The sequence below is a fragment of a genome, unplaced genomic scaffold (assembly GCF_019419815.1).
Source record: "Pyrus x bretschneideri cultivar Hongxiangsu unplaced genomic scaffold, Pyrus_bretschneideri_v1 Contig26, whole genome shotgun sequence".
In the NCBI taxonomy this organism is placed as follows: Eukaryota; Viridiplantae; Streptophyta; class Magnoliopsida; order Rosales; family Rosaceae; genus Pyrus; species Pyrus x bretschneideri.
Window position 1 is genome coordinate 3,041,441 of NW_025999568.1, and position 288,358 is coordinate 3,329,798.

Consider the following 288,358-nt stretch of genomic DNA (forward strand, 5'->3'; position numbering starts at 1 on the left):
CTAGAAAATAATAATACATACGTATATATAAATCATGCTCGAGAGTAGTGAAAACCAAGTATATGTTATGTCAAGTATCTCAACAATGAAATATGTAAGCCAGGTGAAATAAATCAATGTAACATGATATGCTAGTCGGAGTCACCTAACGTGATCTGTATGGCTCTAAACTTGCACACGAGTCGGAACCACCTAATGTGGTTTGTACGATAAGCTGGGTGTAAATAAATGCGCTCAAGTGCTACGATCACATGAAGGTTGTGCGAAGTATCGCAAGTCACCTACGAGTCAAAACCACCTAATGTGGTATGTACAACAAGTTGGCACCTGCCTTGGATCCAAGGTGAGCATACAGTGCGGGAGGTGAACGATCACGTGAATACTGGCCCTGACCTAAGGCGGAACACTAACACCGGGGTGCAGGATAATGAGTACCAAATGCATCCAGGCATAACCATATACATTACAACCACTAACATCATAAGTATTCACATGTAACTTACCTAGGCTTTGCAGCATCATGCAACATTATACATGACTACATTAATGCATATGCTAAAATATAAAGCAAGTATGACATGGCATTTCAATCACATTTCATTTAAAAAAAAATTTCTGGGAAAAACGTAAACTATACATACATATATATATAGAAAACCAAAAGTCCACTCACCTGGAGTCCGCGCTACAACTCTCTATAACAACATCAAGGTGTCACGAACGATCGGCGCCTAGAACAATTATCAAATCATGTGTTAGAATTCTTATCAGTAGAACATATAACTTATATGTCCTAATTGGGAAGATCCAGACGTCAAATTCCCGATCCATAAGCTTCTAATATCCTCAAATATTACGTATTATAACGTATCAAAGTTTGGTGACAATCCAACGGTCGGATCGTCGATTGCTATAATAATCAAGTAACGCACCTTAATCAAACTAGATTCACGATACTCAAATCACATCATATGGATATCAAAACTAAGATCATAATATCGATTTAACGTAAAATGGCATCGGCAGCGCACTGGCCACGTGCCGCCGCCCCAACTTGCTGGAAAATTCAACTATTTCTAAAAATTACCAAACTTTACAGGAATGAAGATCTTAATGAGTAGAATAAGTTTCATACCTATGGCCAAGTCCAATTTGGCCAGGAAGTGCTTTAATTCGTCTTGGTTCAAATTGCTGCCAAATCGAACCCCAATGTCCCAACGAATGACTGGTCATGATTCTTGGGTTCAAGGGAAGTATTTTGGTGGGTTTGGTCGACGTTGATGGCTGCACGAACGGTGGATCACCACCATGACACCGACAGATTCACCCTCGGGAGTCTTTCTCCGTTTCAAGGCCAAAATCACTTAAATTTGAGGTGGAACTGGAAGAAGGAAGGTCACGGACTTGGGTTTGGGTAGTGGCAATGCCCAGATCGCCGGAAGAACACCGGATGTCACGAACTCGAATCGGGTCGATGGGATTGGAACCAGGTCAGGATTGATCTCATGCTCCTCCCCTCCTTTCCTTTTTCCTCCTTTCAGGTCAGGCCGATTTTGATTGATCATGTACTCAAGGGTCAGGTGAATGATGAAGAAATCCAGGAGTTAATTCAGGCAGTGTCACAGAGGAAAAAGAAAGACCTCAGAGTGCAGGAATCTGATGACATGCTTATGTAGGAGAAACGGATGTACATACAGAATATTGCTGAGCTAAAGAAAGATATTCTTGATGAGGCACATGTTTTAGCTTATGTAATGCATCCTGGAAGTACTAAAATGTATCATACCATTCGGCCTTTCTACTATTGGCCTGGCATGAAAAGAGAGATTGTCGAGTAAGTGAGTAGATGTGCAATTTGCCAGTAAGTTAAAGCTGAAAGGAAGAGACCTTTTGGGTTGATGCAGCCACTTTCCGTTACCCAGTGGAAACGGGAAAATATTACTATGGATTTCATGTACAAGCTTCCTCGTACACGGAATGGTTATGACAACATTTGGGTGATAGTAGATCGGCTTACTAAGTCAGAACACTTCATACCAGTTCGGGAGAACCATTCCTTAAGACGATTAGCTGAGTTGTTTATCTTAGGAATTGTTAAATACAACGGGATTTCGATTAGTATCATTTCTGATCGGGATCCTAGGTTTACTTCTAAGTTTTGGATGGCATTTCAAGAGGCACTTGGTTCGAGATTACTTTATAGTACAGCACATCACCCCCAGATTAACGGACTATCCGAGAGGACTATCCAGACATTAGAGGATATGCTGAGATCTTCGGTACCACAATTTGGTGATGCTTGGCATAAGTGTTTGGATTTGATGGAGTTTTCTTATAACAATAACTACCATTCTAGCATCGGGATGTCACCTTTCGAGGCACTCTATGGTATATCTTGTTGTACCCCTTTTTGTTGGTCAAAAGTTGGTGAGAGGGTATTAGTGAGCCCAGAGACTGTGGACGAGACTACTCAGAATATTCAGGTAATTAAATCTAACATGAAAGCGGCCCAGGATTGACAAAAGAGCCTAGCTGACAGACACGCCACCAATAAAGCGTATAATGTGGGAGATTGGGTATTTTTGAAGTTATCCCCGTGGAAAGGTGTTGTACGGTTTGGTAAGAAAAGTAAGTTAAGTCCTCGATATATTAGACCGTACAAGATCATCGAGCGAGTCGATGTAGTTGCTTACATACTTAAGTTGCCTCCAGAGTTGTCAAAGGTGCACAATGTCTTTCATGTCTCTATGTTTCACCATTATGTTTCTGATCCGTCACACGTGATACCTCCTCAGCCATTAGAAATTAATCCAAATTTGACTTATGATGATGAGCCAGTGACGATTTTGGATTGGAAGGATAAAGTTCTGAGGAACAAAACTATGCGCATGGTGAAGGTTTTGTGGAGGAACCACTCGGTAGAAGAAGTAACCTGGGAGACAGAGGATCATATGCGAGATATGTATCCACGCTTGTTTTATGGATATTAGTAGTTATTATGTTAATGTATGAAATTTCGAGGACGGAATTTTCTTAAGGGGGTAGGTTGTGACAACCCGTCCTGAATTATAATATATTTTACCTTCGAAAGCGTAGAAAATATGATTTTGCCCTTGTAACGATGTATGGTGGATGTATAAGCGGGCTAAGGAAATGGACCAATTACTTCACCTCCTACTTTCTTGGGTCCAATTAAAATTGTAGGGTTGTTTTTGGACCAAATGGTTAGCCTAAATTTGCAGCCCAATAAGATTTGAGGCAATTTAAAATTGCCCAATTCCATGAGTCACACACACACGTGCCCTTCTTCCCGTTTCTCTCTTCCTTTCTCGAACTCTCTTCACGTCCGTACGACCAAACCCTCTGACCTTCAAACATTGTCACACATTCACAGATCAAGTGTAAGGATAACATTATCATGCTTCCCTCGACTTCACAAGTCAAGCCGTATCCTTGGTTGGAGGAGAAGATTTGCGGAACTCGAGATACCCGAGCTTCGATGAGGAATGTGAAATTCTTTAACATGATCGCGAAGGTTTTAGTTAGTTTTGAGACCTAAGAAGGTTTAAACGGACGGTCGAAAGATTTTCCGACCATATTCTGTTGATTTTAGAACCTTTGAAAGGTGAGATATTTCCAGAGGACGAGCGTAGCCAGGCGAGACTTAGGGGTTATGACCTGGCTACATACTAATGAGTGGGCTTTTTGGTTTTATATATATATGCCTTATGTTTCCCAGAAACTGTTTAAATGGTTTTACGTTTTAAATACCATGTCATATGCATTATATATTAGTATATGTTATAATATAGTTGTGCATATTACTGCTCGACGCCGTGGACGCTCATGTAAGCTTCAGGTGAGTATATAGTGATGGTTGGGATGGTAGTGTGTATGATTATGATGAGTTGCTTTTAGTGAATTATATCCTACACCCCGGTGTTACTGCTCTGCCCAAGGATAGGGTCTAGCCTTCACATGATTGTTCACCTCCTGCACCACACGCTCACCTTGGATCTAAGGCAAGTGCCAGCCTGTCGTATAGACCACATTAGGTGGTTCCAACTAGTAGGTGACTTGCGATACTTCGCATAGCCTTCACGTGATCGTAGCACTTGAGCGTACTTATTTACACCTAGCCTGTCGTACAGACCACATAGGTGGTTCCGACTCGTGTGCAGGATTTGATCTAATTGTTGAGTTATTGATTCAGCCGTACAGGTCACGTTAGGTGACTCCGGCTGAGATGTCACTTTATATTAGTGCAATTCACCTAGCTTACTTATTCATGGTTGAGATAATTGTCATGGCATACACATGGTTTGATTATTCTTTGTATAGTTTTCATATATGTTTACAGTATTATTTTCTGGGAAACTTATATGGGTTTTATAGCGAGGGGTTATTACATTTGAAAAGATAAATGGTATTGAAAGTTTTGTTTTTGCCCACTCACACTTTCTGTTTTGCACCCTTCTAGGTTTTAGATAAAAGTTCGTGTCGGTGGCTCACGAGGACTTCACGGTGATTCTGACAGACATCCACCAGTGTAGGGTTTCTTTTATGATATGTATAATTATTACTTAGTCTTCTGGACTGCACTTCGATACCTATGCTCTGGTTATGTGTGTCTTTACTTTAATCACATTTTCATATCATTACCACTTTCGCACAGTGCACATGGTTACGCCACCTTCTCGTGATGGCCAGCATGCCTCGATTGAGGTTAGGGTGTGTCAGTTAACATCCCACATCGCCCAGAGGAGTGGATCCTGTAAGCCTTATATGTATATTCCCAGCTCTACCTAGCACGAGGCTTTTTAGGAGCTCACTGGCTTCGGGTTTCGTAGGAACTCCAAAGTTAAGCGAGATCGCGCGAGAGCAATCCCAGGATGGGTGACCCACTAGGAAGTTCTCGTGTGAGTTCCCAGAAACAAAATCGTGAGGGTGTGGTAGGGGCCCAAAGTGGACAATATCGTGGTAAGGTAGAGTCGAGCCCGGGATGTGGTGAGGGCCCAGGCCGGGATGTGACAATTAGCATAGTGTACAATCGTAAAAGAGTATATGATAATACATATGAAGACAACTATAAATTACCAAATAAAGAGGAAATTATAAACAAAATTCAAGAGAATAAATATTTTAGTAAATTTGATTGTAAATTAAGTTTTTGGCAAATACGATTAGTAGAAGAATCAATTGAGTTGACATATTTTACTTGTCCGAAATGACATTTTGAGTGGTTAGTAATGCCATTTGGAATTAAAAATGTGCCTTCAATCTTTCAAAGAAAGATGAACAAATTTTTAAGACATAGAAATTTTTTATAGTATTTGTGTAGATGATATTTTAGTGCATAATAAAAATAAAAATGAACATAGAAAGCAATTAGAGATAGTTTTACAAGAATTTATTAAAAATGGAATTGTAATTAGCAAAAATAAAATAGCATTAGAAAAGCAAGATATATAATTTTTAAGAATATATATTAAATCAGTTATAATACAACTACAAGATCATGTAGCCAAGAAAGTTTTAGAACTTCCAGATAAATTAGAAGATAAAAACAGTTACAAACACTTTTAGAATTGTTAAATTATGCAAGAAATTTTATTCTTGATTTAGGAAGAAAAATAGTAGTATTACATTGTAAAACAAGTAAAACAGGACAAAAGTATTTTAATAGTGAAGATATTAAATTATTTCAAAATATAAAACAAGAAATTAGAAAGCTTAAATCATTGACATTGCTATTAGATGATAGTTACAAGATAGTTGAAACAGATTATCATCACTAGGATGGGTAGAAATACTATATCAGAAAATACATAACGAGTCACGAAAGTCTGATGAACAAGTTTGTAGATATTCATCAAGAAAATTTAATGATGCACAGTTAAGATTACTAACAACATATTTAGAAATTTTAGGAATAATTAATTCATTTGAAACATTTTCTTTATTTTTATAGAATGACGTGTTTACAATTAGAACATATTGTCAAAATATAGTTTCTTATTACAATGAGATACATAGTAATAAACAAGCAGCTCGAAAATGGGTCAATTTTGTTGATTCAATTACAGGAAATGGCTTTAATCTAATTTTTTAAAATTGAGCATGAATGGAATATCATGGACCATCATCCTCAAATAGCACAGGACTATAAGGCAGAAGAGCACATTTCAATAGCATAATGATATCTTATCAATTTTTTTGAACATTTAGCTGATATCTTATTAAGGCTTATTCATTGAGCGGGAATAGAATATTGTGGATCATCATCCTCAAATAGCACAAGACTACAAGGCAGAATAACACCTTTCAAAAGCATAATGATGCAATGTGGACCTCTACATTTTAGTGGATTCCAAAATAACATAAGCATACCAGCATCACCACTAGTACCCACCTTTAACTTTAATGGCACTGTAGTTGAAGGAATAAAAAAAAAAAATCCAACTTTGAGGTATAGACTAAGGTACCAGAACTCACTAGTAGGCGGCAGATTCTTTTAGATGATTTTTGGAATGTTCAAATCCAGCAGCCAAGTATGAGGTGAGGTCATGAAAAATTAATTAGAACTTTAGAACAAGAATTTGATAGCTTTAATTTTAATTTTCATCAAAGCCAACATCATATTCATTCTCTTGAACACAACCTCCAAGCCCTTTCTAGAGACCATGAGGCATTGCTTAACCAATTCATCAAAATGAACTAAGAACTCCAATCTCTCATAATGCAACAGAAGGCAAGTAACACCCTGAAAAGAGAATTGAAAATATGCATAGAAACGGATCAGCATAAGAATAAGAAAAAATAGGTTATTGTACCCATAGAACAAGAGGCTAATTAGCCCATAGAAAATAGAGAGATTAAGATAGAGCTTTAAAAAAAAAAGATATTGAAATGGAGTAGCATCAAATAAATGAGCAGCATCTACATATGACAGACAAAGAAAAATAAAAAAGATATGAAAGATTTCTTAGGAATATATCACTAGACTTAATAAAAGATGATATCTTATGAGAAGAAATTTCAAAAACAATATTAAGAATAATGCCACCAGACATGCGAAATGAGATCTTAAGCAAAGCATCACAGTCCATGAAAGAGTTACAGTTAAAATGTACTTTGTATCAGTCTATCTTTGATCCAAAATTAGGGATGGATATTATTAAAAAGATACATCCACCATGTCTTTGTGGTAGTATAGAGAGTTTTATTTGTAAACCACAAGTTATCATAGTTGTGGCCAAAATTAACATGAGATAATTTAACCCATGGAATTTTAGTTACGAGCATCAAAAGAAGCATAATGTAGTAGAAGTTACCCCAACCTTACTATTAGAGTTTGTCTATCTTGATAAAACATTCATTAACTATATTGCTCAATTATAATCATTTCCTGAAAAGCTTATAAAAGTAGCAGAAAATTATCTAAAATAGTGGAAAGAAATTTGTATAAGTTTTATCAGTAGTCCTCCAGATTGGTATGTACATATGTATAAGGAGAAAGTTAGGCATATAGTCATGATTAATGAAGAGTCATTTAGACTATCCTCTATCTCCACACACAGATTGACTCATTTATACAAAAATATTTTGAGATTTCGAGGGATCCAAATTTTAGCTTTAGATGAGTTTGAAGATTTTGAGCAGAAGAAGAACAAAATATATATTTACAGCAAGACAAAAGTCCATCATCAGGCCTACTAGAAGCATCAGAATTTCAAAGGAGAACCATCAAACATATATTACAAAGTAAAAGAAGATAGAGAAAAAGAGGCAGAGCTAGTAGAAAGAAATGAACAGTACTGTAACAATTTAACAAAAGAGAAGCTGCACAACATTGATAACACGATGGAAGCATGAAGAGTTGACAGCAGATTAGCAAAAAATAAAAAGTAGCATAAGAGAAACCAGACAAAAATGTCAATATCATTATGGACCCCGTTATAACAACAATATAATGGCATAAGAGTAAATAAAGAAGAGTTTGACTCATTAAGGACATTTCACACTGAAAATGTCCTTAAGATTAAATTTAAATATTATTCGGAGTGTTTCATTAAGACTTCGTATCTTTTATTTAGAAATGAAGACTAATTGACCACTCAATGTGCGTTCATCATTTAATTGTGAACTAGTCCCTTGCCAAATGCATAATTGGCCCTTGTATTGTTAAATTAAGTTTTTATAATAATTTTTTTAATAAAAAAAACTGATTTAGTAAATTAAGTTTGTTTGTTTTGTGTTTTTATTTTTTTTTATTTTTTTATCAAGCGGTAGATTTTGTTAGATTAAATGTTAGATTAGCCACCGACGGGGTTGGAACTCATGTCGGCATGTCATGGCTCAACACCTTTCCACCACTGTGGTAAAGGACCACTTGCGTAAATTAAGTTTGTTTATTTAAATATTTTTTTATCAAGACAGGGTTTGGATTCACGTCGTCATGCAATGACTTAACACCTTTCTATCACTGTGGTAAAGGGCCACTTGTGTAAATTAAATTTATTTATTTAACTATTTTTTATCACACAATTATTCATAAACAAAATAGATGTCAACCATAAACCACCCATTAATGTGGGTTTTTGTTTTTGTTATTTTTTTCTAAAGTTTTAAATTTTAAATTATTTAATTTTCAAATTTGTTAACCGACAAGCATGGTGAAGTATTTGGCAAGTACATATAAACTCTACCAAGTGGTGACTCTAGGTCAAATAAAATATAACATCTAAAGAGAATAATTATATTAAGAGAGCATGTTGATAACACATTGAAAATCAAATATAGAGAAAAGAGAGAATAGATAGATAACAAAGAGATTGGGAGAAGTGTGAGCTTCTATTCTTACTATGATTAGACACTTTTACATAGGGTAATAATAATTTGAACGAGAAGCCCAAGCACCTCTAATTTCATCAACGATAATAAGGAATTAACTAACAATACTACACAATACGTTACAAATACGGACAGCCACATAAACATATATATATATATATATATTTACAACAAAATTGTTGTAGGCATAATTTACTGAACAATTATGGAGGCCATAGAGAGAGAGAAAGGTGCGGTAATAGTAGAGAGAAAGAGAGAGATGTGTAATTGTGGGTGTGTTTGATTCACCCCATTGTGCCTTTATTTATAGTAGTAGAAAGGGTAAAACATTTCCCTTTAGGATTACAGCATTTAATAGGTAATCTAATCCTAATAGAAATATATAATACTTTCCCAGATTCCCTAGGATTTACACAATCACATTCTTATTCTAAATATGACTGCAACACTCCCTCTTGAGTGTGTAAATACTCAACAAACCATCACATCAGATTCTTCAGCAGATAAGGTAGAATAGTTGATGAATTCATCGGGACAACGGGTGATCGTGAGTCTCAAATTTACTTTGAAGTATGCATTTGTAAAAACTCACAAAAACCTTGCTATGGTAAAACCCAAGGAATAGGGAAAACCCATAGACTAAGGAGAAAAGTAAGAAAAATATGCATAATGTCTAAAACGCTCGTCAAACTAGACAAAGGTAGTGAACTCAACGAAGTATGATCATCCCCAGATGGATGCCTCATTAAAACCTAGTTAGGTAGCAAAAACCCAATGGAAAAAATGCTCCTAATCGTAGGGAAAAAGAGTACATTAAGATCATGTGAGTATGCTTTAAGATACTTCTCCTAAGTTAAACATAACTTCTAAATAAGAGAACTACAAGCGATTCAACTCCAGATAATTTACGCATACTAATTCCTTGGACGAGCTTCTGAAATGTAGACTTGGGCAATGACTTGGTGAAGAGATCGGCCAAGTTGTCTTGGGAACGGATTGCATGACTTCAATCTCCTGATGCTTTGCTGATGTATATGTAGACGCAATATGTCTTGGCGTTGACATTGTTGATGTATCATGGCTTGGTCGGGTTGATACATGCGGCATAATCTTCAAAGATCATTATTGAGACTCAATGATGGATAAAAAACACAGCAAGTACTTCAAATATGCTCAAATAGAACTCCTAACCATGTCTCACTTGTGGCGTAGTGAAGTGAGCTGAGTCTTGGAACGATTCGAAGATTTTGTAACTAAGATCATATAGTGGACCTCCAAGATATTGTGATATCCTTAACGGTAAAAACATAACCATTTGGGGGTTTTGCCTTGTGCGGGTTTGATAAGTAACCAGCATCAACATAACAAACAAGGCAAGCATCATTCCGAGGATCAGGGGGTTGGATCCACTAAGATGTGTTGGGATTTTCCCATGTAGTAAGACTATCTCATTAAAGTGACAACCCGCAAATGAGTAGTAAAGAGATCACATGCAAGGGCTCTAAGAGAGTTAATGTGAAGGAGAATCATGATCGACAAAAGATACACATCCTTCTTTGAGGACCCATGGTGGTATGTTACGGCGGCGCAACTTGGCGCATGGAATGCAACCCAAATGCATAAATACAAAAATCGTCAAGTTCGTACCCAATAACCAACTATAACGTCATATAAGTTGGGTGGCAATGGGCCTTAAGGCAGATCAACATAATTGCGTACAAGGATTGCATAGCCTTAGGCATAAACCGAAAGCTTGGTATGTTCACCAAAATTTGGGCGATCATTTAAATTAAGCTTTATGATCACTAGGCGAGGCTATTTGGGGTGAACATGAGAATTCGATGTTCAATTAGAAACCCAAAACGACATGCAATACTTAATCGAAAACCGTCGATATAAACTCTCCGACATTATCCAATTTCCTGAACTTTAAGGGATAAATAAGGTGGTGAACCTATAATTAGCCGTGAGGTTTAGAAGAAATGTGTGTGGACAAACATGTGACCAGTTTGTCGATTTATCAACCAAAACCATAAGTATTTATATGGTCCGCATTTTGGTTGGATTAGTCCACATATATTCCCTTGAATCCATTGTGAAAAGATAGTCGTTTCTTATTTTTGTGAGGGATGATTTAGAAATCAAGTTTCCCAAAACAAGCAGGTTTTGGCAAAGTGTGCTCATAGGCACCAAATCCTTACTTCGGGTAAAGAGATGCGTCATAGCATCATTGATCGACCTAAGTGTCCCAAATGGCCATGCCAAAACAAGTAAACTGCTTAATCACCAGGCTCCAAGCCGGCCACATGTGGTGTATTCCCAGTTGGGAGACAATCCATTGGTCCCAAATCAAAGTTTCAGGCTCATTTTTGGAGGTGGTGCAAAGATATTTCACTCTATTTTCTTCAATGGTTTCATTCATGATCATTGTCATCTCGATTATCCTTAAAAACTCAACGTCAGGGAGAATTTAAGGTCCCTTAAATGGTGATGCAGTACCATTCATACAACGAGAAGCATGCCAATGCTCTTAATCAGGTTTTATAAACCTGAAGTCATTGTTAGAGATGTGATTTAGGTGTAAAGTTAGTGTGCATAGTACGCATTCATCCAGACAACTAACTTTCCCACATTCCAACCTAATCACGTGTTTAATTGAATCAGTCACATGCATTAAGAAACATGATTCAATTAACCTATATTCGAGGACAATATTAATAAGATTATCCATAAGTAAAACATACACCAAGCTTGAATCCAAGAACATGGGAAAATGTTCACAAAGTAAATGATTTACTAAGGGGATTCGGCCAACAAAGCTATCCATGTCAAAATTCTGCTTTTCCAACGATGTTTGGTGGAGCAAAATTATTCTCACATATTGACTACTAGAATGGTACTCCTCAACAACATTGGTAAGGGCACGAATAGGTGCATAACCAATGATCTATTCCATCAAGACGAAAGTAGATTCTGCAGGGTTGAGGTTTGAGAATACTATCCCTTATTCTTGAAGCTTTAGGTCTTAGGTGCCAAGGATCATGCTTCGGGCATGATGCCATACCTTGGCAGGCCCTGATTCTACCATATGTTGTAAAAACAAACTCCCAATTAGATTGTGAGAGAGTATGCCATTCGGTGTATCCCTGCCAAAGTAGTGCATCACCATTCGATTAGGCTTTGACCGAACTGGATCGAGCCATTCGGTAGACTCTAGCCAGACTGGGTCCATACCTTTCTCTCACGTTTGTGGTAGTAATCAGATCTGAGAATTTAGTAAACTTCATCTTTCTACATTGCTGCTTCAGGGGCGAGTTAGAAACATGGAAGGACAAGAAAAATATTCTCCAGTCAAAATTCGATCAGATTTATAAACTTTAGAATTGTACTCATTCATAAACGTAATCATGGTGTGCTTCGGGCAATATGTCGCATGATCATATGGTCCGTAGGAGCGAGCCAAAGAGCCATGGAATCCTTGTTCAGGAGGTATTTCCATTCATAATGCTTCGGGCATAAGTCTTCGAATGAAGATCATGGCAGAAGCTTAATCAACTCTTCCTTGCCATTATTGGCTTCAATGGTTTCTCAGCTTCTTGATAGTCAAGTGGAGATTCACATCTTGTACCCCACATAAAGTGGTTTATATTAGAAACGTCCAAATCAGGAAAATCGAACTTGTTACAGTTCGACAATCCACTGAATTGGAGGGAACAAAATTGTGATTAGTGCTATGGGAATGAATCAACCATAAGCATTAGAGTTAGAACATTCGAGTGGTAAGACATGGTTTTCATGAAAAACGTCGGGTTTTCATGGGTGTATTGTTTTATGAAAACTTCGGGTTTCAAAGGCACTAAATTTGAAACTACAGGTTCAATTTAGTTTTATGAACAATTGGTTCATAATGAGAGGTTCCTGTAAGAAACACAGAATGCAATATGCTGATTTAAGTGTAGTGGATTTGAGGTTATTCGGGAACTCAAGTGTGAGCGTTTTGGGACTACGAAAGGATGTCAACGGTTCAAAGAAAAGAAATAAAATATTGAATCATTAATGTCCAAAAGTGAACTTCAGGTCAATAATTTTGGATTCATTATCAAATTAATAGACTGCAGGTCACTTTTAATTAATTCAATAAATCGGGCCATACAGGGTCGATTGCAGAAGCAAAAATAATAATAACATTCAGTTAAAATTATTTAGAATGCTAAAAATTAGCATTGGATTTGAAAAATATAGCCCCAAAAATATTTTGGGCTTGGGTTGGCTGCATTGGGCAGCCTAATAACTTGAAAAGCAACAGCCTAATAACTTGAAAAGCAAGATGCATGCTTCCTGTGATATTATGGGTCGTGTGATTCTGCTATAGGCAGCCCATAAAAACCAAGGTTGCAAGCTTGTTGCACTCAGGGGCCGAGAGAAAGAAATCACAGGCAGCAATCATAGGGCTGCAACGTGGGCCAGGGAGCAAAAGCCCAGTGTGCACGGATGAGATGGCATGAATTGATGCAGGCTACATCAAGAGAGCAGCGAGTGGGCCGAGTCATTGATCCAAGGATGTAGCTACAGGCTACAGAGATAAAAGGGAGGCAGGCTGAGTGTGGGCTGAAGGCAGAAGCCCAATGTGTGGACCAGGTTAGGTGTGCCTCTTGGCTTTGCTTCAAGCCAGCTAATCGCAACTTATTGACTTCCCTTTTTTTTTTCCTCTTCAGATTTCTAGGGTTTTTAGAACAAAAATAAAAAAAATAATGCTTGGTTCCCCTTTTTTCTGGTTAGGGTTTGGAAAAAATACCCAAAATTGCCTATTTTATTTTGTTTCTTTGACTCACAAATATCACATAGCATAAAATATATATATTGACAAAATATATGAACATATACAATATATATATCGGAAAGTAAATATAAATGTAGGGGGTTCATGCATCATGGGGAGTGTTTTCATGCTTCACGATCGTTTCAAATATCTTACTTTATTTTAAGCATACCTGATTGGCAGAAAACAACAAAAGCCTTTGAATTTGTAGAAGATCATTCTCGGAAAGCCGGAATTGCATCTCCAATGCGTTGTATTAGATTTAACATAGAAAATGAAATTGAATCAATAGCATGTAGATCAATTCAATAAAATAATAAATTAATCATAATAAGAATGATTAGAACGTAATACTCCCCTGATTGAAGAATAAACTCTCTTTAGCGCAACGTCAAGAGAGTGCTGATAATGTGTTGTAGGCATAATTTACTGAACAATTATGGAGGCTATAGAGAGAGAAAGGTGCAGCAATAGTAGAGAAAAAGAGAGAGATGTGTAATTATGGGTGTGTTTGATTCATCTCATTATGCCTTTATTTATAGTAGTAGAAAGGGTAAAACATTTCCTTTTAGGATTGCAACATTTAATAGGTAATCTAATCCTATAGGAATATATAATACTTTTTCAGATTTCATAAGATTTACACAATTACATTCCTATTCTAAATATGACTACAACAAAAATTACTATTTTAACTCATTTTAATTTAATTGTAATTTTTAGAGTTCTAGAGGGACAATTTATGGTATTTTAAATGCTTGACCATTTTAGGCTACTCTCTTTATATATAGAAAAAAAAAATTTACTACCTTAAACTACCAAAAAAATTCCATATTCTTAAGGTCTTTCAAATTATTATAATAAAGTTCTCAAACTGCACTATTATTGTTGTAAATTGACAATATTAACAAAATTGTAGTAATCAGCAATATATCGATACTTTTATTGATCCACCTTTCAATAAAAGGCCAAAAACCAAACACAGAAAAACAAAAAGATGAAAATTTCTTTAGTTTTAAAACTATTTTCTATTGGTATAATGAGACAATATCGACTATATAAACAGCAGATCGAGATGATATTTTATTACATTTTATAACACTGCTTACAATAATGCTATTTAAAAGCATTTTTAAATTTGAAATCACTTCCTTTTTCTTTTCTCGTTGCTTTGGGCAACTAGTAATGAATTACCTATTGACTTTCTTCATTCTCAGTCCCACCCAACCATTGGCACGTAGCCCACGTGTATTTGGCTCGAAGGTGGCCCTACCATGTTTATATTCTTCACATGCCCTCTTGTGATATATGATCACGATTAAGTCACGTTAACATTTTATATTAATTTTTTATAAAAATAATAAAACAAAAAGTAATAGGAATATAAAATGTTAACGTGCCTTAACCCTGACCACACAAACAAAAAAACATGAAATGAATATGAAAATGGAAAGGCAAACAATCCATCTTCATTTGGATTAGTGCCCGGTTTTTTCTCTTTTTTTTTTTCTTTCCAAATAATACCTAGCTAATCAAACAATGTGAGGAAATCTTTCTCAAAACATTTCGTAATTGATTTACAAAACTTTATACTTATGGCTGAAATAATTCATATTATAAATTACTATATAAAAATTATTTATATGAAAAGAATCAAATAACATATGAGATCGTTTCGCGATTGAACTTTATAAAAACTTGTGGTTATAAAGTATTACGAGTTGTACAGTTATCATTTGCTATTGTTGATTGACTAAACGACTTTTGTTGAATTAACTAAATATTATTTCTTTTTTTACGTCAGTGTGGCTCGTAAAGTCTCCTACCTCTTATGTCACGATTGTATTAGAAATTTAATCACCCATTGACAAATAACCATTTTCCAGGTACACCAGAAAAATGCATTAACGTTAAATATACAAGTTAGTTGTTTTCTTCCATTTAATAAACCATGTTGTAGAAGAAAAAAGTACAACCACTCGGAAATATTAAAAAGTACCTCAACGAGCAAAATAAAATATTAAACAGAAAAGAAAGAAATGAATAAATAAACAAACACAAACACTAGGCTCCAAATCAAAATTAGGTAGGTTGTAAAAAAAAAAATCCCATCAAATAAATAATGCCATTTGTTTTTGTCTTTTTGGTCAGCTGAGCAGCATCCTTATCACATACCACCAAATACTATTATAATATTTACAATCATGATTAAATAATTACACCAGTATATATAAAATAATATACTAATGATAATAATACGAGAAATGTTAAGAAAATTCTCTCAAATTGAGATTCTTAATAATCTTTTTGTCACATTATATTTTTGACATAATTTCTCAACATTATAAAGTATTGTTCCCAAAATATGAGGTGATAAAAAAGTTACAAATATCTCAATTATAAGAGAATTTTTATTTTAATATTATAAAATATGAAGTTTTAACGAAAAATCCGTGGTACTGTTCATTTTAACAAAAAATTATATTTTAACACTAAAAATTCAATATTGATACTATTTACATTACTCTTTATTTTATCCTTATCATTAAAATTTAATATAGTTTATAAAAAATCACGTCAGATCCTTTTTAGTATTTCTCTAATATTATATGTGCTGCCGACACTATCCTTTGATCAATTTATAACATGTGAGGGCACAGCTTCTTATTGGTTCTTAACAAAAGTGTCACTTCACTCTCTCTCCTTTTCTTACCGACACACAGAGAAACACATTGATTTGTGGCGGCTGTTGATTTTTTTATCACCTTCTCATCTGTTCAATTAGTTTTCTGGTGAAATTTTCTGAAAGCGTTTTCAAATTATTCATTTGTTTTTCTCTATCCAGTACTGAATTCCAAGTGATCAATTTGTTCAGTTTCTCACCCCACCATGGAAACCAGCTCATATTTTTCAAAACCCTTTTCTGGGTACCCAAGAATTTGATGAAAGTTTTGATCTTTCGTGAAATTCCACTCAATTTCTGTGTTTCTTTTCACTTGTGTAGTTTCCAAATTTGTGGTGGAATTTTTTGGCACAAAGCTTTGACTTGTAAGTTTGTAATTCAATTCCTGCGTAGTTATTACTAATCAGGCAATGATGCATTCAACAAAATCTGAGTCTGATGTCACAAGCTTAGCTGCATCATCACCATCAAGGTCCCCAAAGGCACCTGTGTATTATGTGCAGAGCCCTTCAAGGGACTCACACGATGGGGACAAGTCCTCGTCAATGCATGCCACTCCAATGTACAACAACAGCCCCATGGAGTCACCCTCACACCCCTCTTTCGGCCGCCACTCGAGGAACTCCTCCGCGAGCCGATTCTCTGGGATTTTCAGGTCATCTTCCGGTAGAAAAGGCGGTAGGAAGCCGAGGAATGACAAGGGGTGGCCGGAGTGTAAGGTGATTATGGAGGAAGGGGGTTATGATGATTTCAACGACAAGTCGCTTTCGCGGCGTGTGCAGGTCTTGATTGCTCTTCTTAGCTTTGTGGTGTTGTTCACTGTCTTCTGCTTGATCATATGGGGTGCAAGCAGGCCTTACAAACCAGAAATTGTAGTTAAGGTAGGCTAATTTTTGAACTAGTGTAATATTTTGTTCAAGATGCCCATAATATTTATTATTCAAAAAAAAAAAAATTGATGCTGAATTTTGTCTAAGTTGTTATTGTGATGATGTATAATGTGTTTCGTTTTGCCATAGTTAGTTTGTAATTTGGAAAAACCGAAAAGGGTGTCTGGGGTTCTTCAATTCAAGGAATGTAGCAGGAAAAATGGGAACTATGCAGTTTCAATAGGATGAAATTGTTTCGATCTAACGGAGGACTTATGATTCTTGCAGAGCTTGGATATCAGTAACTTCTACATTGGTGAGGGTTCAGACTTCAGTGGAGTTCCAACAAAGCTGGTGACGGTGAATGGCTCATTAAGACTCAGTGTGCGCAACTCTGCTTCAATTTTCGGCATTCATGTTACCTCCTCACCTGTCGGTCTCCTCTATTCAGAGATTGCGGTAGCAATTGGTCAGGTTGGATTCGCTATTCCATGACTACAATTTTAATCTCTAAGAAAATTTATGAATGTATAGGGTAAACTATGCTATTTCGGTTTCTGTGTTCTCACATGTTGGTGCTTCGAGTTTCAAATTTTCATATGTGCGCCTGAGTTTTTTTGCCGCTTACCATTCGAGTTCCATTGACAATTTTCGGACGAAGTAATTTACTGTACAAGGACATAATGTTACCGAACTATGAACGTTCGGTCTTGACTCTTGATTCATATAGTCTAGCAACTTACAAAATTTTCTGGATTTTGTTATCGCAGTTGAAGAAATATTATCAGCCAAGAAAGAGCCTCCGAACTATATCAGTAAACTTGCAAGGAACCAAGGTTCCTCTATACGGGGCTGGATCAAGTTTGACGTACTCAAAGACTGGTGCATTGGTTCCAATTCCGTTGACCTTAAAATTTGAAATCCGGTCTCGAGCGTACGTGGTAGGGAAGCTAGTGAAAACGAAGCGTCGAAGGCGAATCACTTGTCCTTTGGTTTTGGATCCCACTGTCACCAAACCCATCAAGTTCAATAAGACTTCATGCGCTTATGACTGATGATCCCCTTCTGTGAATGCTTGTGAAAATCGAGTACAGAATTTACTGCAATTTGAGTTTACTTTTTGGCCAGGGACTGCTAACCGAGTTGAGTTGTTCATTCCACATATGACATCCTTTTTCAAGAAATAAAAAATATTTTTTTGGCCAGCGTAAACTCTTTACTGTAATAATTCCTGTAACTGGTGGTTTTTTTTTTTTTCTTTTTTACTCCAAATTCACGTCACTGATTTAGTTATGATTTTCTGTAAAATAAATGTAAATAGGTTTGTTTGAAATTGTGGAATGCATGTTGTATGAATGTTTTTAAAGACGGAGATTTGGACGAGCAGAACAATGTTTTGAGTGGTTGTACGTAGTCAACTTGAAATATGTATCCATTGAAAGCTATGTGAATAGACAACCCATCAAGTCGTTCTCCTAAAATACCATTCTCGTTCTTTTCACTAATTCTCACACTGCATTATTGTTGAAATATCTCACATCGGTCATATCTTTGAGAAAAGAAGAGTTTTAATATCCTAATTTCACTCCAATTAATATCGAAACATTTTGTGATAAAACTCCACACCTGACGGATTTGGCAGATGGTAATTATCGAGTCGGTTTTGTTGAAGTGGGACCTTCAGCCTGTCGACTTAAAAAATTCAACAACTATTTCTCTCACTCTATCAATTTCTGTTTTATGGTACTACATGTCAGAATACAAGGAAATCTTCATCATATGTGATATAGAGAGAAATCTGAGAGAATAGCAGTTTAGAGAGAGAAAGGAATTATATCTTGTATGTATTGAATTGAATGAATGAAATGAGTTACAACAGCTGCATATATATATAGACAAGGCTATCTTAGTCACTAAGTAAGCTAACTACTAATAACAAACTTAACTACTTAGCAACCTAATCTACGTACACTTGTCAACATCTGAAGCTTCTAATGCATCTTTACATCCCCCGCAATCTCATGCTTGGATGAACCAAGCATTAGATTGGAACAATGAGACTAAAACAAAGGTGCAGCAAGACCCTTGGTCAGTTCTTTGGAGGACACATGACAAACATTCAAATCTCTGCGAACCACCCTTTCTCTGACAAGATGATAATCTATTTCAATGTGCTTCACTCGAGAATGAACCATTGGATTTGAAGACAAAGCAATTGCTGAAAATTATCACAGTAAATCACTGGTGCAGTGAACACAGAAACATGAAGATCACACAATAATTGTCTAATCCAGGCCAATTTTGCAACTGAAATAGCTAATGCTCTATATTCTGCCTCAGTCGAAGATCTTGACACGGTGTGTTGCTTCTTGGAAGTCCAAGATATTGGACTTTAACCAAAATATACAATATGACCAGAAGTTGATATGCGATCATTGGGATCACCCACCCAATCTGCATCACTGTATGCTTGCATATGTGGTTTTCCAGGTTTGAAACTCAGACAATAGTCCATTGTTCCACTGAGGTATCTAAGAATTCTCTTAACTGCAATAACATGAGAATTCATGGGATTATGCATAAATTGGCAGCATTGATTTACTAAAAAGGCTATGTCTGGCCTTGTAAAAGCACATACTGCTCTTGACTGTGATATGGAATGCCATCATCTTTAAGAAGTCGGTGATATGGTAAACAAGGAATATGAGATGGCTTGGAATATTGCAAATCAACTTTGTTTAGCAGATCCTTGATGTATTAAGACTGAGAGACAAACAAGTCACCAGAGTGGTAAGTAATTTGCAACCCCAGAAAGTAACTCAACTTGCCCAAATCTTTCATTTCAAACTCTTTGGTTAATTCCACAATAATATCATCAATCATTGCAGATGAGCGGTCCACACAGAGTAACAACACAATTGTACCAGCAGCAGTATGTTTAACAAATAATGATGGATCTGCAAAAGAGGGCTTAAAACCCAAACCAGGCAAGTAGCTTGTAAATTTTTCATTCCAAGCTCTGGGAGCTTGTTTCAATCCATACAATGACTTATTTAGCTTACACACATACTGAGAAGAATAAATAGCACTCTGAAATCATGGAGGTTAGGCCATATACACTTCTTCAGTTAACTCACCATGTAGAAATGCATTCTTGACATCTAATTGTCTCAAGGACCAATTGAATTGTGCTGCCAAAGCAAGAATCAACCTCACAGTAGTGGGTTTAACTACAAGATTGAAAGTCTCACTATAATCAATACCCTCCTCTTGATTATATCCTTTTGCAACTAAGCGGGCTTTGTATCGAGCTATAGAACCATCATAGTGTGTTTTAATCCTATATACTCACTTACAACCAACCAAATTCTTCCTAGAGGGTAAAGGAACTAGACTCCAAGTGTTTTGTGCATGAAGAGCGTCCATCTCTTCTTGCATAGCTGCTTCCCACTTAGGATGTTTACTAGTAGATTTGTATGAAGTTGGTTCAATAGCATTTGCAGATGATTTAACAGTTGCTGTGAACACTTTCCTTTTTGAGATTCCACGTTTGGACCAAGTTTGCATGGGATGCAAACTAACTGAGGGAATGGGAATGACAACAGATAGATTTTCTGTTTGAAAATCTGGATCAACAGGGATTTAAGACTGTGTAAAACTCTGAGATGCTGGCTCATAAGATGGATTATGGTTAAAGGAGTCCAAAGATTTTGAGGCAGTAAAAAGAAGGTGTTGCAAAGACTCTGTGGCTCTAGTGGTTATGGAATTCAAAGACTCTGAGGCTGTAGGGGATAAAGCAAGTGAATGAGATGGGTGAAAAGGAATGACTATGTTTTGGGAAGTGACTAAATGTGGTACTGATTGTGGTAGATGGACAGATGCTTGTGGCAAAGATGAAATGTTATGAGATTGAGTGGATGAGTGCAAAGAATTTGAAAATGGAAAATCAAATTCATCAAATAACACGTGTCTGGAAACCATGATTTTTCTAGCAAGTGGATTAAGACATAAATAACCTTTGTATTGCCCTACATATCTTATAAACACACACTGAGTTGTTTTGGGTTGTAACTTAGTGGTATTATAGGGTTTTAAAAGAGGATAGCATGCGCAACCAAAACTTTTTAGATGAGAAATTTGAGGAGGCTAACCAAAGAGACATTTATATGGTGAAAACATATGCAATGTTTGACAGGGCATTCGATTAATAAGGTACACAAAAGCAGCACAGGCATGAAACCAATATTTAGAAGGCATAAAAGCATTTTGTAAAAGGGTAATAGCAGTTTCTAAAATGTGTCTATGCTTTCTTTTTGCAAGACCATTTTGCTCAAGAGTGTGAGGACATGATTTTTGGTGAACTATGCCCTTGTTAAGAAAGAAATGTTTGAACTTATGATTGGCTCCTCCATCACTTTGAAAGACTTTGATATGGGCAGAAAATTAAGTATTTAAAAACTGATAGAAATGAACAAAGATATTGAACACTTCACTTTTATTTATCAATGGAAAGATCCACGTAAACCTTGTGCATTCATCCACAAAGGCAACATAGTATCTGTAACCTTCAACTAAAACAGTAGATGAAGGTCCCCAAACATCACTATGTATCACCTCCAAGGGTTTTACATTTTTATTCGTAGAAAAAAAAAAGGAAATTTTGTAAATTTACCCTCTAAACTTGATTTACAAACTGAAGACACATGAGAAACAGGCATAGGTATATTAGATTGTTTTAACATTGTAGATGTCACAATGTTGGAAGGATATCCTAGCCTGTGGTGCCACAACGTTATTTTGACTTGCTATCCAAGAAAACATGAGTGTGTTAAAGTGAATGCAGATGATTGTTGTGCTTGATTGATGAGATATGGTGGAATGTAGAAGGGAATGGGATATAAGCCAGCTCTACACAGTCCCTGGATAAGGATTCTCCCTGTGACCTTGTCTTGAATCCAGTAAGAGAACTCATCACATATAAATCGACATTTGTTATCCTTACAAAGTCTATAAATGGATAATAAATGTTGAGATATATGAAGAACATGCAAAATTTTCTTCAGTTCAAATGCATATTTAGGTGTCCTTAATATACTGAAGTCAATATGAGAGATGTGCAAACCTGAACCACTAGTTGTGGTTACTGTATCTGTGCCAGAAAATGGAGTTGCAAGATGAAGGTTTGCCAAGTCAGAAGTCATGTGAGATGTTGCTCTTGTATCAGCCGCCCAAAACTGGTCATGAGGTGCTGGTTAAAAAGTTGTATGCATGGCAAATAGATTAGGAAAGGGAGCCCTTCTTTGGTATGAGAAATTAGTTCTGTGATAACATTGCAAGGCAGTATGTCCAAATTTCCAACAAATTTGACATTATGGTTTGGAAGATGGAAGTGGAAGATGAATGTCTCTGGAAGCAATTAACAATAATGTGACCTTTTTTGTTGCAAATTTGTCAAGTTGGAATATCATAACCATGATCAGGACATGTAGAAACATATGGTTTTCCTGGACTAAGCATTCATGCATTGGAGTTTGAAAAACCAGAATTCAGTTTATTATTAGAATTGTAGGTGTTTTTGCCTCTTCCTCTCCCTCTGTAATTGGAACTATACCCTCCATTATGATTAGAAAAACCACCATTATAAGTACTAGTGTTGGTTGATCCATTAGGAGTATAGTTCTGTGATTGAGATTGATTAGACCCTTCTCCCAACATCAGAGCTTTTCCCTTGCCTTTGTGCTCATTTGCCATCATCGTAGACACAAACGTTTCACTCATAGAATTATTTTCAACAACAGCTTCTTTTGCTAATAGCTGGGACCTGAAATCCCTGAGTGAAATGACATTATCTCTCCCCCTTATAACTGTTCGAAAAGTATTATACTCAGTAGGCAAGCCTTTAGTGCCAAAATGACAATATCATCATCTTAAAAAAGAATTCTTGCAGCAAAGAGATGGTCCCTAACTTCCTTGATCCGCTAAAGATATAGAGAGATTGAATCATAACCTTTCTTTATATTCTGCAATTCAGTTTTCAACTGAAAAATACTGGCTTTTGTTACTGTGGAGAACATATCCTTCAAATTTGTCCACATATCATGAGAAGTAAGGCAACCAATGATACAAGACGTGGTTGTGGGAGATAGAGTAACAATGATCAACTGCATGAGAGCACGATCATGCATTTTTCGAATTTGAAACTCCTCAATTTTAACACCTTCAACATCCGAATCATCGTTAAACCGAGGAGGACATGGATGAGTGCTAGCAATGAAGTCAAAGATTCCATGACTTTCAAGAAGTAACCAAATTTGATAGTTCCATACAAGATAATTTGTATCATCAAGCTTCACAATAACAGAATTAGAGACATTCGTAATAAGATTCGTAATCGGAGACTGTACAATCTGTAATTGTGCAGCAGTCACCATATTTGCAGAGATAACTATGCAAGAATTCGAGAATTCGTGAACAAAATCACAGAATCACAGAATTAGGGTTTCAGAAAGAGGAATCGTGCAAAATCACAAGGAATTCAACTTATAGAAATCTTGTAAACTGACATCAATGCAAACAGATCTTGTAAGGAGCAATTAATCGAACACTTGGTGTGCATAATCATGCATATACTTCACATAATAACTTCACATATACTTCTCAGAACCACTTCGCACATACACAAACACACAAAGCAATAGAGAGAGAGAAGAGATAAGAAATTCACACCAAAAGAAATTGATCAGGAATGCGAAAAGGAAGCAAAAATGCAGCTCAGGATCGAGAAATCTTCATCCCTAGCGAGGATACTATGTCAGAATACAAAGAAATCTTCATCATATGTGTTCTTGATATAGAGAGAGAAATCTGAAAGAATAGCAGTTTAGAGAGAGAAAGGAATTATATCTTGTATGTATTGAATTGAAAGAATGAAATGAGTTACAATAGCTGCATATACATACATACATACATATATATATATATATAGACAAGGCTATCTTAGTCACTAAGTAAGCTAACTACTAATAACGAACTTAACTACTTAGCAACCTAATTCACGTACACTTGTCAACATTTGAAGCTTCTTATGCATCTTTACACCACAGAGCCCAAAGGCCAACGCCAACTCGATCATGATGTATTCTACCGAAACCTCTTTTGTTCTTTCTAACGAAACCTCTTGTGTTCTTTCTTCCTTCACTGCAACTCAAACGTCACAAAACTCGTCATCCTCACTTATGGTAGTTGTTTCTTCTCTCCTCACTTCTTTCAATACTTCTCACCTATTCACCACTCCAATGGACTGCATAAATTTTTTTGTGTTGGAACTTGGAAGTCACAATTCCAAGATGTTGTTGAGTTACATACATAACCTTGACCAAGTTGTCACCATTGCAACTAGCAATACCTCCAAAGAAATTACCCGATGGCACCATTAATCCGGCTTACTCAAAAGACAAACTTGTCTTTAAGTTAGGTCAAAGCTACTGCATCCCCGTCGATCAAGACTCTTCTAATTCCCTACACATCTGCTTATGAAGCTTAGAATCTTTTGGAGAAGAGTCTGTCTCCTCTTTCAAGGACCCATGTGAGAACCTTGTACAATCAGATTCGCACTCTCAAGGACCTTGAACAAGTTGTTTTTGTAGAAGTGCAGCAACTACAATTTCCAATATTATACTTCTTGGTTCTTAGTGGTTACCACGACAATGAATGTATCTGTGCATGTTCCTAAAAATGCAAATCTAATTTTGGTTGTGCTCTCTACCTTACTTATTATCATTAGATGAGGTTAAATTTTAAAATTTATATCCACTACATATAGATCAAAATTCAAATTCATCTAAAGACAATAAATAAGATGGTGAACATCACATCATCACTACTTGAGAGTGATGAGAAAAAAATTCTGAAATTTATATGAACATAACTCAATGTATGCATGACCAACAATGATTATATAAATGCATGATTTTAAAAAAAATGCATATTAATGTTAATAAGAATTTTAGACTCGACATGTTACACATCTCAGAAGTAAGAGTCATTTTATTCAAAAATATTATCCAAGCTACCTATTTGTATCATCTCTTCAATATAAATGAGACTCATATGCATTGAAGAGTCCTAACCTTATTAGAAAGATGGTACAAATGATAGTACAAATAGGTGGAATGAGTAGCATTACTCCAATTTATATACACACTAACACAGTTAATAAAATAATTACTATTGTAATTCACAGGCCATTCATTGTGGATGGCCACCTATCCCCCTACCAATCCACTGTTCATCCCACCACAACTTTGTATAAAGTCTTGTCTATAAAATGGATGAGAAGAAGGATAACAAATATGCATAGATAGACATACGGCTAGTAGAGGAAGAAAGAAGATAGGAAGCAGAGATGAGATAATAAAAAGAGTTATCTTTGTAATCTTATTATTCAAGATTATAATGAAAGCACCACTGCTGCCCCGAGAACGTACTCCAGTCACACTGACTGTAAAAGAACCTCGTAAATTTTGTGTCTTGTTTATTTATTTCACTGCGCACACCATCAGTTTTACAACACGTTATCAACACGGAAAGCTCTCATGTCGGTGGAAAGTAAAAAGCCACAAATCCTGTTCACCTATGTTGCTTGGAATCTCATAGATAAGAAAATCTTTTCATTTCATCATAAAATCTTCATACTACTGATTTCCCTAAAGCAAATATATGGTGTTTTATGACTATATATCATCCTTTGCAGAAGCAAAAGAGTACAGACTCAAAATTCGTAAAAAATCTGACAGCCATGTAAACAGCCTGGGAACTCCAACTTGCAAAGTTCGGATTGAAATACTTTCTTCTTCAAAGTTGTTTGTCCGTCCAGTACCTACAACATATCAAATTTTCAGAAAATTCCAACGGTGCGATCATCGCAGATGCCTGAAATACCAAATCAGTTTCTAGGGAACCGTTTTGATTTTTTTGAAACTGACCGGAGGAGGAACACCAATGGAAATTAGTGTTACTATTATTTCCTGGATAACTAAAATGACTTCGAATTGTGAAATAATAATAAAAGTAAAAGGGATGAAATAAAAGAAAATGGTAGACCAAGAAAAAGAAAAAAGCAAAAGATAAGGACTTAATCATTGCATTTTCTGTTTGTCATATTTATGTGCACGGTGTTGGTTTAAAGCCCTATCACAAGTTCTATTTATTTAAAGTAATTTAGTTACCATGGTTGGAATTACCGTCTATTGTTTTAATTTATTGATTGTACTTCTTTTTTTTTGTTACGATGAATACATACTGGACCCAAAGTTCCTTGATCAGATAATAACCTTAAGTTTCTTGATCCTTATCACATAAAATGATTAGACCCGAAGTTCCATCATGCAAAAAGATCAGGAATGAAGTCACTAGATCCTCAAGATCGGACATGAAGTTTCTTGATAAGTACCTTAAGTTTGAAGAGCCGAAGTGCCACAACTTAATCATAATAAAGGCCATGAGAGTCCCAATTCATAGGCTATTAAATAACGACCAGAAGTTCCTTGATGTATGATACATTTTGTTGGAGAGTTTACATCTCGAAATTTGATGATTATTGCATATCATTGAGCATTGATGTTGAACACCATGTTCCTCATGTTCATACTCAAAAATGATTTAGCAGAAGATTTTATTAAGCAGATGAAATTGATCATGCTTTGCTCATGAAAACGAGATTGCAAGTTTTTCTACACGCGGACATACCATTATACATAATTCACTATTAAGTTTGGTTGAGACCAGTTACCAACCATCAATATTTTTCAGTACAACTCGTGTTTGGGCACCAGCCAAACATTACTCATGTACGAGTTTTTTGATTATGTTATCTATGTGCCTATTGCACTGCCACAATGTACTAAAAATGAGGCCTGAAAGCAAACTGGAAATTTATGTTGAATTTGATTCACCATCTATCATTCAACATTTGGAACCCTTGATTGGGGATATATTTACCGCGCAGCTTGCAAACTAGGATTTTGATAAGACAGTTTTCCCGCCATTAGGGGGAGAAAATAACATCGTTACAGAAAAATGATGAGAAAATATCATTCCAAAAGAATGATGAGAAAATATTGTTCCAGAAGAACGAAGAAAATTTGTCTTATTTTGATTCATGAAGCAATCAATATAAAAACGAAGTGAGAATAATTGAATGAAGCAACGATATGCAAATCAAATGCCAGATGCATTTAATGATGCAACGAAAGTAATAAAATCACATATACTTGTTGCAAATGTGCCTACATGAATTGATGTTCCTGTTGGACAAAATAATGTGGTAACAAATCTGTTACACGCCTAAAGCGTGGCAGACCTTTAGATTCAAAAGGTTTAGTACTTCAAAAGAACACTACTGAACTATTGCATTCCCAAAGCATAACTGTTGCATGCCCAAAACATAACAGTTGCCCTATGGATACATGTCCCAAAAAGGACAATCCGCGGACATGTGAATGTTGATGTCTCATGCATAAAGCATGATAGACAATAGGTTCCAATAACTTAACTCCCAGAAATGGAGATCAAAATCCCAGCTCTATAACGCCCTAGAGGAGGTTATGATCCGCATTCTCTAAATTATGACTAACCTGGAAGAAATAGTGTAATGCCCTCGAAAAGGCAATGGATATCCAAAGAAATGAAAAGTTTTTATGCATGTGCATGCACGAGAATATGGGATCAATGATTGATGCCAACCAATGGTAATTTTGGTTTTTACAAGTAGCTACTAAATTCATCAATGAGCTGTATTTCTATTAAGTCACGTTCTTTTGTTTGTCGATGAAAGGAAATATTATTTGCCAAAAATGATGAAAGACAATTCCATTACAATCTTGTAAGAACGTGGAAAAACAGACCCATATATATATATATATATATATATGTATATAATACAAATAGCCAAAAGATGTTGAACCGAATGAAGTTACATATGGGCATTTGTAATACAGTGAATTACACTCACATGATATGACACAAGGTTACTAATTGAAACCTAAAATTATGCTCTTATAAACAAGTTCATATGAATGGAGAATTATATACGAAGGGTTATAAGTCACCCACATCATATCTCCATAAGTAAATCCCTCAAATATACATAGAAGCAAGTTGCTATGTATAAATTTCAAAGGAAAATGTGTCATGAAGTGTAGAAAATCCCTGAAGGATTTAGATTGCTTAAAGAAAACCCTGGAAAGGTAAAGCATAAAATATGTACTTAAATACCAATGGATGGTATAAATTGCCTTAGTGAGTACTCTCATTATGATATTGTTGTAACATACTAAAATCTCTTGCAAGAGTCGATAATATTAGATTTAAACTCCTGAAGAGTCTCAAAAGTTTATAAAGTGTTGAGAGAGATATTGTCTCGAATTGCAGAATCGAACAATATGCCAACACGAATCTTATCCATGATGTTTATAAAGAATCATATGGATTGAAGATTATGAGTTGAATGCTCAAATTATTTAGACACTAAGAATAATCATTTATCTTCGTGAAGGTAAAGATAAATTGATAGTTGGTCCAGAAGTACCACATCTTAGTAAAGTATATGCTGTATTGTATTTGGCACAATACATTGAATGACATAAAGTTTATCTATTAATATCTCTGAGAAATTACATACGCATGAGTTAAAACAAAAAAACAGGAGGGAACCTTCACAAAGGTTGCTCATGTGAAGCCTCAGTACTCGGAAGTACCCCAGATGGGGAAGGCACCACAGGTTGATCATTTGGAGTTTCAGTACTTGGTGAAACTCCAGATGGCTGAGACAGTGGGTGTCTTTGGAATAAAGACTCGAACCCCTGATTGTCATTTTGAGTTCGACCTTCGGATTCCAGTAGCTGGTCGAGCTTTCTTTTATGCTCATCGAGTAATTATTTACAAGCATGTGTAACACTCTATTCTCGTGTTTTAGCCCTCTAATCTCTTGTTTAAAACTTGCCACCTCAGCCATCAATGATTCAACTTGGTGAGTTCGAGCAAATAGGCGTTGGCCCATATTAGAAATAGAGCCCTCACACTGAATATTGAAAGTCAAGGAGTCTTGAACGGCCAACTCATCAGATCGGTTGGAAATGATTCTATTATCGTTGGGAGTAAGAAGATTCCTAGTTACCATTGTAGCGGTTAGGTCATTCTTCATCACGGAGTCCTCAACCGTAAGAGGACCATTAGAAGATAAGAAGGACAGGCGCCATATATTATCCATATGCGACTCGTCTATACCACTCTTAAGACTCAAATCTGAGCAAATGTTAGATGGGGCAAGCCATTTTTCAGAAATGATGAAGGAAAAAGGAGATCAGATAAAATCTCAAAAATGCAAGAAAGGGAAAATTCTACATGCAATAATTTTTCGAGCATATATTTTGAGCACAATTGATGCCTCTATATAAAAAAAAAAAGCAATAGGGCCACTTGTTCAAGAATTGAAGAGACACCGCTTTCCGAATTTCAAAAGCCAAATTTTCAGGATAAAGTTCGTCAACATTTCTTAGAAATTAGCTTTTGGATATCACGTGCAACTTTGTCAAAGATATTTGATAAAGTTAAAAACATGTGAATCTTCCTGTTCAACAAGAGTAAAGGCATATCACCACTACTTGTTATTGGGAAATCCTTATATATGTCGACCTCTATTTTCCATAACAAGGCAGACCTACAAAAATATCTAGCTTTTCTTCCTCTCCAAGAATGCATCTTCAACAAAGCATCTCGAAATACTCAATTTTCTTCCTCTCCGAGAATACCTCTTCAAATAAGTCACATCAGAGTAAGAATATCTCATATCATCAGGGACGAGAGCAAAAGTATCTCATATCATGCAATCCCCCTGTCATTTTCTTTATCCTTATTCTCACCTGGAGGATTAAGGAGAAAGAAAGCAATCAATCGGAACTTGAAATCAAATTTCCAGTCAGGAATCGACTGCCTGGAAACTTTCCAAATTGCTTACCTAGCATTGTTCTCGAGTACTCATTTTCAAACTACTGATATCATGATTAGAGCTGCCAAGCATGATGAGTCGCTAAGAAATGATTTCAAATGCAAGGTTTGCATTCCACTCCGGCATCAGAGGACAAATACTGTAAAAGAATATGTCAAACCTGCATAGGGAAAATACCACTTATGCAAAGGGAACAGATAAGGCAAAGGAAAATGATACATTGAAGCATATGGAGACAAGCACAACAAAACACAAACTGATTCATCCCCGACAGAGCCGAAGATCACTTGTCATGTGAAGCTGCTCGTGGTTCGATTTCATTCAAGGACAAGTCCCAAGGATCTTGAAGAAATCACAAGTCCGATTCAAGATCAAGTGTCCACCACCCTTGAATCAAATTCCACTCCAGATAAAAGGAGTAAATTCAGACCTTTGGTGCAAGTCTAGCAGAAAGTCCTACAGCCCAGTTCAAGAAAATGTCAGTGGAAAGTTAACAAGGAAAACACCTCATTCGGCAACTCTCCCCGCTAAGAGACTAAAACAGAAGGATCAATGATCAACCTAAAGAATTTGAAATCAGGGGGAGATACTCATCAGGGGGAGCATCCAAAACAGATCAAGATTTTAACAAGTCAATTGAAGACTTGTGGTCATCCAAAGGGGAGTGTTGTAATTCACAGGCCATTCATTAAGGATGGCCACTTATTCCACTATCAATCCACTGTTCATCCCACCACAACTTTGTCTAAAGCCTTGTCTATAAAATGGATGAGAAGAAGGAGAGCAAATATACACAGATAGACATATAGCTGGTAGAGGAAGAAAGAAGAGAGGAAGAATAGAGGACATAATAGAAAGAGTTATCTTTGTAATCTTATTATTCCAGATTATAATAAAAGCATCACTGTTGTCCCAAGAACATACTCTAGTTACACTAACGGTAGAGGAACTTCTTAAATTCTGTGTCTTATTTATTTATTCTACTATACACCGTCAGTTTTACAACAATTACGATTTTTTTATGAGTAATTGCCGCCAATAAAGGGAGTGAAAGGTAAATAGAATCTATGAAGCCCAAATTCTCACTCCCTTCATTCATCCCTCTCAGCTTCTCAGTTCTGAGTCTTTTCACTCCATAGATCTCACAATATTCACAAGAACCCCACTTCCCTATGCAAAAATCTGCAAAACCCACAGCCACAACTACCTCAAAACCATGTCCAGATCAAAACCCACCTCCAGGTTCATCATTTTCGTCCTCACTCTCATCCTCACCCTCCCACTCCATTTCCCGACCCCCATCAGATCCTCTGAACCCCAAAACCTCACCGCAGACGAAACCGAAGATGGCGAACTTGAAGAGCTCCTGGCATTGGACCAACAAGTCGAGCAGGAAGAAGACCAAGACGGTGCGCCCACCACAAGGTCCTTGGAGGCGGAGCTTTTATCCAATGCACAGAGGATTGTTCTGGTTCTTGGGTATGCTCCTTGGTGTTCCAGGAGTGCTGAGCCGATGCCTCAGTTTGCTGAGGCTGCCACTGCGCTGAAGGAATTGGGGAGCCCCCTTTTGATGGCGAAGATTGATGCCGAGCGGCACACGAAAGCTGCCTCGTCTTTGGAGATCAAAGGGTTCCCTACTCTGCTTCTGTTTGTCAATGGCACCACCCAAGCGTACACTGGTGGATTTTCTGCGTGAGTGTGGCTCTAAAACTTTATCAAGATGTTTAATTGGGAATATTTTATGTTAACTTGATCTGAATATGGTATGTGAATCATTATTTTTGGCTAGTTACTTATATTATAAGTTATAATTCAGATTGTGTTTTGTCATTTCTGTTATCTGTATGCTTATATATTGTCCTTGTGTTTTGTCATTGCCGTAAATTACATAATTTATTAGTTGAGTTGTTCTAATTTATTCGAGTAACTTTTCCTTTAAGGTTTAATATCGGTTTTTCCTGTACATTACCCATATATCTTTGAATTCATTTGTATGCAGTATCAGTATTTCGTGTGTATGGCTATGAATATATGTACCAATTGAGTTGTGCATTTCCATTAATGTGTTTGTGGGGGTAAATTGTGATTCAGGGAAGAAATAGTGATATGGGCGAGGAAGAAAACCGGTGAACCTGTTATTAGGATAAGCTCGGTGACAGAGGCTGAAGAATTTCTCAAGAAGTCTGACATATTTGTTGTTGGTTTGTTTGAAAAGTTTGAGGTATGTACATTGTTATTGTTTTCAAATTTCTCTTAGAATGCTAGACCTAGGAAATACTGAAAACCTAGGATTAAGTCTGGAGTTAGTATGAGGCCTCTGCCTTGATTGTATATTTTGTTTGTACATTATGGATATTTTGGGCTTGTTTGTCATCAAAATTAATCAGGGGCCTGAGCACAAAGAGTTTGTAAAAGCAGCGACAGCTGACAATGCAATCCAGTTTGTAGAAGCAAGCAACATTGAGGTTGCTAACGTTCTCTTTCCAAATATGAAATCAACTAGCCTTTCCTTGGAATTGTGAAAAGTGAGCCAGAAAGATACACTGCATATGGTGAGTTGCTTAATTTTCTTACTGAAAGTGATGAAATTTTTGTTGTTTTCTTACTTGCATGTGCAACTTGGCCAATGTATATTATATTTTTTGTTAATCTGTCTCAAATAATCAAAGTTTAGATTCTGTAAACCATTAACGAGACTTATGTATGACTGTGTCAACTTGCATATTTGACTGTACTTGGTTTACATTCGATGAATTTTTTGCAAGTCAGGAAGAACAGGAAGAATTACTAACATAGTTATTCTTCTTCATGAATGTTTGGCTTTGCAGAAGGGACCTTTAGAGCGGATGAAATACTGCAGTTTCTGGACCATAACAAGTTTCCGTTAGTTAACAGACTTACTGAAGCGAATTCTGCAAAAGTGTACTCCAGCCCTATTCAAATTCAGGTCGTTGATTCCTCCAGTACATCATATCTTCTTTTACAGTTGAGCTGCATACACATCCACATTTATATACATTTTTTTTAGTCTTGTTACAAATGAGATTTTTAAGTCTGGACAATAGTAAAAGTACACGATCATGTATTTTATCAATAAATAATGCATATAAAACAAGATCATGCATAGAGATGGCCTAGATGACTCAAAATTATAAACGAAAAGTAGTACACATATTGGATACAATAACCAGAAGATATATTTAGGTTTTTCTAAAAAACTGGCAAAAACTGTTCTTCAGGTGTTGCATTTCTCTTCCTTATGGAATTTGATGCTTAAAATTAGAATTTGTTCTCCGTCATTTAATGCAAATCAAACATCAAATCATATTTGCGTACTTACATGACCCTCTAAGCATTATATCTTTCTTTAGCTTGAGTCATATTTAAAGAATTAGAAATGGCATGCTAATGACTGTCATTTAATAACTCGCTTTTATTGTTGACAGGTTCATGTTTTTGCAGACGCAGATGACTTCAAGAAACTTCTTGAGCCTCTTCAAGATGTTGCTAGACAGTTCAAGTCAAAGGTAGGCAAATGGACTATATGTTGAAGCAATTGTGTGAATCAGTTAAATCTACTAATGTTTTTCCTCTTTTATTCTCTGGATCCAGATACTGTTTATATATATAGACATTATGGACGGAAACCTTGCTAAGCCTTACCTAACGGTATTTGGGCTTGAAGAATCAAACAGCACTGTGGTCAGTTTCCCAGTCGTGACCTGCACCTTGACCGTGAATTCTTTCTATCAAGGAATATGCTGCTAAGGCTATTTCTAATCAGGTTTTGTCTGTGTTCTGCACAGGTCATTGCTTTTGATATCAGAGGAGCTCTAAATATCTATTGGAATCAGATCCAACACAAAGCAATCTTGAAGTAATAATCTCTCACGTTTTGAATTTTTCTCCTGAAGATTATCTACCTAGACTACCGATATTATGAATTGGATTTTGTAGGAGTTCTGCTCAGGGCTTCTACAGGGTACTGTATCACCACACTTCAAATCGCAACTAATACCTGATAACGTGAGTCCTGTTTCTCCTTAAAAAATATTTTTTGATTAATGATGGCAATTTAATTTTGGAATTCTATCTTAGTTTCTTTTCTGTAACTTTGGACAACAGTTGTTTGTTTTGGTTCCCATTGTTACATTATCCTTAAGCCAAAATCTTGTGTTATTCTGAAGCTGATCGACCAACCAAAACCGTACTGCAGAGTGCTGGTTTTACTTAGCCTTGAAATGGTAAATATGAAAGCACTTCCTGCAACGTTGTAGTTCTATCACATTAAATGCAGTGCTAAATCAGCTCACAAAGCTGGGAATTGTTAGTTATATTCAAGTTAATATTCTATATATATAATTATATACATGTATATTATTATTGTATCACAAAGCTTTGATCTCACTTCGGTACTATTCTGAAAAATGCAGAAGAATGAAACCGTCCTGAGCGTTGTAGGAAAGACATTTGATGACTTGGTTTTACATAGTCACAAGAATATATATTGTAGCACAAAGTTTTGATCTCACTTCTGTACTATGTGAAAAATGCAGAAGAATGAAACCGTCCTGGGCGTTGTAGGAAAGACATTGGATGACTTGGTTTTAAATAGTCACAAGAATGTTGTACTAGAGGTATGTGTGTCTTCCTCTCCCACATCTATTTTATTGCTGCTCACACGATCACATCCAAGTCAAAGTTCCTGAAGTTTGAAAACAAAATAATGTTTCTTATAAATCAGAACAAAACAGGGAATGAACTTTATCAATTTTCACACACAAAAAAATGGGATCGTAGGAAACTAATAAGAAACTACTACTTTTCAAAGAACTGTAGTATTCTTCAGATAAGTACTATTGAAGTTCTAAAAGATGCTCCATAAACCAAACCTTAAAAATTTGTACATTGTATATAAGTATATACATATACATATACATATATATGTAACTAAATGTGTATGTGTATGTGTGTGTGTGAGTATCACTCTTTCTTTATACACATCACATCTGTAGGAAACTTGCCCTTAAGAACTTGGGGTTGATCAGCCATGTACAGCTTATGCCTTAGCTTGAGCATTGTGTCTTTAAACTTCACCCTTGAGGAATTTAGAGGACCACTTATCAGAATCTTTAGGAATGCGCTTGAGATTGTCTTTGGAATCAATGTAATAAAGCCCAAATCTTGTGGTATAGCCATCACCTCATTCAAAGTCGTCAAGCAGTGCCCAATAGAAATATCCTTTCACATTCACACCAATCTTGATTGCCTTGCTGAGCCAGTACAAATGCCAAAGAGTATTTTTAACTCTATGCGAGTATCCTTCTTTGCGTCGTTGATTCCATTTTCAGTAATGTAGATTTTAGGACTTTGGTAGTTTTTCTTCATGAAGTCGATGTTTCTGCAGACCTTGCTGACAAATGGACACGAAACTAATTCCTTCAGCCTTAGGGCCAATAGGATCTCCATTTTTATTTTTTCGGGTGATTCAGCTAAAGCATTAGTTGTATAGTTAATTGGCTTCTGTGGACTCGGTAGGGAGTTTTTAGCATATATTGAGGTATAATAATTGATGCCAATAAAGTCAAAGGACCCTTTGACCAAGTTCTTCTCTTCATTGGTAAAACTAGGTAGTCTGTCCTTAACCAAATCTCTCATACTCTTTGGATAATCTCCATAGACTAATGGCTCCACCTACCATCTCGGACTGAAGTCCAGAACTCTCGCTGCAGCTGTCTTCTTCTGAGTCTGAAAAGGCTCAACATATTATCCTACAAGCCTGATTCCAATTTGTCCTCCTTGGTTTGCTTGGAACTTCTCTTTGTATAGCTTAACAACAGTAGTACAGGCAAGGAGAAGGTTGTGGCTCACAATGTAAGGCTCAGTAGACGAATTACCAGATGTACATACGAATTTTGTATGCAAAGAACATCTGCCTGGTGCAGCAAATCCAAGTACATACCCGAACGTGGAAATGATAAATAGTCCGTTCATTGTAATCCAGTTTTTGAAAATATCTCCAATTGTTTTGAAACACATTTCGCTATAATCCTTAAAATCGTCCACAAAGGAATGGTGCAAAGGGCCGCCATACTTGTCTTGCAAGGTTTGGGGTGAGTCAAAATGAAAATGGTCACATAGGGTGTGATGCCATTCTTGATTAACTCGTCAATTAGGTTGTAATGGTCAATGGCTTCTTGGTTTATTCCACCACTCAAGGTTCCATTCGGAAGAATCCTCATCCAGGGGATGGAAAATCTGTAAGAATCGACTCACATCTTCCTTGTATCGACTGTACGAGTGGATGGCAATGAACATGTTTGAGTGGTCTGAAATTCTCTATGGGAATTTCTCAACAAAGTTGTCCCAAACACTTGGTCCTTTTCCTGAATTTTTTGCTGATCCTTCTATTTGTGTAGCAGCAGTAGGGACGCCAAACACAAAATCAGTAGGGAACTCAACCCTCTTGACTGCCAATTCTTCTGGGTTTGGATTTGATGCATTGTCATGCAATTTCTCCAAGTCACCAGCATTCACAACAACTTGTAATGTAAATATTAACCAAGCAATCGCCATCACCCCTGCTCCTAAAGCCTTGTTTCCCATTCCTCTCTTCCGATATTGCTACTGTAAGAGTAAATTTTAAATAAGTGAGTTTTGTGAAGAAACTCTCAGGTTCAAGCGCATGTCTTACAGAGGAATAGGACGTCGTTTATATAGACATGCCGTCGAAAAAAATTAATTAACAAGAAAGAACAAACTAACAAAGGGTGACTTTCTATCAACCACAACTCAGCACATGTAGTTCCAACTGAACCCATAACAGACTCTTTACTTCTCTCTACACAAGATAACTCAAACTAAATAATGAACTAATTAAAATTAATTGCAAACTTACATAGCCACACTCAGAATAGAGGCTCATATGAAAATAACACTACTAATTCAATGGTAACACCACCGGCATGTTTTTTCCAACCAAAAATAAAAAGTGGTATTATTTGGTTCATCAATGTTCCAAAAATAGGAAATCACTAAATGAAGAAATTGCATGCATCTATGTGTAAATATATTAATTAAACAATTTTTTCTGTGGGCCCAGATGATATACCGATCGAAGTGTGGAAAGTCTTGGGAGAGACGGGTATAACATAGCTCACAGACCTTTTCAATAGGATTTTGAAAACGAAGAAGATGCCAAATGAGTGGTGAAAGAGCACTTTGGTGCCTATCTACAAGAATAAGGGCGACGTACAAAATTGCATGAACTATAGGGGTATTAAGCTAATGAGTCATACAATGAAGCTCTGGGAGAGAGTCATTGAGCATAGATTGAGGCAAGAGACACGGGTTTCGGACAACCAATTCGGGTTCATGCTAGGGCGCTCAACCATGGAGGCAATCTATCTCTTACGAAGATTGATGGAAAGATACAGAGATAGGAAAAAGGATTTACACATGGTCTTTATAGATTTGGAAAAAGCATATGATAGGGTCCCAAGAGACATTCTTTAGAGGATTTTAGAGAAGAAAAGAGTACCAGTAGCATATATCCAAGCTATAAAGGATATGTATGTTGGAGCAAAGACTGCTGTAAGAACTCATGAAGGACAAACCGAAAGCTTCCCCATAACTGTAGGGTTACATCAAGGTTCATCCTTAAGTCCTTACCTTTTTGCATTGGTAATGGATGAGTTAATGGGACATATTCAAGATGATATTCCTTGGTGTATGCTTTTCGCAGACGATATAGTGTTGATAGATGAAACTTGGGGAAGGAGTAAATGCGAAGCTTAACCTTTGGAGAGAAGTGTTGGAATCTAAAGGTCTTTGCCTAAGCCAATCAAAGACAGAATATATGGAGTGCAAGTTCAGTGCAAATGGAGGTCAAAATGAATTAGGGGTGAGGATCGGAGATCAGGAAGTACCAAAGCGACTGCTTTCGCTACCTAGGATCTATCTTGCAAAAGAACGGAGAATTAGATGGAGACCTCAACCATAGAATACAAGCTGGATGGATGAAGTGGAAGAGTGCATCCGGCGTGTTGTGATAAGGCCGGCAATGCTGTATGGCACGGAATGTTGGGCGGTGAAGCATCAACACGTACAAAAAATGGGTGTAGCGGAGATGAGGATGCTTCGTTGGATGTGTGGGCATAGGAGAAAGGATAAGATTAGGAATGAGGATATCCGAGGTAAAGTAGGAGTAGCCGAAATTGAAGGAAAGATGAGAGAAAGTCGGTTATGGTGGTTTGGACATGTGCAAAGAAGGCCTACTGACGCTCCGGTTAGAAGATGCAACTACGGGACAGAGGTCCAGGGCCGAAGGGGTAGAGGAAGACCTAGGAAAACTTTGGAAGACTCTAAGAAAAGACTTAGAGTACTTGGATCTAACGGAGGACATAACACAAAACCGAGCGCAGTGGCATTCTAGGATTCATATAGCCGACCCCACTTAGTGCGAAAAGGCTTTGTTATTGTTGTTTTAAACAATTTTTTCTGTACTAGAATCAACCTAATAAGTTATTTTTCGAGGTCCGATAATCAAAACTAGAACTGCTAATTAAGTTTGTACTAGTTTCGAATTGTATGGCAAATTGCCCTTAAAATATCATTAGAATTGATGATAAATCTTATCATTGTTGTATAGCAAGTTGTTGTGGTTTTAGAATTTTTTTAGGGAGAGAGAATTTTGACCATGCAGTATGCCCGTGAAAAATATTATCGGTGTTATGGAACAGGTATACACACCATGGTGCATCACCTGTGAGACCACTGCTAAGCATGTACAAAAGTTGGGTAAGCACCTTAAAAGTTTGGATAATCTACTCTTCGCAAGAATAGATGCGTCTGCGAGTGAACATCCGAGACTGCAAGTAAGTGTTCTTTTTTACATCGTAATTCGATTTTGTGATATTGGATGAAAACCTTGCTTTTTCGGTAATCCATAACCTTGGACATTAGATTAGCTAGAGCATTTATGTAAGCTCTCAATGAACACTTGGAAGCCCGGTGGTCGTCTTTTTTGTTTCAAATAGCTTGATGAATAATACATTCTAATGCTTTCTGTCAATCCTCTGAAAATTGCACGATACATTATAAATAAAAGAAGAGGGTGTCGGGTGTGAATCACAACGAATTTTACAACTCAGAAACATTATCGATGAGAACTGTCTCTGGCCATGAAAGTTTCAGTTGATGAGATGCCAGAGTGATGATTCTGAAATCTATCTTGGTTATTGTTGTTTGTTATTTATATGTTTGGTTACTGTTATTCAGGTAAGCGACTACCCAACGCTCTTGTTAGACACAGCCATCGATAAAGCCAACCCGGTAATTAGTGATTACAACAAATCCCAGTTTTTTCTGTTATGATTCATATGTGTGCTCTATAGCCAACTTGTGCAAGAAATTGTTTTCACTGTGCAGATCAACCTTTCTACAAAATCGAGCTTGAAGGACATGGCCACAACCATCAACAAACATTTGAAAGCCAAAGATAACGCCGCTAAAGGTGAGTTATAGAAATATATACTGAATGTTATACTTAAGTGTTCGAAATAGGATCTGATGCTGAATACTGATTGATTTATAACTAGAACACCGAGGAAATCGATAGGCGAGAAGAATTGGTAAATATGTAGTCATTTACTGTGACATTCTTATCAAAATCACTGAGAGCCAAGTTAACAAAGATTTTACTGCAATGCTTTTAATGTGGAGAGGATCCACCCGCAAACTCGGGGACTAGTTGTGATGAAAACCCTTCATGTATTTGCAAGACTTTTGTCTCTTAGCACTATTGCATAATGGTATCCTTATCTGCTTATAAGTGAGATGCCCAAGGTTTGACTTCAGTTGATGATAAGTTGAAAGCAAAATTATTAGTGTTAGCCCTTTGTATGATTCATCCCAAATTTCTCACCCCTTGACGTAAATATATAATTTATAAAATAAAATAAAAAATTATAAGACTCTTTAAAACACAAGGATTTTTATGAAGAATTAACCAGAAAATATCATCAATCAACAGTTTCAACAAGAACATTTCCGAAATTCCAGAAGCAACGATCCTTTTTCGTATTGACAAAAATAATTACTAAACAAGGCATCTGTGGCAGCAGATGAAACTATGCATCCACTGATCATCATGTCCAGATGCTTAAAGCTATTAGGCCACTGGTGTCAACAATGGTTTCTTCAAGAAGTGAGCCTCAAGATTCCCAACCACAAGGTCAGCCATGGCATTGCGAGTTTCTACCGTGCCGCTTCCGACATGAGGCAAGAGGACCACATTCTCGAGAGCGAACAGCACCTCGGGTACTTCTGGTTCATTCTCATAGACATCAAGCCCCGCCCCACCTAACCGGCCTTCTACCAGAGCAGATACCAACTCAGCTTCGTCAACATGAGGGCCTCTCCCAATGTTGATGAGAACACCCTTTGGTCCCAAAGCATTAATGACTTGGCGGTTGATAATGTGGCGGGTCTCTTCAGTTAAGGGGCATGCAACAACTAAAACATCGCAGTTGGCGGCCAACTCCACGACGGTTGGGTAGTATTTGAACTTCGAATCTGGCTTTTCTGTCCTGGAAAAGTAAGCAATTGGGCAGCTAAAAGCCTCGGCTCTCTTCGCAACTGCTTTGCCAATTCTTCCGAGACCGATGATCCCAACAGTTTTCCCAGTGAACTGAAAATGAAAGGGAAGTATTACACAGGAGGGGAAAGAAATATATCATATGGATGAAAAATTAAAATCAAGAACTCAAGGCTTTACCTATACATATACACATAGCACATAAACAAACAAAAATGCGCCAAAATCCTTCAAAGTCGAAACGATACACTAAAGAAAGACAAGCAAAAGAAATTACACAATATTAAGATACCATGAGATTAGCAACGACAAAACCACAGAGAGGAACACAACGGATAGAAAAATCGTACGCACAAGCTATATAGAATGCACATTAATTTGGCTACCAAATTTCAACTGTTGGAAACTCAGAGACTCCAATAAGATACTAAGATAATTTTCAGTACATCGAAGACTAGCAGGCAAAGCAGCGAGTAAGCAGTTGCAACCAAAGATATACAAAGTGATCGACACTCCACAAATAAAAAGGCAAACAAAGCATATATGCAGGCAACAATGAGAAGCAAGCAATCAAGAACACAGTCTCCTGCGTCACCAACAAGAACCTCTTCATACAAGAACGAGAAACAAACAACCAACACCGACTACCATCGCTTTCTCTTTCCCTTTGGTGATGTCATCCTAAATACATCACTGCAACAGAGAATTGAACGCATCTTTCACTGAGAAATGAACTTTGACTGACTGAAAATTTACACAAGCACAACAAGTTCGTGTCTTCGAATACAAAATTAAGCAAAGTACATCAAATTCAGGACTTCACCCTCTTTCCCTTAACAACAAGCTTTAGCAGGAATCACCAGCTCAACCGTTGTTCCTTAATCTCTTCCCCTTGACTTCAACAATTTGTAAATTTTTTTACCATACTCTCCAACAGGGTATTCTACAAATAACACCACTGTTATCATATTCATAAGGATTCGATATAACAACAAAGTTCCGACTGTCGACTACCTAACGCCCTCCGCCTCCTCCTTTATTCGGCCTTGGGACCCGCTGTATAAGATAAACAAAATTTTACACTTACCCTAAACCACAGTTAACACTTACAAAATTTTACCATAACTTCAAAAATAGCCCATCACCTCACCCTCAAATCACGAGCAGCACAATCAAATATCAATATCCATTCAAACCAATAAAAATAAGAAAAGAAAATAAACTGAAAATTGAATTAAAAAAATAGTTGAGACAAAAAAAAAAAAACCTTGGTGGTCAACTTGTAGTCGCCCTTCTTCCACTGCCCACTCCTCACATACCGTTCACTCTCACAGAGCCGTCTCAGCACCGCCAACGTCAGCCCAATAGCAAGGTCCGCCACGTCATCGGTCAAAACGTCGGGCGTGTTGGTGACCCGAATACCCTTTTCCTTACACATCTTCAAATCGACCTTATCGATTCCGACGCTGAAACTGGAAATAATCTCCAGCTTCGGCAGAGCGGCGATGAGCTCGCCGTCGGCTCCGGCGGAGGCGTTGCCGACGATGGCGCGGATGGAGGCTGAGTGGTCCTTGATGAACTGGGTTTTGTGGGGGACAGTCCAGAGCTTGAGGAGGTTGAAGCGCTTCTCGAGCTCCTGCTCCAAGTAGGGGGACATGGGGATCGGCATGAGGACGCCGATGGACTCCATTGTTGTGGGATTTGCAGAAATGGGGCTTGTTTGGTTTCGGGGTTTGTGCCGTCCCCGTAAGGATTGGAGAGGATGGGATTTGAGAAGGTGGTGGTCGTGGGATTATGGGAAGCTTTTGGTAGCGATAGGTGGCTTGTAATGTCCGTGGTGATCGGGGAAGTGGACAAGAGAATCACGACGTTTGATTAAATAAATAACACAAAATGTTTGAATAGAAAAATTATAATAAATTAAAGGGTTAAGAGAGGTGTGTCATAGCCATTCGAACCCAAAAATTATCTTCAACAGAGAGTTAGGCCAGAGGGTACGTGGGCTTCACGAAATCTGAAAGGGTCAAAGGGCTGGCCCCTTCCAGCCAGCCAGCTAGGCCTGGGTTGGCCAAAATTTTTGCTTAAAACTGTCAAATATAATCGACAGGAATAAGAGCAATAATATCGGTTATAACCGACACGAATAGTTGGGAAAACATTTGAATATAACGGCTAGCAGACGTTAATTTTTTTTTTTTTTTAACAAAATTTTTTTCCTATAACTCTTATTTTAAATTCTATTTTTTTTCTATAACTTCCTATAACTTCTATCTTACAAAATTTGTTTTATATTTTTTTTAAATTCAAATTTTTTCCTATAACTTCTATTTTACAAAATTTGTTTCATATTTTTTTTTAAATTCTATTTTTTTCCTATAACTTCCTAAGCCATTATACAACATTAAATTAAATTAAGTAACATGAAACAACATTAAACAATATGAAACAACATTAAATAACATTAACCAACATAAAAATTATACAACTGTTAATATTCCTATTAGAAGTAGATTACCTATTAAATGTTGTAATCCTAAAGGGTAAGGAATTAATCTTCCCTACTACTATAAATAAAGGCACAATGGGATGGAATAACACACACCTCACAATTACACAACTCTTTTCTCTCTCTATGCCGCACTCTCTCCCTCTCTCTATGGCCTCTATAATTGTTTAGTAAAATATGCCTACAACACGTTGTCAGCGCGCTCTTGACGTTACGCTAAAGAGAATTTGATCTTCAATCAGGGAAGTATTATGTTTTAATCAATCTGTTTGTGATTAATTTATTATTTTGAATTGATCTACATGTTATTGATTCAATTTAATTTTTCTATGTTGAACGTGATACAACACATTGGAGATGAAATTCCGGCTTTCCGAGAAGAATCTTGTACAAATTCAAAGGCTTTGTTGTTTTCTGCCAATCAGGTACGCTTAAAATAAAGTAAGATATTTGAAATAACCGTGAAGCATGAAAACATTCCCCATGATGCATGAACCCCCATATGTTTATATTTTCCTTCCGATATATATATAGTATATGTTCATATATATATATATATATATATATATATTTGTTTCATGCATTACGCAATTTTTGCTATGAAGAATTTGTGAGTCAAAGAATCGGAATAAAATAGAAGCATGATTTTTTTATTATTTTTTGGGGCTTCTGAAAACCCTTAAAAATAGAAATCGGAAAAATTGAAAAACAAAGAATGGAAAATTTTTTGGGCAGGCCACGGCCTGGGTTTTTGACGTTGTTGGACCCGCATGCTTGGGTTCCACAAGATTGGGCCTGCAGCCTCAATCTGTGCATGCCTCACCAGACGCCAGCCCTACGGGGCTTCTGCATCCCGTCCCAAAGCCTTGCGCTGACTGGGTCTACTCCCGCGTCAACCAGAAGCCAGCGAAAGCTGGGCTTATTTCACGCCTTAGCCCAAAGACAGCGAATGCTGGGCTTTTGTTCTCCTGCAGCAGCCTATGAGCTGCTGGGCTCCACCTACTCTTTCGGCCCAAATGCTGCAGCAAGCCTGCAGCTTACCCTTACCCTACAGTAGATTAGGCTGCCTGGTAGCCGTGCCCCCAAGCCCAATGGCCTGCAATTTTTTTGCAGGGCCATGTGTTGCAGCCAGCCCACACGTGCTAGGTTGCATCATTTTTTCGACCCCGATGCCATAATTTGGCATCCGCCTCTTCTTAACCATACCTAAATATTTTTGGTACATTTTTGGTTGAAGCCACAATAGGCTATATTTTCGTTATTGCTTGGCACGAAGTCAATCGAAGTTAATATGACCCGAATGTCATTATTTTGCTTCTACGATCGACCCCGAATGGTCTCGATCTATTAAATTAATTAAAAATAACCTGCTGTCCATTAATCTGATAATTAATCCAAAATTATTGACCTAAAAATCACTTTTGGACATTATCGATTCAATAATTTATTTCTATTCTTTGAACTGTTGACATCCTTTCGTAGTCCCGAAGCGCTCACACTTGAGTTCTGAAGAACCTCAAATTCACTACACTTAAACAACATATTGCATTATGTGTTCTTATAGGAACCTCTCCTTTATGAACTAAACTTTCATAAACTAAATAGAACTAGTAGTTTCAAATTTAGTGCCTTTGGAAACCCAAAGTTTTCATAAAACAATACACTCATGAAAACCCGACATTTTTCATGCAAACCATGTCATAGAACTCGAATGTTCTAACTTTGATGCTTATGGATTATTCATTCCCATAGCACCAATCACAATCATGTTCCCTCCATTTCAGTGGATTGTCGAACCGTCACAAGTTTGATTTTCCTGCTTTGGACGTTTCTATTAGAAACCACTTTATGTGGGTACAAGACGTGAATCTCCCCTTGACTATTAAGAAGCTGAGAAACCATTGAAGCCAACAATGGCATGGAAGAGCTGAATAAGCCTTTGCCATGATTTTCATTCGAAGACTTATGCCCAAAGCATTATAAATGGAAATACGTCCCAAACAAAGATTCCATGGCTCTTTGGCTCGCTCCTATGGACTGTGTGATCATATGACATATTGCCCGAAGCACACCATGATTACATCCATGAATGAGTACAATTCTGAAGTTTATAAATCCAATCAAATTTCGACTGGAGAATACTTTTCTCGTCCTTCTATGTTTCTAACTCGCCCTTGAAGCAGCAGTGTAGAAAGCGAAAGTTTACCAAATTCTCGAATTTGATTAATATCACAAACATATGGTGGAATCAGGGCCTGCCAAGGTGTGGCATCATGCCCAAAGCGTGATCCTTGGCACCTAAGATCTAAAACTTCAAAAATAAGGGATAGTATTCCCAAACCTTAACCCTGCAGAATCTACTTCTGTCTTGATAGAATAGATCATTGGTTATGCACATATTCGTGCATCTACCAATGTCGTTGAGGAGTACCATTCTCGTAGTCAATCTGTGAGACTAATTTTGCTCCACCAAACATTGTTGGAAAAGTATAATTTTGACATGGATGGCCTTGTTGGTCGAATCCCCTTAGTAAACCATTTACTTTGTGAACATTTTTCAACGTTCTTAGATTCAAGTTTGGTGTATGTTTTACTTATGGATAATCTTATGTATGTTGTCCTCGAATATGAGTTAATTGAATCTTGTTTCTTAATACATGTGACCGATTCAATTAAACACGTGATTAGGTAGGAATGTGGGGAAGTTAGTTGTCTGGATGAATGCGTACTACGCACACTAACTTTACACTTAAATCACATCTTTAACAACGACTTCAGGTTTATCCAATCTGATTAAGAGCACTGGAACGCTCCTCGTTGTATGAATGGTACTGAATCACCATTTAAGGGACCTTAAATTCTCCTTGTCATTGAGTTTTTTACGGATATTCGAGATGACAAAGATCATAAATGAAACCACTGAAGAAAATAAAGTGAAATATCTTAGCACCACCTCCAAAAATAAGCCTGAAGCTTTGATTTGGGGCCAATGGGTTGTCCCCCAAGTGGGAACACACCATATGCGGCCGGCCTAGAGCCTGATGATTGAGTAGTTTACTTGCTTTGGCACGACCTTTTGGGACACTTAGGTCGAACAATGATGCTACAAAGCATCTCCTTACCCGAAGTAAGGATCTTGTGCCTACAAGCACACTTTGCCAAGCCTGCTCATTCAGGAAATTGATCTTCTAAACCATCCCTCGCAAAGATTAGAAATCACCATTTTTCATAAGTGGATTCAAGGGAATATATGTGGACTAATCCAACCAAAATACAGACCGTATAAATACTTATGGTTTTGGTTGATGAATCGACAAACTGGTCACATGTTTGTCCACACACATTGCTGTTAAACCTCTAGGCCGATTAAGGGTTCACCACCCTACTTATCCCTTAAGTTCCGGGAGACTGGATAATACAGGAGAGTTTATATCAACGGTTTTCGATAAAGTATTGCATGTATTTTGAGTTTATAATTGAACATCGAATTCCCATGTTCACTCCCAAATAGCCTCGCTTAACGATCATAAAGCGCAATTTAAATGATCGCCCGAATTTTGGTAAACGTATCAAGTTTTAGGTTTTTGCCTAGGGCTATGCAATCTTGTACGCAGCTATGTTGGTCCACCTTAAGACCCAATGCCACCCAACCTATATGACGTTACAGTTGGTTACTGGGTACGAACCTGATGATTTTCGTATTTACGCATTTGGATGTGCATTCCATGTGCCAAGTTGCGCCACCACAACGTACCAACATGGGTCCTCAAAGAAGGATGTGAATCTTTGTCGATTATGATTCTCGTTCACACTAGCTCTATTAGAGCCCTTGCATGCGATCTCTTTACCGCTCATTTGTGGGTTGTTACTTTAATAAGACAGTCTTCCCGCCGTTAGGGGGAGATAAGAACGTCAACTTTCCTGGAGAACGACGCAAATTTGCGTAGACATTGTCCACTATGTGTCATCTCAATCCCCGTATCGTACAAGTGTGATAAGCAAGTGCGGTGAATTCTAGATTTCAGAATGTTACTCCAGACGCATTCCTCTGATCTAGCTAAAGTGACAAGATCATATACCAGCTGCAAACATGCCTGCAAGGATAGATGTACTTAACAGACGTTGAGTTAATATTCCTGAAGGGTGTGCCGCCCCTATTGGATGGTTTGGACGCCCATGTTGGACGGTCCGGTACACCAACGGATAGCCAATCAATCTATCTTAGCCTGTAGCACGACAGATTACTCGGTTCGTATGATTCACTTCCCTATAAGAGGAAGACACGGTACAACAATGATACTACACTTGATTGTTGTCTCAAATCATTTCCATCTCATGAGATTAATCCGGATTACTCCCGAAACTTGAAGTTTTTGGTCCAGTATACTAGTTTGGAGGAGCTAAATAGAATTGAAATGAGATTACCATCGATGATGTTTTCACTTATATGGTAACTACCGACATAAATGAAAAGCGACGATATTGAACCGTGTTCCGTTGATTAAGGGACAATGTAGAAATGATTGGATAACCAAAATAACAATCCAGGTCAAATTCCTTACCAAAGTGTGTTTTGGACCTGTCATTCCTACACTGCCCAAGGTAACTCTATTATGTTACAAGTGGGAAAGGAAACGTTATGAGATGAATGAAATAGTGTGATATGATGCATGCCTTACAACACAAGGTTTCTTTCAAAATGTCCTGTGATTGATAACATCATTATGAAATGTGGTTAGTGGTTTTTCCATGGGGATATAGATACGGAGATTTACATGTAAGTTGCCGAAGAATTACATGGACTGGTTCAAATAGTTCCAAAACCACATAACACCCTCTTAACTTGTTTGAGGCGTTCACTTACAATTCGACGGATGTGGTATACCCGTCTAAGTGATTATTTGATCAGTCAGGGATGAATTATGCCCTTGCGTGTTAAACTATGGAGTCTTATTTCAAATTGCTAGAGTTACAATTTATGTCGTTGACGCGAATCTCATTAAGACTCCATAAGAGCTTGAGAAAACTGCCTCGCACCTGAAGATGGAAGTTGAGATGAAGGATCTTAGAAAAACTCGTTCATGCCTTGACCTAAAGTTCAAAAGTTGTTCTGATGGTACCTTGGTCTACTAGTCGAACTACACCCCGAATGTGTCACCTTTGAGTATACCTTTGATCGTCTATATGTTATATGTAAATGAGACCCTTGAAGAGGTTATGGAATCCGAAATTCCATGTCAGAGTTCAACTTTGCGATTCGTTGTACTTAGCTCATTGTATTTAGACAGGATATCTCATTCGCTGTTGATCTTGGTAAAGTGGAAGCACCGCGCCTACACGCATCCACTGAATTGGTATTAAAGACGTACCCTGAAGGTACTACGAATTTGGGCAAATCAAATCCCGACGCATCTCGAGCAGATCCGACCCCCTGATCCTCGAAATAATGATTGCCTTGTTTGTTATGCTGACGCTGGTTACTTATCAAACCCGCACAAGGTAAAATCCCCAAATGGTTATTTCTTTACTGTTAAGGATATCGCAATATCTTGAAGGTCCAACAATATGTCCTTAGTTGTGAAATCTTCGAATCGTTCCAAAACTCATCTCACTTCACTACACCACAAGTGAGACATGGTTAGAAGTTCTTGTTGAGCATAGTCAAAGTACTTGTTGTGTCTTCATCCATCGTTGAGTCCCAATGACGGTCCATGAAGACTATGCCGCATGTATCTACCCAACCAAGACATGATACATCAACGACGTCAACACCAATACATATTGCGTCCACTTCTACATCAGCAAAGTATCAGGAGATTGAAATCATGCAAGCCAATCCCAGACAACCTTGCCGACCTCTACACGACGTCACTGCCGAAGTCAACCTTCCAAAAGCTTGTCCGAGGAATTGGTATGCTTAACTATCATATGCAATGCTTATAGTTCTTATTTGGAAGTTATGTCAAACTCAAGGGGAGTGTCAAGAAGTATACTCACTTGATCATAATGTACTCTTTTTCCCTACGATTAGGAGCATTTTTCCCACTGGGTTTTTGCTACCTAACTAGGTTTTAACGAGGCACCCATCCTAGGCTGATCATACCTTTGTGAGCTCTTCTACTTGCATCCAAAAGACGTATAATTTTGACTTAATGCAATTTCTCACTTTTCTCCTTAGTCTATGAGTTTTTCTCCCACCTTGGGTTTTACCATAGAGAGGTTTTGTGAGTTTTACCTTTTTATGCATTCTTCCGTTGATCTGAGACTTGCATTTGTTCATTATACCAACAACTTCATCAACTGTACTTACTTCATTGCTGAAGACCTTATGCGCCATTTGTTTGGGTATTTACACACTCAAGTGGAGTGTTACAGTCCTATTAGATTAGGAATGTGATTGTGTAAATCCTAGTAGATATGAGACTATATCTTATATTCCTATTAGGAGTAGATTACCTATTAAATGTTGTTATCCTAAAGGGTAAGGAATTAACCTTCCCTACTACTATAAATAAAGGCACAATGTGGTGGAATAACACACACCTCACAATTACACAACTCTCTTCTCTCTCTATGCCGCACTTTCTCCCTCTCTCTATGGCCTCCATAATTGTTTAGTAAATTATGCCTACAACAACATAAATTTAAGTTGTAGTTTTTTAAATTTAAGTTGTAGTTTTTAAATTTAAATAATAAATTACGTTTGGCCCTATAGCTGTCGGTTGGAGACGGTTTTTTGTGACAAGGCTAAAACGAGCCCTATAGCCCTTTGGCCTTCGGTTGTAAATGGAGGCAAATATGGCCCTGTACAATTCATTAAAATATTAATATCTTGGAGGGTCAGAGGGCTAAAACGAGCCCTCTAGCCAGCCCTCGGTTGGAGATAACCTATGGTCTGATGGTATTCTTCTTCAATTGGAAGTGAAAGGTCTTAGTTTCGAATCTTGTGGATGACGAATTCAATACCAAATTAAGCTACCAATTGTGTGCCTTAACCGAATTCTCATTCCTCTTAATGTAATAATATCGATATAATAAAAAAAAGAGGTGTCATAAAATTCAAATATTTTTGTCTTTTTTTTTTTTTTTTTTTTTTCAATCAATATTATGTACACTAAGAGAGAAGAGATGAACTTAATCTTATATGGGCCTAGCAATAATGTGGTTCAAATTTGCCTTTGGGGAAAATCGAACTTAAGACCTCTTATTTATAAGTGACGAAGGATACCAATAAATCGTATTACTATGTAACAAATATTTTTATTTTTAGTAGTTTGGAATAGCATAATTTTAAAAATAGGTAGGTTTTAATCATTTTACTATGGAAAATGGGGGAATAGATGGAAACTTTAAAACAAGAAATTTATATGAGCGTTGATCTACTTTAAATTAGAAGAATGAAGATTCAAATTTGGGTACATAGAAGCAGGGACGAAGTTAGAAAATTAATTCATCGATGACACAACTAACTAAGTAGTGACGGTTGCAAGAGAATCACCGTTGCATCCAACAATAGTGCGCACAATTGCCAGAATTTTTTTTTTCAATGTTTTTTACAAGGCATTTTGTCAACTGCTTGGGCGATAGCATTGTGTGCTTAATATCTTTAGTTTCTTTTAATTGTGTGTGTGGAGAGAGAGAGAGAGAGAGAGAGACTAAGCGCTAATCCGGCAGCAAGCTGGATTCTAGCGCTTAGGCGGTTAGGCGAGAGTTTAGGCGAATTTAAGTAAATTTATTATATATCATATAAATAAATATTAAATAATACTTTATATTATTTTTTTTAAATAATATTTTTTGAAAAATAATACAACATTTATAAATAATGTGAGAGTTTAAAATAAAAACGAACTTCTCATATACAAATAACTCTAATATCCTTACAAGGTGTATAAAAATAAATAAAATTCTTAAAATCTCTCGTCTAACATAACCTCAATTCGTCTACCCTTCATTAATCTTGTACCGAACCTACAAGGTCTAAAATGTATATGGTGAGCGAAACCACAACTTAATAGGGACAAAATGTCACGCCCCGATCTCAACCAACGTCTAGGATAAACACACGATGCTACTGTAAAAGGTGCGAGGAATACAAATAAGAAATACACAAAGGAATAATGATATTGAAATTTACAAATAAAAGTAATGTGGTGGGTCTCTATCACAAATACAACAATTGTTCAACAAGCTACATGCCCGTAGGCACTCAAAAGAAAGTCTAGAAGAAATACAAGGAAATGTAGAAAGGTAACCTAAGCACTCCATTCTCTGAACTCTGGCTGCTACCCCAAAGCTCCTCATATCAACTAAACTCTATCACCTGCATAATCGCCCCTACACTGTGGGAATGGTGCATCGAACAAATCAATAAGTCGGTTAAGCTACAAAGCTCGTACGAGTGACAACAATCCGACGTATGTGATAATCATAAAACAAGTCCATCAATCACAATTTATAAACAGTATTCATAAAATCATAAACACATTGAAAATCCTGAATGAGTCACCAAAAATCCATCGGCCTTTCTAAATCAAACCAAAAAGGTTCTCAAATCTAGGGCTAAAGTGATTCAATTAATAAATGCACTGAAAATTAGGGCTACAGTGATTCAGTTCAGCCGAAGCCTACATCTCCTAAGCTTTCACATTCTAGACCGAATCCAGGGAATCAACGAACCAATGAAGACAGGGGATGCAATTTTGGACCACTCAACGAAGTCCAACTGAAAACGAGTTTTGGACCACTCATCGAAGCCGAACAGGATACGATTTTGGACCGCTCAACAGAATCACAGAGTATGAGGGATTCTTTATCACTCAACAGAATCCGAATAGGATACGATCTGGACCACTCAACGGAATCCACACGGAGCAAAGAACTAAACAGCCCAACGAAACCCTAGTGAAACTCAATTCGGGACCACTTCACGGAACCAATCAGAATCCAATGAACATAATTCAAAACGACTTAATGAAACAAGACATAATACAAGGTTCGATGCACAATTCCTCATGACAATGGGTTAGCAATTTAATATAAAAAAAACATTTATAAAACCATGCCATATCCACCAAGGATACTAACATGGGGATTCATGGGTAATCAAGCATATCACGTACATTAAAGTCACTCACTTGGAGTCCAAAAAACAGCTCCTAATACAAATATCAAGACAGTCACGCACAATCATCGCATAGAGCAAATCACAAGTCTCGTTTTAGAATTCTTTCGATAGAACTCGTAAATCTCGCTTGAACAATCAACTACAACAATCTAGAGGGATTCGAGACACGTTGACCAAAAATCAACCCTCGGTCAAACGTGAACAGTACGGTGTACACTCCATGTCATTCAATCCGAAAGATCCGCACATTGAATTTTCGATCTGTAACTTCCTAAGGCCTTATTATGCTTCTAAAGCAACATACTAAAATTTTGTGACAATTCGACGATCGGATCTCCACGCAAATATACGTGGCGGGCAACCATAAAACTACGTTAAAAATATTCGGGGCATCAAAATTAGCTAAGAATGACATTTTGGGTTTTCGGCCTAAGCCGCCGCCACGCCCCGTCGTTGGTCGTCGTGAGCACGCGGTGCGCCATTGCACGCGCGGCCACGTGCCCCACGCATGGTTAGAATCGGTTGGAATATTTTTTCCTAATACAAAATATTTCGTTAACTATCATCGGACGAAATATTTCGTTAACTAACAGAATATCACAGAATATATGTTGACGTTGTTAAGGAATATTCTAGGAATCTAACTAAATATTTCGTGTCTTTTCCTTCACTCCGATTGCCGACATCGGCGACGTCTGACGTTTACCATCATAATCGTCGGAAAAATGGAAATTCTCACCAGTTTCTGAAAAAAATTTAAATCGCTACAACTTCTTTGATTCTCACCAAACAGCCATATGAATATTATCTCTGCATATAATCAACATTATCACGATATGCACATTATCGAAAATAACAATAGTATATCAAAGTTTCATACAAATGATTATATAAGTTATAAACATACCAAGTATAACATATATTTCACAAAGTTTAAACAAGACCTACCCCAATAATGATAAGTTCCACAAAAAACCTCCTACTTTGGTTCCAAGACTAAAACAAAGATCCATGTCACTATCGTAATAGCTAAACTCAGCAAGCTCCTTGATCACTCCTAAATCACTGTGTTAACTCTTCTACTTTCTTTATTTCTTTTTCCCCCACTTTCTGCTGCCCTGGGAGAACCATATTGCATGCACCACTTGCAGCCTATTCTTTTGCGCGATGTAAAATAATGGGGCATATTGCTCCTAATCTATTACTGCGTAGTGATCAAGCAAATGCATGGAAAAGGTGTCATACACTATCAAAGACCACCTCTCATCTCCCTTTACACAAAAAGTGCTCACAAGCACCTTAAAACCTCAATATAAAATATAAAAGGAGAGAGCTATAAACCATGATGTGCCACGTTAAAGTATAGCTTGCAACAGTAAGCAAACTATAACTAATGAAAGAGCACCTTTTGCCCTCATCCTAATATTAGGGTTGTCCTACCAAAAACTCCATCTTATAACCAATCTAAAGTAGCCACCTCAATGTCATTTAATACTACAATCTAGTGATATTCTTCTTTACTTATAAGTGAGTGGTCTTAGGTTCGATTCTCGCCTAAAAACGAATTTGAACTACATTATTGCTAACTCATTGTGAGGCTAAGCTCACCCCCTACTGATAAATAACAACATATGGCTCATACTGGAGCTTGAACAACGGTTCTTAATTGAAGAAGATTAATGGTATCTGATCAAGACGATGCTGCCTTCAACAAACTTTTCCTTTAGATACCATAACTGTTAAACCACTGGCGTCAACAATGGCTTGTTCAAAAAATGAGCCTCAAGATTCCCAATCACAAGGTCAGCCATAGCAGTGTCTGTTTCCACAGTGTCACTTCCTACATGAGGTAAGAGTACCACATTCTCGAGCTGAAACAGTTGCTCAGGTACATCTGGTTCATTTTCATAAACATCGAGCCCAGCACCACCTAACCGGCCTTCTAGCAGTGCAGATACCAGCTCAGATTCATCAACATGAGGACCCCTTCCAATGTTAATGAGAATACCCATCGGACCCAAAGCATCAATGACTTCACGATTAATAATGTGGCGGGTCTCTTGAGTTAATGGGCATACAACAACCAGGATATCACAGTTGGAGGCCAACTCCACAACACTTGGATAGTATTTGTACTTTAAATCTGGTTTTTCTGTTCTGGAGTAGTATGCGATTGGACAGCTAAAAGCCTCGGCTCTCTTGGCAACTGCTTTTCCAATTCTTCCCAATCCAATGATGCCCACTGTTTTTCCAGTGAACTGAAATGAAAGAAAAACTATTAAAATTATAACGAAGAACAGATTCAGGACAGACATGTAACTTGCTTGCAGTTACTAACTTCACAAATAACTCTGTTTCAGGAAGAAAACACAAACTACTGCTGAATTTTTTTTTTTTTTTTTTTTTTTTTTTTTTTTATCAACTTAACATTTCATATTAAAGCTGCATCTAACTTCTGTCACAAAATTACTGCACTTACACCACCCTATAAACACATCATGGGCATCCTGCCATGATTAGTTGAAAAACGTCTCCAGTTACCATTGAAAATATATAGCATTTTCTTTCATTAAATGCGCAACAACGCTGAATGCAGCACATCAACAGTTTACAATTTCTTTGCAAACCAGTTTTACAATGCAGTATGTTAAATTGAAAATTCAGAATGAACTACATTAGTTCAATCTATACGAAATTCAGTAATTTAATCAAATCAAGAGTAATAATCTGCATTCTCTCATGTTAAACACGGAGCTTGGAATGCATAAAATGAACAACAACAGTAGACTATGCCTTCCCAAACCAATTTTCAAATCTATCATTGTTAAATTTGAAACTTAGAACCTCAGTTATGCAAACAGCAAAGCTTCAACATACACAAAGACCAAGAATAAAGCAGCCAATGAGTCAGAATTTTCCAACCAATGAACTAAACGCGGTACACTCCATAACCAAAAAGGAAAAAGATGTGCATACACAGACTCAGAGAATAAGAAATCGACAACGCCAGCAAGAATGCCTCACTGCATTGGTAGAAGGACCAGTCCAGACAAGAATCGAAAACAGATGACCTGCAGTACACTGACTAGTGACTACAATCTCACCCATTTTACCTTAGCTGGCTCAGTGTCATCCTAAATGCATCACTATTACAAAGTCGATTTCAATAAAGACTAACAACTGGAGACATCTTCGAGTGAGTAATGCTTTTCGAGCGACAACTAATTTTCACCTGCAGATGCAGGCGCTACCTAGCTCTTGCCACTGCACAACAAGTTGAACATCAAATCCACAACCTCATGTCATGATGTTCTTGAATCTTAACAGTAAAGTCATATAAAAAATCACCCTTTCAACTTTTCAATATCCATATCACATTTCTTATTCCTCTCTTTTTTACTTCAACAATTGGTTTCTTTACCACAATCTCCAATTCTCTTAAAACATTTTAAGAAATTAGTTGTCAATCCACAAGCAATAATTATAAAAACATATCAAATTCAAATTATGTCTAAAACAGTAAAAAAACAAAACCTTGGTGGTCAACTTGTAGTCGTCGTTCTTCCACCCCCCACTCCTCAGATACCCATCAGCCTCACAGAGCCGTCGCAACACAGCCAACGCCAACCCAATCGCAAGGTCCGCCACGTCGTCGGTCAAAACGTCCGGCGTGTTCGTGACCCGAATACCCTTTTCCCTACACTTGTCCAAATCCACCTTATCGATTCCGACGCTGAAGCTGGCGATGATCTCCAGCTCCGGCAGCGCCTCGATGAGCCCGACGTCGGCTCCGTTCCCAGCATTACCGATGACGGCTCGGATGGCGCCGGAGTGGGCCTTGAGGAACTCCGCTTTTTCAGGGGCGGTCCAGAGCTTGAGGAGGTTGAAGCGCCTCTCGAGCTCTTGCTCTAAGTACGGGGACATTGGGACTGGCATGAGGACGCCGACGGACTCCATTGATGGATTTGGAGTGGGATTTGATTGGTTGTGGGTTTTTTGGGTGCCCCAGATATCAAAACGGTTGGAGAGGTTGGGATTTGGTGAACTGATAGTGGTGGTAGTGACTGGTCTGGGTGGCAGTGATGGGTGGGTGGGTACCGCGCCTCTGCGGGAGGACAGGTAAGATGATGACGTTTTGTTGGGTGGAGGCAAATTGCAGAACTAGACATGATAAAAAGTCAAATTACAAAGTGGAACATAATATACCACAAATTACACTTACGTCACCCACTATTTTTTGAGGTTTTACTTTCGTCTCTCTAAGTTGAATTTTCACAATATTTTGAACTGCGAACATCTACATTCGCAATACTCCAACGTCAATTCTAAAAGAGATTCCTCTCCAAGTTGATTTGTTATCATAATTTACTATATAGTTCATAGTATTGATTGTTTAAAATTTATTTGATTTTACGCTATACAACTTACTAAATTTCTTTGTTTTTCAAAGGTAAAAGTTCTCAATTATTGTTCAATGAACATTAATTATTTCTTTTTTGATATAAGTATTCGTATAAAATATAACATTTACTTACTTGTTTATGAAGAAAAATAACAAAACCAAATTGGGTGGGGTAGATGGATTGGCTTGAGCCCTAGTCCAAATTAAAATTTAATGAGTGAATTATAGTTTGCACTTTTAAGTTTATGTGCAATTACAACCTCATACGACATTTTTAAAATATTATTATTAATCGCATACATTTATAGTTGTTTAATGTAAAATTTGAGGACTAAAATGTCATATAAATGTTTAAGATTTGACTTGACTTGTCTAAGTCTTTATTTTGTCAAGTACAGGCGATCAATTCCAGCCGCAGGATCAAATTAACGGGTGTGATGTAACAGAAGATCAATCTGAAGGAAGATACTAGACAGGGAGAGAGCGAGGAGAGGAGAGAGAAAACACAGCGTTCATTTCGTCGCACCATCGATACGGAAACAGTCTCAGATATTTGAGCATACCTTCGCCTTCTCAAGGTTAGGGTTTTCCTTTTTGCACTATACATACATATATATATATATATATGTATGTATGTATGAAATATTTTTGATGGTTTTATGAATCTGAAGTTAGTGTTATCTTTGTTGTTTCAAGTTTCTGAATTTCCTGCTGCAAAATAAGACTAGTGTTTTTTTTTCATATTTTATTTTTTTAATTTGAATTTACTGATTTTTGAGCTGATTAAAATCTGGTCTTGGGTTTAATTTAGCTGACTATTATGGTATTTTTAATACGGAATTACTGATTGTTTAGATTCAACCAATGATCATCCTGAAATGGATGGATTGGATTCGACCTCGAATTCGATTTTTGAGTATTTGAATTGGGTAACTGTAATTTTAGAGGAAATAAATTGGATTGAAAGTTTAAATATATTTGTTTTTGTTTTACAAAAAGATTATATCTGAGTGATACTGTTTGTTGAGCTGATGTGATCATGGTTATAAATTTTGTTTATTTGTTTAATATGGAATTACTCAAGCAATGATCAACCTGAAATAGATGGATGCAATTCGACTCGAATTCTATTTTGGTTTGGAGTATCTGAATTGGGTAATTGTTGTAATCTTATAGGAAATAAATTGGAGTTTGTTTATTTGTTTATCTATTTGGATTTTGGAAACCAATTGTAACAATTTTTTTATTTATTTTGTGCATAAATATCTTATACAATCTGAGTTCTAAGTTCTTATATTCCTGTGTAAGCAGTACGGAATGCAGTTTCAAGTACTTTATATGAACCACCAATTTCGAACTTGTTTGGGTCCATACTGTATCTTAATGATTTTGAATTTGAAATAGGCGGCTTGACCTTGAATTGCGATCTCCTATGTCACTATGCTCAGGTGATGCTTAAATATTGAGGAGTTCAGGGACGAGACTTGTTTGTACCCATAAATTTCTAAAAGAGGAGAGGATGTCGGGTGGCCGAAACACCCACTGGTGTTACAATTGCAGGCACCCATTTCGGCTGAGAGGGCGAGACGCGGTTTGCCCAGGCTGCAATGGAGGATTTATTCAAGAACTTGAAGATATGGTTCATGTCAGCCCAATGGATTTCTTTGGACTGGACAATGATGATGATCATGACAGGAGGTTCTTGGAAGCTTTCTCAGTGTTAAACCAATTGACAGACAGAAGGCGTAATGATAGCATTAGGGCAAGATCAGATTTAGTTCCTGAGCGCAACCCGGCATTTGCTCCTCTCTTGATTATTGGTGGCCAAATTCCTTTTCGATTGTCTGGGAACGGCAATTTTGAAGCTCTTTTCAATGGGTCTCCTGGAATAGGCGTGACACGGGGTAACGTGCGTGATTATTTTGTAGGTCCTGGCTTAGAAGAACTATTTGAGCAGCTTTCAGCTAATGACCGGCGAGGCCCTGCCCCAGCCTCCAGAGGTTCAATTGATGCAATGCCTACTGTTAAGATCACAAACAGGCATCTCCGTTCTGATGCGCACTGCCCTGTTTGCAAGGACAAATTCGAGTTGGGATCTGAAGCAAGGGAAATGCCTTGTGACCATCTATACCACACAGATTGTATTGTACCATGGTTAGTACAACACAACTCATGCCCTGTTTGCCGTCAAGAACTCCCTCCACAAGGTTCACCAGGAGCAGGAAGTGGTCATACCACAAGTAGTCGAAGTAGAAGCAGTAGTTTTGCTAGTAACACCAGTGCAAGGGAGAGTGCTAGAGAAAACCAAGGAAGGCGAAATCCTCTCTCTTATTTGTGGCCATTTCGCTCATCTAGTTCTAGCTCCAGCTCCAGCCCCAGCTCTAGCCATGACCCGACAACTGAAAGTAGTTCATCAACTATGCGCGAACACAATAATCAGATGGGGTATTCAGGATGGCCGTTCGACTTCTAGGGTTAACGGTGTTAACGTTATTGCTTGCTGTCGTTGGGATCAGAATCCATGGCTGTCCATTGAACTAAGCAAATTGCTAGCGGTGAGTAAGGGTTTGAGACCCGTCATCTGTATTACTGTATGTTGTTAAAAGGGTGCTTTTGGTGTTTATTATGCCTCTTTCCATGTAAATGACTGTTTCCTTCTTTTGTGTATTTCTATCTTTTGTGAATCATTTGTGCTTCTAAGTTGTTCTTGATTCCCATTTTATGTTTCATACTCGTTGACTTTTCTTTCGAAGATCCTCCATACAAGTCAAACTTTAATCTAGACAAGATTACATTTAGAAAATTATTAGATCAGATACATGAATGATTGTGGACTCGTAATTATGATCGCTTATCGATGAATTATAGCTCAATCATCTGTTGGAGATGAGTTTTTGGATAAACCAGACCTAAAAAAGCAAATTCATCTTAGCTTCTCAATGAATATGATTAAGAAGTTGCCAAACATTTTGTAAAATAGTAGTGAGTTTGTATGCTTCATGCTGACTTTTATGCGTAAAGTTTTGAAATTAGGGTTTTGTTTATCGCTTTGCTAATCTTTACATAATCATATGGATATTTATGGTAACTTTGCTAATCAGAAAATACAGCTAAGGATGACCTGGAGTAGATTAAAACAACAAAATTAAAACTGTTGGCTTTGAATGGTTTGTTAAACATGATCAAATGGAAGTTTCAACATGTTGGCTTTGAAATATCCTACTTTTTTTTGTTTTTTTTTTTTTTGAACAAATGATATGATCTACACTAAGGAGAGGGATATGGTTTACTCATAATAGGTTGGTATTAATGTAGTTTAAATTCGTTTTTAACAAGTAAGATGAATACTACTAGACCGTAATATTAAACTATATTTCACTGTTTTAAAGAAAAACAAATTACAGTATGCTTTTTTATTCTTATTCGATATTTTTGAACTCACTCTCTATCCCTACATGATTAAATTAATAAATTCTTAATGCGGATCAAAATTTGGAATCCAACTTGTATTGTTCATTGTCGTGCTGAAGGGTCCACAGTTGTTAATATGTTTACATCAAGCAAAACAACACCGTCAAGTATCAATCACGAATAAATGATATTTTTCTTTTAAATAAACAGAAATACCACCAGACAACCATAATTAATATATTTTTATTGCATTCTTAAAACCAAAAGACTCTTTGCTGTTAGATAGGTAGGCCGTTAATGCATTGGAGAACTGTTAATCAACCACAAATGAATGATATTTCTCTTTCCCTCCTACTTATAAGGCCATCTCCCATTGAAATGGCTAAATATAATCTTGTCCAGAATTATAACCCTTCAAAAAATTATTTTTAAATAAACAGTATCAGACCATACTTATATACCACCTCCAGTCGAAGGGGCCAAACATAGCTCCCTAAATTAAAGTTTTAAGTTTATATTTAAATTTATTGGTCAATTTAATTAAACTACCTTTGAATGTTTTCAAATTTAGTCGTTGAATTTGAATCAATTATTGCAACTAATCAGTTGGGCTCCAAAAAAAAAGGTTAAGAGGGGGCTACATTTGACTAGCCTAAGGCCATCTCCAACCGACCCGGCTAAAGGGCCAAATGGCTAAAAATAGCTTCAAATGATACGAAAACTATCTTCAACCAAGGGCTAGCTCAAAAGGCTTGTGGGCCTCACCATGCCAAAACCCCCAAATCAGGCCAGAGGGCTAGCCATTTCCAGCTAACCAGCCTGCCCTCCAACCCAGCCCATTTGCACTCCAACAATAACCTGACGTCAGCTAGCCGTTGCTAGCTAGCATCATGCAGACGTTGGAATTTAAATAATTTTTTTTTTTGGACAAATTTTTTTTCCTATAAATACCTAAGTCATTCCTACACCATTCCATACTATCTTACCTCATTTTATTTCAATTCTTCACATTCTATTCTCTTACCTCTTCCAATAATTTTTTCTTTAATTTTTTCAATAATTTTCAAATGCCCACATTTGCAATGAAAGAAATGGCTTGGACCTGAAGCGAAAGCCAATTACTACGACGGAGTAAGTGTTTGATTTAATTAACCATATTAATTCGTAGGCTTATTCATTTGGTAACAAGTGACACTCAAAATATGTCCGAAAACCATATTTTAATATGGTAGTTTAATTTAATAAAAATAATAAATTTTGTTTGGTCTATGACCTTTTAGCCCCCTCAGTTAGAGATGATTTTTTGTCAAAAGACTATGTTTGGCCTATGACCCTTTATTTCCCTCGATTGGAGATGGTATAAAACATAGTCTGATACTGTTCATTAAAATATAATTTATGCAAGGCTATAAGGCTAAACATAGCCAATTGGCCCTTCTTCGGTTGGAGATGTCCTAATGCCCCTATGACCAAATAATGGCCTAGTGGGCTCCATAAAATTATGGCTCAATCATCAATTGAAAATGAGTTTTTGGACAAATCAGATTATTTTTTGGCATTTGAACTTTTAGCCCTCCTCATCGGAGATGGCCTAATGAAATTGAATATTCTATGGGAGGAGCTGGAGCTGCTATTGACCCACCGGAACCGTCCACTTAAGAGAGAGAGGAGGTGGTAAATTAGAAAAAGCACCGCTGTCTTTCCCGGGATCTTAGCTGCTCTGCGACCACCACCAAACCTCAACCGTCCAATTCATGCATTCCTCAAGAAAGCCAAAAACTAAACCTCCCCAAAACAACAACATTAACAAAACAACTAGAAACAAAAAAATTATCAAAAACCATTTGTTTTTGCATCCTAATTTCTCACAACATGCACCCCACGTTCCTCCAACCCAACTGAAAAATATCAAAAAAGGAAAACGAAATTAACTAACCCATCAAATCATCCCAATCATTCACCTCTACATTTCTGTCAAAACTTACCATTTTCTCAGGAAAAAATAAAAGAAGAAGAAACAACAAGAACAACAGCAACATCAACAACAAAAACCAAGAAGATTAACAAGTCTTGTTTCCTAAGTCATTTGGATTTGGAAGCTCTCTTCCCTCTCCGGCAAGAAATCGCGTAACCGACAAAATAGATCCATCTCTCCCTCCTCGCCCTCCCAATAGGTTGAACAGCAGTCATGCCTTGTTCTCCGTCGTTCATTCTATAAAAGTCTTCGCCAAAAAGCTGAGAATGGTTCGGGCGCTCGAAGAAGAAGAAGAGGATTACAAGTCTAGATTGTATCATTTCAAGGGAATGTATGAGAATACCGGAAGGCATGCAAAGAGCTTGAGCATCGAGAGTGCTACCGCCTTAGAATTTCAGGATGATGATAAGAAGGCTTCGTCGAGAAGTAGTAATGGAGCTCAAGGCCCTAAATCAAGGTTGAGCAAAGAGGAAGCCGCCGCTAGAGAAGCCAGAGAAAAGCAACAGCAAACAGGTGATGATTTGTCAGCCGTATATGACTTGTACTTTGCTGCATACATTTTCTTCTTGAATTATTAATTATTTTTTGCTTGTTGGGTTTTTGATTCAGATATGGAACAGATGAAGGAGAGGTTCGCCAAATTGCTGCTGGGTGAAGATATGTCCGGTGGAGGTAAGGGCGTTTCATCAGCGTTGGCATTGTCGAATGCTATTACAAATCTTGCCGGTATGTATACCATCAATATGGTTTGTATTAGTGCAATGAGAAGCAGATTTTTTTGATTTCTAGATTGCATATCTCTCACGATTACTTTCCTAATGCAATGCAGCTTCTGTTTTTGGGGAACAAACTCGCCTAGAACCCATGTCCGCCGACAGGAAAAAGAGGTGGAGAAAAGAAATAGATTGGTTATTATGTGTCAGCGATTACATAGTTGAATTTGTTCCTTCACAACAGAAGGGCAAGGATGGAACTAACATGGAGGTAATCTGTTCTCTTTCGTTCCATGTCACATACGCGTATGCACTCGTGTTTCACATTTTCTTAAGAATATGTGTGTTTTGAATTAACAGATAATGGTGACTCGGCAACGAACAGATCTTCACATGAACATCCCTGCGCTGCGTAAGCTCGATGCAATGCTTATTGTAAGTCTTGTTAACGCTTTTTAACTCTCTTTAATGAGACTCGGATCAATGTTTTACGTGGTAATGGATTATGTTTCTGGAACAAAACTTATAATTAGCAGGATTGTCTAGATAACTTCCAAGAAAAGCAAGAGTTCTATTATGTATCCAAAGATGCTGATGAGAAAGAGAAAGGAACTGCAAAGAGAAAAGATGACAAATGGTGGCTACCTACGCCTAAAGTTCCACCAAATGGTTTATCGGATGCCGCACGAAAGTTCATACAGTATCAAAAAGATTGCGTCAACCAAGTGCTTAAAGCAGCTATGGCCATCAATGCTCAAGTTTTAACAGAAATGGAGATCCCCGAAAACTACATTGAATCCCTCCCCAAGGTAAAGAAAGAGGGAACTATCCTCATTGCTGCGTCACATTACATGAGACTTGATGAGTTCTCTAACCGGGTTGTGATATTGTCGATTTTGTGCAGAATGGGAGGGCAAGTCTTGGTGACTCAATTTACCGGAGCATTACAGTTGATTTCTTTGATCCTGACCAATTTCTTTGCAGCATGGACTTATCATCAGAGCACAAAATTCTAGACCTCAAGAACAAAATGGAGGCTTCCATGGTGATATGGAAGAGAAAGATGAACCAAAAAGATGGGAAATCGGGTTGGGGCTCTGCAGTGAGCTTGGAGAAGAGAGAACTTTTTGAAGAGAGAGCAGAGACAATCTTACTCCTCCTCAAGCAGAGGTTCCCTGGAATCCCTCAATCGTCACTCGACATTAGTAAAATCCAATACAACGCGGTAAGGACATAATTTATGCCTTGATTTTTCCAGTACTAGTGCACATTTTACACACAAAATACTGCAGAAAAATAAGTGAATCACTTATGAAGTATTTGATCATGCTTATGAACTTATGCATATGCTTGTTCTTTGGCTTTACAGGATGTTGGACAGGCTATTCTGGAGAGCTATTCAAGAATACTAGAAAGCTTGGCGTTCACAGTTTTGTCGCGGATCGAAGATGTACTATATGCTGATTTTGCTACTCAGAATCCATCACATGTAGCTTGTAAACGGCCCTATTTAGGAGACGCTACAGTTGAAACATCTCCGGATAGGTCTTCAAAGGAAGAAAATGCCGGTGGGGAGACACCCGGTTCAATGACACTGTTGGATTTCATGGGTTGGGGCGTGGTTCAATCTGAGACCGAGCCAAAAAAGCACCCGGATGCTGCAGATGAAGGCAAAGACTCTTGTGAGATTAAGCATCCACATATGCAGAAGTTTGCAAACATAGTGACCAACAAGAAGGTTTCCTATCTAGAGACCCTGGGTGGATTGAGAAGTCCAACGGCACGCCACTAACAGCGCCAACAGGGGGAAATCGGAGAAGAAAGAGCGAGAAAATGAGGAACTGACCGAGACAGACACGGTAAGTCTAAGCCTTCGAATGTGAATTTCACAGCACTCATTGGCATCCTTGGAGTTGTGTGATGACTTTATTTTTCATTCTATTCCCTCCTTGTTGTGTAATAGGGAAGAAGAAGGAAGAAAGCCAATGAGGGTTTGTAGACTGACAAAAAAAAAAATATAATTTTGATGACTTCTCTTAGACATATCTTTTTGTTCCTCCCCTGTTCGCACTCCAGATTCTTCACAATGTTTGCAATGTTTTTTCACCGATTTTCTTCATATTGCCGTATCTATTTTGTTGAAATAGGTACTAAATTGAAATCGTACGTCAACAATTGTAGATAAAAAAAATATCATAGTGATCGAACAATAATCTATTAAAATAGCAGTTCCCAAATATCCTTAACATATTGCCAAATTTAGGGGTTTTAATTCTGCATTAAACGTACTTTACAATTACAAAAGAGAGAAGCAATTACACATACATGAGGAAAGGCATGAGAAAATGAGGATTAAATCCCATATAAGAATTAGATCTTGCCACGTGGCCCCAACTTGGGTGGAAGTTGTGGGCCCTTCTTGATTGGTAGAACGTCATCGGAGGCAGTGGCACTAAGGTAGGCAATGGTGGAGGCTCCTCCCAATATCAAGAACTTGAGGAGTAAGCCTCTCTTGGTGAATGGAGCAGCAAATGTCTCAAAGAACTTGCTCTGCAGTCAGATTCAACAACTGAATTGACTCAAACAATGCTTGCTTAAAGGTCAAGAAGTAAATATCCCTTGATCATGACAGAATGCAGGGAAAATTTTAGCAATGTCCCATGAACTGGGTGCCTCACTTCGATTAAGCGTTTGAATTTTAATTTGGCACCGAATACTTAATCGTTTAAAATATGTCAATTTGTCCGCCATTCTCACATTTGTTAAATTGACGGCTATTTTCATCTATTCAAATAGAGTAAGCGAACATTTAATGTGATAACTTGACGATGAAGCCAAATTGACACGTTTAAAATTTGAAAGATGGTTCCTTAAACAGATTAAAAAAAAAGAAAAATAGATCTTTAGTTCAAGGAACATCGACAAATTTTTCCCTACAAACTAGTGAAAGATAAATCAACAATTTGTCAGCAAAAAGCTTTCATAGCTCAGTTGGTTAGAGCACCCGTTTAGTAAGCGGGAGGTCTTGAGTTCAACTCTCAATGAAAGCATTTTTCATTTTTTTTCTTTCCATTTGGGGAACTTTAAAGAAAAACTCCTGGTACTGTTCATTTTAACCAAAAACCACATTTTTATACTAAAAAATCAATATTGGTGTTATTTACTTTACCCTTTATTTTGTCATTTTCGTTAAAAATTTTCAAACTCTTTTTATTAGTTTTGCTTTCCATTTTTTCACTTTTGTTTTTAACCGATAAACACATTGAAAGAAACTCTTAAGTTAGTCTCAAAACCTGAAGAGGGTTGTAAGGTGAAGGCGCATCCGAACCATACAAGTCCCACTTCCCGGTGGTGTTGCCCAGATCCTCAAGGTCAAAGTAGACGCTCTTGTCTCCGTACTTGGCCACCACAGCACCACTCCTAAACCACCACAGACCACACCAGTAATATCAATCAACACACCATCACAATGCATATAAGAACAAGAAACAACAAGCATTTACTATTTTCAAATATCCATGTAGTAGTACCTGATGTTTTTGGTTCTGATGCTCTGGCGAGTGGGCTTCACAACAAGCTTTGTTCCGGTGAGGGAGCTTCCGCCGAGGCCGTTAATGGCGGCAGGTTGAACAGCTGCTAGGGTTGCCAAAGATGCCATGGCCTAACAATAATTTTGGTCTACTGCTACTCCTTGAGTATCTGGACTTACTAGTTCTCCTGGTTCTTCTGTTTCTCGGTTGGGTTAAGGAGCGTGATTGGTTTTTTAATCTTTTGCATGGATCTTAGCATGACACGTGCCGAGATGGGTTGTGCATAGAGGATATTGAACTTCACTTACAGGCTGCCACCTGGACTGGAAGCTGGATAAGCCTATCCTTGTTGGATCATATTCACAAATCTACTGCATATTTTATGAGCTGAGAGCCGTGACTTGTTCTTTTATACAGGAGATGCGAATGATAATAATTGTGGTTAGAATTTGATAAATCATTTGCAAGGCTATATCGTAACAGCCGTTTGATGATGATCCAACGGATGTAAAAAAAAATTATATCAAATCGTGAATATTTTAGCTCCTCATTCATATATTGTATGTATAATGTTATTTATAAATTCAAAATATCGAGTATCTAAAATGTGAAACGAAAATTCATTTTTAGATAAATTTGAAACAAAAATTTGTATAAGTGAAGGGCTCAACAATTACTTGTTTGGCCAATTGGTGGCATGTCTTTCCTTTCCTTTTCGTTTCATAGAAATGGCTCAATATTGATATTTTTCGAACCTAAAAGCTAAACGGTTTTGACACTAAAAACTATGTTTTCCTTTCTTTCAAAGAAGGACATCCTTATTATTGAATGTCTCTTAATTACTAACTAGTCTCTTCCCACACACGTACGCATGTGACAATTCGTTCTTTTGATTTTTTATGTGAAAAAACAAAAAATAGAAAAAAATAATAAGCTCTATTACTTAATGAAATCTTTTTTGTCAACCAAAAGAGAGTAAAAAGACAACTTTGTCTTCTATCATAAAAAAAAAATGATAGGCAATAATGTAATTTCACAAGTCTAAATTTTACTGTTTTTTATTGAATTCTCACCTACAGGTGATGTTAAAATATCTCTAATATTTAAAATAAAATAAAAACAAAACCTCACACTCCCCCATGTTCTCTCTCTCTCTCTCTCTCTCACTCTCTCCTTCTCATTTTGTAAAAAAAAATTATTCATACACACAAAATGTGTAGGCAAATGCTAGTATATTTTTAAAAAATAAAGTTAGGTAAGGGAGTGGGTTTTTTTATTTTTTATTTTTTGTTTTTTGTGAATTTCTTATTATATTTAAAAATTTAATGAGAGAGGGCAATTTATTAGCATAAATTGGCTCAATAAAACTCAACTCATCTCATTTACAACTCTACCGATACATGATTTATTTTAAAGGGAGATATATTTATAGTAATTTGATTAATGGGGTTCAAAGAGCTTATTAAAAGGTCAGAAGTGTTGCTTTGAAGCCCTGTCACATACCAATAGCCATTTCTATACCTTCAGTCCTTCCTAATGTCGCCATCTTCTCCAACTAACAGCTTGTAGCTTGAGAGCTTCAAGAAGCCAGATGAGAACTTACAAAAAAAACTGGCCTATATCTCTGCCATGCTTAACCAACATGAGGCAGCGTCCTCGGGTCTCTGGGAATCGCGGAGTCAATCCTGAGCAGCCCTCTTTTCTTTTCGATGCCATGAAATAGCGGTTGTCAAAGATTGTGGCAGTTGCGTTATCTCCAGAGTCCAGATGACAATGAATGATTGGAACAAATAGTTTGTAGCAACAACGAGTAGAAGGGTGACAATGTAGGATCACTTGTTGGGCAAAACCTTTCCATCACGTTCCGGCAATGGTTTATTCCTAGAGTATGAGCTACTGCAAACCAATATATAATTAACCACGAATTTGGTAGTTAATAATATATAGTCATTGAATCAGAACATGTATTCTATATATACTAGAAACTAGTTTATTTGATGTTTTTGCAGCAATTTTCTTACACAAATGGTCTAGCATGTTATATGTTAGATTGCCGAACAACATTTTCAAACAAAAGTCTACATGAATAAATTAATTTTTGCTGACAATTTGACTGACATAATATGTCAGACAATTATCTCACAAAGAATAATGTTTCCCACATCAATATTATTTATAGAAAAATAGGTTTAATTATCTTTATTTAGGATAGAAATACAATCTATAATGCTAGATAGATCAAATTTCTAAGGGTAATGCTAAAGAGACTAAATTTATAGACAAAAGTTTGTCAACTAAAAGACATTGAAGTTGATCATTAGGTTATTGCTTAAGTGTTGATAAATGTGCGCATTCCTATTGGTGACAAATCATTTAATTTACCAATGTTGTTTACAAATTTAGTCATCCTAGCATTACCCATTTTGTAAACCAAATGATGTGAATTCTGATTATTGAATTATTAAATATTAATTAATATGCTTATTTTATATTAATAACACATCATTTAGTTTACAATTTCGATTTAAAAAATTAATTTTCTAGCATTATACAATATTTATTCTCTAGCATTATACAATATATAAATATAAGCTTTTCACAGGTTCCGAGGATGCTTAAATCAATAGAGTGAAGAATTTAAAAGCCCAAGATTAATTTCCTAATAAAAAACTAAATCAATAGAGAAGTTGCTAAGGTCTTACGGAAAATGAGAATGGTAATGCTAGAAAGACTAAATTTAGAGATTAAATTTACAAACTAAATAATGTGTCACCAATAAGAATAAGCACGTTTATCAATATGTAAGTAATAAACCAATCATCAACTTTCATGTTCTTTAATTTTCAAAACTTTGTCTACAAATTTAGTCTCCCTAGTATTCCTCTAATGACAATTTGAGGACGTTTCATATTATGTTGTTTTTAATTTACAGATTTTAGTTTTTTGTGCTTGAGATATGAGAAAATGTAGGCAAAAGAATGAGGTTACATTGAGAGGAACGAGTAGAAACACAAAAAAAAAAAAATAAATAAATAAATTTAATCCTGAAAGTTAAAACAACTTATAATAGTTTTTGGTTTTTGGCTTTTACCTTTTATTTTGTGGACCCTTCCATATGCATTTCTTCTACATATGTGCTACCATAGTTCCTCAACTCTTCTATATAACTTGTTTCTCATGTGTTTCTCACGTATCTCTAACACAAAAATGAAAACTAAAAATTGAAAACTATATGGTTTTCAAACATACTTATAATTTCACTAGAATTGGTAATTATTATTCGGGTAGTATAAGGAAGCTGTTATTGTCATCCATAAAAGTCATAGGAAGAGAGAGAGAGAAGTGCTTTAATGATTTTTTGGAGCACAATTAACAATTCACAAGATCAACATATAAAGTCCATATCGACATCATTTATTTAAAAAATAATTATTAGTTGGGGCTTTAAAGTAAGAAAAATGGAAGTATTATTGGCATTCTAACAATCTCATTCTATACTCCTCACAAATATATTTTTATTTCCAAATATAGAAAGTTTGGAGTGTAGAATGAGAAATTTGGAGTATCAATAACAATTCCCAAGAAAAAATGTATAATCGAGAATTAGTACCGAAAGGTGAATTTACAATTCAATTTCAATAACTATCTATATAAAAAACCAACACTAAAGGTGAATGGTATTTTTAGTGTCACAAGCTTCAACAACAATATTTGGACAAAAATGCCCCTCAAACAAAAAACTTCAAAGGCAACCCAAAATAATGCATCAAATAAGGCAGTGGTATTTTTGTCATTTTAACAATGTTTTTTAAATAATTAATTTTTTTGTACTTTTTTTTTTTAATTAGTACCTTACAATAGTATAGCATTAATGTGATTCAACCAGTTGTTCATTCAATATTATTTTCTCTATTTTTAAACACGTTCAAAACATCTTAAGAGGCGTGTAATGTCAGTTATAAAAAAAGTCTTTCGCACGCAGATAATAATGTGATTAAATTAGTTGTCAAATGATTTTTTTTTAACAAACGATATTATCTATATTAAGAGGGAGGGGTTGGGCTTAGCCTCACAATGAGCTAGCAATAATGTGATTCAATAAGTTGTTTATTAAATATTATTTTCTTTATTCTTAATATAAATTTTATAGAGACCGATTATATGAATTCAGCTGCTTTAATTGGTTTATGATGAGTTTCTTCTAGCATTCATTTACTTCAAATATTTGATTTTCCTTTTTATCAATTTATACATATAAATACATTTAAAATGTGTAAATTGCACGTATCATATCATGATTAAAAAAAAAACCTTCTGCACGCGCTTCAACCTGTGCATGAAGGCTAGTAATAAGAAAATCCAAAGTCCACCAACTAGAAAGCCAACGTACAGTCCAATAACAATAACACGGAAAATCAAGTGTTGTCCCGATCTAGGTTGATCGATAATAGCTGGAATATGGTCCATGCTTACGAATAAGTCTATTAAAATTCTGCATGAGAAGTTAAGAGAATAACTCAAAATTCACATAAGATTTATGAAATTTGCATTAAAATTCCATCAAATTTCATAATTTTATAACTCATTAAAATTATTTAAAATTCCAATTAAATACACACTCTTAGTTGATCAATAATTTGTTGATCTAAAATATAAACATGGTGTCATGATAATTATGGACTCGTTTGAATGTGCTTTTAAAATGACTAAAAACGCTTTTAGAGAAAATATTTTTGGATTTCAAAAGCACTTCAAGTGCTTTATGCAAGAAATATCATTTATGTACTTCTTTCAGGAAGCACTTTAAATGCTTTTTCAGAATTTACTTGCATTTTACTAAGAATTGGTTCCAAAAATATTTTCACTACAAACGTTTTCAGTTATTTTAAAAACATATCCAAACGAGCTCTATATCCAACTCCAAACACCATTTTCGGTTTTTCCAAAGAAAAATTTCAACATAGAGGAGTAAAATTCCTAAAATCCCAATTCAAAAGATATCGTAGAGAGACACCTCATCCAATCTCCCTTATCCTCCACACGTTTATACCCAAAACTCCGAACTCAAACGTCAAACCAAAGCAAAGATGTCACTCACAGCTTCACTCCTCCACCCCTCTCCCAAGCTCTCCACCCCCTTCCTCCATGGCTCCTCCACCCCCTTCTCCCCCCTCTCCAAACCCACTTCCTCCCTCGCCTTCCCGACCCCACAACGCCTTACTTTCCTCCCGCCCATCAGAGCCTTGAAGTACCTCCAAGGCCGCGTCGTCTGCGCCACCAGCGACAAGACCGTCGCCGTCGAAGTCACCCGCCTCGCTCCGCACCCCAAGTACAAGAGGCGGGTCAGGAAGAAGAAGAAGTACCAGGCCCACGACCCGGATAACCAGTTCCAGGTTGGGGACGTTGTCCAGCTTGAAAAATGCAGACCCATTAGCAAGACCAAGACTTTTCTTGCTGTGCCGGTCCCTGCCAAGAATTCAAAAGGCAAGTCCGGTGAAGGCGACGTGCCGAATGAGCTCGGGATTCCTTTGGAGTCTCTGCAGGTTTAGAGTGGGGTCTATGTTGCTGTTTTGATTGTGCATTTTGTGAGTTGGGCTAATGAGAATGTTTCGAATTTAGTGTAATTTGGTGAAAATTAATGAAATCTTGAGCTTCCTTTGGTTGAAATTAGTGTAATCTCAATCTCAATGGGTTTTTGATGAGATGCCTTAAGCAGCACTTAATTTTCACTGCATTTTTAAAATGTTGGTGTTGGGGATTGTCGTGCGTACTGCATTGTGTGGAATTTGTTTGAATTGCCAAATTTTATCGAGGATTCGACGAGTGCTTCTTGAATGAATTTGGATTAACAGATACAAGAGTAGAGTAACAAGTGGGATGAATGTAAATAAAAGAAGGCCTAAATGTGAAGATTTCTGGGTTTGAAATTCACTGGAAAATATGAAAGAATATTTCGTGCTTGCTGATGAATGTGAAAAATTGGTACCTTTTAGGCATATATGCTTTTGGGGGAAGTTGTAAAGTTTGATACTTTCTGGCTTTAGGAATTTGGGTTTTGATAAATAAAGCCAAGCCATAGGATAGGAGTGCACTTTTGGTTACCTTGAGGTGACTTTGATAATTTTGCCGGTTTGTTGCAAGTCTGTGCAATGTAGGATTTCAGTTAGTGTTCCGCCTAATTCTTCTTGGTGCTTGTGTTTCTATTTGCAAGCCCGAGCTGTGTTATTGTCAAATTGGACGGCTTATGTGAGCAGGTGCCTTTGCCCGGAGTTGTTCTGCTTCTGTTACATTTGAGTTTTGAATTAGTTACTCTTCCAGTCGCTACTACTGCTAAAGATAAGATAATCATAAAAACCAAGGATAATGTTCATTCTACAGAACCGAATACGGGTTTTGTTTTTGTTAAGCTGGACAAGTGCAGATTTGTTTGTCAAGGGAATACCAATCATGGCATTTGGGAACCTAATTTGGAATTTATCAAAATTGCAGTTCTTCAATGTATATTGCTGCAAGTCTATAGATGGAAAGAAAATTTGTGCTAAATTGATAGCAGTAAGAAAGGTGTCTCCAGTTCTTCAACGTATATTGTCTGTAATCATTCTGTGCCAGCAGTGTTGGTGTTTTTCTTGAGGCGAAAAAGGCCTTCTATTTAAATTTAGACGAACCAGTTTGGTTTCACTCTGCAGATCTGAGCGTATCTAAGTTGGCCAGGGCAATGCCCCCCTTCCCATTTGAACTCAAGTTTGAATCCGCCTCTCTGTAGCTTAGGCTAGAGTAAATAGCGCTTAAATAATAAGAAACCGAGTCATTTCAGATTGCAAGAATGCAAATAGTAACTAAATTTGCCAAATTTTGCATTGATAAATAGTTATTTCCAAGGAAACTGAAAGACTATAAATCAAATCTTGCCTTCAGTCCCAAGTCCTCCATTCCAACCAAAACGAATAGACAAACTCACAAATGACTCATTTCTAAATCCACTGGTAAATTAAAAAAAAAAAAAAAAAGAAAGAAAGAAAGAAATAAAATTATATGAAAACCCTAAATTTTTTAATTTAACTTATGTCTAAAGCTAATTAATAAAATTACTCCGATCAGCCATCCTCACACTGCAAGGTTGTTTTAATATTTCTCAAAGTACATGATATTAGTGTGTTGGCAGACTCCACAGACTCCATTGTTAGCTTGGCTGTGGGGGAGGAATTTGTCAAGACTTGAAATGCTGCTGTCAGCAGAGTTCCTCCTTCACTGCTCCTGTCTTCTTGCCTGGATGTGATGACCATCGGCCTCGACTCCAGCCCGTCAGGAAGAATCGAGAACCCTGAAGGCAATATGGCGATGTTGCTCGCGGCGCATCCTGTCATCACAGACTGCATTCCAGTGATATCCACTGGAGCGTAGACCACCATCGACTCGTAAGAGTTTATGCAGGTATCTTGTAGTATCCACATGCTTTTCTCTTTTGATTTCATGCTCTGAACATTTGGAATGCAAAATATTATTAGCAGAAATTATAAAGATTTCGGATTAACAATAAGGGGTCAACTTGTGTATCAAGAAAGAGAACCCACCTGGATTGTAACAGCATTGCCACGATCTTGTCCCTTGGATAGGTTTGCAATTGTTTGAGCTGGTCCTCCATTTAACATAATGTCCCACTAGCAATTAGGGAACAAGAAAATTTAATTAACAATTGTAGTGCTATAACATGATTAATTATAGATTAGTAGAGTTGTTTCACATTTACTAACCTCATTCCTGCGAGTCTCGTCTCTTAAGAAATCGAAGAGCACATGAGGAGAGACTGGCAGCCATACTGAAGAAACAGCACACAAAATCACACCGAGAGGCTCTCCTGGGTCGTTCAAGTTCTTTCTGGAGGCAATCCTTATGTCGTCCCCTGTTTTGCTTGAGATCTTAGTCCAGGTATGGTAGCTTGATGCTCCGATTGCACGACAAAAGCTCGTTGTCATTCTTTGTGCCAATTTTAGAATGCTTTTTCTCCCAGCAAGGGTGGCCACACCTAATATTCAGTAATTAATTGCAAGCATTTAATTTCGATTATTACCCTCATTTAGTTATTGTACTAGATGCATTTTTAAGTCTGTTTAACTTGGACATACCAGTTGAATCCTTCATGGGAACATTGGTTGCCATGTAGAAAACAAGTCGTTCGCATTGCAGTTGCAGCGTTGCTACCCAATGTCTTGCTCCAAATGCTAGACTGCTGTTGACAATGGTGTGGTACATGGTCTGAATTGTGCTCTTCTGGCATTCTAGGTGCTCCACCCAGATCACCTGCAGACCATCATTAGATCATATAACCCGGTTTGCACCGTTACAAATCAATGCATGATTCTATCCCTTTCACCTCTGTGTTTCTGTTTTGATTTTTGTGTTGTTTTCCATTCCCTGGCCAAAGTCAATTGTCAAAAGAAATACTCATATAGGTACTCACTGCTCATATAAAATTCTGATATCCAAAATTTTCTCACTCGGGGTGTCTAGGTGTTTAAATTCTGATATCCAAAACTTTCTATTCATAAGTTGTAACTAAGTGTGCAATCAAATTTGGAAACATGTTTGCGTACCTTGCAGTGGCCATTTGATTTGTCCTCAATGATGCAGCCAGAGGGACGCTTCCTGCATTTCACCAAGGACGCATCTATGTTATCTTCGACTTTGTCAATCGAAACATCAACAATAGCCCATTGTTCAGGACTCAATTGCTTGCAACATCTAACGAAGTACACTTCTCTAGTGGGAACCAAGGGCGTAAGCATTTGCAGCTCTGCAAACATCTGCAGCCAAACTCAACTTTGAGTTTTCTTTAATGGAATCAGACATCTGCAGAATATTCTGGTTTATGCTGCATACAGGTTGATCTACGTATTGACGTTGAAAAGGAAAATTTTCAGCTTACCAATTGTACTGTACCATTTCTATTGTCTCCTTCACCATTGTTAATAACATCAACAGTTGCCGCCTTTGAGATCATGCATGGAAACATTTCCTTCCATTGATTCTGCAAACAATGTAATACCAGAGACCGTTAGCTTACAGTTCCTGCAAGTACAAAGCAATAAGACTTGTATATTGCAGCTTCATGAAAGGTGCTAGTGTGTACCACATCCATGAAGCTGTGAACTAGTCGCAGAAGATCCACAAACACCACCCCGGTCTCTCTGGAGGCCTCAATGGATCTCTTTGGCCGCGCATTGCCAGGAACTTCAATGTTGAACTCTTTGATGTACTCATCGTAATTAAGTATTTCACGGCCAGTCTCCACACTCCGAACCCAGAGTGGTTCCCCTGCAGTAGCCATCTTCTTAAGCTCCTCCATTGCTTGATTCACTATCTCCATAATCCTCGGCTTCTCAATTCCGAATATTCCAGTGTAGAAATCCAAAGAGCTTCTATTCTCCTGGTCTTGACCAGCGGAGCAGGAAGGAGAGGATGTCCCGGGAGGGTATTTTACAAGAGCTGCTCTGAGTTTTTCGACCTACATGCATATATTGAAATTAGTCCAAACTACGTGTCAAATAATATTTGATCGATCGTTTTTTTTCGTCTTCATGTTGTTGAAGAAATAGCTCCAACTTCTAACCTCGGATTTGAGTCTGGCATTTTCGATTCGCAGTTGTTGCTCCTCGGTTGTGAGGGTGGCATCCCGGCTAGTGGTTGCAGTGCCACAGTTGGGGCAGCAAGATTTGTTTATCTGCTCCCTCATTGCCTTATTCTCGTCGCGGAGTTTCTCCATTTCGCCTTTCAACAGAGAATTTTCATGGCGTTCTTGTATAGCCTGTGTAAAATAGACCAACAAATATCCCATTCCTTGATTACCAATAATCCGACGGCTAGTGTGAAACGATCACAATTATCAGAAGATTAATTAAATTAAGTACCTTGATTTGGGTTCGACGATTCTGAAACCAAAACTTGACCTGCCTTGGAGCAAGGCCTAATTGCTTGCTCAATTGCTGCCTTTGCTTCTCATCAGGATGTGGTGATTCTTTGAACAACCTGCAGATTAATAACATTCCCAATTAATTAACACATTCTGGTTAAAGAGCGAACACATTGATAAGCAGATGCTGATTTGTGATTAATAATTAAATCACTGCAAGTAGGAAACTAATCAGCACTTTAAAATTGCATGTAAAAGAAAGAGCCGAAAGGGTTGTCAATTTAACTTTTCAATTAATATTTGTATGTTTCCTTTTGTGATGAACAAATAAATGTCACCAACTCTCGTTGAATCTTTACATCGTACATTGTAAAGTAATCATTCTCTTTCTCAAAAAAGCTGCAAGCAAATTAAAAGAGATTAAACCGACCAATTACAAAACCATGTGCATTGTTCAAATTCCAAAATCCTAATTAATCCAATTTCCTTTAAAACATGGTATTTTGCACAGGAAGAGTGGTAATTTTTTGCCTTGGAGTTGAATGAATCAACGAACAAAACAGTGCGAAAGAAGAGAATAAGTGTGCGAAAATCTTTCTCCTTCTGCAAAAAACGATCCATTAATTCAAGTGTTCCAACGAAGTTGTGACTAGCTAGGTCATATGAGTTCCTAGTCATGACACATATATACTCGTTAAACCGTCTTCCAATTTCGCTTGTACTAAAAAATAAATAAATAAGGGAACGTGTAATTACGCTTCCATTTCTCGGATTTGCTCAGTGGTGTGCCTATGGTACTTTTTCCTCTTCTTCTTCTTGTTCTTGTTGTCTCCATCAGCATCATCTTCGTCGTGCTCTCCTTCTCCGTCAAATTCATCTTCTGATCTCGACCTTGCTGGCTCGGAGTTCTCGCTGCTAACCTCCGCTGTGTCTTCTCTCCGGCGAACACTGCCTACAGCTGTGCTTCCGCCTCCACCGCTGCCCTCTTCTCCTTCCTCCACCTCCCTGCTTGCCGCGGCCGCCTCCCCAGCATCACGAAAAATCCCAGCCTTCAAAACCCAAATACAAAAAACATTATTAAGCGCATGCAACCCAAAACAAAAACTTTCTTACTATTGAAAGCTAAGATTAAAAGGGTTAATTAGTTGAAATGAAATGGATGAGGGTTTGTGAAGAAGTACATACGAGGGAGAGGGAGAGGGCTGGGGAAGCAAAGAAGTCCTTGGTGCGAGAAGTTGGTGGATTGTTAGACATGTCGACGCCCATGGCAAGCGTAGTGCATGTTCTCAGTATTAGGAGACAGTAACCAATGGGATTGTTTTATGGGATGGCAATGGTGGCTCTACCTAGCTAGCTCTGCGCACACAGAGTGAGAGAGAGGTGGGCAGGTGTAGTTGATTTAAGGATATAAAACAAAACGAAGTGAAAGAGTTGCTCTTTTCTAGTTTTTTGCTGTTGGAATGGAGGGGTTTGATTTGATGAGAGAGAGAGAGAGAGAGAGAGAGAGAGAGAGAGAGAGAGAGAGAGAGAGGAGGGCTGGTAGGGGTTGACCGTTAGATATTCTTTTGTAAATGGAATGTGAGAGAAGAAACGCCAGCTAACTTGACTTGAAGCAGTTGAATATATATCTAACGCCTCAACGATATCTCCTGTTTCCTCCTCATTTCAAATGTTAGAGGTTAATGGCTAGCTAGCTTATTGGCTAGCGTTTGGCGGCTGGCTCATACACTACTAATTAAATTAAGGGATTTGTTACTTCGGATTAGGGTTTACACACACACACACACACATATATATATAAAGATGGATGGATGTGTTTATATTTTCACTCCATATATGACTCAAAAATGACAAAACAACCACCACCTCTCCTCTTCGATGGCACAACAAAGCAATTACGAATGAAGTCATGAAAGTGTTTTAGATTGGACCGCAATAGCTCTAAACAATATTGATAAAAGAGTAATGTCGATATTTTGAATGATTGTGGTTTTGGGACTCATATTTCTCCTCTTCTTGGGTGTCTATGCTCAAATCTTTTTCCTTGAATAACTACTCATCATTTGTCATTTTAAGCATAATAATACCCAAAAGAGGAGGTATGGAAGTGATAGATGCTATGTGGAGTTTGTTACTCTCACTTCTTCTCTTTTACAATAAATTTTAGCGTCCGTCTGTCTCACAAGTAAGGTGGTTTAATCACATTCACACAAAAAGAGTGTTGCGAGTTGTATATATTAGTTAAGTTGTAAATAGTTCTTTGTCCATATCAGTGAAAAGCTTGTGAAGTAACTCATATAATTCAAATATATACACACACACACACACACCTCCAATTGGAGAATAATATAATTATTCAGAAATTTCTTAAATACAGCTTAATTTGGCATCATAGCAGTTCTCTTTTGATGATCTTTTTGCCCTAATCTCGTTCTCAGTTTTTCCTTTGTGTTGTGCCCGCGGTTGTCTAAAAAGTTTTGTGTTGTCATGCCCTAATTTTTTGAATTAGGGTTTTGCTTGTGTTCATCTTACCAGCTCATGATACCTTTGTCTTGATCTGTGATCTGTTGTGTTCGTACCAAACTTCTGTTTAGATTTTTTTAAAAGAAACAATTGCTGGTAGTGTGCTACATGCAGTGTCATGAACGCGATTCTGCTACGGTATCGTGAATAGTGTTTTTGGTAAAAAAAATTCCTGCAATTCCTCTCCATGTCAATTTCTCTTTTTTGCTTAATGGACCAATTTAATAATAGTGTGGTTATGCATCTCGCTGAAACAAAGAAGTGGATAATTAATATTGGGGCCACTAATCATGCTACTGGTGACTATAAAGTGTTTGATGAATTAAATGATTATGTTCGTAATCTATTTATTACTAGTGGTAATCGGGCACAATTTCCTATGAAGGTTGAAGGTGCTATCTCTTACTCCGAGTTTATCATTGCTCTACTTATCCCTAATATTAAGTGCAATCTACTATTGGTAGGAAAACTACTTGATACATTACGTTGTTCTGCTCACTTCTACCCTCACATATTATTATTTTCAAGACCTTAAAGCTCAAGAGTTTATTGGTCGTAGTAAAATAATTGTGGGGTTTTGCATCTTGATCTAGGGGATGCGACGGTCTTAGAACCAAGTAATCATAAAGTTTTAAGTGGCAAAGTGGCTGAGAAAGATCAATTTGGTTATGGCATTGTCATTTGGGACATCCATCATTCATCACCTATTTCCTTCCTTGTTTCTTAATTGTCATGATTCCAAGTCCAAGTGTGAAACTTGTGTCTTAGCCAAGTCATATTTCTACCTTCCCAATAAGTGATTCTAAAGTTGCTTTGCCATTTGATTTGGTACATTATGATGTGTGGGCTCTGTAAGACATATTCTAAAATCACAACAACAAGACATTAGGATCACGAATGCGATAACCATATCAACATGAAAATGAAATAAACTTATATGTAGAAGAGGAAGACATGATGCTAGGGTTTCAGGAGAGTCTTCTCCACTCAAGCAGTCGTAAGTCTTTTTGCTAGTGAATAGGGTTTAGCACAAAACAAGGATGATTACTGTGAGTGCAGGGACCTCCTAATATACTGATAATTATTCCTATACTTTAGCGTATTAACTGATTACATGGGATTTTCCATATCAATTAGGGTATCATAATAGTCCTAAACGGTAACGAATTCTATGTCAACTAATTAAAGTTTTCAAGACTAATTGCACTAAATAAGGACTCCTAAACCTAACTAAATAAGGCTCCATAATTTTCTCAACTATTAACCAGGATTGACCAAGTTACTTGTATGTCAAGATACAGTGAGCACATGTTCTTTGACACTCACAACTTACAAGGTCCTACTAAGGTTACTTCTAATGGATTCCTCTGGGATGTCACTTTGATTGACGATTGTACTCAATTAACTTAGGTGCTTTTGATGAAAAATAAGAGGTTGTCTTCTATATTCTTCAATATTTTGTGCAATGGTGTCTACTCAATTTCAGAATCAAATGAAGGTCTTTAGGTTTGACAATAGAGGTGAATATGTAAATAACACCTTGGATTGCTTCTTTTGTGATCAAGGTATTACTCATCAGACGACAATTCCCTTTACACTTCAACAAAATAGTGTGTCTAAATGAAAGGATCATCATATAATGGAGGTTGTTTGCTCCTTAATGTTGGATAAGTTTGTTCTCGATCATTTTTTTGGTATTACAATTATGGTTGATGTGTATTTATTCAATTGTTTTCCAAGTCGAGTCCTGGATTTTCAGACGCCACTTGATGTTCTGCTAAAAAAACACATGCCTCTCTTGTTTATGTGTTAAAATACTTCCTCAGAAGTTATCTTGTTGTATGGCATATGTGCATGTGTACTCTCATCAACAAAGTAAACTTAATCTATATGCTCTCAATGTGTGTTTATTGGTATGCTACTAATCAGAAAGGCTACAAGTATAATTATCTCCTACTTATAAGGTTTATGTTGCCATTGACTGATCACAGCGAGCTTAAATGGAAGATCGACTGGCACAATCTACGGTGAGGCCATGCCAATTTGTGATGGGGCCTCCACAACCATGACTATATGTGGGGCTAAGCTAATTGCCCCAACCTTATAAAAATATCGATCGTCACAATTTATGGTGGGGTCGGGCTTACCTTGAACCTAGACGTTGAAAAAAGTGAGACATAAGTTCATAACTAACCGTTAAGACCACAACACCATCCTTATCTCCTAAAACCACCAGTTGAGGCAGAGGAAAAACGTATGATTGTGAGAAATCTTCATCATCAATTTGTGTTTCGAAGAGGACCATAGGTAGAAACCGAAGTATCTTTTGTGTACCTTAGACTACTTGTCTTGATCATTTTCCCAATCTTTGTTGGGGTCATTTTCCCAATCTTTGTTGGGAGCCTCCATTTCCTCAGGGGAGTCGTCGGAGTTAGAAAAGATACCTCTAGCATTTCGACTTCATCGGAGGAAGCGAAGTTAGAGTCGTCATTGGGCGGTATGCTACTACTTGCTCGCCAGAAAACTCTATTTCCTCATCAGAGTCTGAGTCTGAGCCAATGGCTATCTCGACAATTGCTGCTTCATCGGGTATCATGTCCATCTCAAGGGCTCTGTTCACCATCATAGACCGCTAGTCCACATTTAGATACTTTGTTTTTGTAGTAAAAGTAAAGAAACAGAAAGCGATAACAAGGTTGATTGCAAAAGCTGAGTTTAGTGGTATGTTTTATGGTGTTTATGAGTTGTTGTGGTTGAAGAAATTATTGGGAGACCTTGGGGTTAGACCTAAGGAAGCTATGAATCTACATTGTGATAATACGGTAGCTATTTAGATTTCTCATAATCCAGTGCAATATGCATGATCGCATTATATGGATGTTAAGATTGGTCAACACTTTATCAAGGAAAAATTGGACGTTGGAATCATTTCCTTCAAATTTGTGGTTATTGAAGGTCAACTTACTAATGTGGTTACTAGAGCTATATCTAGTAGTGCGTTTTCCAACTTGCTCGACATGTTGGGCATGAGTGACATCTATGTTCCATCTTGAGAGAGAGTGCTTTGAATTGTACATATATTAGTTAAGTTGTAAATAGTTTCCTTATCCCGCATCAGTGAAATACTTGTAAATTAACTCTTGTAATTCCTATATATACACACCTTAAATTGGTTAAAAATAAAATTATTCAGAATTTTCATAAATGGTTTAAACAAAGGTTCCCTGTATTCTTTTTTCTTATGTTCTATTTGCCGTACACAAGATTTTCTCATCTTGAGTCTTTAAATGTTAAATCTCACTTGTCACTTAGTACTATAGTCTAGTGATATTCCTCTTTACTTATAAGTGAGATGTCTTAAGTTCAATTTACACCAAATGCGAATTTGAACCACATTATTGCTAGTAGATTGTGAGGTCTACCCCACTCCCTATAATATCGTTTGTTAAAAATAAAATAAAAATGTTAAACCTCTCTTTCCTTTAAATCTTTGAAAAAAAAATATCGTTATGAAGCTTAGCTCAAGAACAACGCAGTAGAATAAGATTAACAATAGAATGTAGATTATGTGCCAAAAACAAGAAAATTTGCAATTCAATGTTCTGTAAAAAAATTTGGACTCCAAAAAATTTTTAGACTCCAAAGAGCTCGTTATAGTATAAAATTAAGAAGCTTTACTTTTACAAATTAATATTCTAAACTACATTAAATCACAAGAATCAGAATGAGTTACAGTTGAATGCAATCATGTCAAGGATCGACGTTACCTTTAGACAACTAACGTAACTCACAACCGGCAACAACACTTTAAAAAAGTTTAACTTGAATGAGTGGGATGACATGTCCATTAATAATACTATTTCTTCAAATTTAACTCAGTTGAATATTTGTTCTACAAGATTCTCAATATTATAAAGATGATCCATCTTATTTATTACGGTAATTAGCACCTAATGGTCATAATCTTCACTATTCATCAGCGAGTTGTTTTGGATTCAATTCAATAAACTATTCCTTTCTTTCATACATTCACAAACCTAAAATAACGTTTCTTGATACCATTCTTTCCTCTCTACCTTATAAATTATAATTAAGTTAAATTCATATTAGAACAATTCCCTTAATAAATTAGATGTTAATGTACATCTCAACGATCTTTTCCTAATCTGACATTGCATTCTCACATTTCTACCTATGCAATGTATGGAATGAAGATTCTCTTCAGATCCTCTTCGTGAGGATCCTAGGGATCTTCACATCGTGTCCTTCCATCGTACATCGTTTAGTTAGAAATCATTTTAAATATTTTTATTTAAAATTAAACACAAATAATACTTGACGAAAATTGGCCGCATGATGTACAATGAATGGATCCCCAAGATCCTCACAAAGAGGATTCGAAGAGGATCCTCATTTCAATGTATGATGTACATATGAAAGCATTTTCCTGTTTCGGATTCGCGAAACTTTCAACGTACAATTTTCTTTCACCCGACCATTTTATCTTTCAAAATTCAAGAGATAATTTTTTGTTAGACAAACTACTTTTATTATTATATGAAGGTTTTTACTTAATAGAGGTACTTAATAAAGGCATTGAGCCCTTGCATGACAGTATGAGTTCGAACTCCGTCGGTAGCTAATATAACATCTAACAAAATCTATTATTTGACAAAAAAAAAAAAAAGAAAAAAAAAACTTGGTTATTCATAATTAATTAAAGTTGTATAGTTACAAAGTACTACACTAATAGCATCATTAGCAAGTCAATTTCCAAGATGTAAACATTGAAAAATGATAGAGACCTAGTCTAGCTGGGGCATGTATATAGTGGTTAAGACGATACGTAAAAGAGTCATCTTGAAGGTTGTAATGTCAATTACAATATGGAGACAACTCTAATTTCTTAATGCGGGACTTAAAACAACTGATAAATTATTAGGATAATGTGGAGCCTAGACGTCATAAATTATCACACAATGAGTTTAATGAGCAATCCGTTTATTTTGATGTCACATTAATAAGGTGGTGATTTTGGCCTTGGTAGTTTAGATGGTGGTGTTGGTATTAATGATGATATCAAAATAAACGGGATGATTGAATCACCCATTAAACTTATTGAGTGATAATTTGTCAAGTCCAATAAATGCTATGACAGCCACTTAGTACTACAATCAAGTGGTATTCCTCTTCATTTGTAAATAAGAGGTCTTAGGTTCGATTCTTGTCAAATGTGAATTTGAATTACATTATTGCTACCTCATTGTGAGGCTAAGCCCACCCCTCCTCCCCCTTCATGTAGATAATATCGTTTGTTCAAAATAAATAAATAAAGCTACGATGAGCCCATTGAAAATGAAATTATTTTGTGACTAGATATAAGTTATTATGATGTAGTGTATCAGTGAAGAAAGTTAAGGTTCTACTATAAAATCAATTGACAATATAGAAAATAGCCAAACTTACTATAAGCCCATGCAAGCCCCTCCTTCCATCAATGTGAGATTCATTCTCAACAACTAGTATATAGATGCTTTACTATATTACATTGGTAGAATTTCTGTTTGCTCCTCATGATTGTAATAGGATAGCGCATCTAGTGACTTCTTTTGTTTCAAAAAATGGTGGCCTTCATAGATTAGGTTATTTTGAGCCAGAGTGGTTATTCAACACTCTAGTTTCTAATGTAAACGTTTCTATTTGTATTTAATCAAATTTTCTATTGTTTGACAATATATATATATATATATATTGTTAGAATCTCAAATTATGTGATTAATAGGTTGGATGAGAGCTAAGAGCTTGTGTGAGAAGATAAATGAGCTTTGGCTTAGGGTTAGCCAAGCCATATAGTAAGAAGATACGAGAGGAAGCTGGGGAGGGAGCTAACAAAACAAATAGTAAAAAGGGTTGGAAGGAAGGAAGGTCAAAACCTACAGCCATAAGTCACGAACAACCAGCACACGCACATGCTGATGGAAGTACCTGATACGAGTGTGAGTGACCTTAATTTTCCTTTTTTTTTTTTTATTTTATCAATTATTATTTATGGATTTACTAGTATTTTAGTTTTTGTTTGTGTCCGTATGTCATTTAAAAGGTTGAAAGGAGTGAATGCAATTAATGAAATTGGCTCCAGGCTTTTCGAATTATTTATTAATAATTTACCAAATAAAGCCCTGCTGCATCTGCACTGCATGGCTTAAATATCCACACACGTTCTTTCTCTGGGTCAAATACCTAATCATTTTACTCTCTTGTGGACTTGATAGGAAATAAACAAGACCATCGCATGTCGAGGCACTCAATTCTTTGTCCTTGATACTTACTTTCTAATTAAAATTTGCACCTCAATTATTATTTTTCTTTTCTTATAGGACACCTAATTATTATTGATATTAATATGAAAATAGAAAAGGGTTTATTTGAAAGTTATGGTTGCTTTTAGTTCTATTAAAAATGAAATAAACAAAGGAAAAGTATAAAAAAAAAAAAAAAAAAAAAAAAATCTCCTACCCTCTATTACTACAACTTTTGAAGGACAGAAGGAAAGTGGAGTTTGCAAGGGAGTAAGGGAAACCCCAAATTGCTAAGCAACAAGGTAAGCTCATGCTTTGGGACCTACACCCTCTGGTTTAATATTGGATCTTACTGTTGGTAAAGGGTTAGGGTTACAAAGAAATTTATTGTTTGGAAAGGTATCTCAAACCAATAACGCAATGTTATGTGATAATGTGAACAACCGCACCTCCTTCCATGTTCTCCTCAAGCGCAACTTCTTCAATTCATTCAAACTATTCAAAAAACATTATGATTTCACTTACCTGTGTGAAAAAATGATGGTGGAACAATTTCTCTTAATAAGTGCATATTTTTATCTCATGTAAATATTTTGGTACAAAATTACTATTTTGGCCTTCTTATGTAAATATTATGCATCAAAACTGAGGGCAAAATAGAAAAAAAAAGAGGATATGATTGTCATTTTGTCAAAAGGTACAAAATTACTATTTTGCCCTCCTCATCTCAACATTGTGTATTCAAAAGTGAGGGGTAAAATTGAAAAAAGCGGGCAAAAAGGTTGACAAGCTGTGTTCTCTTAATAATATAGAATATAGATGACAACAAGTGAAAAGTTGAGATTACTACTACCTTTGGCCTTTAGTTGTATATAAGTTTCTCCTGAAGAATGAGTGGTTAAGCCACACATGTAATTTTAAAGGCAAAGTAATATTTGGTTTATGTATCAATTTTACAAGTGGTACTTTGAGTTTATGATTGAGCTAACTAAATTTTACCTCTCTCCACATTTGAGGTGATTTTCTGAATGGTTTACTAAGTTCCAATTTCGTTACATTGCATCCTAATGTTTGAAATGTATATTTCCCCTCTATTTGAGCATATTATCCTTTGTTAGATAGATGTGAAACTAGTTTGTAGGCTATGCAGAAGTCACATTTACACTACTATGACCAAACTGTATGATTGCTTGTCGTATTGGAATATGCAATATTGATTGATGAGAAACTGAAACTCCATAACCACTAGTTTAAGTCCATATAATACAAGTGCGGCTTTCAAATCAATCTATAAATGAGTCACACATGCTTGCCTCATTATTAATTCAGTGAATAACTAGACACTTAAACATATACAAATACCTAACTAATTTCAAAACTCAATAATATAATGTGAAAAAATTAAAATCTCACAACCAGTTTTTAAAATGCCTTTAGGTTAAAAAATGCAAAATGCAGTTAGCCTCTTAAGGTTCCAATATAAACAAATTAGTTGTATATCAGAGTAAGTTCAATATTTTAGAATATTAGGTGGCATGCAGGCAACATTTAATTCAATTCACAATGTGAGCTTGTTATATTTTGTTACTTTCCCATCAAATCTTCCATCGACACACCTATACCCTTTGACCTTTGGTTGTGCATACGATTCAGAGCTTTAGAAAATTCTCACTCATTACTACGGTGTAATGGTATTCTTTTTTTCAGTTATAAGTAAGAAGTTTTAAGCTCAATTCTCGTCAAATATAAATTTGAACCACATTATTACTAGTCTATCGTGAGACTAAGCTATCACCCATTCCTCTTAGTGTAAATAATATATTTTTGTAATAAAAAAAAAAATAAAAAAAAAAAAAGCTCCAGACAATTTTATTTTTGTTCATTCTTTATTTATAAATAATAAAGTAAAATGAAGAGACCAGCAGCATCATGAGCCAGCCATCACCATCAATAATTATAGTTTTGGTGGCATATGGGTTATGATTAATTTCATCTGCAATTTAACTCATGAAATTATAAAAACACTTTGGTTGTTTCATCACCTCCTCCTTCGCAAAAATTCTCCACTTTGTCGTCCCCCACCAACATTTGGTAGTTTGGAACGGTAGATAGTTTGTAGCGATCACATTATTCTTTAAAAAAAAATTAAAATTAAACTCAACAGTTATTGTCCTGAGGTTCCTTTTGGGTCTCTCTCTACTTTCTCTACTTTGTCTTACTGCTTTGTTTTCAAGTAATTCCAGATTTCTTGTGGACCAAGTTTTGGTGTCACAACATTAGTGCAAAACATTCCAACTTGGAAAGAAAGAAGGAAAAAAAGGGGGCAAAGAGTTGAAGCTTTGATAAATTTGAGGTGGGGAAAACAAATGAAAGAAGGATTAAAGAAGAAGATTTTAAAGCTAGAATATTAAACTTGGTAAGAGAGAGTTAACAACCTGGAGAGATATGCAAATGAGCAGCAATATTTGTATGTCCTGTTTCCTTCCAACTTTGAGTACTTGTTTCTTGTATACACATCTCAATCATACGGAATTACGATATAGATAAATTATTCTCTTTCGTGCGTAAATATCGTTCTTAGATTCACTTTATGGAAATTCATAACTGCAACATATAATAATTTTATCATTTAATTAGTCTGCATAAAGATAAATATATGAAAGATTGAGACATGCTGCCAAGCAGCCATTCGATGTATTCACACTTAAAAACATATTCAAAAACATCAGGCTTCAATTTCATTAAACAATCACAACTTGGTTTAAACCCGATATAAGCCATCGCGGGAAATGTTAATACAATATAGTAAAACTCAAATAAATACATCTGAATACCTACCTCTCACCATCACATGGAATTCTACGGTCTAATCTAACAATTCCTAGGCTCCCCAGTCTTTCGTTCATCGGAAAGAACCTGCTTAGAACATCAACGAACATCTCCTACGAGTAATAAAATGAGGGAGATGTTATTAATTAGCACTCCAAAGATTCATCCTGCACTCCTCTCTTACAGAAACATAAGGTAGAAACTGCATTTCGAGGAGTGCAAGATGACCTTTTTGGATTGCCAATCACAACTCCAAGTGAGATTTCGTAATTCAATCCCAATCACCAAGCAAACTAACACGACACGCAATCCACTTGGCGGCAAACTCAGGCCCATGACACGTAAAAAAAGACCACCTACCACTCAATTATTGCAATTAACCGGAAGCTTATAATATCTGCACATAAAGCCGACTTCATATCCAACCTTGAGAGGCAGTTAGATATTGAAGAGTAGATGGAATAGTGGTCTTGGAAGTCAGGTGAAAATGTTACCAGCAATTAGTGCCAAGAAAAATGAATAGATTATACAGATTTGAAATAAATGCTACGGACATTTTTTTGAAATATGCACTATCTCCGAACAATTTATGCAATCATTAATGAAAGCACAAGCATATATTTATATCATTGAGGCAATTCAAATGAAAACATAGACTTACCACCGCGATTGTCCCCTATTAATTGAACTACCACATAATTTTAGACTCATGCATGCACAAACAGGACGTTAGGTGAGCAAAAATGATTGGCAGAAATTACATAAGCTACACTAAATTGCATATCGTTGTCACTCCCTGCAATGTAAAACCATTGTCACTAAACTTAAAAATCAAATCAAATTGGAATCTTAAACAACAACGTTGGATTTGTTATCATTTTTCTCCATTTAAAACTAAAGTTTCGAATTTTACGCAAAGCCTCCATCAACCAACCATTCTAAAGTATTAGCATTCAATCCCATCCAAAAAATATGCCTCTCTTTCTGCAAACCCTTATCTCGTCAAGGTAAAGTCCAAATATGGACTTAATAATTCGAGATTGGTTTTCAAGTTTCATCGAACTAGAATACGTTAACTGAATACCAACAAATGGAGGGATCAATCAGCCAGGTCTTCCTAAACTCAAGATAATCTAATATAGTCAGACTAATCATTTCAAGCAGGCTAAATGTTACGCAAAACCCTCACACTATCCCGACAACTCTATAAATAGATGCAAAGAATTTGATCTGAAATGAATGTAATCATCATTGTCGAATGGTTGGTTATTGTTTTTTAAAATTGGCCTTTTCCCCTAACAGTTCGATGGTTCATGTCAGTCAAACAAATGGATGAAATCAACTACCAGTCTACAAGTAACTCAAATGCTGATCCAATGTATGCCATATTTTCACAATCTCCGATGGAAAATAAATGTGGGATGCACATTTTCTAAAATTGGATGTTCACCAATATTTTTTATTCAATTCACTGTTCTTCAAGAAAATTAAAAGCAATGAAGAAACAATCTGCAGAAACAAAAACTCAGAGTAAACTAGAAGAACAATGCAAATATAGACCTATGGCAAATTTATTCAAGGAAAAGTCTAAATCCTCGGCCAAGGAAGATACGTTTGATAATGAAAGTCCTCATACAATAGAAAAGATTACCTCGAATCAAAATGTATATGAAAAAGCTTAGAACTTGTAAGTTGTAATGTCTCAAAATCAACACTTAACTCACTTAAAACCCCCGTAAACCTTGAAACATGGTTTATCTTTTTCTTTTAAGGTAAGAAAAATAAGGGTTTTATTCATATGATAAAAGTATATATACAAGGACAGTCGCAAGCTGTCTACTGAAAAAAGATAAAGGCCTCTAACCAACCAACTCCTATAATGTCCAGTAGTACCTCAAATTAGCATGGCAAAGCATCTATCTAAAAAAGAAAAGACCTTTAGCTGGAGTATCACTTTTAGGCCATGTTTGGATTGAGGCCAAGTTAGTAAAGAATGGATCACATAATGTTAGATGGAGGGTTTAGAAATGCACCACATGTACATTACAAAGGCATGTGGGAGGAATTTGCATATGACTACTTGGAACTAGTCATTTATAAATCCCTCTTGCATAACTTTTTGATAATCATGTAGTGCATTTATAATCCTCCTATCTAATCTATCTAATGTTTTACTGTTTAGGTGAGGGACTTCTAAATTCCAAGGGATTTACACAAAGTGATGAAGAAAGGCATCACAAAAATTTAGATAGGAGGGATTAGAAATTCTCCACATGAGATTTGCAAATCCATTCTAAATTCCAACCCATCATTTGCAAATCCCTCTCACATGCTTTTTCAATTCTCATGTGGAGAATTTCTAATCCCTCTTATCTAACTTTTTGTGATCCATTTCTTCATCACTTTGCCTAAATCCCTTGGAATTTAGGAGTCCCTCATCCAAACATTCCTCACTTGGCCCAAGTCCCTAGAGATTTGGAAGTTCCTCATCCAAACATACCCTTAGGTAACTGATGATGTGTTGCCTCACCATTTACAATGGGACCAACTTATAGAACCAGATTCCAGTTGAATGCCCACTCTATGCACTAAGTGGTGCTGCCACATGAAACCCATGTTTTTACATAAGCCTTACAGCTCTATCTAGCAGTGGTATGGCATGAAACATGCAGTGATGTTCTTTAAACATGTTTTATAACCCTCAAAGTTCTATCTACCAGTATTCCTTAAAATTAATACTAATTCCAGAAAAGCTTCGGCGCCAATCTCTGATATTTCAGAACTCAGCTTTTATCAGGATAGCTACTTAAACAGCGCAACGAAGAGATCAAAACACAGATGTTTAAAAATGCCAAACTTATTATGCCTGTGTCTATCAAAGGAAGAATCAAATTCAGCAAGTAGAAAGGAGAAATGTAAATACAATAACCAATAGAGTAAGTAGTTTTGACACTGCCATCCTACTTGCAGAAGAATAAAGTTTAATACACGATTGCGTGGAGGTTAGGTTCTTCAAATTCAAAAGATGTATTTTATTTATTTAAAAAGAAATGCTTTATTTCAACAGCCATAGGACATCAACATCGCAATTACAACAGAACAGGGCGATTTGCGTCTTGAGAACGTATGCGTGACACTTTAAGATCTCCTTTACAATACCATTAGATTTTCCCAAAAAAATGTATCACTAGAAATACAAGAACGACTTACCTGCAGTTGTTGACCTCGAATTCGACATTGTTGACGATTTCCTTCCACCAGAAAAGATAGGACCAATCCTCTTGGAAGAACAGTTACCTAGCAGGAGACATTTTTCAACAAAATTAATATTATAATCAATTAAAAAGTAACACTTATCCTCCTTTGATGAATCGAACAAAGTAGTTCAAGAAAATGCCTACCTCTTTACGTGAGAAGCCAGTTTTTACACATCGCGTCGGAAAACAGACAACATTGTGAAGTGGGTCTGTTTGGTTACCGAGAAAATGCAGGAAATGAAAAATCAAAACTTCGAACTCCAACTATCTTAACTAATTTTAACTGATCTAAGCTTTCGGTGATGGAAGGTTTTTGAAATTGTTGAGAGATTAGGGCTTTTCTTTCTACATGTCCGTTAGTAGAATTGGGGAGGACGGTGTAGAATTACGAAAGAGACGGCCCACCGGTTCTTAATTTAGTAATTGTCAGTCAGGAGTAGGATTTTGAAGTGCAGTTATTAGGTGTCGGATTTTGGAGTAGGGTTACGATATTTAACATGAGTTTGCTATTTAGCTCTGATATTATATAGAATTCTGAGAGAAACGAGTTATATACGGACATCTAACAATATTGATATTGTTTGGTAATTATTAAGTGTGCATTTCGTCAGATGTATGGTATTATCACAAAAGATATCGATATTAGTTGATGTGGGGTTATTATATTAGTTGGAGTAGAATTACGATATTTACATTTTTTTTTTATTGTTTTTTCAGAGATAGGTGTGAGATTTCAACAGATGGCAGTGTGGCCGGAACTTTACCGTCCTGAACAAATGCTTTGGGCCTCGGTCCAATATTTTGGGTCTCTATATGACCATGGGCCTTAGACCCTCTTTTGCTTCCCACTCTCCTAAAATGTTAAGATTTTTTTATTTTTATTTTATTTTTTAGTAAACCTAACAATTACAAAACTGGTTAAAAACAATAATTATAACTATATTAGAGTAACATGGGCAAATGTTGTACCATTGAAGTTTATATAATGTCATCTTGTGAGTTAGATCATTAAAGATATCTTACTTTGAAATTAATAACAATATAACCGGATGAAATTATGTTGATTAAACATTATCGCTTTTTTTGTTGAAATTAAGCATTATCTCTAACATTAAACTACCGACTCCTATAATGTTTCCAAAATGTTTTTATTTCAACCTTTTAAAATAATTTTTTTAACAAATGGTATTATCTATAGAAAACTTAATTTTAATCTTTAAAAAGATGAGTTTTAGACTATAACCTTGTGTAAGATTAAAATCCAATTTTAGTCCCTAGTACATTTAATCATCTCATTTATTAGTTATATTTTGATGTTTTATTTATCTTTTTATTCCTATTTTAATGTATTACTTACATTTAAATTTAATTTTCATTTCATTTATCATAATATATTTTAATGTCTACATTTAGGCAACTAATTTTTTTATAATATATAGTCCGATAACAATTTTGTATGTTTTTCATTTAGGTACATTAATATATTTGAATATTTCGGTATATCCATCGATACAAACATATATATGCATTTCGGTACATACATTTTGGTACACACATTTGAGTGTTTTTTTTTTTTCTTTTTAGTATAACGATATATTTTACACTAAGGATAGAAGCGTTCCACTAAGCCACGTAATGGACAATTTAATTTGGTATCGAATTCGCCATCCACGAGATTCGAACATAATACCTCTCATTTTAGTATTGACTTTCAGGTACATTAATTCAATATACTATATTTTGGTACGTACATTTTGGTACATACATTTCGGTATTGAGATTTAGGTACATTAATTCAATATAATACATTTCGGTACGTATATTTCAGTACGTAAATTTCGGTACATACATTTCGGTACATATATTTCGGTACATACATTTGAGTACGTATATTTCGGTACGTACATTTTGGTACGTACATTTCGGTATGTACATTTTAGTACATACATTTTGGTATTGATATTTAGGTACATTAATTCAATATAATACATTTCGGTACATGCATTTAGGTTCATTATAGTATATTTCGGTACAATCATGTAGGTACAAAAAAGTCAATTACATATATTTCAGCACATTACAATCATGTATTTATATATTTTGTATCACAAATTTCTTTTAATATTTTCTCATTTATGTTCATTTATAATTAAATAACTAAATATGTGCATATTAATAAAATTAAATTTAATGTGGAGAGATTAAATAAAAATACACATTAAATAACAAAAATTGAATATAAATTTTGATAAAAGTACACTTCAAGAGATTAAATTGAATATGTAATCTAGCACCATGTTTTTTTTTTAACTTTTACTCTTTTGTAAGGACTAATGTTCAAAAACCCCTATTATCTACACTAAGGAAGGTGGAGGGTACCTAAGCTTTATAATGAATTAGCAATAATGTGATTCAAATTCATTTTTTACGAAAATCGAACTTAAAACTTCTCAAAATACCACTAAACTATAATATTAAGTAATAACTTTTTAAAGTACTTATTTTTTTTAAAAAAAGGAGGTTGACCGTTTTGATAAGAAAAAATTAGAGTAATAGTAAACGATTGGTCCTTAAACTTGTTTCAATGTAGAACAACGATCATTTTTTTTAAAAAAAAGGAGGTTGACTGTTTTGATAAGAAAAAATTAGAGTAATAGTAAACGATTGGTCCTTAAACTTGTTTCAATGTAGAACAACGATCATTTTAACTAACTTTGATAGAATTTTCGGTCATTTTTTTGTCTCTTTAAACAATATATTTTGGAAAAAAAAAATTCTAACAAAATAGCCGAAACAAGTTTAAGAATTAGCACTTGCGATTTCTTTAGCTCGGAAGCCAAAGAGGGACCACAGCTCCAATTACTATTTTTGATAATAAGAGTTTTGAACTTTAAAAGGCGAAAATAAAACGAAAAATTGAGTGGTGCCCAGAGCACTATCTTTCTCCTTCACAACAATCTCTTTTGGTCTCTTATTTCAGTGTGTTCTTAATCTTCTGATACACTTCGGACTTCAAAAGTAAAACCCATTTCTCAGAAACTCTCTTTGTTTACTTACTGAAATTCTGACACAATTTTGTTGAAGGTTGTTCGTTCAGGTAGCATAGCATGGCTTCCATCATTGCAAGCTTGCCTCCACCACTGTTGGTCCATAGCAGAAATACAAATACCATCCTTTTCAGAGCTCTTCCAAAACTCCCCGTTTCTTCCGTTTCAGGTGAGCCTCGCGGTCATAAATACTAAAGCTGCTATTTGGGTTTTTTGTTCTTTCGTTATTTCTTTCAAATTTGAATTGCAATTAAACAGAGTATGTTTAATTTGACTAAGCATATTGAATTTGTTCGTTCAGAGTGTTTGGTTGGGTTTTTGAGTGAAGGATGAAACTGAAATTCAGCTACTTTAGTTGAGAGAATTTGGCAATTTGGTCAAAAGTGGTGTTTTATTTTAATAATCGTTTTCAATTGGATTGAGCTTTAATACGAAGAATCTTTTGAATTAGGGTATGTATTTGACTATATGATTTTGTTGAGAATGAATCCCATATTGATGGGAAGAGGGACCATGCATATGCTTATAAGTAGTTGGGCTACTCGCTAATTGGTTTTATGGTCATGGTATCAGAGCAGGTTGTCCCATGTGTGAAATCCAACAATCACACGGTCTCAGTGTCACCCTGTTGTGTTATCTACGTGTTAGGCTTGAACCACATTGGAGGGATCTTACATGTGCTTATAAGTAGTTGGGCTACTCATCGTATAGTCAATTAGTTTTATGGTGGAACCTCAACTTTAAAAGGATTGGAAACTCGGATAAGATAAGGCTAAATGCAATATCAGAAAACAAAACCTTCCACATCCATGTGTTGAGACGTGAAACTCGAAGGCGTAAGGCCCCACTTGATAATCATTTCGCTTTTTTTCTTTGTTTTATTTTCCACTCTTTGGTTGTAAATAAAGAGGAAATACTAAGAAAGGATGGATAAATAAGGATAAAGGAAGGGTGGTATGAAGGATGTGTAAGAAACCAAAATTTAGAAGAACAAAACCGTCCACATCCATGTGCATTTATTCCACATCCTTCCTCCTACACTCCCTTGCCGTTCTTGATTCATTCATCCTTTCATCTACTTTAACAAAAATTGAGAACTAAAACACGAAATGGTTATCAAACGTTCTCTAAGTAATCAAGGGTTTTAGAGGTTGATGGTTATGTGTTTGAAGTGTCATATGAAATGCAATTTGAGTGCACATTTCAATGCCTTGGTTGCACTATTCTCTCCTAACTTAGGTGCGTAATTTTCTGACTTTTCAGAGAGACAGAATCGTGTTGCTGTTGTGGTGAAGGCTACTGGGGAAAGCTCCGAGTCTTCAACTTCTATTGTGAAATCTGTTCAGAATGTGGTAAGCTATTTCCCTCTGCGCTTTCATGATCAAATTTTTATATTTTTGATTTGTGCTCAGTACATAAAGAACTATAGAGGGTTTCACGTTATGCTTTGGCTAGCCTGAATCTGCAGGCAATATTTCCTTTCTTCTTTTGATTCCTCTAATGGTTTTCAATTGTGTGCAAAGTTTATGAATTCCCCCTTCAGTAAATTTCGAAAAAGCGTGCATTTTTCTTAGCTATGAGAATGGGCTGTGATATGGATAACACACGATTTTGTTTTTTAGCCAACTTTTGATCCTAAGAATTTGTCATTCTATGGAATGAAGAAATGCATGCAATATTTTTTTTCTTCTTCATTCGATAGATTGACAAGTTAATTTTGATCTTTTTATTTTTTATTTTTTATTTTTTTTTAATATCAGGCTTACTATTTTCTTCCTCTCGCTTTGATTTGAAACAGTGGGATAATTCTGAAGATCGGCCAGCTCTTGTTGCTTTGGGGTTTGCAGCTGTAGTAGGTTTATGGACATCAACAAATTTGATTACAGTAATTTTCTTATCTCTCTGTTCTTTTCAGTTCTTGAAAGGAATGAAAAGTGTTGTTGCAATAGTTGATACGAGCTTGTATGTACTAATACCAACTATCAACGTCTGGCACTTTCTGTGGCATTCATATGTAGGGACCAAGTTACACTGTCAAAGCTTAAAACTTCTTAAATTTTTTTATTTCCAGAGTAGAAAATAGAATATCACAAAAGTTTTATCAGCCTTTGAGGCTAGATGGAGAGCAATTGGAGTCATTATCCAAAAATTTACCGCTGCCATTTATTTCCCCCAATATTTTCTTAATTTTAGTGATTTTAGGTTATTCATTTTTTATAATCATATTTTAGTTGTTTCTTTCTTTGTTTTTATATGTAATGATCTTGTACTTCGCAATAGAGAAAGCTATCCCATTTAGACAGTATATATTGTGTATGTCACATGACGAGTTTGAAATCTCTTGTAATCTTACTAGATTTTCATGTTACTTGTTAGAGGTGATTGTGATTACATTTATCTTCCTGTATTGGATGGCTTTGCAATGCTCATGAAGGGCATTTCTAATCCCTCTTATCTTACATTTTGTGATTCATTCCTTGATAACTTGACCTCAATTCCTTTGGACTTCGAAGTCCCTCACCCCAAACATAACCTAAAAGTAGGATTTCGTACCCTTCTTTTAAAACAAGGTGGTAGGTCCTCTTCTTTTATTCTGATGAGATGTTGAATTTGATTGTTAATATTATGTTAAGGATTTAGGAGTTAAAATCTTACAAAGTATATAGTTTGATCAAACTTTAAGATGTGTCCGGTCTGCTTCTTTAAAAAAGTACATTATTGATCAATTTTGTTCTTAAGTAATTTGGTAAAGAGTGTATGGTATACATTGTGAACCGAGACATACAAATTCAAACTTCGTGAGGTTTAAATTCATCTCTTCTCACTAAAGGGTATGGAATTATTTACTAGACCATTTTCAGATGCCTTTGGGATGGTGTACTTGAGAAATCAAATTCAAAGTTTCTAGTGTTACTTCTCCAATATGTGATAGATTTTTAGGACGACAATCATCATAGCAATTTAGAGCAGTTGCAATTGTCTAAATCTTAATGTATTATTCGTAGAGTTTTTAACTTCGCCAATTGCCACACACATACACTATTTTCATCAGTGAACTTGCTTTCAGCTTAGTAGGAGTTCTAACGGTTTAATACCCCTCTCATTGTCCTTGATTCCCCGTTTATGTGGTTAGGCCATTGACAAGTTGCCGCTTATCCCAAGTGTGCTAGAATTTGTCGGAATACTTTTCTCTTTGGTAAGTACGCGATACATGTATGTTATAGTTGGTTGCTATGGGAGGTCAAATGTATATTAACTTGTTCATGTTCTTGTTTCAGTGGTTTATATATCGATATCTCCTATTCAAGCCTGACCGGTGAGAAAACCTGATGACTGCAATTTTATTTTGCTTTGAAAATAATGAAGAGTACCTCGAGCATGGCATTCTTAAGTTGGAATGCAAGAATGTGTTGTTTCCGTCAAGTTTTCTCATTGTGTTTTCTTGTGTTTGTGTTTACAGGGAAGAGTTTTTCCAAATCGTGAACAAATCAATATCCAATATCTTGGGCCAGTGAATTGTTATTCCAATTGTTCTGAGAGTGTTTTTAGTTTGAGGAAGGGATTGGCAGGAACTTAATATGTATTACAGTAGCAATCAAACTCGTTATTCCGAGTCAATCAAGAACCTCAAGTTGGTCTTAAATCAACGTTTTTGAGAAATCATTTCCTCCAGTCCTATTATTAAAATACCATATTTAAGAGGGAAAGAAAACATCCAATAAAAAAGGAGTGGAAAAATATCATCATCAACATTTAACTGTTTGATTATCATCATCAACATTTAACCGTTTGATTACCATCATCAACATTTACTTCTTTTACATGAAACGTAGTGTTCGTCTATATCTTCTCGGGAGTGGGCACATCATTTGTTCTCATCGCTCAAGATGCTGAAATTATAAGAAATGACTCTTGGATTTCTCATTTCTTAATGAATAAGAAATTACAATCAGTTTATATATACATGTGAGAAAATAGCTTAGTAACTAATTAAACCTGATTAACTAACTAATCTAGGATTAGTTACATGGACAGCTGTAACAAACTAGAAAGTAAAATGCACCAGACTATACATGTGCTATAGGTGCCTTATTAGAAATCTCCACCGTTCAGATCTCAACAATATGGGTATACTCGCCCGCACCATGCACCAACCGCGCCAAAGCCGATTCTGGACCGGCTACAATCCGATTCTCGAATTCCACCGCCAAACCAGACCCCATTTCTAATCTATTCATACCCGCTTTGGATTTGTACCAATTACTTGGCTACAGGATGTTCAAGTCAAACAGCAACGTGTTGGATAACACAACGCAGATGAACTACATGAACATGTTCAATCCACTTATGGAGCGGATGAGAGGAGTACCCACCAGGATAAAGATAGAGGGGGCTGTGTTGGTGTAGATTTGCAGTGGGTCGGGTCGGTGTGGAGTGGGGGAGAGGTGATGGGGATGATGTGCAGGAGGTTGCACGGGTGGGAGGCAAGTGGTAGAGGGAATGTGTTCCCCCCCTCCCTCTTTTGTGTGTGTGTGTGTTTTTTTTTTTTGAACTTTTCAATATTTATGTTTTATAGTAATAAGACAAAAAAATTTGGATTGATTTTATATTTTGGTGGGGCCAAATTCCTGCCACATCATTTAACTAAGGATTTAATTGATAGACTAACAAAACAGAAGTACGAATCTACATGAAAAACGTAACTTTAGGTATGAAAGTGAGATTAGCTCCCAAAATCCTAATTCTGTTAGTCTAGCCATTAAGTTCTCCATTAAACGATGACCTAGCAAACTTTGGCCACCCAAAAATTTTAGAGAAATACCCAAAAATAGGATATTTTCTTAATCTTGGAATTGAAATAGGACAAACAGGCCATGCACAAGTCGTGCACACCAAGCACAAAATCAAAATTACTAAAATGCCCACATATAAATACTAAAACCCTTAGCTTATTTCTTCATTTTGTCATTTGGAAGAGAGGCATGCTGAGAGAGCTTTGTGAGCTATGGGTTTCTAGGTTGAGCTCAGATCTTTGAGCTCCGATTTCGAAGAGAGGGAAGTCGAGAGTGAAGCTTCAAAGTGAGAGTTTCTCGTTTGCATTAGAGTTCCATCCTTAAAGATATGATTTTTGTACCAGATCTTGCTTTTTGGTCGGAAAGTTCACTTTTTTCCGGCCAGTAAAACTTCGGTAGCCATATTTCTACAATCATTCGGTTCGTCTCTCTCACTCGTCTCTTTCTCTCTCTCGGTCATTGTCTCCATTTCTACGACTAATTACTTGTTTCTTCAATTAGGTTTCTTGGATTTGTAGAAATGGGAAGTCGAAGAAAAGTGGGATAGGGAAGAGAGGGCTTGGAATGTGTCATAGGAATCTTTATTTGTTTGTGGGTTTTGTTATTTTAAATTCTAGGTTTCAATTTTTGGGTTCTTAGAGTTTTGCGTCTTAATTTTTGTTTAGGGTATTGAAGATTCCTGGAGTTGTGTTGGTGGATTTGGCTTTGTGGGTTTGTTACAGAATGCTCAATATTTGTTAATTTTATTATGAACTTGCAAATTTTTGTGAGTTCGATCTGGAATCAATGTTTGTTTGAAATATTTGAAATCGATGTTTGTTTCACATACTAATTCGCTCTCTTCATATTAAGCTCGCTCATATATTGTATGTACACGACTTATACATGACATCCACATGACATGCACATGTTATGCTCATAGATCTGAGCTCAATCCAAAAACCCATAGCTCACATCTCTCTCTTCGAAATCAGAAAACTAACGCAATTAGATAAATGACCCTAAACTTTATATGAAGAATCGAAGATTCATTAATTTGAATTTGGTATCAAATTTGATTAGGTTCAAATATTTCAAGGATTTGAAAGTTGTAGTTTGAATGGGCACAAAAGAACCCAACTGAATCAAAAGAAATTGTTTCACAAACTTGTTTGCTTTTTTAGTATTTGCAGGAACTGCCTCTGAATCAAAGAAAAAGTAGTAAACTACGTTAATGTGAAGAGTATCAAAGATATAAATAAGCACCATATAAACTATACGCACAACACATGCACATAATATACAGTACATGCACATGATATGCACAGAACATGAAAAACTTTAACAGCAACATATTGGTATAGTGAATACAATTAAAATACAATGGTTACGTATATAAGGTTACAATGATGGTTTGAAAAGTCTTGTTATGTATCAACCACCACTTAACTGTGCACATGGAAAAAATGATACTCGTTGTCGTTATTTTATTGACATGCATGACCCTTAACGTTTTCTAAACTTTTTCTTAATTTTGTTTTTCGCCGAGGCTAACTAGGTTGTGCTATACTCGCTAAATTCCGAAGCACAACATACGTACATCATAATTAGTGAACATTCTGCTACTCATATTAGGATGTAGCCATGCACACCATATACACATTACAAAAAAAAATTCACAAATTTCTGCAATTGAACACTTGAACCAGAAATTGTTTCATCCTAATTTTATAGCATGTCAAAACTTGAAATTTATTCCACAATCCATATGCTCCAACATGAAATACAAACCCTAATTTAACTTCTAAGTATTAATTCATCTTGCAAACAACTTATTTATTCCATAAATAATTGATAAATGTACTTAGAACTAAACACCCTGCCTTTCTATGCATGCCGAAGCTTTAGTTGCCGGAAAAAAATGAAACTTTCCGACCAAAACAGTCCATCCTCCACTTCCGTTAGCTACATTGCCATGATTGTTGATTGATGTCAGTTTTCATTTTCATAACTAATTTTAATTGCTCAGGTCCTATGGACCCAATGCCTCATGGAAAGAATGGAGACGACGCCGGTTGGTTCTGACTTCAACAACTTCGATGAGGCCTGAAACCAATGTTGTTGACGGGTTCTAAGACCACCATCACACTCAACCTCCACTCCAAACCATGACATTCAAAGTGAGAACTACCAATTCAATCCCAACCATGTCTTTGCGAATCTACGTTCAAACCCCAGGACACTCATTTTTCTATGATCTGGAGGTAATCTTAATCTTTCTTTTGGATACAACACACACTTTTGAGGATATATGAGTACTTTCATATCAATTTTTATTATAATTATTAGGGTTTTTTAGTTATGAAATTTGCATAACTCATCACTTTGATTCCTGAAATTTGAAATAAATAGAAATGATGCTGAAATTTGAAATCAAAACGCCCCTGCTGCTTCCCAGTTTCTCTTCCGTGAGTCCCATTGAAAAACAATGGCTTTCGATTACGCATTCACCGGAGACGAAATGGAAATTGACGATGGCCTCAGGTGCCTGAAATACTACGGCGAAGCTCTGCCGGGATCGTAGCGGCGGACCGTACAGCCATGGCCCTCCTTTCATTTTCATGCCTTACTGTCTGCAGCAACAAGAGGTACCAGAAATAACCCTTTATCACTTTGTGTTTGTTTACCGGGGAAGTGAGAGAGATTATGGTTTTAACTAGATATTCTGGTGTATATTTTAGATATTTTTTTGAATAATTGGAAATTGTTTCTTTCTTTGATTCTGTGAATGCTGGTTTTATAATATGATGTGGTTTTCAGTATCTGGGAGCTAGAGATTTAGAGCAGATGTTTCCTATTTATCGACCCGAAAGAGAAACCTACAGCCAGGCCAAAGATTTTTGTTAGTCTTTTGTGGAAGCAGCTCAGCCACCATGGGTAACCCTCTTAATTTTTCTCCAGATGCCTTCAAAATTTTAGCAAAACTGGAGAATGCACCAATGATATTTTTTTACTTGATTTTAAACTTACTTTGAAATTTCAAGAATGCCGGCTTTGATCCTGCAGTGATTCGAATAGACCCGTACGGCAACCTTCTGTATATTACCTCTTGCTTGGGATATGGATCACTGGTTTCCTTGCTCAAGCATGTAGCTCATCACTAATCTCTCTCTCTCTCTCTCTCTCTCTCTCTCTCTCCATATATGTAACCTGTGGCCATTTTTGCCAAAAATTTAGGGGGAGGATCACTGTCCCAAGCAATTTGAGGATACTACAATGGCAGGCCTGCAAGAGGAAGCATAACATGCTTGAGTTTCACATTCCACGGTGGGATTTTCAGTTGGGTATATCCGTGAACCAGTTTTTATCGATGTTCGCTTCTGCCAACTCCGATTTCAGGTGGGAGTCTACTTCATATTTCTCTTCCTATGCGCTTTTCGTTTTGAAAACGTTGATTTGTGACAAATTGTATCCTTTCTCAACATTGGCAGGCACAGAGCATTCTCGTTTCTTTTCTCTAATGTGAGGAACTCAATTCTTCAGACTGTAGACTCACATACTTTTCCGCAACATTATGTGGAATCGAAAGAGCATTTGGGCCTAGCTCCGGCTGCCATTGTTGTATCTCGACGGGAGTCATATGTTTCATCTGCTTTGAAATCCCTGGACTGCAATAAGCAGATAAGGCCAGAATCTTCTGCAATTGGTTAGGTTAGTCCTTAAAAAACTTCTTCTCTTCTTCTCAAATAGCTTTTGTTGTCTGTCCAGTAATAATGGATATCGTAATTCATACCCCTTTTTTATTTCGGATTGTGTTAGCTGCAAGAAAAGGGAAACATGCTGTTTTGAAAGAAAATGAGAACCCGGACTTCGTTAGAAACATTGTCATGGCAAGATATTCCCTGAAACAAAGAAAACAAACTGCAAAGACGCAAGCAGAGATACAAACGTTGGATGATGAAGTGAATCAACTGAGGCGAAAAAATGAAGATGAGAAGCTCACCATTCAAAACTTGGAACTGACATTGATAAGGCGAAGGAGGAGAGCAGAAACGTGCCGGCGGCTAGCAGAGGCACAGTCATCGTATAGAACTATGCTCGAAAAGATGATTTGAGATGTATGCACCAGTAAGATTATAAAACAACAATCTGATTAGAGGATTTATCATTTCCCACCTTTTCAATTTGTGTTTTAGACTGATTCATTGACACTTGTTCTCCTTTTTTTTTTTTTTTTTTTTTTTGCTTAAGGTTAGTCATTTATAAAGAGCAATTGAGGCTGAACCAGGCCATAAGTACTGCACTCATGGAAAGACTTGAGGCACAAAAGGCAATCTGTGATGCATGGAGAAAGAACTACATAAGAAATACAAATAAAGAGATAGAGCTTGAGACACAGAAAAGGCCTGAATGGGAACAAGCAAGGAAAAGATCGAGGACAGATGATGCACTAACTGAGGAGAAAGACAGCAAGATGGTTCTTTATCCACCAGCAATCAAGCCAAGAACGCCTTTACATAAGGCCAAAAAACGATTGTCTATTGACAATCACAGGGAGAATTGAACTATCTGAGGAACTGGAAAGACCAAAAAACGATTGTCTATTGACAACCACAGGGAGCAGGCCAGATACAGTGTTGCATTAGAGGATGAGATCTTGTTAGAGAATCAAATGCAGAGACTGGAAATAGAAGGAAGCACAAATTTCAGTTTCCTGCCATTCGAGAGCCAGAGATTGTGGAAGATGAAGAGAGCAGAAAAGAACGTGGCTAGGGGAATGTAGAGAATTGGCTTCAGATTCTGTTGGACAGTTCTCCACAGGAGTTGGATCCTCAGAACGAAAGTGCAAATGAAAAGCACAGGACCGGTGATATAATCAGTCAAACTGAAGAAAGTGCAAATGAAAAACACAGGACCAGTGATATAATCAGTCAAATGAATTTGGAGTACCCACAGGAGATCAAGAATGTGAAGTGTCCACAGGCTGAGGCTAAAGAAGGTGTGCCGAAGCAGCAGTTAATTGTCCAAGAGAAGGATGACAATGCACATCAAGTGCGTACTCATGTTAAGTCCCTTAAGGGAGTTGTTATCAGGAAGAGTTTTGAAGGGAGGGACCAGAGTAACGGAAAGGGAAAAAAACTTACAAAGTCTGAGAGTGCCAGAGCCTTTCGACGAATTCCATCTTCTCCATCTATAATACTGGGCATGAAAAAGGGTGTTGACTGCATACAGAAGAAGCGCATGGTAACCAGTGATGATGACAAAAGCTATGCAGCGGGAAACAGTTTTATGAAGTCATCCATAAAGACAATCAAGAAAACGAGGGATTTTTCGGTGTACCCGGCACACCAAAAAAATTTGGTGTACCCTCACTCATAATGGTGAGGGTGCACCAAAAAAATTTGGTGCACCCTCACTTTTTGTACACCAAAAAAATTTTAATGAGTGAGGGTACACCAAAAAAATTTGGTGTACCCGGTACAACTAAAAATTTTCCCAAGAAAACAGAGAAAATATGAACAGCAGTAAAGTATTCATTCTTTTTCTTCTTCATTGTATTCATTATAACGCAAATCCTTCGATGCGTGTTGAGAGTCGTAGCCCTTGGATAGATATTTTGTCTGGTCTTTCATCGTTCCTAGAGTGCTGCATGTTTGAGGTGGCCAACGGGGAGAGCGTGAGGTCTTGGGAGGATGGTTGGTTGGAGTGGAGGGTGGACCATGGAAAGAGCAGTATCCTGGAATCAAGAAAGCACGACCAGAGCATGTCAATTTATTTGTTTGATGCATATGAATGACTAAAAGATCATAAGTTATTATAACTTTTTAAGTTAAATGCTCGCAGATTCAGCTCAGTGTAAGCATGCTTGTATTAAACAGAGGGAGATTCGCTCGTGGATGCAAAAGGAGAGCACAATACTCTAATCAACTTGGTTAAGCTCAAATCGGGACAAACTCTATCTATTTGGCTAGGTAATTATATTTGTACCCTCAAACGCTATAAATGAGTTTTGTTCTACTGTATTTGATTATTTGTATCTATTTATTGATACTTGCCTTATATTGTCTATGAAAGATTATAAATGAGAAATTATTGAATTCAATCTAATATGGATCGTGGTTGGAACGTAAGGGTTGCGGGGGAGAGGTTAGAAACTCGGAATACCTTGAGTCCTTTTTTATATGGGAGTGTATGATTCCATGGCAAGTAAGCCAAGGAGTCTCTGTTGGGTTGCGGGGTGTATGTCGCCGTCTTGCACGCATGTGCGTGTATGAGCTCATGCATGATTTGTGTGGTGCTTATAGATGAGGAGAGGAGTCTAATATATATTCTCACGTCTATTTATTTAACACGACAATTGAGAATAGCCATAATAACTGATTGTGGAATCAAGTTTATATGGTATTTTGTCTTGCATTGCGGCATACGACTCTGAAAATACAAGAAAAATGGCAACAATCACCAAGCAAGCCTAGTTGTTGCTGGTTGCTATAATACCAAAAGCGTGATAAAAGACTTAAAAGTCCAGAGTATTTTATTTTTAGAGATTTTACGTATTATGCCATTAAACTGTCAATTTATAAAAATTCATATTATCATTTTGCAAACATAACATTTACCTGTACGCATGGGAGTGGAACTTAAGAACGTACCCAAGAGGATGCTGACATATGCTGCAAATCCACCCTCATTAATTTTAATTAAAAAACAAATGAAAGTTTTCTACGTTGAAATTACACCCAGAAATACGAGATTTCTCAGCTAAACATCTCACGCAAGTCCATCTCCCAAACCCTAAAGCCAAAAACTTTTAATGAAAATTTTTAGAAATAAAATTCATTTTCTATTTAGGGTTGGGACCATAGAGATTTCAATCAACTATCCTATGAGAACAAATCCAGCTAAACCGCTTTCAGATATCTTGCTTGCTGGTGACAACCAAATGTTTAAAATATTGGTATAAGTAGAAATATCGATATCCAAATTTGTAGAAATATCAACTGATATATCGAATGTCAATATCAATACGTGTTGCTTTCGATGGAAATTATAGAAATTTAAAAAGAAACTTTATGGATTGTCAAACATTGGTTTTGTATGAAATATAAGAGTTTCTTTGCTATTTAATAGATGTGTCAAAAATATCGACAATATATGTCGATTTTTGCCTAAACTTAATTTAGTTTCTTTGATATAAGTGAAGTTTAGACTTCACTCCCTATTTTCATATCTTTCTCTATTTTTTTTAATATATCTAGAAAAATACCGTATCGAAGAAATTTAAACACTACTAACAACATAACCATGTATTTTGGATGCAGTGAGATAAGATTCCTAGTTCATGTCATGTAGCTCGCCTTTCATTTCTTTCGTTACGTTCTTCTCAATAAAACACATATTCACACTCATTCATACTACTCCCCAAGGGATCCCCATCAAACCACCACCACTTGGTCCACAAATCTCCTCTGCACCACCACCTGGTACACTCCTATCCACCACCACCTAATTTCCAATTTCCAAAGATAAATGCAAAGGAGACTCTTTTAAAAGTGAAACTCTCCATGAACTATTGCACAATTTTTGTGCTAACATTATAAAATATTATTTCAAAAAATGAGATGGTGTAGAGTCCATAGAGAGCCTTACTTTTGAAAGAATTTCCTTAGCATTTCTCATTCCAAAATAAAAAAAGATGTGTATTTAATAGAAATTTTGAATTTAAAATAGATTATTATTAATGCTATAATAATTGGTATGCAATTTCTGATTTTTTTTTTCATATTCTAATTTGATAATGTGTTGATAGTTCATATATAATTTTTTTTAGCTTAATTAATTGACATAGTTTTTGGTTTTTTTTAATTTTTTCCTTCTAAAAAATGAGATTAGCTAGTGGCTTCACCACAAGAGTCCAATCTTTTAAGGGCCGGGAAGACTCACAGAGGTATTTAGGCGTCCTCCTGGTCGCCGTCGTGCAATTCACCAAATCCAGAAATTGAACTCAGGATATACCATATAGAATACGGGTCTGAAATTCGTCCCCAACTATTGAGGCATCCCGTGGTAATTTTTTGTTTTTATTAATTGATACGTTTAGAAATCAAAAATATGGAATGATACTAAAAACAAATATATATCATCATCGATTAATTTAGACAATCCTATTTCGGATAGTACCACTACAATCTTGAATAGTTCCAATCTGATGAATGACTATCCTTGTACTATTCGAGATGAGATGTATATTGATGAAACTTTTATGCCTATAAATCATGCTTTTGTCGGATTATGAAACCTTGTAGCCCTTATTTGGCATACCGTATAAGGGATTAGATAGAACTAATAATACAGATCCGGTTGTTTGGCGTCCTCTCGTACTAAATAATCGTCAGATTAATTTAAGTAGTCGGATAGGATAGTCGGGTATACACCTTCTTAATAAACCCTTCCAAAAGGAGTGGATTATTAGTCCGGTTCTCTTTCCTTTCTCTCGCACTTCGTTCTCCACGACACTTCCTCTTGCCGTCGTTGTTCTCACCGTCATCCCTCTCGTTGTTGTCGATCTCCCGGTCATCTCCTATAGCCGTCACCTCATCTCACCGACATCGATCTGCCCATGAGGTGCAGGTCCATGACAGTGAGGTGCAGAAAAGAAGAGGCTGAGGTGCAGAGAAGAAGGGGGAGGTCTGTGACAGTGAGCATCGCAACTTTAGGGAGGGGGATATTAAGGGTACAAGTGTAATACAGTTAGAAATACAGTTAGTAATATAGTTAGTAAGGTTGTTTGGATTTTTCTTATAAAAACTGTGTGTAATCTTCATTTAGTGAGTCAATACAAATCCTATTTCTCTTTCTGCACTTTTTTTTTTCTCTCTCTCTAATATCTCTGTGTTCATCATTCTCTTCATCCGTTCTTCTTGATTTTCTCTTCAATTCCAAACACTACAATGTAGTTATCATGGTATCAGAGCCACCAGGCTCACGCCTTGGATTCTAGTGGTTTCATTTCCCATTATTTTTCATCTGTTTCTAGCTTAGTTTCTTTCCAAAGTTTCATTAGATGTTCGGTTAAGTTTATGGGTGCTTCCGTGATCGTTCTTTTACTTCTGGGTTATTTTTCTGTATTGTGATAAGAGATTTCTCCACTGATCTCGATGAATCCTCTTTCTTTTTGAAGTCGGATTGCGGATTACAGACAAATAGGCCATTCGCGCTGCTGGCTTTTGGTGTTTGCTGGCCACCATCACGATGCAAACTAGATTGGGCTGCTGATCAAATTGCTATAAGATACACCTATCAACATAGACTAATTGAAATATGATGGTTAGATATTCGCCCTTAGTATGGTGTTGGCTTTGGTATTCGTATGTCAGAATTAATTTCTTGATGTGTTCATCTTTCTGGTGCGGAATTCAAGCAATATTGTTCATTCTTTTTGGGAGGCATCTTCGATATAGTTCTGGTTTGCTTCCTCGGCGTTTTCTTTTGTTTTTTGGCTCAAGATTAGAGTTCTTATCAGGTGCATGATTTCTGATTTTCACAGTGCACATAATCTGTTTGATTAAATGTTTCAGTAAGAAAATGTTCACTATTTTGTTCATCTTTCTTGTGAATCTCTTCTGGGATATTAGTGTAATATTTGGGATATTTGGATTTAAGAATATTGATCGTCGTGGTTAGTTTGAGTTTTCTTTGGGTATTCAACAAGGTGAATTTTAGTGAAAAGTGAATGAAAGGTGCAATCTTAAAGATGGGTTTTGATTCTTGTCTCTTTGCTTCACTAAAATTCTGCTCTGTTTATCTTTATTGGGTTTGATTTTTCTGCGAATCTTGGTATGTTTGGAGAAATGAGTGTGAATTCTTGAGTTCTGGCATATACTAGTTTATGGTTATTCAAATTACGGTTTGTGCCAAACTGAGAAGTGTGATGTCTAAGAAGATTGTTCAGAAGCTTATTGAGGAGTTTGTACAGTATGTTCCCTTATCACATCCTATAATTTCAGAGTCTAACCAGCTCAGTTGTTAGCATGTATCTACTGTAAGTCCGGTTATATGTGTCTCAAAAGATGAAGTTTGAAGAAGTTGTTAATGGTAAATCCCACGAAGGGTAATTCCATGTTATGAATAGGTAGTGTTGTGAATTGGTAAAATCCACAAAGGATGACCCAGTGGACATTAGTGTAGTGTAGTGTAGTATTGGCAGAAAGCCATTAGAAATGGGCATGAAGACATTAGTACTTGAAGATTGTTGGCACGAAGCCATTAGAAGTTGAAATTTGTTGGCACGAAGCCGTTAGTAATTATTTTTGATTGTGGGCACAAAGCCAATGTTAAATGAAGTTGTTGATGGTAAATCCCACGAAGGGTAATCCCGTAAGAAATTGTTATAACCGGCATGAGGGTATGTTACAACTTTATAAGAGGCTCCTGTCAAATGCAGAGCAATATTAGACTTTTGGATGTGTGTAGCATAAGTCTTTTCTAAGATCTTGGTCTGTATGTTGTAGTGAGGCAGTGAATATATTTGGGGAAAATGGGTATCATATTTGGTCTAGACAATCACTTTCACATGTTTGAATTTGGAGGGAGTTTTCTGTAAAGGTGGAACAACACGCTTTGGGAGCTTCCTCACTCATAGTAGAGTTTGATCTCGAAAAGTTATGCTTTAAACTGGTACTCTGCAGCTTAATCTTTCATTTAGTTCTTGAAGAAGCTCAAGAAACACAATAGGGAGTAGGCAGAGAGATGGCTTCCTCACACTGCTTTGCACTCTCGTGTTCCTACTGCTTCTTGTTGGGTGTTCCGGAAGGCCAATCTATCTGCTTCCTAGTAAAGCAGCTGATCCCACCAATAGACAGCCTCTACAAACTTCTCCTCCATACAACATTGCTCATTGAGGTTCAAATGGAGAGATTCCTGAAGAAACTGCTGCTGCATACATGAAAGCTATTGAATAGGGTGCAGACTTCATTGAAACGGATATCCTATCTTTGAAAGATGGTGTTCTTATATGCTTTCATGATGTGACCCTTGATGATACAACGGATGTTGCCAAACACAAGGAATTTGCAGAATCAAGTTGGAAGGTGTTTACAACAGTAAGATCACTTGTTCTATAACTCAGATGATAATGGTTTTGATATGGAACAAGGTGATACACATGAAGATATTATGACATGGAATGAATATAAGGTGGATGAAGAGGAATTGCAATATTGCAGATGGTTCAACTATGTGTAAAGTTTTCTGGTTTCATAGTAATGATTGCAGATGTTCTTCCAATCTCAAACTGGGTTTCCCCAATTTAGATTGAGGGGGAGTATTAAGGGTACAAGTGTAATACAGTTAGAAATACAGTTAGTAATATAGTTAGTAAGGTTGTTAGAATTTCTCTTATAAAAACTGTGTGTAATCTTCATTTAGTGAGTCAATAAAAATCCTATTTCTCTCTCTACACTTTCTCTCTCTCTCTCTCTAATATCTCTGTGTTCATCTACTTTAAGCTCTCCGACATCATTTTTATCCGGAGTTAGGGTTTCTGGCATCATGACATCAACATCATCGACCTATGTCTAGTAGTTTGAGTTCCACTCTGCTTCAATGGGCACTATCTCCCGAATCTCCACCGCCTGCCATTTATCACCAGCCATCTCAATTACATTTCTCAAAATAATCATTCATAAACATTCAAAACTATTGACCAAAATTCACACAGATATTCAAATATTTTCACAATCCTTCATAAAGTTATGAACTTTTGAAATAAGGTCATACCTCTCTGCTCTTATAGACATTTCTCAAAACAAGAATTCATAAATATTCATCAAAATTCATCAAAATTCACACAGATAATCAAATACTTTAACAATCCTTCATAAAGTTAATAACTTTTGAAATAAAGTCATACCTCTCGACTCTCAGTTATGTACATCTACACTTGTCCATGGATCGGCTACTTATTCTTTGTCGATCATTGAAGAATTTTTGGGATAGCTGCCAAATCAGTCATTTACAATAGCGTAGTGGTTTCTCCAGTTGCGCAATTTTTTCGTACGCCCACACCTACATGTACATTTATTTAGTGTTCATCACAATCACAACAATTTGATCCTTATTAGTACTCAATCAAACCAACAAATTGTATCTAAAAGGCATAATTGAACCCTTTGCAGCCCCATCCGGATCTCTGCCTCCTCTTACTTGCCCTCAATTGTTCATCTTCATCATCCTCATCTCCTTCAGCATCACCATCCCCTTTTCCTCTCCCTCTCATAGCATCAGCAAAACAGAGGCTATCCTGTAGTTGTTCGAAATACCGCACCCTATGAATAAGTGTTCCATCATTCCTTAAGTCCTATAGGTTTAATCCAGTGGAATAAAATTCTAATGAAACAAAAACGATAAAAAATAAATATTATTGAACATATACATGTCTTCTATGAGGTCTAAGTACTCTAGGTTCACACCCATATTACTTTTTGCCCTTATCAACACATCCTCGGCGAAGTAAACCAGCCCTATCTTCAATGCATCATCCTCATCCTCGCATTCTTTAAACGCCCTTTGAAGCTCGGCACATGTCACTTAAACCTTTTTTGTAGCTTTCTTGGGGGCGGTCTTCACTTTACCTTTGCCTTCACACCCTTACTTTTGCTACTTTCTTAACAAAACCAAACTTCTGAGGAAAATACTTAGTCAACATCCTAATGTTGGAAGGCTCAACCTCTAGATCATAGGGTTCATCACAACGAAGCTCCATAATAAGGCAAAAGTCCTTCTTCGTGAACCCAGTGACCTCACAATCTATTAAATATATGAGTCCCTCTAGGTCCTTCACCCCTGATTTGCCACTCTATGGATCAACAATTCATGCACCTGCTGCCCACTAAAGGCTAATCTAAGCATGTGGCCTAAAAATCAGCAAGTTGTGCATCATTAAACTTGTGATGCAAGTCTCATAGTACATGACTAGCTTGAGAAAGGTTATTAACCATTCCTCTATAATATTCATCATCTTTTGTTGCGAGTTCAATCCAATGATTTGCCATCTCCTATACACATAACAATACAAGTATTCATCACAACCAAATTGAACAACATATAACCTGATAACAACCAAATACAACAATGTTTATCATTGACACAACCTATCAACAAGTTCTCATAGCTATACATACATCTATACTTTCATGAGTTAAGAAATACCAAATTAATTCATAAAATAACAAAGATTCATTGACAAAAATCATTCCCAATTGAACAATATAAATTCAACAAAACAAATTGAAGCACATATATCTTGTACACAACCTGTCAACCACATTTCATAAACCTACATCTCACCAAATTTTCCAAATACTTTCACATCAACTAATTTCATCAACCCACTTGCATATTAACCATAAACACTAAATTTGCTGTCAAATTTTACATACATAACAAAATTATTTTCTAGGGTTCCAAATTTCAAATTTAGTTTCCGGAATCAAGTTTGCTGTCAACTTTCGCGGAAGCAACGATTCTAAACCTACTCCAATCAAGGAACCACCCACTTTTTTTGTGTAAGTAGTCACCCTCAAACCAAAAGATGCATGAATGTCGAAGTGCACTGAGCCTAGAGACAACCACAACAATAATCCAATTGGGTTTCGAACGGCAACGAACTTTTCAAACGCTGCCAAAGTTTTGAATGAGCACGATGACAGGGTGAGAATGAGATTTTTGGGAGGAGAAGAAAATTTTCTAGTTTCAACGATTGCTATCGTGGGGAGGGGGGGTGAGTTTAATTCCTTGTTTTTTGAATTCTCGTGGACACCATTTTCATTAACTCATGGCCCTTTTTTTAACCTGGTTTCACACTAAGCCCTTTCTGATGGATTCATTTTCAACCGTTCAAATTTAATCCTATAGCCCACGTTCCGTCCACATGCACCGTCCTCAAACCTCTGTCTGCACCTTAGAAATCGCGACTTGGCAATTCATCAGTTTGATCTTTATGTTTTGACAACTCATCAGTTTGGTCTTTTATGTTTCAAACTCATCAGAGGTTTTTCATCTATTGCTTTGGCCATCAAAATTGTCTCTACCATCTTTTTTCTGTTAGAAAATATGTTAGTGTGATGATCTGACAATCGTGTGGAAGCACAAAGCCAATCATATGATGCCTTGTGTATTAAATAAAAAAACTCATCTTAAAAAAATTTAAAAATTAAAAAAACCATATGAAATTAAAAGTATCGTACCGCATAACAATTTATTACTTCAAAGGACTTTTGCTAAGGCATTTATGTTAAGTTCGATTCAGAATTTGAATCAAATTATTATGATTTGCACATTGTGTGGCATATTCCAGTCCCCTATTCATAAGCGTAAATGCAATGATGTATTAAAAAATAAAAAAAATATAAATAAAAACGGCCAAGTAAAGGCTACATCAGCCAAGGCTTGTACAAATCTTTGCATTTTCTGATTCGAAAGTCCCAAAAATAAGGGTTTTAATTCAGCAGGCTAGTTCAAACCTAACCAAATTCAAGTCTTTTTTATCATGTCATAATTTTGATGGAACACTTGTGTTACATATATTGTTCGGGAAGTCAGGTCCTTCATATATTACACTGTATTGCAGGTTTAAATGCTCACAAATATTCAAGGAAAAAAACAGCTCTCATAATTTACATAGGCCTTTCAGAGTGAGCACCTGGTAATTAGTTCCCAAACTTCCCAGCCAACACGAAGATGATAACTTCAACCGGAATTCGGGCAGACGTTTCCATACTACCTTATTCTTCACTATTTCCCTGAAAATCAACACAATACATGAATTTGGATGAACATAAAATACACGCCAATCAATAAATAAACTTTGTTTCTGCCATTTGAAGGTGGCATAGCTTGAACTAGAGAATCAACTTCGAGGTCGTGAATAACTTCAATAATTTGACAGCAGATATCGGTAACCTAGAGATTTAGGACAACTTGAAAAAATTCTTGTGACCAATCATCTAGTTGGAAAAAGAATAGGGAGTAACTGGAGATTAAAGACGACTATTCTGAAAGTTAAATCTTGAAGGAAACTGACAGACGAAATTTGAAGAGACATAAACTAAAGTTATCGCCTTCACTATACCCCTCCCGGAGTCGTTACCCAGACACTTTTCTAGAAAGCAGCATTTTCTGATAGTCTACAAAAGTTATTCAGGTAATCAAGGATGTTAAGGAAAAACGGTAAGTGGAAACTCAACTCAGCTGAGCATGATAATACGCTACGGGCAAAAGTGAGTCATGAGTTCCATCATTAGTAAAGGGACTTCAGCTTTGTGTAAGAGTAATCTAGTTTTCTTGAAGAACCTACAGAGACAAGCAAACAATTCGAAAAGAAAAATGATCTTGACTTAGTCTTCCAATGATAAATCAAATAAAGAGATATTAGTTAAGGTTACTGAACAAATTAAGGAAAGAGCAATTCCCCTGAACTCAGGGGAAATGGAAGCCCAATGAGCAGACAAAACCCGAACTCTGAACCATAGCTCTGCCAAACCAACACTGGCATAATCATAAAAAAACACTTCAAATAGGATGAAATTTTCGGATAAAAGATATGGAAACGGAAAGTTTATAAATTCAGTAGATATACATGATATGCAATCTAAAATACAGCATTATTTTTAAGATAATAAGCATGAAAAGAAAACACTTAATTTGTGTCTAGAAAATAATTTTGATGAGATAAAAATGATATCTTAGAATCTAATTAGCACAGAATATCCATCTGTTTATAACTTTATAGTGCATGATAAAAATAGTGTGCATGTATTTTATGTGCACTCTACATTATTTCTTAAATTAAAGCACGCTTCCTTTTCCCTAAATTGAAAAGGTATACAGACAATATGAGTATTTTCCATAAAGCATGCACACAAGTATTATTGAAACAGTGACCGAATTTTCAAATTATCTTCTGGAGCATATTAGGGTCTGATGAATGCTTCACACATATAATCCCCCCATCCACACATGCGTCCAGCAATTGTGAGCCAGGGGTAGCACCAGAGAGCTTATTACACAAGTTAGGTTTTGACCTCCGGATTTACACTTCTTGGGGCAGTTGTTTAGGCCCTCTTGATACTTTCAGCAGTTAAGCTTAAACCTGGTTTTAACTCATTTTAATTGGGGGTTTGACAAAAGGGTCAAATTTTGGCTGCAAAGAAGCAACTAGAAACTACGTTTCCTTAGATCCGAGAACTACCCTCAAAATGTAACCTTTTATGATAATTGCTAAAAATTATGAGATACTGAGAAAACAATTATATGATTAGAATACACGTAACATGAGGGAATGCCAAGTACAAATTGCCAGCACTTATTATGAAATTAAACGAAACCAAGATATTTAACGGGTTGGTATAATAGAAATAGAGAACCACCAAATAAAATAACAAGAATAAATACCTTCATTGAGGTGGAATAAGTGCAATTTCAATTTCTTGGAGGGACTTTCCTTTTGTTTCTATTACATTTCTCTTCACAAAAACAACGGCCAGTAAACAAAAAGTAGCAAAGACTGTATACAGAATTTGTGGCCCGATTTGCTCCAGCAAGGGTAAAAACAACAGACCAACAAAGAAATTTATCACCTGTTGAAGGCACAAAATTCGTTATTGAGAGATGGCATTAAAATTTAGAAGCTTAAGAGAATGAAACCTCTGTTTATAGAAGAAAGTAGCACATTCACTACAAGCAAACAGAAGCAATATCAATGAGACCTCAAATTCAACTCGCAAGAACGGATTCTTACAAGAACAGCCACCATGTAGAAAAGTATATAAATTAATTATGAACAAAGACTATAATATCCGAATCATCCACCTTCAACAAATATAATTGCAGCAAGCCATAATGATATTAGACTATCAGTATACAAACAGAGAGTTCATTCTTGCAAGGTTAATCTTTGAATTACTTCCAAATTCAAGATCACAAAACTACTTTATCAACCATGCAATGGCCCAGCCATGACAATTGTTAGGCTGGATTCCAAAGAAAAGATAATTGATCTTTTTCAATAAAAAGTTCTGTCGGATTTCAGTAGAATCCCATTAACTCTCATTTTCTAAAGCTAAATATGTTCTCACGTAATTCCAAAAATTAAGCTAGGATACTAAGACCTTCACCCCTGTTCAATATTTGTCTTGAAATTCAAAGTCTTTTACCAGCTTACAATTTTAAGTTATGTAATTAAAGATTAGAACTTGAGAAGGAATATTATTATGCAGAGATTCTAAGTCACTGTAGATGAAAAAGCATCCTACACTTTATCATTAAGGTGAAAAAGTAGTAATTGATAGTCAAATTCAATGTACATGGTGGGTCGTCAAAATTTTATTCGGATAAAGGGGGTGGACTGTGGAGGGGCTGTTTACACTAAATCGTAGGATGTTTTAGACTGACTGCCCCTGCAGCCATGACAACGTGTTAATACCAAAATCTTGCTTTCATAGACTGAAATTGATCATCAAGTAGCAAAGTTTTATCGGATATCATGTTCATAAAACTATGTTTGGTATGAGTAGGATAAGTCATCAGTCAGCTCCCACAGTGGAGAAAATAAAAGGTGCAATGAGTCATATCTTGAAGAACTATAGAAGACAATTACCCAATGCACGGCCATGCAAACTGCCATTGCTTTTGCCCTAATACGGCTAGGAAGAATTTCTGAAAGGAGGAGACCAGGCACTGGACCGGCTCCAAGAGCAAACATCAACACAAACCTGCAAAAACCATTTCATAATCTAGATTATCATAACAACCAACACCCAAATCTTCAGTGCATATTTGCTTTATAATCTCAAAGTCATTAAATATTGGCATGTGGAAGTATAGATACGCATGCACAATGCATTAAAGTAAAAAATCTATGCAGAAATGGCGCATCGCATTATAATGTTATATTCACTCAATTGTGTCAAAGTTTTACAGCATCATTAGGCAAGAATTGGGTTTAAATATAGAAAAAGAAAGAAACCAGAATGGCTAACTAAAATGAATTCACTTATACCCTATTAATTATCCCAGTGCAAGACCCATTTAAAATTCCAAAACTATTCAAGGATCTGTCTTATTCTAACAGCATTTTTTTTCGTTATTTTATCTTATACTTATAATAACATAGCTTTTCTCTATCTATAAACAAGACTGAAGCTGATATACTACTCACAGCAGCATGCCGCCAACAGATAGACTCAATGCTCCAGATCCCGACGTATAAGAACTTGCTCCAGTTACTTGAAGACCCATTGCCACTGCCTAAATCAAGAAATGCATAAAAGGTTAGATAAGATATCATACTGTCTACTTGATGCAAACAAAAAGGAGAGAACCTCAGTTGGACCACATGGAATATGGGTACCACTGATTCCATAAAACAGACTTAACTAACATTCAATATTTTAGCTCAAAAGTTTGCATCAAATATTCAGAGTATTTTAGGAGCTTACCATGCCAGAAAAGCTTCCAAGAAGAAGTACCTTTCTTCCAAGCTTATCCATCAGGATCATTGCAAGAATTGACCCTAGAATAGTATAAAGAGATGGACCAAAAAATAAGAAGCATAGTAATAAGGAAACATATAAGCAAATCTCAAATATGGACAAATAAGATACTTGAGAATAAACCCAACCATACCCGATAGATTTGCAATTCCAACACATGTGTTTGCCAGATCTGAAGGCACCCCAAAGCTTTTAAAGACAGTTGAAGAGAAATAGAACACAGCATTTATGCCTGACAGCTGTTGTAAAGCAAAAATGGTAGACCCAATGAAAACCACTGCAAAATATGGAGGCGATAAGGTAATCATGCAGAAGGAAGCATGTAAATGTCAATCCTGAACAACTCATATACTAAGGAGTTGAAAATATACTTTTGAAATGTCGGCCATACAGTAGCTCTGAAAACTTTACTGTCTCTAGTTCATCCCCCCTGTCAGACTTTGACAGTTCTGCCATTGCAAATTTAACATGTGCTGCTCCTAAAAGTTTCTCAAATTCAGCTTCAGCTTCAGTACCTCTTCCTCTCTGAACCAATTCAAAAACAACTGTTAGCATCAATATTGATAAGTAGCCTTCAATGGGTCAAATATAAAATGAAGCATACTCATACCAAGTACTGTAAGGTGAGTAACTGATGAAAGTTCTTATAATCCTTGGATAATATCACCCAAAAGGCATGTATACATATGGGAGAAAAGAACCAGCTAAAAGAACAAAGAGACGCCAGTTGCCCCAAGGAGTAATAATGAGCACTAACATCACCCATTTGCAATACAAAGAGAAAATGAACCTTTTCTCTACTGGCTACAACAGAGAGAAAGAAAGAAAGACAAAAGAAGAAAGTGAGAGAACAAATTTCAAATCCTCCTTTGAGCCAGAACTGGACAATGAAGCACAATTACTAATCCAGATCATTGCAGATTTATATATATGGTATGTGCATTATACTACACAACAGGTACGTTTATACCGAAATATACATAATATTATATATAAGTAATAATATGTTAATACCTTAGATGCCTGAAATTAATAAGAAGCCAATTTCACTAAAGCTGCATAGAGCTCAACCAATTCAAGAATCAAGACCACATATAGGACAGTTTATATTGAGTACAAACACGAGAACTAACTTGACCAAATGTTTTAAAGGTCGATGATTAAGGAATGAGAGCACATAACCTTGAAAAGCCACTGAGGACTCTCTGCACAGAACTCCATGCAAACAGCTAGCACAGCAGCAGGAACAGTAGATACCCAAAAACAAACTCGCCACCTAAGCATCAACGGTGTTGATAGAAAATAGTATTCATTAGATAACTGTTCGAAAATAAAGAAGATGCCTAACATAAGAAAAAATGGATCAAAACTTGAAATGAAAAGTCTTCAGGATTTTTCCATGACCCCATAAGAATATCTTACCAACCCACTATATCCTTGGCAGGGAGTCCAATAAAGAGAGACCCCATAAGTCCAAGACACGTAGAAATTTGTGTGAAGCTCCCAAAAGTACCCCTTACAAAAGCTGGTGAAATCTGCTCATGTAAACAAAGCATACTTAAACATTTAATAAGATATGATGCAAACTAAGCAAAGTCAACTAACAGTTGCAGAGAAAACAACAAATTTAGTTTCTTATATACCTCTGACACATAGATAGCAGCAACAGGTGGGCCAATTCCCATCCCAGTTCCAACGAATATCCTCCCTAGAAGCATGCCCCATAGACTTTTGGTTGTTGCACTGCAAATTCACATACAAAATTATTTAGTATGACTCATATGGTTTACTACATGTGGAGTTTGTGACGTTGACCTTTTCTCTTATTGTAATGGATGTAAAAAAAAAAGTAAACGAATTTCTAATTTTGGCAAGGGAATGCTTCTATTTATCAGGAAAACTTTGAGTGAGAGGCATAAGAAGGAAAAACGTGCGAGTTTGGATCATGTAAAAGGTGAGCATAAGTACTTGACAACTTCATTCTCAGTATTTTGTATAAGGTTTAGGGTTTAGAGCCCTCATAAACATAAGAACAGTTGAAGCAAGGTACTTAATTGTTTATCTGGAAACCTTAGAGTGCAAGAAATAATAGGGACAAGCATGAAAATCTTTGATCATGAAAATGGGGTCATTGACTCATTAGTAATTCTTGATCTTTAATTTGTCCATGTTCAATTTTCTCTTTGCACAATTTTAGTGTGACTCTTCCATTTAAGTTCTTAACATTTCTCAGTTGGTCACACAGTCACACTTACTTTTTATTTTAAGTGCACATGATTGATATTATGATAACAGTGATACCTCATTGATGCACCGATTATCATCGGCAATGCACACATCTGGAATGCCCTTCGATGCCCCACTCCATCTAGAATCCAACCACTAAATACAGATCCAACAAAAGCACCACCTAAACATGTACTCACGACTAGACCTTCATTGAAATAGAAACAATATCACGTCAAATAATGAAATACTTTTAGCTGAGAAAAGATCTGATATCCAATAACACTTATTACCCTTTGCCAAAGGATTCCCACTGAAGCCAAGGTCCAAAGAAATGCTATCTAGTGTCTCGTTAACCACTCTGCATTAGCAAAACCAACAAAGAGTATACCATTCAAGTTAGAAAGACATATCAATCAGAAAGAGGGAAAAAAAAATTCTGAGTTTTTCAGGAGTAGGGATGTCACCCGAGATGGTAGCCATATAGGAACGAAGAAAGAGCTGCCACAAGCATATGCGGCAAGGAGCGCTTCCATGAAGGGTTTCCAATACCTTTTCCATTCACTAAACCTACTAAAACCCATACAAGGAATCAGCCACAAACGCATGTACCATTTACAAAACCAAATTATCTAAGACTGCTTTCAAAATTTATTAAAATCTCATTTCAATGAAACTTCTAAAGAATTATGTACAAACCATGTAGGAATTTCCAATCCGGACCAAAGAGAGAAAACGGTAAAGCAATGTAGCACCCCGGACATAGAAAAAACTAAACATAAAAAACTGTGACAGAGCAATCCGTGAGTACCTGCACTTTCTTCTCTGTCATAAGCATTGATATGGTCCTTGGACGCCACACGCTTGTATGCCGAGTAGGCATCGACATGACGACCCCGCATAGCAAAATTATAGAAGCCTTGTCCAAAATTTAACACAGAAAATTGTGCAGCCGACTGCAACCACCAGACAAAACTGACCAATTAAATTTCTAACTAATTCATCATTTTTTACCTCATATATTGCTAAGTGCTAACCAATCTGGAAAACCAAGAGCCGCATTGCCAAATTAACACACAAATCACAGTACAAAGTACGAACATGAGTGATAGAATATCCGATCCGGTACATCACGGACTATAACTTCAAATTTGCACCATCCATTCATCATACAACAAGCATACGACATCCACATCAAACACACACACACACACACATATATATATGCATGCAAATGTGAGAAATTATGATCAAACGCAGGAGAGATCTTGCTACAAACGAAGAAAATTGAGCTTCACATGCGAAACGGTAGCGTTTCGGATGTCACAGTAATGGGAAACCAGAAAACTCACCATTTTCTCAAATAAATAAATAAGAAAAAGTAGAGCAGAGAGAACTTTCAGCTGCAGACAGGATTTTCTAGGATTCTGGTGAATCCAACTGTGAGCTATAAAATGCAAATATACATAGATATACACATGCATGATGCATTTACATAAGACAGACAGAGAAATTGAGTACCTGTGTAAAATGCGGAGGTGGAAAACGATCTGACAGCGAGAGGGGAGAGAGAGAGATTGAAGAAGACGTCGGAGGAGGAGGCGGAGGTGATGGAGGAGACTAAACTCCGCCGGTGGGAGGTGAGAGGAGAAGCAGAGGCACTGGTTATGCGTCAGTGTCAGCTTTGCAACTCAAGACAAGGAAGTCTGAAAGCGAGCTTTTCGAAACCGTCCCCTGTATATTCGGAGAGATTAGAGGGGAAAAATTTCTCGATAGAGAGAGCGAGGGGACACGCGGCCCAATGCTAATGCACGCTTGGGGTGTACGTGTCAAGTGCATTTATATATTCGTAAAAAGAAGAAAACTACTGAAAACCACGATTATTTACTTCTTCCAGACTTGAATAGGTTATGGAGAATTTTAATCTATCATTGATCACAGGTTAGCAGATTCGTCAACTTAGAACATTGAAACCGAAACCTCTTGTATTTTATTATTTATTAGAGAGTCGCAATCAACACTTTTACTATGGATCACTTGCTGTGTTTATAAACTTTAATTTAACAATTGCTAGAGCGGAGTTTTGTAACTTTTAAACATGCAAGGTCTAAGAAAGCAACGTTTTTATAAAAGGAAAACTAACTAAAAAAGTTTGAAAACTTTGAATTTTAACAATAAGGACAAAATAAAAGGTAAAGTAAATAGTACCATGATTGATTTTTTTAGTGTAAAAATAAATAAAAGGTAAACTTTGAGTTTTTCGTTAAAGTTGCTTTTTATAAACCCTTAATTTAATTAATTTCTAAGTTTCAGTTGAACCGCACATGGTATCGCTGGTTTGGCTATTACGCAAAGAGAGATTTACCAATGAAAGCTCGTGAGATCAACACCTCTGCTGTGCGGGTCATATGGATCTTGTGTATCGCAGGTAACAGACAAATCTAGTTTGACCAATAGCATGTCGACGCTTCACACAAGCAACCAACTACCGAAGTACTAATTCTTCATTACTGACTTGAACAATAGAGAGCTTGGTTATTCAATTATTTCAATTTTCATGGTTGATGGAGCAAAAACAAAGGCTCGACAACTTGTACTTCTGTTTATGAGTTTATCGTACATGAGTAGTTTTGGGAGATGTGATTTCAAGGTGCTTGTACGAAGTTGGGTACAAAGTTTTTTAAAATTGAGGAAAATTAATGAAAATGAGTTTTAACGATAAGAACAAAATAAAGGGTAAAGTAAATAGTACCACGATTAATTTTTTAATGTAAAAATATGGTTTTTCGTGAAAGTGAACAGTACCGAGAGTTTTTTCGTTAAAGTTCTGTTAAAATTGTTCATGGTAGATACGTGAGAAAATAGTAAATATGAATTTGACTCATGATCATCACTAAAGAATTAGTTTAGTTTTAACGTTATTTCAAGAACAGAAGTATTGAAGTCCAAATTGGAAGAATGTTAGAACTCTATTTAGGACATTAACTAATTATGATAAGGTTATTATAAGGTTGTTTAAATTAATTAGAGTCGTTATCCTTCAAAGAAGGACATTGAGGTTGGCATGCTAGAGTAGTCTACGATAGCTGGGATGTTGATTGATGTAGTTATTGAAAATGTGCCCATATGGGAATACTTTTAGACTCACTCTAGTGATGGACAAAGACTTTGGGTGGTTGGTATGTTGCAATAATAATATTACTTATTTATATATTTTTTTTTGGATCAACAACTATTATTATTACGTGGTTGGCATCTCCAAATCATAACATGCCAATGTGCATTGCTGCACATAAACTTAGTTGATAGTTACTTTTGTTTTCAAATAAACTAAAAGCTACTTTTTAAATTTTCAAAATTTGACTTTCAATTTTCACATATTTTTTGGAACGAAAAGCTAAAAGTTATTACCCGACAAGTTTGAGTTTTCCAAAAATGTAAACCAAACAAAATAATTATCTGAAAATTGTGATGAGAAAGATTTTACATGCTTTTGTAGCGGGCCAAACTTGACAACTCAATTAACGTGACGGGATCATTTTTCAAAAGGCCCAAACTCACACGGACATGGGATGGGAGCTCAAACTTTTGCTTGAGGAAAAGCATAAATGCTAGGTGTAGGTGGGAATAAACAGCCGGAAAATACTAGGAAGTTCGTGCGACACAACTATGCCTACGCCATAGCTAAAAAGGGGATAAAAAATAAATGTGAATTCATATTATTTGTAGGTAAAACACAGTAACACAAAACTTCTGACAGCAGAATTCGTGCTATACAACAATTCCCCCTGTTGAATTACATTCATGTTTTACTTACAAGCGCGGTTGGGTAATACCATTTCAGTTGTTGCTACCAAACTCTTAGACCAAAACAAAGTTTAGGAGACCCGGAACCCGCGAATACATCTTTGAACAGACAATTCCATTCCCATTTTTACCCATTGTGTATTGTATATACCATGAAGATCATGAATTGGTAGACGAGCACTATAACATACCGGCTAGGCTCCAACCGATGAACTCATTATCTGGATCTGTAGATATACGTGGCCATATATAGTTGCGTAACGTTAGAGACGGAAAATCATGAGTTTTTTAGGTGGAGAAAAATTGGACTTCAATGTGCAAAATATTACCTTGTTGACAAGCAAGTTCACTTGCTCTCTGTACATCTCCTTCAAGTCCACAATATCCGCACGAAGCTCCTCCAGCTACACATGCAGCCACTTTAAAATCAGGACTAGCCGTAGAGTCAATTTTCATGCTCCCCAAATTAAAAGTAGATAAACAGAATGATTGGAAAATGATAATTAAGGAATGGGAATAGGGAAATCTTCACTTTGGTGCAACTAGTCATACATCGTTAAGGAAAATGGTTCATGTGGACTGTTATCGAATATTTCAAATAATAAAAATTGAAAGGGGTTTCTCTCGACAAAGAAAATAGCATACAAACAAATACGATGGTAGATTAAATAAAGCCTCCATCTATCCAATCTAAACCTTTTTTTTTCTTTTCGTTCTCCAAGTTATACAGCACAAGTCTCGACTCAATTAAGTTTGTCAAAGGAGGCTACGTTAACTTCTCTGTTTAATAAAATGTTAGAGAGTAAAACAGAAGCAGCATAAGTAGGAATAGATTATAAGTGAACAGAAAAAACCGACTAGAGCTAAAATTTAGCACTCTCAGACTCACGCTGTCTCTCTTCTAGTTACCATCCAACCTATAAACATTGAAAACGAGAGAGAGAGAGAGAGAGAGAGAGAGAGAGAGAGAATGGCTATATAATATGATTATATATACACACACACATACATTAATCATATTACAGCACCACAGGAGACCAATAAACTGCTTCCCTATTCATTCTCCATGCCAATACAGTAACTTTGGAAGGCAGAGAGGTGTCCATTGAATATCACTGATCTACAGTTTTAGGGAAGCTAAATGATAATAATAACAGTTTATAAACTGAAAAAACTACATGTGAATTGGTTTTATGACACCAACTTTTTATGGCTTATGTATGACTCCTTATCTAAACATTAGGAATTCAGAGTTCTATCACCTAGGAGTTTTGGATCACTAAATCCACATCATAATTCAGGAAATTCAGCTGCTGCTATATTGGATAGAGCTAACACCTCAAGAAAGCTTATTAACCCGTCAATGCACACATTAGCTACATTTTCAAGTTTTAAAGGAATTTTAACGAGGGCTAAAGGCTGAGCATCAAAATTTATAGGTAAAAAAATTGAAACTTAATTGTACCTCCTCATCGCGTTCGCCCATTAGCTCCAATGCAGCAGAGTGCCGTCTCCTTAGTGCCTCTAGCTCTGCTCGCATACCAGGCAGCATGCCAGCCTCTGCCCGTAACTTTTCACACTGCAGCAACATAATCAATCTCAAGCTCAGTTACAAGCAAGAAACCTCCACACAATATTTATTACAGATTCAAACTCACCTGTTCTGTCATTTTGACTAACTCCTCAGCAAGAGAATCACGAATAGATTCCATGGATGCCTGAAGTAACATTGATGAAAAACGTATTAGACAAAAGCACAGTAATAAACATTTTCTAGGGAACTTAAGAGTCCATGCTAGTTCATTTGGTATTTTGTTTTTTTAAGGTGTAAAGCCTAAATTGATCTGGAATATTAGTTATAATAGCAAACAATACTATAAATGCGATGTAGTTTTCAGTGGCATTATTGTATATGAAGAGCTTGGAAATTAATACGCACCAAACGAGACATGTAAGATGCAAGTTCACCGTCCTTTTGACGAAGAGAAGCTTCAAAAGCACTAGGTGTCATACTCTTCATATAGTACGGACTCATAGTTGCCTCTCCAGCATTTCTCCTCTCAGAGAAACCATCGGATGAGTCCAAAGATGCTTGCAGAAAATAGCTTTCCTCCATGCTCCCCAGGCTGCTAGCACTTGAGAGTTTTCGGCTCAAGCTTCCTGTAAAACGTTACAAAATTATACCATAGCCAACAGACAATTGACAGATGTAACATAATTTACACAAACCAAAGCATCACACCATTCTCTAGAGCCGAATTGTGCCTTGTTATAGTAGTCTGTTCAGATACAGTAGCAGAGTGGACGCGAGCTGTCTTTTCCAACTCTAACTTAGCAGCTTTCTCCCTTTCTACCTCCTGTCAAAATCAAAAGCCTAAGTCAGGAAAGCTAATGATCACTAATATTGTATACTGAATAAGGAACTCAATTTTGTATGCTCATATAAGTTTTAGATCAACGGCTTTTGTCTATATAGCATGAATAACTTCTTTGCTGCATCTAATATGAAATACTAATCATAATTTGTAAACAAAAAGAAAATACTAATAGTAATAATAATAGACTACTTCTAACACTATCAGATAAAGTTCCTGTTTCTTACTGCCTTTTTATTTTAGTGGATTCTGTTTCTTACTTTAAAGAACAAAAGATTGTGACTGATGAAAGGAATCAATCAAACTGAAACAATGGGAGTTTGCATGTAACATGAAATACTAATCATAACTTAGTAACCGAAAAGAGAATAGTAATAACAATAGACTACGTCTAACGCTATCAGGAGAAGTTCCTGTTTCTTAATGCCTTTTTTTTTAATGGATGCTGTTTCTTACTGTCAAGATCAAAAGATTGCGACCTAGGAGAGGAATCCATCAAACCGAAACAATGAGAGTTCTGTAAACAATTTAAGCACATCCATTCAACAATTTCCTTTCAGTTGCCTTACTCCTCATTTAGAATTTAGATACATCCATCAACTCTTGCTATTACAAATATTAAAGGAGCAATTTCACTTAACAATCAGACATAAATATCAGAAGCAAGGCCACTTTCATAGAATTGACATAAAATATTTATCAATGAACCAAGAAGCATCACCTGCTGTAGCAGTTCCCTATGCATCAATGCATCTTGTAAATCTTGCTTATGTTTTCGCCTGAGTTCCCTAATTTCTTCTTCAAGCTGGTTTGCACGGCCTTCTTGAGTGTCAGCTTCCTCCTTTGCTGCAAGGTACTCCTGCCTATTTTCAGCTGCTCTTTGTCTCTCCTTTTCAACAGACTTACTTAACTGGGATTGCTCAGCTCTAAGACATGAAATCTGAGATATATTTCTGGTATAAGTTAATGAATTGATAACAAAAAACTGATAATCCTCAGTGATACAACCCAAAGAAATCCAACCTGAGCCTCAAGGACGTTAATTCTAGATAACGTTTGAGACAGGCGCTCATTAACAGATCGTTCTCTTTCCTCAGCAGCTGCAGCTTTGGCCTCTGCTTCCTGTAGAAGCACTAAAGATAAATGACATGCATATTTTAAATTCTAAATCATAACTTGTTAAGACATTCCACAAACCTGGAGTCGAGAGTTAAGAGACCTCTCAACAGCTGCCCAAGCTTCTGCCCTTCTTGAATTTGTTTCCTGTTACCAAGGAAACAAACAAGAGTCAAGACTGTAATCAAACTCCATTATCCTGACTCAAGCAAATTAAAGACCAGCATCCAAAGTGCATTAAAATCCTCAGAAGATGTCCCAAAGAAGCATTCAACTCTTCCTTCACCTGCATAGCTTCAATCTGCCTAAGAAGAGGCCTGGTAGATTCTGGTACTTGGGTAATCAACTCCTCACATCGGCGCTCACTTGCCTACAAAAAAAAAAAAAAAAAAAACAGAAATCAAATAAATTGCAATATATTTGCAACACTTGGAGCTAAAAAATTATATAAGAAGAAAAGTGAATGACACTCAAAGGAAGCTTTACGTACTTGATAACGTTTCTGAAGATCCTCAATGTCACGGAGAAGCATGTCTTCTCTAAATACTGCCTGAAAATATATGTACACATAACTTAAGCAACGAATTTCGGTAGGTCATCTTAAACCAACAATGACAATAGACAAATCAAAAACCTGCTGCTCCTTTCTAGTTAGAGTCTGCCGCAATTCTTCAAGTGCCTGAACTAGCAAGGCCTCACGTTCCTCAGCCTCCTTTAGACGCCTCTCTAGTTCCGATCTGGCTTCATCGTTGGCACGTGCCTCGGCCAAAGCTTCTGCCTCCTTGGCAGCAGCCAAAGCATTAGTATAATACTCCTTCTGTGATGCGAGTTCCATTTGGTGCTTTTCAATGGTCTCCTGCAGCAACTTTTCTGTAGCCATCTTGTCCCTCTTAATGCTCTCTACTTTGTTCTCTTCAACCTGAAGGAAGAACCACATACATATTACTAATGACAGCCATTTTCACCAAAGAATGAAAACCAATTCACTAGATGCAAACTCATTATCCATATGTCTAATACCATATAAACATAAGAGTTAAAAAAATAACGTTCCTTTGTAAATAGTTGATTGTTTCAACCTTGCAGCTTTGAAAGAAAAACAAGGGCTGACCAATTTAAGTGTCATAGCATAGCATCAATGAAATTTCAAACTTTATGATGACTGAAAGAGAACCACAATTAAAGGGCTGACCAATTTAAGTGTCATAGCATAGCATCAATTAAATCAGAGAACCACAATTTTAAGGATGCTAACTTGAATTACCTGAAGTTTAGTACTCAGCCCTTTCTTCTCTTCTTCAAACTCTCTGATCTAGTATTCAGTAGAAAAAGATAAGAATAGCTAGAAACGAAGGATAAAAGAATGACCAATCAGACAATAAGTAGACATGCTGTCATACCTGAGCCCTTAATTTCCTGATTTGAGCTTCTTGAGCAGCCTGCTTTTTTGATAGCTCTTCACCTGGTACGTAAGAATGCATATATGAAAGAATTTCATAAAGATTGAAATATAAAATCTAGTCAGAAGTCTTCTGGTTTAGCAGATAACACACAATATCAGGAATTACACATATAATATGTCGAACATATATGATGCAAAGATTCACACACACACACACACACACACACACACACATATATATATATATATAAAGAGAGAGAGAGAGAGAAAGAGAGAGAAATGTTCTTAAAGACTCCAGAAAAGGTCAGTTCGGTAAAAATTCTTAATGCTCCAAGGACAAATTAATTTTAGCCTTTCAATCAGTGTTGCAATGATTCACAATCTTTCCAACCCAAGCCTACTTAATGTCTGATTTGTCATTTGCTCTTTGTCTACATTTTATGCAATCATTTCCTACCCTACCCTAAAGCGAACTGGCCCCCCTCATCCTTCACAACTTTGTTATTTGCTTACTCCACCAACATAGAATGGAGCCATATTTAACTAAGAATAGAAAAATGACTGAGAGCTGTACTTCACCAAACTGACTTGAGGCAATATCATGAAAGCAACTGTAAACCGCTGTATTATGATACCTACCCTAAACTAAAGCCAAGTCGCCCTTCACATCCTTACAACTTTGTAATTTGTTTGTTCTACTGACACGGATCAAGTCATCCATGGAGCAATATCTAACTAAGAAAAGAAAAATTATTGAAAACTGTACTTTACCAATCTTACTCAAGAAATATCATGAAAGCAACTGTAAATCATTGGAAAAACTCAAAATTTTCATAATAACCAATGCAGCAACCTTAACCAAATCACTTTGACCAAGCATACGAACCAGAGTATTATCAGTTCCCCAGAATACTTAACAATTATTTTTTCTTTGACAAAGACCACCATAAATTTCCATCTTGTACAAGAAAACTTAACAGACTGCTACAAGTTGTTGACAAAACTAACAAGGAAACATTTACCTAAACATAAACAAAATAGCTTCATATATATTAAACAAAAAATAAATATTTCCAATACATTTTTGTCAAGAAATATATATATAACATGTAGTCAAATGAACCAAATATGGAGGGAAAATAATATCTATACCTTCAGCCATAACTTGATTAATTATTTCATCCTTTTCCTTCAGAAGAGCAGCAGCGTCACTTTTCTTATTCTGTTCCCGCCGAAGCGTGTCCCTTTCCTTAGTAAGAGCATAAACCTGCAATCATACAATGGAGAAAAAAAGGATCAATCCAAAATTTTAAACAAACAATACAAAAGCCAAGTTAGCACATCATCAAAAACATGAGCACAGTTAACTCTTAGATCAATCCCGGGACAACTATAAACAAGAACTTATGAGAAGACTTACCTTCCTTTCAAGTGTTGCAACCCTTTGATGATATTCCTCTCGCAGAGACTCAACTTCTGCATCACTGGATTTTCTCTGTTCAATTACTTTCACCAGTTAAAATGTGAAAAACTATAACAAGTACTTTATTATAATTGTTGCAAGGCTGATAAAGCAATTCAAGGGGGGAAATAATAAATTGATCATGACAAGGTGAACCAGTCAGCCATGGTTGGTTTCAAGAAAGACCAGAAGTTTGTCCAAACATCAAACATATAAATAAGGACAACCATGAGATTGTATGTAAAAACTGGTAAGTTATAAATCCATAACATGATAATTACGCTGAAAATGATAAAGCATCATGAATGCCTCCCAATACACAAAATGAACAATCAAAATAAATATATGCGTTTAAGTTTCATTTACATAAAAATAAATACACCATAATTGAACGAATAATGCATTTAATTTTAAAATAATAAATCAACATAAGCAATGATAAGAAGAATTAGCATAATGTGGCTGATACAATTTCGCCCATCATTTTTCAATAAATGCTTCAGTGACAAGCCACGGGGGCAACTGCCTCTTTGTGGGAATTTCCCTAATTGCCCACAGTTGCAGCCAAACTAAATGTGAAGAGAAGGGTATATATGGAAGATGGTAGCGAATACAAGTGCATTATACACCAAGTCTGAACAAATCAAAGCAAAAGCATACATGAACAGTAATTATCAAATCTACCCAATCGTAAAGATTAAAAACGTACAAATACTTATACCTTCAAATCCTCAATTGCAGCTTTTAATTGCTCATTTTCGTTCATAAACTTTGCAATCTCATCAGCTTTTGCCTGGAAAAGGAATAAAATAGAGATGTCATAACAGAAGACAAATAATGAAATGAACATGAACAATGAAACATAAATGCACGCCAAGAGAACCACAGAGGATAGACAACATTAGAGATTTTACTATTGTTTTTCATATTTTAGGTACTTTATCTAGTTCCCATATACAGAATTAGGTAATGTTTATTTTTGCCTAAAGCAACACAGACACGTAGCTAAAACTACGAGGTGTTCATGTTAACTATCCAACTTTCATAAACATGTATAAATATATAGGGTTTGGATCTGGGGACACATGCTTTTGACACACATTTGACACATGCTTTTGACACACATTTTGTAGAGCCCACTTTTTAATGAGTCTCAATGATCGAACCGTCTATATTTTAGTACATCATAGATCATCCTTGCAAAAAATTAGACAAATCCAAAACCATTAAGACATTCCTTTGTAGTGAAGAAATGAAAGAAAACAGTTCAATAAAGAAACACTAAATTTAATCCAATGGTTATATGGTTCGGACTTGAGTATTTTTGGTACATATGATCTTAGAGGGAAGATCTAAAAGATAGACGGTTCGGATCGTTGAAATACATTACGAAATGGGCCCCACAAAAACGTGTGTCAATAGCATGTGTCCCGGGATCCTAACCAATATATACATATATAGAGTAGTTCTATCCACACACCCCTTTTTACCTTCCACACAGCCCACTCAATTTCCAGTCATCTTGAATGAATTAAAGAGGATCAAATGACAGAAATTAACAGGGGGCGATTGGACAGTAAAAAGGGCTATGTGGATGGCACCACCCTATATGTGTGTGCGCGTATCAACACTATACGACACTACTAAATTTAAATAGATTCAGTCAAGAAGTTCAGTAGCAGCGTCTGAAGTGTCTATCCACTAAAATGACAGCAACAATAAACAAATGGTTAAAGTATTAAAAGCTCTCAAATAAGATGCTACCTATTCGTTTCATTGTGTACCTGAGCTTGTCTTGCAGCACCTTGCAATGCAGCTTCCATCATTTTCATCTCCACCTTTAACTTCTCCAATTCAATCAAAGCCTCTGATGAGTCAGATGCATTTTCTCCTGAGCTCAAATGCTGCTCTTTAACGTCGGCTTCATTCTCATCAGTTCGTTGATCAACTTCAGGTTCCTGAACAACAGCATCATGCTCTTTCAAAGCCAATTCAGAAAAGGTATGCGAAGCATCATCAGAAGGATGCACACTGGATAGTTGATTAGTAGATAATCTACCAACGGTATGAATCTCAACGGAGGGCTCATCCAAACCTCCAGGCTGACTATCAGTCGATGGCTCAGCTTTGACTGGAGAAATCATATCAACATTCTCTTCAACCTGTGTCATACGTCCATCCTTCTCTACTTGTGGTTTATGTTCATCCAAATTCTCATGCACATCGACTATATAATGTTCCTCACCCAGCATAGCAGTACTACCTTCCTCAACTTGATCTACATTAACAAATCCTGACTTTTCCTGCAATGATTCTGAATTTTCTGGGGGTCCTGCTACAGAAATCTTGTTGTCTTCTTGAGAATAAACAGAATCTGATGGGCCAGCATTCTTAACAGTGGATTCAGGTTGTTCAACCAGCACTGAAGGTGACTCGGATTTAGATCTTTCAGACTCTGCTATTACAGTCTTTGTTTCCCCCACAACCGCAGCAGGGTTATCATCTTTTTCTTCCTTTACAACTTCATTTTCCTCCTTAGCAGCCATCTGTTCAGTTGTAGATTGTTGCAAAGTTTCAGCCTTGACCCCTTCTTTATCCTCAACCGTAGACGTTAGCTGTAGAGATTCAGTTTCCCCAGGTGATATGTCAACCTTAGGTGGAGAATCAGAAGACTCGGCTTTCTCTGATGATTCAACATTACTTTCCTCATTTTGTTGCCCCATAAAGGACATAATCCTCTCACTAGATGAAGGCCATAATCCTGAAGCTGTCGTACATATAGAGAGGACATCTCGTTTTCAATTTCCATCCAAAACAGAGACTCGGAGAACATAAATAACTACCGAATAATTCTTATTATTTAAAATCTCTTTTAGCCACTTATAGCGTACACGACTTCCAACCAAAAACAAAACCCATCTCCTAGAAACACAATGCAATTAAATAGACTGAGAGAAATCATAATTTACTACCAACCGAATATGCAATCTATATAAGCTCTAAACGGTCTTTATTTTCCTTTTGGATTGGTTGAGCAATGCAGTTTTAAGTTGCTCAACACGAACCACGACACCATTTTACTTAGCGAAACATAGAATGTAGTGCATATTTCAACCCGATAAGCAATACCATACTTCTCATGTAATAGAATACAAAAATAATAATAATAATAATAATAAATGAAGTGATACAAATATGAACAATGTGTGAGGTTGAGAACCACCTTCATGGCTGGATTTGGCTTTCTCTCTTTCTTCGAATCCGAGGGCACTATCGAAATTCTTCTCGATGTTCTTCACGCTCTCCTGGAGCTTATTCACGGCCCCGGCGAGATCGGGAAAGTTCCCCAAAGAGACTTTCCCACTGAACCACGCCATTCTGTAAACAAAAACAAACCGAATCAGATTAAATTCACATTCAATTTCCAAAAACCAAACAAACAAAAGCCCATCGGAATTGGAATAAAACATAAAAATTGATCAGGATCCGATTCGAAACGGGTGGAATCGGAGAGGAACGGAAGAGAAAGGAACCTGGTTGTGGGGATAAATTAATGCCGGCGGATTTGGGGATCAAATCATGGTGGTATGCTTAGTTGAGCTGAAGGAAGAAGCTTCTCTGTGATTCGGGTTTAGTTTCAGGACCAATAAAATGAAAGAGAGAGAGAGAGAGAGAGAGAGAGAGAGACGGTTGATCCGAATTATGATTGCTCCTGAAAAACTAGAAAATTTCGAAGTACTGAGTTCCATGACAAGATGCACGGCGCCGTTTCGACCCGACATATAACTAAATTGTGAAAAGAATTTTCTTTGAAGGGAAAAAAAAAAAAACTTTTTTAAGACAAAATTGTAGCATTAATCTCTTAATTTTAACTTAATTAGAGCAATGACCACTTAACTAAAAATTCATGACTGTTGGTCTCTTAACTCATCAAAACGTGTAGATATGGTCATTTTTGTACTCCGTCAGAATTCTATCAAAATAACTCATGTTGAAATGACCATTGCTACAATTGGATTAAAGTTGAAGGATCATTGCTCCAATTGGGTTAAAGTTAAAGGAGCATTGCTCCAATTGGTTTTCATTTGGTTTTCCATATTTGCCCCTTGATTTAGCCTTATGTGCGTGACATGTGACTATTTTGACGGAAGTTATAAAGGAATTGACAAAAAGGACCATAGCTGCACATTTTGATGGGTTAAGAGATCAATAGTCATAAATTTTTAGTTGAATGATCATTACTCCAATTGAGTTAAAGTTGAGGGACGATTGGTAAAATTTCCTCATTTTTTTAATACTAGAAAATAACTTTCATATTATAAATAGTTAAAAGAGAGAAAATTTGTTAGAGATCGAAGTAGAGTAGGATCAATGTATCATTTTGTCTTGTTCTTTTTATTTGTGTTAAATAAATAAAATGAATACAAAAGAAAAAAAAGTGAGAAATGAATACAGAATACATAAGGCATGGTGGTAAAAGATCTTCATTGTGGTGGCGAGGGATCACAAATTATGGAAAACATTTTGCTTCAAAGGAAATGGAAACTGGTTAAGGTAAGAACTTTGTGCTTATTGAGTGTTATAAATAGGCAAAAGAAAGAAACTTTGCTATTATTATTCTATATATATTGTGTTTGCTTTACCTATGAACTTGTGGTTCACATAATTCAAGCTTGAAGTTTTGAATAAGTTCCATAAAAGTCTGAAGTTTTTTTAAAACACTACATGTATGAAACCCAAAGTTTTTCATGAAAATTTAAGCCAAAACATGTCTAATAGAACCTGAATGTTCTCACCATGTGTATGGATTACTTTTTCTCCATAATACTAACCACAATCTTGTTCCCTACATATCAAATCTGGACAAGCTCAATTTTACCGATTTGGAAGTCTATGAAAGAAACTACCTCAAGTGGGTCTAAGATGTGAAGTTCCGTCTCACCGGAAAGAGTCTTAGGGCTACCATTGAAGCAAAGACAGCTATTCTGGCGGACGAAGCTGATAAAGCAACCTCTATGATTTTATACGAAGGCATATGCAAAATGCACTGCATACCAAGTAACTTGCTGAAGAGGACCCGCAAGTTTTATGGCTTGCTCTAGAAGAGCGTTTTGATCATCAAAGAAATGTCTTCTTGCCTAAAACAGGACGCAATTGGCAACATTTACGCTTCCAGGATTTTAAGTTTGTGAAAGAATATAGTTTTGAAGTTTGTCAAATCTAATCACTACTCAAGTTCTACTAAGAGGACTTGACCTAACATGACCTCCTTGGGAAGACCTATTCAACCTCTAGAGCAACAATATAGGTACAAAAGTTTACAAAATTCTCGGATTTGACCTCTATTTTTGCTACTTGCTGAAAAGCACGACTAACTGTAGATGAAAAATCATGAAGCTAGATGCAACAGCTTGTCCGTGTGTTCCTGAAGCACATGCTAACACAAATTTAAGGCTCAAACCAACGTTGTAGATGTGGCAGGCACAACCAGGGTTCCAACCTTAAGTTGAAGGCCCAAGGTTAACAAAGTTATGGCTCATCCAAGAGAGGAAGCACATCCTCGAAGAGCAACAATCTCTCTCTTAAGACCTCAAACTTCAAGAATAAAAACTAAGCACTTGCCACTATGGAAGCGGGTATGTGTTACCAATGTGGTTCAAAGAACCATTGGTCCCGTGTTTGCCAAGATTCCACTAGAGTTGTAGCTAGGTATCATTCACGTCGCGAAAAGCTTGAGATCAATTTTGCCCAAGTAGAGAATCCAAAATATACTAAGATGGATCTTTCTGACTTCAGGAGGCATATGCTCCAATGGAAGATTAGATTCTTAGATATGGGCCTATATGTTAGCAGAATTTACCATGTTGGCCGAATTTCCCTATATGACCGGACCCCTTTTATTTTATTGGTAGAACAATTTTATTTATTTGGATTATTTGTGTGGTGTTTGTTTTAAACTTTTAGATATTAATTTATGAATTATTTGTGAGGCTCTTTACATACCCCGTTCTGGAAGAATGATGTTAAGCTTTAAAGACATTCAGGATAATAATTATCACGTTGAAACCTCTAAAAAAATGAAGTTGAATTCCTTTGCATAACTTTCTATGAATATGGCTAGAAGTATATTCTAGAAAAGATGGAGCATCTTCTAAATGGCTTGTACATAACCATCGACTCCACTGAAAGACACCATGTGGCTGGCTCTGCATCGAGGCTTACATGGAAAACTTTGATTGCCATGATCATTTGGGACACTTTGGATGTGTTATGACGCACCGTATCCTAAAAGCTTCACATAAGCATCCTTAACCTGAAGTTTAGGCAACATTCAGTGTAACTTTTACATGCAAAGCCTGTTTGTTGGGTAAGCTTATTACGCACCCATCTCCAGACAATATCCTAATGGATTGTCTAACCTTTCTTCAAAGGATTAAGGGAGACATTTGTGGATCCATTCAACCATTATAGGGACCATTTAGATACTTTATCATATTGGTTAATTCTTATACACGTTGGTCACAGGTGTACCTTTTGTCAACCTGGAATGTGGTATTCTCCAAATTCTTAGATCAAATTATTAAGAAAAAGGCTCACTACCCTGATTATCTGATACATAAATCTATATGAAAGTTCCTGAAGACATACATTTAATGTATCAAATAATTTTAGACCACAGATCACCCTCTTAATTAGATTAAGGTGTTCATTCTACAAAATGAAGCAATTTGGGCAGATGTGGTATAACCATCTGAAAGAGTATTTTATTACTCAAGGATATGTAAATAATGAATTATGTCTGTGTGTGTTTACTTAGAAGTCATATTCCAGATTTACAACTGTGGCAGTTTATGTTGATGACATAAATTTCTTTGGGACTTCTAAGGAGCTTAAGAAAACTATTGCATACCTAAATTCAGAATTTAGATGAAAGATATTGGGAAAACTCAATATTGTCTCGATCTAGTGATTGAGCATTGTTCATATGATAATTTAGTGCATCAATCAAACTACACCCAGAAGGTGTTATGATACTTTAATAAGGATAAAGTGAAGCCTTCGAGTACTCATGTGGTCATCTAAACACTAGATGCAAACGAGATAATTTCCATCCTAATGACGATGAAGAAGAGGTTTTAAAGCTTGAAGTTCCATACCTTAGTGCAATTGGCACTTTATTGTACTTAGCTCAATGTATTAGACCAAATATCTCATTCGATGTTAATCTTTTAGCAAGATATAGCAACTTGCCTACACACATGCATTGAATTGGTGTTAAAGGCATCTTTCGTTACTTCAAGGGTACCTCGGATTTGGGTTTATTCTATCCCTATGCATCTTAGAATATATCACACCATCTTGGTATTCCAAATGATGCTTGTCTTGTTGATTATATTGACGCAGGTTACTTATCTGACTCGCACAATGGTCATTCTCAAATGGGTTACGTCTTTGCCGTAAAAAAGACATCGCAATATCTTAGAGTTTGCCATAAAAAAAACATCACCAAGTCAATGCCGAAGTCTACTTTCTAGAAGTTTGTTCGAAAAATTGGTATGTGTAAACATTCTAATTTGCAACATTGTTAGTTCTCTTTGAAGTTATGTCAAAGTCAGGGGAATATCCTAAAGTGTACTTACTTGACCAATGTACTTTTTTCCCTACGATTGGAAGCATTTTTATTTTGGTTTTTGGCTACCTAACTAGGTTTAATGAGGCACTTATCTTTGGATGGTCAAACCCTCGTATACATCTTAATAGACATTTAATATTGACTTTGCATTGCATTAACTCACCTTTTTCCTTGGACTTTGGGTATTTGTCCCATCTTCGGTTTTACCATAGCCATGTTTTGTGAGACTATTTCAATATGCATGTTCCTTGTTTAAGACTAATATGTTATTTTATCAGTGTTGATAAGACAACTTCATCGGTTATCTTTGCAATATCTGATGTGATATCTACTTGAGTATTTTCATACTCAAGGAGAAGTGTTGTAATTAATATTTATTACATATATGCTTGTGTAAATCATATGTAGATTAGGTTTAGGATTACTCTTTATTCTAGTGATTCTTTTTTATTAGACTTTGTACTATTTAGAGAGCAAATTTCTCTCCTTATGGTTTACTATAAGTAAAGGCACTGGTATAGGAGAACTTACATCCTACAATTTCCCTACGCCTTATTCTCTTCACTCTCTCTCTTGCTGCACTATTTCTTTCCCTTTTTAATTTTTTTTTTATTTTTATAAAGTTGTCCATAACACCAAAATAGTTTTGGATACATTATCCTATATCTAATTTTGTATCCATAAGTTTAGCAAAATCAATTTTATGGTACAAATTATATTATAAATGAAGAAACTTGAAATAGGTCCAATTTAGGATTAGTCCAATTTTTAGTTACTTTTGGCTTAGCTCGAATGATTAGGATTCCAGGTCAGCACTTTTTTTTATTAGGTTGGTTTTTTTGCATTGTTACTACTATTTTACCCTCCTATAACTTTTGCACGTTCTTCATATATTTTTCACATTTTAGAGTTTTAGCATAATTCAAATTCATTGTTTAGTAGTTTTGTTCATCTTCCTATCTGATTTCTTGATAATAATTTTTTAATTTGAATTTGTTATCAATCTATTTTTAAGGAGAGTTTTAATCACTTTTGACTTTCTATGCAGATTAGGTCTATCCATGCAGATTTCTTTAGAAGACCCTATTATTCAAGTTCAATATATGATAATGTTTTTCCTTTCTGTTTTGACCATTCCCAACCTTCTCCCTCCATCTTAAAGAGTACATAAATCACCTATCTTCTTTCTCATATTATTTTCTTAGGTAGAAGGAAAATGAAAATTGTTTGGATTTTGCTCGAGATACAAGCATCATATTGTGGGTCATCGAAGCACTAAAACACATTAAATTGGATGCAATTACTTTTCAAGTCAGGTACCTTATGTTTCATCTCTCTTTTATTGTTTGTTGTGCAATTTTCCACATGAATTCTTTATCTTAATCCCTTTCTATCATCTCTCTCATAGATATGCTTCCTTCTCTTTTATTTTCAAAAAAACATATATGATTCCTTCTCTTTTATCTACAAAAAAACCTAGTGCACGGAAGCTGAAATCGGGTATTAGGCAGAATCTTCTGCAAATAAAAATTTAACTTTGCACACTAGACTAGTCAAATGAGCTAGTCAACTAGTTACAAGTTAGTCAATGATAAAAAGTGCAGTTGCAAAACCTAACTGGCTAATATGTTCAACTAATCAGAGCTTGCCCATATTAATTTCACGATAATAATCCATATGCTTGAATACATTTACATATCAGTTCATTATGCAAACAGCAATGACAAATCAATTATAAATTAAAGCATGATGGATTGACTAGTCAATCTCACCAATCAACTAAGTACATATTTGTATCTATTAAACAAACGCAAATCTACGAATCAAACTTAGTTCACTACAAGTTATCCTAGTTAACAACAATTCAGTTCATTGCTCATAATATGTAGTGTAAACTTTGAAATCAACTGTATTGACTAGTCAAACGTGTCAATTGAGTACAGATTGTTAGGTGCCCACAAGCATATAAACCAATCAAACTAATAAAGCTAAAACAAGACAGTTGAACTCCAGTTATGTTTTAGCATTGATTCTTGAGTTATGTTTACTTGGTTAACACGTGTCAATATTAGCAAACTCTACAAGGTTTATCTCCAACAATGGTTATCTGGTCATAAAGAATGCTATATATAGTATTGAACATAAGGAAGTTTTTTGCCAGAAAAATCCACATCTGGGTTAAAAAACCAGAGACTCTCCACCGAGTTCAATTCGCTAGTATAATCAAGGTTCATACAAAGACCACACAAGCTCAATTCTTAGATCCCTACCTACGGAGCAACTTTACCTTTGTGCAACATTGCCATACACGAGATGGATTCCTTCAGTCTTCACGAAGTGGTAGCTCCTCCCAAGCTATTCACCTTATGGCACCAAAATAGTGTTGTCTCCAATCTTCACAAGATGGCAGCTCATCTTGAACTCTTCACCTTGTGGCACCGAGACCAACACACAAACTATGCATATGATGATATGACAATGATATACAAATCTAGATTTGATGTCTAGTCAGTTTCACCAATGAAACACTTGAAAGATGAAACTAATGAGAATCCAAAACAGGTCAGTTCACAAATTTGAAACTTGGAAAAAAAACTTGACCTGAAACAGAAATCAAAATCACAAAAACAATGCCACCATATGCAATGATGTGGGTTTTTAGTGCATGAGTATGATTTTGTGGCTATGATTATCAAGTAAAAACACAAGAGGCAGCTCAAAGCTAAAAATCAACTTTTTCTAAAATGTAAAACTCATAGCCAAAACAAATGAGCATTAAAACAAATTTAAGCAAGCAAACTTAAAGATAGGTTTAGAAATATTCAGTGAAGAACATCACCCATAAAATATGTTTGATACTACTAGGAGATATGAGATGGAGATGAAAATAAAACTCTCAAAAACTTTTCCAATCTCAAACCCCAACAACAAATGAACCCTAGAATGATTTTTATAAAGATGGATGAATTTCAGACAAAGAGAGGGGATGAAAAGCCATGTGTCATGTGTAAAATCAATCTGGAAAGATCTAGGGCTAAAAATCCATTTTCGGGAAAGTGTTAGATAGCCCATGTGAGTTATCTTAATCTGTGTGCCTAGACAGCTGGATAACAGACGAAACTAGTGCTTAATACCCGCGCGTTGTTGCGGGTTTGAAGTTAAGATAAGATGTTAAAAATGAAAAAAATTCGGTTACAAAATAGGAACAATGATAACAATAATGAATATGCAAAAGCGTTAACTGGAAAAGTTAAATTTTGATAATATAAAGATACAAATTATAGTTATCCATTATATTCTAGCAATTGTATGTATTTCTAGACCAAGAAGATTACATTAAGTTACAAAAAATAGAAATTCCTAGTATAAAGATACAAAAAACATTACAATAATTGAATTTCTTCTAATAACCCCATCTAATATACTGTGTTCTAGCTTTTGCATACAAAAAATGAGGAGATGCAAATAATATTGTTGAGTTTGGGCAAAAAAAGATATGTAGAGGTTTTTAAACATGTTAAACATGATTTAATATAGATAAATAAAACACGATAAACATTCTTGATCAGAGTAGTGAAAGGTGTCTTCAGCCCTTGTTGTCATTGATAAAGCAACCTGAACAAAGAGGAATATAATAGAACATATTTAGATAGGATTTAGTATCACATTTAAATGGTAATAGAGGAAAAGATAAAACAACTTGAAAGCATACTAACCTAATCATTGTTTCTAGTGCTGGTTGTGTAGCTTTGCAAAAAGCAGAGCAAAACCAAAAAATAAAATAACCAAAGGCAAGGTGGAAGACAGCGGGGCTTCTCACAATTTTTAATATTTGGTTTCCATGCATTCAAAAATTTTTATAATTTTTTATTGTGTTATGTGCCACAAACCTGGATTAACTCATATTTTTAAATATTTGTTGTCAGTTTTTTTTATTATTATTTTATCTTTCTTTGTGCCCACACTCTGCATTCAAATGTTTTTATAATATTTTATTATGCTTTGTGCCACAAACTGTGTTCCATGCCACCTATTGCAGGAGACTAGGCGTGGAAGACAAAAAGCCGAGCAAAATAAAAAAAATAAAACAATCAAAAGGCAAAGCAATGGGGACAGGTGGGTTTCTCACAAATTTTAATAATTATTTTGTCCATGCATTCAATGTTCTTATAATTTTTTATTGTGTTGTGAGCTACAAACCATGTGGCTTGATTTAAGTCATATTTTTTAAATAATTTTTTGTCAGTTTTTTAATTAATTATTATATCATTCTTTATGCCACAACTCAACGATCATAGACATGCAACCTGGGAAGACAAAGGATGATCAACACGTGGCAATTATGGGCAATATAAGTATTTTATTGTGTGAAGCAGGCAACAAAATGGTAATGGATAGAAAAATTCAGGGGCATTTCCGCCCTTTCACTATTGTTGAACAGTGCTAAAACTCAACTGAGTTTTAGTATATATAATTTATGACTAAACAACTGCACTAAACAAAAAGAATGTAGAAAAATAAGCTTGATATGCAAATACAAATCTATGATTCAAACCTTTTGTGTTGTATAAGGCTGGTGCTTTAACATGTTCAATCCCAATAGAAATCTCATATTAGCATTGTATTCTAACCCTAAATTATGAGCATGTGAGGTAACATTTACAATTTTTTACAAGGGAAGCCAAACATTAAACCTAGTACTTAACATAAGGTATTTGTATCTTATGCCTCTTTCAAAATTGTTTTCTCTTTTAATTTCAGTAACCATAAATTCATGACTCAGAGAGTTTATTTCTTTTTCAACCTATTATATTTAATGTTATTTCCTATGTTTTATATTGTTTAGTTATGGAACGAGCTATCATTGCAAAATGCACTTTTGAAAGCAAGAACCTATTAATTCCAGTATTTAACCATACTAAGTACACAGACATTGCTGAACAAATTTGCTCCCAATTTGGGGGATTAAGTCCTAAAGTCATGGTGTTGATGTACTTTCTAGGACAACTGCAATCTTGTTTGCTGCAACCTGACATGGATGTGAGTGTAATGAAATTTTCATGTTGTGTTGAAAACATAGCATTTATTGTTGTAAGTGTTTCCATGGCTGAACAAGTTGAACAACTTGGTCCCATTTCTAAGTTCCCCATGATAAATAGATTTTTACCTATGAAGGCATAAAACCCTCAGATGATTGTGCATATTTAGGTAAGTTTGCCACTCCTCATGGGAAGGCATATTTGTCCCATGAGTGGAGAAACTACATTAGTCATGTTGGTAAAGAATTTCCAAGTGGTGTCAGTGAGTTCAAACAAAGATTGATGAAGTATGTAGTTGAAGGGTTTCAAGTATGTTTATGAAAAAAAAAAAAAAAAACATAGTGAGCATGTTACTACTGATGCTTCAATAAAGATAATGGGAAATATTACATTTTATCATCAAGTCATCAACAAATAGGCATAATAAAGATGAAATTGAAACTTACATGTTAGGAAAATGTTGTGAGCATGATCTGCTTGCTTTCAATGGATACACAACATTAGTTTGTCTCAGACACATGAGAAATTCTTTGTCATCATGGCTAAGCTTGTACAACAACATCTAAACCTTATCACTTTTCATGATATGTTTGCAAATAGAGTTCTCATTCTCAAAACATTATATTTCATGTACTTAAAGTAATCAAAAATTTTCACATGCTTCAAAAAAGACAAAACAAAAACAAACAAAAATTACAAAGTTAGGGTGTAAAACAAAATTTAAAGGATAAGAGGTTTACTACATAATTAGCGACTTACCAATTTTTTAGCCTTTTCGAAATAAGGATCCACATACATATTCAACTTGGTTTGTAACGTGTTGTAATGTTCCCACCATCCACTTTGTTTGTTTAACACAGAAAAAGTATAATGCACTCCTTTAAAATGGTTAATTGAAAAAAAAAACAAAAACAGAGTTGTTATCTCGCACCTTTTTTGAGTAGAAGCTCAAGATAAATATACTTTTATTGTAGAAGTTAATTCATCCACAACATCCTACCAAAACAAAAAAATAAAAGTATTGCACAACACAAAATTGCTTTCATTGCTCTGCATGATAGATGAAAATGTCACATGATATTAAACCATATGTATAAGAACTATCTATCAGGTACCATTCGATATGTGGGATGACACAAATTGCAGTGAGACAAAACACGCCCATCCCACATTTGGTACACCAAATCCCCTGGTACGCGCTATCATGTGGAACAGATTTTGGTTAAATTTTCATTTCACTTTCCTCCTAGAACGAACTCGTTCTATCTTGTGGAACACAAAATTATAAATTTTTGAGACAAAAATGTCCCTTATCTTTTTCAATATTTTAAGTATCTAAGTTATAAAACAAACCTAATTATATCATCTTCTCTCTCGCAGCCTTCCTTTTCCGCATTCTCTTCCTCTCATGTAGCCTCTCTTCTTCCCCATAGTGGGACCGCATCTCTGCGTCTTTAGGTTTCAGGTTCGATTTTGCTCTCTGTAAATCTTTGATTTTGCTTTTCTTGTTTGGGTTTTACTTTTTGTTTGTATGGAAAAACGATTGAATCCTGCGTTTGATTGTGTTGGGATTGAGGGTTTTTTTAATTTTTTTACTGAATGGTGATGTCGGAAATAATGAGTTTTTTGTGTTCTTCATTTTCAATGGAAAATTTCAATTTTCTGGAAAAATAGGATGATTATGAGAAAATAATGGGTTTATTGGAAGGTTTTGGAGAGTCATTTGTCTGATTTAAACAAATAGAAAAGGTCTTGTTGTGCAAATTATTATTTTTTTATTATTGTTTTCCACTTAATAATTTGATATTAAAATGTGCAAATTGTGCCACACAACCATATTGTGCATTTTGAGTCTTACATATAAATTGCAAAGTGACAGACCATCCCAAATGATTGCACGGAATTGAGATGGAGATGCTTTAAAGTAAGCAATGTAGTAAAACCATTAATAATATAATTATTTGTAGTTGTTGATTAATATAATTAATATAACTTTTTCTTTTGTCTAGGGTTGTTTAGGAGCGCTAGATGGAACATACATAGGGGTCATTGTGCCTGAGGTCGATAGACCAAGATATCGAGTAAGGAAGGGTCACATGGTAACTAATGTGTTAGGCGTATGCACACATGATCTCAAATTCGTATATGTGTTATTCGATTGGAAGGGATCGGCTACTGATTCGAGAGTTGTTAGTGACATTTTACTAGAGCTAATGGCCTCAAGGTCCTAACCAGTAAGATAGACAAGTCCCTAGTTTTCTTCCTCACTTTTGTTGGCCAACAGCTAAAAATTATTATTAACTAATATAGGTACATACTATTTGTTGACTCTGGATAAATAATTGGTGAAAGTTTTTTGGCACTGTATAGAGGTACTATATACCATTTTGCAAGAGTGGTGAGACAATTCACGTGCACTTCAGACTCATGAAGAATATTTTAATATGAAACACTCACATGTTAGGAATGTTATTGAGAGATGTTTTAGCCTCCTCAAAAGATGTTGGCTTATCTTGCAGAGTCTTCTACACTATCTAATCAAGATTTAGGGACGAATGATTACATCATGTAGTGTACTTTATAATTTTATCAAAATATATTTGGCAGTTGACCTTGAGGAACACGTAAGGCTTGCATTTGATGAATTGCCTATAGAGAAGACTTACCAGAAGTATTAGCCTACATTGAAACTGTTGAGTCAAGCTAAATATGGACTCAATGAAAGGATGATCTTGCAAAAGAAATATATGATGAGTGGAGAAGAATGATGGCTTGAAAATTAGTTGAAATGGTATTTGTTGTAATTGTTTTTTATTGTTTGATGACAGTTTGTTGAATGATTATATGTGATGTTTAGCTTTCTAACAAATGTAATTGTTGATGTTGGTTGGCTCTGTTAAAACTCACCCCAACTTTTTATACATGGTTATGAATTTATTTTGGATTCTCTTTAAATGAATCAAATATCACAACTTTTCCCAAAAAAAAAAAAAAAGAGGTGTTGTAATTGTTTTTTATTGTTTACTATTGAGATAATTGTTATAATTGTTTTTTTTTTATTGTTTGAAGACAATTTATTTCTTATAACAATTTATTTTTCAATGATATATGACTTCTTATAACAATTTGTTTTTTTTTGTTGCCTATGTAATGTATGGCTTATTTGATAGATTATATGGTGACCTCACTCAATTGGAATAATCATGAGAAGGATGTACTACTTACCGTTCTCGAGAAGATGGTTGCTGATGGTGTTAAGTGTGAGACTGGCAGTTTTAGGGCTGGTACTTTTGTAACGATTGCCTCCAAGATGCGAGAAAATATTCCTAGCATTTTTATAGAGGCGAAACATATACAAAATAAAGTGAAGCATCATAAATAAAAGTATTCCTCTGCATATGACATGATGAATACCTCTGGATTTGGCTGTGATGATGAGAAAAAAATGTGTTGTTGTGGATAATTTTGAAATACTACAAAATTGGTTGAAGGTACATTTTGTTTCTTGTTCTTTCTCAATTAGATGCTTTAAATGTCTCAATTAGATGCATCTAAACCTATTAGGAAGATGAAGAGGAATGATGATGGTGGAGATCTTGCATCTATTACGGATGCAGGTTGGGATAAAACAATTATTGAAATAAATAAGGTAGGTGAAAGTTTTACTTTTGAAGAAGTGAAAGCTAAGTTACCTTCTAAGCTTTAGGTCATGGGTCTCCTATAGGATCAGGTGCTACAAGTTTCAATAAAGTTAGTGAAAAATACTGATTTGATGCGTATTTGGTGTACCTTGGATGACTCACACAAGCCGGATTTCATTAAGAGGTTTGTGGATTACCTTTGACCATTTTGGGGTTTAGTATGATAACTATATTACTGTGTGGTGCTTTCATTATGTTTTAGTAAGACATTATTTTATTTTATTTTTCTAAAGTAAGGACGAATGTTTAATTTCAGATATTTCATGTTTAAGTTACGGATATTTCATTTTTTTTAAGTAAGAACGAATGTTCGAGCACTATCTATATTGCAATCAATATATCAAAATTCTTCATTACCTAATGCTTTTTAAAATAAAGTATTGATATTCAGTTAGTGCTAGTGTAAAAAAAATATATCATAAATAAACATATGTGCTCAAATATGAACACCTAAAAAAATTGTCTTGTCTCGTTTCATCCCATTGCATAAACATTGTACCAAACAATAGACAAAATAGGGGTGTATTAGTCATTTAATCTTTTGGTTCAATTCCGTCATGTGCTTACCAGACGCAGATTGGAACAATTGTCCTGTTCTGTCCTGCGCGTACCAAATATAGCACAAAACATTTGTTCCATAACCACACCTTATGTTTTATTGACCACGGATGTTAAATATGGTGCAGTTACACACACTATGTCAAAAAAAAAAAAAAAAATATTCAAGCTTTGAAATTCACAATATTCTCACACAAATTTAAGTGAAATCTTTACCATTTCCTCAATCTTTTTTACTTTCTTTTATACTTGCACATCTTCGCAACCCAGCTGTTCCAATAAAACCACCCATAAAATATAGCAACACCAACATTTTATTTTAATTCATAAAAATTCTTTGAATCTTCAAATTTCATTATGCAAGTTGTTTTATTAATTTATTGATGATTTTACTCTTTGTGATCGTGCAGTGGTTAGAGTGCATACTAGAAATTCTTATGTTCACTTTTATATCACAACAGTCTTGAGAGGGAGGGATCGCATACAAAGGTATGTTAATGAGTAATTGATGATACTGATCATAATATTCAGATGTATATGTTGAGATGACGGAGTATTTACGTTATTTGTTATTTGTTTATTTTTAGTTGTCGTTGCTTATTCGAAAACATACATCGCACTAGGGCGGCGATTGGGATAAAAGCGGTGGAACTACAAAGCTAAGGCTTTGCCACCACCAAATCTTCTGCATGATTTGGTTTCAGACGACCTTTCTTGCTGAAAATAGTGTAGGGTTATCCCTTTTCATTATATCATAATTGCTTGCATTTTGTGTAACTGATCATGGATTCGAATTTTTATGTGTCTTTGAGACATGAGTTTTTGATTTATAAGCTTATATTTCTCCTTCTTTATCTCATAGGTGGTTGGTGGTTATAATCCATGAAGGATTATAACTCAAATATTAAAGACTATATTTACAGGCACTTGCAAATTTGAATTGGGTATTGTCATGTTGGAGATGTGTGTAACGAATGAAAAGAAAACGAATATCATTGGAGGACCAAGTTTGAAACTAGGGCTTAAGTTTTGTTTTAGAGTATGAAACAAAGTATGTACATCTTTTGGTACATAATTGTAGTATAACGGTTTGGTATTTATTACTGTAATTCATTGGTTTTGTTGTTAGCTTTAGTGTAAGATTTGAATATGTGAATTTTTATGAAGTTAATGTGCAATTTAAAAAAAAAATTTGTACATTTATTATTAAACAATTTTTATTTTATTTTATTTTGGAATTTTTTTTTTTTATAACGGGCATTGTCGGTGGTCAATTTGTAACTCACAAACGGCCATAACATGTGGTGTTAGATCCCAATCTGCCATATACACAATCCATGGTTACATCGCATATGACAACGGGTATTGTTGATGGTCAAAACTAAAAGTTTTTATCATGTCCAAATTACTAACAAACACCTTGCCTTTGGTGGATTGCAACCTGCCACGACATTTACCATGGTAGATAAACTTTTTCTTCTAGTATAAACAAGATGTTAAGAATAATAAAAGCCATCAAAATATCATGAAACACCAATATAATTCTTAAGTAGAAAGCATCAAAATACATACTACAACTACAATGTTTAAAGAACTAAACTCACCCACGCAAATGTCGGCATAAAACTCATATTTCAACTGATCTTTTGTAACCCTACCTGGTTGTCACCCAAAATCTTGAAGAAAGAATCACTACCTACATAAAGAACCAAACATTTATGAATCATTTGTAAACCTTTCATCAAAATATAATTGTATTCATCGTTATCTATGTCAAATAATTATAAAAATGACAAATATATGTCGACTAACACCTCCCTCATACAAGAGTGAGAACATCATTACGGATCATTGCTTTCCATAAATTCGGAAGGCATTATCTGAAATATTGGGAAAATTATTCATCTGACATTTTGTGAGGCTCCACTTTTATCCCCGCCCCCACCATTGAATGTACTTGTGTAATTTTTTTCTCTTTTCTAGGATTTTTTTTTAGATTGCCCCCACCTACTTGTCCAACTTCCTTTAACATAAACACACCATGATTATTTTTATTAAAGCACATAAGGTTTTAGTTACATAATGTGTTAAAAAAACAACATAACTCCAACTCATAGATTTTCATAATTTTCATCTTTGCATACAATTCAACAAGTTCTATTTAACAACCTTAAGAGGCATATGCTCCCTTCCACTAATTGGATTTATCAAATGAGCACACTCTTAAAACCAAAATTGCATCAATAACATATTAAAATGTTATTTCATCATACACAAATAGAAGAAGATGAATTAATATATAGATTAGCATACCAATGATCCAATTACACAACCAGTTACACTTTACTAATGTTCTCCCATACTAATCAATTATTTTCACTCGTACTGAAAAACAATGTCAAACAAAAATATAAACAAACCAATAGCACAAAATCACCCTCAAGAACACTACCATGCAACTTAACCACTCTCAAAATCCTTTCTTCCAATCTTCTTACTTATATATTTGATGTCTGCAAGACCTTTCTCATAAAAACTTGTAAACACACTTATTCTTTTCCTACTATTGAGGTTGATCTATTCCTTTCATCAGGCAAACCAAAAATCTCAGCTATATCTTTGGCAATTATTGTTGCAGTTATTCTACCAAAATTAAATATTTTTTGTACTAGGTCGTAGCACTTCAATATAAACACGATATTTGCATCCCATTTCTGGAAGCACCATCAATGATCAAGTTATCATGGTACGCTTTGAACAACCCCCTGAAGGGTGTACGACTCGTTAACTTCAGATACATATTTGTCACACTACTTCTCATTTCTTCCATAACACGACGAAAGTTCAAAAGACATGTGCTCCAGGCTTTTTTTTTTCCTCTCTCTATGCAAAACATCTTCAACTACAAGCAAAACAAAGTATGGTGTAAACAACACTATCCCAAAACATATTAAATAATGCCAAAAAAAAAAAAAAAGGATGACATATCAAGCCAAACTACCTATCATATTTATACAAGTAATGATAAAAAGAGACTAATCTAACAATCTATACTAATTATCATATAAGTACCTTTATAGGCTAAACTATATTTATATTTTAACTACCTATAATCCAGGTTTCAAATACCAAAAACACCAAACTAAACAACCATATAAACAAAGTGAGATGTTCGGTATCAATACATATCGTATTGAAATTGGTTAAAGAACTGCAATGTCTGTAATCTAGGTATCAAACATCACAAATAAAAAAAGCATAAATCCAAACAGCTAAAACAGAAGACAAGAAAAACAAAACTAATTAGGTATCAAATACTTGTATTGAAATTGGACGATGGAGTGTAGTACATATTATCCAAGTATCAAGATAAAAAACAAAAACCCAAATCACCAAACCATAAACTAGAAAAACAAAATCATATGATCATGTATCAAATTCAAATAATGTGAGAAATTGCAATACCTCTTATCCAGGCATCAAATACTAGAAAACTGAAATTAGATATTCGTCTATTTTGTTTTCATCCTCTACAGAGAAGAACTTTATAGTTTTCATACAAATTTAAAACTCAAATTATGGTTAGGAATTCGTAGGAAATGCGAAAAATTTGAAAGTCAAATAAGGTTTTTGAAGAAACAATGAGATTTAATTTGTAACTTATCTTTGCAAGAGTCATGATAAAACATTTAATGACAATTGATGTAAATTTTTTTTTTAAATTATGTGCACTTTAATTGCTGACATGGATGATTGTTGTACTTACTAGACCCTATTTTTGTTTGTGTAATATTAGTGGTTTCCATTCAAAATAGGTTTGTAAAATTGGGCCCACATGAAAACACCCCATTAAAAAAATATGGTAAATAGCACAATTTAAAAGTGCGGGTCCAAATCATAGTTAAAAAAAAATCAGATGTGCAAAAAGAGTTATATATAGGTACAAATTAAATTAGAAAGAATATTGTACAAGTTAAAAAAAAAGTAGAAATATAAGAAAAATATTTAAAAGAACATATTTGAGAATAATTAAGTAAGTTTTTCAATTATAAAATTTTAGGTATATTCAATTAGAAAATGATTTTAAAGCATTTTAAAAAAATCAGGGAATTAGAAAGATCTTGTGGTGTATTTTAAACATTCTCAATTTCACCTATACCCCTAAGAATTTTGAGGGAATTCACTCAAAATTTATAACAAATCTCTAGAAATCAATTAACCATTAAAATCCCTCAAAATCCCAATTGAAAACTCCCCATTAATATTCAACTAATGACGTGAACAAGGCTGGATTGACTTAGTAAAGCGTTTGGTATAGTAGGATTTTTTTTGGTCAAACGATAAATTTTGTTAGATTAGATATTAGATTAGCCACTAATGGGGATTGAGCCCATGCCCTCATGCAAGGGTTCAAACACCTTTCCACCATTGTGATACATAGCCATTTGCAATGGGATTAAAAAGCAATATAATTAACAAACTTTATATAATATAATAGATATATCAGTTTAGAGAGAGATGAGAGAGAGATTTAGAGGTGGCTACTGGTTTGGGAAGTGGGTGGCTGAGGGTGATTGTAGACTTGGTGACTTTTCTGAGATGAAGGAGAGGGATAAGGCAAGAAAGAGATTGAAAATTTAGGAGTTGGAGGCTAAGTGCATGTGTGATTGGGTTCAAAGGTGGGAGATGAGGAAGGTCTGCAAGCAGGATTTTCTGGAGATGGGGAAAGTCTGTAGTCGTTGATTTCAAGCTCATCCTACTGCAAATCTTTTTGGGGTTTCTGGGTATTCTAGGTTCGAACTTTGGGTGTTGGATTTGGTTTCAAATGGTTCTAGGAAGCGAGGGAGAAGTAGATGGGAGGGGCGAAGTGAAGCAGAGTTGGTATTAGCGGTGTGCTCGATTGCGGGGAGTCTCTCTAAGACCCTCTAGCGAAGCGTTTAATTGAGTTTAGTCGAGGCAAGTCTCATTAAAGCTAGTCCATGCGAGAAGCAAGTAAGGGACTATACTAACACTTAGTTCAATCATATGCAATGAAAGTTAGTGAGGGCAAACAAACACACCCTTAAAAATTTGGCGGCAAACATACTTTCCACCATTTGCACCCCCACCACCCACCACTGTTGTTGCCATTACCACACAATCAATGTTGCCTTTACATGACAATTAACCATTTCAACCACCACAAAAATATGACTAGCGTACAACCTTCATCACTATTTCTGCCACCATGCCACCCTAACACCATTGACCATCATCGCCACCCAATGACCTTCCACTACCTCTGCCACCCACCTCTTAACCACAAAAGCAAGTCAATTTCAACCAAATGTTAGACTTTTTAACCAAAATGATTCTTAAGATTGACATAACTCCTCACTTTGGTCCCTAATAGTTGAAATCGATAGAAGTGATTCTTGAGTTTGTCCAGCATTCATCATTTCAGTCCTTCTGTAAAGCGTTATGTTAAATAAGGACTGCAATGACAAAATACTCTCAATTGAAAAAAGTAATGGGCCAAAATGATTTGACAAAATTGAGAGTTTTTTTGTCGTTTTATCTTTATTTAATGAAGAATTTTCATGAAAGACCAAAATGATTAATGGTGAATAAACTCAGCGACTACTTCTATAAAATTCAAAAAGACCAAAATAAGGAGTTCTACCAATATCAAGAATTATTTTGGCTAAAAAATCCAAATGTCATGAAACTATTTTGCATATTTAGAACACTTGCAAATACAATTTACCAAACGTTCAAGTGGTTTACCTTACAGCTTGCTATTTTCAAAACCCAATAAAACCGTTCTAGTAAAAAGCTATCAAATACCAAATTGCCTACCATCACAAGCCAAACCAAGGCATTAACCACACATGTAATGACGGGTCCCCTCGCAAAGTTGCGTGTTTTTATAGCAGCATCTCGTACGTATACAAGCCCTTCACAAACCAAACCGTGAACTTCTCGAGTGAGGTTTGAATGGCGACCAAACCAATCTCCGCTCCACCTACGACTCCAACAACCAACATCAACTGATTGATTATTCACTGACAGTGACACACACCTAAATCTGCCACCCATTAATATGCTCCACCTCCACCTGTATTTGCGATCCACCGCGCCATTTAATCACCTCAACCATCAACTTTTGAGGTCACTCTTCTTCTCCTCCTCCTACCCACCTTCTCTTAGACGCACCCACCCCTTGCTCTGCTGGTCACACTCCCCGCATTTCTCCTGTAAGTTCGTTACTCTATGTTGTTGGTTTATTAGTTCCAGTGTGCTTGTTTGGTTGCTGAGAAAGTTGGAGAGAACGCAAGAAAATGAGGGGAAATGCTGTCATTTTTTCTGTTCTTGGGAAAAATTGGAGGGAAGGACAGATCTGGATAGGATTGGGGTTTTTCAGTTTTCTGGATTGTGGTCCATCGTGAAGGGTTTTCGTATAATATGTTTTCAGTGGGTCATCAAACAGAGGATTGATATTTGTTGTATGTGAATATTAAGGACGAATCATTTGTGGGAAATTTGGGTTTTAATTCTCTTCCAGACGGACCAATTGCTTTTCTTTCCGATGTTTTCGTAGCAACACAAACAAGATTTTGCCACTGTTTTGCTCTGAATTATTTTCAGTATTGAATTCCTAGCTTTAATCCAACTAATAAAAAGTCCTTCACATTTTAAGAGTTTTACCCCAGGAAAGTTGAGTTTACCTCTGTAATCGGACCGAAATAAGATAAGAAAATACAGTTGGATTGGATGCTTCTAGTTGAACAAATCTACTGTATTCCTTTGAGCACGATATTTGATTGTTGATATCTTCTATCAGATACACCAGTTTTTGGATAAACACGATGTGCCCCTTCAAATGTCCTTCACTCTTTCTCCAAAATTTGTATCTGCTAGGAGTGCACTTTGTTGTGAATATGATTTGGAAATCAGTTTTCAAGTTACACTGCGGAATTAAGTTTGGAGATACATGTTATACCATAATTTGTAAAGAATCTTGTTGTTATGTCTCTATCAAAATTGCAGGTGCAATATTTGCTTATTGATTGTTTTGTTGCAAGGGCTGAAGTGAATCATTATCCTATATGAAGCTAGAAATTAGATGTTTATGTATTTATTTTTGTTACAAACTTAGTTTTCTATTTATTTTTATTTTTTGCATTTTCAATCCATTGCAGCATTGCAATCTGGTTCATATATGGAGGAGTCAAGGGTAGCTAATCAAGGGTCTGATACTCATGATAATATTGCTATTCGATCTGATCACAAGAGTTACAGTTACAACCAACTAATCTCATCTGCATCTAGGATATCCAGATTGTTATCTGCCGGTGAATTTATTGCTGTGAGTTTTAGTTTGAATATTTATTATTTCCCCCTCCTCCTCCCTCCTCCTCCACCCCCTTCTTCCCCTTCGGAACAATATTTTAGCTTAATCTTTGGTGTCTTTCGTGTACAGACTTCTGCAGCATTGATTGATGGTGGGAAAGGACAAGGGCATCTTGGAGGGGCTAGAATAGGAATTGTGGCTAAGCCCTCAGCTGAGTTTGTTGCTGGTATACTTGGGACATGGCTTTGTGGAGGTGTTGCAGTTCCACTTGCTCTCGGCTATCCTGAAGCTGAGCTCTTGCATGTCATAAATGACTCAGTGAGTCCCCATATCCCCGTCTTTTTACTTTTCCGTCTCTAACAACTTTTTTTTTTTTTTTCAGCACTATTAATTGAAATAGTTTCTTATTAAAAATTATTCTCTTTCTTTTATGGATGCAACATATTTTTCATGATCTCTAAATTTTGAATCTTGGATTTAAACCTGTTGGAGTGGACATGGGTTTTGAGCAATAATGTTGTTGTTCATATTCAAACCAAATTATGTCAGCCGGATACCATACTAGTATTTTGATAAGAGTTTCTACTGTATTTTCGTTTCTAAATTTTCTTTAAAGTGTAGACTCAGAAAGCTTGCTGTATAGATTAACTTGGTATGATCTCTGAAAAAACACATGTCCTAAGTTGGAAATAGAAAAGGCTATATATGCACTAACTAGTCTTAATTCATGCCGCCATTCCTTATCTTCATCCTACCTTTTTGTCTTTTGTTTTGGTCAAAAATCTACCGGCCTTTAATCATTATCTATATTTACAGGACGTCTCAATGATACTGAGTACTGAAGATCATATGCAACTCATGGAAAATGTTGCTGCTAAATGTGCTGCCCAAACCTCTCTTATTCCACCAGTTCCCAGTAGTTCTTCACCAGAAAGTGCAGCTGGTAGTTTAGGAATAGATGCAGATGCAATTTTTCACCGGAATATAAAACAAACAAGTAAGAGATACTTCATATTTAAAAATTATGTGAATTTATTTTCTGTATTGGGATGCTGTCATTTTTATTGTCATGCTGTCATTTTTTGTTGCACAGGTGAGGATCCTGCATTAGTCATATACACTAGTGGCACAACGGGAAAACCGAAAGGAGTTGTTCACACACACAAAAGCATCAGTGCACAAGTATGCACTTTATCTATCCTTGCAAGCAAAGATTAAGCTATACTTTGTTTGAATAGTTGTCTGGTTAGGTGTAGGATATTGATTGGTGTCACTTATGGTTCTCAATTTTGCCCTGATGTTGACTCAATTTCAGGTCCAAACCTTAGCAGAAGCTTGGGGGTATACATCTGCTGATCAGTTTTTGAATTGTTTACCTCTACATCATATCCTTCAGCTTTTTTGTGTATTTGCTTGCAAAATCGTATAGTTTTCAAATGCAGTCTCAGTTTACTTTTAGCTGATGTCTTCAAGTTTCTGTTAGAAATTTGATTTGAAATTTTTAATTGTGGATCTAGTTGGTATGTGGATTGGATAAGTGGTTTGAAACATGCTTTAATGGATCCTTGACCTATAAAATACATGTACATGGGCTTTTCAATGCTGTACTTGCTCCCCTCTATGCAGGTTCCACGGTAAGAGTTTTTTTTTTTTTTTTTTCCTTTGGTTGCTTTGTCAATTGTAGGCTTTTCCATTGTCTTCTTCGGTGCGTGCATGTTTTTGTGCACATGTCTTGCTGAGCTATTCATGACAGTTCTAGTTGTTCTGTTTGTGTTGTTGAAGGTTGAGTTTATGCCAAAATTTAGCGTAAGGGGTATTTGGCAGAGGTGGCGGGAAGCATATCCAATTAGTGGATCTAATGCAGATGATGGCATAACGGTCTTTACTGGAGTAAGTGCACTTTGTATGTCAAGGATTTTAATGCTAAAGAAACTCGCTATCTATGCAACATGAAGGTCTATTGCAGGGTGTAATATATTATAATTTCCTTGGAATTCAAAACTTTGGGAAATGTGGTCTTATATCAGTTATCTGCTGGTTGTTCATTTGTTTTATAATCTTCAATACGTAAATTGAAGTGTAAACTTGTTATGCATGTATTGCATTGCTTGTCTCTGCATACTTGTTTAGTTGCAAAATAATTATCTTTATTTAGTTGGACTGCAAGTTATATTAGCTTTGTTTTGTGTAGGTTCCAACCATGTATGCTCGATTGATACAAGCTCACGACGCAATGGATCGAGAGCTAAAAGTTGCCTCTGCCTATGCTGCAAAACAGTTGCGTCTAATGGTAAGTAGCCTGAAAGCTGTTTCTTGCCCCAGTAACATTTTTGTTTTTAAGTTGTAGTATGAAGTAAGATGTTTTTTTTTTAATATTTATTACTGGATCTTTACTGGAAATGCATTTGACGATCTATTATTTAGATACTAACAGCTATAACCCCTGCAGTGAACTACCCTATTGTTGTGCAAATTGTTCTTTAAATTCAGATTTGGTCCTTCCTCTGTATTAGAGTCTTTGGTGAATGCCCATGGCTAAGAACCTTATGTCTTTCTCATAGATGTGTGGTTCCTCTGCACTCCCTCTTCCTGTAATGCAAAAATGGGAAACCATTACAGGACATCGTCTTTTGGAACGTTATGGCATGACAGAGGTAAGTGATTTCTAGTTTCATTTACTTTTAATTACTATTATCACTTTTTGAAGAGGTTCATGCTGTTTAATATTTTCCAAACTGAAAAGATAAGCTAAGCTTATATATATATGGTTTCTGATGTTTTTAGTTTGTCATGGCAATATCAAACCCCTTAAGAGGTGAGCGGAAAGCAGGCACGGTAGGAAAACCATTTCCGGCTGTGGAGGTGAGTGGGCTACAGTTTGCAAAATATACTTCTGGTAGCAGTTTAACTTTTGAAAGCCTTGTGAAGGAAGCTTTTGCTTATACAGAATTTTTAATAGTGGCCCTCGAACTGAAGGAAACCACTGATAATAGAGAAATCATGAGCATTTAATTGGTGGACTTCTTGTTGCTTATTCACAAAGAATAATTAGACTGGTCCTCGAAACATTTAGTAAATTGTTGATAGAATGTGGTGTCATGTCTCACAGGTTGGAGTTTATACCATCTTAACAAGAAGTAACTACAAATTATATACATATTATATATACACACACGTATATTTATGTTGGACTTTGTCTATATAAATCATCGTCTGTTATAGGTAAAGATTGTTGCTGAAGATGAAAGTGGAAGTGATACTACAGGTGTTGGTGAGCTGTGTGTCAAAAGTCCTTCATTATTCAAGGAATATTGGAAGCTTCCTGAGGTAATTTCTCATATCATAAAGTTGATGCTACGTGCGATAAAATACCCATACACCGCACACCCACTCACACACGCACACACCTTGCGCAGATATGGTTGTATATCTATTATACATATATGGCAGAATGATATTTTGAAGGGTCTCAACAAATTTCTCTTACGCCGTTGTGGTCGTTGTCTAGGTAACAAAGCAATCATTTACAAGTGATGGATACTTCAGAACTGGAGATGCTGGTACAGTGGATGAAGATGGGTACTACATCATATTAGGACGTAAGGATATCTATAACTCGCGCATGATACTCCAATTGATGCATTCTTTCAATTTTTACTTTTACAAGTCTCAGATTATCCTTGTACGAGATGGACCATTAAAAAAATGATGGCATAAAAAATTCGTCGCGTCCCTGTGATTTTGTTGCTTCTGGTTAACAATGCAGATACTTAAAGGATCTCTAACTTATGAATTCATTTTTCTTCTCTCCTCTCCCATTTTTTTTTTTTTTTGACGTTTATCAGGTACCAGTGCTGATATCATGAAGGTCGGTGGATACAAGTTATCTGCGTTAGAAATTGAATCAGTTCTTTTAGAGGTGGGTTTTTTTCACCTATATTCCTGTTTAGGCTGTTTTGTTATAGATGTGCAACAATTTCATTTTCCTTGCGAGTCGATCTGTAGGAACAAAAAACAAGTGCAGTGCTAAATGAAGCATTGAATCTTTCTAACTAAAACCACCCGTTTTTGTGTAGCACCCAGCTGTGGAGGAGTGTTGTGTGTTGGGCTTACCGGACAAAGACTATGGAGAAGTTGTTTGTGCAATAATTGTGCCAGAGGTGGAAACAAAGAGAAAGCAAAAGGAAGAACTGAAACCTGCTATAAGCTTGGAGGAACTATCCTTCTGGGCAAAAGACAAACTTGCGCCATACAAGGTATTATTGATCATCATTCGTTTTTTGTTTTTCTTCATCCAAGTAGAGCTATAAGACCACTCTAGTTTTGTCGATAGTAGCCTTCGCTTCAGTTATCTAGTTATTAACATTCAATAATCATGACTGATGATACCATGAATCATGATTAACTTCCAAATGCTCATCTCATGACACAAAGCCCCTTTCCAAAAGCTCCAGCACTATTTATTGTCAGCATGAGGGAAAGTCGGCAATTCCACTATGCCTTTTAGCGTATGAAGTTGTTAGGTCAAGTTCCCCGCCTTCATCCATGTACCTTTATTCCTCTTTTGTAATTGCGGAGGGTTAATGGAAGGTGGTGGGGGATTAAAACAGTATTACCTGAACAAATTCTTGATGAAAAAGCATTTAACGTATACTTTACAAACACATATATTTCAAATAATGGAACTATATTCGCACTACAAATAACGGGATCTACATTACACGTTTCCAGATACCAAGTCGACTGATTCTGTGGGATTCACTACCTCGGAATGCTATGGGAAAGGTAATTTACCTTTTGATTTCCATGTTTTCTGTAAAAGCATTGTACTCCCTTGTTTATTTACTCGTAGACTTGTAAGGCGTATTAACATTGTATATCTGATCGCAGGTGAACAAGAAAGAGTTGAAAAAAACTCTGGCTTCTGACCAATAGACTTGATACGAAACTCCGAAAAGGAAATTAAGAAGATGTGGCACACAACATGAAGTTTTGAAATTAGAGGTTTGAGTTCAGCCTAGGAAGCATCCTTGTCGCGCGGTTAGGGGATGGGACTCGTTTGAATGCAAATCCGAATATCTGTTTGTTCATTTTCTTTCTGGTATATGTTTCTGAATAAAGAACAAAGAGTAGACATGTATGAGTGATTCAGTAAAATGTAATTAAAGACGGATTTTGAATATATATGGCTGAGTTATGAATTTATATGTAGGAAAGGGAATCCTCTCCGGATCCCTTCCTCCTAATCCACCAAATCAAGAAATCCGTGCCGTTGAAATTTGATTCAACGGCTGAAGTTATTATAACTTTTAAAGTGAGTCCTTGTTTGTAGCCGTTGGATCAATTTTCAACAGAATGGATTTTGTAGATTAGGAGGAAGGGATCCGGAGAGGATCATTTTTCTTATATGTACTGAAATCCCTTTTAATTAAGAAGGAAGGAACAATGGAAGGGAAATAGGAGCACCCCAGTGAAATTCTCCATTAATATAAGTAATTTCCCATTGAAAATGTCTTATTTCCCTTCCATCTAACTAAAATTGATGTCATCCTAATGAGGAAAGTTTGCTAAGGTGGAGAAAAGGGTCAATGGCAATGGATTTAAATTGAAAAATACATAAATATGTCAAATAAAAAATAATAATGAAAAATGAAGAACCCCTAGTTGGTAATGGTATTACCATGTTATTGAATAAATAAAATTAAAAACAAAAAAAAAAGACAGAAAAAGGAAATTGGCCAAGGCCCATGTGGCTATTGTTGATAGAGCCACTCCAATGTCTTATTTTTTCACCTACATTATAAACTCATCCACCATAAAAATTAAAAAAAAAAAAAAAACTAAAATCTTATTTCCCACCCCCTATAAATCCTAAAATAGCCTTCACCCTACAGTTCCATTGTCCGATTTCCACCACCCTCCTTGAACTTCCTTTCTAGCAACATACTGCAAGTCAATAGGACAAAGTAGATGATTGGATGGAAACTAATTTAATAAAACAAAAATTTCTGAAAAATTTTGAAGAATTTTCTAAATTCAGATTTCCAAAATTTTGAAAAATTCCAAGTACACTCAACAATGAGCTGCCTAGAAAATTGGATGGAACCTAATCTAATGAACTTTAAAGAAAAATTGCAGATTCGAAGATAGAGTGAAATGGGTGAAAAGTCAAATTCAGAGAGAGAGAAAGAGAGATTTACGGCGTTGATCAAATGCCATAAAAAAAAAAATTCTATGACGCCTAAAAAGTGCCATCATGTTCATGGCGTTTATTAGGGACGAAGAGAGAACGCGAGAGAGAGAGAGAGAGAGAGACGGTGGCCATCTATGGAGATGCCGTGGCGGTCGGTGTAGCCGAGAAGAGTTGAAGCCGAAGAGAGAAAAGCAAAGGGGCGAGAAAAACGGGGTAAGGGTTTAAAGTTCTTTTTTCTATAAGAGTAAACAAGTTATTAATATTTGGCCAAGTTTTTTTCATGATCCTTGTGGTGACATGCCACTTTTAATGTGATCCTGTGGTAAAAAAGCTTTTAATTAAACCCTTGTGGTGGGTGTTGTTAGTAATTGAGGTCCAAATCCAAATTTCCGTTAGTCCTTCGTTAAATGAACTCATGTGACTATCACATGAAGGATCAAATTCATCATTTCAATTTGAATTACATGTTATTCAATGGCCATCTAGTATAATTTAGGGTTTAATTGAAATTAGATTTTACAGGAAAAGAAAAAAGAAAAAAAAAGCTTGAACACGAAGATTGAAACTAAACCTGTAAAACCATGTCTATGGCTAGGAGAAGAGGTGAAGGTGAAGTCGTGCCTAATTTCTTAGAATTGATTTAATTTTGTTTGGAAATCCTAATACTTCTAATATACCATTGTTTTTTTTTTTCAATGCCAACACGTCTTTGATCATGAGTTAGAGTCTTAGTCTTACTTAAATTTTCATTCTTGTATCAATTTGTATCAGTTTGAATGCATAAATGCCTTTCGGTTTTGTCTTTAATTGGTAATGTGGTTTTATGCAAGCCCTAGTCAGTGAGTACACAACCTTTCAATTTTTTTCTTAATCTTCTTTGAATTGTAGTTCTTTAACGTTCTTACGCTCTTGAAGTTCATATGCGGATGGCAGACCTGAAGATTGAATTTTCTGCAATGCCTTTCACCCATTGTCTTTAATTCTACAATCCTTTCACTCATCTGAATGCATATATGCTGCATTCCACCCATTGTCTTTAACTCTTTAAGTTATTCTTGTATATGTGTGATTTTTCTACATTATATAGGTTGATATACATGTGCTATCAAATTAGGGTGATGGTTAGTGACGGTCAAGGAGGTCCACTAGTGGCTATGGTGGTGGCTGGGAGCCTGAGATGAGATACGGGAATTGTTGGTTTTTTTTATATTTTTTATTTATATATCTTTTCAAGTTTCTTTTATTTGCAATTTTATTTTAATTCAATCATGTTTTTATTTTTTTTATTTTCCAAAATAAATAAATTAATTTTGACCGATCCACATGTGATAGTCACATGATTTTATTTAACGGAAGACTAACGGAACTTTGGATTTGGACCTCAATTGCTAACAGGGCTCACCACGGGGGTTTAATTAAAAGCTTTTTCACCACAAGGGTCATATTAAAAGTGGCGTGTCACCACAAGGACCACAAAAAAAATTGCGCCTTAATATTTTATTAAAAGATGGGTGGGAAAATAGAACAATGAGATGAGACTTAATAGCACTCTAAAATTAATAGAAAAAACATTTAATAAAAATAACACGAGCACCAAAGACCGTAACCCAAAAACAATTCTGATTGTTTCATTTTTATCCTTTACTTAATTTTTACTAAAATTTCTTCTTTAACTTCAACTTAACTAGCCTCTTGTCACATACTTACGCGTGTGACAATTGGCTTTTGCATGTTAAATTAAGTTTTTTTTATGATTTGAAAATTTTAGAAAATTAAGTTTTTGTTGTAGCCTATTTTATCTGACAAGGTAACAGGGGGCCGGTGGTAGAGAGAGATCGAGAGAGATGTGTTTGTAGAATTGTAGGGGAATGTGTGTTGTTATCCCTCCTACATTGTGCCTTTATTCATAGTAGTAAAAGAGGGAAGATATTCCTTCTTCCCAAAGTAATACAAATCGTTATAGGAAAGGATAACTAGAATCAAATATAATCTAGGATTTACACAATCACACTTCAACTAGGAATGTTTACAACACTCCCCCTTGAGTGTGTAAATACTCAAGGTAGATTTAACATCATGCAAAAGTTGAGGAAGTCGACTCATCGGCACTGATTCTAAGGAACAACGCTTATTCTCAATAAGGTAGGAACTTACATAAGTAGTAAGTCTCACTAAAAAAACCCTAAGGCTATGGCAAAAACCTGAGTATGGACAAAATCCACGATCTAAGGAAAAATGTATGAGAAATGCAAAGTCAAAAGAAACGTCTATGAGATGTCATCAGGGATATAACTAGCCCAAGGTGGGTGCCTCATTAAAACCTAGTTAGGTAGCAAAAAACCAGTGGAAAAATGCTCCTAATCGTAGGAAAAAGAGTACATTAAGATCAAGCAAGTATCTTCAGGATACTCCCTCAAGTTTGACACAATTCCAAAGAGAAATAGCAGAGTTACAACTCAAAAAGTTTACACATACCAATTTCATAAACAAGCTTCTAAAACGTCGTTTTCGACAGTGATTTGGTAAAGAAGTCGGCCAAATTGTCTTGTGAAGGGATTTGCGTGACTTCAATCTTTTGATGCTTTTGTTGCTGATGTGAAAAGAAGAACTTCAGCGCAATATGCTTGGCATTGTCTCCTTTGATGTAACCCTTCTTGAGCTGTTCGATGTATGCTGTGTTACACCCCACCCCCGACTTTAAAGGTAGTTTTGGGTTTTTATTTAAAAATTATTTTTAGGGCCTTAATAGGTGTGCCCAGGGGGTCCAACTTGTCTTTGTGTTCCCTGGCCTCTCTCCTCTCTGTTCTCCCCTGAGCTCTCTTTCTCTCCTTCAGCTCTCACTCTCCTTTATCTCTCCCTCTCCACTCTCTTTGAAACCTCATCCCCGTAGCACCTCACACACACACACACACAAGCACCCATTCCCTTCGGCGAGAACCATCAACCACCACCTGGACCTCTCCGTCGTGACCCTGGACCGCCAGGGTTGTCCTCTTCTGTGATATCCCGTCCCCAAAATTATTATTTTATTTTATTCTTGACGTATTTCGAAGATTTGATTGGAACTAGTTCTTTATTTCTCCAAATTTAAGAAAACGAAGCGAGGGGTACTTTAGTCATTTCTAATTTTATCGACCTTTTTGGTCAACTCTTGCATTGGTTAGGTAGAGTTCGATTCCATGAGCGCGTAGGCGCAAACAGATCTTATTTCCGAGTCTGAACGGAGAAGTTAGAGTCGTTTGAAGTTGGTGGCATTTTGGTTATATTACCAAAATGCTATAAATTGGGGGGATTTCAGAAAATGGGAGAGGAAACTGCACAAAACCGTTTTAGGGGGAAATTTGACCCATAAACCCACCAAACTTGAACCGCTTGTATCTTTTTCATCCGAGCTCCGTTTTGGATGATCTTGGTGTCCCTGGAAAGCTCTTGACGAGCTCTACATCTCTGTGATTTTATATTTTCCCATTTCTTTTTCCATCCGTGCAGTTCGAGGTCGCAAAGTCCACGACCTTGCCGGCGGATTTATCATCTTTCCGGCGATTTCGGCAACGATTTCCTTCGAGTGAGGTATGAAACTTCATCTACTCTTCATAATCTTCAAGTGGATATGCTTAGTTTGTGCTTTCGTATTCATTTTAGAGTTGGGTGTTTAGAACACCTAGAAATCCGGTTTTCTTCGATGAAATTGGACTGTTTCCGGTTAGAATTTATCGCCAGCCTAGTTGTGAAAAGTGTTTCCCTTGTTGAGCTCTAGCTACCACGTAAATTTGAGCTCCTCTAGTTAATGTTGAAATTCGGAGTTTGTAAACCCTCCATCTTGGCTTCCGCCGCGTGTGGCAATGCGTGGGATCGTTCCCGAGTGTTGTCTAGGTTTTAAATACCTTCTAGTGATCATGTGAACCTATGTCTAGCTTGGTTTCCAAAGATTCAATTGTTGGGTGTGTAGATCAAATTTCTTGATCAAGGGTTTGGTTCAAAGGCCAATTTCTTGTTAATTTTGAGTCATGTTAGTTTTGGATGTTGTATACATGACTTCTGGACTACCGGGAAGTATTTTGGGATGTGTTATATGAATTGGAAGTGGGTTGTTACGTAAGTTGCAGAAAATTGATTTCTTTGCAAAGAAAACTCAAGTTTCGAGTAGCTTTTTTTGGCTCTTAATTTCTAGGCCTTTATGTGCTCCTTTGGAGAAAATCTTTAGTGTGTTGAAAGTCCATATGCTCATGATCGTAACCCAATTGTTTTCACTCAATTTCGTTGAGTTTTGGTTGATCAAAACCTTCTTTAAGTTTGGGTCGCGGGCTGCCAAACAGCAGCAGAAAATTGGGTTTCCAGTTTCAAGACTCCGTTTTTCCTTTTGGCATAACTTCCAATTTAGAGCTCCGTTTTCTACAAACTTTGTATGCTTTTAAAGTACAGAACACAAGCTTCAAAACCCATATAATATCACATGATTTGGTTTAGTTTGGAATGTCCCAAAGGGAGCCTAAACTTGGTCTAATAGTGCTGTTTCTGTAGATTTTGTGGAGAAGTAGAGTACTTTTTTTTTTGCCACACCTAATTTCTTTTCCAGTTTCCCTTCTAATCTTCTTTACTACTAATTGAGTGATATTATTTGAGTGGTAGATTCCATAATCAGTTTACTTTCTTTAGATAATATTAATTTTGTTCCTTTGAAGAGCCTAATCGGAACACAAAAGTACAATCAAGAGTATAAATACAAGTAGCACACATTACTAACCAAACTAAGCTATTAAAATGTGATTTCTTTTATAATTGGCCATCGATCTATTTTTTATTAAATGTGGTTTGATTATGGATGGGTAATATTGTGGAAAAGTGATTCGAATTGCATATTGAAATGTGAATTATATATATACATACGCCATAGACCCATGTTAATTAAATGTGAATTCTATTGAAGTGTTATTTTATTTGTGGCCAGTGATCTATTTTCAGTAAGTATGATTTGACTTGTGGATTGGAAATATGGTTTGTATTGTATGATTGGATTGATGTGATGAAATGCGAGAGCTAGTAGTGGACCTTTAATCCATTGTTATGGGGTTTGTTGCTTCGAAACATGTTTCAACCCTCATGTCATTATTCATTCTCGTTTCATTGAGTCTTTGTACCTTGAGTAACTTGATCCATGTCTTGTTTTATCGATTGGTGTTACACATTCTACTCCGCGATTTCGTTGAGTGATGGTCCGAAATCGTATCCTGGTTTGGATTCCGTTGAGTGATGGTCCGGAATCCTTCCTACTCCACTCCGCGATTCCGTTGAGTGACGGTCCGGAATCGTATCTTGGTTTGGGTTCCGTTGAGTGATGGTCCGGAATCCCTCTTACTCCGCGATCCCGTTGAGTGATGGTCCGGGATTGCATCCACCTTAGTTCATGGAGTTTAGTTTGAGATGGTTGCAAAGTGTAGGTTTTGGATGAACAGTGTCGCCTAATTCTACTTTCATTGTGTGTATGTGAATATGGGTGTGAGATGTTATGGTCGTTTAAAATGAACTTTTGGATGTCTGGGTGCCTCCCTTGGAGTTTTCAGAAGTTTGGTATTGATTTCCTATGAAAGATTTATATTCAAGGTTTATAAATTATGATTGATGGCTGGTTTTATTATTGTATCACATGCTTATTTTATTGTCCCTCACCCGAGTCTCTCAGCTTATCTGAGTGCTTGAATTACCAGTGCACCAATTCCATAATATGGGCATTGACTTTACATATGACAGGTTTGGGTGGATTATGAGAAACCGCTTGATATTTTGGTTCCGTTGAGTGGTCCGGAACCCAATGTTGTTGGATTCCGTTGAGTGGTCCGGAATCCTTGCTCTTGTTCATTCCGTAAGGTGATTTAGAATCCTAAATTCGAGTAGATGGGAATTACCCACAATAGATATTGTGAAAATAAATTAGAATTACCATGTTATTATTCTTAACCCAAATTGGGAATTATGTAGAGTTCTTTAATTAAATTCGTGAAATGATATGTTATCTCATTGATTGATTAACGTAATTAAATGTTAATATTGTACTTCGTGATTACTTGATATGTTACAAGCTATGTATTGAAATATAATGTTGGAAGTATAGTGATTAGTATGATGAAGTGAAATGTGATGTAACTTGGGTATTGGAAATGGTTATGACCCATGATTGTAATGCATATTGAATTGCTTGGGAGATGTGAGGTCTAGTAAATGACCGATGACCCATTGTGATGTGGATTTTACTCAAATATTGCTTCGTTTCGTTGAGTTTCGTGAATTGGGTAACTTGAATCATGTCTTGTTCCTTCGAGCCGTTGTTATGTTTCTTGGACTTCCGTTCAATTCGGTTGGGTGGATTGGAATTGAGTTCTGTTTGGATTCCGTTGAGTGATGGTCCGGAATCCCCTTTGGAGCCTTGGTCCGTTGTGCGGTCCAAAATCCCCTTTTCCAAAGATGTAGTCTTCAACTGAATTGTGTTGCTCTAGCCTTGCGTTTCGACTTGTTGTATGTGTTATTGATGATGTGATGGTTGACATTATTGATTGATGTGATTGTGGAATGACGTTGGATATGAGTGGAGTTATCATGAGTATTTTAGTTGATTAATGTTTCTAGAGATTAATATGTTCTTTGTTAATTCTTAAATATGTTACTCGCTATGAAACGCGAATTTATGTGGGAAACGTGAGGAATTTATGTGAGGGTTGAAGTGGGATATGTTAATCGTCATGTGGGATTGTTATGTTGGATACCATGGTTATTGTTATGACTAGACTTGTTGATAAATGTGGCTAGAGAATGGTATTATACATCGTTGGTTCTTTGAAATGATATATGTTGTGAATTGCGATATCATGTTGTGACATAATGGCCTATATATTGATGGAGGGGAAATCATGATTTTCAGATGGGTTGTTATGCAACCCTGAGTCTAGTATTTTCATGCTTGTCAAGTTCTATTGACTGATTGAGAAATGTTATACCTTTCGACTTAATCGGACTGTGTTATATGTCAATTATTGTGCATGGCGAACTACGAATGGCTTGATCCCTGTCTAGGGTATGTAGGCAGTCTAACAGGGAGGTTAGATGCAGCCATAAAGCATGCGAAAATAACTATGTGGTTCGATTATTGGGTTGTGCTTGGCCATATCCCGGAGGTGGGATATGATAGATACGGATTTTTGTTAACGCCACGTGTCAATTCTAGACGTATGTCGGGATTGGGGCGTGACATCTTCCTTTCCCTCTCATGGAACAGTGACACCGTCACTGTTCAAAGTGTGTTCCGGCAAACCCTGACATAGGTGAGCTTCGAAACCACTCTAAAATTTTCCCTTTTATCCTCATAATTCATTTCTAATCGTATCTGTGTGTTTTGGTCATTGAAACTACGAAGAAACATGTCGAGGAGACTTCCCCATACTCCGGCGAGGAACTCGTTACTTTCAAGCCAATTTTCGGCCAAACCACGATAATTTGCCAGGCACACAAGGTATCAATCTCTTCATCTCACTGAGTACTACAACTTTCCTTTTTGTTTCACCCAATTTAGTTGAGTATTGAAGAAGTTATATCCATTTGAATCTTACCCAGTTTCCGGCGATCTTCGTGGCTTCTGAGGCATTTTTGGTCCAAACCATGGCGATTTAGGCATCGTGCAAAGTACCATTCTCTTCGTCTCGACGAGAAATATGATTTCCATTTTTGAATCACTCGATTTCATTGAGTATTGACAAAGTTATGAACGTTTAAAATTTGTCTAAAATTCTGGCCAAAATCCGGCCTTCTTCTTCCCTCGAATCTGGTGACCCACAGTCCAGTAAACCCAGGCCCTTTGGACAGTTTAGAACTCGGGCTTTAGGCTTGTTAAACCCAACCCCCTTTTCTTTTTATTTGTTTATTTTCCTAAAACCCAAAAGGCCTTGGGCCATCTTGGTTAGGGCCATAGGCCCGTTCCCTCTAAAACCCAAAATCCAAACCCTTTTTAATTATTAAACCCCAAAGCCCTTTGAGGCCAAAACCCTAGGCCCAATCCGTGTCCTTTTAACCTTTTACCCCAGGCCTTTGGGCCAGCCTACCAATCCCAGTAGAAAGCCCAGCCCAACCTGGTGGAATATTCTTTGGAATATTCTTATGTTGACTTTTCGGAAATTTAACCGTGACCCTTCTTATTCGACGTCCTGAATCCGTTTCTGACTTCCATTTTCTCAAATTCAATTGTTATAATATAGTTTTATTAATTGGACCCTTTATGTGCTTAGGGGCAATTATTTGTGATGATTTCGTGTTCACTAGTTTGCGTGGCGGCTAAGTGTATGTGAGTGGACCCCTTCTAAAATGCATGTTTTACCAGTAGTAATGCATACATGGAAAGCATGATTTAATGAGTATGTTTTATGAAACGTTTTATGAGATAACATGCTTACTGAGGCTATTTTAAATTATTATTATTTTTCCTATAACCCCTATTCTTTATAGAATATCTGATGGATGATGATATACTATTTAGAACATGTTTCGAACACCTCTTTATAATATAGATGATGAATGACTTTATAATATAAAGTTGCTTTTCAAATATATGTATGTTCAATGATTTTGTACTTACCTAGTGGTCCTTATTTCGCTACGGGGCAAGGGATAGATTCCATCATGGGCGAGGTTACGGTGTTGGCATAGGACCTAAAGGTGATTTTCCTCTGGCAATTAGCACAAGGACGAGGAGCTGGCACGGGGCCTGAAGGTGATTTTCCTCTGGCAATTGGCATAGGGATGAGGAGTTGGCATAGGGCCTGAAGGGATATTGGACATTCACTAGTGATTACGATATATACGAGATATGTTTTGAGACATTGCACGACATGCTAGGTTTTGGAAAACCTATTTTAATCATGTTATATGAGTTTCATAAAACCTAGGGGTTAGTATGTTGATAACTGTTTTATTATATCTATATCAACTTGGTCTACTCATGTTTGTTTTGCGCCCCCTTTAGGACTGGAATCGAGGCATACAATCTCGGCGTCAAGGCACTTTCGCAGCGGCATCATCAAGTCCTCTCGGTGTAAGACTCATTCTTTTATTCATTCAATTTTTATATAAATTCTTTTAGTGTTCTAGATTAGATGTGTGCTCTGAACACTTTCCTGAAATGCATATTCATTATATTTTAAATTTATAAGTCTTATTTAATTCTTGTTCTCAGCATTTGCATTTAATAAATGGCTTTCGTCACCCTCGGGTGTCGGCCATCACGTACCTACCCTGGTATTCGGGGAATATCGGGATTGGGGCATGTCATGCTGCGTTGTTTTGAAAGATCATCGTTAGGACATCAACAGCGGGATAAAGATCGCAGGAGCTTCGAATATAACCCACTACTGCTCTCAACCAAAAGCATTCCCGAGTTGCTTCATGTAAGGTGAGAATTTCAGCATGGTTAGATGAAGTGGCAACTAAGGTCTGTTTAGTTGACCTCTAAGATATTGTGGTGCCTCCAACGGTAAAGATATAACCCGTTTGAGAACGCGCCTTGTGCAGATCAAACAAGTATCCTTCGTCAGTATAACCAACAAGGCGAGAATCTACTCGAGAAGCAAAGGGTGCGGCATCACTCGAGGATTCGTAGGGATAGAACAAGCTCAAATCCGTAGTACCTTTAAGGTAACAGAAGATGTCTTTCACGCCAGTCCAATGTCTGTGTGTTGGTGCATTACTGTATCTTGCCAAAAGATTAACAGGGAAAGAGATGTCAGATCTAGTGCATTGAGTTAAGTACAATAAAGTGCTTATCGCACTTAAATAAGGAACTTCAGGCTCCAAAATCTCTTCATCATCCTCTTTCGGACGGAAGGGACCTCGTTTTGCATCTAGCGATCGAACGGCCATAGGAGTACTCGAAGGCTTCGCGTTATCCTTATTAAAATGGTGCAACACCTTCTAAGTGTAGTTCGATTGATGTATTAGGATTCCATCCGAACAATGTTCTATCTCAAGACCGAGACAATATCGAGTCTTACCTAGATCTTTCATCTCAAATTCTGACTTTAGGTGCGCGGCAGTTCTCGCAAGCTTTTTAGGAGTTCCGATAAGATTTATGTCATCGACATATACTGCAACAATCGCAAATCCGAGATGTGACTTCTTAATGAACACACAAGGGCATAGTTCGTTGTTCACATATCCCTGACTAGTAAAATACTCACTCAGACGATTATACCACATTCTTCCAGATTGTTTCAAACCGTAGAGTGAACGCCTCAGCCGAATTAAGAGCATGTTCTGGGGTTTAGAAATATTTGAACCAGTCAATGTAAGTCATTCAACAACTTTCATATATATTTCTGTGTCAAGATCCCCATAAAGATACGCGGTTACTACGTCCATCATCTGCATATCCAGTTTTTCGAAAACTACCAAACTGATAAGGTAGCGAAAAGTAATCATGTCGATAACGGGTATATAAGTTTCGTCATAGTCAATCTCGGGGTGTTGTGAGAAGTCTTGTGTAACAAGACGAGCTTTGTAACACACAGTTTTGTTCTTCTCATTACGGTTCCAAACGAAAACCCGTTTGTAGCCAACGGGCTTCACATATGGAGGAGTAGGAGCTACAGGTCCATACACCTTACGTTTCGTAAGCGAATCGAGTTCCACTTTGATTGCTTATTTCTAGTTTGACCAATCAATTCTACGTCGACATTCATCAACGGAACGCGGTTCAATGTCATCGCTCAACATGATCTCAATTGTTACTGCATATGCTAATGCGCTGTCGACAATCATCTCATTTCTACACCACACATCTTCTAAGCTAGCATAATAAACCGAAATCTCACGATTCTCAGAAGGATGATTCGTCTCTTCAAGGAGACTTCCATAATCTAGAATTTTCTCATGAGTTGGATAAAATGAGTAAGCGATAGTCGGATTCATGGTAGGCTCTTCGGGACCTTGTGCCGTGGATTTCCTCTTCCGGGGGTGTGAATCCTTTGAACCAAGAGGTTTACCACGCTTTTGTGTAGGGGCAGATGATTGATTAGCTACTAATGTACATGAAGTACCAATATTGGCGTCTCGGGCCTTCAGGAGGAAAGCCCGTCGTACATTTGGTACATCCATCTTTGCAGGAGTATTCGCAGTTGGAATATGTGATCTTGTCACGCATGCTAGGTCGGTGAAGGCATATGGCATGCTCGGAGCTATGCCCTGGAGATCTAATATGCGCTGTACTTTAGTTTCAGATTGAGCGATGAGGGGATCTAAATGTGACCAAGTGGGAGTCGTCCACGATAATTCGCGTCGTTCTTCAGGAACGTTGATGTTCTTATCTCCCCCTAACGAAGAGAAGACGGTCTCATAGAAGTGACAATCCGCGAAACGAACGGTAAACAGATCACCTGTCAAAGGTTCTAAGTAACAAATAATCGAAGGAGAATCATATCTGACATAGATTCCCATCCTTCGCTGAGGCCCCATATTTGTACTTAAGGGCAGCGAGATCGACACATATACCGCATAACCAACTGAATGGAACTAAATGGTTGTGTCACAATAGGCCTCAGGCAGACCAACTTTGTTGCTTGCAATATTGCATGGCCCTAAGCAGCAATCGGGAACTTGGTACGTATGACCAACGATTGAGCAATCATTTGTAAGCGCTTAATGAAAGCCTCTGCCAGACTATTCTGGGTGTGAACATGGGGTATAAGATGTTCAACTTCAACCCCAACTGACATGCAATAGTCATCAAAAGTTTTAGATGTGAATTCTCTAGTATTATCCAATCAAATAGATTTGATCGGATAATTAGGGTGGTGAGCCCTGAGCTTGATAACCTGAACCAACAGTTTGGAGAATGTAGCGTTCATTGTGGACAACAAGCACACGTGTGACCAACGTGTGGAAGTGGCAACCAAAACCATAAAATGTCTAAATGGTTCACAGTGAGGGTGAATCGATCCACAAATGTCCCCCTGAATCTGTTGTAGCAAAATGGGAGGATTCGAACGAATCTTGTCATAAGAATGCTTAGTAATAAGTTTTCCCATTGAACATGTTTGACATGTGATTCCTTGGATCGAACCTAAACTTGGGGTTAGTGGATGTCTGTGTGATAATTTGAGGATGCGACACATGGTTATTCGTCCAGTATGTCCCAAACGATCATGCCAAAGTGTAATTTCGTGCGTAGTCCTAGTAGTAGGGCCGGCCACATAGTGGCATTCGATGAGGCGTATGATCGTAGTATTCAGACCACTCGGGATACGCTCCATCTTCTTTAGAATATGCTTCTGGCCATATTTATAGGAAGTTATGCACAAAAATTCAACTCCGTTTTCTACGTGAGTTTCAGCGTGGTAATTGTTATCTCTAATGTCCTTGAAACTTAATAACGTTCTTCCGAAACGTGGAGAATAGAGTACCTCAGAAATGGTCAAGATTCTACCATTGGACAACATTATAGACCTGAGAAGGTTGTCAAAGGTGTATTCTTAGGTATGAAGTTAATGAAATAGATGCAGTCACGTAAAACTGTGTGCGTGGTTGCATTATCTGCCAGACAACTAACTTTTCCACTAGTCATACCTACAATGAAAAATTAATTTGAATCGATCATATACATAAAAGTTAAAAAAAAAATATCAATTCAAAATAATTTCATTTATTCAAGAATGGTAACTAATTAAAACTTAATATCCAAAAACAAATCACCAACAAATAATCCAAACATAAAAGGAAAATTGTTCAAAAATCAACAAAAAACAAAGGAGGGGTTCAGCCACTAGGTGGAATTCAGCCCCATTATCTTATTTCAATTAAAAAATAAGTCTATGTCTAAGATTCTAATCTTCCATAAGGGTGGAATCCTCTTGAAAGTCAGAAACCTCCATCATTGTAGTCTCCGGTTCGTCCATTTGCACGAAGTTGATTCAAACTTCTTACGATGAGAATGATATTCATCTACAACCTTCCTGGGAGCTCGGCAAACAAGAGACCAATGACCCTTTGGACCACAGCATAGCACATATCCGCGTCCATGGTTTCAGGTGCTCTACCTTTTATTCTTGAAGTGCGGGGCCTTGGGAGCGAGGTTTGGGTGCTTCTGGGCTTTATTTCCTCCCTTGGATAGGCCTTGACTCTGTTGACCTTGGTGGAATGGCTTATGGCTGCCCCTACCATGCCTCTTTTGGTGTTTTGGGAATTGGTTTGTGCTATAATGTGCTTCAAGTATAGCAGTTGCCCTAGGAGGTCGAGCTTGATAATTCTTCATCAACAGCTGGTTCTACTTTTCAGCAAGGAGTAGAATAGAGATCAAATTCGAGAACGTAATGAACTTCTGAGCTCTATATTGTTGCTGTAAGACAATATTAGAAGTAGATAAGGTCGAATAGGTCTTTTCTAGGAGATCCTTTTTGGTCAAAGTTTCGTTACAAAACTTGAGAAGTGATCGGATTCGACAAACTTCAAAATTATATTCATTCACAGACTTAAAGTCCTGGAAGCGCAAGTACTGCCAGTCATGTCTTGCTTCAGGCAAGAATAGGTCATTTTAGTGATAAAAAAGATCAGCCAAAGCGACCCATAATGCATGTGGATCCTTCTTAGCAAGATATTCAGTCTGCAAAGCATCATGGATATGTCTTCAGATAAAGATCATAGCGGTGGCTTTTTCAGCTTATCCAACAGGGTTGTCCGTCTTTTCTTTAATAGCGGGACGCAAGTTTTTGGCAGTGAGGTGGAGTTTCACATCTTGGATCCACTTGAGGTAGTTCCTTTCAGAGACCTCTAAAGTGGTGAAGTCGAGTTTGATCAAATTTGACATGTTCCTAACACAAAATAGATGGACAAGATGTGGTTAGTGTAATGGAGAAAAATCGATCCATACACATACGAGTAGAACATACAGGTTCTAATAGACATGTATTAGTTTAATTTTGCACGAAAAAAACTTCGAATTTTCATGGGGGATGTTTTTAAGTGAAAAACTTCAGGTTTTCAAACAAGGCATGTTTATAAGAAACTTTAGGTTTCAAAATAGTTATGAATTTCAAGTCCATATATTCCTGTAGGCAAACACAAATATATACACAAAAATGTGCAACAAGAATATGCAAAATATAACTTTAGGTTTATAATTATCAATGAATTAATTATTTGGACTTCGAGCCAAATTAAAGTGTGGGTGAAAAAATATAAAACCCATTGGGCCTAAAATAATTAGGCAAATAAAACTCGGGGCCCAAGAGAAAAATAATGGCTTAGAAAAATTTGTCCGTAAGACCTAGGCCGAAAAAATTGGGTTGTGGGTCTCGGGTGGGACTGCAGGCCCACGGGGAGGATTGGGCAGGGGAATGAGCTGCTGCAGGCAAACCTAAAAGATTTTTTTTTTAAAAAAAAAAAAAAAAAAATTCACGTAGGCCACTTCAAGCCCAAAAATTTTTTTTTTTTTTCTTCACACACAGGCTGGGAGAAATGGTTTGGGCCGGGGAAGCTCCAAAGCCCTTGGGCTGGAGCAAGATATTACTAGAGGGTCGAGTAACAGAGCCCAATAGGGCTCGAGTTTTGGAACCAAACACCCCAGTGTGTGCTGGGTGCGTTTTGCTGGAGAAGAACACTGGACCTGTCGCTTTTAGTGGCGGTCCGGGGTTGGTTAGGACTTGGTTTGAGTCATGGTGGCCTTTGACGACCATGGTGGTGAATGGAGATGATGTAATCTCAATGTTATACTAACCAAAACCCTAGAAAATTTGAATCAGATTTTCGATAAAATTCCGACAAGATTCAAGTGAAACTTGTTCCAATTTCCGATGTGGGATGACTTTTGGTCGTTGGCGATATGAATCAAAGGTTCAGGGCAGTGTCTGCAGGCCATGTTGTGGTCGATGTGGACGGGGACACCATAAAAGGTGTCGGGTTTTCTGGGTTTGAGAAGCTCAGAGCTTCTAGCTCCGTGGGTCTTAGCTTGGCATGGGGATCCCATGGTTATGATGGTGGTCACAAGTTCAAAAGAACCCTAGTTTTCCCAATCGTAATTTTTTTTTAATTTTTTTTCAATTCAAAGCATATTCAAAACAATAATATGTTAATTTAATTCAATTTGATGCATATAGAAATATATTTGATTCAATTCATAGCAAATATCAAATTCACATAATTTAATAATATTATGGATATAATGCATGCATAATTTATGTAGAAACTAAAATTCGAAAAACGTAAAGTTGGGTCATGTATTATGGTGAATGTTCATGCTATCAGGGTTGCAAAAATATCGAGATAAAAGTCATTGTTTTGAAAGAACCTGATTGCGTGATGATATGGATGAACTGGTTTGATGCAGAAAAATTCTTCAACGTTAGATTCTTAAGCGCAGCGGTAGGAGTGTGCTGATAACGTGTTGTAGCCTATTTTATTTGACAAGGTTAAAAGGGGCTGGTGGTAGAGAGAGACTGAGAGAGATGTGTTTATAGAAATGTAGGGGAATGTGTGTTGTTATCCCTCCTACACTGTGCCTTTATTTATAATAGTAAAAGAGAGAAGATATTCCTTCTTCCACAAGTAATACAAGTTGTAATAGGAAATGATAACTAGAATCAAATTTAATCTAGGATTTACAAAATTACATTTAAACTAGGAATGTTTACAACAATTTTTTATCTAAATATTTTTTTCGTCACAAAAAACTATTTAAAAATAAAATATAAGTCAACCATAAACCACCCACTAATTTAACTTCATTTAGTTTAATTGTAAATTTTGAAGTTTTCAACGGCAATTTACGGTATTTTGGATGACCAATATTAGGGTTACAAGGACCAAAACTAAGGTCATCTCCAACTAAAAGGGCTAAGCACAGCCTTGTCCAGAATTATAGCCCTACAAAAAATTATTTTTAAACAAACAATGTCAGGCTATACTCATATATTATCTCTAACCGAAGGGGGGCTAAACATTGCCCCTTCAATAATTTATTAGTTTTAAGTTTATACTTTAAATTTATTAGTTAATTTAATTAAACTACCGTTAGATGTTTTCAAATCTAGTAGTTGAATTTGAATCAATTATTGCAATTGAGGAGCTGAGCCTAAAAAAAAGGCTAAGAGGGGGGACTACAGTTGGCCAGCTTGATATCCCTTTGGCCAAATAATGGCTTGGTGAGTTCCATATAATTATAGTCCATTCATCGGTTGAAGATGAATTTTTGAACAACAAATTAAATCATTTTTTGACTTTTAAACCTATGACCTTTTGTATTAAAGATGGCCTAATGTGGTTACAATTTAGCCTTTTAATTAATCTCTTCATATTGGATCGGATATGGTTGTTTTTTCGCTTTCTTTTTTGTATTAAATTATGAAGAGAAACGACATCGTCGAAGACGAGGGTGTTTTGGTAAATTAACTTCTGCTAGCAGTTGGTGAAAGGTCGGCCGGCCTGAGATCTTGAACTCCTGTGAGACTGTGACTGTTGAGTGGAATCCTAAAGAACGAAGAAGAAGAAGAAGACGACGACGACGTTTTGGGGAACGAGTGGGGGCGAATAGCAGAAGCTTAGGAAAATGGCGAAGGGACTGCAACAACAACAAGGGCAAAACCTACCATCGGATTTGACCCAAGTCATTGATCAGCTGGAGCGCCACTGTTTGGCTCCCGATGGTTCTCTCGTCTCCAAATCTGCCTACCTCGACCTCCAACTCGTACTCTCTCTCTCTCTCTCTCTATATATATATATATATACATATACATTTTCCTGCCTTGTTTGGTTGCTTAGAAAATGTGGCTGCAAACCAGAAAAAGCAATGTGGCTGCAGATCCTTTACACAATTTACAATTGATTTGGTTTTTGAAAATGTTGACTCTTTCTGCAGGGAAGGGAGGAAATGTCCCGGGAAAGATTGCGTTACTTGGAAGCCATGGTACTTCTGTTTAATTTTTGGGTTTGTGTTGATTGAACTGGTTGTTTTTATCTGGCATTGATTTTGCAATGTTTTTGTGTGTGTGTGTGTGTGTGTTTGGGTGGTGGGTTTGGATTTTGATGTAGGCATTGTATAGTGAGGCAATTGCAATGGTGGAGGAGTATCAACAAGCGGTTTCAGTGGCTAACCTTGGAGGCATTCGAGATGTGCAAGGTTTATATCTGCAGTTGGGCTTGAAGAACCCTCCTCAGGTGGTTTCAGTTCGACAAACCCTTCGTCCTGCTTTTTGTTTTTTGATTTTGAGATGCATTTTACATTAAGTTTACTCAAGTCATGATTTGGCCCTTCTGATCCTAATTCCGAACAAGTTCATAGTATCTTGAATTTTAAATAGGAATCTCATTTCAGTTAATTATCTTCTTTTCTATTAGTTTCTGCATCAAATGAATCTGTAGAAGGATACCATTTAACTCCCATGTAAAGACCACAGTCCCCATATGATTTCACATTAGTGATATGGATGTTCATGCAAAAATATTAACTTTTAGTTAACCGTTAGCTTAAAAGATATCAAAAGTAATAGATTTGTATATTTGATTGACAACTCAATCTTCTTTAGTTGCTCAACACCCTCAGTATTCTATTCTATAACTGAGTTATTACATTGTCTAAAACGGGTGAACCTGTCCATATCAGTTGTACGAGACATTAGAGCATCATATGATCGTTTCAGAAGCAGCTCAAAGACTGAGGCTGCCTCTCATCTCCAAAGATGGCGAAATTCATGAGGAAGAAATTGAAAAATGTAGCACAATGTCACGCAGTTCTCTAGAAAGTACCAGTACCAGTGTTACGGTCAGCTCAAGCTCCAACTCAACAAATTATAATACTGTGACTAGCACTGCTAGTGCTGCAAACAACAATCTTTTTCTTAGTGGTACTGATATTCTGGAATCTGGGGTTGGTGGTGTTCCCAATTGCTTTCTTGGAATTACACCAGCATATTTATGGCAAACACAGCTCCAACAAACACCATTGTCAACGGTACAAACTACATTATGGTTCCTGCAATAGTTCACTTTCTTTATTTTCCGTTTTATTTACTCATGTTCTATTTTCTCCATCCAAAAAATATCTTTTCTTTATAGAATCTGTTACTTTTATTTGTTTGTAATTTTATAGCAAAAAGATCTAACCTTGGTGAAGCTGTCCCTTATTTATTGGAAATTGAGATACATCTGCAATGTTTTAACTGCAGGATATGACAGAATACCAGTTGTGTCTTTCCCAAGAGATTGAAGCTCGTCTAAAAGCTAAATGTGATAAACTAGCTGATGCCTTTGTAATGGATGACATTGGTCTCTCTCTCTCACTCTCTCTCAACTGTCTTTTGTGTCTAAGTGTCGATCGGAGGCATTTCCATTTTGCTTCATATATATTCTGGAGAGAGAATATCCAGATTGACTGTTCTAATGCAAAAATTTGTGTGATGATATTCTCTTCCCAGCAGGGGGCATGGGGTGATTGAGTTTGCTAATATCTAAAGTTAATGGTAAAATTATTATATGCTTGCCCATGCATAAATGCTAATGGTTAAAGGCATTGACAATGCTTTGCTGCTGCAGACTCGTCATCTGGGCATCAAAATTCAAGTTCTCGGCTTCCAGAAAGGTTTGAGTTACTCTCTTGATACGGGTTTGGTTGTATGAGAATTCCTTTTCACATGGAGAAAGATGCTTTTTAATGATGCTTGGAATCTTATTTGACATGTACAATAGTCTGTTACATAAGCAAGTAGAAGACTGGAGTAGGTGGATTTAAATTTTAAAGACAATCCTTAACTACTTAATGGCTCAACATGAGTATTGCCTTTTCCTTCTACTAAAATATTTATATTTCATTCTCAAGATTAATGGTTGACTCATGTTTCACACTACTATTTTAGAGACTGAACGTAATGTGAGTGGCAAAAGCTTCCATACTTCCTGCTCTTTGCATATGTGCAGTGCTTTGATAAACCAAAGCTTGTGGTGAATCTATAAATCTCTAGAACCACTGTTCTAATATTCTGCTAATAGTGTGATCCATAATTTGTTCCGCTTTTCTAATGACTTTATCAGGGTAAAGTTGATAATTGAGGATATGGAAAGGGAGGAAACAGCTCTGCGGGAAGATCTGTATTCTGCAGATAGAAAATTTGCTGAATATTATAATGTACGGATATAAATGAAAAAACATTGTTTCATGTTCTTGAAGTTACATACCAGAGCATTTTGTTTTGTGATGATATCATTTATTTATAAAGTTGTGTTTTTGCGAAACCTAGGTCCTGGAGCAGATACTGGGAGTGCTTATCAAGCTGGTCAGAGATTTGAAGTTGCAACATCAACATAAATATGTAAGCTTCCGATAATGCTCATGGTTGATGTGTTTTCAATAACACTTATCCCTTCAGCTTTTTTTTTTTGTTTTTTCTAGTTTCTTTTCTATATGATTCAGTATTCCATTTTATTGAGCATTCTTGAACCTTTATTATAATTAATAATTTATAGGATGGACTGCAAAAAACATGGCTGTGCAAAAGGTGTGAGACCATGAGTGCAAAATTGAGGTTCGTTGGTGGTTTTCCGTACTATAATTGTGTATTTCTGGCATCAATGTTGCTTAACGTGTAATTTCCTATATGTTTATGAAGTATGTTCTTTGTGATGCTTCTTGTGCAAACAGACAACATTCATCAGTCACCACTGGCTGTACTTGTGGTTTCCGTTTATTGAGATCAAATAAATAAATAAATTAATTGTATGTCATGACTATAATTTGCTGGAGTGCTTCATTTTATTTCAGGGTCCTAGAGCATGTTCTCCTTCTGGAAACTTATACTAAGGAATCAATACCGGCCCTACATAAAATAAGGTACCTATCGATGATTGTTTGAAAGTACATGTGGCTTACTGGTTCGAGGTTATTTTAATAATTTTATGACTCGTTTGTAGGAAATATCTTCTTGAAGCTACAGAAGAAGCTTCTATTGCATATAATAAAGCGGTATGACATTCTAGTTCATATCTGTCTCTTATTTCCTATGTGGTTTCTGTTCATGCTTTCATGAGTTGCTTTCATATGTATGTGCCCCAACACAGACATTTATAATGATATAACAATCATTCCAGCCTTCTAGCAGCACTGTTGGCTGCTTCTTGTAATATTGTATTTTCCCGAAGATTTTACTTTTAGCTTGATTACTGCAGTGTTTCATGTCTATTGTGCCTGCTTGTCTGTAATTGTTGCTTCAAGCTTATTTAGTTTTAGACTTGGATTTTCTTGACGAATTTGGTGAGATAAGAAAGTTTTCAATCTGCCTTTATTTCTATATCACTTTTTACTGGTTATTTAGAGCATCTCCTATGGTCTCCCTAAATGAGCTCATAGCTAAAATGTATGGAGAAAAAGGAAAAATTCATCTCCAATCACACACCCTATCATACTCCTAGCTCTAGCAGCTCCTAAATCTGGGGAGTAAGAAAGGAGCTCCTAACATTAATTACTAACAAGATTTTAAATAAAAACTCTATATATCTATTGGTTCACGATCATTATGACTCCCTAAATTAGAGAGTATGGTTGCAGTAGAAATTTTCTAGGTAGCTCCTAAAATAACTTTCTAGTCTTCTTAGCTAAACTTTGACTTGAAAATATTGAGCATGGTTGTTGAAGCTCTTGACATTGTAGATATTGTGAACATGGAGATGTTCACGACGTCTATAAAAAATGCTTAAGTTGCTAATATATAGTTAAGATATGCTAAGCCAAGTGTTCTGACATGTATACAAGTTACTTCACCTCATCATTTTGTTACTTTTTCCTACATCTCTCCTGCTGGCTTTCTTTATTAACCTATGATTCATATTTCTTTTAACCAGGTTACACGTCTCCGGGAGTACCAGGGTGTTGATCCTCACTTTGATACAATTGCAAGGCAGTACCATGATATTATAAAGGTAACAACAATGCTTACAGTTGTACATTACCTGCTTCCAGTGTGCAAGTCTAATATCAACATCCCCTTGCAGAAATTGGAAAATATGCAGTGGACAATCCACCAAGTTGAAATGGACTTGAAACGCCTCCCAGATCACGCAAATGCATAAAGGTAACAACAGTTCTTTGTTTGACTTTTGTTTGTGCTTGTAGTTATAAGCAAGATTGGTCGTAGACATTTGAATAGCAACTGCTGATTATTGTGTATAACTCTGCACATTAAAAGAATTGTAAACATCTGCCCACTTATATATTCTGAGAAGCATTTTTTGTTTTGGTTTCTGATGGAATCCAACGCCTTGTACAAAACCCGCAACTGCATGGTCTGCATCCCTTCCTCCAATGTGATCCACAACACTTGAGAATAATCTCCAAAGCGACCCCCAATCCATTTAGAGATGAAGCAATGCTTGATGTGTTTTTAGGAAACTCGGTGTAATAAATCGATGTAAAACTAATTGTGCAGTTTTGACTTAACCTTTTTGAATTGCTTTTTTGAGTCTCACATTTTCAACTATTGTAAAGCAAACCGAAATGAACCGAACCTACCCCGTATGATCAATATCAAGTTTAAATCATCTTTTCTTAAAATGCAACTTAACCAACAATTACTCTGAAAACAAAACAAAAATGAAATCATTAACCTTAAGTAAAATGACGATTTAAACTTATTTAATGTTGAAATTTGGGATTAACTGTGAACATCTAATCTGCAACTAGAAGAAATCTTTGCTTTGGAGTGGAATTAGGAGAAGAAAAATCTCTGCGCTTTTTTACTCTCTCTGCATTGAAACCCAGCGTCTCTGTGGTGGGATGGGAGGCATCATTTTTGTCCAGCAACAACTCAGAAATTATCATAGGTTGAAATAGTTGCACAGCAAATTCAATCATATATAAACAAACAAGAGTCACAAAACAGATATTCACACACAAGGATTTGTGCCCGGAAAATCTTTAACTGCGTAAAAAAACCGGGGCAACTCCCAATATTTCCATCCACCAGCGAAATAGCAAGTTCATACAGAGATAAACACATACACACACACACAAGCTCAAATCCTAAGCTCAACTAAAGGAGCATCTTGTACCTCTGTGCAACTTGAATTTCTTTAAGCAGGTCTGGATTCAGTCTTCACAAATTGGGGCAGCTTGTTTTCCTGAGCTCTTCACTTGTTTCCAGTGAATTTTTTGAATGTAAGATGATGCAGAATGCAGATTCATATATGAACAGCTTTCTTCAATCGAATATCAACTGATTGAAGAAAACTGAATATGAATCTTGGCCTCCAAGTCTATATGCAAGTTTTGAGAGCCAAGCTCAAAAATCACTCTCATTCTGTGAAAATGTTAGCTCAAAGAAGAAAGTTTTTCTGTAGGGTTTCTAAAAGTTGCAGGGATTTAATGGGATCCGGTGCATGTGAGTTGGTATGATTGCATCCAAATTAGGTTACCCATTGTGTGGCCTAGTCGAACTCCCCCTCCTCTTAGTCTAAAATATATTGTTATGAAAAAAGTTGCGGGGATCGGAACCACCTTGAGTTGAGAGCTGAGCTCTTTTTTATACTCCAGCAACCCTAAATGGTGATGCAATGATGATCGTACAAAATTCCACATGAAACCTTGGGTATTTCTGTGGCAACTTACTCAAAGACACTAGTCTCACGGAGGACATGAAGAATAGGATAAATGCTAACTCAGTAGAATGAAAAAGGGTCACATGATTATTTAATAGGACGCACGTGCCCATACTTAACTAGGCAAGCAACTTTAGGAATTGAAGTGGAAAGGGAGCAATATATTACGCTGTTTATTTTCGTAATTATATCAGACAATGGATGCAGGTAAAAGAGAGGGGAGGGAGATTGGTATTATAACTTTCACTTTGATCTTGTTGTGTTGCCACGAGGATACAAAAATACCTTTATGTATAAAGATCTTGATCCGACAACACCTTACATGCACAAAGAGAAATTTTCACCTCCTGAAGACTTTTTCACCTAAAACTTTCAACTGGTTGTCACCAAAGTCCATTTTGGTTTGCTTCCCCATACAATCATATGTGTGACATTATCTTTTAAATTATAACATAACATGAAAATAGTTCTCAATAAATATAAAAAAAATGGTAACAACTTAAAAACCTAGTCCACACATTTTTTTCTTGTACATCAGTTAGAGGGAAATACATTTCCGGTCGTGTGTAGAGAAATGAACGTGAAGTTTAGAATAAAAGTCATAATTTCTAACTCTTGATTGGATCTGTAAATTTAGAAATTCAGAAATTTCGCGTAGAAAAAGAAAAATTGGAATCTATTAAGTCATAAATCCTGCTTCAATTCCATCTACTAACTATAGTAATCCATTGAATTATATCTCGAAATTAATCCCTACAAACAAGTATCATCTTTGCATTCATGTGAGTCAAATGGCTGAGAAACAAGTTCTTATTTAAAGACGAGCAACAGAGACCATCCAAAAAGAGACAGAAGGGGTCTTTGTCTATCCGGAACACAGAGACGATCTGACTAGAAAGTCATTCAAAAATGTCGTTGGTTGACCAGCCATGGAGCCGGCAAACAAAAGGAAGTAAAACAGCTCTTACATCAGGTATACACATAAGGGAGTAACATGACCATATTACTGCGACAATCAAGCAGAAGCAAACCTATCTGGTTACCAGAGGATCAAGCATCAGATTCATGCCATTCTTGTAGGGTTGGTGTTGCAACTCCAATGTGCTTCGTGTCCAAAACATCGGCTGCTTCAGAGAATTTGGTGTTTCCACGTTAGTCATGGGTATCGTTCACTGATTCATTTTCAAAGCAATCAGAAATTTATAACAAATATGACAGAAGAAACAGGTTTCATATAACTTTTAGGGGTAACATCCTCTTGCAAAGCATTCTAATATGTACAACTTGTCCGACTCTGACAAATGAAGGGGACTGCAAAGCATTCTAATATGTAGAAACTGTTTCCTTGTCTTTGTAAACCCAAATAGAAAACTAAAGTACTTGTGAAATGTATCAGCAGAGTTAATCTAAGACATAACTTGCAATTCATTTCTCGCCATCACTAACTCTCATTTCGGACATGAGAAGCCAATAACATCACTGATTCTCATGCCACACACCAGCAACCAATAACAGAAGGACGCAAATCCTCCTGCGTCCTTAAATTATCCCCATAACCTTTCCCACCTTCTTTCATCTCTTCTAAGTTCCATTTTTCATCCCACTCTGTTTCCACCAGGGCAGCTTTGTACTGTTTGAGTAGTTCATTGGTAATATTGTAATACGATTTCAAGAACAAGTCTAAAATTCTTTGGGACTATGAAGTCCCTCGTCCAAACGTAGCATTAGTTTTCAACGGGAATTCTCGTCATACTAGTAGCCTACAGTTAATGGTACTTTAGTAACATTGTTCTTGGTTCAAAGTTGAGAAGGTGGCATTTGACTGGGGAACATATTCCTGATATCCCAAGTCTACCACTTTTCACTTTTGTTAACATATCCTGAATACTATTGCACAGAAAAATAGGTTCCAAAAAATATTATATCAGGCATTTGCCTGCAGAATAGATAACAGTATCACATTAGCATCAAAGAAAAGAAAGAACGTACCAAAGATTTCAAATGAAAAGGAAGAAAAGCAGCTTTAGAATCATAATACACATACAGCTTTAACAAGACCATAATATTATTACGACATTCAAGCAGAAGCCAACCTTACTGGTAACCAGAGGATAAAGCATCCAATTCGCTCCATTCTTGTAAGCTTGGTGTTGCAACTCCAATGTTCTTCATGTCCAAAATATTGGCTGGTTCAGAGAATTTGGTGTTTCCACGTTAGTCATGACTCATGGTTATCGTACTATCGTTCAACAAACCATTTCAAAGCAATACAACTTTATAGAACAATATCACGGATAATATGCTCTTGGAAAATATTCTGATATGTACAACTCGTTTGACTCTGATCAATGGATCAGATTGAGAGTATGACGTAAAGTGTAGCAACAACAAAATATTCCCCGCCTTTGTAGACCCTCACAACTATCATTGAACATATTGTACTGCACACAAATATAAGGAAGAAAAAACAGTATAACTGGCAATATGTCATACTCCAGTGATAATGGCCCTGTTAAGCTCATGAATCCTTCCTCCGCGTGAAAGTGATTATGGTAGAATAGTTACAATAATGTCACTCATTCGATCACATCCGTAAGATCAATGTAAATGATTTTACTTGCATTCAGTTGGGAATAAGAAGAGATAGCAGAAACTTTTAACTACTTTGCTTATACTACCCCAAATCTTTTGACAGAATCCATCAATTGTTTGTGTCATCAGCATTATATTAGTGGCTCAAACAGGAATTTTGAAGTACTTGTGAAATATATCAACAGAATAAGCTTATAAAAAGCTAAAACATAACATGCAGTTTATTTCATGCCATCGCTAACTCTCGTTTCAGACACGAGAAGCCAATAACAGAATGACACAAATCCTCCTCCCCGTAGAAAAGCCTTTTCTTGCACATTAGTTACAAATTAACAATTGACAATCTTTACTGGCCAAAATCCCAATCACAACATGCACGCCTACAACTCGTCCACAAGAAAGAATATAGTTCCAAGATCTCTCCGGTCTATCTTTGCAGTGCTTCCTCACATTAGCTTGCTGGATACTGCAAGCTATCATTTCTGATCATCAAATGAAAAATGTAATTCGCCGCTCCCACAACCTTTCCCAACGTTTTTCCATCTCTTCTAAGTTCCATTTCTCTTCCCACTGTTTCCACCAGGAAATGGTGAGAGCCTGTAGTTTTCATTGGAAACTCTCTAGTCATACGATTAGCCTGTAGTTTTAATGGTACGTTTGAAATATTGTTCTGGGTTGAATGTTGAGAATTAGGCTTTTGAGTTGAAGAAGATGCCCAGAAGGACAAAATTTCTAGAACCTTTTCCTGGTATTTCAAGATTTCTACTTTTGACTTCTGTTAACATATTCTGAAAACTATTCCAGAGAAAAATAGGTCCCAGAAAACATTATCAGCCATTTGCCTGCAGAACAATGAAATAACAAAAGATAAAACCTATCTAGGTAATCCCATCGAGGATTGATTGTATATAAGTTATGAATAATCTCATCAGCGCTCCTTCAAACTTAACATGTTGAATTATATCAAGGATATGAGCCATGTGTTCACATCCTCATTCCTCACTTTTCAATCCATGATGGAAAAGTTATGCGTAGGATCCAAATCAAACCTTAAGATCATATAACATTTGATCAAATGACATGAAGACAATCATAATTCCAAATTCAAGTCATTCATATTTATTGTATTTTTGAACCGAAGATCCTCACAAATGATTAATTTTTTGTCAGCTCTCCTTAGCTTAAGTTTTTGGAAAATGCACCACAACAATTAAGAGTCTTACATTAGCATCAAAGAAACAGAAATCACATACCAGCGTGTATGTCAGGTGTAGCAGCGGCTGTGGCGTCAAGAATAACTGTAACAGACTTGTAATCCAAAGCAACGCCATCAAACACAGTCTGCCTAATGCAATTTGGAGTCTGAACACCTAAAATGCAAGACCAACAAATTACAAGCTTGTAAAACACACATTTCATACACAACCAATAGGGTTTTTCCAAGAATTGAATCTCTCACTCACCAGTGACAACCAAACTGTCAATTCCAGAACCCTTGAGAAACGAATCGAGGTGCGTTGCAAAGAATGCACTAAACCGGGTTTTAACCAACTTGTAGTCCCCTTGTTCAATCACAAGACCATCAACAAGTTCAGCACCTCTCTCACCCTTAACAGTTGGCCCTACTTTCCCTGCCGGATATAAGTGCCGGCGAAAAAGCTCAACATCTCTTCCTAGTGGATCATGTTCACGCACAACCTACAATAATTGTCAAAATGAAGCATTGCAAACCCTTTTAACTGTAAAACTGTAAACTAAAGTGAATAATATATCTACCCCACAGTTAAAATCAAATCAAAACACAGTTTTTTCTTAATTACACATTAAAGTTCATATTTTCATTTTTCAATTTCTAGTTTGCAGAAAGTAGAAAATTCGACTTAAAATTAATAAAGGGAGAGGAAAGGAAGTTGGCTGTACCCAAACTACTTGAATACCACGCTGCCTAGCGATTTGGACGGCCTTGATTACATTTGGAACTATGGCTTTGCCTCCATTAACCAGCATAGGACCAGCCACATCAATGAAATCATGCTACAAAACCAGATTATATGTAACAAGACCCTAATGATCTATTAATTTCATTTGAACTTCTAGAGAGAGAGAGAGAGAGAGAGAGAGAGAGAGAGAGAGTTTGGGGGAGAGAGAAAGACCTGCATGTCAATGACAAGGAGAGCTGTGTGCTTCCAGTCTGCCATGTTTGAGTTCAGAGAGTTAATTAGAGGGACGACTGATGAAGGAGTTGGCAACTTCGTGTTTGCAACTTCAGAGAGATAGCAAAAAAAAGGCCTATATATGTTAAGACTTGGACTGGGCTTTTCATTTGGACAATGACTTTATGCTTCTTTCTCCTCCAAGATAATGGATTAAAAATGTAAAGTTGATTTCAACAAATCACTTTTATATCTTCAACATGTGGTGGATCATGTTCCTTTGAACAAAATTAAAACATCGAAAGGAAAAGTGTACAACTTTTGTATTGATATCACGTAGGACGTGTTTGATTGTTGTTTCGTTAAAACATCGCCAAAAAATGTTCAATGAGATGAAAAGTCTATTTGAAGTGAAAAAAAAAAAAAAAAAGTGTTTGATAAAATACTTTTGGATGCTCCCCTGATTGATATCTCCCCGATCAAGACAAGTTTCAATCGGATTTTCTGGTAATTTGATGCATACTCATAAGACACGCTAACTTCTGGTCTGTAGACCTCGGCAGAGCTTCGTATCGATTTCTTTACATTTCTTACTCGTGTGTAGAATGTTTAGGTGATATAAGCTGGCATTATCACCATCCATGATAAATGGGGCATCATTTGCTTCCAATATGACGAACTAAAAATTTTAACTTAACATACTCTGTGAACTTTATGTAGAGCAAAAATTTGTGAATGATTCGAAGATGCAACTCACGGTAAGAGTTCTTGGAAATAAAAAACAGGATGGTTTATCTACGTAGACAAGGGCAGTTAAGATGAGCTGTTATCATTTAATTGTAATTTGTATTTAATTATATTGTATAGCTGCTACAGGACCCCTATATTGTAGACCTCTTGGTGTATAAAGTCTTGTAAAGTTTACCTAAAGTTCAATGAAAATTTGAAACTTCACATGGTATTGAGCCTCTGATCCTTTTTTTTTTTTTTTCCATGGCTTTCGCAACTTCCTCTCCTACATCTCCAATCCCTAATATCTCTACACTAGTTTCTGTCAAACTTTCTGAGTCTAATTACTTACCTTGGGAAAGTCAAGTTAAGCCATTCTTGATTGGCCAAAACTTTTGGCGTTTTGTAGATGGAACCCACCCTTGCCTTCCTCCCTTTATCACCACCACCACTCATGCAGCTTCACCAAATGCCTCAGCTAATTCTAACTCCTCCACAATGGTGCCTTCTGTGACTACTAGTGTTCCCAACCCCAATTACCGGGTGTGGTACCAAACTGATCAAACACTTGCCAGCATGTTGCGTGCTACCCTTACAGAGTCTATTTTCTCTTTGACCGTCAGGTTGTCTACTTCTCGTGAGATTTGGGAGCATCTTCGTCAAAAATTTTCTCAACAATCCCTTGCCAACTTTACCCATACTCGGTTTCAGTTGTTGTCTCTTCAGAAAGGTACTAAAACGATTTCGGAATATCTGGGTCTTGCCAAAAATTTGGCAGATCAATTGGCTTTTATTGGCCAACCTGTTCAGAATGATGATTTGGTGATTTATGTACTTAATGGCTTGGGGCTTGAATATGAGATTCTTGTCTTGGCGTTGACCAACTTTCCTCCACTACCGTCATTCAATGATTTGTGTGCTCATCTTTTGGTTTATGAATCCAAACATGCTATGACTCAGGCTACTTTGGCTCTCTCTGTTTTCTACTCCGCATGTAATTTTGGTGGTATTTTCTCTCAGGGACGTGCTGGTCCGCCCTTCCGCCATCATGGCACTTCAAGTGGCAATCGGCATCCTCGTACTTATGGTGGTGGCCGTTCTACTATGCATGGTGGTGTTGACCGATATGGTCAACGTGCTGCACAACAACGACCTGGCATCCTTGGACCAGTCCTGCTACTCGTGGCCCTCAATGTTGGGCATGCAATCAATTTGGTCATATAGCTACGTTGTGTCTTCAAGTGACTCGTTCTGATGATGATATATCTCGAGCATTCGCTGGCATGCACATTGCTTCCCCTTCTGATCCTACATGGTATCTGAACACTAGTGCAGCTCACCATATGACAAGTGACTCTCGCTCCATTACTTCAACTACGGGGTATGGTTCTAATGACAAGGTTGTTGTGGGTAATGGTGAGACTTTCCCTATTGTGCATACTGGTAATATTTCCTTTTAAGTTTGGGTCGTTCATATTTCAGTTATCCCAAATTTTGCATGTTCCAGCAATTTGGAAAAATTTATTTTCTGTTGCTAAGTTTACATGTGATAATCTTGTTAGTCTAACGTTCTTTCCATGGGGTTTTGTTAAACGTGACTTAGAGATGGGTGTTGTTCTTTTTCAGGGCCCATGTGAGCATGGTCTTTATCCCATTAAGCTTGGTCTTGCTTCTAGAAATGTTTCTACTGCCAAACATGCTTTTGTTTCCATTTTTGTGTCACCCTCACTTTGGCATCGTCGTCTCAGGCATCCCTCATGTCAAGTTCTTAGTGTGTTAGCATCTAGTGATGTATTAGGCTTGTCTTTTACTATCTCCACTAAGGATTTTTGTAATCACTGTGCGTTGGCTAAATCCCAACGCCTAGCATTTACATCTTCAGAACACTATGCTATGTCTCATTTTGAATTAATACATTCTGATGTTTGGATGTCTCCTATTGTGTCAGTGTCGGGTTTTCATTACTATTTCTTGTTTATGGATGATTACACACGATACACATGGATTTATCCCATGCGTAAGAAGTTCAAGGTCTTTAATCACTTTAACAATTTTATAACTTTCATTTTTAATCAATTTTCTACATGGGTTAAAATACTCCAAAGTGATGGGGGTAAAGAGTATGATAATTTGTCTTTTCGTCAATTGTGTGCGCATAAGGGGATTCACCATAGATTTTCTTGTCCACATACCCTGCAGCAAAATGGACTTGCAGAACACAAGCATCGTCATATCTCAGAAATGGGATGCACCATGTTACTTGCTACCAATCTTTCGCATAAATTTTGGGTTGAGGCACTTTGCACCGCTGTTTATATAATTAATCGGCTACCCACTTCTGTTCTCAAGTGGGCTTCTTTGTTTCAAATTTTATTTGGCCGAGCTCCTGATTATATGTCTTTGCGCACGTTTGGGTGTGCTTGTTTTCCATATCTTGGTGATTATGCAACTAACAAACTACAACCCAGATCTTTGTCGCGTGTTTTCTTAGCTACAGTGACCAATATAAAGGCTATCGTTGCTTCCATCCCCTTACTGAACGTGTATATTTGTCTCGTCATGTTAAGTTCAATGAGGATGATTTCCCATTCCACTATTCTATGGCATCGTCTTCTGTGCAACAATCAAACTTGGTATTTGTTCCTATTGTCTTCATACCTACCTCACTTTAGCACAACAATACCTTGTCACCCATGTTGTCTTCCATGTAACCCGTGACTATGCCTCAAAATCTGGAACTAGCCAATGTCAACATGTTTGCCATTGTCCCTGCGTCAGTCCCTACTACAATTCAGCAAGAACACTCCCATCCACATGCATTTCCCTTGCCAGATGGTGGTGTGGCACCCATGTTGCCTGCAACACCCGTGATTGTGCCTCAAAATCTGGAACCAGCTACTGTCAACACATTTGCATCTGTCCTCACCTTAATTCCTGCTGCAACTCAGCAACACCAATCACATCTACATGCATTTCAGTTGTCAGCTAGTGGCATGGCTCATGCTCATTCCTCAGGACCTCACATACGGTCTAAGTCTGGAATTTTCAAAACCAAAACCAAGGCCTACTTTGCTAGTCGTCATCCTATTCCCTCGGCGATGATTGCCTTTGTTAAATCTGATGCGACGCCCACTTATTTTACACAAGCCTTAAGGTCTCCTAAGTGGCGCCAGGCTATGTTGGATGAGTTCAATGCGTTGCTTAAACAAGGTACATGGAATTTAATTCCTCATGTTCCTTATGCTAACATTGTCGGATGTAAATGGGTGCTCAAAATAAAGCGTCATTTTGATAGATCGATAAAGCATTACAAGGCGCGTCTTGTCGTCAAAGGTTTCCATCAACAGCCTGGGGTTAATTACACATAGACCTTTAGTCATGTTGTAAAGCCTACTGCGATTCGAACCGTGCTTAGCCTTGCCGTGTTCTTTGGTTGGCCGATACATCAACTTGACGTAAAGAATGCATTTCTCCATGGTTCACATATGGAAAAGGTTTATATGACCTAAACCACCTGGATTTGTTGATCCCAATCGTCCCAATTATGTTTTTAAACTTTCAATAGCCATTTACGGTCTTAAACAAGCTCTGCATGCTTGGTTTCAACGTCTAAACACCTTTCTCATTCAGGTAGGCTTTGTTCAAAGTCGAGCCGATAGTTCGATGTTTACTTATCATCATGGCTTCACTATCCTTGTTTTTCTTCTATATGTGGATGACATCATTTTGATGGGTAATTCATCTCCTTTGATTCAATCATTCATTCAAACTTTGAGCATTGAATCTCAGCAAGCTGCACTATTTCCTTGGCATAGAGGTATCTTATTTATCCAATGGCATTCACTTGTCTCAGAACAAATATACTTTGGAGTTATTACAATGTGGTGACTTATTAGAGTGTAAACCTTGTTCCATACCTATAGCAGCCAAGGCTCAACTTTCTATACACACCGGTGCTCCCCTCTCAGATCCTATCGGCAACTTGTGAGTTCTTTGTAGTATCTTACGTTAACTCGGCCAGATATTTCCCTTGATGTACAAAATGTTTCTTAGTTTATGGGTCATCCTACTAATGCTTCTCAGTTTATGGGTCATCCTACTACTGCTCACATGTAGGCGGTTAAGAGAATATTGCGTTATCTTAAGGGCAGCTTGGGTATGGGACTTCGCTTAACTTCGTCTTCACAACTGTTCCGTCTCATTGCTTATTCTGTTGTGGACTGGGCAGGGTGCCTTGACACACGTCGTTCCACCATTGGCTTTTTTATTTTTCTTGGTGACAATCTGATTTCTTGGTGTGCTAAGAAACAACGGACAGTCTCTCGATCTATTGCCGAAGGGAAGTATTGGGCTCTTGCCTGTTCATGTGCTGATTCTATTTGGATAATGGGTCTTTTGCGTGAGCTTCGTGTACCAGTCTTTGAGCCAATACTGATGCATTGTGACAATTTGAGTGCCACATATATGGCTGCTAATCCGGTCTTTCATGCTCGCACGAAACACATTGCTTTGGATTATCATTTCGTTCGGGAACGTGTTGCTTCGGGAACTCACCGTGTTCACTTTCTTCCTTCCATTTCGCAACTAGCTGATGAAAGGCTTGTCGAAGACACGTTTTCAGTCCTTGTGTTCCAAACTTGTCTCCTTTCCGGCGTCAAGTTTGCGGGGGAGTGTAGACAAGGGCAGTTAGGATGAGTTGTTATCATTTAATTGTAATTTGTATTTAATTGTATTGTATAGCTGCTACAGGACCCCTATATTCTACAGACCTCTTGGTGTATAAAGCCTTGTAAAGTTTACCTAAAGTTCAATGAAAATCTGAAACCTCACAGTGTCCTTCAGTGACATGTTTTCAATACCACCATTTCCCCTCTTACTTAGATTACCTCATTTGATATAACAACTACTTGAAAACCCCCGACCTCTAAAAACAATATGTGAAATTTCTCATAATTCTTATGTTGGGAGCAAAGTTGTGGATCGGATGAGTACAAATTAGAAACCGTACAAGATTTTGAAAGCTTCTATAAACAAGAACTGGTTCTAACTCAAACAAAATATAAGTTCTCTTATATAAGCCAACTAACACTAACGTTGCCAAGCTATGTAAACAGAGGGAACTGAGCCAAATCAATAGAGATAATGGTGCTTGCTTGAATCGTAACTCCTCAACTCCGCAAAGAGGACTCTCTTCATAGTCTTTACCAAGAAGACTCTCATGCATATACAGGTCCAGGGCATTAAAAAATAGTACGAGTAACTGAACATAATCCGTCCAAGCATGGCCAAGCATAATCCGTCCAGGGCATTAAAAAGGTATCTCTTCAAGACTCAAAGCACATAGAATACTCCTTTACGACCCCAGTTCATGTGCAGTGCATTTATAATTTTATATAGAAGGAAAAAAAGAAAATAAAACTAGTGCACCAACAGGGCTCTTGGTTTCTCTAACACAACAACTAAATTTGGCCTCAAGATAATCAGTAAAAGAACACTATGGCCTGCTAAAAGAGTCTTTGGCCTTGCATTCAGCATACATTTTGGTCATATGTAATACTCCAACTTATAAGAAAGCATGCCTCCTACTGGTTCGATTATATTGGTCCATTGGCCCTGAAAAAAAAAGAAGAGAGAGAGCAAGGTGAAAGAGTAAGTTCTATGGTTGGCGGATAATCTGATTTCACAGGAAAAAAAACAAAAAAAATCCAAACGTTGGTACTTAACTTGTGGAGAAATGGAAATATAACAACCTTCAATTTGTTCTTCACATACTGGTCATTCACTTGGAAATAGTATTGGGCATCAAAGAAATACCTACTGATTTGTTCATTTCAACAAAAACTATCGAAACAAGGCTCAATTACCTTAAATTAATACAAAATTATGAACCACTTTTAACATCTAAGAAGCACTAGAAATAAAAGGGCTAATCTAGTCACTTGGAACAACCACACAATACCATTACTGCTCACAACAGTTGAATACAATTTACACAAGTTCGAGATCAATGCATAATGTTTTACTTAGCATTATATGATGATGGCATTCTATGAAATTGAACTACAGAATGCAACATCTCGGAAAAAAATTCCATCTTGTGCCACAGAATAGTACGTACAGATTACAATACAATCTATCGATCTAGTCAATGGAATATCAACCTTTCACCAAATGACGAGCATCAGAGGACAAACAAACAAAACCAAAAATTGCACAACCAAAATCAATGCAAAAAGGTTCATTCGATAATGTTCATCCTTTCCTTTTATATCAAGCATCATCTACAACATTTAAAAAAATAAAAATAATTATAATTAATTACAAGCATGCCAATTAGACCCAGGAACAAAACTAATTCATGAAGCCCTATTGAAGATAATAATTTCTTGGAGATATCAATAGATAAGCTTCATTTCATTGTAATACACATATGTTGGTATCGTGCTGAATATAGTAAGACACATACTTCACTAAGATATGGTACTTGTGGACCAAGTATAGTTTATCATTTTCCTCACGAGGATGAATGATCATTCTTAGTTTTTAAATATTAGTTAATCATTTTTTAGTGTCCAACTCATGATCATCAGTTCACATGATTCTTTAATACCATAAATCTTTTGATGGTAAGAATCGTGTTAACATAGTGTTCGATCTGCAACTCAAGACATTATTCTTTTCAACACTTTATAATCTTTCTAGACTCTTCAAGAGTCTCAGTCTAATATCATCAACTCTTGTAAGAGGTTTAGTATGTTGCAATAATATTATAATGAAAGTACTCATTAAGGCAATTTATACCATCCATTGGTATTAAGTACATAATTTGTACTTTACCCTTTCAAGGCTTACTTTAAGCAATTTGAATCCTTCATGGATTTCTACACTTCATGTCACATTCTCCATTGAAATTCATACTAGGTTTACTTTATGAAGGTATGCTTCGGGCATTTCATAAGCCTTCATATAATAATATAATTTCTCTTTTGAAATAAACAAGTTTCACAATGCGAAATCATGTTTATAGGAGTGTATTACACTTTCAAGTTTCAACTAGGAACCTTGTGTCATATCATGGGAATGTATTTCATTGTATTAAAGTTGCCCGTATATAACTTTTTGGGTTCAACATCGTTGGCGATTTGAACTACAGGTCCATTTTTCCCACGTTCACTAAATAGTAATGGAGTTGCCTCTCTCCATTTTGGTTAATAATTTTTCTTTTCGTCAACGAACAAAAGAATATGGCTTAATATCAACATAGCTCATTGATGAATCTAGTAGCTACTGTAAAACCAAACTTAACATTGGGTTATCATCAATTTGTAATCCCATAATTCTCATGTGCATGCGCATGCATAGTTTATAAGCATTTCATTACTTTAGATATCCTTACCTCTTTAGGGGCTTTACATTGTCTCTTTTAGGACAGTCGTCTCTTATTAGATGAATTGTTGATCATAACCTCATCTAGAGCGTCATAGAGCTTGGATTTTAATCTCCACTTTCGAGGAGTTGAATTATTGGAACTTATATTTCTATCATTCTTCAGGCATGGAACATATTAAAATTTCAATGTCCTTGGATTGTTCTTAAATACATGCGGCGACTGTTACTTCGGGCATGCAACAGTTTAGTAGTGTCAAGTCCATGAATTGTCTTATTGAGACTTCAATCCATACGACATCTTTGTAACTTGTTAATGCATTTATTAATTAATTAGCAATTTTCAAAATTTGGATTACCTTTTTGTTTTATCATTTGAATGATATAAATTGATGCGATAGAATAACAGTTGAAGTCATTCTTGTCCTTTAGTCATCATAGACTCAGGTAGTTTGTTGGGGCTATGAATAAGATTCTCATTGTTGAACTTTGGTCTTCATTCACTTGGTCAGCCACTCATTTTCTCCGTTTGAACTTTTATGGGTTTATTGTTGATCCTTCTACTCTAGCCTCCTACACAACAAAAGTGGTGCACAACCTTGTGCCTTTGAATGGTCATTCAAAACATCACTTCTCGCTGACTTATCCATGCTTATCAGTTTCAATGTAATGAGTTAACATCGTATTAATTGTTTTGAGGTATTAGTGACTTGAAATCCACGCCAACAACAATTGAAGATAACTACTCGAAATAAATGCAAGGTAAGCAATCAGGTAAGGTTCCAGGCAATCAGTTCTAAACAAGAAGTTTGATTTCAAGTTCTAACTGATTGCTCTCTTTGTTCTTGTCTTGCAGGCAATAACAATGGCAAAGGAAAAGACTAAGAAAAAGCATGATATGAGATATTTTTACTCGACCTCGTCGATATGAGATACTTTTGCTCTTGAAGAAAAGTAATAGAAGAATTTGATGCTGGTGTAAAATTTTTCGATCAAAAATATTTTCTTGCTGAGGAAATAAGTTGGGCATTTTGAAGAACTTGGTTGAAGAGGTATTCTCAAAGAAGAGGAAAGCTTAGTATTTTGAGAAGCTTGGTTGAAGATGCGTCCTCGGCAAGGAAGAAGAGTTAGGCATTTTTGGAGGTCTACCTTGCCATTGAGGATGAAGGTTTACATATATAGGAATTTCCCAATAGAAGAGTTAAGCATTTTTGGAGGTCTACCTTGCCATTGTCATCCACACATGGAGACAACAATGGTGTAATTTGGAATAGTAAATTCACGCGTTTCAATTTTTGAACAAGTGGCCATGTTGCCTGTTTTTTTTTATAGAGGCATCAATTGTATCCAAAATGCATGTCGGAAAATTGCCTGCCTGTGAAAATTGTTTCTGTTGTATTTATGAGATTTCAATTTATCTGTTCTCCTTTTCTTTTATCATTTCTAAAAATGGCTTGCCATCTGATTGTTGTTTTGATTAAATGCTGCGGAAGATGAAGACGTGCCTCTTTAGGACAATATCAGGTGCCTATCCTTCTTATCCTCTAATTGTCCTCTTACGGTTGGATATAACTGCCATAGTAGTAGTTAGAAACCTTCTCACTCCCAAAGATAAAATAATACTTTCAAAACGACCGAATGATTCTTATTATAAAATAATACTTTCAAACGACCGAATGATTGTTATTATAAAAATGGTGACAGTGCTGCCACATTCACACACACACACACACACACACACACATATATAGGGTGATATCCGCACACCCATTTTTACTTCTCACACCTTCTTATTAATTTATGTCATTTGATCTTTTTCAATTCATTAGATTTGACGGCTGAAAATTAAGAGGCCATGTGAGAAATAAAAAGTGGTGTGTGTATAACACACCCTATATATATATATGTTAATATAAAAAAGGTGAGGGTGATCAATCCGTACCATTCATATTATATTTTAGGAGAAATTAGGTTCTCATCCCTCTCTCTTCTATTCCATTAAGGGTTATTTTACAAAATGGTCGCTGAGATTTGCATGATTAATAGAAATGGTCCCTGAGATTGAGAATCAATAGAAATGATCCTTGAGATTGTCCACCATCCATGATTTTGATCCTTCCGTTAAAAACGATTTTGGGCAATTTTCAAAGCTTTGTAACTCAATCGTTTCTTAACCAAATTCGACCCATAATATATCAAAATGAAGATAGGAAAGTGTAGAATAGGATTATACCTATTTAGAAGCCCAGTGGTTGTCGGAGATGGCCGGAAAATAGCCTGAAAGGTACTGATCCACGGGAAAACTGGAAAACTTGCAAGAAACTGGGTAAACTTTAAACGTTTATAACTTCTTCAATACTCAACCAAATAGAGTGATTCAAAAATGAAAATAATACTTCTTGACGAGAAGAAGAGAATGATGCCTTTTTAGAAGGCTAACTCATTGTGGTTTGGTCGGACAACAGCTCAAAAGTGGCTAACCATTTTCAAGTTAGCCACTTTCGAGCAGTTTTCCGGCCAAACCACAGCGAGTTAGCAGTAAAGAAAGATACTATTCTCTTCTTCTCATTGAGAAGTATGATTTTCGTTTTTGAATCACTCTTTCCTTGAGTATTGAAGAAGTTATGAACGTTTAAAATTTACCTAATTTCCGACGAGTTTTCCAGTTTTCCTGCGGACCAGTCACCTTTCAGGCTATTTTTTGGCCATCTCTGGCAATCATTGGGCTTCCAAAGGTATAATCTTGTTCTGCACTTTCTTATCTTCATTTTGACATATTATGGGTCGAATTTGGTTAAGAATCGATTGAGTTACGAAGCTTTGAAAATTGCCCAAAGAGTTTTTAACGGAATGACCAAAATCATGGATGGTGGACAATCTCAGGGACCATTTCTATTGATTTTCAATCTCAGGGACCATTTCTATTGATCATGCAAATCTCAGAGACCATTTTGTATAATAACCCTTCCATTAATTATTTTTCTTTGTAATTTTTTATCAAGGTCGTTAGGTTTTAATGAACGTCATTAATAGTAGTACTAAAATATTTACATATTAGCATAACTAAATTTTGTTTCTAAAATATTTATGGGAAATTTTACTCAGACCCATTTATTCTCTTTTTATACCCAACTTATAGTTTTTAATCTTGAAATTCCGAATCTGCCCAACGGTTTTCTTTCTACACCCATAATGAAAAAGAACAAAAATATAAAATATAAAATTCCAACACTAGAAATCATGGGCCATGCCATCACTCCAAACCTTAACCACCCCTAATTTCTACCCCTCCCCAACCCCCACCGCCCATCTTCTTGTCACCCACAATGAAACCCCCAAAGATCTCAGCCATCAATGTCTCTTTCCCGACCTTTCGCGGGCCACACAATAGCTCTTTCTTCCATGCAGCCCTTCTAACATGTCTGAATTATGCTGAAATTGTCAACGTGTCGAATCTAATTATGTTGGACCATATGTTAATAATACCGTTAATTTTTCCAAAAAAAGAAAAAAATATATTGACATGTTTCTTTTGGGTTTTTTAATAGGGGGTTGTTGGGAATAATGTTCAAATTTCCAAATTGTTGTGGGAGGTAAGCAAGGTGGCGGTGGGAAGGTTAGAAACTGGGTGGTTGAGGTTTGAAGAGATAGGGTGGCTGGAGTTGCCTATTGCTAAATTATTATTATTTTCTTTTTGTTCTTGTTGGGTGCAGAAAGAGAATTATTGGGCACATTTCGAATTTCAAAATAAAAAATAATAAGTTGGGTGTAGACAGAGGATAAATGGGTCGAAATAAAATTTCCCAATATTTATTTAGTGTTAGAAACGTTGTATCATATGTTTCTATCTTTAGTTTGTACCCAATTTTAGTTTGGAACCTTTTTTTTTTAATTTTTACTAGTTTTTATTTTAGTTTTAATTTGTACCCATATATTAATTTCCTTTTCTGCCCATATTTTTTAAATTTCATTTGTACTCATAATTTTTTAATCCTTTTATTAATTTGTACCCCTAATTATTTATAATGTACTCATTCTTCTTTATAAATGTACCACTTTGTTCTATGTGAAATGCACCAATTTTTTTTTTTATAAATTTTATGTGTAAAATGTACCAATTTGTTAACACTATGGATACATTCTTTTGCCTTTATTTACTCATATTGTTACGTTATTTTTATCCATTTATTCAATCAAAATGTTAGATTTTTTTATTGTAGCCGTTTCTAATAGTAATGTGATGGAGGATCTTAAAGTTGAGATTTATATGCCATATAAATGTTTATACAATATGGGATTATAAATCTCATAAAATGTCACACAATTAATATCAAATATATAGAAATATACATATTAATAGTAATATAATGAGGTGTACAAAGTCAATGGACTTTGGTCAAAATTTGAATCTCATTGAGGTTTTAGATAGAGTGTTAGTGATTAGGGACGACCAAATCCAAAGTCTTCCTATATTTTATAAATATATGATGGGCGATTATATGGTACCAATTACATTAATAACAAAAATAATAATGACAAGAAAAAAGTAAATATTAACTTACAATACTTCCTTCTTCTTTTTTTTTTCTTTTTTTTCTGTTTTTTTTTTCTCTAACTGTGGTCATGTATCAACAGTAGTATCTGAGAAATATAGGAAGATCAAACTATTGGATCTGGCCCAAATTTTAGTATTGTATCGATAAGAGGGTAATGAACAAATTCAATGAAGAAAACGTTTCCATCTGATATCAGAAAGTTAGAGTTTAAAATCCATTACGTGGCTGTTAGTTTTTTTTTGCGGATTTCGAGTCTATATTAGTATTTCTAAGATTTGGAATGAATTAACCTTTGGATCTTTCTAAGATATTGATTTGTTAAAAGACAAAGGATAAGGAACAACTTTTATGAAGGAATTCTTTTTGTTTGAGCACAGGAAGTCGGAGTTTCAAAGCTCGTAACACACTTGTTATTTTTCTGCAAATTTCAAGTTTGTACCTTATTTTATTAGGAAAACTAATGAAAATGACTTGAAAACTTTGAGTTTTAACGATAAGGACAAAATAAAGGGTAAAGTAAATAGTACCATGATTGATTTTTTTTAGTGTAAAAATATGGTTTTTTTTATTAAAGTGAATAGTACCGGGAACTTTCGTTAAAGTTTCCTATTTTATTATTCAAATTATAATATACAATCATACAACAATGGAAGCTCAAGTTTGAGCTTCTTCACTTGTGGCACCAAGGGAATGAATGCAACTTAAATGATATGCAAATGAAGATATAACAACATCAAAAATCTCTCAATCGAACATTGAGAGAATTTGGAATGAATCTATACCAACAGTTCTAAAGATAAGAACAACTTGCTAAACTATCCAAGTGGATATAATCACCGATATATTCTCAGATGATTTCTCTTGACCATGATGATGGATGCAAGTATTTCAGTAAGCCAGGGTTTTTATCAACGTTACGGGAAAGAAGATTTGGAATTTGGGAGCTAAAACCCCTATATACTCCCCAAAACCTAAAATGATATGCTCATGAGTACTACCCAAAAATTCCACCTCGGTGTGTGGATATTTTGGTGAAATTCGTTAGCTGCAACCAACTCACAGTGATTGCACATGTCAACAGGTGATAGGACATCAATAAAAAGATGTGATCACATGTAGTTTTAAACATGCACAAGTACATACTTGACTAGGCAGAAAACACTAGACAGTAGTCGTAACTATGTAAATGAATATGCTATGCATGTTCCATATATACGTCGCCATGAGATGTTCTCAATTGATGATGCCCTTGCAACATGAAGCCGATCGTTTGCTCCTTAACTTGGTTAATCTATATCTGTTAGAGTAGGGAAGGAAGAGAAATGGACAAGAAAATATCTGTTAAAGAAATAACGACATAGCTTCAATTTATGCATGAAAACAGATTTTTACAAATAATTGAAGTGTGGTTTTGTGATGCAATTTATAACGTCAAGATTACTAGTAGCTGAGGTGTTTTTATTGCATTGAGGAGCGCGTGGGAGGAATGGGGCATGTGAATCGAGTGCAATCTCCAAAAAGTGGTCCAAAAAGACCCAAAAATGGGGTCTATCTTGGCATATTCGAGTCGGGCTCAGCCATCTCTCACATGAGTGTCTGGCATCAGTCTCTCCACTTTTCAGTTTGCTAGAAATCTATAAATTATGTGGCAAAGGCCAAAACTTGTGTAGGGTTTCGAAATTATCTTGAAGATACACTAGTAAAAAAAAAACCCTTATGCAACGAAATTTTGCGCGACAATGTGAGTTTCGTCTTGCAAAGTCACTTTGCTTGACGAAACTCTAAACTTCGTCACTCAAAATTTTGTGCGACAAAAAGACATCGTCGTGCAAAGTCACGTTGCGTGATGAAATTCTAAGCTTCGTTGTGCAAAGTCTTGCGCGACGAAAAAACATCGTCGCACAAAGTCACTTTGCGCAACAAAATTCTAAGCTTCATTGTGCAAAGTCTTGTGTGACGAAAAATATATCGTCGCGCAAAGTCTTTACAAAAATAAATAAAATAAAATAAAATAATTTTTTTTAAATCTTTGTGCGATGTAATTCAAATATTTCGTCGCCTAAACCAATTTATTTTCGTTTTTTATTTTGTACGCATAACACTTAAGAAATTGAACGGTATATATATTTATTAAGTATCTTTAAATTTATTATTGTAGTTCGGATTGGGTTTTTGTTAGAAAAATATATTATTGCAGTAATATATTATTGTAGTTTGGATCAAATTTTTGTTAGAAAAATATATTTTAAATTGACGATCGAGATCATATACACCAAAAATCACAAAAAACAAACATTCAGAGATAAAGGGACAGGACAAAACTTTTCGACGGTTTTAAATTGACGATCAAATTAGTTCATAATCGTTAAATCGTGATTTTTCGTTTATAACCGTCGAAAAGTTTTGTCCTGTCCCTTTATCTCTGAATATTTGTTTCTTGTGATTTTTGGTGTATATGATCTCGAAGTATATACAAATAAGTTTGATGGTTGGATCATTAAAACTAGTTTTGTAGAATACGTATCTCATCAAAACAATAGATGCACTAATACTTAGGTTATTTATATTTTCATTAAGTATAACATAAGATTTTGTGGTCTCCACTAGTGTAAATATTTTAAATTGAAGATCGAATTTAGTCATTATATTCATATAGGGTCAAGGAGTGTAGCTGTAAAAAAATCATCAAAATCGAAGTTAAAATAACCGTTAAATTGTGATTTTTCGTTTATAACCGTCGAAAAGTTTTGTCCCATTACTTGATCCCTAAATGTTTGTTTTTTGTGATTTTTGGCGTATATGATCTCAAAATATATACAAACAAGTTTGACGGTTGGATCGTTGAAACTAGTTTTGTAGAAGGCATATCCCATCAAAACAATAGATTTACTAACACTTAAAGAGTTTATTTATATTTTCATTAAGTATAACATAAGATTCACTAGTGTAAATATTTTAAATTGAAGATCGAATTTAGTCATTGTATTCATATAGGGTCAAGGGGTGTAGCTGTAAAAAATCATCAAAATCGGAGTTAAAATAACCATTAAATCGTGATTTTTCGTGTATAACCGTCGAAAAGTTTTGTCCCATTACTTGATCTCTGAATGTTTGTTTTTTGCGATTTTTGGCGTATGATCTCGAAATATATACAAACAAGTTTGATGGTTGGATCATTGAAACCAATTTCGTAGAATGCGTATCCCATCAAAACAATAGATTCATTAACACTTACAGTTTATTTATACTTTCATTAAGTATAACATAAGATTTTGTGGTATCCACTAATGTAAATATTTTTAATTGAAGATCGAATTCAGTCATTGTATTCATATAGGATCAAGGAGTATAGCTGTAAAAAATATAAAAAATCGGAGTTAAAATAACCGTTATATAGTGATTTTTCGTTTATAACCGTCGAAAAGTTTTGCCCTGTTACTTGATCTCTGAATATTTGTTTTTTTGCAATTTTTGGTGTGACAGCTTGTCCTGATCTAATTGTATCGTTATTGTGAAAAGACGATTTTGCCCTTGGTGGGTATTTGTCATTTTGGTGTTTTGTTTAGTTGTTTTTGGTGGTTGACTCTACAGGACACACACACACACACACACACACACACACACATACCATACACTCCCGTGACATTTCTCTCGGATTTTCTTCCATTTCCTTTGCAAGTGTACGGACGAACTTCAAAACCAACCTTTCACGCACGGATCGACATCTAGAAGGTAAGATTCGGACTCCTTGCAAGTTTCTGAGTTCATATATACCATTTGTGAGACTTGAAACCTTCAAAACCCTCGAGAACTCTAACCCCAGATTTCATGCACTTTTCATGCACACGTGATCGTGAAGTTTTTATGAGTTTTTAAGGTCATAGGAGGCTTTAGATCACTCTCACAAAGCTTGGAGAAGAAAAACGAGGTGTTTTGGACGTCGGGAAGCCCAGGTTCAGTGAGTTGCAGGTTTGGTCGGAAATATCGAGGGTTCTCCGGCGAGATTCCGGCATTTTTGGGACTTGAAAGTGGTAAGGTTTTGTTCTACTCATTGTAAGCTTCATTTTGGTACCAATTTCATGGAATTTGGTTAAGAAATAAAGAAGATATGAAGTTTTGACAATTTTCCAGTTTCTGACGAGAATTCGAGTTGCAAACGGCGGCAGCCGACGAAAGTCACCGAAGAAGACAAAAAATATTCCATCAATTTTGACGGAATATACTAACGGCGTCAGGTATATATAACGGTATATTCCATTTTTGGACGAAATATTCCCTTGTTAGGGTTACCACACGTGTGCCAGGCACGTGCCGGCGCGTGGTGGGGCGTGGGAGGCTAGAAAATTATTTTAAAAATATGGGGGATGTTCGTGAGGTTAAGTAGATCACGTTGGTGTATCCAAACACCCCATTTGAGCATTTTATGAGAAGTTATTACCTAGTTTTGGTTATGTGTTTTAAATTGATGTTTTTATTGTTGTTTCGCATATAGGTGAGACCTATCCTGAGGACGAGCACAGTCACTCAAGGCTCGGGGGTTACGACCCTTCCACATACTAGTGAGTGGGCTTTTGGTTTTCCGTATATACCTATATACTTGTGGTTTTTCTCAGAAAATGAAATTGAATGTTTATATGTTTTAAATGCCATGCATAGTCTTTGCCTATTTTAATTATGCATTATTAGTTGCATATATTTGTGATTGGTGCTGCGGACGCACAGGTAAGTTTATAGATTATGGTTGTGAATTAGTGGTTATGTGAGATATATTGAGAGCTCATAAACCTGCACCCCGGTGTTAGTTCTCCCGCCCAAAGTAGGGCACAGTCTTTCACGTGATGTTCACCTCCCGCACCACACGCTCATCTTGGATCCAAGTTAGGTGCACAGTCCTGTCGTACTGACCACTTTAGGTGGTTCCGACTCGTAGGTGACCCGCGATTATTCGCACAATCTTCACGTGATCGTAGCACTTGAGTGTATTTATTTGCACCCAGTCCTGTCGTACAGACCACTTTAGGTGATTCCGACTCGTGTGCAGATGTAGTGATTGAGTTGTGGATTTGAGCTCTAGATTCAGCCGTACAGGTCACGTTAGGTGACTCCGGCTGACATATTTTCTGCATTGATTGACATTACCTGGGTTACTTACATCATGTGCTGAGTTAGTTGACATGGCTTACCTACATACATATTTGTGAATGTTGCTACTCTGAGCATAGTTGTGATATATTTATATATTCTATTTTCTGGGAAATTATACAAATTTTATGGAGAGGGGTTAGAACTTTTGAGAATGAAATGATTTTGAAAAACTTTGTTTTTGCCCACTCACACTTTCTGTTTTGCGCCCCTCCAGGTTCTAGTTAGAAGCGCTTTGGTGGCTCACGAGGACTTGACGGTGGTTCTGACAAAACATCACAAATGTAGGATCACCTTTGGGTGTTGTGTAATTAGTATTCGTTCTTCTGTACTGCACTTAGGTTTTTGTGCTCTAATTATGTTTATCACACTTAGTCTTACACTTGCGTATTACTTTAACTTGCTTCCTTAGTAGTTTGGTTTTTATTTATTCGTACTTTTATTATTATCTTTTGCTTCCGTACTGTGCACATCGCTACGTCACCCTCACGTGACGGTCAGCACGCCTTGATTTCGATCGGGGTGTGTCATTTGGCATATATGATATTGAAGTACATAAAAACAAGTTTGACGGTTGGATCGTTGAATGGTATGTGTGTGTGTGTGTGTGTGTGTATTAAGTAGCTTTAAATTTATTTATTTTGTACGTATAACACTTAAGAAATTGAATGGTGTATATATATATATATATATATATATATATATATATATTTATTAAGTAGCTTTAAATTTATTATTGTAGTGCGGATTGGGTTTTTGTTAAAAAAAAATATATTATTGTGGGTTTTATGTAAAAAAAAAAAAAAAAAAAAAGAATTTGAAAGGAGTAAAGTCACATTTTTAGTAAATTTTATTATTTATAAAAATTATTTTTATAAATTTTGTTTTTCGTCATGCAAAACTTTGCGTGACCAAACTCTAAAAATTTGTGTGGGCACCAAAAATGGCCCGCGGGAAATTTTTAAAATTTTTTTAGTGGTCGTGCAAAACTTTGCATGACCAATTTTTCGTTGCTTAAAACTTTGCGCGACCAATACTTCGTCGTGCAAAACTTTGCGCGACCAACACTTCATAGCACAAAACTCTAAAAATTTGGGTGGGGAAAAAAATGGGATGTGGGAATTTTTTTTTTTAATTTTTTTTAAGACTTTGCGCGACCAATATTTTGTCATGCAAAGTGATATTGTTTTTAAAACCAAAATAGCTCCTCTACAATTTTCTCAATGTTTTTCTCTACTCTTACCTCTCCTCTATCTTTCCCTTTCCCCAAATCCGACCCTCTCTCGCACATTCACTCTTCTCACTTAATCTCTCTTCTCTTTCTTCACTATCTCTCACTCTCACTCACTTTCTCATCTCTCTCTCTCACTATCTCCTCTACTTCTCTCACACTCACTCCTCCCTCTCATTCTCACTCACTCTCAATCTTGCCAAAAGGTATATTCTCCCCAAATTTTAATTTTTTTCATTAGTATGTGTTTTTGGAGTTAGTTTTGAGTTTGGTGCGGGGTTTGGGGTCAAGTATAGGATGAGGAGTGGAGTTTCGGGTCGGATTTGGGGTATACCAATTTTAGGGGAGATTATGCAATTTTTTGTTTTTTGTTTTTTTTTTTGTTATTTGACCATATATCTTTTTTTGGTAGGGAATTGTCTAGACTTTGACGGCTAAAGTTGACGATTAGAACGCTATCAAAACATATCCCCCGCAACTACCACCTCAATAGACTTGTATTAGGATTTTATTATTGTACTTTGTTAATTTATGTGTACATTTTGAATATATTATATATATTGGATAATTTGATCACTATTTTTCATATGTAATTTTATTTTGAATATGTCAATTTAAATTAAAGTAATTAAAAAAATAAAATCATAAAATTAAATTAAATTTAAAAAGTAAAAATTTGGAAAATCTTACACTACCAAATATTTCGTTGCATAAACAAATAATATAAGAGAAATAATAAAACAAAAAGTCAAAAACCTTACTCGACAAAATATTTCGTCGCGCAAAATATCAAATTAATTTATTTTAATTAAAAAAATTTAAAAACAAAAAATTCAAATTTAAAATATTTTGTCGCGCAAAGTATTTTTGCCCGATGAAGTATTTTGTCGCGCAAACCCTATCGTCACAAGCTTTGCGAGACGAACCATGCGCAACCAAAATTTCATCACGCAAAACTTTGCGCAACAAACTTATTTCGTCGTGCAAAGTGTTTTTTGTAGTAGTAATAGGATGTGTGAGAGGAAGTGAGATTATAATGAACGATTTACAATGTAAGTGTAAGAAGCATACTCGAGTAAAATCTGAGATATCTAGATCCAAAAGTTTCATATAACTTATCTCTATGGTCTCTTGTATGATAGAAGCCATGTACCTTCTATGTAAATCAATGATTATTTGGCCTAATCAGATTTGTTTTTACTTCGTTAGATGAGATCTTAATTTTAAAGTTTGTGAATGACAATTAATTTGTTGTGACAGGGCCGGTCGTGAGGATAGTTCTTGGAGGCGCCCGCCTAGGGCCCCTACTTCAGAAGGCCCCTATATCTTATAAATAACATATAAATATAGAAAAAGTAAGAAATATCATAATTCATTTGTTGGTGCAGTAGAATGGTCAGCTTCCTTTTTCTTTGGGCGTTGAGTTCTAAACATGGAGTTGCCTTTTTAGTCACTAGTTTTTTCTTGGTTTTCAAATTTACTCCCAATTCATTTGTCCAATTGCACATAAAGTTATAAAAATCAAGTCCCTTTGCAATTTTTTTTTTCTTTCAACTTCCCAATCTCTCAATTTCTATCGAATGTTTAAATCAACTGTCACAAGGTAATCAAAACTTTAAATGTATAATTTTCTTTTTAATATTTTATTATTTAATGGATTATTTTAATATTAGATTCATTAGTGCGATGTTTATTTTAGAAAAAACACAAGAGAAACAATTGGCGTTGTTGAATTTATTATATTTGTGAATCAAGTTTTATTGTTCTTTACTCTCTTGATCATCAAGTTTTATTGTTCTTCACTCTTAATCTTAGACTCCTGACTACAAACATTTAGTACATTTGTACCTAAAAACGTGAGACGTGTAATATGTGAGTAATGTTTGTATATCTATCTTCTTTTGATGTTAATTTTTAATGATATTTGATGTAGAAATAGTTTATTTATTATTATTATTTTTATGTATTTAGCGAATTCTTTTTTTATACATATCAAGTTACAAAGAACCAGGAGTCAAAGAACTTTAGGGCCCTGCTTCGAATTCTCAAGACTGGCGCCTTGATGGCGAATTTGTTTGATGCATACAACATGAACGCATGATTGAAGTTTCCATTATATAATAAGCATTTAGGAAAATTTTGGAAACGAAACATGCATAAAAAACCGAAGAAAAGAATTCTGTGGAGAATGTCATCAACATTATATCATCATAACTATTTCAATATTGTTCTGCCACTTCAATATATAGCCTAATTTATTTCCTTATCATCAAAATCCTAGTGTTAATATTGGTTGTCATTCTTCTTTTTCGAAGTAAAGAATTCAACTAAGTATGATCTCTCGAGCTGCAACTTGAATTAATTATTAGTTCAAAAAATAAATATCATTCCTTTTCTTTTTGTTTATCAACACCTGTTGTTCAAAATATTTCAACCCAGGACCTTCGACCTTCAACAAAGTGGAGGCCATGTATTAAACCAAATGATCATCGACAAATATTAGCACGCACTTATTAAATAAAAAATGTTCATTTTATTCAATTTAACTTGATATATTTTATGTCTCTAGTCCAAATGAATAGTTTTTTCAATCCTTAGAATAATTAAACTTGCAAGATCTTTACGAAGCTACACATCAAAAGAGAGAGATAAAGAGAGATGCATATGGAGTACTTCTTCCTACAAGAATACTACTACTACTTCATTGAGTTTTTATTTAATTAGTAATTCAGTACAATATAAAGCTAGCAATAGTACACAAATCTAATTTAGAATGCATATCATCATGGCCAATCAACCTTAATTTAAATTGCAACAGATTGACTGCTCATAATGTTATCTCATCCTATCCTACAGTAAAAAACGTGCATTTAGGGTTAATTAAAACCCATTTCCATAAGCAGGAGCCCAATAATCAGCACCATTGTCACTCCCAACATGCTGAGTGCATGACACAGGAACCAAGCACAACCCTTTACTTCCCAGATCCTTTGCCTTACGATCTTGTGATTCCTGTAATTATCATAAAAAAAATCAATCAAATTCACAATATGCACCTGGTTAGGAGCGCTTTTGTTTTTCAAGCAGTTGTCACCCAACAGCTAAAAGGGTAAAAGAGACAAAAAGAGGGTATCACCATATGACCAGTAATTTAAATGTCAATTTCTATATCATCAATTCAACTTTTGATTCCAAATTCTAGTTAGGTATAGTGACTATAGTTTATGATCCAAAAGCATATTAAGTTTTTAATTTACTTTAAATTAATATTCTACTAAAGTTTTTGTCAAGTTGAGAACCTAGCTTGTTCCTTGAGTGCTTTTCTTTATCATGAATAAAATAATTAATTTGTTAGATGCTTTAATTTATATATTCAAAGCCTCCCCTCCTTGATTTTGATGGGGTAATGGATCCAATAAAGCCTACCCGACCAGGGTCTTCAGGAAATGCGCAATTCCTTTCTCCTTGTAACCTAAAGTAATTAAATTCTCCTTCATCAATTATATTATTCTAATTCATTAAGACACAATAATTAATTAATTAAGTTAGCTAGTCCACATGCTTAGTTTCTGAAAGTATGAATGTGTGTGAGAGAGAGATGGAGAGTGAAAGAGAGAGTTGGAACAAATTGTTAAGAAATATTTTTGCTCCACCGTATTGTCATTTGATAAGATTAAATTTTAAGATTATGTAGTAGATAGATTAAATCACACACACATCTAACAATGATCTATACAGTAGTGGCACTCACCACCGATTTAGAATGGTGAAAAATGCACTAAACTGGTTATGCTTTGGGAAATGGGACATAGGTACTTACAGACTGTTGGTTCCTCATGTTTTTTGAGGCACTGCCCAAGTAAGGGGAGCTGAGTGCCTGCAACAAAGGGAAGGGAAAAAGGAATAAAGTTCATGACTTCCATAATCCATATAACTAAAGAAGGTAAGAAAAAGCATGAATTATTGAAGCATTAAGTGCATGCTCTCACTGATTCTGAGTTGCTAGCAGAGTAGAGTGTATAATATATATGTATAATATATATATATATACATATATATAGATATAATTTTGATGGAAACATCACCTGAATTTGACCCTGAAGGAATCTGATATACCCAATGACTTCTAACAGGACTGAAGCAGTGTCAGTCTGCAAAAGAGAAATAAACATGCACATACCACAGCAAACCCTTTATAAGTCATCTCTCTCTGGTCCTCTTTAATGTTAAAGAGAGAATCCAAGTGAAGTAAAATACGAATAAAGAAGTAAAAGAACTGCGCTTCGATCTGAGTTTTTGGAGAGAAAAAAAAAAAAAAAATCTTTTCGTTGGATTTTATCATGGAAAAAGGAAACAAAACAAAACAAAAAACCTCAACAAATATGAAATTCCCAGTATTCACCTTCCCAAATGGGGAAACTAGTTGGTGAAGGGTTGTTATCCTATCAGCTAGCTTCTCCTTCCTGACCTGGTTCATAGTAGATTTATAAGAAAATTCATGTTAGAAGATAGTTAATTTAGCACTTGTTTATTTTGATGATGGTTCGATCATATATATTGGTCACCAAACTAACCACAAGAGATTTACTTAATTTCACTTTATAAGTGATCAAAGAAAACTACAACTACTAATTAAAAAGAAGAGAGATTAATTTTGCTACCTTGAGAGGTGGTTGGCTTGGCGATTGTTGAACCCTGGCCTTCTTGGTTATCCCACCAGTGGCAGTGCTATTACACTAGTACAAACAACATGCATATGGAAACATAGTCTAACGAACATCAAGACAAAACTTGAAGAAAACCATATATATATATATTGGAAGGGATATAATTCTCCCTTAATTACCTCAGATGAGTGATCTGCATGTTGGTTCCTCTTATTGTCAGTTTTGTCATAGGAGAAGTCCAATATATTATTAGTATTACTTGAACTAGTGACACAAGACCTAGGGGATGAAACTGGCATGATTTGAACTGGGGACCAAACAGGCGGCCTGCTGCCAGGTGCCTGCGGCTGAAATTCTTCGTCTACATGACGAGTACTGCCCAATAAGTTAATGCTGTTCTGGGAACTACCCTCTTGCTTTATAATATTATCAACACCATGAGGAGGAAAAGGAGCCCTTGGATATTGTGGAATCAAGATTTGGTCCTCCTCCCAATTTTTCAAACTACTTTTAGGTTGAAAATGATGACTCAGGGTACCAAAGCTATCTTCCTGGCTGGACAATCCACCCCTGAAAAATGATGAAAACATTCAAAATTTCAGTTCATAACACAATACTGTGTCAAAGATCAATCTAGAGAGAGAGAGAGAGGGGTACAAGAGTAACTGGCTCCAGGATTGTGGAGGCTCTAGGTTATGGTCAGGCAAAGAATTCAGAGGGAGTGAACTAGAAGATCCAAGCTGCACATATTCAGAAGGGTAGAGAGATGGTGGATGCATGCTGCTCCACCACTTAGGGTTTCCGGCCATCATTTGTTGCTCTTAAGACCACTTCCAAAAAACACTTGTTCAGTTCATGCGCTTGCTCCTTTGATCCAAAGATCACGCAAGGAAACCAGAAAAGAATTTCTCTTTGTTTTCCTCTCTCTCTGTCTCTCAGACTCTCTCGCTCTCAAATTCGTACATTTCCCTGTATATGCACCCAAACAAGACTTTGCTCGCTAAAGCTTTATGAGTACTGTTTGCTTTCTCGGATGAGGTCGAAGAAGCTCAAGTCTATGACCCTTAATTTTTTTTTTTATAGAGGGTGGGGTTGAGAAACTTTGCATATTGTATGTTTTTCTTTCCATTTTCTAGTTCAGTTGTTTAGTAATATCTTTTTTTATTCATGCTTTTGCTTTTTTCTAAAGTGGGGGCAAAAAAAGCTGGGTGGGGAGTGTTTTCAGGCCCTCATAAACTAATGGCTCTTAAGGCTTCCTTTAATTAGGGTTGTACCTTCGGAAGTTGGGCTTGTTTATAAATTGGAGTTAGGGTTTTGGGTGTAATAGCACTATTCATATATATATATATATGCATTCTTTATTCTTGATGCAATAATTCACTTCAACAAATAGGCTACAGAATTTGAGTGGGTGATTAAAAAATACAGATTATGACTTTTGTAATAGATAATGTGTTGGGAAATAGTGGAAATTAATAATAGATCTAGCATAATTTTCACGCAATAAACGAAATTGTCATGCCTAAAATTTTTGGTCGTATGGGTAAACTGGATCCAACATCCTATACAGTATAAATATATTATCAACTTACGTGCATATAGAGAAGATATGAACCCTGCAAAACAAGCTACAAAACAAAGAAGACAGATGATTAGAAATTAAAAAAAAAAATTACACATTAAGAAGGGAAGACAAAGGCTAAGATGTCCAAAATATTCGAATGTAGAGAAAAAAATAAAACAATCTATTAGGATGGACTATCGTGTCAAACAACTCAAGGCATGATCAACTCTACATTAGCTAATTTGTCAATAGAGTAATGACACATATCACATTTTCTATACCACATTTGTATCACCTCTCTAATAGAGGTAGAGCTCACCAACACATGTAGGTCATATTTCTATTAGAGAAGTGGCACAAATATGGTATGGAAATGATAATAGTTAGATACTCACTACTGAGTACTCTATGTACTCACTTTCTGATTTGACACAATAAAAAAATGTTACGTGTTCCTTATTTTTTAAAGCTCAAAAAAACTAATAACATGTCCATTATTTTTTTAAGACAATAAAAGATGTTTTAAAATATCATTAGACAAAATCAAAAGTAGTGAGCACCCAAATATTACATGTATGGAAAATGTGATAAAAATAATAATTTTTTTTGTCAACAACCATAGTTGCCTTCTCTACATAATTATTTTCAAAGCATGCGTGCATCATATCAAGCTTTTACTTCATCATCATCTTTCTTTTTTTTCCTCTTTAATTTTTTTTTTTTTTTTTTTTTTGGTGTCAAAGTTACTTCATCATCTTTTCAGTATAACTAAACAATAAATACTAAACTAAAAAAAGCTGGACTTCACATTAGTCAGTAGTCTGAACTGACCAGAGCTGGACTTCATATTAGGTCAGAAGTATGAACAAACCAAAGCCAAAGCCAGGATTCTATTTATATGTAGTTATTAATCTGCCCTTTAAGATCATCCTAATATTTGATTCTTGCCTTACAAAGAACAATCTAATCATGAAAGCTATCATGAAAGAGCGACATGGTAGACCCATGAACTAAATTAATAGAATATTTGGATTGTTATAAGATTTTTACGTTATTTAATGTTAAAGAGACCAATTATTCTGATCAAATATTATAAATTTTGACATAATTGTTGATTATTAAATTAACCATTTGAACTGTTTAATACTTTAACACGTATTGGACCTTTATGAATTAAAATCATTGATTCTAGCTAATTATTCTTCAAACAACACGAGTCCTACTCAAGTTATGTTGTTAGGATTTTCAGCAAATAATGGTCTATGAAAAGAGGATTATATAGTACCTTTACTTTAAAAAATGGTATCAATTCCATTTAATTCGAACAATAATACAGTAAAGTTATAGTTAATTACATAATGACGTTATTATTCTAACAAAGTTAGTAGTTATATTAAAGACGTTCTATTACATTGTAACAATAGATTTTTAAACTTAGATGTGATTGAATTATAATAATAATGTTTATAATTACAATATTGATGTCTCATTACCTTTTTTTATTAGATAAAAAGGGCTTATTACTATTCATTCTTAATCAAAATGACATTTTTTTTGTATAAAAAGTCTATAATTGGTCAAGCACTTTCTTTATTTACTCTTATGCCATTATTTCATTATTGTAGTGGGGTCCACAATGATATTGATATTTCTGTCTGATTAAAATACATTATTTTCCATGATGTTATTCAATTTATACTATCTTTTGCTAATTTGCCGCCAGCTCTTCATGATTTCATCATGTTATCGATGTTATGCAACACTTTTTCTGTTAAATTGTTCTAGTACTGTTCATCGCCTTCTACGAGCTCTGCATCTCTTTCCCTGTCTTCTTTTACCTTGTAATACATATATGCTTTCTCTCCTTTGAAATTTTGAGGTTTCCAGTAAGGCTGATGACTGATTTTTGTCTTACTGTAAATATACATTTCTTCTTCTTCTGCTACTAGTACCTAAAATCTTCAAACTCATCTAAGACGAGCATTTGGATCCCTCAAAATTTTAGAATATTTTTGTATGAATGAGTCCACCTGTATGGGGAGATAAAGGATAGCCTAAAGGATTCTTCATTAATCATGGTTATATGCCTAGCTTTCTCCTTATGCATATGTACATACCAATCTGAAGGACTACTACTAAAACTTATACAAATTTCTTTCCACTATTATAGATAATCTTCTGCTACTTTTATAAGTTTTTCAGGAAATGATTCTAGTTGGGAAATATGGTTAATGAATATTTTATCAAGATAGCCAAACTCTAATAATAAGGCTAAGGTAACTTCTACTACATTATGCTTTTTCTTATGCTCATAACTAAAATGACATGGTCTAAAATCTCTCATATTAATCGTGGTTACAACTATGCTAACCTCTAGTTTACAAATATAATTCTTTGTACTATCACAAAGACATGATGGATACATCTTTGTAATAATATTCATTCCTAATTTTGGATCAAAGATGGATTGATACAAATCACATTGTAATTGTAATTGTAACTTTTTCATGGACTGTGATACTCTGCTCAGAATCTCATTTTGCATATCCGGTGGCATTATCCTTAATTTTGCTTTTGAAATTTCTTCTAATAGAATATCATCTACTATTAAGTCTAAAGATAAATTCCTAAGAAAATCTTCATATCTTTCTTGTTTTTCTTTGTCACTCAGATGCTGATGCTGCTCATTATTTTGATGTTGCTCCATTTCAATATCTTATTCTAAGAGCTCAATCTTAATCTCTCTTTCTTCTATGGGCTCATTAGCCTCTTGTTCTATGAGTTCAATAACCTTTCTTTCTTTATTCTTATGTTGATCAGTTTCTAAACCTATTTTCAATTCTCTTTTCAAGATGTCACTTGCCTTTTGCTGCATTCTAAGAGTTTGGAGTTCTTGGTTCATTTTGGTAAACTTGCTAAGTAATGTCTCATGGTCTCTAAAAAGGGCTTGAAGGTTGTGTTCAAGAAAATGAATGTGATGCTGGTTTTGATGGAAATTAAAATTAAAACTATCAAACTCTTGTTCTAGGCCTCTAATTAATTTTTTTATGGCATAACCTTATGCTTAGCTGTTTGATTTGAACATTCCAAAAATTATTTAAGAGAACATGTTGTCTATCAGTGAGTCCTGGTACCCTTGGCATATACCATAAAGTTGGATATATGATTCCTTCAACAATAGTGCCATTAAAGTTAAAGGTAGGTATTGGTGGTGATGTTGGTCTACTTATGCTATTTTGGAATCCACTTAATGGTGAATGTCCATGATCTATCATTATGCTATTGAAATGTGCTCTTCTAACTTGTAATCTTGTGCTATTTGAGGATGATGGTCCACGATATTCCATTACTGTTCAATAAATTAGTCTTGATAAGATATCAGCTAATGTATTGTCACTGCCTTTAATATTTTCAAAAATTGGTTTAAAACCATTTCCTGTAATTGAATCAATAAAATTAACCCACCTTGCTGCCTATTTATTAGTATGTATCTTATTATAATGAGAAACTATATTTTGACAATTTGTTCTAATTGTAAATGCTTCATTATGTAAAAATAAAGAAAATGCCTCAAGTGAGTTAATTATTCCTAAAATTTCTAAATCTGTTGATGGTAATCATGATTGTATATCACTAAATTTTCCTGATGAATACCTACAAACTTGTTCGTTAGATTTTGGTGACTCCTTATACTTTTTATGGTATAGTATACATGCCTATCTAATGATGAAACATATGTTTCAACTATTTTGTAACTATCATCTAATGGTAATGTTAATGGGTTTAGTTTAGTAATTTCTTCCTTTATATTTTGAACTAATTTAATATCTTCACTATTAAAATACTTTTGTCATGTTTTGCTAGTTTTACTATGTAATATTGCTATTTTTCTTCCTAAATCAGGGATAAAATTTCTTTCATAATTTGACAATCCTAAAAATGCTTTTAACTGTTTTTTATCTTCTAACTTACTTAGAAATTCTAAAATTTTTTTAGCTATATGATCTTGTAATTGTATTGTACCTGACTTAATATACAATCCTAAAAATTCTATATCTTGCTTTTCTAGTGTTATTTTATTTTTGCTAATCACAATTCCATTGTTGATAAATTCTTGCAAAACTATCTCTAAATGTTTCCTATGTTCATTTCTATTTTCACTATGTACTAAAATATCCTCTACATAAACACTACAAAAATGATCATATTTCTTGAAAATTTAATGAAGGATTATTTTGGAAGATGACATGTTCATTTAAGCAACATCATTAGCATGCAATTAACAAATTAAAGGCGGAATCATGCTAGCATGCACTTAAAAACAAAACATTACCCATGAATGTTCAAAGCCTAGTAAAATGGTGAACCAATAATCAACTCAAAACAAAGTGAGTTGAAATATATACCTTTGTAGATTCCTCTTTGTATTTAAACAAAGGCTAATCACCCAAAGAGAGGGCCTTCATTCCTTGCATCTTAGATCTATGGATTTGGATGGATGAAAAAGGTTTCTCCAAAGCTCCCAAAATTGAGAACCTCTAATGATTCATCACCAAGGCATAATGAAGAAGAAATGAGTGACCTTGGAGGAGTTTGATTGCTAGATGATCCCTCCAAGGTGGCCGAAATTTTAGAGAGAAATGAGAGCTTGTGTTCTCATCCTTTCCCCAAAAACAACCCTTAATGAATTTTAGGCTATAAAGTCCTTTATATAGTCCCTTCAAATAAGTGACCTAATGGACCAAAAGCCCTATTCTTCTAACATGGCCGGCCTATAGGGTTTATTGGGCTTTCAAGCCCTTTGTTTATTCAAGTTGTCATACAACTTGAGTTAATGGGCTTGACATTCAAATCCCATTGGGCCTTGCGGCCCAAAACTAACCCGAGGTCTTTAACGAACTTATTCGTTTGATTAATTAACATATTAATTAATCCTAGCCTTAGATAAATAATTAAACCATTTAATTATTCTTACTCATCTCCGTTGTTTCTTCAAACTCTACCTTACTCGGTGAACGATCCATTAGGTTCCTTTTAGCGAGGCAGTGGGCGATTAAAACTCTTTCTAATCGATTGTGAATTGAAACTTACTTTCAATTCTCCCGTTAGTGATAATACACTTTTAGGGCTTCCACAAACCATGGTTGACGCCTAGCAGCATGTCATGGTTACCCAAGCTAATCAGAAGAGGTGGTGAACCTATTCAGTTTTAGGATTACAAATGCAATACGGTCTTTCTCTAATACAATACTCTTGACCACATTGTTTGGTTTGATAGTTTATTCATGTCTACTATCCAATGTGAGTCTTGTGCTTATATGATTACCTTGAATGTGATTTGGAACACATTCCTAAATCTCATTCATACTTTGGCCAAAGATTCTTAATCATATCATAGAGTATTCTCCCTCAAACAGTTTGAAGGTTAGAGATCCCTTGTTGCGCATTCACTTGCCTCCATGGCTAAGTGGCTTAACCCCAACAATGCCGTGGACACCCTCCTGATGGAGTGACTTTGACATAATCAAAGATTAAGGACCTAACCACAAGACAATTGTGATGCCTCAGGTCAAAAGACTAATTTGCATTATCCCAACCATGAGTTCTCATGTGACATGAATATGAGAACTCTTCGTTGATCGTGTTCAGTGAACTCATTCTCTATTGAGCACCTACGTACTTGTCTTGATGTCACACACACCAATGACACGAGACTGGTCACTCTCCCTGAGAGAAGACATAGCACGTACTGATCTTAACGGACTGTCAATGCCCAATTGACAATCCTATGATCAGGAACGTTTAGGATGTGTCAACGAAAGAATGGTCTCATGAATCTAACTTCTTTAGATCGCATTCTTCCAATCACATATTCCTTGGACTTATCGTTTAAGCATATAACATTTATATGAGACGGCTCAAACAATAATCTTTGCCCTTTACATTTAAACTACATTAGTTTGAAATGTCCGTAAAGTATCATCATATGATTGGTTTTAGGGCACATTTCCAACATTTAATCCATCTTTCTTTGAAAGATCGATGGAGCATTTTTAAGTCCGAATGACATAACAAGCCACTCAAAATGTCATTCTAGACAAATAAAAGCTGCCAACTCAATTGATTCTTCTGTTAATCGTATTTGCCAAAATCTTGACATAACAAGCCACTCAAAATGTCATTCTAGACAAATAAAAGCTGCCAACTCAATTGATTCTTCTGTTAATTGTATTTGCCAAAATCTTGATTTACAATCAAATATACTAAAATATTCACTCTCTTGAATTTCATTTATAAGCTCATTTTTATTTGGTAGCATATAACTATCTTCATATGTATCATCATTTAATCTCTTATAATTATAAACTATTCTAGCATTACCTCTCTTTTGCTCTGAATGTTTTCTCACAATAACTACTGTTGATCTATGTCTAGACTTAGAGGGTATAATTACTTTTAAATTTAACAACTATTTTATTTGCTGCTCAAACTCTTGTTTATCTAATAAACTACAAGGCATATCAGCTGTCTTAATGGTTAAATCTGGATTAATTATATCTAATTTTGCTAATATTTTATTTTTACTCCAATGTAATTGTGAGTCTTCACCTATGATTCTAATTTATTCTACTAATTGTAATAATTCTTCTAAACCCTTTGGTCTATCTAACCGTAATATTTCTATACGGGTTCATTCTTCTAAAATCGGATATTCATGTTCATATATTTCTTCATGAACTCTTCTATATTATTATGCTCATCATTTTCTTTTGAGTTTTCTAAATAATAACTATATTGACTACAAGATTCTTCCATACTTATGCTTTTATATGCTTATGTAGTATTACTTTGATCAGTTATTGTAATATCTCTTTGGAAAAATGTTATGTTAGGATTCATAAATAAGGAACCTTGTAAACTTTTTAAAAAGTTTAAACCTAAAATAAATAGATATGATCCTACTGGTGAAACAAATGTTCATGGTAAATTAATTCGTTGTTTTTCTACTGTAATAGACTCATTATTAATGTAATGTGTTAAATAAACTGGTCTCTCATCAAATTGTGTTATTCTCACTGGTTTTGCTAATTTTTGTCTATATTTTTATGGTACTAACTCTTCACTTATTACACTATTTGTACTTCATGTATCTATCATTATTGTTGTTTGTATTTTGTGTTTTTTTGCTATTTCTATTTCACAATTTATGGTAATTAAAGAACTATTATGAACAATATTTCCTAATATTTCAGTACTTTCTTGTGATTCTGCTTAATTAATTTCAAATAACCTATTACTATAACACTTTTCACACAATATTGAATATGTATTATATATAGTATTTATTTGCAACTAATTTAATACACTTATGACATTTTTCTGGCCAACCTAAGTTTATATTTTTATACTCTTCTTCATGTTGTTCTTCTATGAATGCACACATATACTCTTCTAAATCACTATATGAATTACTTGATTCTTCTGAGTCTCAAGCTATCATATTTATACTTTGTATACTGTAAATACTTTCATTATCACTTAAATCATCTAAACTATATATTGACTGTATATCCTCATCTTCTTCTAACTTAAACAACTCCATCAAATGTACTTTATCTCTCGGCTATTTACCTAATTTTGGACATTTAGGTCTATTGTGTCCAACTTCTCCGCATAAATAACATTTGCAACTATCTTATCTATTGGTGCTTTATATTTTCTAATTCAAGGTCTACCACTTCTTTTCCTAAATTGTTTGGGAATATATTTTCTCTTCTTATATATTCTTGAAGGTCTTATGCTAAAATTCTTATGTTGTTTATATGGTTTGTATGACTTATATTTCTTTTTGTATATTTTCTTATGCTTATTTTTCTTATGACAACCATACTGTTATGGTAAATCTATATTTTTACAACTCATGTAAATTTGCTTCCTAATTTGTCTATTAACTTTTATTTGGCTACACTCTTGTCTAAGTATTCATGTACATGTTGAATTCTAGGTCCTATTGCAATATCATTTTTATTTGGATGCTTTTACCTTTCATTCCAAATCTTTTCACCCATTGGTCCTTTTATTTTTGTCATATAAGTATCTAATAAGTTAATATCACTAATTCTACATGTTCTTCCTAAATATTTAAAGAAATCTAAAGTATACTCAGTTATATACTATAAATCACAAATTTGTAATTGTTCTAAATTTCTAATTGCTCTTATCTGTTCTTGTTCGCTTCTGCCATGTAACCTATTATGATAAAAAAAAAAAATCTTGTGTAATTAAGGTAACAAAATGATCAATATTAAAATGCGTTTTAGCTACCTGATGCTGTACTGGATTTTGAATTTTCCATGACTGAAAATAATCAAAAACTAAATCATCTAACGTATGCTCCAAATAATCTAACATATTTTGTGAATTACTAAAATCTAACATTAATGTTGCATGTACACAACCTTTTTCTCATCTCTCAATTGTTCCCTCCCAATCCTGTGGATCTACATTATCCAAGTTTAATATATTACCTGCTATAGCAATTTGTTCTAATCCTCTTAAATATGGACTCTTATTTTTTCTAGGTGGTTTCATCATACTTTCTTCAATGTAATCTATTCCTGCTTGTTCATTATACTAGTCATTTGTTTGTCTCAAAAAGTGTTGATAAGTTCTACCTACATGTTATAGATTTTCTACTCCTGATGTACTATTTTCTTCTGCTAGATTACATTCTACTTTCAACTCTAATAAATTATTATGGTTTTTATAATTTTAAAATGTGAAATTATGAAAATACCATTCGAGGCAAATGCGTTGACTTTGTTTGACCTCGTGTCACGTAAGATCCATTTTCTTGATGTATCCTCGTAGTACTCATCGTGACGAACGCGTGGGCGCAAGCGGAATCGAATTTGGAGCTATAACGAAAGAGTTAATAACGAATGAAGTTGAGGGAAAATGGTCATTTGACCATAAATCTGGAAGGCTCCAAATTTTGCTGGAGTAGTTAGATGATGCCAAGTGTGTGGCTATGATGGAAAGAAGAGAAGAGAAATGAGGGAAAGGAATGAGAGACGAGACCAATATGGAGAGGAGAAATGAGGGAAAGGAAAGAGAGGGAGAGGGGTAGACAACCGAGGTCCCCTCGACCTGTTTCTCTTTTTGCGACCCGAACCGACGGAAACAATGGTTTCTGATGTTTTCTCCAGCCAAATTCAGGAAAATTACAAGGAATTATCACTTGGAAACAAATCCCCGACCTTCCCTCTCCCATTTTCACCCAAAAATCGATGGAAATTGGCCTCGGATTTGGGTAAAATGCATCGATGGGTTTCATAGGTACATGGTGGCGATCGGCCATTTCTGCAAGCACCACCATTGACCACCATCATATTTTGACTCCTCTTGAGCCCAGGAATAAAGCCTAAGCAAGTTTGGGGATGGCAGAGCTGCGAATTTGACAAATCGAGGTTCACCCATTTCTAGGGTTTCTGGCGGATCGAGGCATTTTCAGACCACTTCCCGGTCGAATTAGACTTCAGCCCAGGTATGAAATTGTTCCTCTCATTGAGATCTTCATTCCTGTAAAATTTGGGAATTTTTGGAGTTGTTGAATTTTTCGACGAGTCAAGGTTGCCGGCTGCCGCATGCGGCGGTGCGTTAGGAATGAACCCGAGATCCCTCCTTAGGTTTCTCGACATGCCGAATCCTAATGCACTATCCATTTTCCCAAATTCTATTATGTAGGTAGATTTTTACTAAATGGTTTGAAATTGTGTTTAGGTGCGTTAATGGGAAGTGACTTCATCCTCGCTAGTTTGAGCGGCTATCAGGCAATGGAATACCTATAAGTGGACCCCTTCTAAACTTAATATTTTTATAAAATATTAGCCTAGCATGCATTTCACATTTCATGATTTGAATATGTTTTATATTATGCTTTACAAACTACTATTTTATGGTTTATGAAATATTTATGATTTATCGAATTTATGTTTTACGAAATGTTATGAAACATTGGATTCTCGTATACGAAATTCTATGACTTATGAATATGATTTATTTTACGGATTTATGAGTATGTGCTATTATGGATTAATGAGATAAGGCTTTAAGCTTTGAGCTCCAGATTTGATATGAGTTTTTGAGATATGTTTTTGGTGCTTATCTAGTGGGTTATCATACAACACATCCACACAACACGGGTATGTAGATGTCTATGGCCATAGGACACAGTTAAGGATGTCTATGTATATATATTTCTTCTCCGGCGTAACCTAAAGTCGTACAGTTTCACCTTCAGGTGATGGGGCCTACCATGTTGCTTCACTAGCGTAACCTAGTGTCGTACAGCTTCACCTTCGAATGATGGACATGTACTACCTTCAGGTGAATAAGGAGTGAGATATTTATGCCATACCCCCAGCTTCACTGCCGAAAGCAGTGTTCGACAGCTTCACTAGCCACGGCTAGTGTCGGTGTGTGATGTTTATATTTCCTTCTCTGATTCAACCCGAAGTCATATAGCTTCACCTTCAAGTGATAGGGCCTGCCATGTTTCTTCACTGGAGTAACCTAGTGTCATATAGCTTCACCTTTGGTGATGGACAGGTGCTGCCAGGCCCGACCCTGAGGGGGTGCAAGTGGTGTCACCGTACGGGGCCCCCAAATCGGAAAGGCCCCCGATTTTTCAATTTTGCATGCATATACCTATATATATTAGTATGTGTAGAATATTACAAACTTGAGTCTTCGTGTAAGTGGTATTATCGCTCCTTTACATAGGCCTAGGGGATGGGTTCGAAACTTGTCTCCATCCTTTTTTCAGTTTAATTTTTATGAAATGCATAAGCTTCCACAAAATAATATAAAAATTCCACACAATAACATAAAAATTTGAACCCTGACCCTCTAAATAGTTAAGGAAAAACAATACGCCACCGTTCCACTTGTTGAAATGTTAAATTTGTTTATGCTATTAAAATTTATAAAATCTCAATTTAAAACTAAAAATTATTTGTTTTGAAGAAAAAAAAAATTAAATCTTTTGTACTTTTTAGGCCTCCAATTCATTTTCGTACAGGGTCCCTGAAATCTCAGGGCTAGCCCTAGGTACTGTCTTCGGGTGACCATGATACCCCTAGAGAGTACAGTATTGATAAGATTTATGGATTTTCCTTTGGGCGATGATTGTGACAGCTCGTCCCGAATTATTTGTACCATAGGTGCGAAATGACTAAAATGCCCTTGGACGTATTTGGTGTTGTGGGGTGTTGTTTTGTTGTTTTGTTGTTTTTGGTGTTGACTCTACAGGACACACACACACACACACACTTATACCATTCCCGTGTCTCTCTCTTTCTGTCACAAACACTCTCTCTCTTCTTCTTCTTCTTCTTCGTACGGACTATTTTGAAGAACACCATCTAGGCACGGATCGAAGGTTTGAAGGTGGGTTTTGGACTCTTAGCAAGCTCAAGAACTCATCCATACCATTTGTTGGACGTGAAACACTCGAAAATCTGAGAACCAGATAATCCCGATTCTGTGCATTGTTCATGCATGCATGATCATGAAGTTTTTAGGAGTTTTTAAGGTCACAGGGAGGTTTAGGAGGTCCTCACGAAGCTCAGGGAAGAAAGTTGAAGCGTTTTAGATGTCGGGAAGCTCAGTTCAGTGAGTTGCAGGTTTGGCCGGAATATCGTGGGTTTTTCTGGCGAGATTCTGTTGGTTTTAGGGCTCCAAAGTAGTAAGGTTTTGTTCTACTTGTTGTAAGCTTCATTTTGGTACCAATTTCATAGAATTTGGTTGAGAAATGAAGAAGATATGAAGTTTTGAAATTTTTCCTAATTTCCGGCAACGCTGACGGCAGCGGACGGCGGCGGCTCCGACGAGACTCACCGGAGAAGACAGGGGAATATTCCATTAAGTTAACGGAATATTCTTAATGGCGTCAGTTTAGTTTTAGCAGAATATATTTACTGTTGGACGGAATATTCCCTAAAGTCGTTAGGGATTCCGTCAATGTGCCAGGTACGTGCCTGCGCGTGAGCGATGCATGTGGCCGTGCCTTTGCCAACGTGTGGGGGCACGTAAGACGTCGAAAAATTATTTTAAAAATATGGAGATGTTCGTGAGGTTGAGTAGATCACATTGGTGTATTCATACACCCCATTTGAGCATTGTATGAGAAGTTATTACCTAGTTTTGGTTATGTGCTTTAAATTAATGTTTTTATACTTGTTTCACATATAGGTGAAACCTATCCCAAGGACGAGCGCAGTCACTCGAGGCAAGGGGGTTACGACCCTTCCACATACCAGTGAGTGAGCTTTTGGTTTTCCGTATATACTTAGATACTGAGGTTTTTCCCAGAAAATGAAATGGAATGTTTATATGTTTTAAAATGCCATGCTTAGTGTGTGCCTATTTATTTATGCATTAGTAGTTACATATATGTATGTTTGGTGCTGCGGATGCACAGGTAAGTGTCAGGTAAGTTATGGTTTATGATGATGATTGTAGTTATGTGATATGCAGAGAGAGCTCATAAACTGCACCCCCGGTGTTAGTACTCCCGCCCAGAGTAGGGCATAGTCCTTCATGTAATGTTCACCTCCCGCACCACACACTCATCTTGGATCCAAGTTAGGTGCACAGTCCTGTCGTACAGACCACTTTAGGTGGTTCCGACTCGTAGGTGACCCGCGATTATTCGCCCGTTCTTCACGTGATCGTAGCACTTAAGCGTATTTATTTACAGCCAGTCCTGTCGTACAGACCACTTTAGGTGGTTCCAACTCGTGTGCAGGTATAGTTAGTGAGTTGGGGATTTGAGCTCTAGATTCAGCCATACAGGTCACATTAGGTGACTCCAACTGACATGTTATTTGCATTGATTGGCATTACCTGGGTTACTTACAGTTTATGTGGAGGCATTCGACATGACATATTTCTGAGCATGTTTTCGATATATGTGTATTTTCTATTTTCTGGGAAACTATACAGGTTTTACGATGAGGGGTTAGAACTTTTGATAATGAAATAATTTTGAAAAGCTTTGTTTTTGCCCACTCACACTTTCTGTTTTGCGCCCCTCCAGGTTTTAGTTTGGATTGCTCTTTTGGTAGCTCACGAGGAATTCACGGCATATCTGATAGATTATCACTAGTGTAGAACCCCCATCTGGGTGTGTTTAGTTAGTATTTGTTCCTCTGGACTGCACTAGGTTTTCTGTGCTCTGAATATTGTTTTTCACACATACGCTTGCACATGTATGTTAACTACTCTGTATGTAGTTTGATTTTTATTTGTTCGTACTTTTATTACTATTTTTAGCTTCCGCATTGTGCACATGGTTACGTCACCCTCACGTGAATGCCAGCATGCCCTGATTTCGGTCGGGGTGTGTCAATGATTGTACTATTATTTAGCATGATTTTACTCATACTTGTTTTACGAATGATTTCACGGCATGCTAGTGTTTTTTGAAAAGCTATTATGTAGTATTATATATGTTTTCAAAACAGGGGGTTAGTATGTTCAGAAAGAAAATAGCTTTCTTATTATTAGTATTATTATAAACTTGGTCCACTCACCGTTTCTATTTTGCACTCTCTCAGGATTTAGATTCAAGACACACGATCTTGGCATAAGGGCACTTCCTCTTAGGCATCTTCGAGCCTCCTCTGTGTAGGTTCTATTCCTCTGTTCATACCTTTACATAATAAATCTTTTACCTTATTCTTAATTAGTTGTATGCTCTGAACACATTCCTGCATTAGTATATTTCTTTCTAATTACATATTTTAATTTACATACATGTTTAAAATGGCTTCGTCACCCTCGGGCGTCAGCCAGCACGTGCCTATCCTGGTATCTAGGGATATCGGGATCGGGACGTGTCAGAAATTATATGTAGTCTTAAATCATATGTCTTATATTTTTTTTAAGTATTGTTCTTCATCTAGATGCTCAATATCTTCTATAAGCTTATCTCCCATATGATCAAAATTTTGCTCAACTAAATTAATATCTAAATTATCAAAAGCCATATGAATACTCTCATTTTTTATCTCACTCTCATATCTTCTATATTTTCTAAGTTCTTATAATTGCTAAATCTAATTGTTGCTTCTCCTGTACTAGTTTTATATTTTTGTACCCTATCTGGTTGTCTATTTCTACGGGTTTTGCTTCTATTATATTTACATGTTCACTACCAAATGTTTGAACTAAATTTTGAAATTCTAAATTAGACATATGATTATAATATCAGAAGCTTTACCAATATACATTAAGTTAATACACAAATTTTTATGTTCTCCTTTCATATTATAATTTTTTGTTCTTATGCCTACTTTAATATATTTACTAAATTCATTTATTATCATAACATAATTTGGAATGCATCATATGACTGCTAAGTTTGAACTTAAGTTTACTTCAGCTGTTGTTATTGCTGCTTGTGAGAGATGAGCAAGGGAAATGGGGACTCGTGGACTTGGCCCATAACATCCCATTTCAAATGAGCCTAGTACGGTCTGGTTCCTAACACAGAAATTTCATTACCTGGCTCGACCCGCCCTGACACACCCCGACCGAGATCAGGGCATATTGGCCCTCACGTGGAAGTGATGTAGCCATGTGCACAGTGCGGAAGCTAATAAAAGTAATGTAAAAGTACGAATAATTTAAAAACTAGCATACAATAAGTGATAATATAAGTGCTAGCGTAAGTGAGACGCTGAATTCAGAGCATAAATCTACAGCAGTCCAAAATAAATGATACGATAATAGTGCACCCGAAGGTGACCCTACATCGGTGAGTGTCTGTCAGAAATGCCGAGACGCCCTCTGGGAAAAACCACCGAACCCGCTAAGCTACTAGAACCTGGAGGGGCGCAAAACCAAAGCGTGAGTGGGCAAAAACAAAGCTCTTTGAAAACCATTTCATAAAATACATTCTAACCCCTCGCCGTAAAACCTGTATACTTCCCAGAAAATAAACATATATACGTATGTATAAATATGCCAATCGTGCTCAAGGGTATGCCAAACATGCTCAAAGGTATGCCATGTCAAAGCCTCATAATGATATGTAAGTACTCAGGTATAAACCGTATCAATAACATATGACTAGCAGCCGGAGTCACCTAAAGTGACCTGTACGGCTGAATCTAGAGCTCAAATCTTAATCTCAATAACTAAACCTGCCCATGAGTCGGAACCACCTATAGTGGTCTGTACGACAGGCCTGGGTGTAATACATATAAACGCTCTAGTGCTACGATCACGTAAAGGCTGTGCGAATAATCGCGGGTCACCTACGAGTCGGAACCACCTAAAGTGGTCTGTACGACAAGACTGTGCACCTAACTTGGATCCAAGCTGAGCGTGTGGTGCGGGAGGTGAACGACACGTGAAGGACTGTGCCCTACTCTGGGCGGGAGCACTAACACCGGGGGTGCAGGTTATGAGCTCTCTAAGCACCTCTAATCACTATTTAATGCAAAGGTTAAATAACGCTTACCTGGCACTTACCTACGCCTCCACAGCACCAAATATAAATATGTATATGTATGCCACTACTAATGCATATGATAATGCATAAACAATAAGCATAGGGTGCATGGCATAAAACAAATAACCCTTTTTAAACAATTTCTGGGAATATAAATGTATATAGGTATATACGGAAAACCAAAAGCCCACTCACTGGTATGTGGAAGGGTCGTAGCCCCCCTGTCTCGAGTGCGCACGCTCGTCCTCGGGATAGGAATCACCTATATGCGAAATAACTATAAAAACATTAATTATAAAGCACATAACCTTCCTTTCGTAATAACTTCTCATACATTGCTCAAAATGGACAAATGAATATACCAACGTGCTCTACACAACCTCAGGAACACACCCATATTTTTAGAAAATTTTTCTCCGCCGCACGCGCCGCCACGCGCCGGCCAAGGCACGGCCACACGCGGGCACGTGCGGTGCACACGGACGGCGTCAACTGACGCCGTGAGGAATATTCCGTTAGTTCTAACTGATTCCGTCAACGGCGTCAGGAATATTCCGTCAGAATTGACGGAATATTCCGTCTCCTTCTCCGGCGAGACTCCGACGACGTCGCCGGCGCCGGAAATTGGGAAAATTTTCAAACTTTGTTTTCTCGCTCATTTCTCAACCATTTTTCACGATTCTTGAACCAAAATGAAGCTTAGACCTAGGAGAATCACGATATACAACTTTTAAGGCCTAAAAACCATAGAATCTCACCTGTCACCAACCTCCAAAACCGGCCAAGTTCGAACAGGGCAATCCCAATGTCCAAATTTGTCCAACGAAGCACTCCGAGGCTCCTGGGAACCTCACTAGGACATCTACGAGCTTCAAAATCCCAAAAACGTACCAGGTTAACTTTGCATGAATAGTAACTAAAACTGAGCTCGTGAAATCGACGTGAAAACGTCGGAGTTCCTACCTGAAAATGGTATAATCGTGTTCCCCTGGACCTCACGATCTCGACTGTGAGCTTAGATTCTTCGATCTGTGGTGAAATAGTGTAGTTGTGTGTGTGTCCGTACCAGTTCAAAGGAAGAGGAAGAAGAAAGGGAACTCGGGAAAGAGAGAGAGACAGGGAAAATGACAGAGGGAGAGGGAAAGTGACAGTGTGTGTGTGTGTGGTCCAACTCTGGCCAACACCACACAAAACAACCAAAAACATAACGAAAACAAACTAGGGGCAAAACAGTCTTTTCACACGTACGTCTCCGATAATTCCGGGACGGGATGTCACACGCCCCGTTATTATTTACAACGGGTACGGTCTAGTTCCTGTTAATTTGGGCCCGGCCCAGCCCGTGCCCACCCCTACTTCTAATATGATTATTTGTATTTAGTTAATTTTTCTAATTTTTCTAACAAAGATGGTGGAAGTGATGAAGATGCGTTATGTAAAACTTGATTTATTTCTGTTATTTGTTCTTCAACTTGATCTAATTTTTCAGCTAAACTTAAAACTAATTGGATAATTAAATTATTTTGTCTAATAGGGATATTACTACTGGCTACTAGTGTTGAAAAATCTGTTAAACCTACTGGCTCTTTATCTAACTTGCTAATTTCTTTCAAAGCTTGAATATATTTTTTATTAGTTTTAGAATCGTTCATTAAACTAATAATCTATCTATTTTATTAGGTAACTTATCTACTTGTTCACTCAATTCTTTTTTCACTAATTGAATTTTTTGAACTTCTAATTTTAATTGCTAAACTATTTCTAATAATCTAAGTTCTACTTGCTTAGGCTTACTATCTATGAGGTCAGCAAGCTCTTTTGTCTCTCTTGCTAGGAAACCTTTGGATATTTTTATTGTTATCTTCTAATTGAGATGTAATATAATTTAAATTTTGTCTAATTGTGTTTATGGAATTTTTTTGAAAATGCTCTAACAACTGGTTTAACAAATAATTATGCTTATTATTTTCTAATTTTATATTTTCTGCTTGGCTAATAATAAAATTTACAATACTATTGGCTTGTGGATTTTCTTCACTATGAAAATTATGATTATACTTTCTCAGTGGAAAATAACAAACTAACCTATTTTGGTCTAAGGTTATTTTTCCTTTTTGAGGTTCACTAATTTCTAAATTAAGATAATATATCATAAACTACAGTCTATCTTTCTCTAAAGTTAGAGCTAATTGATTTCTTAAAAACTCTCTTTCTTCTCTCAAGTTTTCTAAAGTCTGATCTGTTGCTTTTTTGCTTCAAAAACTTTATGCTGCACTTCTGTGTTATTATATATACTAATAAATGAAGGGTGTTCAAGATAACCAAGATAAAACTTCTGCTTCTTCAAAGTCTTGCTAATTCTTTTTGAAATATATGCTAATCTTCTTTTTATGCAAGTTATAGTTGGGTGTCTAGGAAATAAATATCTGGTGGTTATGGTTGACAAGGTCTACAAGGACAATAATATCTATTGTTCATACAAAATTAAACAAGTGTGTGATATCAGCTGTGTTAATAACTTCCGTCCTCAAGGTACTTTACTATTATAATTATACTATTAATATGCTAAACTTGGCTCTGATACCAAATTCACTAAGCAAAGGACCGATTAAATAGTCGGATGACCATTATAACAACTAGACATAAAACCTTGCACATGGAACTCGACATGTTTCAACATAAAGGCCAATCACAATGCAGATATAAGGCCTTAACGACTGAACTTAGAAGTACCCTGGTTAATGTCCAGTTATTTGTATGGCAAGCATTCAACTATAACAGAGTGCTCAAACAAAGTATGATTATCAGTTTAGCATGTTAATAATATAACTACAATAGTGTTTCCCTATTTTGGACTAGAAGTTTAAATAAGCAAACACACTAAAGAAAGAAAGAAAACTTACTAAAGACTTGGAGATTACTTGAATCTATACACTTGAACTTTTATTGATATATAAAATGTTTACAAAGAGAAGTGTTCACAATGAAGTGTTTACAAAGGATGCTAGGAAGGCTTCAGATGCTTGAGTGTATGAAGATTAAAGTATGGTGTGTATGGTATCTCTGCATGGGAGGAAAAGCTCCCTTATATACAAATCAATTTCCTAAACGACAAAACAACTTTTCAAAAACCAAACAACTATTTACAACTTTTTAAATAGTGACCTTGCACTGTTTATGAAAAACTATTGGTACCATTGTTTTTGAAAGTGTTGGTTCTTTCATTTCTGATTGAATTGTCTTTTTCTTCTTTTGGCTGTATTTTCTTTGTCATCTTATGTATTTGCTTTGATGAAGAGCATGTGAACTATGAATATTAGGCCACCTTTGCCTTTTTCTATTTGAATGTATAAAGGGTAGAATCAATATTTATGAAAACTTTTGTACTAAAGATTAAACACAAAGTTTTTAAGGGCCTTTCATTAGTTTTCCATTTTTATTAAAGGCATCGTAGACTAGCCCCTATGAAAAAGTTGTTATTGAAAAAAAAGGGCATAGTTAAAACTAACGGGGTTACTCAATGATTGGGGACGAATATTAGGCTCATATTTCACATACCACGTCCTAATTCGATTCATGGCTCTGATAAATTACACGATGGTGTCCAAGAGAAGACTAAAATGCCTCTATGAGTCTTTCCGGCCCCCAAAAAAGTGAACTACTGTAGCGAAGTCACTAGCTGGTTTCTTTTTTTTTTTTTGAAGAAAAAACTCATTCGTATGTTTATGTACACTGCTGGCTAATACTACTCCACATAATAATCATTCATAAGCTATAGTGATTTCGACTATGCCAGGTTTCTACCATTGACCAAAGAGAGGGTTGTGATTTTTTTAAACAAACCACCCTTCTTCCACAACAATCTTTATGTCATTCTCATTTGTAAATTTTAACTTTAAAACTAACATTCACACCTTGTAACTTCTCATCCATAAGAACGAATACTAGTTCCATCATACTCACATAACTAAAAATTTCCACGTCCGATAAAAGTTTGCCTGACGACCCAAATTTCATCGGGCAAAGGAACTTTAGCTGACGGACTTAAAAATTTGGTCGGCAAAAACTATTCAACATTTTGGCTTTTTTTTTAGAGACTTTAGGCGATGAAACATTTTGATGGACAAACTATTCTTCGTTGGGCAAGGTTTTCGCACAAAGGGAAAATTGGCGCGTATTATGCCACCTTTTGCCTAGCTAAAAATAAGTTCGTGGGCGGGAGTAACTTTGCCCGACGAATATTGGTTGGGCTAAGTAAATGAATCTAGACCTGGCATTCATATCATGTTTCTCGTGTTCGTGTCGTTTTCGTGTCATACCTGATAACTTAACGGGTCGTGTCGTGTAATACCCGTTAAAGTAAACGGATAATATGACCCGACCTGAAATCAACCCGTTAATATTATCAGGTAATATGACCCAACCCGTTACCCGTTAAGAAAAATATATTTTAAATCAATAAAATTTAGTATATACATACTAAATTTTGGAGTTGACCCCTTCATGAAAGCTGTAAAACTTTTCATTACGAGTGATTACATTTTTCACACTTCTACAATAATTATTATTAATTTTATTAATTTTGCACTCAAATAAAAACATTGTTCATGAGATTTGGAGGGTTTTAAAAATCTAAACAACCATGCAACCATCGTTTTAGCGTTGAGGATGCAATTGTAAACATTTGTTATGCTTTCAAATCTTTCAGACTTATACATTAATGATTATGAATTTTGTTTATTTTGAACTCCCTTAAAAATACTATTCATGAGAGTTTGTCTGGTTTTAAAAATTTAAACAAACATATACCCATCCTCAAAGCGTAGAGTAATGCAACTACGAGCGTTTGCATATTTTTTTTCATATTTTTGCACATGTAAATTAATTATTATAATTTTTTTAAATGTGTTTGGTATTTTTAAATTACTTGATATTTTTATTTTTAATGTGTTTTATGATTTTTAATCTCAATCTTTGCCTATAATATACTATAAAAATAAATAAAACTTAAATTTTTAAATTTATATAGAATAATAATTAATAAACAATATGTACACTCTCGTGTAAATCTGTTAAGGACCCGTTATTAATGTGTTATTATCGTGTGACCTGATAATGACCCAATTAGGTGTTGACCCGAAACCCGTTATTTTCGTGTCGTTTACGCGTCGTGTTAACGGGTCGTGTAAGGAATTGCCACGTCTATATGAATCGTCTCCAAAGACCCACAATGACCTATCATAAACCCTACTGACAAACTTTAGTGACTTTGTCTGGCAAAGGATTCTATCGGGCAAACCCCAATTCATTAAAACAGGTCGTGCAACCTTCATTTTCCTTCTCCTTCTCATTTTTTCTTTCTTTCCTAGCTCTCTATGCTTTATGCTTTCTCTATCTATCTCCCTTTCTCTCACCCACACCCATCGCAAACCCATTTCATCATCCAGCTTTTCTCCCTCTCCCAATTAATTTAAGGATTTTCTATTTGTTTAATTGTGTAATTAATTAATTTTGTTTGTGTCAGGCCCAAAAACCTCAACTATAATCCCAATTGTATCTCAAAAGTCCAATTGTCACAAGCGAGCTCAAACATGAAGAGTGAAACGAATGGTATGCAAATTTACGATCATGCCATGCCAATAAAATAGTAGTCTATAAATTAGATATTTGTAAAAAGATGCCTAGCCCATGCAATCACACATATTTATCATGACAAGTTTTGTTATAATATTAATTTATTAACTTATAATTCGATTCACACCAAGCATATGATACGCTTAAGTGAGTCATGGTTTAGATGGTTACAAAAGTTTTACTAGGCCTATGTGGAATTAAGATTGTGGAAAACTTTGGGCTGCTTGGGAGCACCAAAAGTCTAAGCCCATATTTTGGCTTCACGTGGGAAGGCTTGAGACAAAGCAACTTTATTCTTTCCTTTTTCCTTACAAACCAAATAGGACATTTGGGGAAACAACCAACATACAAAGATGAGCTACATATAGGATCACGTTCAAACATAGAGCAACGTGCCTCATTAATAGGGAGAGAATGAACCTTTCCCTTCCAAGCTTACACAATAAAGCAAGAAAGAAAAGTAAGAATGAGCGTTGCCAAAAATAGAGTTTGTGAAAATTGGCACTGGAAGAACGGGTAGTGTGCTCAATCCAGGCTTCACGAGGCTAGTAACTCTCTTCAGTGTTATACCAAAAAGGAAGTCCATATTTGTACCCATAAATAGAAGAAGAAAAGATTTAGTAGATCCATTTGGAGAAAGAGAAGAACCCAAGAGATTCCCTAATTGAAAGTTGGAGGAATTCCTGCACCTATAAATAAAAAACATCACCACACTTGGGAATAACGAATGACAAGGGGAAACGGGGTTGAGGAAAGACAAGGGTAAGCACACACCATGCAGAGCAAGCTTTTTCTAAATGTAGGAAACCTAGTTCTTGCAAAAATATAAAACCATCATAACCCTAAATTAGCCACTTCAAAAAACCATATAACCAAGAACAAGCTCTCCCTCAAGCCAAACTAGTAGGCTTTTAGCTTCCACACCACGCATCATGCAGGTAAGCTATGATTTATTATGATTACTCAATTGTTCCCAATGTTTGTTAGTTTAACAAATCCTTGTCAGAGCTTCCGGAAGCACCTTGTCAGTACCGAAAACATTTGACTACCACGGGAAACACTTCATCAGTGCTGGAAATATTTGGCGATCACGGGAAACACTTCTTCAGTGCCACAGGAAGTACTTCATCAATGCCTGAAACATTTAACTACCGCGGGAAGCTCCACAAAGCTCCAAAAACATTTAATCGATGCCAGAAATATTCGGCTACCAAAGGAAACACTTCATCAATGTTGCAAGAAGCATTTCATCATTGCTGGAAACATTTGACTACCATAAGAAACACCTCAACAACTGGGGGAAACTCCTCATAACTGCTGGAAACACTTCGTCAGCGCTAGAAGCATTCAATGTTACACTAGACAAAGCTCCTAGTAGCTGTTGGAAGAACTACAAAGCATTCCCTAGGACTTGCTTTTCCTTCAGGATGCTTTGCAGCATAGTCCTTGTTAACTAAAAAATGGGGGATATGAAGATTTTGGTTCACATTTTTATAATACAAGCCTGTCAAAATCCTTCAGCACAAAACCTTCAACATAAATGGTGACTTCACTAGGGACTAAGCCATTACTCATATAATGGCTTTCAAACTTCACAAACTTTTTATGCACAAGCTGCCAAGAAAAATTGAAAGATATCTCAAATTTCATTTTGGCTATATTTTCTTTCAGACAACTATGCATAAAGATTACTTACCATTTTCTATGGGTTTATGCTTTAGATGTCTACCTTCAAGCAAAATGAATTTCGAGACAAGCCCTTTTAGTGGGTTCAAAACTCATAGCATTTAGGTGCCAAAAAACTCTAAAAAAGTTTCCAGATTCAATTGCATATCTAGAAACTTAGGGGCTCCATGCCTATATAGAAAAAAATATTCACTATGCTTATCTCACACTTCCACAACAAAATCCAAGGACATCATCATCCTTGTCTCCTTTGTCATTGTAGTTCACATGCTTCGGGTTTCTTTTTGAGATATCGGCACCACCATGCCGCTGTCCATGCTTGATGCTATCGCTGGACTCCGTTAAACTAAGGTCATCGCTACTGGAGCCTCCACCTGTTATTTCCCACCATCCAAACTGGATGAGCAAGATATGATTTTCTTTCATCTCATCTAAGATTGATTAATTTCCTTGCCATGCTATTTAAACTGTTATATTTATGCTTGACTATACTTTGTTAACTTTTTATGGAACAAAGAATATTGGTTATCTTCCTTGAAAATACTATTTATTTTAAATGACTCTACCTACTACTCAATGAAACAATGTAACAAAAACATTCCATTGTCCTAATTCGAGAAATCAATGATAAAATGCTTGTGTGATCTGAAATCAATGGTCAATCTCAATGAAGTCGGCAGAACTTCGCCTACCTTTCCAGAGCACAGTAGGATGTGGTGGCATGGTTAGCCTGTTTGAGCAGCTCAACCTGATTGGAAACGTTAAGATCATGACCAAAATCCTAAAGTATTCGTATTTCACTCTATCTTACTTTGGCCTTGGAAAATCATGGTTTCAAAATCGACATGGAAGAAGCATATATGTAAGAGTACATAACTTGACCATGGACTCATCGGTCAATGAGTAAATGTACCACCTACACAACTAGTATGAGACTTCTGCATCTCATGCTGAAGCTCTAACTAATCCACCTCCGAAAAATCTAATACTTTTTTTGGTTGACTGTGTATGTTTTTGTTGGAGAGAGAATTGATGCGAGAATTATACGCACACAAATTAAACCCTCTTTTTGTCAATTGTAGTATAAGTATAAGTAGGGATCGTTCTGGACCGGGGATTAGGAGGTATTGTTAATCACTTGGATTTGACTCAAAAACGTAAAAACAAATTTAAAACGCTATACTAGACTCAAAGAATGCAAAACTTAAAATAAGATAGATTAAGACTAAGACTTAAACGAAATATGGGGGGGGATTTAGGTTTGGACGAGATTAAACTAAAATGGATAGATTGCAAAGAAAACAAATTGTAAATACGGATTTGACGGAAATGAATGGATGGGAAGCTAGCTAAGGGGTTCATCTCCACACATGTTATAATTGCATACAAAACGATTTCTAATTGCTTTTCAATAAGCCATGAATTCTCAACGCCCTGGGTTAATTAGGTCCGCTTAAATTAACCGTCAAGTTTTCCTTAAGTTAATGAATTGGATGATTGCATACGACAACCCAAAGCATTCCTCACAAGTTCCCTACATGAATTGCATAATAGAGATACAAGCAAGAATCATTAAGCAACATGAAAACTATAAGTGTTGACGAGGCATTCGTTACTATGATTGCATGAAACTTATGCCAAGAATTTGTTTAACGCGATTGTTTATAAGCAACCTCCACTACTTGTGAATATAAGTTCATAACTATTACGTGAAACTCACTTATATTCTAGCGTCAAATTCATGCATGAAAATTAAGCGTGCACTCTCAATAAACATACATAAATAGGTTATCAATCAAACAGTTAAACAAATTGAATTCACAACTTATGAAACGTAATTAGAAGTAATCAAAACATATTGCAAGCATAAACATGTATCTCGAATCCCCCCCTAGCCAAGGGGGGTTTAGTTCCTCATACGTACAAGACAAAGAGAATTGAAATTAAACATTGCAATCGAGGAAAAGCAACACCTAAAAATTCCAACAACTCAAACTTGAATTGTATGAACGTTTAGGCACTCTTCTCCTCCTCTTCGTTGTGGCACAAGGTCTAAGGATATGTTGATGGTTGGATAGTGTTTTAGAGGGATGGGAAGTGATGGAAATGGAAGTGAAGATGCAGGAAATGGAAGTGGGACTCACGGCTAGGGAAGAATGGATGTGTTTGTGGTGTGTTATGTATGAAAAATGGAGAGTGAATTGAATGCCAAATGAATGAAGTGTGTGTGGTTTATATAGGGAGAGAATGGGTGAGAATGTGGCTGCAATGCATGTGTAAACAGCTAGGAAAGTGGGTGGAAAGCTGGAATTACACAAGGGGAATGCTGGAAAGGCAAGGGAACCCACGACATGGATGTTTTGGGTGTGTGTGTGTGAATGTGTGGCTTAATGATTAAGTGAATAAATATATGGCTGCATGATGAAGAGTTTAATAAATAATGCATGTAGGTGGCTGCAATGATGAAGAATGAGAGCTGGAAATGAAAGGGAAAGCTGGAAAGGCATGTGAAGGTGCTGGAAATGGGAATGAATGCCACGGCAAAGGTGTTTTCTTGCTGGAAATGCATGTGAATGCATGGCATTTGAAGTGATTGTTGTTTGGAAATGAATGTGATGCATGTGAAAGCTGGAAATGCATGTGTTTATGCTGGAAATGGGAGTGAATGCCACGGCAAAGGATGAAGAAATGATTATGGATGCATGTGTTGAATGATTTCTTGGTGAGGGATGTGGAACATTGCTGGAAAGTGTATGAATGTGCACGGCATGGGCTTTGGGAATGAATGATTAAATGTGCATGTGGAATGATGAAGAATAAAGGGTGCATGTGGGTTGGAAGTGATGAAGGAAATGCATGTGAAGGGTTTGGGAATGCACGGCATAGTGTAGTTTTTGGTGCATGTGGCTGCAATGTTGTGCAATGATGGAGGAATAAGTGCATGTGGTTAAATTGGTGGTGAATGTGCATGGCAAAGAATGGATTTGGCTGCAATGGTGTGTAATTGGGCTAGGGTTTAAGTGCATGAAATGGACCCAAATTGCTCCCCCTTGCATGGCAAGGAATGGTGTTTGTGTTAAGCCCACGGCAATGTGAATGTAATTGGGTTAGGGCCATTGTTTTGTGTCCTCAAGTGCATACAAGGCCTTCAATTTCATCCAACACTTGGGCTCCAAGCATAAGCTATCCATCCTTAGCCCAATAGTGCTCCAAAAGGCCCCAAAACACTCCACAATGCATCCTTTCGTCAAACACGTCTTATGATCCTGAAAACACACAAAAGAAGCATAAAGGATGTGGTGGCATGGTTAGCCTGTTTGAGCAGCTCAACCTGATTGGAAACGTTAAGATCATGACCAGAATCCTAAAGTATTCGTATTTCACTCTATCTTACTTTGGCCTTGGAAAATCATGGTTTCAAAATCGACATGGAAGAAGCATATATGTAAGAGTACATAACTTGACCATGGACGCATCGGTCAATGAGTAAATGTACCACCTACACAACTAGTATGAGACTTCTGCATCTCATGCTGAAGCTCTAACTAATCCACCTCAGAAAAATCTAATACTTTTTTTGGTTGACTGTGTATGTTTTTGTTGGAGAGAGAATGATAGTTGAGGATTGTATTCGCGAGGAAAGAGAGGCAAGGAGAGATGGTGAAGGGTGTAATCGCTCGATCTTATGTAGAATGAAGCTCTGCTTAGATTAGAGTTGACAAGGATGGTTCGTCCACAACCTCTAAAGAAACCCAGATTATAAAGGCTAGTTTTGTGTTGTCAGTTAATCCATTTCCGTTTAAGTTTGGTTATGAAAACCAACTTTGGGTACGTGTGTAAGATATTTATAATTATGGGATTTGAATCCATAATGTTGATGTTTACCACTGGACTTGGTTGAAATTCTGCAATTCGATTTTAGATATATATATAAGTGTAAAACTTGTGCTAGGTTGTGATAAGTTATGTGTAAATTTACAGCAGGTAGTTACTAAACTGTAATTCAATAGGGATGAGTAAAAAATTGAAGAAAATATATAGTAAAGAGAGGATATAGATGCAGAAGATCAATTTGGTGTCGGAAAGGTTGAATTTGTGGTACCAATAGTAGATGATGAGTTGATTGAAAAGGGTATTTGATTCGTTGGATGAAGGGTATACATTTTACAACAATTATGCATTTGCAGCTAGGTTTGGGATTCAAGAGCATGGTAGTAAAAAGTCCAGTGATGGTGATTGTTTGGTGATAAAGAATTTGTTTGTTGCAAAGAAGGCAAAAAGAGGGTGGATGTCATTCCTAAACCCAATCGGAAAGGTAGGAGGGGAGATGCTAGAACTGACTACAAGGCAAAACTTACGCTTTATAAAGGAATTAGTTGTGAAAAGTTAACAAGGGACACAACCACCATATGTCAAATGTCTCGCACTTATTCAGATCTCATCATCGAGTTTCAAAGGCAAAGAAGACGATGAATGAACAATGTACGACACATGCAAATATTTTCATAAGTAAACAAGTGGGTTTATTGGAGGTGTAAAGTGGATGAACTGGAAATATTGGTTGCACTTCCAAGGATATGTTTAATGCCTAACAGCAATTGTGAGGTCATCTAATCGAGCATGATGTGGAACGTGGTGCTTGGTGACCATAAGGATGAAAACTATGCATCTCTTATGCAACTTCGTACCACAATGGAAGCTTAAGTGGCCAAATTGTACATTCGATTTTTGTTTGAAAATTTTCAAGCGGAGGAAATAAAGATTGTGACTTGTTTCATGAGGGAGAAGTCAGGAGATGAAAATATGGCAGTGTATGAAATACTTAAGAGGGCTGTAGAGGTGACAAAGATGAAGAGGTTGATGGGTCATACAATCTTGAATTATGCTAAGTGAAGCTGCAAAGAGATACAGTTTTAGAGAGTTTCTCTTTGCAGCATATATTGACATATTTGAGAATGAAACAAATAGAGTTGTTGCCTCAACACTACATACTAAAAAAGTAGCTTCAAATCAGCAAATCCAATATTGTTTTGGACACTAAAGGAAAAGATGCCAACAATTCTACCGTGTCCAAAAAAGCTCAGTTTTCAAGAAAAACTTTAGATTTGATTGACGAGGCAGTAATGTTAGAGGAATGTAGCAAACTTCTATAATGCATTTTAAAATCTTTGGATAAAAATTTGAACTCTTTAGTTGTTGGTAACCGTGGTCGAAAAAGAAAAGAGAGTGAAGACCGAGGTAGGAGTTCTCAAACCGAAGTGATTACAGATCTAATTCAAGTTAAAAAGGGTGTCGAAACAAGTACAAAAGATAAGCAAAGTCAATATTCGAGACACATTGATGGCAAGAAGAATTGTCCATTACCGAACACAAGGTACGCAACGAAAGCAAAGATCATTTATGCTTTGCCTTGCAATATATTAGTGGTAGTAATATTTAAAAACACTTTGGATTATTCTGTAGTTGTCCAGGTCTTGTCTTACAGCTGTCGAAGAAGGCATAGAGGCCACATCGTGTGAGCTGTTCGTGATGTTACCAATGCAAATGAAAATGTTGATCATGCAAGGACTGTGAACCCAGCTCGAATCAAGCACACATTGTGTCCTTTCTGTGGAATCAACTGGACATCCTCGAACCAAATCGCCTAATTTTCTAAACTGTTGTGTGGAAGTGCATTTTAAAATCTTTAGATACAAAGCTGAACTCTTTGGTTGTTGGTAACAGGCTTGGAAATTCCTGACACAACCTGATAACCTAACACAACACGACACAAAATTAATAGGTGTTCGGGTCAACACAATAATGAATCGGGTCGTTATCGGGTAACCCGATAAACACCTGTTAAGATAACGGGTTGGTTCAGGTATACACATGAGTAACAAGATACACAATAAGCAAAATATTAATTTAATAATTTTGTAACCCTAAAAAAATAAGGAAAACTAATGAAAATGGCTTGAAAACTTTGAGTTTTAACGATAAGGACAAAATAAAGGGTAAAGTGAATAGTACCAAGTTTGACTTTTTAGTGTAAAAATGTGATTTTTTGTTAAAGTGAACAGTACCGCAGGCTTTTCGTTAAAACTCCCAAAAATATACTATGATAATTATATATATATATATATATATATATATATATATATTAATTTAACAATTTTATACCCCTAAAAACTATAATAATTATATTTATATATATTTTAAATTAAATTTAAAAAATTGGTGACCATTGGATCAGTTGAGATTTAATCTTAGTTGTCCATTGTGCATTAGGTTGGAGGCTATCCTTCTCTTCTCTCTCATTCACTCTGATCTCTCCAGTCCAGACTTATTCCTGCGCCGTCTCCTTAATCCGCATCTCTCTTGCATATACTTGCACATTTAATATTTTGTAATAGACTAGTAGCGTATGAATGTTTTTTTTATTAGGCTCTTATTTTCGAGTGTAGATGTAGTACTTAAATGACAAATGTGGTTTAATGTTTTGAAGTAATATTTATGTGGTAATATGTGGTATGTGCTAATTTAAGAAACAAAAATATATTTTTCTTAACGGGTTGGGTAAAGTGACCCGACCTGTTAAGGATCCGTTAAGATAACAGGTGTGACACGACACGACTCGTTAAGATAACAGGTGTTACACGAACACGATAGACACGACCCATTTACCAGGCCTAACTGTGGTCGAAAAAGAAAAGAGAGTGAAGACGGAGGTAGGAGTTCTCAAACCGAGGTGGTTAAAGATCCAATTCAAGTTAATAAAAAAGGCGTTGAAAGCAAGTATAAAAGAGAAGCAAAGTCAATATCGGAGACGCACCAGTGGCAATTGTTCATTACCACAAGGTACGCAACAAAATTAATTATAGCTTATGCTTTGCCTCACAAGATACTCGTGGTAGTAATATTTAAAGCAACTTTGGATTATTCTGTAGTTATCCAGGTTTTGCCCTACCAATGCCGAAGAATGCACAGAGGCCACACCGTTTGAGCTGTCGATGATGTTACCGATGCAAAAGAAAATGCTGACCGTGTGCCTAATTCACAACCAACTCAAAAGTAACAGTAATGTGATTGTCGAAAATTTGGTAATGCTAGACGCTTTTTACAAATATATGCTCAATGCCCCATTAAAGACAGTTTGAAAAGTAATTTGCGGCGGGTCTTTTTTTATACAAAATGTGTTAAGTTTGCATGGGGATAACTATTGTTTTGTTGCGGCCAAAGTTGGTTGTTTAGCATGTATATGTTTGTCACAACACTGATGAAAATTGCGATGCACTAACTGTGACTTGTGATGAATGTATATGAATATTTGTGATACCTTATGGAAATTCATGAAAATAACACTTGAATCAATTAATGAACCTTGAAATTACAATATACTTTAAAAAGTGGAAAAATTGTAAAAAATGACGAAACCTAAATTCTAAGAAGGCAAACTTCACCCTAAGGATCTTCAGGGGTCTTGTTAGCAGCCTTTACAAACCTAATCCCTTCCAGCTTAACGTATACATCATGAGGTTCATCAAATCGAAGCCCGGGCAGAAGTCCTAGTTTGTGAATTGAGTCAATTTACAACATATGAAATAGTTCAATCCTTCAAGGTCTTTAACCACTTGACTTGCTATTCTAGAGCGACAACTTATGGACCAATTGGCCATTGAAGGCCAATTCATTCACATGCTTTAAGAGGCCAAAGTAGGATGGCCCTAAAGGTAGCAAGTTGTGCTTCATTAAACTTCTCACGTATCAATCCTAACACATTGGGGTCTTGGGACAGGTTGTTAACCCTTTTTCGTACAGGAATCTTTTTCTTTGGTTGCATATTAAACACCGTGAGTTGCCATTTTCTGTACACATAACATACAAACATTGAACACAACCAAATTCAACAAGATACACCCTTAATACAACCAAATTCAACAATATACATATACAACAATCTGTCAACAAGTTTTCATTGCTATACATCTACTATGAACAACGCATCATGACTTAAGCATTATCAACTCAATTCATAAAATTAAACAAAATTTCATCAACAAAAATCAATCCCAAGTCAACACTACAACTTCAACAAAACTTAAAGACATCACACTTACACAACATGTCAACATCGCTTCATAACTTCACAACGCACCCAAATTTCCCACAAATTTCACATATATCCATCAATTTCAAATAATTTCATCAACAAACATGCATAATTAACCATGAACACTATTAATTAGAATTAACATAGCAAATTTTCAAAACTCACCAATTTTGAAATTGAATTCAGGAAATCAAATATGATGTTGGTTATCATGCAAGAACTCTGAACCCAGCTCGAATCAAACAAGCATCACATCCTTTTTGTGGAACCAAATGGACACCCTCGAACCAAACGCGCCTCATTTTCTAAAATGTTTTGTGGAATTGCAGTGAGGTTGGAGACGACAAGTATAACACAACTACGACTATGTTTCGAATGGCAAGGAAATTTTCAAGGTGAAGGAAGTTTGAAATCGCTCGTGGGAGATTGAGAGTTTTGGACATTAAGAAGGTAACTGTCAAGGAAAGGGAGATTTTAAATTCAAAAATTTTAAAACAATTGTTGGGTATCGTTTTGAATTAATGATGAGTTATTTATGAACCGGTTTCACTCTAAACTCATTTTTATGGATTTATTCAACCTTTTAGATTTGATCAAACGAACCTAATTCGATCCACTTATCGAATTCATCATTGACGAGATTCGAACATAATACCAAATTTTGCAATTTTAACCGTCGCTCGAGTGAATATAGGTTTTTGCCGCTAGCTCAACCGCCCGCCCTTGCAAACCGAGAGAGAGAAAGAGAAAGAGCCTTGAGAAGAGCAATCACCCGTCCACCCCCAATCTCAAATCAAAACTCCAAATAAATTTTATTCGATTCACAATCACCAAACCCTTCAAAGAAGTAGAAGAAGAAGGGGATTGTTGAATTGTTCAGTCGTTCAATGAGTGGTAGCAGTAATAGTACTGTTAGACCACCAGCAGAAGACGCTTGGCTTCACACTTACAAGTCCTTACTTCCTCAATGGAAATCCATCTCTCACTCCCACCAGGTTCCTTTTCCCTTTCAAAATTTATCAATTTACTTGTTAAATAGCTTTCATGTCTCTGCTATTAATTTAGTTCAATTTTTCAATTTCTGGATTTCAGAAAATAAATTAATTTCGTGGGTTTTTATTTCTTTTTGTATTTGTTTTTACGGAAAATGATATCTGGGAAATAAATTTTTGTGGAGTGGGGAGACAGTTTGATGGTTTTTGAGATTAAATTCAGTCTTTTGTTTAGAATTAGCACATAAATAAAACCCAGTGAATTCTCAAAAAAAATTGTAATTTAATGGCAAAACAAAACCAAGTATTTGTTAAATGTAAACTTCTTGTTTAAAAGAATCTTCTTTCCATTGGGTATTGCTTAAATACGTGCATACACATGTGTAGTAGTGTTTATGTGACTTTGTTCGAGTTGAATTACCTTAGTTATAGTGTTTGTTGATTTATGAGGAATTCTTTTGCAGTCAATAATCCCAATTTCGATATCCAGAGTTAACCAATTCGATGCGGGAAGGCTGGACATTGAAATGTCAGCCATGTTGAAAGAACAGTTGGTTAAGGTCTTCTCCTTAATGAAGGTATCTCTCCTGGTCTTGGCTTATAGTGCTAGTCCTCAAAGCGAGTAACCATGTATAGCTGTTACGGAATCCCTAAACTGTTATTATTTTCATTGGGATTAGCCAGGAATGCTATTTCAATATGAAGCAGAACTTGATGCTTTCCTCGAGTTTCTTATCTGGCGGTTCTCAATTTGGGTAGATAAACCTACTCCAGGAATCGCTCTCATGAATCTGAGGTATAGAGACGAGCGTGCTATTGAAGCAAGAGGAAAAGGTAAGTACTTCTGGAAATTTGTTGCATATGTTAAGCTGGCTCTAGGTTCTAGACAAAATTGTGATCAGTTTGGCCAAGGAAGAACCAAAGAAGATGAGCTTTCTGAATAGTCTTGTCTTGGCACTGATTTATATGAGTCATTGTGGCTTAAAAACAATGGTATTGCTTCTTTTGGCATTGGTAAATGGAGTTATATTCTCCTAGACTATTCTGATTTGTTTGGTATGCATGCACTTTGTCCTAGATTGATCCAATGTTGCTGTTTTAGGTGATATACAATAACCAAATAAGTATTGATATTGTTATATTTCTATAAAAATTTGCTTTTTCTTCCCTATGTTGTTAACAAATATGATTATACTCTCACAACAGAATAACGAACGTACACCAACTTTATATGATACAGCTGAACGAACATTCTGGACTTTGTTAAGATAGAAGTTTACAATTCCAGATCATTCTCTGATGTAGTAACCAGGCTGTTCCTAAATTAGCCAATCACAAATTGATCTGCGAACAGTTATATTTTGTCTGATGTATCGAATTTACTTCTTTTTAATTTTTCTTTTAATTCAGCTTGTTTAAAGTACATCCTAATTACGTGTAGTATTTCTATTTGTTATGCTTATGGTTTTTTTTCAACTTACTTATAGTCAGAACGGGTTTGGAAGGACCTGGACTTACAGTTGCGCAGAAGCTTTGGTATTGTGTTGCTACTGTTGGTGGTCAATACATATGGGCTCGTCTGCAATCATTTTCTGCTTTCCGTAGGTGGGGCGATTCTGAACAGGTATTGTTTTCTTTTCAATCTTTTCGTTGCCCTTCATTACAACGCATGGAGAATTATTGAAATGGGCAAATGAAGCGCTCTGCATTTGTTCAGAGGTCAGTGGCACGAGGAGCATGGATTCTGATACAACGTATAGAAGGACTTTACAAAGCTGCCTCATTTGGCAACTTGCTTTTATTTCTTTACACAGGAAGGTATGGATTTGATACTCGAAAGATGGTTTTCATTGAATCAGTATACTCATGTCTGCATGCTACTTTGAGCCAATGTTTTCAGAGACTGAGGCTGCATTTTGTGGAGAGAATTAGATTTGGGTAGGATAACTCACTAGATTCTAGGCATATGGAAGAAAGAAATGGAGGAACCTTCCAAACTTTGTCCAAGTTGAAGGCTGAATTTGCTTCATGAGCAATCCATCTGCTACCATCAAACTTGGACAAAACATGTAAACCGTCATCCATTTCTTTCTTCAGTATGCCTTGAATCTGGTGACTTATCCTATCCTAGGTTGCACGGACACTACGAAATCCTGAAGTGTCGGATGCGTCGGACACAGTAAAGACACGGCAGGGGCTTTTTTTAAATTTAAAAAACATTTTCACGGTAGTTTTGTAAATACCAAAGCTTATAAAACCTAAAGTTTATAAGTTTGGGGGCGGTTTTGTACATATCGAAACTCCTGTACTCCAAAATTAGAAGTAAGCATTCCATATTTTGATTGAATTTTGTGTATTTTGAATTTTTTCATTGACTATTGTCTATTGCAAAGATAATAGAGGTTGATAATTTGATTGGGTGTGCATAATTTGAATTAGATGTTGATTAATTTGATTGGGTGTGTATTGTTTTTACTATCTGTAATATTTATTATAAATTTATTATATTTTAATCATCGTGTCCTAGCCGTGTCCGTGTCCTTATCTTTTAAGATTTTGCCGTGTCGCCGTGTGTGTCCGTGTCTGTGCAACATAGATCCTATCAAGCCAGTCCTTAACAAAGCTTGGAGTATAAGTGCACCACATTTAGAGTTGGTAGTTTATGTTAAAACATATAACTGAACTTGTAGCATCATATGCAATATTTTTTAATGGAAATCAAAATTTTCTTTACTTCCATTTTGTATAGGTCAACATGTTGAAGCTGCATGTGTGATATAATAATGTGAGAATTTTTTTATGTGATGTTCTTAGTGTGATCTAGGAATAACATTTTCCTTGGCAAGCTTGCAGAACTTTTCATATTACAAGTTGGTGATGCAGGTATAGGAATCTAATTGAAAGAGCTTTAAGAGCTAGGCTGGTCTATGGGAGCCCTAATATGAATAGAGCAGTTAGCTTTGAATACATGAACCGCCAGTTAGTATGGAATGAATTCTCGGTATGCCCTTTTTATTTGATTTATCACTTTAATTATTGTGTGAGGTGAGTTTACATTCGTAGTTTGAGGAATTGTCACTCTGAAGCACACCAAGTAATTCTATCAATGATTTGGTAGTAGGGGATTTAGACTCAAAACAGCTGATGTTTAGATGATACTCGAAAAATTCTAGGATATTTGAAATTTCGTCTCAGTACTTATTTTGTCGTTTGGGCTCATTTCACTGTCTCATGCGTTATTTTGCCGTCTGTCACAAGTGAATAGTGGTTAAGGGTTCTTAAGAACGAAGTATATGTGCAGTCTTTTTTCCTTTTGTTGGGTTTGAATCTTTGGTAAAAGGGATTTGTTCTCGATAATTATGATCTTGCGGTTTTTCTATACTGGTGAACAGTTAAATGTGATATGGTAGACATATGAGAACAGTTCTATTATTTGAAATTATGTTTTCCACATTTCACCAGTTAGAATCAGCATAGCATCTGCTTCCCTCTCATTTAATGCATTCATAGAGGGAGACTCAGGGTTCTGTATTGATGGATTTGTATTTAATTGGGGTTGTAGATACTTCTATTTTTCGATATGATAAGTAGTATTAAAAACCATATTATAAAGGATCTTCTCCCAAATGTTTCCTTGCGTAAGAGAAGCTATTTTGTATGTAAGTAAAAAATTAAGCTCGCTCTCTTTTAGTTCCGGGTTAATGGTATTGAGTGGTTTCTAGAGATCATGTGTCAATTTTATCTCTGCCACTGTTCATACTGCACGAGCTTCGGCCCCTTTTTCCTGCCTAGGTTGCATGCGTCTTGGCATGTACTTGCATTGATATGAAAACAGATACCTACACAAGTACGCTGATTTTTTGTTTGCAATATTTTGTCTATTCAGACAAAGCAAAAACATTTTTAGAGTTCTTTCTGCAAGGAAAGCTCTTGGTTATGTGCTCAATCCTTAATCCTTCTTGCATGGTTTTAAATACACAAACCAAGGATCAAGGTTAACCAAATGTACATATGCAGTCATTCTCCATCTTACAAAGCAAAAACATTTTCAAAGTTTTGGATTTGCGAGGGAAAGTTCTAGATTTTGTACCAATCCTGAATTCATAACCATGACTCATACATCCATGGCATTCTTTTAGATGCTGAAACTAGAGAAGAAAAAAAACAATATTAATTACTTGATTGGCCTGTTGCAAATGTATCCACTTCCCGCACGTGCATGTGTGCGCGGGCTTCTATTTAAATTTTTTGTTCTGCATAATGGTCTTTACATCTTTGCCTCATGATTTGTTGTTCTTCTGTCCAATTTTGGTTTACTTCATGGAATTTCAGCCATAACATGGGATAGAACTTAATTAGTCCTTGTGCTGATGGCAGGAGATGTTATTGTTACTTCTTCCTCTTCTAAACTCATCCTCTATGAAAAAACTTCTTAGTCCATTTTCCAAAGATAAATCATCAAGTTCAGAAGAGGATGACCTTACTTGCCCCATTTGCCAGGCCAGTCCAACCGTTCCATTTCTCGCTCTTCCATGTGAGCACAGGTGCATCACTAAATCTGATCCCTCTTTTACTTTTTCTTATTGAAAGAAAGCTACTTTTGAGCAAGGAACAAATTCGTCGGATCAAATGATGATTTACAGTAAAATTTAATATTGATGAAATAATTGTTCATGTTCGGCAGATACTGTTATTACTGCCTTAGGACGCGGTGTGCTGCTGTCCCAGCTTTCAGATGTTCCAGATGCAATGAGCCCGTGGTCGCAATGCAGCGGCATGTTAGCGAGCCAAAGCAATGATTCGTTACAATGGAGAAGCAAAGCACTTAATAAGTACAAGGGTACAAAATAATGCTTGAAAGTAGCATTGCTTTATTTTCCTCCTCCTAAGAAAAACCTTTGAATTGGGGGGAAAATAAATATGAAATTTAGAAATCATGTTCCTTTTAGAATCATTGATTCATCTATTGATTAGAGAGAGCTTCATTCTTTACCCTTTTGATCCTTGTACGCCCTTGTCTGTTGTACCTTTTTGTATATAATTTATCTGCTTTGAAACTTAATGCTATTCCATAAAATATGTAATATAATTTCATATGCAATTGTGTTTATAAAAGTCACGAATCTGGTTAATTATGTCGTTTTCAGACTTATTTGCCGCGTATCTGCTTTCAAGATATTCATAAATTGTTTTGTCACGTGTCCAGTGAGTGGAAATATCGTTGTTTTTAGATCGAATCGACGCCCATTTTGTTTTCAAATTGTTCGTTTTGTGCTTCGTGTTATCAATTATGTGATATAAATATAAATATAAATTTTTTTTTTTTTTAAATTTAACCGTTAAATTTGGCTTTAATGAAATCGTATGGTTGAGATTCAGTGGCATGTGATTTTATCTCAGCCACAGAATTTCATTAAAGTCAAATCTAATCGTCAAGGGGGTGTTCCCATTTTTTTTGAAAAATGGAGATCCCTTCCCTTAAGGGAAATTTTATTTAAACCCATATAACCTCTTTTTACACCCAACTTAAATTTTAAATGTGAATTATTTTTCCTACCCTATTGCATAATTACTATCAAATACATGATGAAACTAACAATAAAATTAAAATTTATTAATAAACCCACTCAATAATCAAACTCTATCATCACATCAAACCTTACGATCACGTAATATTTATTGTACATTCATTCTAGCTAAACTCTTATAACGCTTTCATAGAGAAAAATATGCTCTTCTTGACCAATGGATAATCATTTTACAGTTGTGAATCCTCCAACTAAGGTATGAATCGATTTATGCAAGTTTTTCTCATTTGATTTCAATTTTTTTAGAATTTAGAAACAAAATTAACGCATTTTCTATTACACTTGCTGACACACCCCGACCGAGATCAGGGCATGCTGGCCGTCACGTGGAAGTGACGTAGCCATGTGTACAGTGCGGAAGCTAGTAGAAGTAATATAAAAGTACGAATAATTTAAAAACTAGCATACAAACAATAAAGTAGTGAGTGCTAGCGTAAAAGGGACGCTAAGTTCAGAGCAATAAGTCTACAGCAGTCCAAATTAAAATAACTCGATAATAGTGCACCCGAAGGTGACCCTACATCGGTGAGTGTCTGTCAGAAATGTCGGGACGCCCTCTGGGAAAACCACCAAACCTGCTAGACCACTAGAACCTAGAGGGGCGCAAAACAAAAGTGTGAGTGGGTAAAAACAAAGCTCTTTGAAAACCATTTCATAAAATACAGTCTAAACCCTCGCCGTAAAACCTGTATACTTCCCAGAAATAAACATATATACGTATGTATAAATATACCAATCATGCTCAAGGGTATGCCAATCATGCTCAAAGGTATGCCAATCCAAGCCTCATAATGATATGCAAGTGCTCAGGTATAAACCGTGTCAATAACTTATCACTGGTAGCCGGAGTCACCTAAAGTGACCTGTATGGCTGAATCTAGAGCTCAAATCTCAATCTTAATAACTAAACCTGCCCACGAGTCGGAACCACCTATAGTGGTCTGTACGACAGGCCTGGGTGTGATACATATAAACGCTCTAGTACTACGATCACGTGAAGGCTGTGCGAATAATCGCGGGTCACCTACGAGTCGGAACCACCTAAAGTGGTCTGTACGACAAGACTGTGCACCTAACTTGGATCCAAGCTGAGCGTATGGTGCGGGAGGTGAACGACACGTGAAGGACTGTGCCCTACTCTGGGCGAGAGCACTAACACCGGGGGTGCAGGTTATGAGCTCTCTAAGCACCTTTAATCGCCATTTAAAAGTAAACATGAATACCACTTACCTGGCACTTACCTGTGCCTCCACCGCACCACATATATATATATATATATATATGACATATAAATGAATATATATGTATTAACCATATATGCAACTAACCATGCATATCAACCAATAGCATAAAATGAATGGTATGTCACTAGTAATGCATGCAATGATGCATAACAATGATACTAGGGTGCATGGCATGAAACAATTAACCTTTGGTGCATGGCATGAAACAAATAACCTTTTTAACAATTTCTGGGAATTAATGGTATATAGGTATATACGGAAAACAAAAGCCCACTCACTGGTATGTGGAAGGATCGTAGCCCCCCTGCCTCGAGTGTGCACGCTCGTCCTCGGGATAGGAATCACCTATATGCGAATTAACTATAAAAACGTTAACTTTAAAGCACATAACCTTCCGTTCAAAATAACTTCTCATACATTGCTCAAAATGGACAAATGAATATACCAACGTGCTCTACACAACTTCAGGATCACAACCATATTTTTAGAAAAAATTTCCTCCGCCGCACGCGCCGGCCACGCGCAGGCACGTGTGGCGCACACAGACGGCGTCAACTGACGCCGTTAGGAATATTCCGTCAGTTTTGACAGATTCCGTTAACAGCGTCAGGAATATTCCGTCAGAATTGACGGAATATTCCGTCTCCTTCTCCGGCGCCGTCGCCGGCGCCGGAAAACTGAGAAATTTTCAAACTTCGTTTTCTCACTCGTTTCTCAACCGTTTTCCATGATTCTTGAACCAAAATGACGCTTAGACTTAGGAGAATCACGATAGACCAGTTTTAAGGGCTAAAAACTACGCGATCATACCTGTCCACGCAAACAAAAACCGGCCAACTTCGACCACGGCGATCCCGACGTCCAAATTCGTCAAACGAGCTACTCCGAGGCTCCTTGGGACACCACCAAGCTATCTATGTACTTCCAATTCCCAAAAACGTAAAGAATTAAGTTTGCATGAATAGTACCCCAAACTGCCATTGACGAAACTACGTGAAAACGACGGATTTCTTACCTGAAAATGGTACTGTTGTGCTCCCACGAGCTTCACGATCTCAGCTGTGCCTTTAGTTTCCTCGATCTGGGTCGATTGGTGTAGTTATGTGTGTGTCCGTACGTTTATGGAAATGGGAAGGGAGAGAGAGACGAGAGACAAAGACAGAGAGAGAGCAGAGAGACAGTGAGAGTGAGAGTGACAGTGTGTGTGTGGCCCAACACATGCCACACCACACAAAGCAACCAATAATGTAACGAAAACAAACTAGGGGCAAAAATGTCTTTTCACAGGTACGTTTTAATATTTCCGGGACGGGATGTCACACTTGCCCAGAAACTAAATCTAAGTTTAAGTCCGTAACAATAAATGTTCAATTTACAACCAACACTAGAGATGTAATTTTCTTGGCTTTTGGCTGACAACTACAACATAGATTAGTATTATCCAAACCCTTCTACTTGTTTCTGTGAAAGCAGTTAATCTTCTTGGCAAGTAAGATGCGAAAACTGACTAAAACATTGACACATAACAAACTATTTTTATGATTTCTAAACTACACGTTGTCTATTTTATATAACTTAACCATTGAATACGATTTATACCTAGCTCTAATTAATTAAGCTTGAACTTGACAAATGCACGAGCAAGGATCAAATAGTAGCACAGAGATGACACAGTTATTTAAACTCGACTTAATTGTATATCAGAGTGACGAGTATTGCACCATTTTCAGTATCCACTAGGTCCTTGCCTTTGTATATTAGAGTGGCAAATATGCAACAAAGATTAAGTATGAGACAAATAGGTAAGAGATATTACTCTCTTTACGCGTTGAACAAGTTCTAGAATATTGATTTCAGGTTTTTATTTTCTAAATGGGGGTAAAAAGAAATTTACATATTGAAGTGGGTTTATGAGGGTAATTTAGGTAGTAAAGTTGGGTTTAAAGTGATATTAATAGTTTGATTAAAAGTAATATGAGTTTAGAGAGTAAGTTGGTTGTAGAAAGAGGTTACATGGGTTCAAATAAAATTTCCCTTCCCTTAAAGGGCTTGTGTGTGTGTGTGTGTATCACTTAGACCGTTTTGACACGCATATTATTTTCAGACGTCCCCAAAGATCTTTCATGGCCACTACTTCGGCCAATATCCCTTCTTTTCTTTGGAAATGGCTGTGGAGTATGCATGTGTTACCAAAAATTAAGTGTTTTATGTGGAAGACACTTCATGAGGCTCTTGCTACCATGGCGAATTTATTTTAAAAAAGATCATGTTCATCTCCTATATGTCCTATCTGCAACACTCAAGAGGAGACCATTGAGCATCTCCTACTTCTATGTCCGTTGGTTGAGTTGGTGTGGTTTGGAGGAGCTTTGGGTCTAAGGATACAACGTGCGGATGTCACCACCTAGGCAACCTAGCTTTCGGTTTGCTTGGAGGCGGCTCTTTGGATCGAAGATTGACAAGCGACGCTTGCTGTCTTATATTGCTTTTACATGTTGGCAGATTTGGAAGACCCGACGTAATTTCCTTTTCAATCATCAACCCATTCATCCAGAGAAGGTAGTTTTCAAAATTTCTAATTATTTGGGACTTTCATGCATGCTACTCAGTTGCTAGGTAATCGGCCAACCACGGCCCCTAGATCTCTGGTAACTCCGATCACGTGGACTCCTCCAAGCCTGGGGTTTATCAAGCTTAATGTGGATGCTAATTGGGAAGTGACTTTCGAATCGGGTTTTGTTGGGGTGGTTGCACGCAACGAAGCTGGGACTTTTTTGGGTGCTACTAGGTATAGAGTCAAGGCCAGGAGTGTGGCTATGGCGGAGGCGATGGCTGTTGAATTTGGCTGTGAATTTGGTCATCAATTGGGTTGGCATTCTGTGGTTCTTGAATCTGATTCCTCTTAAACAGTTTCAAGTTTGTGACACTCACCTTCGAAGGGCAGGTGGGAAGCTTTCCTTCTACTTTAGTAGTGCATTCGATTGGGAGATTCTTTCCATGTCTGTCGCTGGTCTTGGATTCCAAGATCAGCCAACAAGGCTACACACTTTTTGGCGTCGTGGTGGTGTAAGGAAATGAAGAATCAGGTTTGGACTAACAGACCTCCATCTTCCCTGGTTCATGTGCTTTGTAATGATGGTTTTCCTTGTCCACACTAGGTCTTTATGAGGGTAGTGTAAGGAGTGACATTTTAGCATTTGATGCGGTGTCAAGATCCTTGTAACTCCTTGCATTACCTATTTGTAGGCCTACTTGTATACTTTTGGTTTCTTGCCCTGGATATATTTTAGCCGAACTCTCCCCTTCCCTTCATGTAAAATATACCGTTGTACTAATAAATAAGTAAATAAAAGAGACAGTTGAAATTAGAATAGCCCAAGCTGCAATTTTTAGTGTGACCCAAAATTTATCATTAGAATGTGGATTAGTAAACATTTTGGAGGGTGTAAATAAAAACTCCACTCCCTCCTTACAATTTCCTTCACTAGTTTTATACACTTAAATTCCCGAAACTATCCTTCAAAAGGCTCCCAAATTTCAAATCAACCAAGTCTCTTCAGTCCCCTACTCAAAACCCTAACCATGTACTCATCTGCTTTAAAACCACCACACCCCCACCCATTCCTCTTCAGCATCTCGTAAATTCTAACCGTTGATTCCCTCCTATCCGAGCCAATAACGGCCCTGATCAACCTTATCAGCCCCTCACTGTCCCACGGGACCCCGCTCTCTGTCTCTAGATCACAAATCAAACGGTCCATGTCCTCCGCCATCTCATTTCTCGCCAGCGTCAGTGCCATCTCGGCATAAACGGATAAGGAGGGCCAGGTGGCATTGATCCTGCTGTAGAAGCTCCCGGAGAGCGGCGACGAGGTCGGCTTTGATCAGGCGGGAGAGGGCTTTGGAGACAAGGGCAGGGAATTGGGCTGCGTCGGACCTTCGCGCCCGTTTGAGGGTTTGAACGACTTGGATGGCGATGCTGAGGACCCGGCCTTTGACCAAAGGTCCACGGTTGTCGCATGGTCCGCACCGTATGGAAACGCGGGTTGTGGTGCGCGTGGGTGTGGGTGCGAGGAAGTGGGTTGGGTTCGGGTGCAGAGTCCCCATGGATGTGGGTGGGGAAGGCAAAGCAAAGAGCTGGAAAGTGAAGTGGTAAAAATTGCTTTGGATTTTGATTTGTAATGACGAATTTGCCCTTTTAAAAAGAAAATATAATATGATTTGTTCGTGGAAAAATGTAAAAGAAAAAACAAGAACGCAACTTCGCGTTTTAATATTTTCATGTATAATGACGATTTCGACCCCGGAAATTTAATTAGTTTGGAAAACGGAAAATAGAAAACAAACGTCGACAGCAGGATTCGAACCTGCGCAGGCAAAGCCCAACAGATTTCGAGTCTGTCTCCTTAACCACTCGGACATATCGACGTTCTTGATGAATGCATTCCATTTAGCATATTAATTATATTTTTTATGATAATTCAAGATAAGTATTATACGGGCCTGTGATGGGCCTAGATATTTTAAGCTGAAATGCTATCTTCTGGGTTCTGGCAGGCTTAAGAATTAGGGGACCCTTTGCATGTCCAGTTCTCCTTGGCACTGGAGTTAAAAATTGAAGTCACGTATTAATCCAACGGTGGAGGAGATGAATTATAAGAACATAATTGGAGATTTGGTGTTTTAACTTTCCTTTTTTCCGGCTTATGCTGCAATCCATTTCTCCATGGGCGACATCAATGAGGCCTAAACCTTTGTCTATGCAATAACTTTATCCGTCGCATTGTAACATGGCATGAGTTTTCCCTTTTACTCTCACTCTCTTTTTGTCGTGGCAAAATGCCCGAAACAACCAACCTTGGACGCAGCCCAACTCGGGAAAACTAATTCGTATTTAGGCGTGTGTTCTTTGTGTGATTGTGCGTTTATTATTCACTTTCACCAATTAACAAAAGTGCCAGAGAGAATTGAGGTGTATTTCTTTTTCATATACAGTTGCCTTAGATTTATAGTGGTTCATCACTATTTCAAGTATTGATGTACGTAGTATTTTCTTATGATGGTGCTTTATAATAATATTGCTTAATCTAGGCCCCAAAGATCTACCATGTTGATAAATTCCCAAAAGTCTGGAATATTGATTTTGACATTTCTATATATCCTGATCATAGATTTTCAAATCAAAAAAAATCCAATCATCATATTTCTAAAAGCTCTACATATATATATATATATATGTGTGTGTGTGTGTGTGTGAATTTTCTTAATCATATAAGGCTCTACATAATTTGAATATATCAGCAAGAAGTCGGTGAAGTGTACTTGGCCATGTGAAAAACTAGCTACCAGACCACTTGTTGATTTGAGCATTACAAAAATGAGAAATATTTTTGTATATATGACAGTTTTTGTGGATGTCAAATTAACACCGTCATGAAAATCGTATGGTGTTTGTAAAATTTGAGGAGAGATGGAAACCAAAATGGTTTCCTGTGAGTCGGTGACCTTCAACAGTTGACATATGCATGCATTTTTTGCATGGAAATAACATCAAAACTGCAGTCCTTTTGTTCAACCTAAAACTAAATTGGTGATTCGCGAAGAGACCCCATCGTGATAGTAATATATGCATGGCTCTAGATTCTTGATGAATACTTCACCTTAATATCATTGTCACTTCACAATGTCCATACAATAATTGAAGATAGACACAATTAAAAATTGACACATGCAATGAATTGATTAGATAATTCATATTTAAAGAGAAACTAATAAAACCGCATATATATGGTGTTGCTAACTTAGCACATAATTGCCATTAGTTTTGTATTCAACAAATTTTTATTTTATTTTATTGTGACGATACACACACACACACACTTGTCAGTGGTTAGATTTAAACTGCCTCATGTTTAATGGACTAAAAAGTTTGAAGAATTTCATTTTCAGCAGTATGACAAAACATAATTTTTGCAATGGGGAATAATAGAGGGGAATATTGGGGAACATTTTGAATCTCTTGGAATACAGATCCTATCAAGTCTACAAATTGTGCTCACTGTAGAAATAGTGTGCTGGGAATTGAACCCCACAAGTGTAACACCAAAACAATGTGTCATAAATGCAGTCGGGAAAAAGAGACTAATATATCACCATCTTGAAACCCTAGCTAGGGTTTTCAGTTGGGTTTCCTCCAACTTAAGGCCACATCTTAAAGACGGTCCTGGCTTGTTATTCTCTTTGAGAGTCACTATCTTATGGCAAGGGCCATCTGGATCTGCTACTCCATGGTGGATCCAAACCAGCTCCTTTGCCTATTAGTCAAATAAAACGGCTATCCGAAATTCTCTCATTAGAAGGATAACATATTAATTTTTCCAATTGAAGAATCTCATGATTAAATCCTATTAGATAATAAGATTTCTTTGGTAATATAGGCATATAGTACTGCAAAATCTGGCTGTCTATGTTGAATTATAATAGTGGACCAAACCCTAAAAGAAAAAGGTGCATAAGCTAATCTATAGAATGCAATTGTGCAAAGAACCTAGTTAATCGATTTCAACTAAAACATGATCTGTTACATGCTACTAACAGATTGATATTGATCTATCTTTATAAAAAAACGAAACCAAATTCTCATCCTTGGTATCGATATGGTAATTGGGGAAATTAATAAGTGATTTTTTTAGTCTTTTCGCTAATGATGTTCAATCAAGTTTGAAAGTCACTATGAAAATAAACGTATGTAAGTATTATTACGAGTTAGAAGAAAAAACATTACCCTAAATGATCAAGAATAGTGTAGATAAGAGTGAATGTGTATGAAGTGCACTTAGGACTAGGCCAACGAGCTAGTGGTTATCCACGGAGAGACCAAGTTTTGTTGTCACTAATTAAAGTGGTATTAATTTACATGTTTTTTACGTTTGGCGTGGGGAGCAAATGGGGCACCATAGTCCATGATCAGTCAATTTATTTGCTAATACCTCATAAAGGGCATCATTTCTAGGAAAACTAAATAATTCCTCAACCAATAGATTGTAACATTTCAACAACGTTGTACAGATGCAGAAGAGATCATGATATACTAGACAAAATAGTGTCATAGCGTTTTTTTTTTTTGACAAAGATTGTTTGCCCTCCCGTTTCCGGTGTCTTTTCGTGCCCTCCTGTTTGTGTGAACACAGTTAAACTACGTCAACATTTTATTTTATTATTCATTTTTGTCTTATTATCTCTATAAAAAAACAATATAAAATGTTAACGTAGCTTAATCGTGACCACACAAAACGGGAGGGCACACAAGAACACCAAAAGTGAGAGGGCAGACAATCCTCGTTCTTTTTTTTTACTATACTCACTACAAGACAAAAGAACAATAGCCACCATTTATTAGTGGTTATTGCTGACGTAATAATGATATTATATACTAATTAATGAAAAAAATATGGCGCTCTTTACCACATTTATCTTATTAATAACTTTATCATACTCCGGTAACAACCACTAACGTGAACTATTGCTTTCTTTTCTTTAAAGATTATAAATTTGGAGCACACACTGTCCAGATATTTTTCTTAAAACCAATGCGTGTGTGTGTATATATATACATATATGTATATATATTCATATAGAAGCCTTCAAGGAAATGAATTTTTATTTATAAAAATAGACATTAATTGTGGGGTTCACATCATATTGAACTTTAATGATTTGAACCGTCTATTTTCAAGTTGCACCTCATATATCTTCCTTGCAAAATATTAGTCAAATCGAAAATATTTAAAACATCTAATTGGGTTCAAAAAAATTAACGAATACTTTGTTATATAAGAAACAATAAAATTTTAGGAGAGTGTTATTGACACTTCAAAAATCTCATTCTTCACTGCCCACAAGTGTATTTTTCTTTCCTAATATAAAAAGTTTAGAGTGTAGAATGAGATTTTTGGAGTGCTATTAACAATTCCTAAATTTTATCTTGATAATTAAAGAGGCAAATGATTTCGAATTGAATTGAATTTTTGCAAGGATGCTCTATGAATTGAAACTTACAAAATAGACAATTCAGATTGCTGAATTTCGATATAGAGTGAATCCTAAACCTAATCCTTATTTTTTGAAAAAAAAAAAAAAAAAAGAATTCTTTTACATAAAGGACCTGATATTTATATATAATTTACTGTACCTTTCGTGCATGGAATTGTACATGGAACATATATATTAGCATATTACTGTGTTTTGCTGTGAACTTATTAAACGAGCACGCTTTTTCTTAACTATATATGTATATGTCCCAAAATTAATTAGACTCTAAAATACTGCGACGTATCTATATCTGCATGGACAACATTCTCATTAAGGTTGGCCCGGGTTCATCAATGTAGAAAATATAAACTACGATGGTCTCCGTGAGCATTGAGGCCGCTGCAGAAGCCATTGGACGGCAAGGGGAAAAAAAAAAAAAGGAACTTTGAGGATTTTTTTTGTGTTTTTGTTTGGGGGGGGGGGGGGGGGGGGGGGGGGGTGGGGTCGCATGTAGAAAATATTAACTACATGTTTATTTTATTCACACCACAAAAGCCCTACACACATACTTGCCGTTACATGTAAAAATCTCTAGGTATTAAGAATACAATCGGAACTAGATCACAACATTAATTTCTAAACCATAGGGGATAATGTTTCCTTCTCTAACAATCAAAACAGATGCAGTTCTTCAAGATCATCTGTGGGATATTCGAATCTAGATATTAGTAGAATATCGCATATTTCGAAAGCAGGAACAACCAAAACATACACCATTGGGTACTGATACCCCAACTAAGCAAATCCAAAATTTTATTCCAAAACGTTTGGATGCTTCTACTTTCATATTGCAGCAATGAGATTTTCCTTTTGCTTGAAAGATCATAACACCCAATGTTTGACTAAAACTGGCACATGTTGTGGCACACAATTACTTATGTGGGTCTTATATAACAAACATCTACCAACAACTACTAATATATTATGTTTAAAGATAAGGAAATCAAGGTGACTATATATTTATAAGCATGCTGATTAGTATGGGATTTTCTCTAAACCCAATATTGGATGGTTCTGATCTCACTTATCCTCTAGGATGTTACAGCATCTTGTATCTGGGGGCTATGCGCAGTGCGTATTAAAAACTTTATACTTACTATATTACTAAACAAATAGCCTAAAGGTATATATATACCTTCTTTAGGGTTTTATTTATTTATTTAGGGATCCAAAGTTCAACTTTGAGATTATGATTTTGTGGAAGCTGCACTTTTAAGGCTCATTTGGTATATAGTACTGAATTGGAATGGTAACTCTCAAATTTCAGGGTATGTTGAAGTGAAAAATGAACATATTATGACTAACTAAAGGGTAGAAGATGAATTACTCACAAAGAACACTTATCCCTTCCAATTTGTACGATAAAACTTAGGAGGAGTGAGTTTCTTCATTATATAATCACTTTCTAATCCCCTTCAAACGAAAAACCAGTTTCTTTTACTTACGCATACCTCAAATAGAGAGTTATTCATTCCAGTTCAATCCTACGTACCGATCGAGCTCTTAATTTAAGAAAATAAAGTGAACGATAGTAATGTGTACCTACCCATTTGCTAATCCAGAGCAGTATATATATGTACAGGCTGGGCACCTAGGCGGCTCGTACGTCGTCAACTGATCCAAATGCAATGTACTAGGCACACATATTCTTTTCACTATAAAACAATGAAAGAGTTAATAAACATTCTATCATGATTACATTTTGATTCGTGGGGCTTAATTAGGATAGGAGGAGTCTCTTTCCCATGGATCACTGTTTTCTTATAAGTGAGAGATATTTTTTTGAAAATCGAATAATGGTAATATAAGGATTAATTTGATTAAAGCAAACTATAGAGTTACAAATGATGTATACGGCATAATATCTACAAGACTCAAAAGACACAATCAATGTTGTAGAATGAAGTTTTTGTTAATTCATACATGATGATTATCTTCTTAAAAACACGAAAACAATATTGTAGAATTTGGCACACTTACTACTTCAATTAAATTTGTGATTGGAGGATGAAATAAATTGTTACGAGTTATTACTTTCATATTTACTTCCTAGTAAATAGAGAGTGTTACATTTTTGGCCAAACAAAATCTCATCTATATACAAAGAGAGGAGAGTTTTTTTTTTTTTTCCTATTACAAAAAAAGCTATATATATGTATATTATCCTAATCTATATTATGATGAGGGGCCACTTAATAATAATAATAGTAAATATATTATGACGAGAGGGATTCAAATTTGAGTGCATAAAGAAAGCACATAATTTTAGCTAATTTTGCACATGAGAAAAGTGTGTGGATTAAATAGTTAAAATGTTGTTAGCTTAAATGTTAAGGAAAACAATTTAAATAACAAGAAACTCAACTTTAGCTAATTAGCCGTGTGGTAAAAGTGTGTGGGTTAAATTGTTAAAATGTTACTAGCTAAAATGTTAAAAGGAAAATACTTTAAATAACAAGAGATTCAAGTAGGAGTCAAATTGACACCATAACGCAGAAACGTGATTGGTTTCTGTCACTACAATAAAGCGCTATTTTAATAACAAGAGGTAAAATTGTAAAAAAGTGCAAGGGGCTTTGTAATTCAATTGGGCAAGAGCATTCACTCTTGCACCAAAGGTCCCGAATTTGAATTTCATTTCTGCCAATATCGCTAGTATAACAAACAAAACAAAAAAAGAAACAAAAACCGAAATAGCAACTAACCTTGTAGATGCGTTTTATCTATGTGTCATAGATGCATTTTTTCTACATGTCGTAACAAATTTAACTTTGCTACTCAAATGCTACCTTCCTTTAAGATGTTCTTAGTATATATAGAATGTATTTATAAAAAAAATAAAAAAATAAAAAAGAAGGGCTTCCAACTTAATAATGTTTTCAACAGGCAGTCTTTGGACTCATGACTACTTTTTCACCTTACGGGACTCACAGTAAACGGTCACCACCGCCGTTTACCGTTTACCGCAAAGTTCTACATCCCAATCATGAGCGTTTACTCCCGTCAACGCTAGAAAACGGAACACCGTTTTGTCCCCTAACTACAGCACTAGCTGACGTGGCCAACACTGAACCGTCGATCCTTGCGTGTCAGATGTGTTGCACACTCGCGTCCCCACTTTTGGATTACGCAATTATTACGGCAGATACGGGCGTGGTAAAAGTAAAGATTCATTCATCAGACACTTCAGAAGCATGAGACAGTAAATATGATAAGTTAAAGTCACCAACGCCGTCGACGAGAGGGAGGAGAAAGCCGTCATCAGGAAGTTGCAAAAGAGTATTCGGTAATTACCAATTAGGGGATGGTGGCGAGGGAAATGATCACAGATGTTGAAATTTGTCGATCACTTTCCCAGTTGTGTTTTTAGTACAGCCCTGCCCTGTATTATCCAATTCCGTGCAATATTCACTTTTCTAACTTGCGCTTGTGCGGCCGGTGCACTTTAGTGGGTTGGAATATGAGTATAAAGGAATCAGGGTCTTTGGGAACAATATCTTAAAGGTTGCCGGGGAGTACGCAGACTTCTGTCGGTGGTCTTGCCTCCATTTAATATTATAAAAATTCCATTAGCTAAAAAATAAATTCAGTTCATGTGGGTTTGTATTTTATTTCTTCCGATGAAATATTTACGAATTTGACGATAATAGTATTTCATATACTTATTATTTTTATTAAATTTAATATAATTATTGTTTTAAAGGTCAGATAGTGATTGTATAAAATATATATAAACATGAATTATATTTGATAATCAGATGATGATTGTGTTAAATATATACAAGCATTGTAGCCTATATATACATGTAATTGATAAATTAATTTATTGAACGTCATAGTGGTGAATGACAATCGAATTTCAATGAAGTCTTTTCTTTTTGGCTATTTAGCATCACATATTATTATATCGGTAAACGATGTAGTGAACATGTCATAGAGATAAGGTATAGTATGAGCAATAGCTACACATGTTTATGTATAACAAGTTTTTGAGTTTGGCAATTACATTATAACGTGATATTATTATCCACGTACTATATGTCATAAACATTAAGTTTGGTTTGATACAAAGAATTGGATTGTAACGCATACGACACTATTTTGAAGGTATGTAAACTGAAAAAAAAAAATTGCAACAAGTTTGGAGGTAGAAGATAAATTAATCAAAAAGAAAGCTAATCATATCCCCAAAACGGTAAGAATTGAAAGGGAGATGTTACCTTCATATCTAATTTCCTGAAAATGAAAAACTATTGAACTCTACCTTTATTATGCCTTAAATTTTAAGAATTGTCGATTTCAATCCAATCATCTCTACAAAACGATAAGGTTAAATATCATTATTAGTTATAACATATACAAATGAATAATACAAGTATTATTTTTTGAAGAGGATCATGAATTAAATCTAAATTGCCAAAAAAGGGAGTAAACATGAGTGTTTAATTAAACAGAATTGGTATTATGATAGTCCATTAAAAGAAACCTTTTCTATTTTTAATTAAACAACAAATATATAAAATTACTTTCATCATTGTTGCAAACTGCGATATGAAGAAAAAGGTTCAGAGAGTTTTTAATAAAATGGAAAAGAATAATGCAGCAGCAGAAAGGCTTAAAAGAAGCTTACTTTCTGCCTCAACAAAACCAGCTTAACCAGACAGACTCTGCGTACTCTCTCTCTCTCTCTCTCTCTCTCGAACGTCTCCGAGTTCATTCACTTCTCTCACAAAGTCTGATACTTTGAGGTAAAAAATTGGTTGAAAAAACTTGATGTCTAGGCCACTGGAGCATGATTACATAGGCCTAACAGAGACTTCATCTTCTCCAATGGAAAGAAGCTCTGAGAAGATTTCATCTTCCACTTCCTCTGCCCTCTCGTCCACCACAGCAGAGGAAGAGAAGACCTCTTCCTCCGCCATCAACCTCAAGGAGACTGAGCTCAGGCTTGGCCTGCCTGGGTCCCACTCTCCTGACAGAAAAAAACCATCAGGGCTTGGACTTGGGGTCTCATTTTTTGGGAAAGATTTGGAGGAGAATAACAAGCCAACTGCGTTTTCTCCAAACCCTCCAAAGAACCCTGTGTCAGGGGCAAAAAGGGGATTCTCTGACGCCATTGATGGGTGTTCTGAGAAATGGGTTTTTACCATGAGTAATGGATCTGAGGTTGATGTGGGTAAAGCAGGAGTCTTGGCTTCTCCATTAGCCAAGAAGGAGGTTTCTTCCGTTCCTCTGTCGCCAAAGCCAGCAGCTCAGTTGGAGAAGAAGAACATTCTGGCCTCTGAGCATGCTGCTGCTTCTCCTTCTTGCAAGTAAGCTTTTCTGTTTTTTTTACCTTTTTACTCCCTTCTTAATTGTTTGTGTTTGCTGGGTTAATTTTTATTTCTGAGAAATTTGATTCAACAACAATAAAAAGAAACAAAATTTCGTGCCCCTTTGGTAACTATTTTATTTTTAGTTTGTTATTTTCACTTTTGTGCTTGAAGTACGAGAAAAAGGGGAACAAGTAAGTGTAATCGGAGGGAGGAGAAGAAATAATTAAGAGTGAATCAAAACAAAAATATCTCCTGTATATATTCTCTTTATCCAACATAAAAATTAAACTAAAAACTAAAAATCATTATTCTAAAAATCTTAGCCTAGACGTAAAACGGTTTGTCATTGTTCCGATTAATTCTTGATCATTTAAAAATTAAGAAAAAACGTCTAGACCTGTTTAGGTGCCCGTTAGACCTGTTTAGGTGGCCGCCTAGACTTCCTAAGCACCTAAATACATAACTTTCATTTTCTATTTTTTTCTTTCAATAAATTTTAAGAGACTTGTTAAATATTTAGAGATGAACACACATTATATGCGTGTTCACTATGTTTTAATATTTTATAATGTATCTCATTCTGTTTTACAATTTATATTCCAATGAAATTATGTATTTTTTAAGTATAAGTTAACACTTATTTATACGATATATAATAAATTTATTCAATTCTGCCTAGTTCGCCTAAACCCCCACCTAACCGTCTAGGCGCTAGGTCCTAACCCGTCGTCCCACTAGCGCCTAACATCTTTTAAAATCTTACTAAAAATTAAACACAAAATAGTTATTAAATAATCCTCAAATTTTTACTTTCCTCGTTAGGAAGTGACGGGTCTAACTGAGAATATTTGTTTGGTGTCGAGGACAACAATGTTTAATAAGATTTGGACAAAAACCCATCTCTAATATTTGTATATGAACTCATTTGGTCGTTCCCTTAGATTTTTTCTGGGTTTTTTCCCCTGAACTTGTTGTACTTTATTTTTCCTTTTGTGGTTGAAAGTTTTACCATCCTGCAATTTGATTCCTAATGTTTTCTGCATCAAGTCTTCAGCATTCAGAATAAAGCGATTCATTTGAAAAATGTTAATTTATCTGTTAATCTTCTCCCTTTGTAATAACTTGTAAGCTTAGCAATTAATTCTTACACTTGTAGCAGGGCACAGGTGGTAGGATGGCCCCCAATTCGATCATTTCGGAAGAATTCCATGGCCTCTAATCTGGCGAAAAACAACGATGACGCTGCGGGCAAACAAGGGTCCGGGTGCCTTTATGTGAAGGTTAGCATGGACGGCGCTCCATACCTGCGAAAAGTTGACCTTAAAACCTACAACAACTACACTGAACTTTCCATGGCTCTGGAGAAGATGTTTAGCTGCTTCACCATCGGTACTCTTCTCTCTCTGTCTCTCTCTGTCTCTCTCTTTTTCTCGTGTGTGGGCAGGCATGCACATGCAGACTGAGTTATACCACGACTTAGTTTGGTGTACAACGCCTGTCCAGTACGGTTTGATCCAGAAATTAACTTAAGTTTGGTGTTTTAATAGGCTAGTGCTAGAACGAAACTAGCTGCCGAGCTGTGAGACTGCATTAGGGTGTATTAAATGTTTTATACGGTGTTTAAAGTAAATCAGATGCGTTTTTGCTTAACGTTGTGATTATCTGTGATTCAGGGCAGTGCAGTTCTAATGGACTTCCAGAGCGAGATGGTCTGAGTGCAAGTCGATTGATGGATCTTCTCAATGGTTCTGAATTTGTTCTGACTTTTGAGGACAAGGATGATGACTGGATGCTTGTTGGCGATGTTCCTTGGCAGTACGTTTTTAACTGTTCTGTATGAACACTGTGTTATGGCTAGTTGAACTTAATCGCATGATTAGTGTTCAAAAATTGAAATTATCTAGCTGATTGAATTGCAATTACCTTCAATCAGATACACAACGTGGTTGTTACGTTCCAATTGATCGGGTCTCAATTTTTACCGTCAGTGACTGTTAACATCTTCAGATGGTCGTATGTTCTCATCTGATCAGTGTGTGTGTATGACAGGATGTTCACTGAGACCTGTAGGAGGCTGAGGATCATGAAGGGTTCTGAAACAATCGGACTAGGTATGTTCCAACTTTGATCATTGGTTATGACTAGAAGGAATTTGGTGGTATTTTCGCTTCCTTCGATGTTCTAATCTCGGGATTGCTATAAGTCAGATTGTAATTAACCTGACCACTGTTCTTGTTTGCAGCTCCAAGGGCCGCGGGGAAGTGCAAGAACCGCAACTAACATGAACCGTACCAGCTGGAAATAGCATTCTACAGAGCATCAAAATGGACTCGAAGTCGGGTGCTTGTTGCAGAGTCCGAAATATGTTTGATAGAATCCTAGTTTTTGTTTCTTTACGGACTGGAAATTTTCCGATTAGTTAGAAAGTTTTCGCTGGAGACGTCCAGATTATGTGTTTGCTGTTGCTGTTTTTCCCTCTTACATGGACCACATATTCTAATTACCGTGTAAATGATATTTGCTGCTTGCAAATCTCTTCCAGTTTCTTCTCTTAAGAACAACTGTACGTATAAGTTCCTCCAATGATTTTTGAAACCGAGTTTTTTTAATTGATAGTCGGAAGGGAACTGATTTGGGTTTGTTTGGGAACGATAAGATGGAAGTTCAAAGTCCCCTCCGTATAGTTTATAATATAGATTAGATTAGAATGCTGCTCGAATAAAAATATATAAATTCAAAATAAATAAATAAAGTGAATTGAATTTGACATAAGGTTAAGGAACATGCTACTGAAACAAGGAAACTTCGAATTAATGGAATTTATAAGTATTACAACAGACAAGTTAACTGAATCAGTCCCCGGACAGCTGAAAACGAGCCAAATCGGTTCCGCTGTGGCATGATACACAAATTAACCATTGTCGACCATGAAAGACAAAAAAACTTCGAAGGACACGAGCCGGAAAGCTATGAGAAAACTGCATGCATATTGCATAATATGAACAAACTACTGAAAGCTAAACAATGTATCTGAATCTAGACAGCTCAAAAATTACTGTTTTGATATCTCAAGGTAAACCATCTGAGTATATCCATTAAATACAGACGGGTCGAATCTGGTTAAGCCAAGTCGATCGAACAAGCCATATCGGCCATCTTCGACAATAGGAGTTACGGCACGAGCAGGATCGTATCTAGTTTGATGAGTGAGGGACGGACCTGCCACTGGTGGAACCTCCCAGTAAACATCAAGAATTGATTCCACAAACCGGCTATTCTGAAAATGTTCTGAATACGATATCTTCTTACTACTTTTAGTAAAGTTATCATGCATGTATCCTCTAACACCCCACCATGCTTCACCCGGCCCACAAAGTTCTTCAATATCCACTGCTTTCTCCCAGAACTTCTTCCTTTTTGACCTAATCCTAGCTTCATCACTGTCTTTAAAGCAGCTGTGACCACCTCCTAAACCACCGAAAAGAAAACTACGAGGATTACTAGTTGGAGCAATACACCATGGCAACAGTTCATAAGGAATTCTATGGGGAAACAAACCAAAAACTATTAAACCAATAAACCGAAGTAAAACACACATTTTGATCAAATGAGTTAAAAGATTTGGCACCACACCGAGTCTTTTACTACAATGGCTTTTAATTTGACAAAACGATCCACCAGTAATTCAATCCATAGTACATTAACTAAAGTTACCTTGGGCTTCAGTAGGAAAGAAGGTAAGAATGCATTTCATCAACATAAAGCATATGACGAACAAATAGACTTAAAAAATGAAGGATAACAGAGCATGCACCTCTTATATAGGATTGATCACATATCTGCCGTAAGGAATAATGATCTCCTGTTCCAGTGTCATAATTATCCTCAAATATTATGTGCTGAAAACCAGCTTTCAGAGCCTGCTTTACTCTGCTTGCCAGAGCATATAAATAAAATATGATAAGTCAGCAGCTGGCAATCGACAATTCCAGTGGCCATGCAATAACGAGATGAAGGAGCAAGATTACATTGAGATATTGTTCGTACCTTTTCAATTCATTCTGATGATCATCGAAAAAAATAAGAACACGGCTTAGATCAGTAATCCCATGTTTCTTCATCACTTTTCCCCAATCAACATTTCCAAAATCCACAAAATCTTTTCCGGTAAAGTAAGTGCAGTTTCCGTCAACATATGCAGGCCCCTTCTTTAGAAACTTCCCAGGATGCTTGGGTGTGAGGGTAATAATTGGTGTGTCTGGCATCGCTTGTCGCAAAACCCAAGTGGAATGACCCTTGAAGGCGCCACTCTCAATCATTAGATCCGGCTTCAGCCACTGGGCAATGAACCAGAGCCCAAAGCTGTGGTCAAAACCCATCCCGTACATGTTGTTTTTTATTGGTCGGGTTTCGTAAATAGGTACAAACATTTCCAAGCCCTTGATTAAATCCTTAGTTGTCCATTCAACTGCTTTTCCGTGTTTCGATCTGCCTTTTGCCAAGGATAACATTATAAGAATCAAACAAGGGCGTGAACCCAGGGATCTCACAACGAAAACAAGGAATTATAACCAATAAAAGAACTCAAAAATCCCTACATTCACTTCATAAAGAACCCATCATGGTCCACATACTACCGAAATCCATAAAACATTGAGCAATTGTGACTAACATAGGCATTGGTCACCAAATTTAATGCATAAAACCCTAACGTTAATCAGATTTTCTATTATGTAGTCTGGCGAAAAAAAGAAAAAAAAAAAAAAACCCTAACTTTAATTCGATCGTTAACAACTAATACAATTGACTAAAACATATGGAAATGGTTGTAGCATCCGCATATCTCATATCGACTAGAATCGAAAGCGAAATATAAAAATTGCAATTCCTTTGAATCATAAACTTATTGAACCTACCCTGAATTTTACTGTGAACTAAGTAAACTTAACAAAGTTAAATTTTCCAGCTTTTCTTAGAAACCGAAATGGTTTGAAATTCATTCCAAGCTTCCAAATTTACTCAGCTATCAGAAATTCTACATTTTTCATTTAATTTTAATTAAAAAAAAGCAAAAATTATACCAAAACCCTCGATCTGATTTCTACACCAACAGCAAAATTAACTCAGATCGTTCAATTTGTGCCTAAAGAATGGGAATTTTAGAGAAATGAGATCCGACCCGGATATACTTACACCAAGGCACGCCGAGTGATCCGAAATCCGATTCGAGGCCATCGAACCCGAAGAAGCCGGTACGAGAAACCGGGTCGTAAGGCGAGACGCAGACGAATCTCCGGGAGTTGAAGATGAGGGAGAATATTAGAAGGAGGACGAGGGCGAGGACGAGGAGGCAGGGCCAGACGGGTCCGGTTCGAGTCAAGTAGTTGGTGATTCGGGTGGTGAAGAAGGAGATGGGCAGGTGCTTCTTGGTCTTGGACTCGTCGGCGACAGCGTCGTTTTCAGCGGCGGATTCGTCCGCGTACGGCGCGTATCGGCGCGAGGAGAGGACGCGCTCGAGCATTTTGGTAGGGGATCTTTGGCTGGAGCTCGACGGAGGGAGTGGCATTGCTTGAAGCGATGAGCTGGGCTTTTCCTGCGCCTTTGAGGAAGAGTGAGTGAGGGAGTGTGCGTTTGATGCAAGTGTGGGTCCCACTTTTCCGGATTGTGATTTACAAAGAGTAACAAGGGTATTATTGGGAAGAAATATGGATTAATGGATTTGGTAGACCGAAAAAGTGAGTTCGAAATGACAAGAATCATATCTCATAAGTTTTAACATAGGCGTCTTGTTTTTTAAGTTTTTAGATTAAACATTTACCTTTCCTTATAAATTTGACGAAACGAAAAAGTTTCTCGCGAAACGTAAAATTATCAAAATTTTAATTTTGTTTGCGCCTATGCGTTCGTAACAACGAGTACCACAAGGATACGCTAACAGAATGAATTATATGTCTCACGATACGAGGGTCAACAAATGTCTACTATTTCGCCTCAAAGGACATTTTTGTAAATTCAAACTTTTAAAATTAAAATACCGAAAAATTAGAAATGGATTATTACAATCTACCCCCTTATGAAATTTCGTCCCCGAAATCTGCAATAACTTGCTATACATAAAAAATACTCAAAAGATAGGAAGAAAATATATATAAGGAAGAAATCAAGTCAGAGCAGTTGCATAAAAGAGAATATCATTCCATCACGATCAGATTGCAATGATTTCTCTTTCATGCCTCAAAGCTCATACTTTTATTCTCATTTAGTATAATATTATGATATTATATATACTAAAACTCAGTTGAGTTTTAGCACTGTTCAGAAATAGTAAAAGGGCGAAAATGCCCTTGGGTTTTTGTTTGCTTAGACGTTTTGCTGCTGCTTTGCACAGTTAAATATCTGTTATGCCCTTGATTGCCACGTGTTGATCATCCCTTGTCTGTGTGGTTCGATTCCGTCACAGCGAATAGACGACATTTCCCTTCTAGCCCATGCGTCCATTAGAGCAACTCCAGCGTGGGAGCCCTCCCACCAGGCTATTCACTATTCAATCCACCTAGTGAACAGTAACTGCCCTTAATGAATAGTAATCACCTTTTGCATTTCCACCGTTACACTTCAATAGCCCTAGTAATATGCAATAAAATATTAGAATTTTTTTTATTTATAAAATAATACAAAATAATTTTAATTGTAATTTCGGATAAGATTTTTAATCGTTCTTGTTGCGCCACGTGTCATTATCCGAAGTATTATTAAATAATACAAAATAATTTTATTTGTAATTTCGGATAAGATTTTTAATTGTTCTCGTTGCGCCACTTGTCATAAAATCCGAAAAGACAATTATTAGGAATGTGATTGAAAGTAGTTGAGAAAATATGAAATTGTGGTGTAAGGTAGATGATAATGAAAATGTATTTATATAAAAGTAAAAACAATTTTTTTTTAAAAAAATTTCAGATTTTTTTTCGAATTTTTTACAATTTATTTTAAATTTTTATTCAACTAATTAATCTCTGCCGTTGGATATAAAAAAATTTGAATTCCAACACTCCAGATTGTGCCACGTGTCACAATGGTAACTTTTCTTAATTTTAAAACTATTTTTTCTTTTATTTATTTATAAAACATATTAATATCGACCGTTGATCTCAGATCGAACGGTGGATATTAAATAAGATTTTTTTTTATTTTTTTTACTGTTGAAATCGAACGGTCCAAGTTAAAGAGCCATTAAGAACGAACGGACCGTGGGAAGCCAAATGGCTTCCCAATGGTAACATTTTAATCTCAAAAAGTGGGCTGATTTTTCTGAAAGTGTGTCGGCGACGCGCCCCCACACGCAAGTGGGGTGCATGCGCCTGACAGAAAAAAAATAAAAAAAGGTTTGATGCCAGACTGACGTCAGCCTTGACGTCAAATTCATTCGGGCTCTTAGGCTGACAATTCTTCGCAGCCTGGAGCTCGGACCTCCACCTCCACTCGGGTCCTTCACGCTGGAGCCAATCCATTGAGCCTTGGGCCCTTTTCTTTGGGTTGTCCCCCGAGCAATCCACCACGGTGGAGTTGCTCTCATCGATGGACCTTTCAGTTCGACTTCTTCTCGATTTCACTTCTCTCTCGCCGTTCTCATCTTTTGGGTATTTTGGAACCTAGGTTTTTTTCTCTTTGATAGGAGCATATTCATGCGACTTAAATGGCTTGTTCTCGTACATTTACGTTATGTTTCTTTAGTTATTTTAGTCCTTTATGCTTCTTTTGTGTGTTTTCAGGTTCTAAGGGCAAAGTATGCAAAAGGGTGCATTTTGGTGCATTTTGGAGTAGTTTGGGGCGTTAAATGGATTGCATATACTTGAAGCCAAGTAGATGGACGAAATTGAAGACCAAAGGAGGCCCTTTGTACCAGAAATTCACACCAACACATCCCATTTCAGATTGCATTCCAATCATTCCAGCCAAGCCACATGCACTCCCTTTAATTTATTCAACCTAGCTGTCAAAGCACATGCACATTCACCCTAATCATTCACATACACAATCTGCCATCATTCACACATTCATTCCACATGCATTCCCTTCATATAAATCAGCCACATGCACCCATAATCATTCAACCAACTTTGCACATGCATTCATCATCATAACCTAGCTGTCATTCCACTTTAATCCACATGCATTCCCTTCACAAATTAGCCACATGCATCTCCCATCACCATTCCAGATTTCCACCAAGTTCCTAGCTGTCATATTCCCTCCTTTTCACCTATAAATAAGCATCCATTGCAGCCATAATGGATTCATTCCCATTCATACACAATTCATTCACCATTCACGCCAGAAATTCATCCCCTCTCTATAACACATCCATACTTCACCATTCTTCATATTTTCTGCCCAAAAAGAAGCCTTGAGGTCCCCTACATCCATCCCTATCCTAAACACATCATTCTACACCATCCATAACTCCTCATCCCTCCAAACCTATCCTTAGACCTTGTGCTACAACGAAGAGGAGGAGAAGAGTGCCTAAACGTTCATACAATTCAAGTTTGAGTTGTTGGAATGTTTAGGTGTTTCTTTTCCTCGATTCCAATGTTTAATTTCAATTCTCTTTGTTTTGTACGTATGAGGAACTAAACCCCCCCCTTGGCTAGGGGGGGATTCGAAATATATGTTTATGCTTGCATTTTGATTTGATTACTTCTAATTGCGTTTCATAAGTTGTGGATTCAATTTGTTTAACTGTTTGATTGATAACTTATTTATGTATGTTTATTGAGAGTATACGCTTAATTTTCATGCATGAATATGACGCTAGAATATAAGTGAGTTTCACCTAATAGTTACGAACTTATATTCACAAGTAGTGGAGGTTGCTTATAAACAATCGCGTTAAACGAATTCTTGGCATAAGTTTCATGCAATCATAGTAACGAATGCCTCGTCAACACTTATAATTTTCATAGAGCGTAATGATTCTTGCTTGTATCTCTATTATGCAATCATGTAGGGGACTTGTGGGGAATGTTTTGGGTTGTCGTATGCAATCATCCAATTCAATAACGTTAGGAAGATTTGAAGGTTAATTAGTGCATCACGGTTAACTTGGGGTGTTGAGAATTCATGGTTTATTGAAATGCAATTGGAAATCTTTTTATTATGCAAGTGTAACATGTGTGGAGATGAACCCCTTAGCTAGCCATCCCATCCATTCAATTCCATCACATTCATCTTTACAATCTGTTTTTAAATACAATCTGTGCATTTTAGTTAATTTCGTCAAAAACTCAATCCCCCTTTACTTTAATGTCCAAATTAGTTAGAAATCAATTTAGTTTGTGTTTTTAAGAGTCTTGAGTCAAGTTACAACTTAATTTCGTCCAAATTTGGGTTTAAGGTCAGAAACTGCTTAGTTAGTGTTTTTAGGCAATTTTGAGTCTTTTGAACTTGTTTTGAGTCCTTTGAGTCTTTGTATTGTTCAAATTAGTTAGAAAGTGTTTTGGTTTGTGTTTATAAGTGTTTTGATTCAATTTGTTACCCAAATTCGTCCAAAGTACTCAAAGTGCTCAAAACTGCCCAGAAGTGTTTTTAAGGCTGTTTTGAGTCTTTTGGTGCTGTTTTGAGTCTTTTGGTTTGTTTTAGTGTTTTAAAGTTTAGTTTTGCATTCTTTGAGTCTAGTAGAGTGTTTTATATTGTGTTTTTACGTTTTTGAGTGAAATCCAAGTGATTAACAATCCCTCCTAATCCCCGGTCCTGAACGATCCGTACTTACATTCTATACTACAATTGTCAAAAAGAGGGTTTAATTTGTGTGCGTATAATTCTCGCATCACTCTTCCGCATCGTCGTTTTGCTTACTGTTTAGCGTTGTCATCTTTCTCCAGATCGGCAGGCCAATAAAACCTGGCGAGGTCAACATGTACTTCTATGGAATTTACCGCCTGTGATCTCAGCCATCTCAGCCATGCTTGCACCGCCGTCAATTTTATTGTTATGTTTAGGTTTGCACATTCAATCTCATTATTTACAGTGTTTAATTTAATATTCATGCAATTAATTGTGCTTTGGATTAGGGTGGAAGTTGATATGTTTGATTTTATGCAAGTACTTTGTTTTTTATGTTTTCTATCAGAAATTAATTTACTTTTCCTTTCAAATTGTTGAGCTGCTAGAAGTTTTTGCTTTTTTTCTTAACTTGATCGAAATCCATTTCTTACCCACATAACCTAGAGTCTCCTGATGAGTTTTTTGTCTTTCTCAGTGTGTCTTATTTAATTTTTTTTGGTTGTTTTCGATTTATAGATGTATTTTGTGTTTAAATTTTCTTTTTATAATTTTGGGGGTTTTGTTTGTGTGCTCTGATGCTGTGTGTGGATGTCTGATTTCGTTCTTTTTTTGCTTTAAGGATTTTGCTGGAGGACTCCCTTTGGAATTGCCGAATGCTGTTGTTTGTCGTGTGGAAGCAGAGTTAATTGCTACTAAAAAGGTATAGAAGCTTAGCTAAACCTTAATTATCATGTAGGGAAGTAAATAACTATAAAAGTAGCTTCACTATGGTCTGTAATCATATACCACACCTTTGCATGACTCTTATCTACCTTTGAAATTGAATTTGGGATTTGATTATTTCAATTAATTTCTCCGGTTTATATTTCAAGGTCAGCCGGTTTTGTACTTAGCATCAATTAATTGCTTTTTTCTTGGTGAGTACCTAAATGTTTACACTTTCAGTTTAACAGAAAATGACAAATGAGACAAACTTGGAACCTAATAAATCAATATTAGCAAGCCCATAAACTTATTTCGTGACTATCACAATATTCTTTCAATATTCTACGTTTTGCTTACAATTCTGTTCTCTCTAGGACGTTAAAGTGCATTTTTGGTTTTTGAAGTTTCGCCGCCAAATACCAACTATCTGACTGTGTTTTCTGTCCTCTCTGTTCTCAATAATGTTTATGTTTTGTGATACCATTTTTACATCTTTCAAACACATATTTCACGTGTGTGGCTCTTGATTGAAATTTGATTTGCCAAGAACTGGAGATGGTCTTGGTTTTAATTAAGGTTAAAATTGAATCATCCATGATTTTAAAAAAATGGTATTTCTGATTAAACCTATAACGATGGACACATAGGTTACACATGGAGATTGTCACATTATTGTAGTTCTCAATTCATTTATGGTAGGTAGTCTTAACTCTTCATCTATGTACCAAATTTTTATTTTATTTTAATGCTCAGGCAGAAATTATAGAGGAGCTTATTTGTTGGAGATTTGAAGAGTAAAACTTAACAGCGCGGTATTGCTGGAAGTAGTAATTGCTAATTAGGTTTCCACTCTTTTTTTCACATACCTTGGTTCAAAAGCAATATCATTTGAATGATGAAACATTAAGTCAGCATCTCAAGCGAACGATATTTGCCACTTCCCTTTTAAATGAATTTTAAGATCAGCTCCAGTCCATGTTTGTTTAACAATGTTGTATCATTCATTATATAGTTTCACAAAGATCGTGCATAATTCTTGCTGAACTCGGTTTGGTTTTCTTTTGTTTAGGGATAGAGTGAGGGAATCATAGTTCGACCAAGTCTTGAATGATGAATTGAGCCAGATCATTGAGGTCTCTTTGTCAAGTTAAATTTTCCTTCTACTTTTTATTTGTAATGCTCAGTTCTTCACTCAAACATTGCTTATGAAGTGAATGAATTTGCATAAGTTTGAATAAATTTTCAATCCCGCAGCAACGCCCAAGCATCGTTGCTAGTAATACCTATGTACTGACAAAAGGTCAAATTTTTTTTTAATAGATATGTATGTATATATATATAATATAATATAATATAATATAATAATAACATAATGTCAAAAAAAAAAAAATATATATATATATATATAATGACATAAGTTAAAATATTTGCACTGAACTTAAAACTGAAAATGGAAATAACTCACCCAAACATTCGTAACGTCACGTACTCCAAGTATATGTGTATGTGTGTGTCATGGGTCGAGCCCCAAAAATAACTAGGTAGGTTCAAAACCTAATTAATAAATACTAATATAGATGGGTCTACTTGTTCACTTGCTTACGAACCCACTGAATGAGTTATCGATAATACAGTTTGTAGCCTGCAATACCGACAACTCATTGTCGTCTCGATAAGCAAGTAAAAAATTTCTGATGATGTAAAATTACTATATTGCCCCTCATTGGAAAATGCACATAAACCGCCTGATTCACGTCTCAATCACATTCACGTACTACCCTCAAGCGCATCAATCTGAGTTGCTAGAAGTGTCTTGACATTCATGTACACACGAACTACCAGATCTTGGGGGTGAAATATATGGAAGATGTGATTGGGACTTACAATCTTTGTAAAGGGTTGTGATTTTCATACACTCTTAACTACTTTTCCCACACTTCTTCATATTTTTTAATACTTAATTTGTAGGATACCAATTAAGGATTAAAAAATAGGAAGAGACGTGGAAAAAGCAATTAAGGATTTGAAAATCACAACCCTTCCGTAAAACATTTGTTTCATGACTAACGCCAATGGTCACTCTTCTGATCGAGGGGTACCCGATCTGAAACATGTAATAGAGGAACCATGACTCTGACCACTACTTTTGAATGACGGTTGCTGTCTCGAACCCCCACAAAAATTGGCCCCACAATTACCTCCCACATTTCTACCTTCACCAAGACCCGTATAGAGGAGGAGGGAAGACCAGGAAAAGCTAAAGCACAGAGTAAGAATAGAAACCTTAACCCTTGTTCAACCTATTTCTCCTTCCCATTAAATACTAATAAAGGTACTGAGCAGTTAGGTAGGGCACGGGTATCCTCTGATCCTTCTTTTCTCCTGTGTGTTCAGGTGAAGTTATTTGTAACGCTACACAACAAACTCCCATAAACTCAGATGAAAAACCCTAAATCATCTGGTTTTCCGTACTAAAAACCATACCATCCTCTACATACCATTATCTATTTGTTAACCCTACTAATTTTATGCGCTAACATTTACAATATCAAATGAATGCTATAATATATAATCCTATAGAAGACTGATACAAAATGATTAGGATTGAGATATGGCATTTTAAAATGAATTCCCCTCATTCAAACGCCTATCAAGCCATTATGCTTACATTACATTTCTCTGGCGGCAGTTGGCCCCCAACTCCAAGTGTTCCATCCCACTCTAAATTGCAAGTCTGTTGCATTTATAAACATTTACAACACCACCATACTCACCACTAGTGGCTTTGATATTTTTCTAACTCACATCACTCCTAATACTATATGCATTTACAATTCATTTCCCCAATATATCCATATCCACCACCTCTTCTTGCATTGACATACACAAATTAGAACTAGAAATGGCCTCCCTAGATTACTCTTCCAACTCTCCCAAAACCCCAACTTTTGCATCCACACCTAAAACACCAACAAATAATAGTACACAAAATCTCCAGAGCAGGTTTTTCAGAAGCATTTCAACCAAAGACGCCCCATCCTTCTCGAACTTCCCTTATACCCCACCGCACAGCACCAACTCGCCTTCCTCCCGTACCCAAAGCCTCCATGCCTCTCCTACCGCCTCTCCTCTTCACCCTCTCCAATCATCATCTCCCTCCAAAAACCCCGACCTCCTCACCGCCTACCGCTGCATCTCCTCCGTCCTCAAAAAGGACGGTCAGATCTTGTCCGTTGCTGCATCAAATGGCCTAGTTTACACTGGCTCCGCCAGCAACCTCATTAGGGTTTGGAAGCTGCCAGAGTTCACGGAATGTGGGCAGCTCAAGACCAAGGCTTGCATGGTCTTGGCAATGGAGGTGTCCCATGACAAGGTCTATGCAGCTTATGGTGATGGTAAGGTTAGGGTTTGGCAGAGAACGTGGGATGGCGGGTTGAAGCACGTGAGGCTGGCGACAATTCCGAAGACCGGAAGTTATGTTCGGAGCTTATACATTGCCGCCGGGAAAGATAAGATGGTAAGTGAAGCTGTACGATATGTTCTTTGTTTGGTTTTGTATTTATGGCTTTATTGATGGTAGGGCTTGATGTGGAGAGATTTTTTAATGTGACCGGTACAAGGATGATACATCATGTGTAACTATACAAATGATGTCATATATGTGTGAAAAAGTTTATAACTTAAAAAACAAAATTTATTACCACTTATATATATAAACACGTGATGTAAAAATTTTCCTTGATGTGTTCAGAGGGTAATAGTTATAATTAATGTGTTTCACATATGTAGGGGTTTGGAGACACTCTTAACTACTTATAGTTCTTTCGTGACTAGAATTATCTCTTCTACTTGTAAGGTAGCTGCAGTAAACACGAGGATCATTTTACATCACTAATGCAACTCACTGCTCACCAAATACATCGGTATATCTCATCCGGTAATTTATCCGTTATAAACAAATGAGGTTTAGAGTGAGTTTAGGTTTGAATAATTGAAACTTTGCTAGATAGTTTGGTTAAATAACTTAGATATACAAAATTGTTTACTGCAGTAATACTCAATATATATATTAGGAAAATGATTTCTCTGTTCCTTTTATATCCCTACACACCAATGTTTGATATTTAGATGGAAGAAAGTATAAACAAATTAATGAATAGAAGATCACCCAATTTAGTTTGAAACTGGTGACAAAAATAGTTACTAAAATGGAAGGTCACCCTATTAATAAATTTTCGTCACCATTTCTCATTGGCAACATCAATCCTTGTTACCTCAACAACAGCTACTAAATAGTTACTAATTAGAGTGGATGTTGCTCACTTTTCTTTTCTTGTAGTGAATTTCTCGTTCATATATTAGCTAACCATAGTTTTGTTCAGTAATTTCCCATCTCATATTATTGCAGGTAGAACGTTCTACTTATAGATATTTAATCAAAAGATATTCGTAATATCATTATTACAAAATGCTTTTCTATTAAAAATGTTGTTGGGACTGGCCAGTGGGGTAGCACTTGGCATGTAAAACATGAATTTCATATATGCCAAAGCCATATTTTGGGACTTGATTTATTGAGAACCCACAGTTTCTGTTGGTTTTATTTATGAACATTATAACACAAGACAAAATGAAGTTGTGAATTAGATTTGCCAAGAAAGTGGAATCGTATATACTTATTATTTCAAGCTGGAACTTATTGAAAGTTAGCTGAAATTAGTAGATGGAACACGGGGACACTACTCACTACAGTGGAAATAGATATGAATCCACCTATGTGAGTCTTCTAAAGTTATGTGGTCACTAATGTGTGGTCCATTCTGTTACAACGCCTGGCAATTGTATTCAATAATTCTATTTGCACACTCACTAATAAGAACTATTGATACACCTTGTAATAAAATAGACTCTTTTGTTGTTTGTCGGATTCATCTGGTTTGTCAGTATTGTTTATCTAAATAGTATTGCTAAATGCTATTTGTTAGAAAATAAAAATAGTTCTTAAAGTAGTTGGAGAAGTGATTTATGCATACATTTTTTTCTCTCACTACACATGCGCACTTATTCTAATATTTGAATTAAATAAATGATAATTAAAGGACAAAGATAAACTGGAGTGTGTTGAAAAAGGCAAAGAATATGTAAGAATTATTTCACATGTTGTTAGTATATAAGTGTGAGTACATAGCAGCTCCCCACCTTTAAATAGGTATATATTTGATCGTTGTCGATATTATTACATCATAACATACTTTGTTCTTGGTGATTGTTATTATAATTCCTACCATTTGCTAAATAGATTGAGTTAAACTTACTTTAATTACTTTTTCAATGAATGTAACAGCATATGGGTGCTATAACATCACTGGCCATCAATGTATCAGAAGACATCCTATACTCAGCTTCCATTGACAGAACAGTCAAAGTATGGAGAATTTCAGACCTAAAATGCATTGAGACCATCAAAGCCCACGCTGGGCCGATCAACGAGATCATCGTCGCTGATGATGGCGTGCTCTACACGGCCTCAGACGATGCCACAGTCCGAGTGTGGCGCCGTAACTTCTGCCGTGGAGACCAGCTTCCTCATTCACTCACTGTAACTTTACCCGCCAAGTATTCCCCCGTCAAAACCCTAACCCTAACCCCAGATGGCGGAGTTTTGTACGGCGGGTGCACTGATGGGTACATACACTATTGGCTCAAGGGTTGGTTCTCTGGCCAATTACACTATGGGGGTGCACTCCAAGGTCACACCCATGCAGTGATGTGCTTGGCCAGCGTGGCCAACTACGTGGTCAGTGGGTCAGCAGACTCCACAAGTAGGATTTGGTCTAGAGATGTGGAAGATGGTCAGCACACTTGCCTGGCACTGCTCGTAGGGCATAGAGGGCCGATCAGATGTGTCACCGCGTTTTCCGGAAGATTAGGGGATGAGGCCGAGGAGGGTTGCACAATTTGTACTGGAAGTCTTGACGGTGTTCTTAAAGTGTGGCGTGTGACCTGCACTAACAAAATTGCTGATAATTTGTGTTCAGCACAAAGTGAGTGTGAGTATTTTCAGCTGTAGTCGAAGAGAGGCGAGCAACTTACATGGTGCTAGGATAGACATTATACCATAGCGTCCGGTATCATGGAAGTTCTTCTCCGTCGAAGGGGGGGACTTCAATTTGGTAGGTAGCCGTAGCCTATAGCTAAACTAACAAACTTGTCGTACTATTGCTACATATATTATATGTACAGAATTCTGGTGTAGCGACTTTGCTCAAGATCGATGTTGTTACATTTATGTAGGAGTGACGTAGTTTGTGCTAATTTTGGAAAGTAAACCAGTACTGTGCTCCTTTGGGCTTTCAATATACAGCAAATATTAGTTGCCCGTTGGATATGCAAATTAAATAAGTTGGGGGTGAAAAAACATTTTGAATCATTGTAATTGGAATCCGTTCAAGCACTTTGGTTCAATATTTATACTAGAAGAGTAATCTTGACAAAAACTACTATTAATTTGTTCAATTAGTGAATTTTGTTCAGTGTGTGGTTTGGCTCATTGTCTGCTATTATATTTGCTTAATTTCTTACGAAAGGAAATAGCCGAGCCGAATCATTTCACTAAGTGGACTTGTTTGAATTGGTTATGCTACTAATTCGAGGCTTAAATTAAACCAATCCGAATCATCATGTTACATTGATTGATCCAGTGTAAATAACCATGATTTAGATCAACCTTTTGATTATTAAATTACAATGATTTACAATCTTCATTATATGATCCTTACAAATAAATAATGGGATTGGGCTCCTGGGACCTGCTCTATATTTACTTGACACAAAATTGGTTTTTGGCTACGGTGTATGCATTTAGATAGTTTGTGTACTTCTATGAAGTAAATGCATGTATCGTGGGTCAAAACCAACTTTTACTAACAACATAGCTAGATAACTAGCAAATGGAAAAGATGAGAGATACAAATCATGGTACTGACTGATGATTCACTCTGGCCTCCGAACTTGACAAACTTCGGTTAATATCTGTTAACTGCAGCTGCAGGGTGCTGATCACGAGTCTCCGGTGACTGCATTTCCAACCTATCGTTTGGATTTTGTTCGAGGCGAGGACTGCGAGGATTATCATGCTCCCTATTGAAGCACAACTTACAGATGATGTAACAAAGCACACGCAAGCCGAAGAGAATGCCAATGATGGCCAAGGCTGATACAACATACCTTCCGACGGAACGGTGTCGGTTGCACCCAAAAAAGAACCCTACACACACCATGGCTGTATGTAATTATTGACTAATTTATATAACATGTACATATATATATATGTCTGTATATATATCACAGTGAGTTCTTGCTTGCTGAAACTTGAAATTGTTGGAAGGTTTTTAAGTAGTGGTTTGTGGGTGGTATTCTTGCCTTCAACAGAGGCTACTTGATCACTTGTCACTCAAGTATGGAATATGATCTTTGATTTTGGATCATATGAGAAAGGTTAAAGCAGCCGTTCCCTTTTTCATCATTTCCTCATTAAAACTTTAATAATTGCTTTTTCAATTATTGGGATTTAATTAACTACTTGGATCTACACATAAACTTAAATAAATCAAATTAAGTCCACATGAGCTGCTTTGGTACGGAACCGGATCTCCTCCGGATTCGAAGGAATTGAACCCAAGGATCAAATGATTCTGACCGTTGAAATTTGATCCAACGGCCACAAACAGAGTGTTCATCTAAAAGTTATAATAATTGTAGCCGTTGAATTAAATTTCAATGGTCCGGATTATTTGATCATTGAGCTCAATTCCTTTGGCTTCTGAGAGGATCCGCTTCCCTTTGGTACATTTTTGAAAGCAAATGGTCATGTTTTTGTTTTTTTTTTTTTTTTTTTTTTTTAAAACAATCAGGACCACTTTGGCACACACGAATTGGAGTTGATGAAGTAAAGTTAGGAGTAGGGTTGTTCATAGCTTTACGATTTCAAAACATGTATTTACCCTCGGAGTTTAAAATTAAAATTCTTTTCTTCGAACACTTTTTTTTTAATTATTTTTTATTTTTTTCGACAGAAGCAATAGTGTTTCATTACTAATAACAACCAATTACAAGAGGTTTTCATTGGGAACATGTTCTTCAGTGACCAATTTTTGATCTAGAGATAATTTTTACAAAATACAAGTGATTTTAAACCCCTATACGGTTACCACATAGACCACACCACTAGCACTACAAAAAATATGGCCATTGCACACAATAAATTATTTTTGCCCTATGAGGCCAAAGGGCATCAACATATGTGCCCATAGAACAATAGCAACAATGCAGCAACTAAAACATCATGTGTGCCCTCTATGGGCCTGCCCTTTGTTCATAGGACACCATATGACATTTTGTGCTCAAAGATTGAGCACAAATAGGGGTTCTTTTGTGTCTTAGTTCTGACAACACTGACTTTTCCAAGCCATGTTAACACCATTTTGTTTTTGTGCCCAATAGGTAAAATATTAGAAAAAAAAAAAACAAATTCAAATATTACAAACAAGCTTTTACAATTTAGTTCTACAAACAATCAATTCATACGAATAATGAAAACAACAATTCCTAACACATGTTTTCTTCTATGAAAGTAAAGCCAATTCCTAGTACTTATTGTTAATTCATGTTTTCTTCTTGAATAAGCAACTAAATATATGAGGTTGACAGAGCTTACAACAAACTAACCAAAAAGGAGAGCAAAACTGCCTCTGTTCTGATCCGCTCGACTATTGTAACAAGTCAGAATAACAGTAGGCGCCAAGATTATGACAATAATAACTATTCAAAAAATTGACAAGAGGTAAAAAATCTAGATTCACAAAAACTCATCAAATAGTTTTCACAAGCAAAGCTGGTAGCACTAACTATTAAGCGAAACAAACAAGCTCCATACTGACAAACATTGAAACTCACACCAACCTTGAACTCCATTTCCCCATTTCCAAGTTGGTCAGAAAGATTCTGAACAAGGCTCCTGAGCTGCGCATTCTGATCAACTAGTCCATTAATGTCCTTGAAGGTCAACTATTTGCATTGTTATACCCAAAAGAAATTAGATACAATCATCCATGACTCCTTCAGCATCAGATTCAGTGTTCGTCTCAACAACGTTAACATTGCCATAGTCATTGTATATCACGGCATTTCAAGCTCCAAATATTTAGTGGGAAAAAAGTAAAGCACTTACCATTTAAAATTCTCTCTCCCAATATTTAGTAGGAAAAAGGTAAATCGCTCACAAGGTCCACCGAGGAGACGTTGACTTTCCTGCGGGATCAAATACAGAAAAGCAAAAATGTTAAAAAGAATCACACAAAAAAAAAATAAATAAATAAACACAAAAAAAAAATAAATAAATTTGTTTAAAAAAAATTACACAAAAAAGCTAAAAAGAAAAAGATAATTACCCAACTGGAAAAAAGATGAGGACCACGAAATCATTGAGGATGACAGCGACGAAATTGATGAGGACGACGACGACTACCCCTCCTTCCTTCTCCTAACTGATAGGAGCATATTTAGGCGACTTACTTAGCTTGTTCTCGTACATTTACGTTATGTTTCTTTAGTTATTTTAGTTCTTTATGCTTCTTTTGTGTGTTTTCAGGATTATAAGACGTGTTTGACGAAAGGATGCATTGTGGAGTGTTTTGGGGCCTTTTTGGAGCACTATTGGGCTAAGGATGGGTAGCTTATTCTTGGAGCCCAAGTGTTGGATGAAATTGAAGGCCTTGTATGCACTTGAGGACACAAAACAATGGCCCTAACCCAATTACAATCACATTGCCATGGGCTTAACACAAACACCATTCCTTGCCATGCAAGGGGGAGCAATTTGGGTCCATTTCATGCACTTAAACCCTAGCCCAATTACACACCATTGCAGCCAAATCCATTCTTTGTCATGCACATTCACCCCCAATTCAACCACATGCACTTATTCCTCCATCATTACACACCATTGCAGCCACATGCACAAAACACATTCCTTGCCGTCCAAACACATGCATTTCCCTTGCCATTTTCAGCCATCACACTTCATCATTGCAGCCACCATTCATCCTAGTTGTCAATCACATACTTTCCCATTGTATAATTCATCCACATGCATCTTTAACCAACAAACAAATCAGCCACAATGCACCAAAACACCCATGCCGTGACCTTCCTAGCCATTTCCAGCTTTTCCCTTTACAATTCACATGCATTCCATACTTTTCCTAGCTGTTTTCCATCATTATTTCAGCCACCATTCACCCTTTATTTCACATGCATTCACACACACTTCACACAAACAACATTCACATGCATTCACATGCATTTCCAACACAAAACACACTCAAAACCGTGGCCACCTTTGCATTTCAGCATTCCCATTTGCATTTTCAGATTTCCAGCTTTCCAACCTAGCCAAGTCACATGCATTCATTCATAATCATTCACCAAACATGCAGCCACATTTCCACCCACCTCCTAGCTGTCATGTTCCCTCCATTACTCCTATAAATACCCTTGCATTCATTCATTCATGGATTCATTCCATTCACAACACAACACACATCCCTTGCCGTGCATATCCTTCCATTTCTGTGCAGTTTTTCTCCTCCATTGCAGCCACTATCCAACCACTTCCCATCCCTCCAAAACACTTCACACCATCACACAACCTATCCTTAGACCTTGTGCTACAACAACGAGGAAGAGAAGAGTGCCTAAACGTTCATACAATTCAAGTTTGAGTTGTTGGAATGTTTAGGTGTTTCTTTGATTTCAATGTTTAATTTCAATTCTCTTTGTTTTGTAAGTATGAGGAACTAAACCCCCCTTAGCTAGGGGGTGATTCGAAATATATGTTTATGCTTGCAATATGATTTGATTACTTCTAATTACGTTTCATAAGTTGTGAATTCAATTTGTTTAACTATTTGATTGATATCCTATTTATGTATGTTTATTAAGAATGAACGTTTAATTTTCATGCATGAATATGACGCTAGAATATAAGTGAGTTTCACGTAATAGTTATGAACTTATATTCACAAGTAGTGGAGGTTGCTTATAAACAATCGCGTTAAACAAATTCTTGGCATAAGTTTCATGCAATCATAGTAATGAATGCCTCGTCAACACTTATAGTTTTCATGTTGCTTAATGATTCTTGCTTGTATCTCTATTATGCAATTCATGTAGGGAACTTGTGAGGAATGCTTTGGGTTGTCGTATGCAATCATCCAATTCATTAACTTAAGGAAAACTTGACGGTTAATTTAAGCGGACCTAATTAACCCGGGGTGTTGAGAATTCATGGTTTATTGAAAAGCAATTAGAAATCGTTTCGTATGCAAGTATAACATGTATAGAGATGAACCCCTTAGCTAGCTTCCCATCCATTCATTTCCGTCAAATCCATAATTACAATTAGTTTTGTTTCCAAGTATCCATTTTAGTTTAAATTCGTCCAAATCCAATTCCCCCTATTTCGTTGAAGTCTTAGTCTTAATCTTTCTTATTTTTAGTTTTGCTTTCTTCGAGCATTAAATAGTGTTTTATATTGTGTTTTTACGTTTTTAAGTCAAATCCAAGTGATTAACAATCCCTCCTAATCCCCGGTCCAGAACGATCCCTACTTATACACTTCACTACAATTGACAAAAAGAGGGTTTAATTTGTGTGCGCATAATTCTCGCATCAAATTTTGGCGCCGTTGCCGGGGATTAGCACCTTTGCTAATCTCTTGGATTGTTTTATTTTCTTTTGTTTTTATTTTATTCCAAATTCTTAATCTTGTTTTGTTTCTTGTTTTAGGTACTAGTTTATGACTCGGAGTTCTCATCCGATTCGTGAACATATCTCGAGCTTTGACGGTGATTTTGAACGCACTTTGAGGAGAACGAGGAGTCAACAAGAGCCACCACAACCTCCACCACAACCTGGGCTTGAAGAAGACAAAGTAGGTGTAGAAGAAGAGCCCACGGATCAGATTTTTGAAGAAGAACAAGCCATGGCAGCAGATAATAGAACCATCAAGGAGCTTTCGGCCTCAAGTTTGGATAATGCATTGCCTCTTTGTATCCAATACCCCACGGCTGCAGAGGGGAAGACTGAGGTGTTTGAACTCAAATCCAGTTTGTTACACCATATTCCGAAGTTCCATGGCTTGTCTATGGAAGACCCCAACAAACACTTGAAGGAGTTCGAGGTGGTTTGTTCGAGCATGACCCCCGTCACTGTGGATGGGAGTATATTGAAGATGAAGGCCTTTCCATTTTCACTTATGGACAAGGCCAAAGATTGGCTCTACGAACTAGCCCCGGGAACTGTGACTTCGTGGGAGAGTATGAAGCGTGCTTTCTTGGAGAAATTCTTCCCTACTTCGAGAGTGATTCTCCTACGGAAGAAAATTAGTGGTATTCAACAGAATCATGGTGAGACATTCCCGACTTATTATGAGCGCTTCAAGGGCCTTGTAGCTTCATGTCCTCAACATCAAATGAAGGAGGAACTTCTCCTTCAATAT

General features: G+C 36.2%; 19 protein-coding genes, 4 long non-coding RNA genes, 2 other non-coding genes and 3 pseudogenes across 37 annotated transcripts; 15 read left to right on the plus strand and 13 right to left on the minus strand.

Annotated features, from left to right (window-relative positions):
* The first annotated feature begins 16,339 nt into the window (after nucleotides 1–16,339).
* On the plus strand, nucleotides 16,340–18,686 carry LOC103944863. Its single transcript, XM_009355338.3, has 3 exons — nucleotides 16,340–17,236; nucleotides 17,513–17,698; nucleotides 17,995–18,686. The coding sequence occupies exons 1-3, from the start codon at nucleotides 16,766–16,768 to the stop codon at nucleotides 18,277–18,279; spliced, it is 942 nt and encodes a 313-aa protein (XP_009353613.2). The 5' UTR covers nucleotides 16,340–16,765; the 3' UTR covers nucleotides 18,280–18,686.
* Nucleotides 18,687–31,289: 12,603 nt separating this feature from the next.
* Nucleotides 31,290–40,053, plus strand: LOC103944861 (annotated as a pseudogene).
* Nucleotides 34,823–37,326, minus strand: LOC103944886 (annotated as a pseudogene).
* A 154-nt stretch (nucleotides 40,054–40,207) lies between the features above and the next one.
* Nucleotides 40,208–42,714, minus strand: LOC103944862 (glyoxylate/hydroxypyruvate/pyruvate reductase 2KGR). Its single transcript, XM_009355337.3, has 2 exons — nucleotides 42,095–42,714; nucleotides 40,208–40,920 (listed from the first exon to the last, which is right to left on the minus strand). Exons 1-2 carry the CDS (start codon nucleotides 42,515–42,517, stop codon nucleotides 40,402–40,404), a joined length of 942 nt encoding a protein of 313 aa, XP_009353612.2. The 5' UTR covers nucleotides 42,518–42,714; the 3' UTR covers nucleotides 40,208–40,401.
* A 10,589-nt stretch (nucleotides 42,715–53,303) lies between these two features.
* LOC103944894 (glyoxylate/hydroxypyruvate reductase A HPR2) lies at nucleotides 53,304–56,582 on the minus strand. The gene is made up of 2 exons (XM_048587204.1): nucleotides 55,995–56,582; nucleotides 53,304–54,718 (listed from the first exon to the last, which is right to left on the minus strand). Exons 1-2 carry the CDS (start codon nucleotides 56,415–56,417, stop codon nucleotides 54,200–54,202), a joined length of 942 nt encoding a protein of 313 aa, XP_048443161.1. The 5' UTR covers nucleotides 56,418–56,582; the 3' UTR covers nucleotides 53,304–54,199.
* Nucleotides 56,583–57,269: 687 nt separating this feature from the next.
* On the plus strand, nucleotides 57,270–59,591 carry LOC103944860 (probable E3 ubiquitin-protein ligase RHC1A). 2 transcript variants are annotated; one of them, XM_009355335.3, is made up of 2 exons: nucleotides 57,270–57,440; nucleotides 58,267–59,591. In XM_009355335.3, exon 2 carries the CDS (start codon nucleotides 58,382–58,384, stop codon nucleotides 59,333–59,335), a length of 954 nt encoding a protein of 317 aa, XP_009353610.2. In that variant the 5' UTR covers nucleotides 57,270–57,440; nucleotides 58,267–58,381; the 3' UTR covers nucleotides 59,336–59,591. The 2 variants fall into 2 exon arrangements, with proteins under 2 accessions (XP_009353610.2, XP_009353611.2); XM_009355336.3 differs by having other exon boundaries at nucleotides 57,272–57,440; nucleotides 58,311–59,591.
* A 2,239-nt stretch (nucleotides 59,592–61,830) lies between these two features.
* LOC103944858 (rop guanine nucleotide exchange factor 12) lies at nucleotides 61,831–65,006 on the plus strand. The gene is made up of 7 exons (XM_009355333.3): nucleotides 61,831–62,761; nucleotides 62,858–62,974; nucleotides 63,078–63,232; nucleotides 63,322–63,396; nucleotides 63,498–63,770; nucleotides 63,866–64,186; nucleotides 64,331–65,006. Exons 1-7 carry the CDS (start codon nucleotides 62,515–62,517, stop codon nucleotides 64,751–64,753), a joined length of 1,611 nt encoding a protein of 536 aa, XP_009353608.2. The 5' UTR covers nucleotides 61,831–62,514; the 3' UTR covers nucleotides 64,754–65,006.
* Nucleotides 65,007–65,209: 203 nt separating this feature from the next.
* Nucleotides 65,210–66,722, minus strand: LOC103944859 (photosystem I reaction center subunit VI-2, chloroplastic). The gene is made up of 3 exons (XM_009355334.3): nucleotides 66,492–66,722; nucleotides 66,255–66,381; nucleotides 65,210–65,511 (listed from the first exon to the last, which is right to left on the minus strand). Exons 1-3 carry the CDS (start codon nucleotides 66,617–66,619, stop codon nucleotides 65,332–65,334), a joined length of 435 nt encoding a protein of 144 aa, XP_009353609.1. The 5' UTR covers nucleotides 66,620–66,722; the 3' UTR covers nucleotides 65,210–65,331.
* On the plus strand, nucleotides 65,938–66,011 carry TRNAT-AGU. The gene has a single exon. It is a non-coding gene; the product is annotated as a tRNA-Thr (tRNA).
* Nucleotides 66,723–71,526: 4,804 nt separating the features above from the next.
* Nucleotides 71,527–72,158, plus strand: LOC103944857 (30S ribosomal protein S17, chloroplastic-like). Its single transcript, XM_009355331.3, has one exon. It carries the CDS (start codon nucleotides 71,579–71,581, stop codon nucleotides 72,038–72,040), a length of 462 nt encoding a protein of 153 aa, XP_009353606.2. The 5' UTR covers nucleotides 71,527–71,578; the 3' UTR covers nucleotides 72,041–72,158.
* Nucleotides 72,159–73,321: 1,163 nt separating this feature from the next.
* On the minus strand, nucleotides 73,322–77,774 carry LOC103944856 (homeobox-leucine zipper protein GLABRA 2). Its single transcript, XM_009355330.3, has 11 exons — nucleotides 77,584–77,774; nucleotides 77,155–77,447; nucleotides 76,397–76,514; nucleotides 76,099–76,293; nucleotides 75,619–75,993; nucleotides 75,415–75,516; nucleotides 75,083–75,292; nucleotides 74,615–74,789; nucleotides 74,243–74,514; nucleotides 74,063–74,149; nucleotides 73,322–73,966 (listed from the first exon to the last, which is right to left on the minus strand). Exons 1-11 carry the CDS (start codon nucleotides 77,662–77,664, stop codon nucleotides 73,586–73,588), a joined length of 2,289 nt encoding a protein of 762 aa, XP_009353605.2. The 5' UTR covers nucleotides 77,665–77,774; the 3' UTR covers nucleotides 73,322–73,585.
* A 10,159-nt stretch (nucleotides 77,775–87,933) lies between these two features.
* On the minus strand, nucleotides 87,934–91,798 carry LOC125478686. Its single transcript, XR_007259456.1, has 2 exons — nucleotides 91,451–91,798; nucleotides 87,934–91,346 (listed from the first exon to the last, which is right to left on the minus strand). It is a non-coding gene; the product is annotated as an uncharacterized LOC125478686 (long non-coding RNA).
* Nucleotides 91,799–94,164: 2,366 nt separating this feature from the next.
* LOC103944855 (protein CURVATURE THYLAKOID 1C, chloroplastic) lies at nucleotides 94,165–98,013 on the plus strand. Of its 2 annotated transcripts, none has more exons than XM_048587075.1 (7): nucleotides 94,165–94,324; nucleotides 94,391–94,522; nucleotides 95,617–95,705; nucleotides 96,152–96,238; nucleotides 97,487–97,549; nucleotides 97,632–97,669; nucleotides 97,814–98,013. In XM_048587075.1, the coding sequence occupies exons 2-7, from the start codon at nucleotides 94,414–94,416 to the stop codon at nucleotides 97,866–97,868; spliced, it is 441 nt and encodes a 146-aa protein (XP_048443032.1). In that variant the 5' UTR covers nucleotides 94,165–94,324; nucleotides 94,391–94,413; the 3' UTR covers nucleotides 97,869–98,013. The 2 variants fall into 2 exon arrangements, with proteins under 2 accessions (XP_048443032.1, XP_048443033.1); XM_048587076.1 differs by having other exon boundaries at nucleotides 94,177–94,285.
* A 3,527-nt stretch (nucleotides 98,014–101,540) lies between these two features.
* Nucleotides 101,541–104,546, plus strand: LOC103944854. 2 transcript variants are annotated; one of them, XR_007259480.1, is made up of 6 exons: nucleotides 101,541–101,773; nucleotides 101,946–102,062; nucleotides 102,363–102,524; nucleotides 102,617–102,836; nucleotides 102,945–103,253; nucleotides 103,377–104,546. It is a non-coding gene; the product is annotated as an uncharacterized LOC103944854 (long non-coding RNA). The 2 variants fall into 2 exon arrangements; XR_007259479.1 differs by having other exon boundaries at nucleotides 102,409–102,524; nucleotides 103,377–104,543.
* Nucleotides 104,547–113,648: 9,102 nt separating this feature from the next.
* LOC103944852 (probable plastidic glucose transporter 3) lies at nucleotides 113,649–121,651 on the minus strand. Of its 5 annotated transcripts, none has more exons than XM_048587106.1 (16): nucleotides 121,424–121,651; nucleotides 120,714–120,858; nucleotides 120,370–120,475; nucleotides 120,196–120,263; nucleotides 119,978–120,110; nucleotides 119,320–119,419; nucleotides 119,099–119,211; nucleotides 118,859–118,952; nucleotides 118,048–118,201; nucleotides 117,810–117,953; nucleotides 117,623–117,696; nucleotides 117,343–117,431; nucleotides 116,782–116,896; nucleotides 115,578–115,762; nucleotides 114,371–114,476; nucleotides 113,649–113,926 (listed from the first exon to the last, which is right to left on the minus strand). In XM_048587106.1, exons 2-14 carry the CDS (start codon nucleotides 120,802–120,804, stop codon nucleotides 115,580–115,582), a joined length of 1,464 nt encoding a protein of 487 aa, XP_048443063.1. In that variant the 5' UTR covers nucleotides 120,805–120,858; nucleotides 121,424–121,651; the 3' UTR covers nucleotides 113,649–113,926; nucleotides 114,371–114,476; nucleotides 115,578–115,579. The 5 variants fall into 5 exon arrangements, with proteins under 5 accessions (XP_048443063.1, XP_048443061.1, XP_048443059.1 ...); XM_048587104.1 differs by lacking the exon at nucleotides 121,424–121,651 and adding an exon at nucleotides 121,255–121,337 and having other exon boundaries at nucleotides 120,370–120,472; XM_048587102.1 differs by lacking the exon at nucleotides 121,424–121,651 and adding an exon at nucleotides 121,255–121,337.
* Nucleotides 121,652–123,598: 1,947 nt separating this feature from the next.
* LOC103944851 (golgin candidate 5) lies at nucleotides 123,599–133,797 on the minus strand. Its single transcript, XM_009355325.3, has 20 exons — nucleotides 133,598–133,797; nucleotides 133,288–133,442; nucleotides 131,849–132,831; nucleotides 130,786–130,857; nucleotides 130,023–130,097; nucleotides 129,755–129,869; nucleotides 128,601–128,662; nucleotides 128,465–128,512; nucleotides 127,835–128,119; nucleotides 127,691–127,750; nucleotides 127,487–127,570; nucleotides 127,282–127,347; nucleotides 127,108–127,206; nucleotides 126,806–127,024; nucleotides 125,952–126,066; nucleotides 125,649–125,869; nucleotides 125,368–125,427; nucleotides 125,175–125,288; nucleotides 124,039–124,113; nucleotides 123,599–123,936 (listed from the first exon to the last, which is right to left on the minus strand). Exons 2-20 carry the CDS (start codon nucleotides 133,439–133,441, stop codon nucleotides 123,904–123,906), a joined length of 2,940 nt encoding a protein of 979 aa, XP_009353600.2. The 5' UTR covers nucleotide 133,442; nucleotides 133,598–133,797; the 3' UTR covers nucleotides 123,599–123,903.
* A 10,315-nt stretch (nucleotides 133,798–144,112) lies between these two features.
* Nucleotides 144,113–146,230, plus strand: LOC125478674. Its single transcript, XR_007259448.1, has 2 exons — nucleotides 144,113–144,201; nucleotides 145,907–146,230. It is a non-coding gene; the product is annotated as an uncharacterized LOC125478674 (long non-coding RNA).
* A 6,689-nt stretch (nucleotides 146,231–152,919) lies between these two features.
* LOC103944850 (probable CoA ligase CCL8) lies at nucleotides 152,920–159,533 on the plus strand. Its single transcript, XM_009355324.3, has 17 exons — nucleotides 152,920–153,231; nucleotides 154,177–154,343; nucleotides 154,458–154,646; nucleotides 155,145–155,325; nucleotides 155,422–155,510; nucleotides 155,644–155,713; nucleotides 155,910–155,962; nucleotides 156,111–156,218; nucleotides 156,520–156,618; nucleotides 156,890–156,982; nucleotides 157,113–157,190; nucleotides 157,551–157,655; nucleotides 157,837–157,927; nucleotides 158,174–158,247; nucleotides 158,405–158,584; nucleotides 159,060–159,113; nucleotides 159,219–159,533. Exons 1-17 carry the CDS (start codon nucleotides 153,078–153,080, stop codon nucleotides 159,261–159,263), a joined length of 1,830 nt encoding a protein of 609 aa, XP_009353599.2. The 5' UTR covers nucleotides 152,920–153,077; the 3' UTR covers nucleotides 159,264–159,533.
* A 17,377-nt stretch (nucleotides 159,534–176,910) lies between these two features.
* Nucleotides 176,911–181,769, plus strand: LOC103944849 (AUGMIN subunit 4-like). 2 transcript variants are annotated; one of them, XM_048587251.1, is made up of 13 exons: nucleotides 176,911–177,229; nucleotides 177,401–177,448; nucleotides 177,585–177,699; nucleotides 178,145–178,492; nucleotides 178,707–178,806; nucleotides 179,074–179,119; nucleotides 179,569–179,662; nucleotides 179,775–179,846; nucleotides 180,001–180,059; nucleotides 180,296–180,364; nucleotides 180,445–180,496; nucleotides 181,372–181,449; nucleotides 181,522–181,769. In XM_048587251.1, the coding sequence occupies exons 1-13, from the start codon at nucleotides 177,186–177,188 to the stop codon at nucleotides 181,597–181,599; spliced, it is 1,203 nt and encodes a 400-aa protein (XP_048443208.1). In that variant the 5' UTR covers nucleotides 176,911–177,185; the 3' UTR covers nucleotides 181,600–181,769. The 2 variants fall into 2 exon arrangements, with proteins under 2 accessions (XP_048443208.1, XP_009353595.2); XM_009355320.3 differs by having other exon boundaries at nucleotides 176,917–177,229; nucleotides 177,574–177,699.
* A 2,150-nt stretch (nucleotides 181,770–183,919) lies between these two features.
* LOC103944848 (probable inactive nicotinamidase At3g16190) lies at nucleotides 183,920–188,029 on the minus strand. Of its 2 annotated transcripts, none has more exons than XM_009355315.3 (6): nucleotides 187,869–188,029; nucleotides 187,636–187,749; nucleotides 187,179–187,413; nucleotides 186,969–187,085; nucleotides 185,217–185,309; nucleotides 183,920–184,247 (listed from the first exon to the last, which is right to left on the minus strand). In XM_009355315.3, the coding sequence occupies exons 1-5, from the start codon at nucleotides 187,911–187,913 to the stop codon at nucleotides 185,218–185,220; spliced, it is 603 nt and encodes a 200-aa protein (XP_009353590.2). In that variant the 5' UTR covers nucleotides 187,914–188,029; the 3' UTR covers nucleotides 183,920–184,247; nucleotide 185,217. The 2 variants fall into 2 exon arrangements, with proteins under 2 accessions (XP_009353590.2, XP_009353589.2); XM_009355314.3 differs by having other exon boundaries at nucleotides 183,920–184,295.
* Nucleotides 188,030–209,584: 21,555 nt separating this feature from the next.
* Nucleotides 209,585–212,684, minus strand: LOC103944847 (transcription factor bHLH68-like). 2 transcript variants are annotated; one of them, XM_018646851.2, is made up of 7 exons: nucleotides 212,246–212,684; nucleotides 211,759–212,149; nucleotides 211,574–211,648; nucleotides 211,315–211,380; nucleotides 210,998–211,063; nucleotides 210,733–210,789; nucleotides 209,585–209,924 (listed from the first exon to the last, which is right to left on the minus strand). In XM_018646851.2, exons 1-7 carry the CDS (start codon nucleotides 212,389–212,391, stop codon nucleotides 209,793–209,795), a joined length of 933 nt encoding a protein of 310 aa, XP_018502367.2. In that variant the 5' UTR covers nucleotides 212,392–212,684; the 3' UTR covers nucleotides 209,585–209,792. The 2 variants fall into 2 exon arrangements, with proteins under 2 accessions (XP_018502367.2, XP_009353585.2); XM_009355310.3 differs by having other exon boundaries at nucleotides 212,237–212,680.
* Nucleotides 212,685–244,766: 32,082 nt separating this feature from the next.
* Nucleotides 244,767–250,202, plus strand: LOC103944846 (peroxisome biogenesis protein 2). Its single transcript, XM_048587084.1, has 8 exons — nucleotides 244,767–245,073; nucleotides 245,535–245,648; nucleotides 245,751–245,904; nucleotides 246,558–246,694; nucleotides 246,788–246,888; nucleotides 247,954–248,071; nucleotides 249,448–249,614; nucleotides 249,755–250,202. Exons 1-8 carry the CDS (start codon nucleotides 244,966–244,968, stop codon nucleotides 249,867–249,869), a joined length of 1,014 nt encoding a protein of 337 aa, XP_048443041.1. The 5' UTR covers nucleotides 244,767–244,965; the 3' UTR covers nucleotides 249,870–250,202.
* A 5,117-nt stretch (nucleotides 250,203–255,319) lies between these two features.
* LOC125478688 lies at nucleotides 255,320–256,209 on the minus strand (annotated as a pseudogene).
* A 39-nt stretch (nucleotides 256,210–256,248) lies between these two features.
* On the minus strand, nucleotides 256,249–256,330 carry TRNAS-CGA. Its single transcript has one exon. It is a non-coding gene; the product is annotated as a tRNA-Ser (tRNA).
* Nucleotides 256,331–264,546: 8,216 nt separating this feature from the next.
* On the plus strand, nucleotides 264,547–267,907 carry LOC103944843 (auxin-responsive protein IAA21). 3 transcript variants are annotated; one of them, XM_048587109.1, is made up of 6 exons: nucleotides 264,547–265,305; nucleotides 266,465–266,697; nucleotides 266,982–267,123; nucleotides 267,228–267,250; nucleotides 267,358–267,419; nucleotides 267,551–267,907. In XM_048587109.1, the coding sequence occupies exons 1-5, from the start codon at nucleotides 264,767–264,769 to the stop codon at nucleotides 267,384–267,386; spliced, it is 966 nt and encodes a 321-aa protein (XP_048443066.1). In that variant the 5' UTR covers nucleotides 264,547–264,766; the 3' UTR covers nucleotides 267,387–267,419; nucleotides 267,551–267,907. The 3 variants fall into 3 exon arrangements, with proteins under 3 accessions (XP_048443066.1, XP_009353580.2, XP_018502379.2); XM_009355305.3 differs by lacking the exon at nucleotides 267,228–267,250 and having other exon boundaries at nucleotides 264,552–265,305; XM_018646863.2 differs by lacking the exon at nucleotides 267,228–267,250 and having other exon boundaries at nucleotides 264,556–265,305; nucleotides 266,468–266,697; nucleotides 267,551–267,842.
* A 185-nt stretch (nucleotides 267,908–268,092) lies between these two features.
* On the minus strand, nucleotides 268,093–270,941 carry LOC103944842. Its single transcript, XM_009355304.3, has 4 exons — nucleotides 270,502–270,941; nucleotides 269,356–269,800; nucleotides 269,123–269,238; nucleotides 268,093–268,776 (listed from the first exon to the last, which is right to left on the minus strand). Exons 1-4 carry the CDS (start codon nucleotides 270,872–270,874, stop codon nucleotides 268,361–268,363), a joined length of 1,350 nt encoding a protein of 449 aa, XP_009353579.2. The 5' UTR covers nucleotides 270,875–270,941; the 3' UTR covers nucleotides 268,093–268,360.
* Nucleotides 270,942–275,047: 4,106 nt separating this feature from the next.
* LOC125478685 lies at nucleotides 275,048–277,036 on the plus strand. The gene is made up of 3 exons (XR_007259455.1): nucleotides 275,048–275,309; nucleotides 275,714–275,794; nucleotides 276,869–277,036. It is a non-coding gene; the product is annotated as an uncharacterized LOC125478685 (long non-coding RNA).
* Nucleotides 277,037–278,313: 1,277 nt separating this feature from the next.
* LOC103944841 (protein JINGUBANG-like) lies at nucleotides 278,314–282,114 on the plus strand. The gene is made up of 2 exons (XM_009355303.3): nucleotides 278,314–279,316; nucleotides 281,144–282,114. The coding sequence occupies exons 1-2, from the start codon at nucleotides 278,702–278,704 to the stop codon at nucleotides 281,867–281,869; spliced, it is 1,341 nt and encodes a 446-aa protein (XP_009353578.2). The 5' UTR covers nucleotides 278,314–278,701; the 3' UTR covers nucleotides 281,870–282,114.
* Nucleotides 282,115–288,358: the final 6,244 nt, after the last annotated feature.

Coding starts and splice junctions, on each gene's coding strand:
- LOC103944863 (XM_009355338.3), top strand. CDS start 16,766: ATGATGCATTCAACAAAATCTGAGTCTGATGTCACAAGCTTAGCTGCA. Junction 17,237..17,512: donor AACCAGAAATTGTAGTTAAG/GTAGGCTAATTT, acceptor TGATTCTTGCAG/AGCTTGGATATCAGTAACTT. Junction 17,699..17,994: donor TTGCGGTAGCAATTGGTCAG/GTTGGATTCGCT, acceptor TTGTTATCGCAG/TTGAAGAAATATTATCAGCC.
- LOC103944862 (XM_009355337.3), bottom strand. CDS start 42,517: ATGGAGTCCATCGGCGTCCTCATGCCGATCCCCATGTCCCCCTACTTG. Junction 40,921..42,094: donor ACTACAAGTTGACCACCAAG/GTTTTTTTTTTT, acceptor TTTCATTTTCAG/TTCACTGGGAAAACTGTTGG.
- LOC103944894 (XM_048587204.1), bottom strand. CDS start 56,417: ATGGAGTCCGTCGGCGTCCTCATGCCAGTCCCAATGTCCCCGTACTTA. Junction 54,719..55,994: donor ACTACAAGTTGACCACCAAG/GTTTTGTTTTTT, acceptor CTTTCATTTCAG/TTCACTGGAAAAACAGTGGG.
- LOC103944860 (XM_009355335.3), top strand. CDS start 58,382: ATGTCGGGTGGCCGAAACACCCACTGGTGTTACAATTGCAGGCACCCA.
- LOC103944858 (XM_009355333.3), top strand. CDS start 62,515: ATGGTTCGGGCGCTCGAAGAAGAAGAAGAGGATTACAAGTCTAGATTG. Junction 63,397..63,497: donor AGCTCGATGCAATGCTTATT/GTAAGTCTTGTT, acceptor TATAATTAGCAG/GATTGTCTAGATAACTTCCA. Junction 64,187..64,330: donor GTAAAATCCAATACAACGCG/GTAAGGACATAA, acceptor TTGGCTTTACAG/GATGTTGGACAGGCTATTCT.
- LOC103944859 (XM_009355334.3), bottom strand. CDS start 66,619: ATGGCATCTTTGGCAACCCTAGCAGCTGTTCAACCTGCCGCCATTAAC. Junction 66,382..66,491: donor ATCAGAACCAAAAACATCAG/GTACTACTACAT, acceptor GTGGTGGTTTAG/GAGTGGTGCTGTGGTGGCCA. Junction 65,512..66,254: donor CACCTTACAACCCTCTTCAG/GTTTTGAGACTA, acceptor ATCTGACTGCAG/AGCAAGTTCTTTGAGACATT.
- LOC103944857 (XM_009355331.3), top strand. CDS start 71,579: ATGTCACTCACAGCTTCACTCCTCCACCCCTCTCCCAAGCTCTCCACC.
- LOC103944856 (XM_009355330.3), bottom strand. CDS start 77,664: ATGGGCGTCGACATGTCTAACAATCCACCAACTTCTCGCACCAAGGAC. Junction 74,515..74,614: donor TCCCATGAAGGATTCAACTG/GTATGTCCAAGT, acceptor ACTGAATATTAG/GTGTGGCCACCCTTGCTGGG. Junction 74,150..74,242: donor ACGAGACTCGCAGGAATGAG/GTTAGTAAATGT, acceptor CCTAATTGCTAG/TGGGACATTATGTTAAATGG.
- LOC103944855 (XM_048587075.1), top strand. CDS start 94,414: ATGGCTTCCATCATTGCAAGCTTGCCTCCACCACTGTTGGTCCATAGC. Junction 95,706..96,151: donor TGAAATCTGTTCAGAATGTG/GTAAGCTATTTC, acceptor GATTTGAAACAG/TGGGATAATTCTGAAGATCG. Junction 96,239..97,486: donor CATCAACAAATTTGATTACA/GTAATTTTCTTA, acceptor TTATGTGGTTAG/GCCATTGACAAGTTGCCGCT.
- LOC103944852 (XM_048587103.1), bottom strand. Junction 120,264..120,369: donor CTATATGGCTACCATCTCGG/GTGACATCCCTA, acceptor TTGCTAATGCAG/AGTGGTTAACGAGACACTAG. Junction 117,697..117,809: donor TGGAATTGCAAATCTATCGG/GTATGGTTGGGT, acceptor ATACTATTCTAG/GGTCAATTCTTGCAATGATC.
- LOC103944851 (XM_009355325.3), bottom strand. CDS start 133,441: ATGGCGTGGTTCAGTGGGAAAGTCTCTTTGGGGAACTTTCCCGATCTC. Junction 128,120..128,464: donor GGCTGAGTACTAAACTTCAG/GTAATTCAAGTT, acceptor TTCTTCCTTCAG/GTTGAAGAGAACAAAGTAGA. Junction 125,870..125,951: donor CAATTCGGCTCTAGAGAATG/GTGTGATGCTTT, acceptor AACGTTTTACAG/GAAGCTTGAGCCGAAAACTC.
- LOC103944850 (XM_009355324.3), top strand. CDS start 153,078: ATGCTCCACCTCCACCTGTATTTGCGATCCACCGCGCCATTTAATCAC. Junction 155,326..155,421: donor CCGGAATATAAAACAAACAA/GTAAGAGATACT, acceptor TTTGTTGCACAG/GTGAGGATCCTGCATTAGTC. Junction 155,714..155,909: donor GAATTGTTTACCTCTACATC/ATATCCTTCAGC, acceptor CCTATAAAATAC/ATGTACATGGGCTTTTCAAT.
- LOC103944849 (XM_009355320.3), top strand. CDS start 177,092: ATGGCGAAGGGACTGCAACAACAACAAGGGCAAAACCTACCATCGGAT. Junction 178,807..179,073: donor CTTTGTAATGGATGACATTG/GTCTCTCTCTCT, acceptor TTGCTGCTGCAG/ACTCGTCATCTGGGCATCAA. Junction 180,060..180,295: donor ACCATGAGTGCAAAATTGAG/GTTCGTTGGTGG, acceptor ATTTTATTTCAG/GGTCCTAGAGCATGTTCTCC.
- LOC103944848 (XM_009355315.3), bottom strand. CDS start 187,913: ATGGCAGACTGGAAGCACACAGCTCTCCTTGTCATTGACATGCAG. Junction 187,086..187,178: donor TGACAGTTTGGTTGTCACTG/GTGAGTGAGAGA, acceptor CTTGCATTTTAG/GTGTTCAGACTCCAAATTGC. Junction 185,310..186,968: donor TACACCTGACATACACGCTG/GTATGTGATTTC, acceptor TCTCTGAACCAG/CCAATATTTTGGACATGAAG.
- LOC103944847 (XM_009355310.3), bottom strand. CDS start 212,391: ATGATGGCCGGAAACCCTAAGTGGTGGAGCAGCATGCATCCACCATCT. Junction 211,064..211,314: donor TAGTTTCCCCATTTGGGAAG/GTGAATACTGGG, acceptor TCTCTTTTGCAG/ACTGACACTGCTTCAGTCCT. Junction 210,790..210,997: donor TCCTTCAGGGTCAAATTCAG/GTGATGTTTCCA, acceptor CCTTTGTTGCAG/GCACTCAGCTCCCCTTACTT.
- LOC103944846 (XM_048587084.1), top strand. CDS start 244,966: ATGAGTGGTAGCAGTAATAGTACTGTTAGACCACCAGCAGAAGACGCT. Junction 245,649..245,750: donor AGGTCTTCTCCTTAATGAAG/GTATCTCTCCTG, acceptor CATTGGGATTAG/CCAGGAATGCTATTTCAATA. Junction 245,905..246,557: donor TATTGAAGCAAGAGGAAAAG/GTAAGTACTTCT, acceptor ACTTACTTATAG/TCAGAACGGGTTTGGAAGGA.
- LOC103944843 (XM_009355305.3), top strand. CDS start 264,767: ATGTCTAGGCCACTGGAGCATGATTACATAGGCCTAACAGAGACTTCA. Junction 265,306..266,464: donor GCTGCTTCTCCTTCTTGCAA/GTAAGCTTTTCT, acceptor TTACACTTGTAG/CAGGGCACAGGTGGTAGGAT. Junction 266,698..266,981: donor GTTTAGCTGCTTCACCATCG/GTACTCTTCTCT, acceptor TCTGTGATTCAG/GGCAGTGCAGTTCTAATGGA.
- LOC103944842 (XM_009355304.3), bottom strand. CDS start 270,874: ATGCCACTCCCTCCGTCGAGCTCCAGCCAAAGATCCCCTACCAAAATG. Junction 269,801..270,501: donor ATCACTCGGCGTGCCTTGGT/GTAAGTATATCC, acceptor CCTTGGCAAAAG/GCAGATCGAAACACGGAAAA. Junction 268,777..269,122: donor TGATCAATCCTATATAAGAG/GTGCATGCTCTG, acceptor TCGGTGGTTTAG/GAGGTGGTCACAGCTGCTTT.
- LOC103944841 (XM_009355303.3), top strand. CDS start 278,702: ATGGCCTCCCTAGATTACTCTTCCAACTCTCCCAAAACCCCAACTTTT. Junction 279,317..281,143: donor CCGCCGGGAAAGATAAGATG/GTAAGTGAAGCT, acceptor TGAATGTAACAG/CATATGGGTGCTATAACATC.